The sequence below is a fragment of the Podarcis muralis genome, chromosome 13, assembly GCF_964188315.1.
Source record: "Podarcis muralis chromosome 13, rPodMur119.hap1.1, whole genome shotgun sequence".
Classification (NCBI taxonomy): Eukaryota; Metazoa; Chordata; class Lepidosauria; order Squamata; family Lacertidae; genus Podarcis; species Podarcis muralis.
In genome coordinates, this window is record NC_135667.1 from 34,793,431 (window position 1) to 35,080,419 (window position 286,989).

The 286,989-nt window shown below is 46.9% G+C and overlaps 5 protein-coding genes, 1 long non-coding RNA gene and 1 other non-coding gene across 18 annotated transcripts in view; 2 read left to right on the top strand and 5 right to left on the bottom strand.

Annotated features, from left to right (window-relative positions):
* NXPH3 (neurexophilin 3) overlaps window positions 1-4,994 on the top strand; it is a 23,745-nt gene extending 18,751 nt beyond the window's left edge. Inside the window, exon 2 of the mRNA XM_028703838.2 lies at window positions 3,151-4,994. Coding sequence (XP_028559671.2) covers window positions 3,151-3,894 — 744 coding nt within the window. The 3' untranslated portion in view covers window positions 3,895-4,994. The remainder of the gene's footprint in view (window positions 1-3,150) is intronic.
* Window positions 4,995-56,349: 51,355 nt separating this feature from the next.
* Window positions 56,350-106,603, bottom strand: SPOP (speckle type BTB/POZ protein). 6 transcript variants are annotated; one of them, XM_028701942.2, is made up of 11 exons: window positions 106,476-106,584; window positions 80,155-80,209; window positions 72,168-72,312; window positions 71,503-71,624; window positions 68,321-68,472; window positions 68,053-68,180; window positions 63,987-64,164; window positions 62,430-62,485; window positions 61,219-61,341; window positions 58,966-59,108; window positions 56,350-57,819 (listed from the first exon to the last, which is right to left on the bottom strand). In XM_028701942.2, the coding sequence occupies exons 3-11, from the start codon at window positions 72,243-72,245 to the stop codon at window positions 57,675-57,677; spliced, it is 1,125 nt and encodes a 374-aa protein (XP_028557775.1). In that variant the 5' UTR covers window positions 72,246-72,312; window positions 80,155-80,209; window positions 106,476-106,584; the 3' UTR covers window positions 56,350-57,674. The 6 variants fall into 6 exon arrangements, with proteins under 6 accessions (XP_028557775.1, XP_028557776.1, XP_028557774.1 ...); XM_028701943.2 differs by lacking the exon at window positions 106,476-106,584 and adding an exon at window positions 105,715-105,914; XM_028701941.2 differs by lacking the exon at window positions 80,155-80,209 and having other exon boundaries at window positions 106,476-106,603.
* A 22,699-nt stretch (window positions 106,604-129,302) lies between these two features.
* SLC35B1 (solute carrier family 35 member B1) lies at window positions 129,303-150,447 on the bottom strand. The gene is made up of 9 exons (XM_028702626.2): window positions 150,111-150,447; window positions 147,693-147,796; window positions 146,279-146,409; window positions 144,936-144,966; window positions 142,663-142,823; window positions 138,562-138,688; window positions 133,956-134,062; window positions 132,339-132,492; window positions 129,303-129,712 (listed from the first exon to the last, which is right to left on the bottom strand). The coding sequence occupies exons 1-9, from the start codon at window positions 150,338-150,340 to the stop codon at window positions 129,660-129,662; spliced, it is 1,098 nt and encodes a 365-aa protein (XP_028558459.1). The 5' UTR covers window positions 150,341-150,447; the 3' UTR covers window positions 129,303-129,659.
* TRNAK-UUU (transfer RNA lysine (anticodon UUU)) lies at window positions 132,222-132,295 on the bottom strand. The gene has a single exon. It is a non-coding gene; the product is annotated as a tRNA-Lys (tRNA).
* A 1,399-nt stretch (window positions 150,448-151,846) lies between the features above and the next one.
* FAM117A (family with sequence similarity 117 member A) lies at window positions 151,847-192,310 on the bottom strand. Of its 3 annotated transcripts, none has more exons than XM_028702622.2 (8): window positions 192,076-192,309; window positions 169,470-169,642; window positions 160,530-160,619; window positions 158,662-158,775; window positions 157,270-157,404; window positions 156,025-156,253; window positions 154,245-154,365; window positions 151,847-153,549 (listed from the first exon to the last, which is right to left on the bottom strand). In XM_028702622.2, exons 1-8 carry the CDS (start codon window positions 192,179-192,181, stop codon window positions 153,207-153,209), a joined length of 1,311 nt encoding a protein of 436 aa, XP_028558455.2. In that variant the 5' UTR covers window positions 192,182-192,309; the 3' UTR covers window positions 151,847-153,206. The 3 variants fall into 3 exon arrangements, with proteins under 3 accessions (XP_028558455.2, XP_028558456.2, XP_028558457.2); XM_028702623.2 differs by lacking the exon at window positions 192,076-192,309 and adding an exon at window positions 186,106-186,226; XM_028702624.2 differs by lacking the exon at window positions 160,530-160,619 and having other exon boundaries at window positions 192,076-192,310.
* Window positions 192,311-198,202: 5,892 nt separating this feature from the next.
* KAT7 (lysine acetyltransferase 7) lies at window positions 198,203-223,806 on the top strand. Of its 4 annotated transcripts, none has more exons than XM_028702619.2 (15): window positions 198,207-198,566; window positions 202,008-202,155; window positions 202,945-203,121; window positions 203,981-204,220; window positions 204,338-204,420; window positions 205,616-205,705; window positions 207,158-207,256; window positions 208,661-208,789; window positions 214,384-214,575; window positions 214,768-214,857; window positions 215,894-216,034; window positions 218,661-218,754; window positions 220,290-220,436; window positions 221,169-221,275; window positions 223,218-223,806. In XM_028702619.2, the coding sequence occupies exons 1-15, from the start codon at window positions 198,552-198,554 to the stop codon at window positions 223,317-223,319; spliced, it is 1,854 nt and encodes a 617-aa protein (XP_028558452.1). In that variant the 5' UTR covers window positions 198,207-198,551; the 3' UTR covers window positions 223,320-223,806. The 4 variants fall into 4 exon arrangements, with proteins under 4 accessions (XP_028558454.2, XP_077773488.1, XP_028558452.1 ...); XM_028702620.2 differs by having other exon boundaries at window positions 198,212-198,566; window positions 208,661-208,771; XM_077917362.1 differs by lacking the exon at window positions 202,008-202,155 and having other exon boundaries at window positions 198,206-198,566.
* Window positions 223,807-228,335: 4,529 nt separating this feature from the next.
* LOC144325131 (uncharacterized) lies at window positions 228,336-234,636 on the bottom strand. Of its 2 annotated transcripts, XR_013390437.1 has the most exons (4): window positions 234,317-234,636; window positions 231,549-231,648; window positions 229,547-229,600; window positions 228,336-228,564 (listed from the first exon to the last, which is right to left on the bottom strand). It is a non-coding gene; the product is annotated as an uncharacterized LOC144325131 (long non-coding RNA). The 2 variants fall into 2 exon arrangements; XR_013390436.1 differs by lacking the exon at window positions 229,547-229,600 and having other exon boundaries at window positions 234,317-234,631.
* Between the last annotated feature and the right edge of the window lie 52,353 nt (window positions 234,637-286,989).

Sequence of the window (286,989 nt, forward strand, 5' to 3'; positions counted from 1 at the left end):
TTTCACTCTCAGTTGCTCAACATCTTTCTACATGCGTAAAAAGGCCATTCAAGAAAATTTCCATATACAGCTGGAAAGCAAAAGCCCACTGCAGCTCAATGAGACAAATCCTCTAGATCAGGCATCCCCAACCTGCGGCCCTCCAGATATTTTGACCTACAACTCCCATGATCCCTAGCTAACAGGACCAGTGGCCAGGGATGATGGGAATTGAAGTCCCAAACATCTGAAGGGCTGAAGGTTGGGGGTGCCTGATCTAGATAACCCATTATCTGCATTGACCAAGGAAGTGCCCATGAGAAGAAGCTTAGCTCAGAGGGTTGCCATAGTGCCCACTTGGCCATCTGCTTCCCTCCACATCAGATAGCCAAGGAAAATGCAATGCGCAGCGGTGTCCTTGGGCGGCTCAAAGGTCTCTGTTGCACACATCCACTTCCATTCAGACTGGACAGCAGCAGACCTTTCGACTGGCTGGAGGGCAGAGAGAGAAGGCTGGTTGTGGCTGCGTGTTTGTGGATTGGAAGAGGGAAGGTAGGAATTCTGGAGCACGGAGGGGCAGAAATTGGGTGGGTGGTGCAAGGTGGATGTGAAAGTAACATGGCAGAGAGGGAAAGGGTGAAGCTAGAGTCATGGGAGGAGAGCAGAAAACAGCGTGGATGGGGATTTGGGGGAGCGAAAGGACGTTGGTTGGGGCAATGGGAGGAAGGAGGAGCAGAAAAGAGTGTGTGTTGGATATTTTGGGTGCATGCTTGGACAGATGTGGGGGTACATGTGAAAGCATGAGCATGTGCAAGAGAGTGCACAAGAATTCTGAGGGTCATTCTAGCCAATGGAGAGAGAGAAACCAGGGGAGTGCATTTACTTAGAGCTGATTTGGAGAAATTAATTTTTGCCTTCTGGGTGTTCTGGTGGACAGAAAATTGACACTTCAAATGAGACCGCAGGTCTCTTTGTACTCAGGCAAGCTACTAGTGTTTTGCAACTGTGGGAATGTTGTGGATAGGAGGAGAGGATATATTGATTAAATATTATCCTTCCTCTCTCACGCTAGGGAGCTTGTAGCAGAGCACATTCCCTTGTACATTGCAGGAAGCTAGTGGATGGATTCGTGAGAATCATTTGAGTTAAGCAATCGAGCCTGGCTTGTCATGGTAAATCCCCTTTAGTTCCCTCTTTAAAAAAATAATGACACAACAGTCTTCTTTTAAAAGTAATGAATGTTACTTACATCCAGTTCACAGTATGGTCCTGAAGGCAGTGCTTTAGCTTGTAGTAACAGTTATAGAGAAAAGTGTAGGCTCATCCTCTGTGAGGGATGAGCCCGTGTGCGGCTGGCTGAGAGCCAGCAGACAGAAAAAGGCGTCAAGAGAGTCAAGAGGAAGATGGCTGCGTGACTAGCCCCTATATAGGGTCTGCCAGGATCGCACCCATCTTCCTGGTCACACGCAGGGGGAGGATGCTCCAGACCAGGTGTGATAGGGAGTCCTCCTGGCTGGAGCAACATCCCCCTGCTTGTCCACTCTGGGCAAACAGGAAATGTTGCATTTGACTGCTTCTTCAGTGATGCAACATCCCACAGCAACTAGCCAGGCCGCTGCAGCAGATTGCAGTGATGCCCACAACAGATTTTCAAATAGCCAAAGGTGCCCACGAGCTCATAAAGCAGCGGTTCTCAACCTGTGGGTTGCGACCCCTTTGGGGGGTCGAACGACCCCTTTCACAGGGGTCGCCTAAGACCAGGGACCGGCAAGCTTTTGGGGGGGGGTTCCTCTGCCACCAACAGCCTCTGCCGCTCGCAAGAGCAGGCACAGGAGCCGTGCTTAGCAGAGCGGCGGCAGCACGAGCGGCGGCGGCAAACAGCTTGCTCCGATGAGGGACTGCTGGAAATGTGCTCTGCCAGTTCAGCCCAGCCCCCTTCCTCCTCTCGGCCACGCGCAGCCACCGCTCGCCCATTGGCCAGGGCCTCAAACCTTAGCAGGCGATTGGCCGGCGATTTGCTACACTGGGAGGAGGGGGAGGTTCCGCTGTGGTGAGGGAGGGGGCAGAAATGTCAATGGAGGGGAACGGGGCCCACGGCACGAGAAAAATATACCGTATTTTTCGCTCCATAAGACTCACCAGACCACAAGACGCACCTAGTTTTTGGAGGAGGAAAACAAGAAAAAAAATATTCTGAATCTCAGAAGCCAGAACAGCAAGAGGGATCGCTGCGCAGTGAAAGCAGCAATCCCTCTTGCTGTTCTGGCTTCTGGGATAGCTGCGCAGCCTGCATTCGCTCCATAAGACGCACACACATTTCCCCTTACTTTTTAGGAGGGAAAAAGTGAGTCTTATAGAGCAAAAAATACGGTATATACATATACTACATATTGTTTTTGTGATTAATCACTATGCTTTACCGTATTTTTTGCACCATAACACTCACTTTTTTCCTCCTAGAAAGTAAGGGGAAATGTCTGTGCGTGTTATGGAGGAAATGCCTACGGGTGGCATGCCTACAGATTTTCCTCCTCTCAAAACTATGTGCGTGTTATGGTCGGGTGCGTGTTATAGAGTGAAAAATACGGTGATTATGTTCAATTCGTAACAATGAAAATACATCCTGCGTATCAGATATTTACATTACGATTCATAGCAGTAGCAATATTACCGTTATGAAGCACTGTATTTTTCACCCCATAAGACACACCTGACCATAAGACGCACCTAGTTTTTAGAGGGGGAATGCAAGAAAAAAATATTATTTAAAGGGAGCGCGGCTCTTGGGGGCTTTTCCGGGAGTTGGGGGAAGGGACTGAGGGGCTATCCCAGAAGCTAGAACAGCAAGAGGAAGCGCTGCGCAGCGATCCCTCTCACTGTTCTGGCTTATCCACGCAGCCTGCATTCGCTCCATAAGATGCACACACATTTCCCCTTACTTTTTAGGAGGGGAAAAGTGCATCTTATAGAGTGAAAAATACGGTAGCAACGAAAATAATTTTATGGTTGGGGGTCACCACAACATGAGGAACTACATTAAAGGGTTGCGGCATTAGGAAGGTTGAGAACCACTGCCATAAAGGAAGGCAGGGGAGGGGGTGAGTCAAACAACAACAACCATAAGAAAAGGCAGTGCTTTAGGACATCATGATCTCATCTTGTTCCATGCAGGTGATTTGTGGCCAAGACGAGGCAACGGAGGAAGAGGAGGAGGAAAGTGGGAAGTCGCCCAAAGAGCAACCAAGATCCCGGGTACAAAAGAAAAAAGGCCAGCTCTCCTTGAAACCTTCTGCAGCCCAACCTCACTTCCAGAACACCAGTCTCCTGGAGTTGGCCTCCAACAACGCCCAAGAGTTTTGGGACGTCTTAGAGAGCTTGTCCAAGCACAGCCAGGGTGTGCAGCCCCGCGGCCGGAGGGACTCGGTCGGAAACCCCGGACGGCTCAAGAAAATATTTGGCTGGGGTGATTTCTACTCCAACATTAAGACGGTAAAGCTGAACCTCTTGATCACAGGGAAAGTGGTCGACCACGGGAACGGCACGGTCAACGTCTTCTTCCGGCACAACTCCACCGGGCAGGGAAACATCTCCGTCAGCCTGGTGCCCCCCAACAAAGCTGTGGAGTTTGACCTCGAACAGCAGATCTTCATCGAGGCCAAAGAATCCAAGATCTTCAACTGCCGGGTGGAGTACGAGAAAGTGGACAAAGCCAAGAAGACCACCCTGTGCACTTATGACCCTTCCAAAACCTGCTACCTGAACCACACGCAGAGCCAGGTCTCCTGGGTTTGCTCCAAGCCCTTCAAGGTCATCTGTATCTATATCACCTTCTACAGCATAGACTACAGGCTCGTGCAGAAAGTGTGTCCCGACTACAACTACCACAACAATGTTCCTTATTACCCCTCCGGGTGACCATGTACCCTTCCCATCTCAGAAGCGTCCTGTATCCCAAGTACAACTTTGATTTGGGGTTGGGCGAGGAAGGAAGGGGGTGGGGCTGCAAGCAGAGAGGAGGACCTCTGCAGCACCACACACAGTGGCAAAGCCTCCAGCATCTGCTGAAAGACAGGGGGGTTGGGGGGGGAGTTTGAGAGTCCCCAAGCAAGCATACCATCCTGGAAACACCTTTCCCACCCGCTCACCTGTCCGCCAGCTTTCATGCATTCCGGGCTAGCCCAAAACATGCAAGTGCTCCAAGTGTGAAACCCAAGCTGCGCTCCTGCCCTCGTCCCTACTGTTTAACAAGTGGGACATTTCCTCCCAGTAAGAGATTCTGCTGTGTGAGCCTCAAATGGGGCTTGCGCAGGAGGAAACCGCTCCCTGCTCCCAGAGGAAGGCACGGCCTCTCCGTTCCTCAGCCGGTGGGTGTCGTGGTCTTGTTGCTGAGCAACAATGTGCAGAGCTTAGGGGAGTGGGAGACCAGCCAACCAGAAGAGTCTCTTAGAGGGAATTTGCCTGGAGGCAGAGTCAGCATCCAAAGTCAGGTCCAGTCCTAGGGTTGGGAGAGCAGCAATCCACGTGGTCAGACGGTCCAGGGGGTCAGGAAACCCAAAGATCAAGGGTCAAGATGAGCAACAAGGCAGGGCCAGGAACTACAAGTGTTGTTTCCGGCACCTGACTGCTGCTGGAAGCTCTGCTGAAGAAGGCTGAAGCCAGCTGGTTCTCATCAGCGCCTTCTCCTGTGTCCTGGAAGGCTGGTCAGCTGCAGATGGAGTCACTCTGCCTTCTCCCCCTTCAGGCTGCCGTTCAGCAGGTGAAGCTGGCTCCTGGCCCATGATACTGGGCAGTGGGAGGGGCGCCCAGCTCCAGCAAAGGGGACACTTAGGAGCTCACTTTAAGCTCCTTCAAAGATACATCCACCCTACACCTGAAATCACATATGATGTCAGATGTGGGGTGGATGGGCGTGGTTTCAAGGGGAATGGACTTGCAGGCCAAATTGGGATTCCCGGTGAGCCACAACTGGCCCATGGTCAGAGGTTCATCAACCCTGGAATAAAGGATGGGTCAGATCACTTAGTTTCCTAGTCTGCTGACCATAATGGCTCCCAAAAGACATCACTTCGGGCTTCATGTCCCTCCACCCACTGGATTGGAAACAGGAAAAGTAGATTGAATTACTAGAACATTTCGGGTTCCAAAAGGGCCCTTGCTGAATCATACACCGCCCATTCAGTTCCCTGGTATATAGATGGGAGAGCCTAGCTTCCGCTTCTTTCCCCATTTAATTGTCCCTAAGCCCTCCTCCCCCATGACCTTGTTTTGGCCAAGTCCTAGCCACCTTGACGGGTAAAGTTTTCTAGCAGAGGCCTCTGAATATAATTTATCTGCTTCTATAGAATATCCATCAAGCAACCAAGGGCTTGGGGGCAAGGAGCAGCGCAGGAAACAAATGCGACCCAAATAAATTAGTAGCGCTGTCACTCCATTTAGAAGAAATCTCAGTTCGTTTAGTACGCAGAACTTAAAACAAATGGTCGGCATTTGCATAAAGCCAAGTGGGACGGAGGCACTGAAAGGTGGGGCAGGGATCACAGTGCTCTAACTCAGATCTATCACCCCTGGGGGCCCGGAAACCCCAAATCTAATTTCCGTGGTGATGAGAAGAAAGCAAGGAGGAAGCCAGCTGCTGATTCTGCATCCTCATGCTGCGCTGGCAAGTTGGCAATTTCCACTTAAACGAAGGCATATGCTTCCTCCTTTCTTATGCCTACCAGAGAGTATGCCTTTTCAAGATTTTGCCACCCTCCTCCATTGCTGCTGGGTGGTGTTACACAGACCACAGCAAACACCATCTAAGGTAAAAGGTAAAGGACCCCTGGACGGTTAAGTCCAGTTAAGGGCAACTATGGGGTTGCAGCGCTCATCTTGCTTTCAGGCCGAGGGAGCCGGCGTTTGACCAGAGACAGCTTTCTGGGTCATGTGCCCAGCATGACTAAACCGCTTCTGGCACAACATAACACCGTGACAGAAACTAGAGCGCACAGAGCACTGTTTACCTTCCCGCCACAGTGGTACCTATTTATCTACTTGCACTGGCATGCTTTCAAATTGCTAGGTTGGCAGGAGCAGGGACAGAGCAATGGGAGCTCACCCCGTCATGGGGATTAGAAGAGGCTAGTGGTTTCAACCACAGTGCCACCCACGTCAGGGGGAAAGAGGGACACAGGTGGCGCTGTGGTCTAAACCACTGAGCCTCTTGGGCTTGCCGATCAGAAGGTCAGCGGTTCAAATTTAGTCGAATTTAGGTCAGACTTAACTGTCCAGGGTTCCTTCACCTTTAAACACCATCTAGAAGCAGGGGAAACAAAAACAAAAAATCCTTCCGGTAGCACCTTAGAGGCCAACTACATTTGTTATTGGTATGAGCTTTCGTGTGCATGCACACTTAAGCTCATACCAATAACAAACTTGGTTTGTCTCTAAGGTGCTACTGGAAGGAATTTTTTTATTTTGTTTTGACTATGGCAGACCAACACGGCTACCTACCTGTAACTAAAAGCAGGGGGTCACCTTTGGCTCTCCAGATGTTGAGGGACTACAATTCCCATCGGCCCCAGTCAGCAATAGCCCATGGTCAACAGCTGGAGGTGCCACAGGGACTCCATTCCTGGTTACAGATAGGTAGCTGTGTTGGTCTGCCATAGTCAAAACAAAAAAATTCCTTCCAGTAGCACCTTAAAGACCAACTAAGTTAGTTCTTGGTATGAGCTTTCGTGTGCATGCACACTTCTTCAGATACCAAAAGAAGAAGTGTGCATCTGAAGAAGTGTGCATGCACACGAAAGCTCATACCAAGAACTAACTTAGTTGGTCTTTAAGGTGCTACTGGAAGGAATTTTTTTGTTTTGTCCATTCCTGGTGTAAGGCACGAGGCAGCCGTATTAGAAGAGGCATCCCTCCTTCTCGGAGAAGGAATGAGGAAATGCTTCTCCCCAGTTCTGTCTTCCTCTTCTAACGTGGTGCCTGGTGTCAGGGTTGCCTTGAGGAAAAATTACACGGTGGGGCATTTGCCAGCCCCCCCCCCCCCCCGCCAAGACAAGCAGAAGGCCCCCCACCCTCTCGGTGCTACCATTTCTAGCTGACGCAGAGTATTCAAAAGAGCAGTTGCCTACAAGAACTCAACTCTACCAGGTTAGGAAGGCAAACTGGAGATGCCATGCCAACCCACTGGAGCTCATGTGGTCTGCTGCTGCCCTCATCTTTTAACTACATGTATTTTATTTTAAAACCACTCTGATTCTATTAAAATAATTAATGGACTGGGTGCCACAGTTCTATCAAAGACCTATTATTATTATTATTATTATTATTACTACTACTACTACTACTACTACTACTACTACTATTACTACTACTACTACTCATCCTTCACCCTAAGGTCCCAGGGTGGATTACAGCATTAAAAACAATATCAAAAACAACTTAGAACCATAAAAAGAAGGTGGGTCCTACAAACATACGCCTCTCAAGTGTTAAAAGCCAGGAGAAAGAGTTACGTCTTCAGCGAAGGCAACAGACAACCCTCTATGGGGCGGGAGGGAGCTCCACCGCTTGGGGGTTGCCGTAGAGCAGGGATGTCCAACGGTCGATCACGAGGCATTCCTGATCAATCGCGTGATAGTGATGGATTGACTCTCCCCAAAAAAACGCTCAATAACTTTGGTCAATCCAATGGGTAGATCACTGCCAGTGTTTTTACAGCAGGAGTAGATCACAGTCTCTTGGGAGTTGGGCATCCCTGCCGTAGAGAATGCCTGGGCCACTCCCACTCTGAGTCTCTAAGGGCAGAGGAAACAGCAAGAGGACCTTCTCTGTGATCTCAGCACCCGAGAGTTAGATCAACTTGATTTAATGCCAGCAAAACCCAAACTATTGCCTTTGAGCGCGACCGGGTAGCTCGGGCTCAAAGATTTGGTGAAGTCTCTAGCAGAAGGAAGTGGCAACACACCCCTAAGAATGGGCCCCTCTGCCTGCTCTTAGACTTGGCTCAGAGCATCCCCTAGGAGCACATCCTCTTTCTCATGGACAGATTAGGAGGGACCACAAGGGAAGCAGGCGCTCCACGACCGAACCAGATCGCAGGCAATGGGTGCAGCACAGTGCCTGCCCAGGACGATCACCGAAGTCTCTAAAATTTGTATTCGGAAGGAAGCTAAAAGGAACATGATGTACCGAGGTCCCTCTCCCATTATTTCCAGTAGCAGCTTTCTCTTTTGAATTGTTCAGTCCAGGCCACCATAAGCAAACACCGGTTGGTCAACCACTCATTTAGGCATCTTTGAAACCTAGCTGGGATGCTTTGGGGGATGCCAGCCTCATGTACTTGCCAGTAGCATCAACCACCATGGAGAAAAAGGGAGGTGAGGGGGAAGGACTTGCCCTGATGGCTCGGCCAGGAAGTGGCTCTTTGGTCAATCTAGTGCAGGGTTTCCCAAACCTGGGACCTCCAGCTGTTTTTGGACTACAACTCCCATCATCTCTGGCTAGCAGGGCCAGTGGTCAGGCAAGATGGGAACTGTAGTCCAAAACCAGCTGTTTATGCAGAATGTGACATTTGTAAGAGAGGAGGGGAATACGAAATTTCAAATGTGAATGCCTGCGCCTTTCTAAGCTGGAAGTTCGGCTGGGTCAATTCTTATGTGGATTTCTATTTTGGATAGCACCAACTCACATTCAGTGGGAAGAATCAGGGTTCCACCCAATCCAAAAAGAGAAGTGTTTTGGCTCCTCAGATAATTAAAAATTTGAAACACACATTGGGGAAAATTGCCAAATTCGCTTGAAATTTTATAGCCAGCATTGTGATGCTCTCCTGACATTCACTGATGTTGACAAAGTGTCTCCGCTATTGTGCCCTGGAATCTGAACACAGGGGGGCCAAACAGGGAAGTTGTGTGTGCATTACCAGGTTGTTGGGTGTGGTTCTCTGTCATTCACACATGCTGGGTGAGCGGGGAGTCCACACCCAGCACAGCAGATCCACCCATGGAAGCCTATTCCCAGGTGGGTTTTGCAGTTGCAGGATTGGAACAATGGACTTCGATGCAGAAGAGCAGGGTTTAAATCCTAGCTTCCCTCTCCAAACCCACTGGGTTGCTACAAGCAATTCACCCTCTCCCCTGCAAACATTAAGGACCTACCTCAGAGGATTGTTGTGATGATGGATGAGAGAAGGATTGTAAAGCATTCGGTGCTATAGATATATAGTATATAAATGTCTCATAAGGGTTCCTTCTCTCCCGACTTTCCCAAGTTTCTCTGCTTGTCTCGTTGTCTCACCACCTTTTGCTCTCCCGCTCTCTTGTGCCAGATCTTTCTCCCTCTCTTCTGCCTACACGTTGCTCCACACTTTCCTCTTTCTGATTCAAGGATGGCCACGTCTCTTTGCATCATGTATTTATTTTTAATACTGCCCTTGAAATGGAGAATAAAGTTTCCCTCTGCATTATGGAGGGGCAGAATGATGAGTGGCTTCTGGTTTTGTTGTTAGATTTCAGAAGAATGTCCTTTTTTCTCCACTAATAACTCTTGAAAAGGGAGGGGTATCGATAATAATAATAATTTATTATTTATACCCCACTCATCTGGCTAGGTCCCCCCAGCCACTCTGGGCGGCTCCCAACAGAATATTAAAAACACAGTAACTTCCCTAAAAAGGGCTGCCGTCAGATGTCTTCTAAAAATCAGATACAGTGGTACCTCAGGTTACATACGCTTCAGGTTACATACGCTTCAGGTTACAGACTCCGCTAACCCAGAAATAGTGCTTCAGGTTAAGAACTTTGCTTCAGGATGAGAACAGAAATCGTGCTCCGGCGGTGCAGCAGCAGCAGGAGGCCCCATTAGCTAAAGTGGTGCTTCAGGTTAAGAACAGTTTCATATTTTTTTAAAAAAGATATTTATTAAAATTTTCAAAGTATTACAAAAAGAAAAAAGAGAAAAGAAGAATACAAAATAAAAATAGTTAAAAAAACAATTCCATCTTTCCATCACTTATCTTTCATTTGCTTGTTTCCTGGACCTCCTCACACCTCCCTTTTTTGTATTCCAATTCAATTTATTAGTTCAGCAAATCCTTTCCCTCTTTGTTTATCCTAGTCTTTAATCTTAAAATATTGTAACATTAAATTTTTACCTGTTAATAATCCATTTTTTCATATTCCTTATAGCGTTATAGCTAAAAACCACTTAACTTTTTATCCAACATCATTCTAACATTCATTAATTTTACAATATTTCTGTTGATAGTCTTTAAATTTCTTCCAATCTTCTTCCACCGACTCTTCTCCCTGGTCTCGGATTCTGCCGGTCATTTCTGCCAGTTTCATATAGTCCATCACCTTCATCTGCCATTCTTCCAGGGTGGGTAGATCTTGTGTCTTCCAATACTTTGCAATAAGTATTCTTGCTGCTGTCGTGGCATACATAAAGAAAGTTCTATCCTTCTTTGGCACCAATTGGCCTACGATGCCCAGGAGAAAGGCCTCTGGTTTCTTCAAAAAGGTATATTTAAATACTTTTTTCATTTCATTATATATCATCTCCCAGAAAGCCTTAATCTTTGGGCACGTCCACCAAAGGTGAAAGAATGTACCTTCAGTTTCTTTACATTTCCAACATTTATTACCGGGCAAATGATAGATTTAAGAACAGTTTCAGGTTAAGTACAGACCTCCAGAACGAATTAAGTACTTAACCCGAGGTACCACTGTAGTTGATTATTTCCTTGACATCTGATGGGAGGGCGTTCCACAAGGCGGGCGCCATTACCGAGAATGCCCTCTGCCTGGTTCCCTGTAACTTCACTTCTTGCAGTGAGGGAACCGCCAGAAGGAACTTGGAGCTGGACCTCAGTATCCAGGCTGAACAATGGGGGTGGAGACGCTCCTTCAGGTATACAGGACCAAGGCCGTTTATGGCTTTAAAGGTCAGCACCAACACTTTGAATTGTGCTCGGAAACGTACTCAGTCACTCAAATGCTTCCGTGAACGAACAATCCCAATGGCGACTGGGTGACAGACATGCTCGCAAATCCACAGTTACCACCCCCTGCATTTGAAAGCTCCCCAAAATGATGGTTGGTGGTTACAAATAAATACAGTAAATGGACAAAAGTACCCAAAACATGCATTACCTCATAAAACACCACACATTCCACACTACTTCACACATTAAACGCTCGCTTCTGTGTGAGAGTCAGGAAACACCGTGACAGGAAATGAGGCCGCCATCGGGGGTAGCAACGGAACTGATGATTCACCGTGCTAGAGAAGGAACTAAAAATTTAAAAATTTTTATTTTCTCCTCCCGTTAGATTCACAAAATGTTTAGGGGTATGCGTGCCCCCAGAAAAAAAGCACTGACAATGGCTACCAAATTCTAGCTGGGCTTCACCGCCATTTCCGCATAGCATTGCTCTTGGCCAACTTGGATGGCTTCCGAAGAGGATCAGGCCAATTTGTGGAGGGTGTCGCCATCAATAGCTACTAGCCATGACACACGAGAAGATAAGGTGAGGCTGTTGGATCAGGCCAATGGTCCATCTAGTCCAGCATCCTTTTCTCACAGCAGCCAAGCAGGTGGCTCTCCCCATCGGTACACTGTGCTTCCAGCAACTGGTATTCGGAAGCCATCTTGCCTCCAGTTGAGGAGGCAGAACACAGCAACCATTGTTAGCCCTCTCCCCCACGAATTTGTCCAATCCTCTCTTAAAGCCGTCTAAGTTGGTGGCCGTCAGCACTTCCATTGGGCAAGGTGGGTTTGATTTAAATCAAATCGATTTAAATCATGATTTAAATCACCAGCCAGTAAGAGTTGATTTAAATCACTAGGCATTAAGACTTGATTTAAATCTTTTTTTCTTTTTCTTTTTACAGAAAGACTCGTTCTTGCTGGTATAACCTTCATATTTACAACCAGATGAAGTTTTCATTTTTGGAATAATAAATTTTCAGAGTAGTTTTTTCAGTTATCTCAAAAATTACGGATGTGGTTATATTATTCGAAATACATAGATAATTATGAAATTACTGTGAGGTTTAATAGGTTAACTGTTTATATTTGGACAACTTTTCTGCTGTACTTTATTGGAAGGAGAAAAATAATCATTTCCTTAATAACAATTTAAACAATTTATTTAACTAAAACAATAACATTATAGCATATGTATCCACGTTTGTTAACTGATGTGGTTAAACAATTTTTTAAAACAACAACTTAGACTGAGTTTTAGCACACATGAAAAACTTAAAACAAATCCTTATTTCCCAATGAATAGCCTTTGGACCATAATGTAACTTAAATAGAAATCTATCTTTAGAAAGATATTTCCTCCAAAAGCATTTTATTTTAAAAATCCAATTTAAATTTTAAAAAAATCTGATTTAAATAAAAAAAATAAATCATTGATTTTTATCCACCCTGCCACTGGGACATTAAAATGGTGGCCAAAAGCAGCCCAGCTAGTATGGTTCAGAACGCTGCCGCCACCAGGTAAATCTCTCTGGGTTGGACAAAGGTGGTCCGTAAGTGTATAGTTAGTCCAGGGGGGGCCCTTAAACCTGAAGCAAAGCCTGCATTTGAGAGCCTAAAGAGGAGAGTGTCTGCTGCTGACCAAGGATTTGCATACTGTCAAGGCATTTTGGTTTATAAACATAATATATATGGTTGGGGGGGGGGGCAGGAGGAGACAACTGGCGAGGGAAGGCAATGATTTATAAGATCGTTGTCGCAATCCAATTCCAGAGAGCGGCAGAAGGCTGCACAGATGCTCGGACACCGTGGCTAGCTCTCAATTGTGCAAAAGCAACTACACGGGAAATGTATTCGCTTTCGGATTTGATGTGCATTATGCCATTGCTGAATGCAGTCTGCTGTGTACACACATACACTGCAAGCAAGTTGTGGGGAGCATGGAACAGCAGACCTTTGTGTTACATCAGGGTGCATGAAAAGTCATAGCTGTTGTCAACGTTTCCCTTTTTTTTTAAGGGAAATTCCCTTATTCCGAATAGGATTCCTCGCAAGAAAAGAGAAAAGTTGACAGCTATGTGAAAAGTGCAAAGAGGGGGGGCGGGAAACCAATCGCTCTCTAAAGACAAGAAACTGGCCCATCCAATGAACTTTGCAATGGAGAAGACTTAACACAAAAAGCATTAAAAAATGTAAGGTGAATCCTACTGGATTATTATTATTATTATTAGTGCTCTAAAAAAAAAAAAAAGTGCCAGAACTCACCATGAACACCTCCCTCGTTCTCTTAGAATGGCAATGGAACCCACTTGAGAGGCGAGTTCCAGCTGGGAAAAAGCCCTGGTAATGATGATGATGATATTATCTTATATTTATTTACCGTATTTTTTGCTCTATAAAACTCACTTTTTCCCTCCTAGTTACAGATAGGTAACTGAAGTGTATCTGAAGAAGTGTGCATGCACACGAAAGCTCATACCAAGAACTAACTTAGTTGGTCTTTAAGGTGCTACTGGAAGGAATTTTTTTGTTTTTTCCCTCCTAGAAAGTAAGGGGAAATGTGTGTGCGTCTTATGGAGCGAATGCAGGCTGCGCAGCTATCCCAGAAGCCAGAACAGCAAGAGGGATTGCTGCTTTCACTGCGTAGCGATCCCTCTTGCTGTTCTGGCTTCTGAGATTCAGAATTTTTTTTTCTTGTTTTCCTCCTCCAAAAACTAGGTGCGTCTTGTGGTCCGGTGCGTCTTATAGAGCGAAAAATAATTCTGACAGGAATTCAAGGCAGCTTACAGATAAAAATCAGAACCTTTAGAAACATTGGGGGGCGGGGAACCAATTAAAACTATATAAACATATAAAATCTATTAAAACCGTATCAATTATTACAATAAATACAGCACAGCAGCATTAAAAGCAGCTGGTTCCCTAAAACCTCTTTGGAGAAAGAAAATCTTCACCTTCCGGCGGAAGCACAACAAGGAGGGAAACAGTCTACGTTCTCCATAGAGGGAGTTCCAAAGTCTGGGAGCAGCCACCAAGGTCAGGCTGGGGCAGGCCAGAGGCCCAACTACTTCAGCTAACCCATACCATCCAATTTTTTCCCCAGACCCCAAACTGAGACATGCTCCCGGGCGAGTCAAATGACCTATGCCTCACATTCACCCCGAAAAAGAACACTTTTTTCGGGATAAGAACGAGAGTAAAGGTAAAGGTAAAGGGACCCCAGACCATTAGTTCCAGTCATGACCGACTCTGGGGTTGCGGCGCTCATCTCGCTTTACTGGCTGAGGGAGCCGGCGTACAGCTTCCGGGTCATGTGGCCAGCATGACAAAGCCACTTCTGGCGAACCAGAGCAGCGCACGGAAACGCCATTTACTTTCCTGCCAGAGCAGTGCCTATTTATCTACTTGCACTTTGACGTGCTTTCAAACTGCTAGGTTGGCAGGAGCTGGGACCGAGCAACGGGAGCTCACCCCGTCGTGGGGATTCGAACCGCTGACCTTCTGATCGGCAAGTCCTAGGCTCTGTGGTTTAACCCACAATGCCACCTGCGTCCCTAAGAACGAGAGTACAGCACCCCAAATGGCCACCACATGGGGAGGGGGAGAAAGGTATGTCCTTTTTTTCGGGACACTTGGCAGGTATGCTAACCAGATGTCTATATTGGAAGCCTCAAAGCAGGACCCAAGTGCATCAGCAGTCTCTCAACTTTAGGGTTGCTATGCAACTTTAGGGTTCCCAGACACAGCCAGCAATTGCTGAAACGTCTGGGAAAATCTGGACATATGGCAACCCATGTCGGCGGTGTCGTTTTTTGCGATTTCCCTTTAAAAATAGCTCAAAAACTTCAATTTTGTCTTTTGGAAAAAAGCTCAGCAACTTTTCTGTCTGGAATTTTGAAAAAAGCTCAGTACTTTTCTGTCCGGCTTTTCACTTTTTGACATATGGCAACCCTACTCTACTTACAATTCCCAGAAACGGTTATTCAGAGGCATCTAGCCTCCGACATAGGACTTGGCCTACAGAACTTGTTGCCCAGGGATGTTGCCGCATCTTCTGGCGGTTCACCAAGAAGGGACAGAAATTGCCATCGTAGGCAGAACATGAGTGATTTATTGGTTGGACTTTGAACAGCTGCTCTCATGAGTAATTCTACCATTTTAGCATTTGTTAAGAGTCCCATTTCTCCCACTGTTAGGGAAGGCAATCAACGTGAAAAGCAGAGCAGTTCTGTTTAGAGAATTCAATCCCCCAAGCTGATGTGACCGGACCAGTGCCGGATTGGTACATATAAGCTAAACAAGCTATGGCTTAGAGCCCCACTCTCTTGGGGGCCCCAAAAAAAATTAAAGGAAAAAAACCTGGATATACATTTCCAAAATATAAGATGAAAAACAAATAAAATAAAACCTACATACAGCAACAGTGTTTTGTGTTGTGTAGGCTCCTATGATGTAAGTCAGGCTTCCTCAACTTTGGCCCTCCCATGATCCCTAGCTAGCAGGACCAGTGGTCAAGGATGATGGGAATTGTAGTCTCAAAACATCTGGAGGGTCGAGGCTGAGGAAGCCTGATGTAAGTAATGGGCCCCCAATCATTTTAAGTTGGAGCTTAATAATTATTTCACTGTTAATATACTTCTTCTTAATTGTATTTCACTAATAATATACTTCTTCATTGTATTTCAGTTCAACAATTACTTTGATAAAATACATATTTTGTTATGTGCCAGTGGCTTTAGATACCTATGAGGTCTGTAAATTACCATATAGCGTATATTCAACACAAAAAACAGCAGCAATTTGTTGTTGGCAAAGGACAGCTGGACATATAAAGGGCCCCATTACCTTCAGTAGCTTAGGGCCTCATCAAACCTAAATCCGGCCCCGGACCGGGCATCTGTGAGGAGAATGGCTTGTCACCTTTAATGGTGCCACCAACTTCCGTTTGTACTGAGCAACCCACAAGGGTTGGACACAGGGTAGTAGAGTTCTTTGTTTACACATCTGGAATATAAGGCTCCTACTATAAATGCCCCCAACTCCTAGACATATGGAATCCTAATTGCATTTCACACCTTAATGCACCTTTTTTCTGCACCTTAACACTGCCTTCTCTAAAAGGGGGAGACAGGACACAACAGTCATGCCTGCAGGGGTGCTGAGAGCGAGATACGAAGTACAAAGGCCTTTCCGGGATGAAAAAGAACAGTAAACCTAAATGCAGGAAAACACATTGCAAAGACTGAGAGGTATATTAGGGTCTGGGACTCACAGCTCATTAGAGAGAGAGAGAAAACTGACCTGCTGCCCAAGAGGGGCAAGAAGAAGAGACAAGAGAATCTGGTCTCCAAAATTGAAAATGTCAGGGCTTGATTGCCTCTCTGCTGCTCTGATCACACCATAAGCAGGGGGCGAATTTACTTCCATCTACAGAATATGATGCTTGCCAGTTTTGCTAATAAATAGATTCCCTCGTCTCACTAGGAAAAAGAGGGGGGGAATTTCCTCCTCTAATTTAAATTTAATGAGCCTCAAAAGCTTGAGCCTCCAATAACCTTTGCTCCTGCACATCCAGAAAACCAGCCACTTAGAACAAACACCCAAGTCAAATCTACCATGCTTAACTGTTAACAGCGAAAGGGAATGGGCACATCTGCCCACGCTGCAACCATCTGCCTGGCTGAACTCCGCATAAAGGACAAGGAGAAGGAACAGAAATCAGAAACAGCCAAGAGACCAAAGAGAAAGATGCTTGTGTACAACAGATGACTTATTTTTGCGCGGGCAGAAAAATAAATATAATTACTCCGAATGCAAAAATAAAAAATAAAAATCATTTCTCTTAGACCAGATATTATATCCTATACTCACAGGAAGGGGGCGATCCAGGGGGGCATATTTTGGGATCTGGTGCAGGGCCCAGTTGTCCTTCCTTTAAAGAAAGGGGCTAGCAAAGGCGCTAGTCCTCAAAGCTACTGAGAAGAGACCGAGAACGCGTAGATCACGTCCAATCAAATATCAGAGCCAGTGGGTGGTTCAACAGCAGTTTCCGTTTCAGCAGTTTCATCAAGCCTTGGCATACTGGGGTGTGAACTTTGGGTCGCCTTCATTCAACTGACTTAGGAGAAGAACCATTGAAGTTAATGGCTATTCATGCCAATGGGTCAATTGCAAGCACATGTCCGTGGACCTCAGTCCTCCGTTCAGTTGTGCAGAACTAAAGCAATGCAGAATTAAGTACAGAGAAAGCTGCCTTATACCGAGTCAGGCAATTTGTCCGTCTCTAGTCCAGCAGTTCCCACACTCCGATGGTCCCCTTGAAAATCACTGATGATCTTGGTGAATCCCTTCAGACTTTTTTCCTGCCTCTTGCAGCAGTTGCAAGGCACTGTGCTAAATGCTGCATGATTTTTATTTGCATTTGGATTGCTGCTTCTATTTCCTGCACATTGCATTTCGCTGCCCTACAAGAAATAAAGGGAGCAATAAAACACAATTAAAAAAACCAACATGGATATTTAAATGTGGACCATGGTTTCAGTGGCGTAGCGTGGGTTGTCAGCACCCGGGGCAAGGCAAGTAATTTGCACCCCCTAACCCGTGGATTTGCGCCCCCTAACCCGTGGATTTGCCCTAACCCCAGATGTTGCGCCCGGTGCGGCCGGCCCCCCCTGCACCCCCCACGCTACACCACTGCATGGTTTGGGAAGCCCTGATTTAGTCCGATACAGTCCACACTGAGTGGCAGAGGCTCTCTTGGGCAGGGGCATCAGTTCTATGGAGCCTGCATGGGATGCGGGTGGCGCTGTGGTCTAAACCACTGAGCCTCTTGGGTTTGTCGATCAGAAGGTCGGCGGTTCGAATCCCCACGATGGAGTGAGCTCCCATTGCTCTTTCCCAGCGCCTGCCAAGCTAGCAGTTCAAAAGCATGGCAGTGCAAGTAGATAAATAGATACCATTGTGGCGGGAAGGTAAACAGCGTTTCCGTGCATGCTGGTTTCCGTCACGGTGTTCCATTGTGCCAGAAGCGGTTTAGTCATGCTGGCCACATGACCCGGAAAGCTGTCTGTGGACAAACACCGACTCCCTCGGCCTGAAAGCGAGATGAGCGCCCCAACCCCATAGTCGCCTTTGACGGGACTTAACCTAAGGTTACCAGACGTCCCCGTTTCCCGGGGACAGTCCCCAGATTTACAAATCAGTCCCCATACAAAATCCATTGAAGTTGAAAAGTGTCCACGGATTCATTGAAAAAAATCTGGTAACCTTAACTCTCCAGGGATCCTTTACCTTTTACCTCTACATGGCCAAGGTGCATTTAGCCCCCTCAGTATCTGTTGGGAGGGGGCCGGGGGCCTTCAATATTGAGGGGGTGGAGGAGGCTGAGCGTGGAGCAGAGCAAAATGTAGCTCCAATGTCCAGTTCTTCCTGAGTGTGAGAGAGGAGCCGCTGGTCAATGAAGCCATGTAACACTGGGCTCTGCCTACTCCTGATGATGCGACGTCCCATGCAGAGTGCATGCTGGGAGCATGACATCGCACAAATGTGATACGCATTGATGTCACAGACATGCAATGCATCCTGGACCTCTTCAATCTTGAGTGCAAGTCTGATCCTGGGTTTAGGGCAGAGGGTCTTTCTCATCACCGGTTGACTGATCCGTTCAGGGTGAGATGCTGGGGACTGAATCTAGGACCTTTTGAACACAAAACAGGTGCTCCACCTCTGAGCTGCAGAACAAACAATTTCCCCCGGATCAATCATCCGCCCGTTAACTGATTGAAGTTAATTAAATGCAAATAGATGTGCATGTTACCAAAAACTTAATATAGGTGGATTTATGAGATACTGAAGCGAGAGAGATAACTCAAAAGTTTTAACAAGCAGGGTTGTTTCCACTCACTGCTAGAGAGAAGAAAAACAGCCCCCTTTAATTTTCCCCCTTCCCCACTATCACACCAAAAAGAGACAAGGGCTCTGCAACATCACAGCCTGCAATTGGCAGGCGGTAAGAAGCTTTTCTTTTCTTTTCTTTTCTTTTCTTTTCTTTTCTTTTCTTTTTTTTTTTGTTAACCCATGAGATCTTAATTCACCATCCCCGGTGATTAACTGCCAATAAATAAATCAACTACAGCTCAATTTATTCAGTTGATAAATCAGTAGTAGCCAATTCAAGCTCGCAAGTTCTAATCATCTTAGGGCTCGACCATATTGTTGTTGAGCATGGAGTGTAAGATTCCTGAACCTCCATTAATTCTCCTCTACCCATATGGTGGTCTCCTCCAAATCACTACCTTCAAACACTTTCTCCATCCTGCAATCCAGATTTTCTCATACATCAAAAGCAAGAGGATAATAATAATAATAATAATAATAATAATAATAATAATAATAATATATTATTATTTATACCCCGCCCATGCGGCTGGGTTTCCCCAGCCACACTGAGCGGCTTCCAGCAGAATATTAAAAATACAATAACCTCAAACTTAAAAACCTCCCTATACAGGGCTGCCTTCAGATGTCTTCTAAAAGTCAATTAGTTGTTTATTTTATTGATGGAAGGGCGTTCCAGAGGGTGGGCGCCACTACTGAGAAGGCCCTCTGCCTGATTCCCTGAAACCTCACTTCTCACAATGAGAGAACCGCCAGAAGGCCCTCAGAGCTGGACCTCAGTGTCGGTACAGAACGATGGGGGTGGAGATGCTCCTTCAGGTATACTGGGCTGAGGCCATTTAGGGCTTTTAAGGTCATCACTAACACTTTGAACTGTGCTCAGAAACGTACTGGGAGCCAATGTAGGTCTTTCAGAACCAGTGTTATATAGTTTCAGTGGCCGCTCCCAGTCACCAGTCTAGCTACTGCATTCTGGATTAGTTGTAGTTTCCGGGTCACCTTCAAAGGTAGCCCCATGTAGAGCGCATTGCAGTAGTCCAAGCAGGAAATAATTTGAGCATGCACCACTCTGGCAAGGCAGTCCGCGGGCCGGTAGGGTCTCAGGATATTCCTGGATGGCCTGCAAAAAGCCTCTTCCAATTTATAATCCCTCCCCACTGACACATTACCAAAAGGTTAGGAACATAAGAAGTTACCTTACAGCGAGTCAGACCATTGCTCCCACCCAGGTCAGTGTTGTCTACAACTGGCCGACAATAGCTGTCCAGGATTTAAGGCAAGGTTTTCTCCCAGCCCTATCTAGAGATGCCAGGGGTTGAATCTAGCACCTCCCTGCAAGTGAAGCAGATAGTTTTCCACTGAGCTATGACCCTTCTCCATCTGCCATAGGCTACATCTGATTAACCTGCAAGTCTTGCACAACATATCACCATTGTCTTTGTAATATAGATTTTAGCCTGCAACATCAAAACATCGGCAAAGCAAACATTTTTTTAAACAATTAGAAAACAGCCACCACCAACCCAGACTCAAATTCTTGAACAGCTGCAAAGTGATATTTAGAAGCCAAGATGGATTATAACATTGGTTTTTAACAGCACCTAGAGCAAAGTAGAGTTAGTGATATGCAGGAGAAACTACAGAGATGGGATGATGATAATAATAATAATAATAATAATAATAATAATAATAATAATAATAATAATTATTATTATTATTATTTATCTATTTATTTATCTGGCCGAGCCTCCCCAGCCACTCAGAGTGGCTCCCAACAAAATATTAAAAACATGTTCAATCATTAAAAACGTCCCTAAACAGGGCTGCCTTCAGATGTCTTCTATAAGTCAGATAGTTGTTTATTTCCTTAACATCTGATGGGAAGGCGTTCCACAGGACAGGCGCCACCACCAAGAAGGCCCTCTGTCTGGTACCACCACTGAGGAAGCCAGATCTCTGGTAAATCCCCTTCTACAGGTATGGTTATTATGTGTTCACGTGTCTTCATTTCCACAGCAGAATTCAGATTTACCTGCACCCCATCCAAGAAGTCACTTGCATAGCATTAAGACTGACATCTGATGGAAAATAGGGACGTCTGTTGTTGTTGTTGTTGTTGTTGTTGTTACACCCCATCCATCTGGCTGGGTTGCCATAGCCACTCTGGGAGGCTTCCAACATATATAAAAACATAATAAATATATATTTTTTAACTTCCCTAGACAGGAATGCCTTCAGGTGCCTTCTAAAGGTTGTATAGTTATATCCTTGGTTCAGGGATGACATAACTCCATACCTTATAACATTTCTCCAATGAAAATATGGACGTCCTAAGGAAAAGCGGGACATTCCAGGATCAAATCAGAAACTGGGACGGCTTCTGTAAATCCAGGACCGTCCCTGGAAAATAGGGGCACTTGGAGGGTTTGGGTGCACACTAGAGATATTGGACACTGGAAATGGAAATGTGAGCAGAAATTGCTGCAATTAAAATGTTTGTTGGAGGTCAGGAATAGAAATCATGCCAGCAAATATGAGCAGTCTTTGCTATGTCATTCGTTTGCTTTTTTTTTTTTTAAGTCTGCAAATGTTATGTTAAATGTTATGTAAATTACGCTATTGCCTGCATTGTTTCTGACACTTCCTTGTCATCGAAATGCAGCCAAATTAATCACACAATTAATTTCAGCCATAGCCGATAGTGAGGTGAACAATGTCGGTTTTAGCAGAAGCTGAACTGTAGTGGAATGCAGACAACGCTGATTGTGATGAACAGAGGACAGGATGGAAAGCATTGCTTCTTACCTAGGTGCACACTCACAATCTTGAAAACAATTATCCGGAATGGAGGTAGCAGAAAGCAGGAACCGCCCTTGGTGCAGAAAGCAAAGCCACTCCCGACCTAAAGAAGGGGGGGGGGTTGCGGGCTCACGCCCCCATCTACAATCTCGCGGGGCTGGCGTCAGCCCCGCGGGACTCAGGGATTCCCCTGTCTCATTAATATTCATCGCCCTCAGCGCCAGCCAATCGGCTGGCGCTAGGGGCGGGCTTACCAGGTGCTCTTAAGGTCGGGGCAGCCCTGGCTCGCCCCTTTTCTTTCCTACAAATGAAGTCGGGGGGGAGGAACGCCATCACCTCCCCCAAATCTTGAAGGGTAGTTCGTTAAAGGACTCTGGGGGGGGCGTCGCCTCGTCCGAAACCTACGGAGGCTAGGGCCTAAAGCACGCTCCCGAGCGGTAAACCCTTGGGGAGCGCCTAGGGATGTGCATCTCGGGGGCTCCCCCTGCTGGTGCTTAACCCTTCACGGTTAGACCGGATAGTCTGTTAGGGCCAATGCCTAAAGCCAATACCGCTCTTACCTGTAATCAATAAAGTTGTGGCCATTTTCGCCCATTAACCTAAATTCTGGTGTCCGGTGTCTTTATTTACTCCATCTGTGGGAGGGGGCGGGAATCACCACGCAACAGATGGGCAAACTTTGGATTGGCAGGATCTATTTGTTTTTCATTGACCCCAACCAGAGCCAGGAGCAAAATAGGACGGCAAACATGAGATTGCGGAAAAATATGGCTGAAAGAATTTGCTCAACCCTGGAACTTGCTTTCAGCACCAGAACTCAAGCTCAATCCACTCCTGTTTCACCCCAACATTTCTTAATTTCAGCAGCCTAATTTAGGTGAGGGAAAGAGTGGGTTTTCTGTTTTTGGTTGGTGCTACTGCTACACCATTCAGAGTCGAAAGTCTTTGCTGATCTACTGCCATTTGTCTGGAGGTCTACCAGGACATCCCAACCCACCTTCTGTCCACCCCGGAAGAGGGACAGCTGGAACGTAGAGGAACTTGCACATCTCAGAGGAAGCCAATCTTTGATTATACTGGGGCAAGACAAAGGATAATTCTCCCATCATGCCCTGCTTGTGAGTTATCCAGGGCCATCTGGCTGTCCGCTTTTCAGAGGCAGCTCTGGAATATATGGAGTCTGGATCTAATTAAAAAAAAAAAAAAAACTTGTTTGAGCTACTCCCTGAATAAGAAGCTGTTGCCAAAGCGATATGTCACATTTGCAGAGAAGAAGAAAAATATTATCCGCCTCCACATCTGGAACTTTTTTTCTTCCCGTTTCTGTGGAAAGGCCAAGGAACAGCAGGGCACTGGTGGGTCCGCCTCTGCGTGCCTCAAAATTGACGAGACCCCTCTCACCTCTCAGAGGGTGGAATTGGCTAGCCGCCGTCTCTTACCTTGCGCCAGTTTGCCTGCACCTATTCCGGCTTGTGCAAACTGACCCTGAAAGGTCACTTCCCCCAGAGAAAATGCTAAGAATCCTTATTTGCCTCCAACAGAGAGGATTGTGGGGTTTGGGGTTTTTTTGTTGTTGTTTTTTTGCTTTCTTTCTTTATTACTTTCTCACACTTTTGTAACATGAGATTACAAATTTGTGCAGCATGTAAAACGGGGGAGCGGCCATTTTGAATTCTAGTGAGGGACTCCAGACCGAGAGATGTTACTACTATATCTAACTCATTATTGAGGAACCTCTTTTGGCCTGAGGGCCAAATTCAGATGTAGCTAAAATTCCGAGGGCCACACTCTAATGGTGGGCAAGATCAAAGGTGGAAGTAGGCAACGGCAAAGGCAGACAAATATTCAGGACTTTTTTACCAACTCATCGGTACTCGGTTCCAGTACCTCTCAGGAGGGCATCATTGCCATTATAAGAGAACAAGGTAATCATTCATGCTGAATTCCGGCACCTCTTTTTCTAGAAAAATAGCATTTCTATAAATAATAAATAGTTGTATATTTCCTTGACATCTAATGGGAGGGCGTTCCACAGGGCGGGTGCCACAACCAAGAAGGCCCTCTGCCTTGTTCCCTGTAGTTTCACTTCTCGCAGTGAGGGAACTGCCAGAAGGCCCTTGGAGCTGGACCTCAGTGTCTGGGCTGAACGATGGGGGTGGAGATGCTCCTTCAGGTATACTGGACCGAGGTTGCTTAGGACTTTTAATGTCAGCACCAACACTTTGAATTGTGCTCAGAAATGTACTGGGAGCCAATGTAGGTCTTTCAGGACAGGTGTTATTATTATTTATACCCCACCCATATGGCTGGGTTTCCCCAGCCACACTGAGCGGCTTCCAGCAGAATATTAAAAATACGATAACCTCAAACTTAAAAACCTCCCTATACAGGGCTGCCATCAGATGTCTTCTAAAAGTCAATTAGTTGTTTATTTCTTTGATGGAAGGGCGTTCCACAGGGTGGGTGCCACTACTAAGAAGGCCCTCTGCCTGATTCCCTGCAACCTCACTTCTCACAATGAGAGAATCGCCAGAAGGCCCTCAGAGCTGGATCTCAGTGTCGGTGCAGAACGTTGGGGGTGGAGATGCTCCTTCAGGTATACAGGGCTGAGGCCATTTAGGGCTGTAAAGGTCAGCACCAACACTGAGTTGTGCTTGGAAATGTACTGGGAACCAATGTAGGTCTTTCAGGACAGGTGTTATATGGTCTCAGGGGCCACTCCGTCACCAGTCTAGCTGCCACACTCTGGACTAGTTGCAGTTTCCGGGTCACCTTCAAAGGTAACCACACATAGAGCGCATTGCAGTAGTCCAAGCAGGAGATAACTAGAGCATGCACCACTCTGGCGAGACAGTCCATGGGCAGATAGGGTCTCAGCCTGCATACCAGATGGAGCTGGTAGACAGCTGCCCTGGACACAGAATTAACCTGCGCCTCCATGGAAAGCTGTGAGTCCAAAATGACTCCCAGGCTGTGCACCTGGTCCTTCAAGGGCACAGTTACCCCATTCAGGACCAGGGAGTCCTCCACACCAGCCCGCCCCCTGTCCCCCCAAAACAGTACTTCTGTCTTGTCAGGATTCAACCTCAATCTGTTAGCCACTATCCATCTTCCAACCACCTTCACCGCCTTCACTTCAGCTTCACCGGCGTGTGATTGAATCCCACCCAAAAGCAACAACTGTCTGGAAGCGCCACAGTGAGGGAATTTGTGGAAGGGGGCGGGGAAGGAATTCGGGAGAATGCAAAGCAAGCTTAAAAGCAGGAGAGGGAGAACGAGATAAATCAGCAATTAAAATGTTTTCAGCCCCTGCAGCTGCACTGCCCAAACCTGGTCCAAAAGTCCCATTAGATGCCAAGGGAAAGGGGAGGCTTCAGTCCCACAGGGGTGCTGTGCTCGTAACACAGTGTCCCGAAGATAAACCTGCAAACCTCCTCAGTGGGCAGAGAAGGACGAGCTTTCCCGACTTGATAGATTTCTCTGTGATCACCCATCTGCTCTGCTACCAGCTTCTGCCTCTCCTGGGACCAAGGAGGAGGGAAGGAAGCCTGGATACGGTTGTGTTTTGGGGTTGTTGTTTTTTAAAAAAGAGGCCTGTATATAGAGCTTCCCCTGCCCACCTCCATATGCCCTGAAGCAAAAAAGGAACAAGCTTTATCTGTTTAACATGTATAAATAATTTGTCACGGCCTTATCAAGAGATGCTTTCATATATCTCTGTACTGCGAATTTTCCTATCATCTGTTTATCTATCTATCTATCTATCTATCTATCTATCTATCTATCTATCTATGCAGTGCTTTTTTTCTTTCAAAATGTTTATGTGTATTCTCATTTTGACTCAAGAAAATCACCATTTTATAGTTCAGATCAGGAAAAATAAATACAGTGAATGGACATCGGGGGTAGCAACAGAACTGACAATTGACCGTGCTAGAGAAGAAACCATTTTAAAAAACAAACAAACATGTTAGTTTCTTCTCCCGTTAGATTCACAAAATGTTTAGGGGTATGTGTACCCCTGTGTCCACCCCCCCCCCAGCACTGTATGTATGTATATACAGTGGTACCTCGGGTTAAGAACTTAATTTGTTCCGGAGGTCTGTTCTTAACCTGAGGTAGCACTTTAGCTAATGGGGCCTCCCGCTGCCGCCACACGATTTCTGTTCTCATCCTGAGGTAAAGTTCTTAGTCTGAGGTACTATTTCTGGGTTAGCAGAGTCTGTAACCTGAAGCATCTGTAACCCAAGGTACCACTCTATCATCTATCTATCTATCTATCTATGTATCCATCTATCTAATATCAGAGATTAGGAAACTGCCAAGATGGAAGAAATCAAGAAAGCAAATATTTACAAACTTGGTTGTCCTTGCTGAATTTGTGTTTGAATCAGAGAGAGGAAGACATCCTTTTATTGCCTTAAAAACAAACCAAGAAAGAAATAATAAAGAAAATTGGCAACCAGTTATTAATTACTGGAAAAGACTCAGGCAGCTGTAAATATCGATTGCGGATTTTAATATGCAACATCTGTGTTTTTATGAAGGACGAATCGCTCAGTATTATTAATTTTTTTTATAAAAAGAGTCAAGCCGTGCAACACTCCCCCCCCCCCCCGCTGCATCCTCCAAATCAATGGCAAAGTTTCCACTGATACAACTGTATCTGCACATAGACATCCTGCCACAGGCAAGCTGCCAGGAAGACATTTTTTACCACTGCTCCAGCATCTGCTCTCGTTCCTGCTCATCTTCTAGCTTTGACCTCAACGGCCAGAACGATTTGGGCTCAGCTCGCCCAGACATCTCATTGAAGTTTCTTAGGAAAGTCAGAGAATCGTAACGTTGGAGTGGGTCCCGTTGGACATCCAGCCTGACCCTTCTTCGTAGAAAGAATAGGAAGCTGCGGGTGCCTGATTATCGTCTTCCAAAGCAACTACAGTGGTACCTCAGGTTACAGGTGCTTCAGGTTACAGACTCTGCTAACCCGGAAGTAGTACCTCAAGTTAAGAACTTTACCTCAGGATGAGAACAGAAATCGTGCCGCGGTGGCAGCGGGAGGCCCCATTAGCTAAAGTGGTACCTCAGGTTAAGAACAGTTTCAGGTTAAGAACGGACCTCCAGAACGAATTAAGTTCTTAACCCGAGGTACCACTGTACTCTATTCCGAACTTAAAAATGGGAAGCGTAATGCTCCCGAGGGGGGTGTGGCACGGAGGGTGCCCTCCCAGGTGCAGGATTGGCGCTCGGGTGCCCAGAGCTGCGCATGAGCCCTGCAGCCAGGGGTGGAGTGAGCCGCTCACGGAGGTGGAGCGAGCCACCCCTGGCGGACATTCGGCATGCCACCCGCCCACGACGCCCAAGCTGTCAAAGCGAAGGGGGAAGGGGGGACTGTCTCCCGCAAAGCAGCGCAGCTCCGCCCCCCCCTTACCCCGGGGGCTCGGGGTAGGTTTGGGAGTCGTGGGCGGGCTGTGTACTGAATGTCAGGAGTTCAGCCTACACTCGAGCAGGACCCTGGCAGAGACTAATAATAATAATAATAATAATAATAATAATAATAATTTATACCCCTCCCAGGGTTTCCCCAGCCACTCTGGGCAGCTTCCAACACAATATTAAAATAAAGTAATGCATCAAACTTTAAAAGCTTCCCTAAACAGGGCTGCCTTCAGATGTCATCTAAAGCAGTGTTTCCCAACCTTGTGCCTCCAGATGTTTTTGGCCTACAACTCCCATCATCCCTGACTAGCAAGACCAGTGGCAAGGGATGATGGGAATTGTAGGCCAAAAACAGCTGGAGGCACAAGGTTGGGAAACACTGGTCTAAAGGTCTGGTAGTTGTTGTTCTCTTTGACATCTGGTGAGAGGGCATTCCACAGGGCGGGTGCCACTACCTCTGCCTGGTTCCGTGTAACTTGGCTTCTCTCAGTGAGGGAACCTCCAGAAGGCCCTCGGTGCTGGACGTCAGTGTCTGGGTAGAACGATGGGGGGGAGATGCTCCTTCAGGTATACTGGGCCGAGGCCGTTTAGGGCTTCAAAGGTCAGCACCAACACTTTGAATTGTGCTCGGAAACGTACTGGCATGTTCTCTCCCTCCTGGTCAATCGTTCGGGAGCTTTAGAAGCTTTCTTCAGCCTGAACATCACAGCGACCGATGCCAACAGACACTGGCACACTTAAGGATCCGCAGAGTTTGCACATCTTGCGTGACAGACCTCAGCATTTTGGCTAATCTACCTTTATTTACATATAAACACACGCGGAACACTGCATCATGGCTCCCTCTCTCTCTCTAGCATCAGACAGCAAAGAGAAAAAGAACAAAGGACAATAATCCCACTTCACCGAACTCAAACATCCTGCCTCCGTCACTTCACTCTGTGGAGTCAAAACATACCATGTCATGTGAAAGACAACAATCCTATGACTGAAATCGCGGAGCAGGAATTCTAACACTGAATGTCACCCCCTTCAGTGAGGGCACCCAGGGCGGTCCACCACACACACACACACCTCCCCTTCCTACGCCCCTGCAACTAGGTAAATGAGGCAACACCACAGGTCAAAGACATATTTCAGCTACACAAAAACACTCAGAGGGGGGGCATGGAACAGGGAGAGGGAGGAGTCCCCAAGGCTGAGAAGAGAGGTCACATTTGGCTACCAGCCCTGAGATCCTCCACCTGCCAGACAACACCCCTTCTTCAATTGCAGGACCTAGGAGCAGACACAGTATTCTAGATGTTTTGACTGGTGAAAGATGAAACAGAAATATCTCTTCCCATGACTCCACCCATTCTTTCACATACATATGTACAGTATTTGTGTATGTGACTGCAGCAGCAAGGGTTCTCTGTGCTCAGAAATGGGAGGAGAGACCCCCCTCCTCCAAGGAAGAATGGTTAATGAAAATCTTGGAATATGCAGAGATGGCAAAATTGACAGAACTGATAAAAGATACCAATTTAGAATCTTTTAAAGAAAACTAGAAACCATTTCTAGTCTACATAAAAAATGTTATTTCCCATAAGCAAAGGCCACAGTGTAAGGAAACAGCAGAATATATTAAGAAACATGTTAGAGAGGTTGAAATTCAGTGCTATTTTTCTAGGAAAAGAGGTGCTGGAACTCACCATGAACTCCTCTTCAATGCCACCCACCTAAGAGGTATCAGAACTGTTTTCTGGTGAGTTCTGCTTGGTGGGGGGAAATGAAATTTGAGTTATAAACATTGATGCAGGGTTGAGTGGGAAGTCCCTGGTTTTGTTGAATTGGAATACAATTGTTGAGTAACAAATGTAAGCTTCTATATGGAGAAAATAATAAAATATTACAGTCGTACCTCGGAAGTTGAACAGAATGTGTTCCGGAAGTCCGTTTGACTTCCAAAACGTTCAGGAACCAAGGCATGGCTCCTGCAGCCAATTGGAAGCCGCGTTGGACGTTCAGGTTCCAAAGAACGTTTGCAAACCAGAACACTCACTTCCAGGTTTGCGGCACTCGGGAGCCAAAACGTTTGTCTCGCAAGGCGTCCAACTTCCGAGATACGACTGTATTACCAAAAATAAAAGAAATTGGGGGCGGGGGTTTACATACAAAATTGCATTTAACCTTCTTCTGTTTTAATGGCTATGGCCATCTTTATAAACGAAATTGACTTTTGATTTTTGTTTGTTTATTTTTATTTTGTATGTTCTTTGTGTTTGTTGTTCTTGTTGTCTGTTCTTTTTTATTTTTATTTTTTCTTGTGGAAATTTCAATAAAAAGCATATATATATATATGAAATTGAGCAACCGTTTTCTTGGTGGACTTCTCCTTGCGAAATTGTGTTGAGATATCTATGAAAAGCAATTTATAAATGGAAATACAGTGGTACCTAGGGTTACATACGCTTCTGGTTACACACGCTTCAGGTTACAGACTCCACTAACCCAGAAATAGTACCTCGGGTTAAGAACTTTGCTTCAGGATGAGAACAGAAATCGTGCAGCAGTGGCACAGCAGCAGCAGGAGGTACCATTAAAGTGGTGCTTCAGGTTAAGAACAGTTTCAGGTTAAGAACAGACCTCCAGAACGAATTAAGTACTTAACCTGAGGTACCATTGTAAAGGTAAAGGGACCCCTGACCATTAGGTCCAGCCGTGACCGACTCTGGGGTTGCAGCGCTCATCTCGCTTTATTGGCCAAGGGAGCCGGCGTACAGCTTCCGGGTCATGTGGCCAGCATGACCAAGCTGCTTCTGGCAAACCAGAGCAGCACATGGAAAGGCCGTTTACCTTCCTGCTGGAGCGGTACCTATTTATCTACTTGCACTTTGACGTGCTTTCAAACTGCTTGTTTGGCAGGAGCAGGAACTGAGCAACGGGAGCTCACCCCGTCGCGGGGATTCAAACCACCGACCTTCTGATCTGCAAGTCGTAGGCTCTGTGGTTTAACTCACAGCGCCACCTGCGTCCCTGCTATAAATAAATAAAAATGCTGCAGCTCTTGGTTGTGTCCTCCTAGCAGAAGCTGCTGGTCAGTGCCACCCTGGAGTAAAATATCAAGGATGGGTGGGACTCAGGCCCACCCTACCATGGAGTCAACTTCAAAAGGCAGGGCGGATGACTCTTCGTAAGCAAAGTCTTCCCCCTTCTCCCACCGGTTCCTTTTTTCCGTTAAGTCATTTCAGCAGCTTCCAGGGATGTGTTCTTGGCACGTTCTCATTGGCTGCGTGTTCTTTGCTTATCCCTTCTGCAGTCAAGCCTCCTGCTCCCAGCCTCCATTATGGTAAACACGGTATCTTAATTAAAGGACTCTGCTGGCTTGCTCAGCTCTGACAGATGGAGTCTTAATTTAATTAGTATACTTTAATTACCTATGATAATAAGACCTCCACCTGTGTCCAGTTCTCCTCCCCCCCCCCCCCCGCCGCCTCACCTTCCTGAAAACCGGCTATCAGCAAGAGCACAGCCCTCGCCAGTAATAAGCTGCAAAGCAGTTGTTAATTTTAACAGTGGCCTGTGGTGGGAAGGATACCTGCGAAACACATTCCTGTTGTTATTAACAACGCGCCGCCGTTTGCGGCACATTGCAGTCAGCTACGCAAAAGGAAAGCTTCTGCGCCCCACGGGGTTTACCATTTAAATTCCAACCTGAGGCACCAACAATTGGGAGAGGAAAAGGCAACAAGGAGTGAATCTGAACAGATACGGCATTGATACATTGGCCGTTGTTCAGTGCTAGAGCACCTGCGCTTCCCAGGTTCAAACCCCGACATCTCCAGGTAGGCCTGGCGGAGACCACTGAAAACCCATGGTCAGTTAGTATAGGTAAAGGACCCCCGGACTATGGGGACCCCTGGACTAAGGCGAGGATGGGGTTGCGGGGCTCATCTCACTTTCAGGCTGAGGGAGCCAGGGTTTGTCCACAGACAGCTTTCCGGGTCATGTGGCCAGCATGACTAAACCACTTCTGGCACAACGGAATACTGTGATGGAAACCAGAGCGCACGGAAACGCCGTTTACCTTCCCGCCGCAGCTGTACCTATTTATCTACTTGCACTGGTGTGCTTTCGAACTGCTAAGCTAACAGGAGCTGGGACAGAGCAACAGGAGCTCACCCCGCTGCGGGGATTTGAACCGCCAACCTTCCAATCAGCAAGCCCAAGAGGCTCAGTGGTTTAGACCACAGCACCAACTGCAGCCTTCAGTGAGTATAGACCACATTGAGTTAGATGGACCAATAGGTCTGAGTGCATATAAGACAGCCCCCTGAGGTCCTATGCTTGTGGCACATAAATTTGATTACTAGGAACCTTGTACCCAGCATTGCTTGGCCATTCCAAGAAACCAAAATATCAATGCTGAATAATAATAATAATAATAATAATAATAATAATAATAATAATAGAGTTCTTTCTTGCCCACTCTCAGTACAAAGATTTAGCCCCCACCCCCATTCCATTTTCCTATCTGTACAGGATAGTTGGGTTTATTTTTATAGTTTTGCCTCTTTACCCTGTCATCATCATCATCATCATCATCATCATCATCATCATTATTATTATTATTATTTCACCCATCTGACTGGGTTGCCACAGCCACTCTGGGTGGCTACCAACTAAATATTAAAAACACAACAAAACATCAATCATTGCAAACTTGCCTATAGAGGGTTGCCTTCAGATTTCTTCTAAAAGTCAGATAGTTGTTTATTTCCTTGACATCTGGTGGGAAGGCATTCCACAGGGCAGGTGCCACTACTGAAAAGGCCCTCTGCCTGGTTCCCTGTAACCTCACAGGGAGGGAACTGCTAGAAGGCCCTCAGAGCCGGATTTCAGTATCTGGGCTGAACAATGGGGGTGGAGACACTCCTTCAGGTATACTGGGCCGAGACCATTTAGGGCTTTAAAGCTCAGCACCAACACTTCGAATTGGCTTGGAATATACTGGGAGCCAGTGTAGTTTCTGAGTCACTTTCAAAGGTAGCCCCATGTAGAGTGCATTGCAGTAGTCCAAGTAGTTAAGATCAGTACAGTTTTGACAGGTTCAACCTTGTTTAAAAATGGCGTCCAACTGTGTCCAAACAAAGATACAAACCTGCTCCTTGGTCTCAGCAATTGTCATGGAAATTTTGCTTCCGATAGCTTAAGACACAACAAATTTTCCAAAACATACAGTCAATGATATCCAATGGCTTTTAGAGGTCTGCTAGGAAATGGGAAATACAGCTTCTGGTAAGAATTTTTAAAAAGGACCCCACTACAAGATTATTGTTAGGTTTTGGGAGTTGGACAGATGAATGGAGCCAGGTGATTGCCTGAATAATCCAAGTGGCCTTCTCTTTGTTAAGAAGATTGGGTGAATGGCCACGAAATTTCTGAATGATGTGATGTAGGTCAGTGTTTCCCAACCTTTTTTCTCGAGGCACACCACCATTACAGCCCCGTGACGTCAGCCGCAGCGTCACGCCGGGAGGGATGCACGAAAGTGTAAGTTTCAATTTTTCCCCCTCCCCCTTGCCTTCCTTCTGTGCCAACCGCCAAAAAGCCAAGAAAAAAGCCAAGACTTTAGGGCAGCAGGTCGACACGGAAGAAGCTCCTACCTAAGGACAGGTGCGACGGCCGTGTCCTCTTCTGCCACACTTGGCAGCCCTGCCTCACGGTCGTGACTCCCACCCTGATTTCTCCCCGCAGGTCGAGCGGCACAGGCAGCCCAATGTGTCCAGCCCAGACACAAGCCCCACTTCCCCACTCTAGATCCTGAATGCGACCAAGTGCTCTGGACTCCCGAGCAGGGTGGGAAAGAGGACTTGCATCTGGTAGCCTCCGGGCTCCTCGCCTGCTCGAGGGATGGCATTGCAGGCAAGCTGACGGCCGTCGCCATCGCCGCCCCCTCATGCGAGTGGACCTGCCCGGAGTGGTGGGCCGGGGGAGGCTCGCTCTCTGTGGGGATGTGGCCCGCACGCGCGGCCCCGCTTCCTCCTGCCCAGGGCTGAGCTCCTTACCCGCGATCTCGGTCTCGCGCACGCGGATCCCACTTATTCTGAAGCTCGCGCCACTAGCCGGGGCTCTCACACTGTGCCAGGGCGAGGCGGCGCGGCCCACTGATGTCATCGCGGCTCGCCGCCGCCCTCGACTTCCCTGTTCCCTCCCCTCCCTCGGGTCGCCGTGGTTACCGAGGACTGCAAGCTGCTCGGGCGAGCGTGGGGCATTAAGTGGGAGAAGGAAAATTAAAATTAAAACTCGCCTGAAGGCCGCCTCTCCGGATATCTTTCGAATTTTTTAATTTTTCCCGCGGCACACCAGGCAACGTCTCGCGGAACACTAGTGTGCCGCGGAACACCGGTTGGGAAACACTGATCTAAGTGATGTGATACCTCGAGTTAAGAACTTTGCTTCAGGATGAGAACAGAAATCGTGCAGCAGCGGTGCGGCAGTAGCAGGAGGTCCCATTAGCTAAAGTGGTGCTTCAGGTTAAGAACAGTTTCAGGTTAAGAACAGACCTCCGGAACAAATTAAGTTCTTAACCCGAGGTACCACTGTACTTGTTTGTCTGTTTTGTAACACAAAATATCCTTAATAAAAACTAGTTTAAGAAAAAGATAGACATAGACACACACACACGAGCTGTAGCTACAGGGAAGCCAGCCGGGATTTTTGCCCTGGGTGAAACCTCCAGAGGGGTGCCACTGAGGTCCCCAGCCTGGTGTCTGTGTGTATGTGTGTGTGTGTGTGTGTGTGTGTGTGTGTGTGTGTGTACGTGTGTGTACACAAATATGTGTGTGTGCCAAACTGAGTTGTTGACCTGGGTGAAATGAAGCCTAGTTTCTCCCCTGCACACCCCTCTCATTTCACAAAGATCGCTTAGAACAGGCATAGGCAATCTCGGCCCTCCAGATGTTTGGGGACAACATTTCCCATCATCCCTGACCACTGGTCCTACTAGCTAAGGATGATGGGAGTTGTAGTCCCAAAACATCTGGCGGGCTGAGCTTGCCTATGCTTGGCTTAGAAGGTACCTGCACATCTTGCCCCACAACTTTCTAGGAGGACTAGAGACCTACCGTATTTTTCACTCCATAAGACGCACTTTTTTCTTCCTAAAAAGTAAGGGGAAATGTTTTTGCATTGGGTCACCCCAAATTCACCATCAGATCCCATAGCATGTCCATGGCTACAGCCTGCACCCAAAAAATCACGCACCCACTGTTGCGTGGCACAAAAACAAGGTTACAAAGCATGGATCCACATGGATTCTCAGGATTTTTGCATTGGACTACCCCAAACTCACCGTCAAATCACATGTCTGTGGCCACAAAAACCATACATCCAGTGTTTCGTTCAGAATATTTTTTTCTTGTTTTCCTCCTCTAAAAACTAGGTGCGTCTTGTGGTCAGGTGCATCTTATGGAGTGAAAAATGTGGTACTCTTTTTTTATTATTATTACGAAAGTTCAGAGTCTGGGGCGGCTGCCGAAGGGCAACACCGAAAGCCTCCTGGGGTGCCACGGTGGGTTGTCTCCCTTGGCTTGAGCATTGCAGCACATTGCTGCTTCAAGAGCTTTGAGAGGAAAGGCGAAATACCAATGTTAACAGCAGTGAGGCTCAGAGACTGTTATCTCCCTCCCTGTAGTCTGAAGGGGCACACAACCCATTCTGTGTCACTCTGCGGTTTGGAGCATGGCTCAGCAGGCACAATTATTTCCCTTTCTAGCAATCAGATAACTGGATGAGAGTTGAGGCACCTGCCCCTTAGGAACCCCTGTGAAAGGGGGGGGGGTGTCTCTCTCCATGCAGGGATGGGCGGCGAGAGAGGCGGCTGTGAGGAAGGCAGGGGTAGGATGGCTGAGCCGCTCGCTTTGCTTTTGAGCTCACTATAATTAAAGCTTCGCTCGCCAGCTCCGTCCTGCAGAAACACGGCTTTTTTTAGCTGTACATAAAACCACAGAATCCGACAGGCTAGAGCTTATTAAGAATCATTTCAACTTGTGCTTGTGCGAAGGCGCACCCCCGAAAAGCGTCGACAAAAGGAGACACTCGGTGGCAGCTGCGGCGATCCTCTTGGGGAGGGAGGGGGATGCAGATATATCTGTCGGCAGCAAAGACCACCAAGTTGTTCTTCCAGAAGTCACTCGGCAGCCCAACAGATGGCCGGGGCTTTGTGCCGCCACCGGGGGATTGCGACTGTACGAAATACCAAGCCGCATACAAATGAATGGCTGGCGCTCCAAAAACACACACACACACACACAATGCCTTTCACAGCCATTCGGCAAATAGAACTTTGGCTACTCTCCTGCGCTCTCTGGCTACGAAGCGCTCAGGGAACGGATCAATTCGAGGCTGGCGTGAGGAGCGCATCCAGCGGAGAAGCACCGGCCCATCTGCCGCAAAAAGTCGCCATCCGCCGCCACCCTGCCACCCCATCTCCAAACACCATATGGGATCCAACAATCCAGTGCATGGTCTGTTATTTGCTAAGCTGACAACCTGTATATACATTGCAGGAGGGTGTCAGAGGTACCAATAGGTTCAGGTGAACTTAAGCAAGCGAGCCCAGTTACATCATCATCATCTTCATCTTCATCATTTCTATACTGGCCTTCGTTCAAAGATCACAGGGTGGTTTACAATATAAAAACACAAAAATGCATGCCATAATAAACAAAAACAACCTCCCGCACAACAACAACAACAACAACAATAATAATATTTTTTTATTTATACCCCGCCCATCTGGCTGGGTTTCCCCAGACACTCTGGGCGGCTTCCAACAAAACACTAAAATACAATAACCTATTAAACATTAAAAGCTTCCCTAAACAGGGCTGCCTCCAGATATCTTCTAAAAGTCAGATAGTTGTTTATTTCCTTGACATCTGATGGGAGGGCGTTCCACAGGGCGGGTGCCACTACCGAGAAGGCCCTCTGCCTGGTTCCCTGCGACTTGGCTTCTCGCAGCGAGGGAACTGCCAGAAGGCCCTCGGCGCTGGACCTCAGTGGGTTAAAAGGCCACAAAGACCTCAGAGAAGAGGAATATTTTTGCCCGGCATCTAAAGATATGTAAGCAAGGCACCAGGCTCCACAAGCAAGGGGTCATCACAGGAGGTCTGGAGAGTGGCAACATGAGAACAGGGCCTTTTTTGCAGTGGCTCCCCATTTGCGGAATGCTCTCCCCAGGGAGGTTCACCTGGCGCCATCAATTATATATATTTTAGGCCCCAGGTGAAAATGTTCCTCTTCGACCAGGCCATGGGCTGGTTAATATTCTATAGCCTTTTAAATGTGTCTGTGGGAAGGGGGGTATTGTTTTGCTGTTTTGTTTTTAATTGTTTGCTTCTTTTTATCCTGTATTTTATACTGTGAACCACCCTGAGATTGTATGATGAAGGGCGGTATACAAACCATTCAATCAAATAAATAAATCTACTCAGAAACCTAGGAAGAAAGAGTAAAGAGTAGCTCTGGGGATAGGTGGAGCACATTTCGCTTGCCCGTGAAAAACCACAAACCAAGACTGTCTCACTGCAAACGCATCTCAGATCTGCAATTAGAAAGACAAGTCTTTGAGGCAGTTTAGACCCCTGCATGAGCTATAGCAAAAATTAATTATTATCAGCTGCCCTGGGAGAGACAAAGGGCAGGAAAAAAACACCCTTTGAAACAGCTGAGCTAGCTTTCTTTCTTTCTTTCTTTCTTTCTTTCTTTCTTTCTTTCTTTCTTCCTTCCTTCCTGTCTTCCTTCCTTCCTTCCTTCCTTCCTTCCTTCCTTCCTTCCTTCCTTCCTTCCTTCCTTCCTTCCTTCCTTCCTTCCTTCCTTCCTTCCTTCCTTCCTTTCTTTCTTTCTTCCTTCCTTCCTTCCTTCCTTCCTTCCTTCCTTCCTTCCTTCCTTCCTTCCTTCCTTCCTTCCTTCCTTCCTTCCACTACATCTCTCTATGCCTTACAGATATATATATATACACAAAGATTAATGAAACACTTTGATATCCGCGTTTCCGAATTCTCGATATTCGTGTTTCCAAATTCTCCACATCCATGTTTCCAAATTCTCAGTATCCATGCTTCCAAATTCTCTCTGCCAAGCTGACATCAGCTCTGCTGCCTTTTTGTAAACAGTCAGATTATTCAGAGAATCTGGACTTACCAGAAGCTAAACAGATCAGTTTGCATACATTTGGCAGCCCAGATCGGAAGCAGGCAGTAGCCTCATCTGTGCCCCACACCTCCCCCCAAACAGCCGCAATAGGGGCTCCTGCCATTTCCAACCCTGGCAAACCCGAGAAACTGAAAATCTATTCGTACAAGGACACCTGTGTTTAACATCTCACACCTGACTTGCACAGGAGCGAAGTACATTCAAGTTCAGCTTTCTAATGAACCAGCACAACAGACAAGCTAAAATCAAAAGGACTGATAAGAGATTTGCCGCCTGCTCTACCTGCAGCCAAATTAGTTACCTGGCAAAGCGGAAGCAGCCCATAGCGATTCTACCGGGGGCTGTGCATGGGGCTCGGGTCAGATCCTGTTAATGGGCCAACCAATCTTTGGGGATTGGGGAGAGAGGAGGCACAAAATATAAACTGGGGATAGGCAGGCTTCGCCGTAATCCGCTCTGGAAACAAATCTGAAGTAACTGGGTTAATTTCCCAGAAGTCAGCTGGAGGTCTGGAAGAAATAATTTGAAGCCTGGATTGCGTCCCTCAGCAATACTGGCCAGAAATCCTTATATAGACCCCAGAGCGAAGCAGTGACATGATTAGGGCACACCAGGGCTCTGAGGCCTCAAACCTGCTTGCAAACCGTCCTACTCCTCACAACCTCCCCACCGCAATTTCATATTACTGATTAGAGGAATTCTGTTTTTGAAAACACATTTACATCCTGCCATTCTGATAGAGCTCAAGGCAGCGTAGCTCAAGGTTCCCTTCAGCTTTAATCACCACAATAAACTTCCGAGATGTTAGGCGGAAGGTTGGTGAGCCCGGTTCGCACATTTTTGTCTATTTGTTTGGCCTTCGGTTGCTTTGGGTTGCCCCGAGCAAGGCAAGACGACCAACAAATTTAAAATTTAATGAATAAATAAAATTAATGCCACGCCATAGCATACAAGCAGGCAACCTGTGGCTCTGCATGAAGCCCTCAAACTTCCTATCCAATCAGTTTTTGTTTCTTTTGTTCTTGTTTCTGTCATGCACTTCGTGTTTTTATATGGTATTTTTATGTTGTGAACTGTGCTGAGAGCTATGGATGAAGGGCAGGATACAAATTTAATAAGAGTTCTTCCTTCCTCTTTGTTTCTGCCATATTTTTCCTGGCGTTTAGACGCACCTCCCTCCTCTTTCAATGTTGTGTCAGAACCATCAGGAACATAGGAAGCTGTCTTATAGATTGTCAGATCATTTGATCTGCCCAGCCCACCAGTGCTGTTTTTCTCCATGAACACCTCCCATTTTCTCTTATACAGTGGTGCCTCGCAAGACGAAATTAATTCATTCCGTGAGTTTTTTTTGTCTTGCGTTTTTTTCGTCTTGCGAAGCACGGTTTCGGAAAAGTTTTGGAAAAGCTTCAAAAATCACTAAAGTCTTCAAAAACCTCAAAAAAGGCTACCACACCACGTGCTATGAGTTGCTCCTCGATGTCAAGTCGCAACTGTATTAACGGTGTTAAGAAAAAGGAAACAAACTTGCAAAACGTTTCTGTCTTGCGAAGCAAGCCCATAGGGAAAATCGTCTTGCGAAGCAACTCAAAAAACTAAAAACCCTTTCGTCTTGCGAGTTTTCCGTCTTGCGAGGTACCACTGTAATAGCAATGGTGCTCACCTGAGAGGTGTCGGAACTCAAAAACTGGGTTTCTTCAGTCATAGTCCAACACTTTGACCACTGCACCCAACTAGCTCTCCATATGCCCTTTTTGAGAAGGCTCTGGGAGCCTGATGCCTCTCGGGCACTGGTCTGGAGTCAATCAGACGAGGTTGGGTTTTGGCGGTATCCGTATGGCTCCCAGTTTGAATGCCAATTGCAGTTGTTGTTATGTACTGAGTTGAATAGGATTCAGAATGCAGCAGTCTGATTGGTCCTAGAACAATAGGGTCCAGAATGCAGCAGTCTGATTGGTCCTAGAACAATACAGCAGTATGATTGGTCCACAGGAGCCACCCAATCCAGTTCCAGGTGGAAGTGAATCCGCAACCTGATTGGCCTACAGGAGAATCCCAGAATTAGCCAATCACATGCGGCCCATTGTGTAAATAATGCATATAAAGCAGATATTTTGGGAGAACTTCCATTCCTCACTACTATGAGCTGAATAAAGAGCATGAAATCCACACTCAACTCCGAGTATATTTCAGTTGTACACCGGAAGTCGAACAGAATCCGTTCCAGAAGTCCGTTCAACTTCCAAAATGTTCTGAAACCAAGGCACGGCTTCCGGTTGGCGGTAGGAGCTTCCGGAACCTGCAGAGGATGTTCGGGTTTCAAAGAACCTTTGCAAACTGGAACATTCACTTCCAGCTTTGCGGCATTCGGGAGCCAAAATGTTGGACTTGCAAGGCATTCAGGATCCAAGGTATGACTGAACTCAGTTTGGGGGGCGGCACAGAAAGCATGGTTTGCAGCACAAAACGGCACAAAGCCAGCACACCACTTTAGCACCAGTCTCTGATGGCCAGTGAGGGAGAGTCAACAGCTCATATACCATGGCCTGTAAATCTCTGAGCAGGGCTACTGAAGGGGTGGATTGAGATTTATGCCAAACCGGACATAAAGTTGAGAGACAGTTTGGAGTCCAGAATAATCTGTACATCCTTGATTTGAGGAGAGAGTGCACACACACACAGTAGATCTAAAGCAGTATTATGCTACTTTAATAGTAACGGTTTCCCCAAAGAATCTTAGGAACTATAATTTGTTAAAGGTGCTGAGAGTTGTTAAGAGACTCCCATTCCCCTCACACAGCTACAAGTTTCAAAGAGGTTTAAACAACCTGTTCCTCTTCACTCTGGGAATCATAGCTCTGTGAGAATACGGGATCCCTAAGCAACTCTCAGGACCCTGAACAAACTACAGCTGCCAGGATTCTTTTGGAGAAGCCATGCCTATTAAAGTAGTATATTATTTAAATTTAAGGTGCAGATGAGGCCTTGTTTTAGGGTTCAGTAGGGACTCTACATTTGAAGAATTCCTCTAAGCTTCTTTGGGGTTGGGGTGATGTTGAACGTCCAATAACTGTCATTAAATTTAGCAGTTCTGGTGCAGAATTCACATGGGTGGCGCTGTGGTCTAAACCACTGAGCCTCCTGGGTTTGCCAATCAGAAGGTCGGTGGTTCAAATCCTCGCGACGGGGTGAGCTCCCATTGCTCTGTCCCAGCTCCTGCCAACCTAGCACTTCGAAAGCACACCAGTGCAAGTAGATAAATAGGTAACATTGCGGCGGGAAGGGAAACAGCATTTCCGTGTCCTCTGACTTCCCTCACAGTGTTCCATTGTGCCAGAAGCAGCTTAGTCATGCTGGCCACATGACCCGGAAAGCTGTCTGTAGACAAACACCAGCTCCCTCGGCCTGAAGCAAGATGAGCGGCGCAACCCCATAGTCGCCTTTGACTGGACTTAACCATCCAGGTGTCCTTTACCTTTTACCTTGCCTCTACTCACCTTTTTAGTGGGGAAAGACATAGAATCATAGAATCGCAGAGCTGGAAGGGAATCTGAGGATCATCTAGTCCAGCCCTCTGCAATGCAGGAATATACAGCTATCCCACACGGGGATCGAACCTGCAACCTTGGTATTATCAGCGCCACGCTCTAACCAACTGAGCTGAGCTGTGTAATAATGCAAAGCTGTATCCAAAATGCGTTCCTTTCTTCTTGCTGTTGTATATAAAAAAAGCCAAGGTAATTAGTTTAGCATGAGAGTCTTTGTCAAAAAGACTACAAATGCTCTTCTGAAAGAAAAGGGAAACAAAAGGAGACAACAGATTTCTCCCATATGCAGATTCATATAGGCATATAAGGAGGGTGTCTAAACCGCAGAACAAAAGCTTTAAAGAGAGTTTTCAAAAGCACAGCCGTTCCCTCTGCTTGGTTAGATGTTTTTTCTGGTAAATGGACAAGCTGTTGTCTTTCATAAGGGGAGAAAGAACTGAAGGTCGGAGAAAGTAAAATAAACTCTCACAATAAACAAGAGAAATACCTCAGCAGAATCCGCCAATAATAATTTAAAGCCCAAGGGAGCCGGCAGTGAAAGATCTCTTTAGCCAATAATGGTTGGTTCGCCGTTAGACTGATCGTTGGAAACGCTCCGCAAAGCTTCTGGGGCTTGAAGTTTGCTGTCTGCATTTATTGTTTGCCTGGAGGAGACAATGGATTCACCGGCGAGTTTTTCATTTCACCAGCACACAGAAAACCAAAACCCTCCGAGTGAGGACTTCACTTGTGTTGCTACGATTTTTAAAAAGTAAAATGACTGCATGGGTTCAGAAGTAGAAACGGGTCATCTCTCTTCTCTCTTTCTCTAGCACGTAACATTAGAACTCGGGGTCCCCCAAAGACATGGACTGGCAAAGGATTTCTTCAGGACAAGGTGGAGGAAACAGAAGTACTTTACGCAGTTCGTAATTCAGTTATGAAATTCGCAGTCGCAAGAGGCGGCAATAGGCCCCAGCTCAGGCAGCCTTCGAGGGGGATTAGACCAAGTTGCAGGGGAAAAGTCTATCAAGAGCTATTCCGTACCCTCCAGTATTTCTCCGATGAAAATAATAATACAACTTTTATTATTTATATTACGCCCATCTGACTGGGTTGCCCTAGCTACTCTTGGGCGGCTTCCAACATACAGTGGAACCTCGGGTTGTGGATGTAATCCGTGATGGAGGCACGTCCACAACCCACAGCATTTGCAAGCTGAAGCGCCGTGTCTGCGCAGGCACGATTTGGCGCTTCTGTGCATGGGCGAGTGGCGAAACAGGAAGTAACCCGTTCTGGTACTTCCGGGTTTCCCATGGTCCGCAACCCGAAAACACATAACCTGAAGCAAACGTAACACGAGGTATGACTGTATATAAAAACCACGATAAAACATTAAACTTTTTTTAAAAAAAAAACAAAACACCTCCCCTATTCAGGGCTGCCTTCAGATGTCTTCAAAAGGTTGGATCTCCTTGGCTCGGTGGTTGCGTAACTCTGTACCCTCCAATGAAAATAGGGACGTTCTACCATACCCTCCAGCATTTCTCTGAGGAAAACAGGGACGTCCTAAGGAAAAGCAGGACATTCCAGGATCAAATCGGAAACCAGGATGGCTTCTGTAACTCCGGGGCTGTCCCTGGAAAACAAGGACACTTGGAAGGTCTGCTATTTTTCATGGTGGCTTTATGGAACCTTCCAGTTTCGGAGGCTAAAGGCTTCTTCATACTGGTTGCTGGCGAGGAGCCAATGTGGAGCTGTGCCTAAAGAGTGCGGGACCAGGCCCAGGGACATCCAGGTTCAAATCCCCACTCAGACACTGGGAGACCTTTGGCTACTCAACACACCTCAGCTTAACTTGCACCTGAGGGTTGTTGTGAAGATAGTGAGAGAACTGTAAGCCAGCCACGTACACTGTCTTCAGTGACTTTGGGGGAAGACAAAATACAAACATTACAAACAAGGCTCGTTGCCTTCATGCTCCAGTTGGGCACTTTCTGGTTGGCCACTGGTTGAAACAGGATTGACCTTCCTTCTTATCCAGCAGGGTACATGCTCCCTTGTTTATATTCTCTCTCTCTCTTGAAGGGATTCAGGTGGTGCTGTGGTCTAAACCACAGCACCTACTGGGCTTGCCGATCAGAAGGTTGGTGGTTCAAATCTGTGAGATGGTGAGCTCCCATTGCTCTGTCCCAGTTCCTGCCAACCTAGCAGTTCGAAAGCACGCCAGTACAAGTAGATAAATAGGTACCACTCCGGCGGGAAGGTAAACAGCATTTCCGTGTGCTCTGGTTTCCATTACGGTGTCCTGTTGTGTCAGAATCGGTTTAGTCATGTAGTCATGTTGGCTACATGACCTGGAAAGCTGTCTGTGGACAAACGCTGGCTCCTTCAGCCTGAAAGCGAGATGAGCACCGCAATCCCTTTAGTCCTTTACCTTTACCTACTCTCTCTCTCTCTCTCTCTCTCTCACACACACACACACACAGAGAGAGAGGAGAAGAAGAAGAAGAAGAAGAAGAAGAAGAAGAAGAAGAAGAAGAAGAAGAAGAAGAAGAAGAAGAAGAAGAAGAAGAAGAAATCTAAACCAGGAGTGAGCAATCATTTTCAGCAAGAGGGTCACACTGCCTCTTGGACAGTGGCAGGTGAGGCCAGAGGCAAAAGTGGGTACCACCACACAAAGCTGGATAGCTCAGCTGATTAGAGCGTGGTGCTGATAATGCCAAGGTTGCAGGTTCGATCCCCGTATGGGACAGCTGCGTATTCCTGCATTGCAGGGGGTTGGACTAGGTGATCCTTGAGTTCACTCCCAACTCTACATTTCCATGATATCCATGACGATATTCCTGCACCAGTGCCTGTTCTCAAAACATCCCACTTTCTTAACTCCAGCCATGCAAATGTCATCGGTTTACACCCACCCCTCTGCATCCTCTATTCAGGGAAGGCACAGAGTGCTAAACGGGGAAGTACTTGATGAATAAAAGGCTATTCTAAGCAAAAGGCGCAGAATGACAGGAGAATGGGAGGAGGCAAAAGGGGCTGAAAAGTAGACAAGCCTGAGCAGCGTCTGGGGATATGAAAAGTGGCCTACATGACAGACAGGGGAGCAAAACAGTCAGGAGGAGATAGGAGGAAAGAGCCTTTGTGGAGTAGAAAAAATCCCTTTCAAATCATCGCTTCCTGGGAGATTCCCCCTGCAGCCTGGAACAAAAGACTAGGAAAACAGAAGGGAAAAGGAAGAGGTGGAATGGGAAATGGTGAGACAGGAGATACAGGAAGAGAGTAATATTACACAAAGCACTCCATATCTAACCCTGTAAACCAGAGGAAATGCCCTTCTAGGTTCTTCTGTGGCTATGCTCCAGATCAGGGGTTATCAACCTGGTCCCTACCGCCCACTAGAAGGCGTTTCAAGATTCTAGGTGGGCGGTAGGGGGGGTTCTATGGCACAAGCTGAATCCTCCTTCCATTGAGCACTGGTGGGCGGTAAGGAAATTTTACCATCAAGAAAGATGCATTAGTGGGCGGTAGGTATAAAAAGGTTGACTACCCCAGCGCTAGATGATCTCCCCGCCTCACATTCAAGCTTTCTCCCACAGCAATAAAGGCAATCAGAATAATCTCCCGGAAATCAAATGCTATTTTTTGTGTGGAGTAAAACCACGCATACATGAGAACGCACAACACGGGCACAGGACTTGCATGGCTCTTAACCAATGGAAGGGGAAAGGCAGTCCAATGCACAAACATCCCTAAATGACCTCGGCCCAGTATACCTGAAGGAGCATCTCCACGCCCATCGTTCAGCCTGGATACTGAGGTCCAGCTCCAAGGGCCTTCAGGCGGTTCCCTCCCTGCGAGAAGTGAGGTTGTAGGGAACCAGGCAGAGGGCCTTCTCAGTAGTGGTGCCTGCCCTGTGGAACGCCCTCCCATCAGATGTCAAGGAAATAAACAACTATCTGACTTTTAGGAGTCATCTGAAGGCAGCCCTGTTTAGGGAAGTTTTTAATGTTTGGTGTTTTATCATTTTAATAATAATAATAATAATAATAATAATAATAATAATAATAATGTTCTGTTGGGAGCCACCCAGAGTGGCTTGGGAAACTCAGCCAGATGGGCAGGGTATAAATAATTCTATCTATCATCTATCTATCTATCTATCTATCTATCTATCTATCTATCTATCTATCTATCTATCTATCTATCTATCATCATCCAGACACCCAAGAGCCCTGTGGTACCCGAAAGCCCAAAACACACACTGAAGAATGAGGCCTACGGGCCAGAGCTCACGAGGCAACGCTTCTACTTAGGTGAAGTGGCTTCTAGCATGCAAAAGCTTATGCCACAACACACAATATCCTGGGCTTCAATCTGCATAGGACATTGAGGTTTATGCTGCGACGGTTGAGCATGAGCATCGCTCCCACATCTAGACCACCATCCTGTTCTCACAGAGATACCTGTGGGAGGAGCACACAAGCTGGACCCGAGCACAACAGCCCTCTCCCCTCTTGGTGTTCAGAAGCACACTCCCTCTGGCAGCAGACCTAGAACAGAGCCATTTCATTGCTTCGTCCTCTGTGAGTTTTGTCTGCTACTCTTTTAAAGCCAAGTTGTGTGGACAGGTGCTTCATTCCGTCTGTCCTGCATCTCCCAACAATCAGATGCTAAAGAAGGCCAATGTGAGTTTTAATCTATTCTTGCAGTCTACTGATATTTTAACTTTTTGAGCGTTTTAAATTTTTGCTGTCGATCTTCCTTTCTGATAATTTTGTTTAATCTTTTCTTTAATTGTAAACCGCTTTGAGGGGCTTTTTTCCTTTTTTCTGACAATCAAGTAGCGTATACATTTTGTGAAAGAAATTAAATAATTGGCTGCCCATGAGTCCTTTCCTATTATCAACTTTCTTCATACCATGCGTAGTTTTATTCTTAAAATATTATTAAATCCCCCCCCCCCAAAAAAAATCAACAAAAAATTCCAATACATTTTTTCCTAATTAAAAAAATTATATTGCCAACTTACCATCCCATTTTCCGTGATGTTTCTCTTATCCCCCAATTTACTGGACCCTGTCTTCCCTCTTTTTTTTAACAGTCGTAACACAACAATCTTTAATTATTTCTGCTGCTCGTAGTTCAAAACTTGCTCGCGGATTCTTCATACTGTAGTATTTCCCCCAAAAAAATAATAAAAAAGGTTTCCATTCTTAAAAATAAAACCCAATTCTACAGTACCCATAACACAAGTTCACAATAGAAGTCTAGCTTATTTATATGAAACTCCCCTGCTGTTCAACCAACAGGGCTCCCATACATTTCCTTTTAAATAGAGCAAATACGAAAGGAGCCGTTGCAACCAAACAAAGCCAGCCACTCAAACTGGAACTCAGACTTCACCTGTACTCAGATCTGTTCCCGAACTGTCGATGTTCCGATTTGAACTTTCTCTCCGCTCCATAGTTCCTGAAATTTTATGTTTTTGATTCGCCGTATCTTGCAAATACAAATTGGGGGTGAGGTGGGATGCTGTTTTCAAATTCTTCCATATATGTACCGTATTTTTTGCTCTATAAGACTCACTTTTTCCCTCCTAAAAAGTAAGGGGAAATGTGTGTGCGTCTTATGGAGTGAATGCAGGCTGTGCAGCTATCCCAGAACAGCAAGAGGGATCACTGCTTTCGCTGCGCAGCGATCCCTCTTGCTGTTCTGGCTTCTGGGATTCAGAATATTTTTTTTCTTGTTTTCCTCCTCAAAAAACTAGGTGCGTCTTATGGTCTGGTGCGTCTTATAGAGCAAAAAATTCGGTATATATATTAAAAAAATATATTTATTTATAGTTTTCATCCTCGTCAAAACTGTCTTGTCGGGAGCTACATTTCTGGGCGGAACATAAGAGATTAAATGATGGCACCATATACACAAGAGAAGCTGTTGGCTAGAAAGACGTCTTAGGGGAACATCCTACAACAGAGAATGCCATGTTTAGGTTGCAGAGCACATCAGCAAAAATGGCTTTTCGAAACAAAAAAATAATAATGTTTATCTGGAATATTGTTTAGATAAATATACCCTTCCCTTGCGGAGTTTGGCTCTCCCAGCTGCTCATCTGGCTCAAAACTCTCTGCAGCAGCACAGCACAGACTAGAAAGATGCAGGGAGCGATGTTAGTGGGAGGTTTATGAACAGCATGCAGCAGCTCTGATCCTACCATCGCCAGATGACTCCGGCTGTATCAATTACCGTTTATTAAAAAGGAAAAAAAGGGGGGGAAAGCCAAGAGAAACCCACACACAACACAAAATTGATAGATGAAGCATCAGCTTGCAGAGAAGCGATGCCAACAACAGGTTGCTCCTCTCTGAGGTCTTTAACAAATTCAAAACATTTAAAAAAAACAGCCCTGCAGTGAACCTGCTTGAGTTCTACTAGTCCCCATGTAACAACGGGACAAAGATGTAAACCATGCGCATCTTCCCACCTCTGAAGAGCATGATGCAGATGTACATGTACATGTGGATCTGATCCCAGGCATGGACCTCTCTTGCTGGATCAGAGCTGATGTTTGCAATGGCTTTCTATAACCTTAGACATAATTCGAAGTAGGTAAAGGACCCATGGATGGTTCAGTCAAAGGCGACTATGGGGTTCGGCGCTCATCTTGCTTTCAGGCTGAGGGAGCCGGCGTTTGTCCACAGACAGCTTTCCAGGTCATGTGGCCAGCATGACCAAACCACTTCTGGCACAACGGAACACCCTGATGGAAACCAGAGCGCACAGAAGCATCGTTTACCTTCCCGCTATAAAGCGGTACCTATTTATCTACTTGCACTGGCGTGCTTTCGAAGTGCTAGGTTGGCAGGAGCTGGGACAGAGCAACGGGAGCTCACCCCATCATGGGAATTCGAATTGCCGACCTTCCGATCGGCAAGCCCAAGAGGCTCAGTGGTTTAGACCACAGTGCCACCCTGAGCCTTGGGCTTGCCGATGGTTGGCGGTTCGAATCCCCGCAACAGGGTGAGCTCCCGTTGCTCAGTCCCAGCTCCTGCCAACCTAGCACCCTGAAAACACATCAGTGCAAGTAGATAAATAGGTACCACTGTGATGGGAAGGCGTTTCCGTGCGCTGCTCTGGTGTCAGTGTTCCGCTGCGCCAGAAGCGACTTAGTCATGCTGGCCAAGACCCGGAAAAACTGTCTGCGGAGCGGACAAGTGCCAGTTCCCTCAGCCTGCAAAGCGAGATGAGCACCACAACCCCAGGGTTGTTCACGACTGTACTTCACTGTCAGGGGTCCCTTTACCTTTACCTTTACCTTTACAGTAGCATGGGTACAATTCAGAAGCTGCCTTCTTCCTCATGTTCCATCTCAATCCGTATACGGTGGTACCTCAGGTTAAGAACTTAATTCGTTCTGGAGGTCCGTTCTTAACCTGAAACTGTTCTTAACCTGAGGTACCACTTTAGCTAATGGGGCCTCTCGCTGCCGCCGCAGCGCAATTTCTGTTCTCATCCTGAAGCAAAGTTCTTAACCTGAGGCATTATTTCTGGGTTAGCAGAGTCTGTAACCTGAAGCGTCTGTAACCTGAGGTACCACTGTAGTTTCTCAAGGACATCAGCACTCTCTAAGACGTGAGGGTGTCCAGGGTGACTTTTCCAGTGCCGGTTCACCAACCTTGGACCTATTGTCCACCAGAAGTCTGAAAAAGCCCAAATTTTGGGGCAGAAGCAATGAGAGATGTTTTGTGGACATGGGTGATGAGCAGGGAGTGCTTTCAGTGTCTGGTTTGTTTAGACAGGGGCTAGGCACCTTAAGGCTTCGAGACAGGCCGAAAAACTTGGCAGACATTTAAAAGGGACACAGGTTATGCGCTATGCAGGAGCAATGCCTTGAAATAACGAACACTTGACACCTTTCCTCCGGCTGGGTTCATTTGACAGGCCTCGCTGCATTCTGAAAATCATAGAGCCCAAAGGGACCACGAGGGTCATCTAGTCCAACCCCTTGCAATGCAGGAATCTTTTGCCCGACATGGAGTTCGAACCCATGCCCGTGAGATCAACTGCCTCGTACTTGCAGGGAAACAGGCAGGAAATATATGAGGACATGTGGCTAAGTATTCACAGGTGAGCTTTAACGGGAGCCTGGGTAACTCAGCTGGTTAGAGCGTGGTGCTCATAATACCAAGGTTCGATTCCCATAAGGGACAGCTGCATATTCCTGCATTGCAGGGGGTTGGACTAGATGATCCTTAGGGTCCCTTCCAACTCAACATTTCTATGACTCTATGAGCATCAGCCACATGAACTGGCAAGGCCCTGCGCACCTGGAACAGCCTGTATCTTGTTTTCTCCCTTCGGACTCCACAAAAGTGCATCTTCACCCAGCACTGGATGAAGGGAAGCGCCACACAAAAAGATCCTGGAGCCCTATCAGCCTTTCATGTACCCAGAGTTAACACCTGACCCTTCAAACAACACAAAGACAGCTTTTTAAGCTTCTACCTTCAAGCATCCGAGAGGAAAGAGCTTCTGTAAGAAGCCCGGAGACAGCAAAACATTTGAGGTCATCAGGTGAAAGGGCTGGATGTGGTAAACATAGGTTCAAATCCCAATTATCCTTTCGGCTTCACAGGGTTGTAAACAAAGCCAAGTCTTAAAAGTGTCTTGTGTACAGTGGTACCTCGGGTTAAGAACTTAATTTGTTCTGGAGGTCCGTTTTTAACCTGAAACTGTTCTTAACCTGAGGTACCACTTTAGCTAATGGGGCCTCCCACTGTCACCGTGCCGCCCCCACGCCATTTCTGTTCTCATCCTGAAGCAAAGCTCTTAACCCAAAGTACTATTTCTGGGTTAGCGGAGTCTGTAACCTGAAATGTCTGTAACCTGAGGTACCACTGTATACCAAAAATCAGAATGGTTTCAATTATTTTACTGGCCGTACGAAGGGTATAGTGGCATAGCTGCCCAGATACAAATTTCAGTCAGCTCCACCTGTACAAAAGCTAGGCTCAGACTTGAGTAAGCAGCCCCAAAGTCTGTGGAAATGTGGGGGATATTGGGGACGGAGTGTAGCGAGAAACTGCTTTGGCAAAATGGAGGCTTTTTCTCTTGACCATAGCCGCCTAGTAATTAAACTTATATTGCCTCTTCTATGGTTCATGAACAGCTGTGAATTTAGCAGTTCCCATACACTGAGGGAAAATTTTATTTATACCCCGCCCTCCCCAGCCAGAGCCGGGCTCAGGGCAGCTAACACCAATAAAATAAAATCACAGTAAAAGCATAATACAGTGGTACCTCGGGTTACATACGCTTCAGGTTACATACGCTTCAGGTTACACACCCCACTAACCCAGAAATAGTGCTTCAGGTTAAGAACTTTGCTTCAGGATAAGAACAGAAATCAGGCTCCAGCAGCACGGCAGCAGCAGGAGGCCCCCATTAGCTAAAGTGGTGCTTCAGGTTAAGAACAGTTTCAGGTTAAAAACGGACCTCCAGAACGAATTAAGTACTTAACCCGAGGTACCACTGTAGAGGGAAAAGAGAGGGAGAAAATAAAAACCAATTTAAAATACAGGTTAAAATGCTGCCTCATTTTAAAAATAGCCCATAGATCTAAACCACAAGGGGAGGGAAACATAAGGGTCAGACCGAGTCCAAACCAAAGGCCAGGCGGAACAGCTCTGTCTTGCAGGCCCTGCGGAAAGATGTCAAGTCCCACAGGGCCCTAGTCTCCTGTGACAGAGCGTTCCACCACATCGGGGCCAGTGCTGAAAAGGCCCTGGGCCTAGTTGAGACCAATCTAACCACCTTGAGGCTCGGGACCACCACCGTGTTGTTATTTGTGGACCTTAAGGTCCTCTGCGGGGCATACCAGGAGAGGCGGTCCTGTAGGTACGTTGATCCTAGTCCAACCCTGTGCAACACAGGCATCTTTTGCCCAATGTGGGGCTCGAAGCCACAATCCTGAGATTAAGAGTCTCATGCTCTACCGACTTGAGCCCTCTTTCCCACAAAAGAAACAGCTGCTTAAGTAACGCTCAAATGGTGCTGCAGTGAACTGGATGCGTGCAAAGCCAGAAACCTGCTTGCTGACCAGAAATAACTGGTCTGAGGTAGGTGTGTGAGAGAGAGAGAGTGTGAAAGAGAGAGAAAAGGCCGTCCCACTGGTGCCCATCTCCCTTAATCCTTTGCCTGTGTGATAGGAATTTTATGGTCTTAGATATATGGTAATGTTCATAAGTGTACCAACCAAGCACGTACATAGATCAGCACAGGAAGGCCAACCTGGAACTATTTTGATTCCTAAACTGAGCAAATGTTTTCTCTGCAAGGTCAAAGTAGAAAACCTTTCCATTGTCTCTTTCCTCACAAATCCTGTCTTAAGGACACACTTAAGATATGAATAGGGTGTGAGCCTGTGACCTGGCCCAGGAACTAAGTATTTATCACTACAAAAGAATGGCCAGGCTCCCCAGGCAATCCAATCAAGTAACCTGCCAGACAGGAGATAAACAACAACAGGAGAAAAACAATATTCAAATTTCTGTTTTAGACTGCCTTTTCTGTGATGTAGGTGTGATGTATCTGAGGGGTGGTCTTAGGTTACACCCCTTCTGTGATGTATGTATGATGTTTCTGGGGGTGGTCTTGATCTATAGGGTGGGAATTCCAAAAGTCTTTATAAGGCCTTGCACGCCATTTTTCTGGGTCCCCCTCCTCTCCTGCGGGTGAGGGGAGACCCTGTTGCAACAGATCAATAAAGATCAAGCTTACTAGCTGCTTTTGCTTCTCAATATTCTCTGGTTAGCCTCTGTTATTCTCTCCTACCAATAGGGAACCTATGTAAGGAGTCTATATGGGCTCTTGGATACCCCATAAGAGAAAAGGGCAATTTTTGTTTACAACACCTGTCAACCAGGAGGTGGTGCTTCCCAGAGGTGCAATATCCAGAACCCATTCACGACCTCATGTAGATGCTAGATCACTTCCTGCCACTGAAGGGGAAAGCTCCTGCATGCATGGTTTTCCCGTGTGTGCATCTACACACTGGGTGTGCAGCTTTAAAACTGTGCCCCCATTCCCATTCGTAAGCTCCCCATCTGCGCCGCTGGTTTTTGTTCTCGCTTTCCCGACTTTTTAAAGAAACAAAGCAGGCTATAAATCTAAATGTAATCAATCCACTTGCTTGGGGGAAATCTCCCAAAGGTGCAGAGGACATCCATTCTGGGTCTCTTCTTCCCTCGGAGGGGGGAAAAAAGGCTACACAAGTCCCTGAACAGATTACCTTTTCTGCCTGTGTGTCTCTGGCTCTCCGGGGAAGGCGATTGCCAAAACCAGCCTCGCTTTCCAGTCAAGCACCTCCCTGAAGAAAAGGCAAGGCTGGTGATGTCAAGGCCCGTTTAACTTGTTGCAAGTGTGTCTTGCATCCTGCAGCTGGAAGCCGAGGCGAGAGACTCCCTGAGCAGTTATAGCTGCTCCCGCAAACCCAATGGGGATGAAGTCTTTGTCATGTAGCAGCGAACCTTTCAGTAAACAACACGGCTCCTTCCCTTGGAAAAAATCAGCCAGCTTTCTTGCTCATACCTAGAGACAGAGATGCTACACAATCCGACATGAGAAAACCTTCCTGCTATCGGAAAACACTTGAAATGCTGTTTCAGACTGTATCTAGGTGTCTTGCACTCACACCAGCGATGCATTAAGAAGAGGCAGAAGGGTGAAGCGGGAAGAGAGAACCAGTTTTCAAAAGGACACACCGCCATGTTTTTTTGCCTGACTTCAAAACCACTGCTAAGAAATGACAGTGTTGGGTCAAAGTGAAGTTTCACTCTGCCTCTGGAACCATGGAGCAATGGTTATTCCAGAATCTGGTGAGCGGAGGCCATGAGGTTTCTATTTTTTTGTGACTGACACCTAAAAGCTATTCATAGACCTACATGCCATATATCTGCCTAATACTCTTTTTCCAAGCAGGGGAACAGGCTGCTGGAGTCAGCATAGGGTACGGGTTCGAGTGCCAAGACTATGACTGGCAAGACCCAGGTTCAAAGTCCCGAACATCACCTTGACATCCCTGGAGGAAAGTCAGGCTACAATTCTAATACAGTGGTACCTCGGGTTAAGTACTTAATTCGTTCCGGAGGTCTGTACTTAACCTGAAACTGTTCTTAACCTGAAGCACCACTTTAGCTAATGGGGCCTCCAGCTGCCGCTGCGCCGCCAGAGCACGATTTCTGTTCTCATCCTGAAGCAAAGTTCTTAACCTGAGGCACTATTTCTGGGTTAGCGGAGTCTGTAACCTGAAGCGTATGTAACCTGAGGTACCACTGTAACAACGTGTTCTTGGAGAAAAGCTAGAGTGTGCTGTATTTCCAATGGCAAATGCAGCCTGGATTAAAAAGTTACCCTGGCTGTAGACTACCGGTACCTGGTTGTGAACTGTCAGGGCTGCTTCAGGGCTATCGTCATTGCTTCATCTTAAAAGTCCTTGCATGCAACTCTCTTTTAACTTCTCTTTCAAGGCAGCATAGCACAACATCATGTTGCTAGCATTTTTTTACTGTGCTTTTCAACTGTGCAAAATGTTCCACGTACAAAAAGGCACCAGCAAAGCTCAAGGATGCAGGCCAGGCAGGGGAAAACATTCAAGGAGAGGCAAAGCAGGACTAGGGAGGGGTGTGGCTGAGGAGGGAGTATGGCCTGGCAAGAGTCCTCTGGGGCTGCATTTGGCCCTTTATGCTGTCAACCGGCCTGAGATCTACGGGTGAAGTGTGGTATACAAACAATAATAATAATAATACAGTGGTACCTCGGGTTACATACGCTTCAGGTTACATACGCTTCAGGTTACGGACTCCGCTAGCCCAGAAATAGTACCTCAGGTTAAGAACTTTGCTTCAGGATGAGAACAGAAATCGTGCTCCGGCGGCACGGCGGCAGCGGGGGGCCCCATTAGCTAAAGTGGTGCTTCAGGTTAAGAACAGTTTCAGGTTAAGAACAGACCTCCGGAACAAATTAAGTACTTAACCCGAGGTACCACTGTATTACATTTTTAGCTCAGTAACCCTTACCACCTGAGTCAGTATTATCTGTGTACTGGAGACGGTGAAGGGAAGAGGCTGAGAGGGAACAGAGGCAGCAGCCCAAATCGTTCCCAATTATACTGTCCCACTCAGTTATGATAACCTTACTCCCAATTTACAGTTCTTTGCATCGGCTGCCAGCTGTTCCGCCCACACCCAAAACAAGTTGCGGCTTCTTACATCTAATTGCCTATTCCTCCTTCTCCTCTCCTTTTCTCCTCTAATCTTTTTTAAATGCTCCAGCTTGGTCTCTCCGCTCTTCTGATACTGTTCTACTTGTTAATTTCTACTTCTCTTGCTCATTTCCCTCCCTTTTCCATCTTGCTTCTTTTTATCATTTGGGATTTCCCTCTCTCCTCATCTCATGTCCTGGTGGCATACTCTCCTTTCCCCAAGAACTTTCTCAAAACCGAGCTTTTTCCCTCGTAGAAGCAACCAGTATGTCTGGAAATCAGCAAGAAATCTCGTTTATGTTCATGACACTTTTAAATTTCCTGTTTCAACTTATTCCTTTCCCCCTCTCTCCACTCTGCCTTGTTTTGTTAAAACTGTGAAGCTGTTGCCGTGGACTTGCTTTGAATTTGTACCAAACCTGGCACAATATTATATGTATAATATTACTCGCCGCCGTCTGACAGCAAAATTCCTCAGGGAAACGGCAAGACACCAAATATACATTTCAAAAAGCAAGCCCCTGGCCTCTGCTCCCCATCTATAGAAAGTGAGTAGCAGAAAACTTATTCACAAGGGGCCCGAATACAGAAACTAGGGTGTGAAACACTGCATGTGACCCTGATATTCTGCTCTAGAGTCACAGTGGAGGCCCCTAAAATAGTATAACCCCAGAAAGAGCTTATTGGATTTGACAGCAAGCACGCTGTACAGCCTGAACACTAAGAGAACAGCTTCAGAACTTGCGTAACTCTTACGCTCTCCTCTCAACTCACCTCAACTGAGAACATGGGCACCTATTTACAGGGGAATCTTCCATAGAGAGGGACACAGGTAGTGCTGTGGGTTAAACCACAGAGCCTAGGACTTGCCGATCAGAAGGTTGGAGGTTCGAATCCCTGCAATGGGATGAGCTCCCATTGCTCGGTCCCTGCTCCTGCCAACCTAGCAGTTCGAAAGCACGTCAAAGTGCAAGTAGATAAATAGGTACCACTCCGGCGGGAAGGTAAATGGTGTTTCCGTGCGCTGCTCTGGTTTCGCCAGAAGCGGCTTAGTCATGCTGGCCACATGACCTGGAAGCTGTAAGCCGGCTCCCTCGGCCAATAAAGTGAGATGAGTGCTGCAACCCTAGAGTCAGTCACCACTGGACCTAATGGTCAGGGGTCCCTTTACCTTCCATAAAGAGCAATCTCCACCACGAGTGATTGCTACTAAAATCATTGCCAAAACGTACCCAAACTCCAAGGTTTAGGAAAACACAACCCACCTTCAAAACATGAAACAGCCCCATGAGGAACAAACACTTGTAGTAGCTGTCGAACGTTGACTATCAGTGAGAGAAGAAAAACTAAAAATTGCCGCTGGTGGTGAAAGAATGGAGAAGAGGAGAATGCTCTGCAGGTATCAGGGATTCCCTGCAACATAAAACTTTGGGGTGGGGGTGATCCACCCACCAAGTTCATTCATCATCATCTTTTCCACCCCGCCCAAACTTATGTTCTTCTACTTATTCAAATGGCAAACTGAGACGGATGCGGCTGTTATCCAAATAATTCATATTGAGATATTGGTCATACTGTGCCGCTGTTTCGGGGAACTTCTCCTCAAGCTCGGAGCTGAAGATGGTTGTGAGCACACCTACCACCCTAAAGCTTGCTGCTTTAGGCAAAGTGAGGGGATTGGAAGAGGCTGGACCCCTGATTCTTGGCCCCAGGGGGCGTACTGAAGGGTTGGCTGGGTTGGACCCTGCCAATGGTGCAGGCCCAGGGAGGGGGACGCAAAAATCTCCTGTCTCCACTCTGGCCATCCATGTGCTCCCCAGGTCGCTTTTCCGAGGAAAAAGGAAGGAAAGCAGGAAGGAAGGAGACAGAGGGACCGACTGACGGAGGAGAGGAGGTGGAACAGAGCAGACCCGACCCCGGTGGCCATGGAGGAAGTCATTGGCACAGCGCAAAAGGCAACTAAAAGTAAAGTTTTGAGATTCTTGCCCATGGCTTCAGAGGTGCCAATACATCTCCTTGGCAAGGATGCAAGGGAGCCAAAGTACACCTCTGCTTGGTCCAATCACTTTATGCAAAACCGAAGAGGGACAAGCCAATCAGGAGCATTGACCTCCTGTGCTAAGTCCAGGAGCGTTGGTGGGAAAGGTCGGCTCCCAGATCTAGCTCTTACTGAAATAGGAAACCAAAGATCTTGGTAGCAGCTGCTTCAGTTCCTGGACTGCAAATAACACCAGCGTAAATAAAGCAGACACATAAACCAAATATGAACTTGAGGGGAAAGGTCTTTCTCTTTTTTTATATAAAAAAAAAGTGAAAGAAGGCCATAAAGACAAGACAGAACAACACACAGTACAAAAGAGTAATTATATTTTCAAAAAGAAAAGGAAAGGGGGTGGAAAAAAAGAAAAGCTTTACCAGTTATTTTGGAACTTCTTGCCTGTAAAAGGAAACTGGCTTAGAACGGAGAAGGACCAGAATCTTCTACAAACCAGCGGATTGGGTACAAACACTCGATAAGAATCATTTTTGCAACGCAGGACAAGAAACCTTTGACACAGTGTTCATGAACGATAAAATTTCTTTAAAAAACAAAACGAAACAGAAAAGGATGTGAAGAAATCACAGGAGTTCAGAGGAAGTAAACTAAAACAGGGGAAGAGAGATACCAAAAGAACAAAAATTCCCACAATATCTAAACAGGTAACCATTGTTCTTGGACAGCCAATTCCAAGTCCAGAGCATCACCAACAGTTCCTGAAAGCCGGTCATGGCTGTCTCCATCCTATCCAAGTTGTCCAGGGAGCGTATCCTCACACCAGCCCCCTCATCACTTTTTAAAAGTTGTCAGTTTGTGAGAGGGGCTCGCTTTTCATTTTTGCCGTCCATGTACACAAGTGCTACCGAGAGAGACCGTTGTCGCCTCATGGCTGGAAGGCGGATGGAGGGATTTCACGGCGGCCGGGAGTCTCTCCCTCTCCCAAAAGTCCCGATACAAATCCCATGGATGCTCCCGTGAGTGGGCTTCATCTCATCAAGGCAGAATCATTCCCCACCCCACCCCCGCATCCCCCGTTGTCATTTCCGGAACGAAAGAGAGCGTCCTCCTCGCTCTGATCATGCCCGACTTCTTGTTCTGTGCTGTCAGATGCGGAGGCCATAACGACGTCCCTTTTCCTCTCGCCTTAAATTCCATTTAGCACTGTTGGGATCTGTTGTCTCAGGCCAGCCCCTGGCCAACTCCTTAAGTTCTTGACTTGGCCAAGTCAAAAGGGAAACACACAGACATTGCAGCAACAGGGATATATTAGGTTGAACAGTCCCCTTTAACCCAAAGTCCACCCCTCCCCATTCGCCCCAAAGTTTATTTGCTGCTGATTTTTTGTTTCGTTTTAAAAGTCTGCACGTCTCAAAGCAGTCTCTTCCCCCACCCACCCACCCCCACAACAGAGTTAAAAGCTCCACAGGTTGCATCGTCTACCTGGTGGTCAAGGTTTGGAAAAGCAACTTGCTTCTGTTGCTACTTCCATATTTTTTTCTTTGTTTAAAAAGCCACACATACACACACGGGGTTGTGCGATGGGGTCCGGCCTTAGGATTGCTTCAGCCGCTTGCGTGGGGGTCCCAGAAAAGGGCACTGTGCAGAGGCCAACGAGCGATACGCCTCGGCCACCAAATGGGGGTGAGACACGACCATCGACTTCCATCCTGAAGTCTCCATGACGTCGGAAGCGTGGCTGGAAACAAACAACAAAGGAGCCAAGGTTACCGGGGGTTTTTTTTTGGGGGGGGGGGAATGCAAGCACACAAAAGTTAACAGTGAAAGGCAAAACACACAGAAGGGAAGGGGAAGTTCTCAAGCTATCCATATTTCCATTTTAGGGTTTCAGCAGCTGCTTTTATGTCTTGTATAAATGCCTTATCATCTGCTGTAGAAACTCTGTGGTGCAATGTAAGCAAGATGACACTACCTTGGCCTGAAACATGGGTAGGCAAACTAAGGCCCGGGGCCCGGATCTGGCCCAATCGCCTTCTAAATCCGCCCCATAGATGGTCCGGGAATCAGCATGTTTTTACATGAGTAAAATGTGTCCTTTTATTTAAAATGCATCTCTGGGTTATTTGTGGGGCCTGCCTGGTGTTTTTACATGAGTAGAATGTGTGCTTTTATTTAAAATGCTTATCTGGGTTATTTGTGGGGCATAGGAATTCGTTCATTCCCCCCCCCAAAAAAAATATAGTCCGCCCCCCCCCCCCAAGGTCTGAGAGACAATGGACTGGCCCCCTGCTGAAAAAGTTTGCTGACCCCTAGCCTGAAAGAATCGAGGCTGCTTCAGGGGCTATTCCCCCCACCCCACTTGCACCCCAAGTCAGAGGTGCTCGTTTTGCATTTAGCAACTCACCGTTCAGACGCAATGGGTGTGACATGAAGCAGTTCTAAAAGAAACATTCAATTTATCCAAGAAAGAGAAAGAGAGAGGGTATTTTGCACTGGTTGTCCACTGCAGAACACACCTGTCTTCTCTTCTCTTACAGGATTTGCTTTTGAGGCTCCTTGTTTGTTCATCTTGGGATGCTTAAGAAAGAGAAAATATGAATGGAGCTACCACTGTCCCCCTTGGCAGAAAACAGTGAGGCAGAGTGCCCTTTCGTAAAAGTGCCTTCCACATTCCTCGCAGAAGGAGTATGCAACAGCCACTACTTGATTCTCCAGCGCAAGGGCAAAAAGGGAAGAAATTATGTTTGATAAAAAAGAACCTGCAGATGCACCAGCAAGAGAAACCAAAACAGAGGAAGTGGAATAATCTTTGTTCTCTAGGGTTCTTACTTGTCAATTTCCCCACATTCTGAGGGGAGGGGGAGAAAGGATAAAACCTGCTTACTAGTTGATGAAGTCGACCGCCTGAGTTTTTAGCTGGTCAGCGCTGTGTAGATCAGCCAAGATGAGGATCTCTGCTGCATTTTCTACAGACAGGTTGCTGCACAGAGCATCCTCGCACATCACCTTCAAGCGTTCCAAAGCATACTTAAAAGGAAAAAAGAGTACAGAGAGGTACTGAAATCAGGTTGCCCTGAAAGAGGAAGACCCAAAAGAGGCTGGGCTGTGGTGGCAAAACTCCCTACAGGTGGGTTTTAGCACTGCTATTTTGAATGGCTTTTGTAGATGTGGTGCCCCACTTCCCTTAATCCTATAAAGTCTTTGTGCTAGCAGTCTTCTCCTTGTTGGAGCAAATGTTCCAAGTCTTGCGCAGTGCTTCTGTAACTATAGCATAGCACTGATACATGCAAAGTGTATTGTACTGTATTTTTTTTTTCAATTATTCAGTAGTAATGTTTGGAAGCACAATATTCAAGAGGAAGAGAGATGCATATTCTGGGCAATTGTCAGCATATCTGAAGCCTTCTGGCTGGGGAGAAAAAACAACGAAGAGATATTTTAAGTTCTTTTGCCAAAAACACGCATAACAAGTGCCAAACCTAACTGGAGAAGCAGAATTATGCAAAATTGTAGTAGGTAATCTGCATAACTTAATTCTGCTTGCAGAGCTTGGGAGGGCTGGGCAAAGAGAACACACAAGCCCAAGCAGATGGACGAAAGGTCAATGGAGTCTGGATCTTTAGGTACGGCAACATCCTTTCCCATCCTCCTCAATAAACACTTCTGAAAGACAAAGCCTAACTCTCTAATCGCATCTTCACCCAAGAGCCCAATGGCAGGTCTCCAGGGTTTAGGATATGCACTGTGTTTTGTTTATAGTATAATTACGTATTTTCCCCAAGAGACTGGAGGAAGACAGAACAAGCTGTTCCCAAGCCTCTTGGGCAAATATTAAGAGGCTTCATGTGCTGCCATAAAAGGTTTTGCTTTCTGTTCTTATACAGACACCCTGTAAGGATTAGGGGGTGGGGAAGAGCTATATAAAAAGTCACAATTAAAGACCCCCTAAACCTTACAGTCTGATCAATGGGCTGGACAACTGCTGTTGCTAGGCAGGGCTGAAAATTAACTTGCCACTAAACCATCCCCAGAGGCCAATATGGGCTTCTGCTGGGCAAGTGTGCAAGACTCACTTGGCATCTGCTGCTGCATGGTAGTATATTTTGATTTTGTGAAGGGGGCACAAATTTCTATACCCCCCCAATTAAAACTGCGATATTCCACCCTAAATTCCCCATGCTGCTTTTCTTCCCTGCATACATACGGCAGGGGCTTTTCACTGCTATTCTATTAACGACTTGAACCAAGGGTTGGAAACTCCAATTCTGAGAAGCCCAGCTTCTTCACCTCTGCCCTTTTGCCCCAACCTGCCACACACAGGTAAGGAACAGCACAAAACCTCACAATTCAGTGGCGTGAGATGTGACCTTGAAGCATCAGCATTGGGTCCTTAACTTGCAGGTACCCCCATATTCCTGGAGTTGTGAGAGGCTGGCTCTGAGGCTTTTTCACTGAGGCAGTGAAGCCTCATTTCACAGACATCACATCCCTTTTAATCAACTCAGTGCTGGGTCCAGGGGGTGATAGTGATTTACTTAAAGGGCAGTGTACAAGAGGGGCACACACACAACAGAGCAGGGCACCCCTCTCTCTGTGCAATGAGGGGTGTACCTAAAGATTGCTGTCTCATCCTAGAAGCTTCTACAGCAGACTGTTCATCTTTCAGTGCAAAGATCAGGAAGCAAGAGTTTGTCTCTATTGGCCCTGCTTCTCCTCTCGCAGGTCAACATCTTGAGGATGGGACAGACTACTAGGAGGAGAGGGGTTAGCAATGCCTCATGGCTGGGCCTCTTGACAGCAGTGGGATGTGGCCTGCCTCAAGTATACAGCCACTCACAGCTTACAAAATAGGCTGGGCGGGCCAAGGTAATCTCTTTGAACTGCGCCCAAAGATCCAAGAGTGAATCTGGTAAGACACCAATGGCATGTTCATGCCAGCGGGTCCCCCACAATTTCGTCTCCAGGAGACAAGAACTCCTCTGGTTTAAAAAAACCCACAAAACCAAAGGCCTAGGTATCAAGTATAAACACAATGATGTTGAAGCCACGGTTTCTCTGCTGGCCCCCCTCTCCCTTTTTGCAAGAGGAAAAGAAAAGTCAACGGCTGGCCAGCCAGCCATCCAAGCATCCTGTGTACCTTATCAGCAGCTGCAAGCAAATCGTCAGCCATTTTGTCGAGGTTAGGTGCCTTTCCCGTGTAAATGAAGCACATCATTTCTTTAAAAACTTCAGGTTCCACATCGTTGATTTCAACTCGATTCTGCACCAGGGGGGAAATTAGGGTTACTCTTCTGACACTCAGGCAACAGACCCAACTGTTGGTCTCCTCCCCCAGATCTCTCTCTTTTTTTGGGGGGGGGCAAAGTAGAACTATTTGGAGAGAACACGTAAATATTTGGGGAAGAAGATGCAGAAGGAACAGAAATGTTCTAGTCTCCTTTGCCTCTTCCAACTACAGAAGAGAATGTGGTGAGACTTTTCCTTAACGCTTCGCTTTTCCACTGTCTCAGGCAGCAGCAAGAAGCCAGCGCTTACTGTTACATAAATGCCATCACAACTGTAAAACGCTGGCAGCGCAGGAGTATTAACTCCTCCTACAGTGCTTTCCAAATTTCTTTTCTGGTCTGTCTTGAAGGTTCCTGGTGGCTTACAATATGCCCATCTCTCAAGGCTTAGTTTCACAACAAGGCTGCAAGGTAGGAATGGTGGGGACAGTGTATCTTGGAACGAAGGGCATCAGCTAGTAAGCTTCTCAACTGAACAAGCCTCAGACTTGCAGCCTCTAGCTCTGGCTCCCTGAAATATAAAAAACCGGAAGGCAAATGTCCACCTACAGTGAATTCTTTTCATGCAAAAACTGGAAAGGGTAAATGCCAAAATACATATTAGGGCAATGCCTTTATTAGGTCCAGCAAGATGCCGCAAGATTGATGAAGGTTTCTGGAGAACTCGCAAGCTTGCACATTATATTGTGTGATATTTTGGTTGGCCTAATAAAGGAATTCCCCCGACCTGGTTATTGTTTCCATTGGCAGCGCTTGTTCCCCAGCCATTCCTCCGGTCAAGACCTATCTATCTAAAATACAGTTCACAATGTCAGCTCTCTAGCATTCCTTCCCATAGCAAGAGGCCTTGCCAACCTGGACACATGACAGCAATGTATTTTATTTCTGCTTTGAGCCTCTGTGCTGAGCAAGACCTTTGCAAGTGGAGGTCAAAAGTCTGCAGTATTTTTCAGCTACTTGCTGGGGGAACCAAGAGTTGTTCCAGCTCCTGAATTATCTCTCCCAGTCTGCAGATCAGCAAATGGCTCTTCCTCACGACCAGAAAGCTGCTCTGCCCACTTACCTTTTTACTCTCTTCCATCTCGTGTTCAAACATAGCGCTGAAAACCGGAGAACGTGCTGCGGCCAGAGGGGTGGGGTGGGGAACACAAGAATGAAAGAGAGAGAGAGATTGGGGAGGAGGGAAAAGAACACCACAAAATGCAATTAAAACTATGTGAAGAGATAACCTTCCTCTCCAGAGAGGAACTGACACATGCAATCAGTACCTGCAAATAAAGGTACCAATATAACAGGCCGTAAAAAATAAATAAAACGATCATGAGAGAAATGTTATCAAATGTCTTCCTGAGGGCATATGCACACTAGAGAAAGGAGACCAGCTTAAAACTAGCTTTTCCATCAGCCCAGCCCACCCCCACCCAAGAGCAGCTCTGGAAATTGCAGTTTTGTGAAGGTGCAGACCACTCACAGACATTCTCGCCTCCATTCCCTCCCACTACAGTTCAGAGGGTTTTCCTCCAGGGAGCCGTGGTGGTTAAACCGGCTTGGAGCAGAATATATACGGGGCTGTGTGCACCCTCTGCTTAATAAGAGAGACAAAAAACGTTCTGCTCCCAGGCAGACATCTTTCTGCTCCGAGAAAAGCTAGGTTCTGCAACATGCATGAATTATGCAAGTTGAACAAATTTCACAAGCTTGTCACAATTCATTCCGGTTTTGCTAGCCGCACGAAAGTGAAAAATCTACGCAGGGGCCTAGCTGAGGGGGGAACACTGGAGAGCATACTCCTAAACTACTCGGAAATCGCATTGAGCAATCAGTCTGGGATTCCAGCAGGAATTGCCACACGCTTTCAAGTACAGTCATACCTTGGTTGCCGAACACCTTGGAACTTGTATGTTTTGACTCCCAAACAATCGAAAACCAGAAGTGAGTGTTCCGGTTTTCGAACAATTTTTGGAAGCCGAACATCCAGCGTGGCTTCAATGGCTTCTGATTGGTGGCAGGATGCTGCGCTTTGGTCTTCGAACAGTTCTGGGAGCCGAACGGACTCCCGGAATGCATTCTGTTTGAGAACCAAGGTAAGACTGTATATCTCTGCAGTCATAAGACACAGAAACTTGCCTTTCTAAAGGGAGAAAAGAAAGCTGAATGGTGTATCCTAGGCTCCCACGGAACTGCATTATATACAGCAGGCATGTCCAACAACTTTGGCTTCCCCCAAAAAAGTTCAACAACTTTGGTCAATCTAATCTAATGCGTAGATCACTGCCAGTTTTTTTATAGTGGGAGTAGCTCACAGTGTTCTTGGGAGTTGGACATGCCTGATATAAGTCCTAGAAGACCTCTGGCAAAGCGGTTTTTACAATTTGCACCTTCCCCGCCCTCCCAATAGCATTAAATGGGTTTTTAAAGCTGAGGTTTCGATGTGATACATTCCCACTGCCCCCCATTCCCCGGTCAAATCAATTGTTCCCATCTTATAGGACCCGCTATTTGGAGCCCCTTTCTGGAAAAGAAGGGAAGCAACCTCCAAAACACTCATCAAGGCAGTCGGCTTGTCCCTGATCAGTCCATCCGCCATCCTGCTAAGCCTCGCGCCCATGTCAATACCGACCTGCTAATATGGCTTTGTGAGCCTGGAACTCCTGGCCTGCCACACACAGGCAGCAGTCTGTGAAGCGAGAGTTTTCCCAGAGGCCTCCCAACTCATCAGCCAAGCGGCATTCAGGTACCTTCACCATGTTCATGGAGTTCTGGCCGGAGATATTGACAGAGTCCTGTACTACACTCACCTGCAAGGAAGTACAGGGGGTTAACAAAAGCAGCAGCAGCACAGTGAACTTTTTAAAAAAGTGGGGGGTAGCACAGAGGGTCAGTGGGGTAGGGTGGAGGGAAACAAAACCCCAAAACCCCACAGATGCTCTTGGGTAAGGATGTTTAAGACGGAAACAGCAGTGCAATGAAAATAAACTGTGCTCCCACCCACACACTGGCACGGCTGCCTAAGGATTTCCACAGATTTTGATGGAATCAGAAGTTCATCTAAGTTCTCTCCTTTGGGATAAAAGGCAGGGCCATCCATTTCTGCAGATTGGTCCACGCAATCCAAGGCACTACGTGCCGCAAGCAAGGAGCAGAGATGTCAAAGAAAACAAATCTGCTGAGTTCCACATGGCTCCAGAAGACAAAGCTATCAGGCCACAAGCGACAAAAACCTCTCTAGAGATGAATACCAATGAACACTTACTATATGGCAACTTACAATGGGGTACAGAAAAACGCCAGGGAGCCCAGTCTTCTGTACGCTCTTTCTGAACCTCCTTGTTCCTCCTGATTTCATGTCAGGTATATGGAGGTGTAGTAAAATTATCGTCACCGCTTGGCAGAGTGTCACAGGCCAGCTTCCCAAGCAATTACAGACATACTGCAGCAGATTACCACTGTATGAAGTCATTTCGATTCAGCCAGAGTCACTAGCCAGATTCCTTCCTGACCGCACCTACATCTGTTTTATCAGTCCCTAACCTTGAGCACAACCCAGGCTCCAGGTCTTTCAAGAATGAAGGCTCAAGTTAACTAGTTCAGAGGTTCACAAACTTCCTCACCTGGAGTTATACGCTATTTCGGAGGTGATTAAAAAAATTAAAATTAAAATTAAGAGATATAAGAATATCCCTGGAGCATGGAGGTACCATATAACTATTGTGACTGGTTGCCTCTGATGTGACTTATCCTCCATGAATGAGCATATTGCCCATTTTTAAAAGACTTCCAAGCACATGGCCATTACAGGAAAGATGGGGAAGCTGATGCTGTTGACGGGCTCCCGACTCTCATCAGTTGCAGTTGGCGTGGCCAACAGCCAGAAATAGTAGTAGCTTCCCCATCCCTGCCTTACAGGGCCTTGAGGGCATGCTGAAAATTTTCACAGCCCAAAACTCCAGCACCAATTGGAGGTTTGTTATCATCTCTGTTGGATGACAATACGCACATTTAAAATGTTGTGTGCCCCACTCCGACGCCACATTCCAATGGGAGACAGGCAGCAAAATTTCAAATAAAATCAAAAATACAATTTGCAAGCCTGCTCTGAACTCCCACCTCTGAAACTACTGCTTTTGAAATGTTACTTGCCCTTATAAACAATGCCAAGTGAACTGTTCAAGAATCAGTGATTTCAATGGAAGTTACGCATGCACTTTAAAATCTTGCCCATCACAATTAACAGGACTTAAATGTTGTGAGATGTTGGGTGGATTGTGTCCGGTACTTCTGAAGTCATGGAAGGCATTAAAATGAAAACAAACCCTGTGTTTTTTTTACTGAACAAAAATCGAGATCCTGAGAATGCTGCAATTTGCTCTGAATCCTGCAGTGCAAACATGGAAAACAAAGAATTGGGTGCCTGCCTCTTTGAGACAGCAGCCACTTCAAACTGGAAATGGATGCTGCAAGGATCTCAACGTAAGCTAACTGGCAGCTCCACAGGTACTAGCCAGCAAAACAGGGGCTGTGCAAGAGCAGGTGTACCAGTATCTCATGTGATCGGGCCAAACTTGCAGCCTATGTTGCTGCAGGTTGGCAGACGGAAGACCCAGCAGAACTAAAGCGAATATATTTTTTTAAAAGACAAACAAACCCTCTTTCTCAGCAGTATTCCAAGTTTTAAATAAAAACCCTGGTAACAGTCTCCCAGCTCACCAAATGTTATCAAATCCTTAGAGAGCCTCAGCAGAGGGGAACACACACACACACACAGACTCAAATGCCATTCCTGCCAAATAGAAACACAGCTGTAAGCACCTGTGGCAAGGAACGGGGAGGGGAAATTCGCTGAGCATATGGCACTAAATGGCAGGAAAACCTCCTGGCATCAGCAAAAACTAGCACAAGTTTTCATTTCTATGCATAACTTCTGGCTTGCCAGATCCAAAAGCTTTTTTCTCTGACAAAAGCCTGACACTTTCCAAGAATGAATCCCATGCTGTGCGGGGACAGACAGGCCGCCTTGTCTATTGACGAAGAAGCCCCACACAGAGCGATGCAAAGGCCTGGAAGAAACACGATTTTCTCTATTGTGCCGTACCAGGACCCTTCCCCACTCCCCACCCCCAATTTATCCTACAGAAAAACTGAAAACGTTGGAGATCACTGAAAATACTCCATCAAAAGTTGCTTTCTCTTTTGACACGAGTCAAATGCTTTTTAAGGCACGGCTTTTTACTCACTCAAAATGTGAAACATGAAGATTTTGACGTTAAGGCTACCTAAAGTACGTTAAATAATGGCAAACGTGTACGTATGTGACACTCAAATCCAAGATGCATTTCAACTCTTAGAGGTGCTGCCTTCTTCATCAGAGGACCATTTGGGGCCTTTGTTTTCTTGTACAGTGGTACCTTGGTTGTCAAACTTAATCTGTTCCGGGAGTCCCTTCGAAAACCAAGGCGCGGCTTCTGATTAGCTGCAGGAGCTTCCTGCACTCAGACGGAAGCCGCGTCAGACGTTCGGCTTCCCAGAAACGTTCGCAAACTGGAACACTTACTTTTGCACCGTTCGGGAGCCGATTTGTTCGGGAGCCAGGGGGTTCGGGAACCAAGGTACCATTGTAAATGGCTACTTCCTTTCTTCTGGGAAATTGTGATCTAGTGTGGAGATACTAGAAGCTAATATCCTGGTATCTACTGCCCTTTGGGCATGTACAAAACCAACACTGCAATCCAGGAGCCAAGGTTCACTGAATGGGGTTTACTTTGCTCATTGTTATGAGCCAGCATGTTTTAGATTTCACTTTAAGACTTTCACATTTCACTTGGGGATACGGGTGGCGCTGTGGGTCAATCCGCAGCGCCTAGGGCTTGCCGATCGCATGGTCGGCGGTTCGAATCCCCGCGGCGGGGTGAGCTCCCGTCTGCGGTCCCAGCTCCTGCCCACCTAGCAGTTCGAAAGCACCCCTAAAGTGCAAGTAGATAAATAGGTACCGCTTTCTAGTGGGAAGGTAAACGGCGTTTCCGTGTGCTGCGCTGGTGCCGGCTCGCCAGAGCAGCTTCATCACGCTGGCCACGTGACCCGGAAGTGTCTCCAGACAGCGCTGGCCCCCGGCCTCTTAAGTGAGATGGGCGCACAACCCTAGAGTCGGACACGACTGGCCCGTACGGGCAGGGGTACCTTACTTTTTGAGGCTGCAATCCTATGCATGCTTACCGGGGAGTAAGCTCTACTAAACAAGAGTGGGTCTTCCGAATAAAGATGTACAAAATTGTTTTATAAATTTCATAAAGGTAAAAAAAAAGAAGATAGTATTTCCCCCCCCCCCCCGAATTTATGGAATTATACATTTCTAGTCACACACCTGCTTCCTCATCCTCCCCTCCACAGGTTAATCCACGTAATTCACATGACAGCATGCCACAAGCGAGAAAAGGTGCTTGCAGAGAAATAGCTCCAGACAACTCAAGCAAGCGAGCCAAGTCACACCTTACGGAGGGAGTTACAAAAGGCCCCTCTCCCAAACAAAACACTCAGGGTCACCATTCAACTCCAACTACTGTGCTCAGTTCAGAAGGAATGATGGACAAAGGGACTGGACATGCGATGGGAGCTGAGAAGCGTCTTTGCAGCCCTTCTGCGGTTTTCTTCCAAATGAAAGAAAAGGTTTCGCGTCGTTTTCCCCTCCTTACCTCACAGAAGAGAGTGAGCTTGTCATCTGGGAGGAGTCCGTTGGCCTCATCCAAGAGAAAATCCCTTCTAATAAACTTCTTGAATCCCCAGTCTTTGCCTTGCACAAACCGGTAGGCTCGCTGACTCTCTGGAAATATATAAACAAGTGGGGGCTCTTTTTTGAAAAAGGAAAGCCAAGAGACACACAAGCAGGGCTCTCATTCGCTCTCGCTGCCTGTGTTTAAACGGCAACTGCAGCGCAAGGAACCGGCCACCAACTCTGCGTACCCATTGCTTTCGTTTCTTCTCCTTTTGCGTTCAGGATGGAGAACTTGAATTTGGCTCGGACTTCGCTCTTTGGACAGCTGACCAGTAGCAGGTAGAGCGAAAGGTAATCTTTACTCTCTTCGTCCAAGCCCTTTGGATTGACGCGCAAACACCTGCAGAAGCAGAAAGATAATCTTCATCTTCTCGATATGGTCTTAAACCTGCAGGCAGAAACAAGTTTCCACACACAGATCTGTTTGCACTGGGTGCACGAAAGAAAATGCAATGCAGGGGACATGGGAGGCACAACCTCTGATAAGGTGATGCTTGCGGTTACTCCACAGAGATCCCCAAAGAGGAAAAGGGTTGTTTGGACATTTTTGCCCCCCTTGCGTGGGATTTGTGCTCCCACATCCTTAGCTTTCTTCTGGAGGAGCAAGGAGAACCAGAACTAGATGTTTAATAGGATGGAGATGCACCCAAGTGCTCTTCCTTTGGAATCCTCACTAGGTTGGATTTATCTTGTAAGAGTCCCAGTTTAAACTGGCCAATGCCATGGATTGCAAGTATGGCTTGGCTCACTTGCTTGAGCCATCTGGAGATATTGATCTTGTGGTGTGCCCGTGGCTTAGATGGCATGGTCATGCCTTGCTGCAATCTGTTAGACAACACGTTTTGGCCCCTTGCAGATGATTCTATAAAATTTCCTAGCTGCATTTTCATTTTTAAAAAAATAAATAAATTTTAAAAATATTTTTCACTATTAGTTTCCATAACCACATTTACATTGAAATCAACAATTCCCTCATTCATATTTTACTTTATAATAAGACAACCATTTACGGCTTCCCTTCTTGACCTTTCCTGGTTCCTTTGATTTCCCCATCATTTCTGCATATTCTTATATATCAATTTCGTTCTCTTTTCCTTTTATTATGCCTTTATTTTATGTTATACTGTTGAATTTACCTTAATCCTGCTAAATTTTCCACATATTTACAGTTATTTTCCAAATACTCCACAATTTTTTTCCCATTTCTCTTTATATACTTGGTTCTCTTGTTTTTTATTCTACTACTTAAACCAGCTAGCTCTGCATAGTCAATCATTCTTAGTTGCCAATCCTCCTTGTTAGGGACCTCGCTCACCCTCCATTTCTGCGGCAACAAAATCTGAGCATCTGGGTATTTCTGCCTGTACCATTCCCAAAAGGAATGCCTCTGTTTTTTGGGGGAAAGTTTTTTTAAACATTTTTCTCATCTCATTGTATATCATTTCCCAATACTCTAACTATTTTGCATGTCCACCACATATGGAAGAATGTTCCTTCTACTTCTTTACATTTCTAACATACATTGATTCCGATTTGTACATCTTAGCTAGTCTACTGGAGGTTAAATACCATGTGTGAACCATTTTCAAACAGTTCTGTTTCAACACATAACATGCAGTAAATTTTAAATCTTTCTTCCATAATTTCTGCCAGTGGTCAATTTCTATACTATGCCCTATGTCTGTTGCCCAATGAATCATTGATGGTTTTACTAGCTCGACTTTTGTTTCTTATTCCAATAACATCTTATACATGCTAGATAATAACTTTTGATTATTTTCTAATAAATCCTTCAAATTGCGAGCTTTGGTCTGAAAATCTGTTTTTCTTATCCATTTTGAATCACTCATTTAATTGATAATATTGTAACCAGTCTGTTACCTGGCTACTTATTTCCTCCATAGCCTTGAGTCTAGGTTCCCTTTCTAAAAAATCCAATAAGTCTCTTTATGTCGTCTTGTCTACCCATATTAAATCTCTTCCAAACAATTGCTTCTATTGGTGATAACCACAAAGGTGTCTTCCTTTCCAGCAAGTTCTCATACTTCTCCCAAACTCTATATACCTTCCTTCTAACCACATGGATTGAAAAACATTTATCTATTTTAGCTTTCCCATACCATAGATATGCATGCCAGCCGAATTTAAGATCATGACCTTCCAAATGCAATAGGTGGGTGTTTTTCAATACAATCCATTCCTTTAGCCAACAAAGACACGCTGCCTCATAATATAATTGTAAATCTGGCAGAGTGAAGCCTCCTCTTTCTTTACTATCTATCAAAATTTATGCTTAATTCTTGGTTTCTTCCCCTGCCAGAAAAATCTAGTGATATCTTTTTTGCTGTTCTTTGAAGCAGTTGAACAAATTGTTGAACACTGGGATGGACTGAAATAAAAACGTTTTAAATAATATATGCGTTCATTTTAATGGCTGATATTCTACCCACTAGGGAAAGTTTCATTCTTCCCCATATTTCCAACTCTTTTTTAATCTTCTTCTACAGCTTTACGTAACTATGTTAAATTAAGTTGAGATTCCTCACAGTCAGCCATATCCCCAAGTACTTCACCTTTTTACATATTCTTAATCCACTCACCATTTCCAGTTCTTTTTTTGAATGGTCATCCATGTTTTTACCAATATCTTAGTTTTTTCTGCATTTATTTTAAGGCCCGCCACCTTCCCAAACTTTCTTATATCCTCTAATACCTCAGGAACCCTTTCAAGTGGCTGTTAATACCACATTGTCAGCAAAATACCACATCATCTGCAAAAGCCTTTAGTTTATAGGATCATTGTCCCACCAAAATTCCTTTAACTTCCCCGTTCTTTCTTATACTCTGTAACATTACTTCCAGCATCAATATAAACAAGAGAGGGGACAATGGGCAGCCTTGTCTAGCCCCTTTCATTATTTTACAGTTATCTGAGAGATTATTAGTTACAATTATTTTCGCAGATTGCTCCATATAGTTTGCTAATTCCTGTTAAGAAGGTATTACATCTTTTCCATCTTTTCTAACACCTTGGTGTTAGCTGAATTTTCAATATGGATGAATGGTACTGAGAGTCACAAGTAAACCACAGGGATATTGATATGAAGCATGCTTCTATATCGTTTCTCCTTTCCTCTGAAGTTCAAGGCAGTTCATTGCCTAAGTCATTCTGAAGACAATCCCACGCGTCAAGTCATTATTGTGCCATTTCACAGAAGGCAGGACTGAGGCTAAGCATTAGCAACCTCCCCAAGGCCTCCCAGTGAGTGTGCAGCTAAGCAGGGGTTTTGAACCCAATTCTAAGCACCACAAGCTACCAAATGTCATGTTCCTTGCTGGTCCCCACTGTGCACTGTGTAATGATCCTTACCACTTCAATTTATCATTAGCTCCTGATGAAAATGTTGAACTTTTGATGACCTCTCCCATTTCCTCCCGGCAAAAGCTGAAGTTGTTGATGGTCCACATGTAGGAAAATTTGACCACTTTGATCTTAAGGGGGGGAAAGAACAGCAGAAACACAGTTACAAATAGCAAGATTATGGAAAGACAACATACCTTATTTCCAATGATGATACGTTAGACCAGCCTTTCTCAACCTGTGGGTCTCCAGATGTTGTTGAACTACAACTCCCATCAGCACTAGCTAGTAAGGCCAGAGCTCAGGGATGATGGGAGTTGTAGTCCAACATCTGGGGACACACACGTTGAGAACCGCTGCAGTAGACCATTAGATGGCTTAGACCTTAGCAGGGTATCCAGAACATGGAAAGCAGGGCAGCCATACTTGGGAAACTTGACACTAACATCACACAGTTCACGGGATTTGCTTTTACACATCAGATTCATCACTGTTAAAAGTGGGCAGAACTCGACCGTCAAGTTTTAGAAAGCATCACATGCTGCCCAAAACACTGGCTCGGGACCATGACCATTTGAACAAGGCACCAAAGATGCCAGCCAGTATTGCTTTTCACTAAGATATTCTTTGCCTCTCCGTGGGGCAAACGAAAGGATTGCAAAATGCGGACTTACTTGAGTGTAACACCAGCTCTCAGCAACAGGCCCACTTGACATCTCTGCCGGAGGAGGAGGACTCGGTACCCTTGACATCGCCAGTTTGGAGGTCAGACAGGATTCCACAGGTTAGTTAAAGAAATCTGTGTGTACAAACTTCACCCTGATTAAAGAGGAAGAGGGATATAAAGGTTAGTTAAAACTTCCCAGCAGTTGTTAAGTTACCTCAGAATAGCATGGGTTCTGGCTAGTTTTCCAGTGCTTTGTTTTTAAAAATTTGTCTTATTACTGGAAAAGGTTAGGCACCGCGGATTTCCCCACCTCTGTTACCTTACTATATTGTCTCTACAGCAAGTTTAATTTGTGGAAGGAAGATAATGCTTCGCAATATTTACTACTTACCTTAATGCCCCACTGTGGGTCACTAGGGACTCAGCTGCACTAGTCAAATAAGGGTGTTTTAAATGCATTATAAACATGCAACACCAGATTGTGCAACAAAACATTTCTATGTGATTTTACATTGGGTTTCCCCACCCTCCCTTTTGCTATAACGATTTATTTTATGACTTATTTATAGCGGGGGTTTTCCTGCGCGTGGATCAGGACTCCTCTTTTACATATGAGAAACTGAGGAATAGGGAATTACAAAAGCAGAGATGGGATCTGAATCAAAGCAAACCTTTTAACTAGTTGAACAATGTGGCTGTCAAATCATGCACCACGGATAGGTTTGCAACTTCAAGAGAACAACCGAGCCAAACAAGAATCATGAGCCTATTGAAAAATATGGACCTCGTTTTCGATCCACAGGAATAAACGGGGACGAGCAAGAAACAAGGTAAGAGTCGTGGGACAGTTAACAAGGTCTTGCACCACTCTATGTACAGAGACAACTATAATTGTTTTATCCCACGCTCTACCTGAGCTTTTTCAAACACAAGCTGACATTTAGCAGTGTTTGAACAAAAGGAACCTGGGGCCAAACCACCATCACAATTAATTCAAAGATTTTCAGTAGCAGCCCTGTGAAGTGTTGGCTTGCATCCAAACAATACAGCCCTGGAGACATGAGATGCATTCTTGTTCTTGCACACAAGTTACCCCTAAACCTAAAAGCAAGGTATATCACAAGGCTCCCCTCCAAACTACTGCACCTTTCGTAGCACTTGTACACTGGAACAATATAAACCCACTTCAGACTCTAGCTAGCTAACTCAGGTGCTTCGCTAGCTCCAAACTTTGCATCATTAACATTCAAAATAAAGAGCACTGTTAAGGTACACTGTACATTACTTTAGAGAGATGGCAGGCCTTGCCCCAAGCAGCTTACAATTGGAATTTTACCAGTATGTGAGGCACTAGATTATGGGGACTGAAGCGACTGGCAAGAACAACAAAAGCTGCTGCGTGCTATACAATTATATGAGTCTATGAACCAAGTTGAGAGGTATGTTCAATTAAAAATAAAGTAAAATTAGCGAACTCTTGCAAATGAGAGGCTGGCTGCTCACTATTCAATGTCTTTGGAAAACCATTATTCACGCAGGCCTTTCTTTGCCAGTTGGCTTTTACTGATGTTTTTGACCTCTAGGTTAGATTAGTGAAATGTGTTATATGTGTTATACAGTTACTGTATAACTGTATATATACAGTTCAGAAACTTCAGCTACTGCAGAATCCAGCAGCCAGGTGGCCCACTGGGACAAGATGGCTTGAGCATATTACATCAATCCTGGATTGACTGCACTGGCTGCCAATTAGTTTCTGTGCCCAATTCAAAGCACTGGTCACAGCCTACAAAGCCTTAAATGGCTCAGGACTGCAATACTTTGAGGACTGCCTCTTTCCATATTAACTGACCTGGGCCCTGCAATCATAATATGAAGCCCTTCTACGTGTGCCTCCTCCACGAGAGATCCGGAGGGTGACAACATGAGGCTGGGCCTCTTCTGCAGTGGCTCCCTGTTTGTGGAATGCTCTCCCTGGAGAGGTTTGGCTGGCGCCTTCATTATACTCCTTCAGGCATCAGGCAAAATCGTTCCTCTTCAACCAGGCCTTTGGCTGATTGACATCTGATGCCCTTTTAAATGTGTTGTAGAAAGGGGAGGGAATACTGGCTTGTTTTTTTTCTTATTTTTATTATGTATTTTGTATTTGTTTGCATTGTAATTTTATGTTGTGAACTTGCCTGAGATCTACAGATGAAGGGTGGTATGTATGTGTGTATAAATGTTGTAGGTTATGTTTTTAGGCTGTGCAGCGCCTTGAGATATTGTATATGAAAGTGTCTAAGCATAAAAACTATCTTAAAAAATAAAATATGTGGCTCACTTATGTTGGGAAGATTATAAAGTGGTACCTCGGTTTTCGAACATCTCGCAAGTCGAACGTTTCGATTTTCAAACGCCAAAAACCCTTAAGTAATTGCTTCAGTTTTCAAACGCTTATTGGAAGTCAAACGTGCCACACAGCTTCCGTATTGAGTTTTCCGGAAGTAAATGCTTCAGTTTTCGACTATTTCGGAAGTCGAATGGTCTTCTGGAATGGATTACGTTTGAAAACAGAGGTACCACTGTACCTTAGATTTGCTCCTCAAAGCCTTGCTCACATGCTTTGGTGGAGTAGCTCAGATAAAGAAGAATTGCAGATCCTTTTCTTTGTGCACTGTGGCTTGCTGGTTCCCTCTACAACCAGCACCATCCTTTTCTCAGACTTGCAGAACTATGAGCTACCTGCCCATCCAAAGCAATCTGGGTCCTCTGGGAGCAGCACAAGGCTCTCTCTTCCCATCCCTCGTGGCTCCCTAACACACTTGGCTGCTAACAGCTGGCAAAATGTGTGTATCCACCAGCCCGACAAAATCTAAAATTAAAAAAAGAAAAAAACACACCAAAACAATCAAAACTGCCACAAACAGCAGAGGTGCGAGAGATAAGCTAAAGAAAAAAACAGATGTTCTCATAGAATTTGCAGTGGGGGGAAAAGGGAGAAATGAACAGAACTGCTGTTTTTTGTTCACGTTCCAAAAACAACAAACCTCTCTCATATATATATTTTTAAAATTGGCACATTAGTTCCAAGCTCTGATACAATTTTTTTTCAGATGCTTTCTACCTTCCAGGGTGCCGAAGATATAAACACATTCTTTCTCTATTCTAAGTAGAAAAACTGACACAAACTCCTTAAATAACAGATGTACAACCATCAGCGATCCAAGACAATTGCCTTCCTGTACACTTTGCACTCTCCAGAAGGCTGGTAATGAGATGAATGCTACCTCTACAAAAATCTTCATGTTAAGTAAGGAATAAGCCTGTTTTCCTACTGCAACAACAGTGTTTTGATATAGCACCCTAGTTGGGGTGTATCAGGCCTCATGCACACAACACCTGGACAAATCTGTTCACACCATCCCGCAAAGGGTCAAACCTGCACATCAGAGTGTCATTTTCCCTTTTGCTGGGAGCTACTACTAGCAGGTCTTTAATCCAAGCACTTTTTCCACTGCCATGTACAGTGGTACCTTGGGTTACATACGCTTCAGGTTACAGACTCTGCTAACCCAGAAATATTACCTCGGGTTAAGAAGTTTGCTTCAGGATGAGAACAGAAATCGTGCTCCGGCGGCGCGGCAGCAGCAGGAGGCCCCATTAGCTAAAGTGGTGCTTCAGGTTAAGAACAGATTCAGGTTAAATACGGACCTCCTGAACGAATTAAGTACTTAACCTGAGGTACCGCTGTACTTCTCAATAGCCATGCCAACAAGCCAAAGCACTACTGAAGCCCCGCTTTTATTCACTTATGTCAGCAGCAGTTGCTTTAGCTGCCGTCACATATGCTGCAGTGTTTAGGCAGTGCTGCACAGTGGTCGGAGTGCTGAACAAGGTTTCGGGTGAGCCGAGTTCAAATCCCCTCTCAAGTATAATTCATGAGGCTCACTGGGTGCCCTCAAGCCTCTGCCACTTCCCCTTCCATCTCAAAGCATTGGTGCGAGATGAAAATGGGGGGGGGGGGAGAAGTACAACTCTGAGCAACCTGATGAAAGAATCACAGAATCATAGAGCATTGGAAGGGGGCGACGAGGGTCATCTAGTCCAACCCCCTGCAATGCAGGAAACTTTCACCCATCGTGGGGCACAAACCCACGACCCTAAGATTAAGAATGGGCATAGGCAAATTTGGCCCTCCAGATGTTTTGGGTCTACAACTTCCATCATCCCTGACCACTGGTCCTGTTAAGCTAGGAATGATGGGAGTTGTAGTCCCAAAACATCTGAAGGGCCGAGTTTGCCTATGCCTGATTATAAGAGTCTCATGCTCTACCAACGGAGCTATCCCGGCTGACAGGGTGGGACAAAAATGCAATAACGCCACAGCTGGGCACTCTCTACACACAGAAATCGGGCAACTTGAACTAGGGATGGAAGATTAAAAATTCAGGTAGGTAGCCGTGTTGGTCTGATGCAGTCGAAATTAAAAAAATTAAAAAATTGTCCAGTAGCACCTTAGATACCAACTAAGTTTGTTCTGGGTATAAGCTTTCGTGTGCATGGTATCTGAAGAAGTGTGCATGCACACGAAAGCTTATACCCAGAACAAACTTAGTTGGTCTCTAAGGTGCTACTGGACAATTTTTTAAAAAAATATATATTAAAAACCACTGCTAAGAAATCACTATGGTGGGTCAAAGGGAAGTTTCACTTTACCTCTGGAGCTGGTATGGGAAACTTGTGGCCTCCCAGATGCTGCTGAACTACAACTCCCATCATCCCTCAACACTGGCCTTGCTCACTGGGGTTGATGGGAGTTGTAGTTCAGTAACATGTGGAGCACCAACGGTTCCCCCATATGTCTTAGAAGACGTGGACCAGAATCTGGTGAGCAGAGGCCACAAGGTTTCCATTTTTTAGTGATCGACACCAAAAAAGCTATTCATAGACCTACCTGCCATGTATCTGCCTAATAACTCTTTTTCCAAGCAGGGGAACAGGCTGCTGGTCCCAGCATAGGGTACGGGTTTGAGTGCTTAGCTGCAAATGGACCCCTTCATTTTTTTAAGTAAAGCTGCATGTTTTAAAATTCACGAAATAATACATTTAAACTACACATTTCTAAATATTCTCTCAAATAAACACTTTAAACTTTTTTTAAATACTTAAAAAGAAGAAGTCAAAAACTGTTTCAGAACATATGAGAATTGCAAATGCCAGAGGGTAACTAAGTTCCAATCAACACATTGGTCCAAGAGATGCAGGTCAGGTCATACTGGAACAGGCAAATTTCTAATTTCTCAAGCATCCCTAGTTGGAACGTAATGCCTGGGGCTTGCGCGACAGGCAACCTATGACCTGATTCTCAGGTGAAATGAAACCACTGTTTAAACATTAACCAAAGCTTATGTCTGAACCCAACACAGTACCTTAACTATGGTTTGTTCAGGAAAAGAAACCATTATTTGTTGCTGGCTTACTGAACTTAGCTATGGCTTAGCACATGCAAACCCAGGCTCCTCCTTAACCCATAGCATGTGGTCTCTTTTATCACCCTGCCCAAACAGCACACCAAGTGACAGAGACACCAGGCAAGAGTGGCTGGAAAATAAAGCCTCTCTCCGTGCTCAGATCCTCTTCACTGGCACTTTCCCTGAAGCCAACATTGCTGCTGCAACACACACACCATTGACAACCACACCTGCACTCCCCCCACAACACCTGCTGCTAAAGTTTTTTAAGCCACACGTGTCTCATCCAATTTCCAAGTAACATTCCTGCACAAAGACCTTTGGAGCGTCACGTTTGTGCTGCTAGGGTGGGCGCTTCAAACAGGCCGATGTTCACACCTCTGCAGAGTTGGGCAGCTTAGCAGGGCTGGGGTTTTACCAGACTTTTTAGCAGCTGGAAGAGGTGTGCATTTTAACACGCAAAAACAGAAATTGTATGGGTCAGAGGGTTAAGATACAGAGGGGAGGCGAATTTCTGTTTCCAAACAAATGCACTTTACCCACATAGCTAAAGGTTCCCTGCTACTTTACGCTTTGATAGCAAAGTACAAAAGAGAGTCTGTTGAGTAGGGTTCAAAACCTCAGGTTTGGATCCTGAAATTCAAGCCAGCCAACAGGTGAAACGACTTAAAAGTTTGCATTAGTAAAAGCAGTCTTTCAGCAGCAGAGTGCTTACTAAGCGCAAAGCATAAATTCATTATGACACTTGATTGCTGGTTGGGGAAAGGAAAACAAAAAAGCATGGTTGTACAGGGGAAGAAAGGGGTTTGAAAAACTAAAAGGTGCAAAGGAGTAGGGGCATTTGTTTATTGGGAGAATGGAAGGGGAGAGCAGCTGCTTAATGGCAGCTGCACTGAAGATCGCAGAGATTTCCACACCCTCGCTCTCACAGCCAACTAATAGGAAGGGAAATGGTGACACTGTGAGGCGATGCCGGTCTATGAGAAACAACAGACTTAAGGGATGTAAAGCAGAGAGGCAGCTGAGGGTGGGCAGAGTATGACAAAACAAGCCATAGTTACTTTTGCATTTCACATCACATTATGTTCGTTTATATACCGTATTTTTTGCTCTATAAGACTCACTTTTTGCCTCCTTTTTAAAAAGTAAGGGGAAATGTGTGTGCGTCTTATGGAGCGAATGCAGGCTGCGCAGCTATCCCAGAAGCCAGAACAGCAAGAGGGATTGCTGCTTTCACTGCGCAGTGATCCCTCTTGCTGTTCTGGTTTCTGAGATTCAGAATATTTTTTTTCTTGTTTTCCTCCTCCAAAAACTAAGTGCGTCTTATGGTCTGGTGCGTCTTATAGAGCGAAAGATACGGTAATCCAGAATATGCACGGCTGACAAAGCCCGGTTGGGCGAAACAAGGAATTATCCTGGAATCCTTGTCTTATTTTCTGCATGTGCCATTCTTCCAAGTTTTTCGTCTGATACCTGCATACAAGAAATTCTTAAAAGCATCTTCTCGTGGAACACGACAAGCTTGATATAAGAATTCCACACCGTGGATATTGCCAGTATAAGAACTGAATCGATTGTATTTCCTGATCAGTCTGCTGGACTTTAATTTCTCATACAGTGGTACCTCGGGTTACATACGCTTCAGGTTACAGACTCTGCTAACCCAGAAATAGTACCTCGGGTTAAGAACTTTGCTACAGGATGAAAACAGAAATCGTGCTCCGGCAGCGCGGCAGCAACGGGAGGCCCCATTAGCTAAAGTGGTGCTTCAGGTTAAGAACAGTTTCAGGTTAAGAACGGACCTCTGGAACGAATTAAGTACATAACCAGAGGTACCACTGTAATATGTTTTGTTTATATAAGTTGGTCTATAGAACCATATATTTTGATATATGTTGAATTGCATTTAAAAAGAATTTATATAGTTACATACAGCCTGTTACGTATGTGTTGTTATCAGTACAGTGGTACCTTGGGTTAAGAACTTAATTGTATGTAACCCGAGGTACCACTGTAGTTACTTCTGTAGAGAATGACGTCTGGTGGTGCAATCAACAACTGTTAAATAAGTCGCGGTTTAAGAATGGCCTAGCATGACATGCGCACTGCACCTACGGCTTATGAAAGGGGCACGTGGTGCCGGTGCACACTGCTCAGATTGCGCACACCCAATCTTTCCTGTGTCACGCCGGAAGGAAGGAAACCAGAGGGCTAGCTTAGCAATATGTGCAAACCACAACCTGCGGCTTGTGTCTGTCCAAGCAAACCCCCTTTTGATTGCTTACTTGTGGTAATCCACAGTTTGGCTTCCCATGGCATCATCATCATTATCATTATTATTATTAAACTGAATTTATATACCGCCCTATACCCCGAGGTCTCAGGGTGGTTCACAGAATAAAATCAAAATATAAAACCAAAAAATACACAATCAAAATAAAACCAACAACCCAATAATGGTTCCCCCTCCAAAAAAAACCTTCACATTTTAAAAGGGCATAGAAATCAGGCCACTGTAGTTTTCTAAAAATACCAGCTTACATGTAACGTGGAATCCCAGCTCAGAGAACCGCAGAGACAAAGCGCAGAGACAAAGCTGAAAGAGAAAGAATGCCGAAGGCTCAGATTTCAAATGTGTGGCTTTCTGAAGCCTCTCCCACATTTTCATAAAACTATCTGCCTGCATGTTCAATGGTGAGGGCTACTTAATTTGCCATGTGGTATGTGCCTAGTGTTGCTATGAAGGTAACATCACTAGCCTATAAATCTGACTGGATTAGTGTGAACTGTTCCGAGAATTGCTAAGGTTGAAAAATGGTATATATTTTATACAAATATCCCCCAGAGTGGCTGGGGAAACCCTGTCAGATGGACAGGGTAATAATAATTAATAATAATAATAATAATTCTACAGGTAAATACTTACAGAAGACACACAGGAAATAATCCCTCTTGTGGTCTTTATTTTTTGTTACTGCTAGTAGTTTTTACAGCCCACTTCTGAAGCAGAAAAGCATTCATAAAGCAACTCACAATACAGCTAAGATTATGGATGCATATTTATAACATAAAGCGTAATAAGAACTAAACAATACAGTTGGTAGTGTTAAACTAAGTTTTACTCAAAGAAGACCCACTGAAATTAATATTCACAACTTAGCCATGATCACATTTGGGCTTTAGAGGCAATCCCCAGAATGTAACCCCCATGCAAATTGCAGGCTTACTGAATTTTTGCAAGTAATGGGAAATTCTAAGAGCAGGGAATTCCAATGCTCCAGTCAGGAAGTCTGAAGTGGCAATGTCTTCTGTTTGATTCTGCACATAGTTTAACCAACAATCTGCAGAGTCATTTGTGTTTGTTTGTGTGTGTAAGGGAGGGATGACAAGATCCACCTTTGGATATGGAATGGCACAGATTTTTGAGTATATAAAGGTCTAGGGGCATATTTGGGGCATGTTTTTTTAGTCAGAAGTTGGCCACAGGAAGGGAGGGAAGCAAAGTCCTTCACGCCACCAGGCCAAAGCTGGGAAAAGGAGCTCCTGGCCACAGGAGCTTCCTGCAGCCAATCAGAAGCTGCCCTTTGGTTTCCAAACGTTTTGGAACCTGATTGGACTTCCAGAACGGATTCCGTTCGACTTCCAAGGTGCAACTGTATTCCATATAACCACCCTGAGCTAACCAATTCTCATCTTCTTTCCTAAGTTGCTGCTCCATCTACCAATCCAGCTTCTTGCCCCAAATTACATTCTATACTAAGGACACTAAGAGGAAGGTGGGTTATCCTGCGTGTCTGGGGAAGGAAAACTAAGGAGGAGATTCAGGACGGGTTTCCATTGTATCATATAAAAGGAAGATTTGCTAAAAACCAAGAATTGTCAACTGTGTAGCCCCATTGCAAACCACACAGACACACACACACCATGTTAAAACAGAAAAGGGGGGGGGGGGTAGTGAATCCCAGCACTGTGGAAAGAAAAGTAAGAAGTAACCAACAGAAGGTGTTAAAAAAAAAAATCCATCACAAAACAGACAAATCTGCACATACCATACACATCTGGCTTAAAGCAAGCTGATAAGAGTATTATCAACACAGTTCTGAATCACCAAGAGAAAATTAAATAGATTTTTCAAAAGGCAACAAAGCTTTCAGAAACACAGCAGATATCGAGATTAGCCTGGCACAGAGAGATTACCCGCCACGCTGCTTCACTCTCTGAAAAGAAGATTTCACACACTGCCATGCCAGGGCATCAAATTACTACTTGGAATGAGCCATTAATTTGAATCCTGCTGTGCAGGACTCTCCATAAGCAGAAGCTTCCTAGGTTTTTACACACCCTTAGGACACCACAAGATCCATGGAAGCTTGCTGTGAGATGAGGGAAGGGAAACCTGTGCAGGCTCAGGCATTCCTCCCACTCCCACTAAGTGCCTGGTGGTGGGTGGGGAGGGCGGCAAGAGCAGCAAGAACCCAACAGGGGTTGGAAATGGGCAGCTGAAATCAAGCTTACAGGCTTCTGAAATTTCCCCAACCAAGTCCCAACAATAATAGGGATTGGGACTCCAATTTCAACTCCTAACAACCCGCTAGGCAGGACAAACCAAGAACTAATGTGTGTACTCATTGTAGACACACAAAGCCAATCTGAGATGCTGACATTCGCCTGAGTGAGGCCAAAATGCAAAGCAGGTGGATTCTTCCTGGATTTGATTATATCAAGAAGCGGTGTTGGGGAGCGAATGGAATGCCAGACTAGGATCTGGGAGACAAGGGTTCAAATTCCCACTCGGCTAGGAAGCCCACTTGGCGGCCTTGGGCCAGACACACTCTCTCTCTCAGCCTAACAGGAGAAAACAGGAGTAGGGAGAACCAAGCATGCCAACTGGAGCTCCTTGCTAGAGACACAAATGTAATACATAAAGGAGACATCCTGTAGAACAGGAGTTGGGACTGCTCACAGGGTCCTTGCTACACCCTATACTTGCATAAGATAACAATTGCAGACACAAAGCTACAAAGCAAAGCCTGACGTTGAAACTAGTTCTGGGGCTCAAATTAAGACCTGCTGCCAGCAGGATAATAAAAAATGTCATGCAAATGTCTAGGATTCCTCCGGATTATAGAGGGGGCTATGGCATGGCTTGCTTTGCATGATCTCAGGAAAAGCACTGATTATGTCAGTAGAGAACACCCCCCACTCCCATGCCAGTGTGAATCCCATGGCTCTAGAGCAGTGTTCCCCAACCTTGGGTCTCCAGCTGTTTTTGGACTACAACTCCCATCATCTCTCAATACCAAGACCAGTGGTCAGGGATGATGGGAATTGTAGTCCGAAAACAGCTGGAGACCCAAGGTTGGCGAACACTGCTCTAGAGGACTGTACATTAGAAATGACCCTGGAAGGAATAAGCCCCCCTCATCTGTTCCATTAGCACTTTTGGCAAATTTGGGTGGGTGAGATGCACTAGGAAGCTGGAAGGGAGATGTGGTTTTAGGGACTAGCAACAGGTTGTATGAGAAGGAGAACAATCTGAACAGAGGATGGAGCAGTGGAAGATGGCCCATTAGGACAAATGGAAGTCTGCTCTCAGCCAGTCTGCTTACTTACCATCAGTCTAAGTTTCTTCCACTTTGGTTTCAGTACTGTAGAACTTGGCAAGGAAGAATTTGGCAAGAAAACGAATTAGTTGGATCTGCTGCCATCCGTTCTGGCTCCACTTACTCTTGTATTCTGCCCTACCAGCCCCAACTGGAACCAACGACCACTTAGAGCAGCCTTTCTCAACCTGTGAGTCCCCAGATGTTGTTGACCTACAACTCTCATCACCCCTAGCTAGCAAGGCCAGGGCTCAGGGGTGATGGGAGTTGTAGTTGTAGTCCAACAACATCTGGGGACCCACGGGTTGAGAACCGCTGACTTAGAAAGAGTTACATCTAAAAGACTGTAAGATTTTTGCATTTGATCACAATGTTATTAAAGACTTGCCTGGCTTTTTTGGAGTTTCTTCTTTAATTGAAGCCCATGACATGAGAGAGAGAGCGAGAGAGCGAGAGAGCAAGAGAGCGAGAGCGAGAGAGAGAGAGAGAGAAATTCTCAAGGTGTCTAAGTCAGGTTTCCATTAAGACGTGCAAGCATTTGTTAGGAGGACATTGTGCCTCTCCCATCGGCAGAAGGAAGCATTAGACGGACTCCACTATCCAAGAAAGCTGAACTGGGGAAAAATATGTCCAAGCCCTTGGCATCAACCAGTATCTAGTGGCCAGGGGAATTTCACCATCCTGACCAAACTCCTTTTGCACTATGTGGGTGGACACTTCTGGCAGACGTTTACTTTGCTTCCTTTGCAAATTGAGAGCTGGCCTCCTGCTAATATTTCTGACATGGCCCTCAGTGCTGCACACAGATCACAGCCATGACTTATATCCTAAGCATTTCACAGAAGCTCTCCAATGAATTTCCCCCTGATGGTTCATTTCCCTTCTTCAATTACATGGTCACCTATTTCAGGCTGAAGATCGCTGAAAACAACAACAGATATGTCTGATAGCTAGGTTCCTAAGAATGTTTTGCTGACATCCAGGAATCTGGAATACTGCTTCAGGTGTGTGTGTTTTTTTTAATTATTGCTTAAAAGAATTTTATTTATTAAAAGTGATTCCTAAATTCCCAAACGCAGAGGGAAAGAAAAGTCCTTGCTCACTAGAATGCCTAGAAATTTGAACAAAGAAAAATCCAAAGCTAAAGCTGAATTTCTCCACCCACACCCCAAATAATGCTTATACATCTTTAAGTTTCTAATCAGGGGTCCACAAATGCACTTGTCAGCAGAAAGCATCTCTTTTACTTGGAGAGAAAGTCTGTGATGAGAGCAAACTGAGCGATGAGCAGCAGAAGCTCATCTGGGACCTCACAGTGGTCTTCAGAGACAACTGGAAGTAGCAAAACTTCTAGCTGGTCCAAATGCTTTCAAAGGCCAGCAGAACTGCAGGGAGCAACCTCCATGCCTCCCCTGAGCTAGGGCAGACGGAACTGACAGAAACCACAAATTTTGGCTGGCTAACCAAGAAAGTGTGCAGATTTCCTGTTTCGCTGCAATTTATAAACTACCTTCAATGCAAATCTTAAACAGAGCAAAAAAGAGAACCTATAATACTTAAGGTACAGTAAAAGAAGAAAAAGGTAAGGGGACAGTATTGCCCTGCTGACAAACTCTGATTGTGATCAAACAGAAATGCAGCTAATGACTATTAATAATCCTGGAGGACTTCAACAACGCTCAAATTAGTTGGGTAAATGCAGTTTTGGATCATGAAAGGAGAAACAAAAATGTCCAGGCAAAACAAACAACCGTGCCTTGGAACAAAGTCAAGAAACCGACAGGGAGAAGACGTGTTAAGGTAAAAGGAAGCTGAAAGGCATAATTAAGAGGATCGAATCTCTGCAGAAAGCTTAGAGGTTATTTACAAACAACCTAATCGAGACTTAAACGACATAGAAAAGAAAAGACACAAACAAGGCCAAAAGTTTGCCAGTTAAGTAGACAAATGGATAGAAGGTTGCTTTCTTGTATACATGAAGATTTTTTCATTTTTTTTAAAGCACAAATTCTGGCAAACCAGATAAGAAATGACAATAAGGAAGTTATCATAGGTGCAAAACACTAAAAAACAAAAAACCCTTTAAATTCTTGAAAAGCAGGAAACCAGTCAGAGGCAGCGAAAGTGTTAAATGAGAAAAAGGGAGAAAGGGAGAAATGAAGATGAGGATATTTAGGCTGTGTATATACTGCTGTTTGCATATATTATGCTCCCACTGTTGATTTGGAAGCGGTGTCCGCACGATGTTAACCACAATCCATCCTATATCTATTTCATTGTTTCTTATGAAATACTGAATTTTGATGTTTCCCCACAAATCATCTTGGTTCAGAATTGGAAAAAAGAATCACCTACCTGCCTTTTAAATCAGTGATAGGTACACAGTCCCCTTTTCTCAACTCAGACTGAAGCTGGGTTGGGGGGGTGAATGCATCACAATGCATTATTTTGTAAGAAACTGCAGGTATGAATTGCAAATGATGTTGTGCGCACACCAATTCCCAAATCAGCAGCAGAAGCGTACTGCATGCAGAGTAAACAGGTGTGTGTACAGAGCAATAGGCTATCTTTATTTGACTCATAAAAGTGAGATATGAATGAGCTTTTTGGCCATGCCATTGGTCCCTTTGCTTCTTTCTTCGTGTAAGGAAACCAGAAAGTCTTCCATTATCTATAGTTTCACAGTTCATCCAAACTGGGAAAAGATGCTTAATGGCCAGAATATGAAGCCAACTTAAAACTGTGCCTTCATAGCCTGGCTTGTTCTGAAACAGCTAACAACTGTTTCCCAGATTCAGGTAGGTAGCCCTGTTGGTCTGACACAGTCGAAATAAATAAAAAATTTGTCCAGTAGCACCTTAGAGACCAACTAAGTTTGTTCTGGGTATAAGCTTTCGTGTGCATGCACATACCCAGAACAAACTTAGTTGATCTCTAAGGTCCTACTGGACAATTTTTTTATTTATTTCAACTGTTTCCCAGTTTAGATGAAACGGGAAACTACAGATCACAGAAGGTTTCCTGGTTTGCTTGCTTCCCTGCAATGGAAGGAAGATCAGAAAGGCAGTATGCACCCCCATAATGCTTGTTCATCTCTTGGCTCATTAAGATATTACTGTATTGTCCAAATTAGTCCATTATGTGCACTACGCTGGCAGCTGAATCATAAAAATAGTATCATGAAACTAGAAAATGTACAAAAGAGGCTTTTTAAATCCAGAATACGTGACCCTGGGAGCGCATGAAAGAAGTATATAAAACCATAAAGAAGAGAAATTCCTCTCTTCCAAAAGACCCGAACTCTGGATCCTGCCAATGAAGGTTCACAATAAATGGAAGTCCTACTTCATCCCAAATTAACTTGTGGAATTGAGTGCCACAAAATCCAGTGATGACCACGAGAGAAGGTGGCTTTAAAACAGATTAACGGACAACAGGTGTCTCGACAGCTAAATAGAACTGTGATGTTCAAAGGCGTTATGCAGAGGCTGGAGATGGGGGTAAGTATAGTAATGTCCACCAGTCCCTGCTTGTTAACTTCCTAAGGGCACCTAGCTGCCACACTTAGAAACAGGCATCCTTAGGTTGGATCCAGCAGCGTAATATTTTATATCCTTACAATTAAGCTAGCTGTGAACAGCCATGTATTCCTAGGTTTATTTATAGTGATCTGCTTTGAAACCGGGGGGGGGGGGGGACTCTGGTGCTTCATTTTGCGCTGAATGTTCTGAAAACAACAGAAAGGTGTTCTGCAGAGTCGTAACACTGGTCTGCTACTGTGAGCTGTTCCTCAAAAGCTCAGTCAAACTCTCCTCTTCCACTTCCTACCCATGATCCTTTAATTGGTGGTGTCAGTGATTTTATCTAGAGCTCATATGGGCAGTTTTGTATGCTGGAAGCATGCTTCTCTCTGAATAGTATCCATTGCCATATTTCAGATCCTAGTATTCTGAAGCCTATCTACATTATCAGAGCAATCTGTGAAGTACTGTATTTCCACGAGCAAATTGGGGGGGGGGGGTTAAAAACATAAACGTGATCCTTTGCTTTCATTCTCAAGCACAGAGAGACTGGTCACATTCTGAATGATCAGTCTGATAGTCAGTTTGCTAGGCTTTTTCTTTCCTTTGCAACACAGGATTCATGAAAAGGATATGTGCAGAGTACCTTTTCTTTGGTACGGAGTAGCCACAGAAGATTGGTGGAGTGGGTGGAATTCTGGATTACGGAACATTTTTATTCTATTCATTTTTAAACTGAAAACTAAAAGAGTAAGTGTAACTATGCGGTAAACAAAATCTCAGTTAAAACCAAGACGTAATGAATGAAATCAAAGAGCATGGCTACAATGTTGAGGTGGTGTACATAAAGAAAATCAGAGAGTTAAATTCTAGATGGGTCTCAGAATACAGTGGTACCTTGGTTTTCGAACGTAATTCGTTCCGGAAGACCGTTCGACTTCCAAAACGTTCGAAAACCGAAACCTCAATAGCCGACAGCTAGGATCTTGCACTCAGCGGAAGCCACGTAGCATGTTCAACTTCTGAGTTTGAGAACCGAAGCATTTACTTTTGGGTTTTCGGCATTCAAAAACCGAAACGTATGACTTCCGAGACGTTCGAAAACCAAGGTACCACTGCATCTGTCTTATTTCCCTGCTCCCCAGTAGTCATGGGGCAGTTCTTATTCTGGGCTTCTCATGGCTAGACAGACAGGTTTCAGGAAGATACAATCAGCAGGGCAACCGGATCCACCAAGTTCTCTCTCCAGGTTTTTACTGAGCACTTTATTTTATTTGGTGGGGAAACAAGTTTGACAGTTGTGCACAAAGTGCTGGTGACTCTGCTTTAACTGTGAGCCAACTCTGGATTTCTCCAGAGGCGAGGGCTGTTGTTTTGCATCTCGGAGTCCAGAATACTGACAGAACATGGGACAAGGCAGCTTACACAAGGGGGTGGTAAGGCAGCTTGACTTTCTACTCTTAACTTCTGTGGCTTGGCATGCAACCACATACCTTCCGGGCCTGTCCCCCTGGCTTCTTCTTCTTTTTTAACAAACACCTGGTGTCCAAATTGTTTATCAAATGCCCGCCTTGGAGCCTCTGTGCATTCCAAGCCCTGTCCAAAATTTGCAGCTTGTTCCCAGAGAGTAGATGTCAGCATAGCTAAGAAGAAGGGGAAAGAAAACACCTCAACAGATGAATCCTAACCAGAGGTCAAAGTTTCTCTGGCCAACTTCTAGCAGGGAGAGAAGACAGGAACAGAGGTAAGTTCTCCCTCTCCCTGCGGTTGTTTATTATTTCAATTTAGATCCTGCCTTTCTTCACATAGCACTCAAGGCAGCTCGCAGTAATAAAAATATAAAAACAATTTTTAAAGTCAATAACAATCTCTGTAAAAGTGAATCACCAATAAAACGAAGAAGAGCAGATAAAACCAATTCTCTCTACTCCTGCATGCCTCAGATTCCTTTTTTTTCTTCTCGAGAACTTGCGGCAACGCAACATTTGAATCGCCAAGAGCACTGTTCGCCACGCTGCCGAGGCATATCAGAGATGGGGTGAAGCAATTTCAGCAGCACAGCCCCTTCTCCCCTAAAGTAAAACAGTTTATGCAAGAAGGAGGACGAACGACTATCAGCACCTAAGCACGTCTATTCAGAAATAAATCCTAATGAATTCAATGGGGCTTAACCTCAGCTAAGCGGGGTTGGAACTGCGGCAAAATCAGTAGTTTGTGGCTAACTACAGTACTTTGTTACCAATGTTATAAACTCAAATCTATAATCTAATTACCAAATGGCAACTTAAACCTAGGCTGGGGTCGCCACAATGGAATGAATGTCTAGGCACTGTTTCCTCTGGGTTGTTGTTGTTGTTGTTGTTGTTGTTGTTTCCATTTCTATACTGCTTTATATTTTAAAGAACAAAATTACAAAGAGGTATACCACATATTAAAACATCAAATAAAGCAATCCAGAATAAAACAAATTCAAAAACAAATTCAAGCTTCAGAGAAACTATTTCAAATCCTTCTCTAAGTTTTTGCTTTCCCCAGTTGCCAACCTGGTATCCAGAGATCTCTCACAACTGGACCTGCGCCAGTTGCAAAACGCACCTGGCGCCTGGCTAATTTCGAACACTATCTGTCATCCTTCAACACGGGGGCTGCTCAGAAGCAACGGCATACCTTTCCAAGTCCTGGTTTTAATTCCTCCGACACATTTAGCTCCCACACCTCTTCAAAGCTATTTACAAACTTAAATAAAGCACCAGCAGTGTAATCCACGATCCTAAAACTAGCAGAGCCAGCAGCCCTATTCAGTCATTACTCACAGAAACAGGCAAGACAAGCGGGGCTACACTTTTAGCCCCACATCTGCTGTCCTGTGGTGCCTTCCAACTTCCGACAAGTTCAGAGCAAACCTTTAAGAAATCCTTCCAAAAGTTCAGGGTAAATGTCTGCAGCGGGGCAAGTTACAGTAGACTTATAAAAGCTGGAAGAAGCTGCTCAACAACTGGCAGGGGGCTAAATAAAGGCAAAGCCCTGCAACCCCTTTGTGCCCTTGTCCCATCATGTGAGTACCGACTGAACGGCGCTGCTTAAAACAAACTCTGTACAATTGCAACTCAGACTTTAAAAGCCTGAATCTTCAGAATGAATTTTCTGGGTGCACATTCCACAGCACTGGGACTACAGCAGAGCAGACTCTGCCCCCAATGGCTGCTGCCCCATAAGGACAGGATTCTGTGCATCACCTTGTGGGCCAAGCTACTGAAATCTATATCCAGGTGAGAAGCCTGTTCTATCTTTACCTGGTGTTAGATGCACATTTTGGATTTTTAGCAGACGACCAATGTGAACTCCAAACTTATATGTGTCATCTTTTCCTCTAAGCTTGCTTCCATAGATTTATTATGTATTGACGGAAGTAGTATTTCAGTTCTCCTAAACTTATCGCCAATCAGGTTCTCCAAGAGATCCTAAAAACCAGTCTCTATACTATTTGCCATCTTTTCTACAAATGAATATGGGAAACCGCCTTAAACAAAGTTGGTCCATGTAGCTCAGTATTGTCTACACTAACTGGCAAGGGATGCAGGTGGTGCTGTGGTCTAAACCACTGAGCCTCTTGGGCTTGCCAATCAGAAGGTCAGCGGTTCGAATCCCATGCTGGGGTGAGCTCCCACTGCTCTGTCCCAGCTCCTGCCAATCTAGCAGTTCGAAAGCACGCCAGTGCAAGTAGATAAATAGGTAGCACTGCGGTGGGAAGGTAAACAGCGTTTCCATGCGCTCTGGTTTCCGTCACAGTGTCCTGTTGCGCCAGAAGTGGTTTAGTCATGCTGGCCACATGACGCAGAAAGCTGTCTGTCGACAAAGGCCAGCTCTCTTGGCCTGAAAGCGAGATGAGCGCCACAACCCCATAGTCGCCTTTGTACCGTCCAGGGGTCCTTTACCTGGCAGATGCTCTTCAGCATTTCATGCAGAAAACACTCCCAGCCTTACCTTGAGATTCAATCTGGGACCGTCTACATGCAAAGCAGATGCACTACCATTGAGCTGTGGCCCTTCCTCAAACTATGAAGTCTAAACTACAGTTGGCAATGCCATTTCCACCAATGTGGAGGCTTGCCAGAGTTCAAAACAGACTTATTTCGGCAAGAGCAGGAATGGGAAAACTGTGGCTCTCCAGACAGTGGTGCTAGACTCCAATTCCCACCAGTATGGTCAGTGGTCAGTTCTGATTAGAATTAAAATCCAGCAATATCTGGAAGGCCACAGCTTCCCCACCCCTGGATTAGAGTCTCATTTTCATTTCTGATGTGGGAAAGTCACCATTTTTAATACAGAGGACATTTCTTCTCCTCAATGTGCGCCCATGTAAAATGACTACAGGTATGTCACGTTCTGAACAAGTTTAAGAAACCCACATTTTCTAAGGTATGATAAATCTAACTTAAGTGCCATAAGTTTACCATTGTGGGGATGTAGGAGATGCAATTACCACCTAAACATTAGAGCATGATTTTAATTGGCTACCGTTTCCATTTCAGAGCTGGCTTTTCAGACAAAGCTTTTGAAATGGAGCAGAAACAAATAAACAAGCACTGATATCTAGAGAACACGGTTGGCTGGACCCAAACAACATTAGCAGAGACAAATGGATCTGGGGACCGCCCACACCAAAGATAGTGAAATCACTCCTAATGTGAAACCTTTAATAAAAGAGATAGGTGTTAGGGACTCAGGAAGGGGGAAAAAATATCACACAAAAATGAGAAGTAGCATATTCCATAGATAATGGGAAGGTGCAAAGGCACTAATGTGAAAGACACAATAGAACCAGTATGGCAAAAGCAAGAGGTCTGATGTCTAATTAGGAGAAGGATGCACACTGATGAAATAGCAAAAGGAGTTTGAACGTCAAGCTGTAAAAGAAACCAAAGAAAAAACACTGCTCCATTTATAAGGAGGATTACTTAGCAGGCCGGAAAGGAAAATTGCTGTTAATGCTGTTCTTCAGCGTTGCCAGAGCTATATAATTTGGTATAAAGCTGTTGCTAAAAGAGAATGAGAGACAAACGTAGCAAAATGAGAGGGATGGGGAGAAGAGGTAAAGGTGAAATGGCACCTAGCTGTATCCCTATGGAAGCAGCAACCTATGATGTTCGGCGGCAATGCTTTTGGCTGCTCTTGGTGGCTAAAGGATGCCCACATGTTTCACCCTTCTTGGAGCAGCAGGGAATACAGCTCAACCAAATGTAGTTGCAAAGGGGAAAGAACCAAACCAAAAGGACAGATGGAAGGTAACAGCATGGAGCACATTTGACTCTAAACATGCATGCCTTGCCAACATATTTTCAGACTTCATGGAAAGAACTTGGTGCATCTTTCAAAAGTAAAGTTTCCAGTGTGATCTCCCCAAAGTGGATTGGGAATGTGGTGTGTGCGTGCGTTTGAACTTTCAATGCTTTGACTTCACTACGGACCTGAAATGGATCAGGGCCCCCACACCTACTATTTACATGGAGAGAAATCTCCTGCAGAAACACAGCTGGGGGTATTAGATCAGGGTCCTCCTGTATGATGGATGTGTATATTTAGTTGAATAAACTGAATAGAGTAAAAGATTATGAGTCACTGGGGGGAGTGTGCATGTATGAACTTATTTCTAGTTGCTATTTTGTTAATATTGTTTTATTAGATTTGTAAATGCCTTATTTATCTGTTAATCATGTAATATGACTTAGGCTGTAATTGTGATGTTTAGCTTATTTTTTAATTGCTGGTTTGTTAACAGTGTTTCACAGATTGCAATTGTTTTGATGATTTGTTAATTATATGATTTATGCTGTATTTGTAATGTTCCATTATATTGTTGTTATTTATGGTTTGTAAGCCGTCATTTGAATGGGAAGAAATACAATCAATTGACTTCTGGAATGATAGTCATGTTCAGTGTTAAAAACTCAGATATATAATCTAATTGACAAATGGCACCTTAAACCTAGGTTGTGATTGCCACAATGGAATGTCTCGGAGCCATTTTTTGTTTGCAGTGGAATTATTTATCATCATTTCTATACCACTTTATATTTTATAGAACAAATCTCAAAGCAGTTCACAACACATTGAAACATCAAATAAAAGAATAATTCAAGCTTCAAGAAAAATATTTCAGATCCTTCTCTAAGTGACATTTTGCTTTCCCCTGTTGCCAGTCTGGCATCCAGAGATCTCCACATGGTCCCAACTGGACCTGCGCCAGTCGCAAAATGCACTTGGCTAATTTCTAACACTGGTCCTGTTTGTTGTGTTATCTGCAACAGATGAAGTCAGCGGTTCTCAACCTGTGTGTCCCCAGATGTTGTTGGACTACAACTCCCATCATCCCTGAGCTCTGGCCTTGCTAGCTAGGGGTGATGGGAGTTGTAGTCCAACAACATCTGGAGACCCACAGGTTGAGAAAGGCTGGACTAAGTCTTAGAGCCCCTCATCTTTAAGGTGCCCCAACCCTGTATTTTTGTTTTCAGAATTCATGACCTGGTAACACTGTGATCACTGGGTGGAGAGGCAGATGCCTTGAATCAAAGCAGGAGAGAGACATTCCTCTCTTTAATGCATCAGCAAATAAGTTATTCTTTCCACAGCCTCTTACCAGAAGTGCACCCTTTGGCAAAGTGAAGTTACACAAAAACCTCCAGTAGGGCCATAGAAGTACATCGTTTTAACAGTCCACACCCAATAAGGATCTTTACAGACGCACAGAAAGACTACTTGCAGTATGCATCTTATTTCTTATTACGAAATAAAAATCCGAAGGCTCTATCAGGGCAAGCTGCAGTTCAAGAGAAAAGACAGTAAAACATAAGCAGCAAGTGCTCAAATGCCCTAAGGAACACGCCTATCTGGCAAGAAAGAGATTGCGGGGTCCAAAATTAAACACACAAGACTCAGAGCGAGAAGTTGGCCTGGCTCCAGCAAACGTTAAGAAAAGCTCTTATGTAGGGATCGCCACATTAACTTCAGCGTCACAGAGCTGTCTTGGAAGGTAATAAAGTGATCCACATATGTGAAGCTGCGTGTGCACACACGTTCCTCAGGACCTGGCCAACAAAAAGGGTGTTAATTAGCTCCTCAGTTGCAATATATCAAGTATCTGTAGTTAAAGTTGCTGAGGTTGCAGGCTACAGTTGCAGAATCACGTGGGATTAAGATCTATATAACAGTTGCATGTGCACCATTTAAGTCAGTGGTTTCCAAACCTTCTTCCCATAAACCGCTTGAAAATTGCTGAGGGTCTGGGTGGACCACTTAATAATTTTTCGGCCTTTTGTAGCAATTGTGGTGCACTTGCCAGATGCTATACGATCTTCAATTGTATTTTTACAAGCCACAGACCACCTGAATGAAACTCGTGGACCACAGTGTGGGAAACCCTGATTTAGAAAATCTGAGTTCAGTGATAATCAGTTCCAAAGTTAACAATTTCTTAGGAAACACTCATTTTTTACAGTGTGCCTTTAATTACTGGCCTTCACCAGGTTCTCCAAGTACTTGCTGGGAAAACTGGGTAAGTTGAGAAGGCAACTATATTAATCTTTCAGTGATAAAGAACCTCAACTAAACCTTTACGCTAGCAACTGATTTTTTCGTAGCTAATACAGTGGTACCTCAGGTTAAGTACTTAATTCGTTCCGGAGGTCAAACCTGAAACTGTTCTTAACCTGAAGCACCACTTTAGCTAATGGGGCCACCAGCTGTTGCCGTGCCGCCGGAGCACAATTTCTGTTCTCATCCCGAAGCAAAGTTCTTAACCTGAAGCACTATTTCTGGGTTAGCAGAATCTGTAACCTGAAGCGTATGTAATCTGAAGTGTACCTGAGGTACCACTGTACACAGCCCTCTCAGTTGCCAATATCAGGCAGGTGAATGATCAACATTTGTGACACTGAAATCTTGTAGGGGCCTGTTGGTTGATTGATTGTTAAAACGGCTTCTAAGCATTTAAATGGGGGGGGGGAGTAATGGGGCTTGGGCCCTCCCTTCCCCTCATTCACTTGCCAAAGTGGGTTTCTAGTAGCTCAAATCAGCTAGAAAAGGAGAGCTTCCTGATTAAAGATTAAGTCTAAACTAAATGAGCCATATAGTCCAGAGAGTTCCCTGTATCTTGGGCTAGCTGGCCACTCAACTTAGCAACCAGTGTTAGAAACTGAGATATATAAGCTAGGTGCCAAATGGCTCCTTAAGCCAGGGTTGCAGTCACCAAAACAGAATGCCTAGTTGCCATTTTGGGGTCAGACAGCTTGAAAGTCATATTCTTCAGTACAACTTTTTGGTTTCTGAAATTCGTTCTGATTGTGCAGATAAAATATAACGGACAGAGTTCTACAGGATGTGTTGCTAGTGTGTGAAAACTGTCAAGATCCAAGGATCCCCAGGCATGCGCTTCCAGATGGTGGAGACGTCAGGCACCATTCTGGAGCCCAGGCATCTTCACTTGGTCACAAGTGGCCAATAGTCAGGTGCAAAATGTGCCTGGCAAATTTCAAACACTGTTAGCAAGTATAAAGAACCATGTCAAAGACTGTAATATTAATCATATGTAAAGATAGAAGACAATGGACCAAATGCAGGAGCATTTTGAGAGAATTCACAAAGATGAAAATCTGAGGCATCCTCTTAAGCAACTGTTTTGGTACTTGGTTAATGATGCTCAAGTACAATTCAGATGTGCAGGTGATACCATGTGCCAGATACAGGTACATGCATATATAAATCACAGCTTTCCCCTTTAAAACGTGTGAGCATGGAGAAATTGGGTACCTGCCTCCAATACCGAGATGCAAATATGGCATCTTCCCAAAGTGTCAGCGCCACTTCTCCACTGAAAAATGCTGGCAGGTTGTGATCAGCTTGCAGGGAATAAAAGGGCTCAAGCCTTCCCACACTCATCACTGGAGACAGGGAGATTGCAAAAGTGGTGGGCATGGGAAAGGGTTAAGCACTCCCACTCCTGTCTACAACTACTTCTGTACAAATCACACACTCTCTCTCAATGCTACTCTGAAAAAGAGAAATAGAGGCAGCTGGGGCTTGGAAACACGACCTGCTGACAATGTGTAGTTCCCCCACCCCCATTCTTCTTCTTTTGTATATTTTTATAACTAATTAGCAAAATATTATAACAGCCACATGTTGCTCCAGCTTAAGAAAGCAAACATTCTTCGCAAGCCCTGCAGTTTTGCAGGGTTTTCATCAGCCATCATTAAACCAGGCTAAAAAATAATGCAGCCTAATGGATATTTAATTTATACCCTCAGATGAGAACTCCAAGTGCTCTCCTGCAAGGCTCCAGTATTTCAGCTGTTTCCCAAAATGTCTTGATTCAGGACAACCCGCTGCTCTTCTTCTGAACTAAGCACAGCAACTCTCTAGTGCCTACTTGTGTTCAGACTTTGACACAAGTTCTTTCCCTTAAGCCGTGCTAACTTATTTTGCAGCGTTTAGCCAACTCACTTTTTGCAAGCTACAAATGAGAATTTCTACTTCTTTTCCATCTGCAGAAGAGCTATGGCCTATTACTACCACTGCACATTGATTCAGAGTCGGTGCTTCTGTGGTTACCTTGACAAAAGACCTTACACTCTATTATGTGTTCGACAAGACAGAGGTGGAAGGGAGAAGTTACGGATGGAGAAACTGTGATTGAGAAAGAGGTTTGCTAGAGCAGTCAATGAAGGGAGATGAAGGAGTTGCTTGAAGGAGGCGCAGGAGGAATAGGGAACAGAATGGAAGAAGGAAGAGAGAGGAAAAATCAAAGAGTAACTCAGGGGTCAGCAACCTATGGATCATTGGCCAGAAGTGGCCCACGGGGATTGTTTAAATGGCCCACGAGCCGCCCCCGAACCAAGCCGCTCGCTTGGTGAATCCCCGCGCGCTGTGCTAAACCAGTGCAGCGTGGCGCAGGGACTCGCTTCCTCAGTGCCTGAAATCATGGGCGCGTGTGCTATCTGGCCCACAGAGGGATCTCCGCTGGAGTGAACCAGCCCAGGCGAGGTAAACCTTGCAGACCCCTGGAGTAATTAGTAGACTACATAGAGCAGCCTTTCTCAACCTGTGGGTACCCAGATGTTGTTGAACCACAACTCCCACCGCCCCTAGCTAGCAAGGCCAGAGCTCAGGGATGAAGGGAGTTGTAGTCCAACAACATCTGGGGACCCACAGGTTGAGAACCGCTGACGTAGAGAAAGTGAAAGAGGTGGAGAAATTATACACACACCCCTATATGACACCCTATAACATAAAAAGTACTCTGGGCACTTTACAATAAATAAGTAAAAAATCAACTGGCATTCCAAGTAAATAAATATAAAGGAAAATAAAACAATTAAGTCGGAGGACCTACATAAATACCACACAGAAAGCACAGACGACACATTCCAAATTAAAACAGTGTTTGAAAAAGAGCCTGAGGCTAAGGTATTTAAAGGTCTGGATGAACAAAGAGGTCTTCACCTGGCCCAGAAAAGACCATGACACCAGGCAAGTCTCCCAGGTAAGGTTATTTCACAACCTCTCACTGGTGGTTGCCCGCCACAATTCATTTGGCAGCAAGAACTTCCAGGTTCAGGGAGATACGTGGAAGGATTGAAGCAGCAGATCTGTGAGGAGTAGCCAAAGTACAGGGAGCTGACGGAAAAGGATATTGTGATCACAGCAATTGGAGAAAGATGGATTTAGCAGAGGCATTTCAAACTGACTGGAGTAAAGGAGAGACAGCAGGAGGGGAGGCAAGCAAGGAGGCAATGTTATTTTATGTATTGGTTTTATTTCAAGCGCTGATACCTGTACAGAGCCCTCTCGACTGGGCAAGTTAATCTAAACTAAATAATGTTTGTTCTGGCTGGCTGAACTAACTGGTCCCAGCGGAGGGCCTATATCAACTTTGCCTTCCCATTACAGAAGTATTTGAAGTGAGTGGGAGAAGAGTTATCACAATTAAGGGATAACTAAATGGGCATTTATCTCTTTCTATATTGTAGCAGGAGGAGGCTGGAACTGGAGCGAGCTGACAAGTTGTGAGTTATTTATAGTAGAGCCACAACCAAGAAGTTGGACATCTTGGCTTTCACTCGTTTAGAATGTGGGCTCCCAGAACATGATTCTTGTTTAATAGTATGAAAAGGTGCCCCTTCCCAAAGCCTTTTGATGGGCCAGGCTACAAAGCTAAAACTCTTGCCCAGACCAGAGTGGCTAGGGAAACCCAGCCAGGTAGGCAGGGTATAAATAATAAATTTATTATTAGTAGTAGTAGTAGTATTAAACAAGTTAGCTACTGCTAGATTTTCCCTACACTAGGGCTGGGTGATATCTGCTTTCCAACATCGTAATATCTTGCTAGCTAAACTTCGCAGTATGGCGGTATATTAAGATGTCAGAAAGGAGGCGGGGAGGAAGAAGGCAGTTGCTGGTCAGAGATGTTTGGCATCACCTTGCAACAGCTTCTGCCTCTTCCTGGCAAGGCTAGGTGGGCGCCGCCGCGCCAGGTGGAGTGATCACTCCTACGATAGGCTCGCTGTGGCATGGTCCCGCTTGGTGCAAGGAGGAACAGAGGGAGGAGGTAGCCTGCCAGTGCCTGTGCAGCCAGGGAAAGAAATGAAAGCACTGGCTGGCTGGCAGGCAAGCCACACTTTTTAGGCTGGCGGCTGGGCTGTGGAGGGAGGGAGTGGGTTAGCAGCAGGCGACTATCGGGTGGCCTGATTGAATGTGTGGTGTGGGCTGTGAGCAGGGCTGGGGGGATTCACGATACACTGCCTGATCGGAAATTTCGAAATTGGTCTCACGGTTTTAACTTTAAATTGTGGTTTCAGGCAATGTATTGATACATCGCCCAGGCCTACCCTGCACTAGCGAGAATACTTGCAATGCTCCTTGAGAATTCGCACATCTCCACTTCTCTAGGACTAGGAGCATTTACAAATCTAAATGCAGTGCAGAAGGCAAGTAGAAACTCAAAAAGAATGAATCCTTGGCAAATAGCTTTCTAGCCTTTCTGAAATATGTATGAGTCACAACAGAAATCATTCCCAGTCAGGGTTGGTTTTTTTGTTTTTGTTTTTTTGCCTGTTTACTTATTTTAATGGAATGCAAAATCACCCTGTCTTTCTCTAAAAAGAGATCCTGGACAGGTTTGATAATAATAATAATAATAATAATAATAATAATAATAATAATAATAATAATAATTTATTTATTTATACCCCGCCCTCCACAGCCAAGACCGGGCTCAGGGCAGCTAACAACCAATAATAAAAACAAGTTGATTAAAATACAATTTAAAAGATTAAGACACAATATTAAAACAATTAGGGAGCAATCTCATCATAGGAGGAGAAAGGAAAAAGAAAAAGGGGGAGGGAATCAAACTGATTCTGAGCCAAAGGCCAGGTGGAACAACTCTGTCTTACAGGCCCTGCGGAAAGAGATCAGATCCCGCAGGGCCCTGGTCTCATGAGGCAGAGCGTTCCACCAGGCCGGAGCCAGTGTTGAAAAGGCCCTGCCTCTGGTTGAGGCTAATCTAACTTCCTTAGGGCCCGGGACCTCTAGGGTGTTGCTATATATGGACCACAGATATACAGAAGAGCACTCCCCGCCCCTTTGCCAATACAGCCACTTGTATGACACAGCATGGCTTGAGTGCTTAATCTGTCATGCTACTTATCCCTCAACTGTTCCCAGGCAGTGGATGAGTAGCTATGGGTAAGAGAATGGTAGCCCCCAACAGCAGGTCAATATGTAGGGGTGGGATCTCACCATGTAGGCGGAGCTCACTGCAGGGACACTACAACAGGCCTTAGTAGCCACCATTATTTTTCCTCTGACCAACAATTCCTGCCCATGCATGTTTCATTTGTCCTACCCAGTGTAAGCGCTGTAATATCATGCAACTAGTGGTGAGGGTTGCGATCATAACTCACAGTAGTCAGGGAGAGGGCAGTACTTAGAAGTTAGCATTATGTTAGGCCAGTAGTAATGAGCAGGAGAAAACAAAGTTTAGCGTGTAAAGCTTTTTTTAAAAAAAAAAAAAAAAAGTTAGCAAACTTTTAAGAGCCTCTGGTGTTGTCTCAATTGCAGGCCACAATGTATCTAGCGCTCTACTGCCTAAAGCAATTTAATTAGTCCTTGATCTCACAATAAGAGGCAAGCAACAAAACACTAGATTTTTCTGTAGCACAGACTCCTCAAGAACAGTGGCACAAAATGCAGAACTTTGGAAAGGGGCGGCATGGGATCTTACTACTCTATTAGATCCATCAGACAAGTCACACCACCAAAGCCACGCCCTAAAACGCCAACTGATGCTAGTTACTTAGCAAATCCAAAACATGAACTGCTGCTAGTTACTAAGCAAATCCAGTTACTAAGCAAATACCCATAGGCGGAGGACCTCTGGCCTGCAGGCTTCTCCACTGGGCCCACAACGGGGCCAAACATATTTAACACCTGGCAGGTGTGATACAGGTGTAGACACGGATGGGCCGAAAGGGGGTCTGCAACCACTGATCGGTAGTAGCACCACCACTATCAAAGTTTTGTGCAAAGCCCCATGCAAGACCTGATTTGCAAGACCTGAAAATCAGCTGTTCATCAGTGTATGCAAAATGCAGTGCCTTTACCAACACGCGGTTTGACCTCTAACTGCATTGGCATAAATGGGTCATCTAATGCCATTGTGACATCAAGTGACTGGCATGTGGGCAGCCCTGCCCTCTTGTCAAACGGCCAGTAGAGAGTAGGGGTCATAAGGATCCAGCCCACCAACAGAATGCACTTCCCCATCTTTGATTTATGCCGTATCTACTTACTATGGTTTGCTGCTTGTATATCCAAGGGGAGCCCTAATTACACAGACACAGAAAGAACCAAACTATACACATCTGTTAAGTTAACCATAAGCAGAACTATAGGATTTGATCCAATCCATTTATTGTATTTAGGGGGGTGGGGGTGGATGTATAATCGAGTGAACAAAGCAGTCAGATATAGATTAAAGCTCACCTCAGCTACATTTGGGTGCAATACTAAGCCACAAAATAGCATATGCTTAAGCACACTGGGCGCAAACTGTTGGTGAGGCAAGCAGTTCAGAGTGCTCCAGTTTCACACCTCCTTCAGTCAAGCAAACCACAGAACAGATAGTTCAGCATTGCACCTGAACCAGCAGGTGTTTCTCCCAAATAAACCACAACTGGGAAGCCAAGGGGAAAACTATGGCTTCCCAATCATAGCTGATCTGGAGAGAAACTTCCAAGTGCTGGTTTGGGTGCAATGCTATAAACCAGCTGCTCTGCGGTATGAGAGGAGCAAAGTGGGGGAGCTCAAGCTGCAGGCACCAGCACACAACTTGTGAATAGTATTTTCAACAAACCATCCTATGCGGCCTAGCACTGTGTCTGAACACAGCAACTTTGTGGTCTTGAGTAAAGTCACTTATCTCTCAGCCTCCATTCCTATCTAGAAAAGGCAAGCAGCAAAAATCTCCCCTCCCAGGTCTCTTGGAAGTGCAAAGGCTATGGAGCAGTTTGAATTATTAGAAGCATTCTCAGATTGATAAATGGCAGGAAGCACTAGCAGGAGGGCAGGCGTTATTTTTCACCGCAAATTTGCTTGAATTTCAGTTACAAGAACCATCTTAGCAAAACTGTATTCACATGGCTTAGCACAAGTTCTTGCAAATTAGATGGCAGATCCTTAAAAAAAAATATAGTAGTCTGCCTTTCCATATACAGTGGTACCTTGGGTTACATACGCTTCAGGTTACAGACTCCGCTAACCCAGAAATAGTACATCGGGTTAAGAACTTTGCTTCAGGATGAGAACAAAAATCGTGCTCTGGCGGCATGGCAGCAGCTAGAGGCCCCATTAGCTAAAGTGGTGCTTCAGGTTAAGAACAGTTTCAGGTTAAGAATGGACCTCTGGAACGAATTAAGTACTTAACCCGTGGTGCCACTGTATATAGGTTAGTTATATCTATCACATCAATGGCTTAGATAAACCACTGTTTTAGATTTCACAAATGCTTCCTTGCCCAATCACCTGCCTTTAGCCGCTGGCTGAGTTACTATGGCACATAAAACATTCAAAAATATTTTGTTCTGAAGTTTGGGATGGGCGGGCAAGGATCATCCCATCAATTTTGGCATGCTAGGGTCTAATAGATCAGTGGAAGGGACAATCTGGATTATAAAGTTAAAGGTTAAGGGGCCCCTGACCATGAGGTCCAGTCATGGCCGACTCTGGGGCTGCGGCGCTCATCTCGCTTTACTGGCCGAGGGAGCCGGCGTACAGCTTCCGGGTCATGTGGCCAGCATGACTAAGCCGCTTCTGGCGAACCAGAGCAGCGCACGGAAACGCTGTCTACCTTCCCGCAGGAGCGGTACCTATTTATCTACTTGCATTTTGACATGCTTTCGAACTGCTAGGTTGGCAGGAGCAGGGACCGAACAACGGGAGCTCACCCCGTCGCAGGGATTCTAACCGCCGACCTTCTGATCGGCAAGTCCTAGGCTCTGTGGTTTAACCCACAGCACCACCTGTGTCCCTTAATCTGGATTATACTGTCCCTCAATCAGGACTCAACAACCACCTAAAACGGTGGTGGTTCTCAAAGTATAAGGCAAACCTTCCTTAGAGGAGGTCACGTTCTTCCCCAACGCCTCCTGACTTACATCACTGGCATTCACTGAACAATTCTCCATTAAGGCAGCTTGTTCAACTGCCCAGGGCAATTCTTAGAGATTACACATGTGGACAGGTGTCTAACCTGTCTATGTTGCTGGGCTGTATCATTTCAGACTGAAGATGAGGATTAAATGCCTGAATGCTTCCCCACAGAAAATACTCTACAACACATTCAGAACTATCATATCAGGGAAGAGATTATTAGCTAGTCTTCTCCCTGACACGTTTGCATTGAATGTGAAGGGCCTATTCTTTTAAGTGGGAGAGTATTCAAACATTTGATTCCACATACAGTCTCAAATGGTACAGCACAGAAGCAGATAAAGCATGTGAAACTTCTACAATAGCTCTCTGCATCAGGTGTTAAAAGGAAAGCATTTCAGGGGAGTTTCTGTTCCAAGCAGTGTTAGAAACTCAGATATATAAGCTAATCGCCAAATGGCACCTTAAACCTAGGTTACGGTTGCCACAACAGAATGTCTAAGTCCCATTGCCCCCCCCCCCATGAAATTTACTCTTCTTTTCATTTCTATACCATTTGATATTTTAAAGAAAAAAATCTCAAAGCAGTTTACACACAGCACATTAATACATCAAATAAAACAATCCAGGAAAAAACCAAATTCAAGATTCAAGGTAAAATATTTCAGATCCTTCTCTAAGGGACATTTTGCTTTCCATCTCTCTCTCTCTCTCTCTATATATATATATATATCTCCAGCTGCCCAATAGCAGAAGTACCCTAGGAAGCCAGTGTGATGTAGTGGCTGGACTAGTACCTGGGATAATCCCTACTGAGTCATGAAAATCACTGGGTAACCTTGGGCCAGTCATAACCTCCTAACCTACCTCACAGGGTCATTGTAGGGATTAACTGAGGAGAGGAGTGAACCATGTACCCCCTGGAGAAAAAGGTAGGATATTAATACAATAAATAAGGTCTTCTGCTTAAGAAAGCTGGAGAGGCCAGCCAGATGGAGATGCCAGTCGCCAACCTGGCAACCAGAGATCTCCACGTGGTCACAACTGGACCAGCTCCAGTCACAAAACGTGCCTGGGGAGTTTCTAACACAAATTCCAAGATCCTCTTAACCCCTTGCCCCATCCTTTTCTTACAGTATGTTTGGAGAAGGGTGAGAGTTGCCACCCAGCAAGTCAGACACCTTCAGTTTGGTCTGTTATGTACCTCGGAATGTACAGGCAACTGACACTGATCTGTTTCCTAATATGCCAAAGGGAATTCTACATTCTCTAGGCCAACTGCCTTCCCACTTTGAATAGATTTTTGAATGATGCTTTGGTAGTTGTAAGCCCACCATTTTACAACACAGCTTTTAGCTTGGAACAGCCCTGGCTCATTAGCGGTCCACAGAACAGGCAACCTACTCCTGTACAGCAGCCATTATTCCAGACCTTTTAAGACAGTCCTCCAAATAACTTTACAAAATTACTAGTTCACACTATTTTTCCCCACTAGCTTTGCTGCCCACACATGTCAATGTTAATGATGTTTGGCTGAAAAGAAAATAAGAACCACTTTACAAAAACTTCCCTGCCTGATCACTTGGAAGCAATTCATACCCATCATGGGTGCCTAGTTGAGTGGCTATTTTTTAAAAACCCTGCTTTTAACTTATCACTCCCACCCTCTCTGCATGCCATGCAGTTGGTAACTTACCCATAAATCCCCTCACAGCTTGGTGAGAAATGCTGACAAGAGTGATTTGGCGTGATGCTAGCACATCATCATCTCTTCCATCAACTCCTTGTTCCAATAACACTTTACTCTTAGGTTTCTCTCTACTCTCACCCACTTCCAAACATAACTGACTGAGCTAAGCTTTCTCCAAAGTAGTATGCCAAAATACCATGGTAAGGAACACTGAGAGATTTCACACTCACATCTTAGTTATGGTCCTCTTCCCAGAAGTACCATCAGAGTCTAAGTCTCAAAATATTTAGCAAGTGATGGACGATCTCGGTTTAGCCAAGTGGTCATATGAATGAGTAACGAATGTGCTTTTAACAGGTGTGGGTTTGGGGTTTTTTTCGTGGAGGGTATGTCCAAATGGAGCCTTTTTAATATTAAACGCTGTTATACATTCAGAACTTTTGGGGACTGGGTGGCTTAAAAGTCTAAAATCTCCTGATTATCAGTTTGCTTTGCACACAACCCTTTATTAAGTACACTCAGTTGCTTATTTTGGTTGTGCCTCCAGATGGTTTGAAAACAGTTTGGATGAGTTACATAGGTGCTACAACAACATAAGCAAGGCAGCACTTTTGTAAGTCAAAAAAAGGCACAGCAGCAACAAAGACTGGAGGTGCTGACAACTTCTGTATTTGATGGTTTGTCCAGACGTTACGATGGTCAGTTTCGATACAGAAGAAGAGATTCCTATGCCTTCAGTAGCTACAGAGCAGAAAAACTTTCAGCAGCTGCAGCTTTACCCATTACTACAATACTGTGACAGCTGAAGCTGCAAAAAATTCTCCCTCATATGCAACTACCAAACAACACAGGAGCCACTTTTGATTCTTAATCTAGTTAGTCCATTTATCTGCTCTCTCAGACCTCTGGGCGTAATGGTAAATTAAACTGTGAAATAACTATTATGCCGCTCTTCTTTTTCTTCCTTTCAGAATCGAACTCACTGAACCGCATTCATCATGAAAATCATCACTCTTTGCTGGATCAATGTATAAGGTGGCAAAGTATACGAAAAGGGCCTCTGTTTTGTTTTCTAACTCTCTCCACCTCAAAGGCTCTAAGTTTTCAAAAGTAAACTTACACATTCCACAACTCCAACTGACTTGTGTAGTGGAGGAGATTTTAGAACAAGAGAGGGAACTCAAAAGCCAACTCATGTAAACCTGTCACAGGGAACACCCACCCATTCATTGGCATGATCTCTGATCCTAAACTTTCCGATCCCTACAAACAAAAAACAAAACAAAAACTTGATGCTATCATTACCATTTTAACAGGTGTGGGAAGTAGAAGCCCTTACCCACAGACTAGCTGGCTTTTTTCTCCCCCACCCTCCAGTCTTTTACCAGTGATTTCACACCATGTCTCCCAAATCCAAAACCAAAACTCATTGGACCATACAAGATCCCAGTCAAGGTTTCAAGGATCAAACGCCACCACTCCAGACAATTCCTTTATTAACAGATCTATCTCTCCCAACCACTTTTTCCATCATTCAGTTAGAGGGGGTGGGGGGGGTGTATCAGAAGGATGGAGCTCTTACCTGTTGGCCTCAGTAAGTAACTTCTGCCACTTTGTTCGCTATCAGAATAATGAGGGGTGGTAGGCCAGTGACCCAGGCAGGTGAGGTGAGTGGGGTATTAACGTAGGCAAAAAAAGACAACCCCCTCCCTCACTACTCCACCATCATTCCTGGCCCCCTTCTTCCTTTCCCCTTGTGAAAGCTTAGCAACAGCACTCGCGGCTCACTATTTGGCAGCATGTCTCCTCTTGCAATTCTTTCCCCCTTGCGCAGCTGCGGAGGATCATTATTCCGCAAGGCCCCTGCAGCAACATTATGCGCAAGCGCAACAGGAAAGGGATAAGAGGTGCGGGAGGGGGGAGAGGAGACGGGAGAAGGGAAGCCAGGAAGCTGCAAAATGTGGCTGTTGCCCTTCCACTCCCCTTTGCGCAGGCGCAGTGGGGCGGCGTGCTACAAAACTTTAGGCGCCGCATGCGTGCCCTGGACCTCACCTGCGCCTCCTTCTCCCGCACGACGCCGAGTGCACAGTAAAGCGCCTGCGCAGCTCCCCGGCAACCGTTTGAACCTAAGGCGCATGCGCCTGCAGTTCCAGCGGCACAGAAACTACACGGCGCGCGCATGCGCACCTGTCGCCCGAGGCTTCTTTCTCTCTGCCCCGCCCCTTCTCTGCGTCAGGCCTTTCGAGCTCATTATTTTGGGGCCGGTCGCCCGCGGCCGTTAATATACGTCTCCCTTTATCCCTACGGCACGGCGAGCCACATCCGCCGCCCTTTCCACCTCACCTGACAGCGATATGCGGTAGCTGCGACCGTCCCCTTGTGGTCTCCTCATAGCGCCCTGACCTGACACATCCGGGACTCTCCCGTGACGTCGCCACGACGCTTCATTCACTCAACAGGAGGAGGGGAGGTATTGCGCATGCGCCGCAAGGGACCTTCCCTGGAAAGAAAAATTGGCGGGAAAAACAGCAATTCGTCGAAATGCTGAGTTTAGATTAGCGGGGTGGGGAAGCATAAAGAAGAGGTGCGGCAGACGGTGCACAGTTGTTCCTCAGATGCGTTTAAAACCCCTTGCTTCCTATTCTGAGTGACTACAGGTTTTGTGTACATATGTCAAAAGCACAACTCTTTAAGTGCAGACCCTCCAACATTTCTCTGATAAAAATAGGGTCGTCCTATTTCTTCTATTAATAAAATTTATTTGGTTTTTCATATTAAAATTTTACAGTCACATATCCAACATACAACATAAAAACAAGATGCCAAAGAATCTCCTGGACTTCCTTCCTACCCTTTGGGGGTCCTGTTGTTAGTCATTTCCTCCTGCATCTTTTATAATCAAATCTTTTACATCTCCAATATTTCCAAAATTCACCATTAAGCTACAAGTGTTATTCCAATTTTGCTAACGATTCAAACTGTTTACAATGCTTTTTAAGATAAACTATCAATTTTTACCATTGTTAAAATTCTGGTCTTCATGATTTCTGATTCTTCTGGTCATTTTTGCCATTTCAGCATAGTCCATTAATTTAAGTTGCCATTCTTCTCTGTTAGGGACTTAATATTAATATTATTATTATTACACCCTGCCCATATGACTGGGTTGCCCCAGCCACTCCAGGCAGCTTCCAACATATATAAAAGCATAATAAAACATTAACCATTAAAAAATCCCTATACAGAGCTCCCCTCAGATGACTTCTAAAGGTTGTATAGTTACTTATCTCCTTGGCTAAGAGGGGGGGTTGTATAACTCCACTCCCACCCCCAACGTTTCTCCGATAAAAATAGGTAAAGGTACCCCTGCCCATACGGGCCAGTCGTGTCCGACTCTAGGGTTGTGCGCCCATCTCACTTAAGAGGCCGGGGGCCAGCGCTGTCCGGAGAAACCTCCGGGTCACGTGGCCAGCGTGACGAAGCTGCTCCGGCGAACCAGCACCAGCGCAGCACACGGATATTTTTTCTCCGATAAAAATAGGGACGTCCTAAAGAAAAGTGGGACATTGCGGGATCAAATCAGAAACCGGGACGGCTTCTGTAAATCCGGGACTCTCCCTGGAAAATAGGGACACTTGGAGGGTCTGGTCACATACTTTGTGGACAGCCTCAGTCAGTGCGTCACATTCCCAAAATCGGAGCAGATGAGCCAATGGTAGCTGAAGAAACGGAAAGGGGCAGAAGCCCCCCGCCTTTTCTGACTTCCTTTAACGCTTCCACAAATGACAATATTTTGGGGGTCCCAAGTCACAAAGTGGTTAGATTGGTATCAACTAGGCCCAGGGCCTTTTCAGTACTGGCCCCGACTTGGTGGAACGCTCTGTCACAAGAGACTAGGGCCCTGCGGGACTTGACATCTTTCCGCAGGGCCTGCAAGACAGAGCTGTTCCGCCTGGCCTTTGGTTTGGACTCAGTCTGACCCTTATGTTTCCCTCCCCTTGTGGTTTAGATCTATGGGCTATTTTTAAAATGAGGCTGCATTTTAAATTGCATTTTAATCTGTATTTTAAATTGCCCCCCCCCATAATGTTTTTACTGTAATTTTTACTGGTGTTGGCTGCCCTTGTGGAGTTGGAAGGGACCCTGCGAGTCATCTAATCCAGCGAGCTGCAATGCAGGAATCTCGACTAAAGCATCCATGACAGATGGCCAGGCCATCCAATCTCTGCTTAAAAATCTCCAGTGAAGGAGAGCCCTCTTTGTGTGTGCAGAAGAGCCCCCATACCGAAGTGTGGAACAGTGAGTGGCCTTTTCATACTGTGATTGCAGGGAAAGAAGCTGTGCTCTTTCAATGGGCACGCAGCTCTTGTCAGAAATAAATGTATGGTTGCTGCTGGCAACATGGTGTGTTTATGAATTCCTGCTTTTAATCCTTGAAGCAGACGGTTTAGGAGCAAAAGGAGTCCTTTGATTCTGAATTCTGAGAGTCATGAGCAACCTGTATCAAATTAAACCACAAAGGTACTGCCTACGCAGCATGGGCTTTTGAATGAAACTTTGACGGGGTTAAAGATGCAGACTTTCAAGGTGCCCACAGGCAATATTTAATTCTTCTAAGGTAGGATACTGCAGGTTGTTGGTTTTCTTTTTAACAGCAGGCTTCTTAACTCCACCTTGCGCTTACTATTACAATTGCTTTTCTTCCTAAAATGAAATAGGTGAATCAATCTTATTATTGTTCTCATATTACAGATCAGGAAACTGAGTTTGAGAGACTGGATAAATCTCCCCTGCCTTGTTCTTGAGCCCGTAGTGGAAATTCCACCAATCTTTCTCCAGTTCTCATATGTGGGAGAATATCCACTGAGGAAGGGCAGAGAGCATAAAATGCTTAAGAGAGTTGTGGGTGCGAGTGTGAAGATTACAAATCCTTTTAGAAAAAACGTGAGGATCTTTACTTGTATCATGTATACTCTTCTTTCTCTCTTCTTTGGCAATCACTCATAGCCGAGTAAGATTGTCCTCCCTGAACACAATCTTAACAGTAAGTCCGTAAGTGACTGTGGAGGTCAATTCTGGATCCACACATCCTTCCACAATGGGGACATAGGTTTCCAGGCGGGAGTTGATCACGGTGAGGGTTTGCCAAGCGTCCCTTCCTCTTTGCATGTTTCTCCCTTTCGTCCTGAGTTTGAGCATCTTCAGAGTCTATGACACCTTTGGTAAAGGCTGTTCTTCAATTGGAGTGCTTGCAGGCCAGTGTTTCCCAGTTGTTGGTGTTTATTCCACATTTTAAAAGATTTACCTTGGGAGAGTCTTTAAACCTCTTTTGTTGACCACCAGCATTACGCTTTCCATATTATTATTATTTTCAGTTCATCTTTATTGGTTTCTTTTAACAAACATCCATAAAATCACATTATAACATTTCAAATTTTCCTGTCATTAAACATGTGATCCTAAAACATAATGAAGAAAACAAAGGTATATTCTTAATCATTTGATTCATTTGTATTCCATTTACATCTGACTTCCCTCCCCTTCTTACTTGGTTCCTCTATTTTGCCTAATTGAGTGCCTGTCATAACATATCTGTACACTTAGTAGCCTACTTTTCTACTATACAGTATTTTAATATTTCTCCTTACAAGAGTTATTCTAAACCAGTCAAAATTTATACTTTTCCATAATACTCTTTTCAAATACTGTTTACATATATTCCAATCATTTTTAATTTTTTGTTTCATTTTATCTCTTATCTGCGCTGTCAGCTTATCCATCTCAGCACACTCAGCATATGCTTTCCATTTTTAAGTTCGGGATAGAGTAGTTGCTTTGGAAAAAGATACTCAGGCATCCGAACAACATGACCAGTCCAACGAAGTTGATGTTGAAGTATCATCGCTTTGACACTGGTGATCTTTGCTTCTTCCAGAGCACTGGCATTAGTTTGCCTGTCTTCCCAAGTGATGTGTAAATTTTTTCAGAGACACCGTTGATGGAATCTTTCGAGGAGTTGGCATTTATAAGTAGTCCATGTTTCACAAGCATACAGTAAGGTTGGTAAGTACAATGGCTTTGTAAACAAGCATTTTGGTTTCACTGCAAATGTCCTGGTCCTCAAACACTCTGCACTTCAATCGGGAGAAAAGCTGCACTTGTAGAGGTCAGGTGATGCTGGATTTCAGCATCAGTGTTGGCCCTTGTGGAAGGATAACTGCCCAGGTAGGAGAAGTGATCGACACTTTCCAACGTTACACCATTGGGTTGGATTTGTGGCGCTGCAGAGGGGTATACTACACGTCAGCAATAGAGACATTTTTGGTCACCCTGATCAAGTGAATATAATCCGTGTGTGGAAGCAGATTTCTTCATGCAGATCTGCTATACAAGATGCTCCAGTGTTGCAACTGGAGAGGCAGGGAGTTCATCTAGCAGCTTTGGAATATACCGTACATGGAACCCTTTCCGTCTCCCCCATTCATATCCCCCAAGAGTTTGTCCTGTATCGTGCTAGACACTGTTGATCCATGAATACAGCCACTTTTCTACTGTTCCTTTGAATCTCTGGAGCAGGAATCCTTTTTCCTGGACAGTTGTCAGTCTGTCTTCACAAACAGAAGCCATAGAAACTTTATGCATGCTGACTTCATCACCTGTTTTGGTTCAAATCTGCAAAAACAAAAAACCCAGAAGGTGATAGGTTTAAATAACAGGAAGAGGAAGATTTAAATGACAACAACATTTTTGTTCTGCTCCACCCATCTGACTGGGTTGCCCCAGCCACTCTGGATGGCTTCCAACAAAAATACAGGAAAAACAACAACAGTAGCAGCAGCAACATCAACATTAAAAAGCTTGCCGAAACTTTAGAGGTCTACAAAAAATTATATAGATGCTTAACTCTTTGACATTTGGCGGGACTGGAGGGCATTCCACAGGGTGGGTAGGACTACCGAAAGGGCCTTCTGCTGGTTCCCTGTAGTTTCGGAGCTGGACCTCAGTTTCCGGGCTGAACGATGGATGGAGATACTGTGCATGGGAGTTCAAATTCCAGTTAAGCCACTCTTTCTCAGCCTTGGTCCCCTTCAGTGGTTCTCAACCTGTGGGTCCCCAGATGTTGTTGGACTACAACTCCCATCATCCCTGAGCTCTGGCCTTGCTAGCTAGGGGTGATGGGAGTTGTAGTTCAACAACATCTGGGGACCCCACAGGTTGAGTAAGGCTGCCTCAGATGATGGTTGAGTATGATAAAGTTCAAGTGTCACCCTAGAAAATGCAATCTGCATGGAAATCAAAATGCCCACAAGTGAATCTGAGGCACCTTCTACACAGAAGACAGCCAGATGGTATTTTGCAGTGAATTGGTTCACGTTCTTACCACAGAGACCTTCATATGGATATCATGGTGTAGATGAAAGTCAGCAAAGTCCCAAAACCAGTGAATGAACAAAACTGGGCAAAGGTGCTGTGTAAACTGCATTATCTGAGAGTACTAATAACCCTCAGAGGCTGAAAGGATAGAAGTGAACCATGACATGTTTCCAAAAAATATTAAGAGGCATTCTGGGTCATAAGACAATTGTGGAGGTCAGTCCCACATGCAGACATCTGTACAGTGGTACCTTGGTTCTCAAATGCCCTGGTACTCAAACAACTTGGAACCCAAACACTGCAAACCCGGAAGTAAGTGTTCCAGTTCGCGAACTTTTTTCAGAAGCCGAACGTGTTCCATTTTGAGTGCTATGCTTCCGATTTGAGGGCCACACTTCCGTTTTGAGTGTTACCCTGAGGTCTGTCTGTTTTTGCTATTTATTTTGTGTTTTTGCGGCTCTTTTTCATTTTGTTTTTGTGACTGTGAAACCCAATTCAGCAACTGATTGATTGTGTGACTGCAGTACATTGTTTACTGCTTTCATTTTATGGATCAATGGTCTCGTTAGACAGTAAAATTCATGTTCATTTGCTGTTTTAGGGGTTGTTTTCAAAAGTCAGGAATGGATTAATCCATTTTGCATTACTTTCTATGGGAAAGCGCACCTTGGTTTTGGAACGCTTTGGTTTTGGAACGGACTTCCGGAACGGATTAAGTTTGAGAACCAAGGTACCACTCTATTTGCAACTTAACCTCACGACCCATCACTGCCATATGAGTTTTGACACCAGGGTCCATGGGGGAGCCACAGAAATCGTCCAGTGCACTACCGTGACATTCTTAATGATCATCTGAACACTTCGAGACAGGCTAGGGATATTCCGCCCACTCTTTGAGAAGCCGCAGCAGACCTTATGAGCGTTGACATGGCTTTGGTGGTGGCATTTCGACAGCCTTTTGTATCCCCAAGTTTCTAAACCGATGTCCTTGAAAGCAGTCGCGTGTGCGGATTTTTAACAGCATCTGCTTTTTTTAATAAAAAAAATAAAAATAAAATTCACTTCCTCTTCGGTTTTTAATTATTTTGTTCCTCCGTTTTTGCCTTTCAATTTACTAAAAACCTAGAAATGTAATTAGAGGGAGGTTGGGCTGCGAGAAAGCTGCCAGCATTTCTACATCATGATTAAATATATCAGCCGTTCCTTTAGTGAGAGAAGAAGAAGAAAAAACATATAAAAAGAAAACCCAAACAGGATTCGCGTAATTATCTCCCCGTTATCCAGGAAAGAATCGGTAACACGTACAGATAGACTTATTGAAAATGCAGCACTAATTAAAAACTCATATAAGCTCCTGACGACCGAGACAGTACAAAAACCGGTTATTTAATTATTTCTTCTTATTTGCTAATCTTTGTCTTAGCAAAACAAACAAAAAACTATTCCAAACAAAACCCTGCCACTCTTCACCGGAGGGACTTAATAGGACTTTTATCTATGCAACAGTCAAAGCAGACAATGGGAGCTCAATTTGATTCACCTCTCCTTATGCCACTGGGAAATCTTTGCAACTTATTTTTTCTGAAGGTAATCTAAAAAGGAATGTTTTTATGTGTGTTCAAAGGAAGTGCTGAGCTACATTCAGAGGACTTTCATTTTAAAAAATGTATTACTTCCCCCCCCCCCACTTTCCCCACCCCTAAGTGCTTAATTTCTAAAAAGAGAGTTGCATTGTAAGCCACTCTGCATGCGCCCAGAGGCTCTCACCACGCTTATTGCTTCCCATGCTGCGCAGATGATCATCTGGTGAACCCCATCAATGCTTAGCTCTTGCTTTTTCCTGTTTCCATATGTACCTAGTTATGTCGGAGCCAAACATTATGTTACATGGGAGGTGCATATAATTTTATTTTATTTTAATAAAAAGCAGCTGCAGGAAGTTGGAATCACAAGCAGAAGAACAGATGAGGGAACCTCTCTGGCTGATTTCAGACCATAATTTGTCAACCTGCTGTTGCTTCGACCCTGATCCTACTCTCCCTCAGCTGCTTTTCGGTTAAAACAATAATCTTCTGAGACACTGGCTGCAATCCCAGACCCTCCAAGTGTCCCTGTATTCCAGGGACAGTCCCGGATTTACAAAAGCCATCCCAGTTTCTGATTTGATCCTGGAATGTCCCGCTTTCCCTTAGGATGTCCCTATTTTAATTGGAGAAAAGTTGGTGGGTATGGAGTTATGCAACCCCCAAGTCAAGAAGATAAGTAACTAAAAAACCTTTAGAAGACATCTGAAGGCAGCCCTGTACACAGTTTTTTAATGCTTTATGTTTTTATATATGTTGGAAGCCACCCAGAGTGACTGGGGCAACCCAATCAGATGGGTGGGGTATAAATAATAACACCATTATTATTATTATTATTATTATTATTATTATTATTATTATTGATGTCCCTATTTTCAAAAGAGAAAAGTTGGAGCATATGCAATCTTATACTCATTTACATTGGGTATGAGTTCCAGTGAATTACTTCTGAGTAGACATGCGTAGGTTTCCATTTTATTACGCACATTCATCATGCAACTTCTAGTTAGGTCTGCTGCGGCCAAACTGAGCTTGATGTCAGGAAAAATGTGAATAGATTGTCTGGATTATTATTATTATTTAAAGTAAAAGCTGCCATGGAAAGCTTTCATCCATGTGGAAAATGGCAGCACCAAGCGATGGTTGACAAAAGGTACATGTCATGCATGCAGCAGGGAGGTTAACCAATGTTGCAGCCCTGATCCTTCCCCTCACACAGCTGCTTTCATTTTCTAAACTATCACTGGGAAGCATGTGGCCTTCAGATTTTGCTGGACTGCACCTCCCATCACCCCTGACCATTGGCTTGGCTGGCTGGGGCTGATGGGAGTTGGAGTTCACCAAACATCTGAGAGGCAACAAGTCCCTCATCCCTGTTTCAAACAGGCTGTGGGAGATCCAATAAGAGATTTCCCAATATCATGTCTAATTTGGCCCTCGCTCAGGCAGTAAGCCTATATCTGGACTGTACCACTTCAGGTTTACCACACCAGTGACAATTAAGCCTGGATAGCTCAGTTGGTTAGAGCATGGTGCTGGTAACACCAAGGTTGCAGGTTTGATCCCCATATGGAACAGTTGCTTATTGGTTGGACTAAAATACTAGATGTTCCTTGAGGTCTCTTCCAACTCTGTAATTCTATGATCTAAGCCAGCTCCAGGTCGTTGTCCCCTTTCCCCCTAATCCTGCTTCCTACGCTGATCATTTAAACAGCAACCCGTTGTTCGGTCCCAGCTCCTGCCCACCTAGCAGTTCGAAAGCATGCCAGCGCAAGTAGATAAATAGGTACTGCTCCAGCAGGAAGGTAAAGGGCGTTTCCGTGCGCTGCTCTGGTTCGCCAGAAGCGGCTTAGTCATGCTGGCCACATGACCCAGAAGCTGTACGCCGGCTCCCTCGGCCAATAAAGTGAGATGAGTGCCGCAACCCCAGGGTCTGTCATGACTGGACCTAATGGTCAGGGGTCCCTTTACCTTAGCTAGACAATTTTTTGCCTTTTGAAATTCCAAGATTTGCTATGCTGCTCTTATCACTGCTGAGATAGAACCAATTATTATTATTCGTTACATTTATTATTATTTTGTTTTTATAAAAGTCTCAGAGCTACTTATAGGGGTCTAAAATATAGCAATGCCATACAAGTAGACAGGAAACAATTAAAATGGACGCTGGGTTCTGCTTATCCACATTTGTACCATCAGTTTTTGTCTGTAGGGCTTGAATAACTGGGTGAGATCCCTGAGGAACCAATACCTAATAATCTGTGTGTTCTCTTGCGTTGGTCCTTTTGGCTAGTGAATGCTAGCTGGGAGTGGCACAGGGCATTTAAAAACACACATAAAATATGTTAAATGCAGTAAACTCAAAATGACCCTCAAGTTGTGCCCTTTTTTCCTTTTCCTTCTGCTTGGTCCTGAACCACATCTGGGTCTCAGGTGCTATTCTGAGCCCACCAGAGAAAGGCCAAGGATTGGATTGCAGCAAGCCAGTGGCTTAGCGTTGCCAAGGCATGGATGTTTCACACACACTGACGGGAAAGGGCAGTGAGATTGCTTAGCAAGTGTGTTGTGCGTTTCCATCTGCGGCTAGTCTAGTAGGCAACATCTTCACCATCCCCAGCGCCGCAGAAGCAGAGATTCAAAAGTTTCAAGCTTCCACATCGCTTGCGAGGAGGGGAACTTGGTCTTGTTAAGTCAACCGCCGAGCTCTTTGGTTTGTTGGTTTCTTATCACCTTTAAATACGATCTGGGGATTTTAATTGCATGCCGTCTGTGTGATGCTCTTATATATACACCTGTTTGGGGGGAGGGAGGGGGGAGGAATATCAAAGTTAATTTCTTAGAGAGGAGGTAATTATACTTTAAAATGCTCAGTTGTGAGGCACCGGCTCCCTAGTGCCTTTGAGTCCGTTCTTTGTTTCTTATTAGGAGCATCTCTGTCCTCTCCTCCTCCTACCCGGCGAGGCCTGTCTCTTGTTTTCAGCGGCTGCCTGCCTTGAAGATGCTTTTGATCCTGTATTCATTAAAAACTGATCCTGCTGCTTCCCAACAGCCCTAATGGTGTGTGAAATTATTTCCCCCTTTCTCAAAGACGCCACTAATTCAGCTAGCATCCACCTAGCTGGCGAGCGCTGGAGGGGGGTGGAGGGGGGGAGAAGGCTGGGGGTGGGAATTGTCAAAAGCTTCTCTGGGTTATTTAGATCTGCTTCTACTGCCCGAACCTCCCCACCACACCACCCACCCACTCCTGACGCCCCCAGCCCCCAGCAGAAGAGAAATTAATCTTCGGCTTTATCTCCGCAATCTGCTTTTGCAAAAGGAGAAGTGAGAACTGTCTTGATGAAGGGAAGCGAAGAGCTTTTTATTGCTGCCCTTTCTCCAAGCCCCCTCCCCGCCCCCCGCCACCAATCTGCAGGTAGGCAGAGAAGGATAATTGGCCAAAGGGCACGGCAGAAGAAGAGGGTGATCTATCTCGTATGACAAGTGGCAAGAAGGGACGGCAAACAAACAACGGTAGCAAAGGAAAGGCGAAGCGAAAAGTAGGCCTTAATGGGAGGACAGAGGAAGGAAGCAAAGTGGGCATCGTGCTCGCGGAGACAGCTGTCGGTTTTCTGGCGCCAGGAAGGGAGGAAAATACAAGCAGTGTTGTGGGACCAGCATGTTTACGAAAAGGGCTCGTGCGCAGAAGATGCCCAGGAAGGACCACACAACAGTTGGCAGGGCAGAACTTCACCTGCATTAGTGGCGAGGGATGCAGTCCAAGCTGGCCCTGCATCCTGGGTGGCTCAATGGTACTTTCTCTCTTGCGCATGCAATTATAAAGGAAGTAAAGGATGCCCCTGCGAGAGAGTCTCGAGTCTCCAGAAAGGCTGCCTTATTGAATTGCTGCTTGAGCTGCAAGACGAAAAGAACAAACAAACGAAGTAAGCCCTAAAAGCTATGGCAATGCAGGGAGGGTACGGCATGAATCTACAGCAATAGGGAAAAGAATATTTTTTTTAAAAAAAAGAAATCTAAATATGACTTTCAAGTGCACTCTGTTCATTTCCCTCAGTACTTGGGTTAGAGGAGGACTGTGGCGATGAAGGCTGCAATGTGCCGTGTATGTCACCTTGAGCCGCTCGGAGGAAAAGTGAGATAAATGTGTAGTAATATAGTAATGATAAAAAAATGGGCTGTATGCAGTGCTGGCCATACTTGGCACAAAACTCTAGTCACTTTTGTCAATGGTTCCCCCCCAAAACTGGCATGCATTTGGGCTATCTAGCACAGTACAGTATAGTCTACATTAGGAGAAGCCAATATTATGGACATCCTCCTCCACCATTGCCCTCTGCTGACTGGGGCTCATGGGAGTTGTGGTCCAAAACATCTGGAAGGCACCATGTTGGAAACCTCTGGTCTGCACTGATGAACAGCAGCTCGTCAGGACTTCAGATGAGGAACATTCCCAACCACACCTGGAGATGCCGGGGGGGGGGGGTGTTGAACCTGTGACCTCCTGCCTGTGAAGCTGATGTTCTACCACCGAGCTACAGCTCTCCCCCCTCAAGGAGATGGAAAACTCATCATATGGACACCACCTCTGTGACAGAAGAGTTAGACCACATTTTTGGTGGGAGGGATTAACTTGTTTCCCAAGCAGATTTAGTTTTGTGGTTTTTTTTTCTGGCGAGGGTTATGGAATTTCTTCTGCCAGCAGATGAAACAAAGATTTTCCTTTTCACATTCCCAATCTACTGTGCTGTAAGCTCTGTCAGGCACTTTACTCTCAGATTGTAACTACCAAATTCAGGCTGCGTAAGATTGGTAATGCAACAGGTTTATGTGACAGGGTTCTCTCCAGCTCCTTGCGGGGGGTTCCAAAAAACCACCAGCTGCCTGAAGCTCAATTTTTGGCCCTGAGCTCTCATGGGAGCTATCTGACTCATGCAAGATCAGGAGACCCCCCCCAAAAAAAATGAGTGTTTGTTGGTCTGGTGCTCTGGCATGAGACAGCTGATTTGTGCAAGACCCCCCAAAAAGAGCTTATTTTGGCTCAGTTCTCTGGCGCAAGACAAAAGAGCACCGGACCCAAAAACGGGACATTCCAGCATCCAATCAGAAGCCGGGATGACTTCTGTAATTCTGGGATGTCCCGCTCAGAATAGGGACAGTTGATAGCTATGCCATGCCTTCATCCTGCAGTGGCTAAGAAAGTAGATTCCCTCCCACTCAAGCTTTTAATATTTACATGTGAGGTCATGCCAGCCCCCTCCGGTTTAGTGCTCATTCTTCCTCAGTCCAATTTTATTTATTAAGAAAATGCTGAAAATGGAGTTGCATTGGGGACCAGCCGAGACAAGAAGAGATGAAAGAGAGAAGAGATGGTCTGCCAAGTTCTTCCCCCTACGGATGCCACATCTTGGCTGGCTAAGAGATAAAGCTTCACCTTTCCAAGCTGATCTATCAAGCAACTCCTTCCTAGAGGACCTGCGGAGGCAGAAGCATCATAATCTGCTGTTTGGTTCGGTATCCGTGTGAATAGCCCACTCATATCTCTGCAACGGCCGAGAACTGACAAGGCTCCTCAGAGGGTTTCCTGCTAGAAGTACATTTTTAGAAATGAAACAAAATAAAAAGAAGCAAACACACACACAGCAGGCAAGGGCAGCTTCTGAGCAAAAGCAACTGTTTTAGTTAAGACCAAGGCTAAACTGGCAAGGAATGAGGGCGTAAATACAGAAGAGGGGCGATATTCTGCCTGAGCAGCAACCCGGCCATTGAGAAATGGTCTCAGGTCACTAGGCAATGGGCTTTACTGGGGGAGCATCTACTTTCCGTGAAGGTGGTCCCACATTCGATCCCTGTCGCCTCCAGGTACGCCTCTGCCTGAAACCCAGGAGCTGCCACCAGTGTTTTCTGCAAGGATCGGCTGCACGAGTCACATGTTGGATAGCTCAGTTGGTTAGAGCGTGGTGCTGACAACGCCAAGGTTGCAGGTTCGATCCCCATAAGGGACAGCTGCGTATTCCTGCATTGCAGGGGGTTGGACGAGATGATCCTCAGAGCCCCTCTATGACTCTATGTCTAGGCAGCTGGGCGTAGTTTGGGGGAAAGAGCCTCGCAGGCCAAATGGGGAGGCCTGATGGGCAAAATCTGGCCTGCGGAGTGGAGGATCCCCCCAACCCTGGAGTATACAGTACTGAGGTAGATGGACCAATGGCTTGATTCTGTATAAAGCACCTTCCTGTGTTCCTAACTAACAGCACAGGAAGAGCCCAGCTGGATCAGACCAAAGGCCTGTCTCTGCCAAGATTCTGTTACCACAGTGGCGGATCAGATGTCTCTGGGAAGCCCCAAAGCAACACAGGGCAATAGCCCCCTCCTCACTTGTGTCACCCATTACCCTTGGTCCTAGAGCTATCATGAGCTAGTACCCATCAGAAGATTTATCCAGCACAAACCCCTTTTGAAAGAGCCACAACCACAACAGTGTGGCAGTTAATCCTGTAGTTTTAACTATTTGCAGTTCAAAATATTGAAGAATTGCAAGGGGGTTGGGCTAGATGACCCATTGGGTCCCTTCCATTGTTATGATTCTGCGTACTTCCTTTTGCCTGTCCTCAATCTTCAATGATTCGGGTGAGCTGGGTTTCCACTATGATGAGAGGAAGGGAGGGAAAAACACAACCTTCCCACCCACTTTCTTTATTCTGCACCAAAGAGACTCAGCAGGGAAGTTCTTTCAGCCCCGTGATCATTTTGGCTGCCCTTTGCTACACCTTTCCCTGACGATACAATACAATACGATATCTTTATTGTCATTGTCCCATACAGAACAATGAAATTGAAAAATCTACATAAGACATTCAAAAACCCTTAAAAACTCTGAAACCCCATTTTAAAATACGATATACTCCTATAAGGTAAAGGTAAAGGTACCCCTGCCCGTACGGGACAGTCTTGCCAGACTCTGGGGTTGTGCGCCCATCTCACTCAAGAGGCCGGGGGCTAGCACTGTCCGAAGACACTTCCGGGTCACGTGGCCAGCGTGACATCGCTGCTCTGGCGAGCCAGAGCCGCACACGGAAACGCCGTTTACCTTCCCGCTAGAAAGCGGTCCCTATTTATCTACTTGCACCCGGGGGTGCTTTCGAACTGCTAGGTTGGCAGGCGCTGGGACCGAGCAACGGGAGCGCACCCCGCCACGGGGATTCGAACCGCCGACCTTTCGATACTGCATTTAAAACCAGAATTGCATTTGGGTAGAAACTGTTTCTCAGGCAGCTAGTCCTAGTCTTTATAACCCTGTACCTTCTTCCAGAGGGACGCGGGTGGCGCTGTGGGTAAAACCTCAGTGCCTAGGGCTTCCCGACCGCATGGTCGGCGGTTCGAATCCCCGCGGCGGGGTGAGCTCCCGACTTTCAGTCCCAGCTCCTGCCCACCTAGCAGTTCGAAAGCACCCCTAAGTGCAAGTAGATAAATAGGTACCGCTTTATAGCGGGAAGGTAAACGGCGTTTGCGTGTGCTGCGCTGGTGCCGGCTCGCCAGAGCAGCTTCGTCACGCTGGCCATGTGACCTGGAAGTGTCTCCGGACAGCGCTGGCCCCCGGCCTCTTAAGTGAGATGGGCGCACAACCCTAGAGTCGGACACGACTGGCCCGTACGGGCAGGGGTACCTTTACCTTTACCTTCTTCCAGAAGGCAGAAGCTGAAAGAGATCATTTCCAGGGTGAGCACTATCCTGCGCTATCTCTGCAACTTTCTTATAGCACCTGGAAGCATAGATTTGATCCAAGGTGGGAAGAGTGCACCCAATTATTCTCTCCACAGTCTTTACAACCCTGGACAGCATTGTTTTTTCCCTGGCCGTGCAGCTCCCAAACCACACACACAGACCATAAGTTAATACACACTCCACAGTACAATGGTAAAATGCCGTCGACAGGTTCTTTGAGAGATTGTTTTACTGGAGGATTCTCAGTACAGAGTTCAGTGCTATTTTTCAAGAGAAAGAGGTGCCGGAACTCACCCTGAACCTTGTTCCCTTAGAATGGCAATGGTGCCCACCTGAGAGGTGCCGGAACTGAGTTCTGGCTGAAAAAAAAAGCCCTATGTACACATTCCTTTCTGAGGTGTAGAGACCAGAGCCAAGCACAGTATTCCAGGAACAGTTGCTCCCATCAGTTGGTATCAAGGCATTAAGAGAGCAACCATTCCTCCCCGCTTCAGCGCAACAGCAAGCTTCCTTGCTGCGGCAACCGAGAACAGGTTGTTCCGGATACCATTTACCTTGGAAGCGTGTCAAGTTTGTGGCACCCATTTCCTGGCCGGGAGCTGTTACAATCGCCCTAACTATTTGCAGCAGTCACATGAGTGTAGCGATGAAAATTTTGTGGGTCACAGCTCAAGGCTATTTTGACATCAGCTCGGTTGTAATGATGCCTTCATTCCATAAGTGGCGGTTGATGTTTTTACCGGTTTGTTCGTTCCTCTGTTGTTAGAGAACAAGCAATCTGCTGCAATGTTGTGACTGAATTAAATGTAAGGAAATTGCTGCTGGTGGTGGGGAAGATCAATGAAACTAAGGCTCCATCTGTACTACAATGGTACCTTGGTTCTCAAACGCTTTGGTTCTCAAACTCCGAAAACCCGGAAGTAAGTGTTCCGGTTTTCAAACGTTTTTTGGAAGCCGAACATCCGATGCGGCTGTCGGCGATTGTTTCCAGGGCACATGCCACCAATCAGAGGCTGTGCCTTGGTTTTTGAACATTTTGGAAGTCAAATGGACTTCTGGAACGGATTAAGTTTGGCACTTTTGTTTTTGCTATTTATTTTGTGTTTTTGTTTTTGAGGCTTTTTCAATTAAATTTTTGTGTGTGACTTTGTGGAGCCCAGTTCAGCTACTGATTGATTGATTGAATGATTGATTGTGTGATTGTGGAAATGGATAAAAGCCCCCCATCCAAACAATAACTTTCATCAGTGCAGGTAAGAATAAAAATTAATTTAAATTTTTATCATCTACAATGCTGTCTTATTTATTTTATAGTACAGTACATTGATTATTGCTTTCATTTTATGGATCAATAGTCTCGTTAGATAGTAAAATTCATGTGAAATTGCTGTTTTAGGGGTTGTTTTTAAAAGTCTGGAACAGATTCTTTTGTATTACTTTCTATGGGAAAGTGCGCCTTGGTTTTGCAACGCTTTGGTTTTGGAACAGACTTCCAGAACGGATTAAGCTTTAGAACCAAGGTACCACTGTATATGTTCAAAGCAGCATTATACCACTTTAAAGAGTCATGGCTTTCCCCCTAAAAATCCTGGGAGCTGTAGTTTGTTAACTGTGCTGAGAGTTGTTAGGAAATCCCTATATCAGTTTTTATCGGTGGGCTGTTGGGCTGCTGAATGGAAAAAAATAGTGGTGTAATTGACTTCTGACAAGCACACAGAGCGCAAACAAGACTGAGTATATGGGGAGGGAGGGGGGCTCATTTAATTTCACTGCACACAGGTGGTGTAGTGACAATAAAGGTATTATTATTATTATTATTATTATTATTATTATTATTACCCCTCACAGAGCCACGATTTCCAGCATGGTTTAACGATCAATCACTGTTCTTTCCAGGGAACTCTGGTAATTGCACCTCTGTGCGTGGAATAAAGGTAAAGGTATAGGGACCCCTGACCATTAGGTCCAGTCGTGGCCAACTCTGGGGTTGCGGCGCTCATCTCGCTTTACTGGCCGAGGGAGCTGGCGTACAGCTTCCGGGTCATGTGGCCAGTGAGCATGACTAAGCCGCTTCTGGCGAACCAGAGCAGCGCACGGAAACGCTGTTTACCTTCCTGCCGGAGCAATACCTATTTATCTACTTGCACTTTGACGTGCTTTCGAACTGCTAGGTTGGCAGGAGCAGGGACTGAGCAACGGGAGCTCACCCCATTGCAGGGATTCGAACCGCTGACCTTTTGATCGGCAAGTTCTAGGCTCTGAGGTTTAACCCACAGCACCACCCGCATCCCAGGTGTGTGGAATAGAAATCCCCTAAAAATGCTCAGTACCCTTAATCAACTACATTTCCCAGGATTATTGGGGAGGGGGAGCCATAACTCTTTAAAGTGGTGTGATACTGCTTTAATTTTATAGTACATATGGGGGGCAAATTTAAGTCTGCCTGTCACAATAACATTTAAAACGATTGTCATCAAAGTACATATAATTACTCCGAAAATAGTATTTTAGAAGTTCTCTTTCAGAACAGCAGTTTGCACTTTCAGAATTCCAATTCCAGACTGATTGATTTGTTCAGGCAAATTTGTGCAGTGTTTCATTTCAGTTTAGTTGTGCTGGAAACTTGGCAGTTTGACTGAGCTTGAGGTCAGTGCTAATAGAAAATTCCCAAACTTTGAGAGCTGTGGATCGTCACTTTGAGGAAGGGAGAGCCTGGAAATTCTAATAAGAGGGCTTTGGGGAGATGTGACAAGTGGTCCCACAAGATGTGTGTGTGGGGAGTAAGTTTTGCCTTTGATTTGCTGAGAGCAAGGGTCTGTTTAATCCCAAAGGTGGTGGATTTGATGTACTGTTTCATCTTCCAATAAGAAAATGTGTACCATATTTTTCGCTCTATAACACGCACCTGACCATAACACGCACGTAGTTTTTAGAGGAGGAAAATCCGTAGGCATGCCACCCGTAGGCATTTCCTCCATAACACGCACAGACATTCCCCCTTACTTTCTAGGAGGAAAAAAGTTAGTGTTATGGTGCAAAAAATACGGTATATTGTTATAGATTTGGGAGGGGGACCCCCCCTAAACCCTAGAAATTAATAAATGGTGGGATTTTGATTATTTGGGATACAAAGGGAGAAATACCAGCTGCAGAGGAATTCCTGGGCTAGCCTATGCAAAAAAACGACCTGGCCAAACTAGAGCCATTAAGAAACAATAAAGAGGCATTGGCAATGCAAGAGAACTCTACTTCTTCCTTGTGTGAACAGAGACTGGAGGTTTGGAAGGTTGCCAGAGAAACTGGATGTGAGGTGACAGGAAAAGAGGAGTTTTTATCAAGGTGTTCTGGGAGGAAGAAGGAAGAAGAAATACTGGGATCCATCTTGGGCAGGCTGGCTGAAGGTTGGTTGGAAGAGATGCCTTGAACTTTAGGACTGCACAGCTCCTCCTCTTGAAATGATCCTGCTGTAAGATACAGACTCCCCCCATGCAGACTGAACATGTAAACAGGTGAATAAACTATATTTCTTAAAGCTACAACAGTCTCCTCTGTGTCTCAATTCTCCAAAGGCCCTATGTGAGTGCCTGGAACCCCCTGGGATCTTGCTATTGCTTGGCAGAGAGATGGGGAGGCACTCAACTTTTGTTAACAATATTTTGAAAAGCTACTGAGCCAAGACTCAACCCCGGCCCCTGTTCTGAATGCAACGGCTCAGCCCTGGATTAACAACAAGGAGTCAGCATGGACAAAGGGCTCGTTTCTCACCAGGGATAAGAACAGCCAGACTCCACGCCCATCTCTCTGACTTAGCCATCAAGACAACTCCAAAGCCGCTCTCTGATCAGCTGGGATCTGGCCTTCTCGGCTGACTCTACTTCACAGGGTTGTTCTTAGGCTGGAACAGACTTTCAGAAAGGCTGAGCAGGCGGTCCCATTTAACAAATCAATGTCTCTCGGGGGCTGCGGACTAAAAGGCTCTCAAGCTGAAAGCAAGCACCTTCCAAACAAGCCTCTCACTCTTAATTAAGGAGTAGGACGACTGGAATTGCCCAGTGGGAACAGGGCACCGGTTGAAACAGCCTGCGTCAATAGCCTCTCTCTCTCTCTCTCTTCCATGCCTGGCTTGTTGAAAGCACACATCTACAGATTGGGTCCCTCGCTTCAATGCCTGCTCTAACAGGAAACCATTCCAAAATTTTGCAGAGCTCATTAAAGGAAGGAAGATGAAGACACCATCTTTCCTTGACTGTGAAAAAGATCTTCCCTTTGCCCCAAGTTGTCTGACCTTTAAGAAAACAGGAACAGGCTGACTACAGCAACTCCTTAACTTTTCCTTGTCCTTGTCCTTAAAAACACAACAACAACAACAACAACAACAACAACAACAACAACAACAACAACAACAACAACAGCAACAACCCACCCTTTGGAGCAAGGGGAGCAAAAAGTGTTCCTGGAGCAGCGACTGAGGACATCAGAAGAGATTAACATAGAAGTCAGCTGAAGACTGGCGCGAAATCAGAAAAGACGAGCGGAGGGGGAAGAGCAAGTTTGCAGCAGCCACTGAGGATGGGAGATCAAGGTCCCATCTGGAAGGGCGAGAGGCCAAAGGCACAGAGCAGATGGAAGCTGGTGGCGACAGCTGGTGGAGACACGCTTTCATGTGTAAAGTTTGCTCCACAGAGACTCTGGCACTCTGGTTTTGAAGGCATCCTTCTGCTAACAGTCCCTCCCTGTTACTGTGCGCTCAGGAAACGGCCTGGCCTGGTGCAGCTCTCAGGGCTGGTGCTTAATGACAACAGGGGGCCCTTTTAAAAACATTGCAATGCACGTGTCCATTGGCTAGGGCTCAGCGGCGTTTGGGAGAAGAGATCTTCAGCAGCAGAGATCAACCTTCTGGGAGTTGTGACGCTGTGTGCAGAAAGAGTCGATCCTAAGTCACCTTCCTTCCCCTTTGCTTTCTCTTATGAACGCAGTTGTTGTGTTATTTTTATGCAGAACAGGCTCAAGCACTGGATGAGCATTGCGCGAGGCAGAAATGGCTGCCAGCCCTGGCAGGCTGTAGCTGTGTGCAGCCAAGTCCCTGTATGATCTTGCAGCCAGGGAGAGATACACAAAGAAAATGAAGCTGCAGCTTCGAAAAGGTCCAAACTGGCACGAGTTAAGCGCTCATAATCACGAAGGATCAAAGTGAAAGGCCTTCTTTCGACTTACTTCATTATTTGAGAGTCTATGACTCATCTTGGCGCTGTTCTCTCCAGTTTCCCCTCTGCACTCATGAGGCCTGGAAATATGTCCATTCTGCGATTAGACTGCAAAAAATCACAACCCCGTACAACTTCAACTTCCCCAAAAGCAGCTGCGCGCTCTCTGTGTGTGATGACAGACCAGAACCAGAATTCAGTAAATGGTGTAGAGTTTTGGTGGTCTCATCTTTCATTCAGAAAACCCATCACATATTTTGCTAGAAAGTAGTTATGAATGAGATTGGGACGCGGGTGGCGCTGTGGGTAAAACCTCAGCGCCTAGGACTTGCCGATCATATGGTCAGTGGTTCGAATCCCCGCGGCGGGGTGCGCTCCCGTCATTCAGTCCCAGCGCCTGCCAACCTAGCAGTTCGAAAGCACCCCCGGGTGCAAGTAGATAAATAGGGACCGCTTACCAGCGGGAAGGTAAACGGCGTTCCGTGTGCGGCTCTGGCTCGCCAGATGCAGCTTGTCACGCTGGCCACGTGACCCGGAAGTGTCTGCGGACAGCGCTGGCTCCCGGCCTCTAGAGTGAGATGGGCGCACAACCCTAGAGTCTGGCAAGACTGGCCCGTACGGGCAGGGGTACCTTTACCTTTACCTTTTTAGTTATGAATGAGTGAGGGGACGCGGGTGGCGTTGTGGGTAAAAGCCTCAGCACCTAGGGCTTGCCGATCGAAAGGTCGGCGGTTCGAATCCCCGCGGCGGGGTGCGCTCCCGCTGCTCGGTCCCAGCGCCTGCCAACCTAGCAGTTCGAAAGCACCCCCGGGTGCAAGTAGATAAATAGGGACCGCTTTCTAGCGGGAAGGTAAACGGAGTTTCCGTGTGCGGCTCTGGCTCACCAGAGCAGCGATGTCACGCTGGCCACGTGACCCGGAAGTGTCTCCGGACAGCGCTGGCCCCCGGCCTCTTGAGTGAGATGGGCGCACAACCCCAGAGTCTGGCAAGACTGGCCCGTACGGGCAGGGGTACCTTTACCTTTAGTTATGAATGAAAAAACATACAGGTGCAGAATGAAACATCTCTTTGGCTCCTGCTCTCTATAAAGTCCTCCTCTGCTGGCATTCCAGCCTTCTCTGTCTACTTCCCTTTCTCCAGCCTTCTTCTGCTAAGCACCAAGGTCCCAGCTTCTATAAAACACAAATATGACCGTTTCTGGCAGAGGTGAAAGACTCTGGGCCTTACAGCTTCTGAGTGTAGGCACATTTAACCAGTTCTCTCCACACAGAAATCTACATAGATGGGAGTGAGAAGGGTTCCTGTGTTAACCTTGTCCCCTATGTGGATTTATTTTATAATTTTGCACAGAAGGAAAATTCAGGTCATACATACCTGCATTCTGAAGTAGTACCTCCAGAACACAGGTTTACAACGTTAGCAACAAGCTTGAGAAAAAAGATTAAATTCAGCCTATCTACAAAAATTGGGAAGGGGGAGGAAGAGACAGGATGACAAATGATGCTTTATTTGTATACCTTAATACCTAGTTAGGATTTCTTGATCAGCGACTGCTAACTCCCATTTTTAGAGATTAGGAAGGCAGCAACTTGCTCAGTTTAGTGAGCGCATAGCAAAGGTTGGCTTGCAGCCCCAGCCCCAGCATTCAAATCCAAGTCTTCAAGCTATGGTTGCAGCCCCATGCATGCTTAGCTAGGGAGTAAGCACCAGTAAGGGACGCGGGTGGCGCTGTGGGTAAAAGCCTCAGCGCCTAGGGCTGCCGATCGAAAGGTCGGCGGTTCGAATCCCCGCGGCGGGGTGTGCTCCCGTCGTTCGGTCCCAGCGCCTGCCAACCTAGCAGTTCGAAAGCACCCCCGGGTGCAAGTAGATAAATAGGGACCGCTTACCAGCGGGAAGGTAAACGGCGTTCTGTGTGCTGCGCTGGCTCGCCAGATGCAGCTTGTCACGCTGGCCACGTGACCCGGAAGTGTCTGCGGACAGCGCTGGCCCCCGGCCTCTTGAGTGAGATGGGCACACAACCCCAGAGTCTGTCAAGACTGGCCCGTACGGGCATGGGTACCTTTATCTTTACTAAGCACCAGTAAACACATTGGGACTTATTTCTGAGTCAACATATATAGGACGGCTCTGTCAATTGGCTCCCTGAAGAAAAGGGCTTTTCAGTGAAGTACAGTGGTACCTCGGGTTACAGAGGCTTCAGGTTACAGACTCCGCTAACCCAGAAATAGTACCTCGGGTTAAGAACTTTGCTTCAGGATGAGAACAGAAATTGTGCTCCGGCGGCACGGCAGCAGTGGGAGGCCCCATTAGCTAAAGTGATGCTTCAGGTTAAGAACAGTTTCAGGTTAAGAACAGACCTCTAGAACGAATTAAGTTCTTAACCCGAGGTACCACTGTAATGTTAACCCACTAACACCTACGCTACAACGTGAACACAGTGTGTTTTCAGTTAGCTGCTACAGAACCTGTAAGGGACCTTTGGCCCTCCGGGTGCTGCTAGACTACAACTCCCAACATCCCTGGCTACTGGCCATGTTTTCTGGGGCTGATGGGAGTTGTAGTTCAGTGTCACAGAGCGTGCCGGTCAGTAATCACACAGTTCAAAATTGGAGTTAACGCTTTATTAGAAAAAAACAAACCACGATCGCTACAGACCCAGCTGTGTGTGAAGCCTAATGAGCAGAGCTATTCATTCTTGGTGGTCTTCCTCCATGGAAATCAATTGCTGAGATGTCCCCGCCTGCCCACAGCCATCTAAGTCCCCTCTTCTCCAGGGCTTTGTCCAAGCAACTGGAGGCTGCGCCTGCATGAAGCCAACCTCTTCTCTGCCCTTTTCATGCCTCTTCTGGTTCTGGGAAACCATGGGGGAAGGGGAGATTGTTGCAGCAGGAGAGAGAGACACCAGTGACTCTTCACCGGCCTGATTCATCTCTCCCTCTTGGCCTCCCTCCTCGGCTGCTTCAGCTCCGATTCCTGACTTCGCTCCGCCACAGATGCTCCCTGCTCACCAAACCCTGTTACCTCTTCAAGCTTCCGACACCTCCTTTCCCCCGTCTTCTCCCTCATGGTCATCCCACCACCGCTCCCCAGGCTATGAGCCTTCTTCCTTGGAGGTTTCCCAAGCTAGTTCCTCCCACCATTCCTCTGCATCCAACCAGCCCATGCCAATCAGCAACATCTAGAGGGCCAAAGGTCCCCCACATATGAATTGGAGGAAGTCCGTGTGACTCCCGCCCAAAGCCTCCAAGAATGAAGGACCACAAGGTGACGAAAAAGGCAAGAACACAAATCTCTCTCAATCTCTCCTCCTTTTATTTATTACGAAGGGCTCCTCTCCTTTCGTCAATTGCTTCTCTTTTTTGCCGCCTGCCAACCTCAGCTTCGATTCCCGGCTCAGAGGGGAGGAGGCAGTACACGTGGAAACCTTCACGTTGTTGATTTCAATTAAAACAAAACCTTTGATTTCTCTTTTAAAAAAATATTCCAAGTTTCTTGGAGCCGCACCAAACCAATGCCCTGCCCACACTCCCAATAAAACCCCCTCTTCCCCAATGCACAAGTCCATATCCAATAATAGGTGCCGGGGAGTAAGACAATAAGTTAACAGTTTGTTCAGGTTGAGGTTTCCAAGAGAAGGACCCACTGCTGTCTTAATGTGAGGTTTTCTTGGAGGCTTTCCCGTATCTGGCATCCAGTCCAAGTCCTGCAGAGAAACAAGAGGGGAACGCGGCTTTAAGAGGCTATTCTCACAGCAGATAGGTCGTTCCTGTGGGTGTGCGAGATTTTATTTACAATGAATGGGAGAGAGAAGTGCTTCTGCCTTCGCCCCCACCGGCCAATTACTCCCCAAGAGCCATGCTGGCTCTCAGAAGGCAAAACTGGCACCTTTGACGCTTCCCCTTCTCAGGCTAGGAGGCTGCCTCAAACAGGGAAGCTCCCTGCTTTTGTAGGGATGGTGAAAACGTGACTCGTGTTGTGTGCAGGCTGCTGGTGCTGACCGACCCCGTAACCGATAAGCTCCTTCCTCCTCTCATTTTTCCCTGCACAAGTTACACACATGCACAGTCGTTCCATTTCCATTTGGTTTTTTTTTGTCGTCTCCTCTGCAGTTTTAAAGAAATTGAATGCAAGTCTGTATATCTCTGGGTCCCCACCCCTGTCCAAGCATGCATACACCTTCCCCTTCTTTGTGGGTGGGGCCATTTGCAATCCGTAATATAAATTTAAATATTGTGTGTGTGTATCAGGCACCAGGGGAAAATGCTCCTCTTCAACCAGGCCTTTGGTTGATTAGTATTCTACAGTCTTTTGATTGTGTCTGCGCAAAGGGGTGGGGGTGGGGAATGTTTTGCTGTTTTGTTTTATTCATTTTCGTGCTTTTATGCTGTATTTTATTCTGTGAACTGCCCTGAGATCTTATGATGAAGGGCAGTATAGCAATCAATCAATCAATCAATCAATCAATCAATCAAATAGATAGATAGATAGATAGATAGATAAATAAATAAATAAATAGCACGCAGCCTCCAACTATTTTATGGAATGACATACTCTCTTTCTTTCTCCACGCACAAAAATGCACATTTATGCTTATACATTATGAATATATACACACGTGGTTCACACGACTAGCACAACCAGGAGCTGAGACCTTCTCTCTGGCCACAGTGGTCTACAGGACAGAAGGTCCTACAGTGGTAACTCGGTTTACATACGCTTCGGTTTACAGACGCTTCAGGTTACAGACTCCGCTAACCCAGAAATAGCACCTCAGGTTAAGAACTTTGCTTCAGGATGAGAACAGAAATTGTGCTCCGGTGGCGCAGCGGCAGCAGTGGGTGGCCCCATTAGCTAAAGTGGTGCTTCAGGTTAAGAACAGTTTCAGGTTAAGAACGGACCTCCGGAACGAATTAAGTACTTAACCGGAGGTACCACTGTATTTTCATTATTCATTCTATGATAGCCTCCTTTTCTATACCAATATGTATTCACGTGGCTTGTTATTAGGAACCAAAATCTGGGAAAGGGAACAGTCTAGTGCTCCCTTGGGGAGCGGCCGAGGGCCTGTAGGATGCTGCAAACCTCATTCCCTGTGGTTGGAGGGTGACGTGCGTGGAAAGCAGCCTCTGCAGAGGGGCTATGAAGCATCTCTGCTGCTGTTGCAGACCTGTCCTCTATGCAGAAAGGATAACAGGGTGCTCTGGGGGCATCATGGTTGCGTTTGGATCCAGCGCCCTCTGGCCACGTCCCCTGGACCTGGGGTTACTTTCCCTCCTGTTGCTGGTAAGCGAAGGCAGGTGGGGAATACACAAATTTGCTCCCTCCTGACTTTTTGCCCTGGCTGGTGAGAGTGTAGCAGGGCTTACATTGTGGCGGTTCCTCCGCCCGGCGGCAGACTCTCCCCAGCAATCTTTGATTTTACAGAGTATCCTGGCAATTAAATAAAACAGCTGCGGACAAGACCCAGTTAGATGGTCCTGTCTTAAAAATGCTTTCTGAACAAAGTAAATAATTAAATAAATAATCCCCTCTCCCCCCTGAAAAACTCACCTAAAAACTTTTCTGCTTTCCGGGCGACATAACCAAAAACTAAAACCCGAAAACCTTTCCCCCTGGGGAATCGGCCCAGATGATTTGCTCATCAGACGCCCTCCCCTACCTCTGGTGCCCATGGAAGGTGCAGGTTGGGTGCTGGTTGTGGCGATTTGTACTTAGAAGAATGCAGTTCCTGGAGAAGCTTGACATTACACAGCGCCAGGCAAATATTCCCACCCGCCTCTTAATTTGCCCAGCCCTTCCAGCACATTTTATAATGGGTTTTACTATTGTCTTTACAGCTCTGCATGGATTTTATTGATTTTATGGCTACTGCTCCCGTGTATTTAATGCTTTATATGGAAATTCTTTATTGCCTTTTGTTATTCTAAATTGGATGCCACCCTGGGAATCTGTAAATAGATTTTTTAAAAATTAATAATAAAACCATTCCCCGCCCCCCCCACCTCCCCAATGGATGGGCAGGAGAGAAGGATAGCACCGTCCTGCCTACAGACCCTCACGGGGAGGGACTTGCCAGGCTGCCCCTCCCAAGAGGAAATGCCACTTAAAGCACCAGACTTTGCAGGACCGCTTTGGCAGTTTTGCTAGGAATGGTAGAGTTGGAAGGGACCGCAAGGGTCATCTGTTCCAACCCCCTGCAATACAGGAATCGCTTCTCCAAGGTGGGTCTCGAACCCACGACCCTGAGATTAAAAGTCTCATGCTCTACCGATGGAGCCACTGGAAATTGAGTCAAAACTCGCCCAGAAACAAACGGAGCCGAAACTTACCAAGGAATACTAGGATGGTGCCCACCCACTGCAGGCCGGTGATCGGATTGGCAAACAGGATGACCGAAGCCAAGATGGTGAAGAATTTGCGGGTGGTGGTGACGATGGAGCAGGTCAGGGGCCCAAAGTATACCACAGTCATGAAGATGAAACTCTGCAATGAGACAGGGGCAGATGCGCAGTCAGGCTGGATACGATACGGTATCTTTATTGTCATTGTCCCATACGGAACAATGAAATTGAAAAATCCACATAAGACATTCAAAACCCCCCCTAAAAACTCTGAAACCCCATTTTAAACTACAATATACTATAGAGACTCCTTATGTTGCATTTAGAAACAGAATTGCATTTGCGTAGAAACTGTTTCTCAAGCGGCTAGTCCTGGTCTTTATAACCCTGTACCTTCTTCCAGAAGGCAGAAGCTGAAAGAGATCATTTCCGGGGTGTGCACTATCCTGCGCTATCTCTGCAGCATTCTCATAGCACCTGGAAGCATAGATTTGATCCAAGGTGGGAAGAGTGCACCCATTTGTTCTCTCTGCAGTCTTTACAACCCTGGACAGCATTGTTTTTTCCCTGGCCGTGCAGTTCCCAAACCACACACGGACCATAAGTTAATACACTCTCCACAGTACAATGGTAAAATGCCATCAACATGGGAACAAACAAAGCAACACAGATTTTGCATCCTCCCAGGTGGTTTTGCTGCGGGACGTACCCCTGTGTTGTCGAGTTTGCACGTGACCAGATGCAACAGTGGGTTACATGGCCCTTTCCCCTTGGAGTACTGGGAAGAGGTAGTGCTGCTTTTCACCCACCTAGGCCAAAAAAAGATTTGGGCACAGTTTCCTTTTTCAGAGGCCGTGTCCCTCTTAGGGAACGTGGCAGCAGCCTTGCTGCTGAAGCACAGAGGTCCAAGCAAAGAGGAAAAGCAGGGGCTCGATTCCCGCACGTTGCAAGGAGCCAAATGGGTGGTTTCTGAACCAGGAATGGGAGCAGAAAGGCAAAAGGCATTCTCTTGTTGATTTGCACGTCAGAGCAAAAAGGTTCTAGGTGGAAGGGGCGAAGATAACAGAAAGCCCAGCTGCAGAACATGCAAGAGAATGGCCCCTCCGAGCACACGCAGAACGTCTTTTCCTTGCCAGCAAAGCGTCAAAGTCAGACTGCAGGGACAGGATGAAGAGGCAGAGCCTTAAGAACACCCCACAAAATGGCCTGAGCTGCAGTCTCTGGGAATCATCTGCAGGAGTTAAAAGGCATCTGTAGTGCACAGGACCAATGGGAGAAGATACACAGATCGTCCCCTCCTGCTTCACATGATGAAGGCAAAGACCCTTGCCTACCCATGTACAGGAAGATCTTTTTCACGAGCAGTGGGAAATTCTATCAGAATAACCTAGAGTTTGCTCTATGGTGGTGAAGCGCATCCTGGGAAGGGCCTCTCATTCTGGAAATAGTCTCATGAACAACCTATCCAGAAATTCATGTACTTCAAGCAGCAGACTTTATTCTACCTTTCATCAAATGCCTTGAGAACAGAGCAAGGGTTAATGCACAAATCCTGGGCTGGTTAAAATGAAGAAATGCACAGAATAGCAAACACACGCCACTCACCTGGCCCAGGGCGCTTGTCAGGCCAAAGAGGAGGATGTTGTAGATGATGCTGGGGTAACGCTCGGTGAAACTCAAGAATTCCCAGAGCTCTCCTGTAAACAAGATACCTGCAAAGGGAGGGGGGGTGTTTAGAAAAATAGAATGTGCTCTCCTCTGTCTGCTTTAATCAGCAGATGTTCAAAGTTATCTGGCTCCAACTGCTGTGATGGATCAGGCCGGCAATCTACTGGGCTCAACGGTCTCACTTGACCGGGACTGGCCAGTAGACAATATTCAACCACCGAATTTGGGTGGTTCAAAACCATAAAATACTGGCAGGGGAGAAATCTGAACCTGGAAGAAACTGCTGTCTTTGTGTGTTTTAGGTGTGCATTAGGAATATGCCAGAAAGGTAACTGCAGCTGTGTTCACACGCATCTGTACGTATTGTTTTTCTAAATATTTCCTCCCATCTTTCTTCCGTAATTAAACTTGAGGCAGTGTATGCAGGGTTCACAGATATAAGTCTTCCATCCCGGCACAGACCAGAAACAGATAAGCGATATACAGAAAAATCTAAGTCGCCAATAGCAGCAGTTTATCAGAATCAATCTAAATAATTTGTGTGTGATCATAAAAGGTGAAATAGAGACCATATAAAAGCATTCTGATTCTATTGGTGGTTTGGGTGTTCTCTCACGTTTGTTTAGAATTCAGCTCTCTCCTCCCCCCCCCCCAACTTTAGCCACTAAGTGCCTTTAAACTTTCCGAGGCAAAACACTTATTTATGCTTACAGCCCAATCTTCCCTTCACTCAGGCAGGGGTAAAAACAGGAAGTGGGTCCTGAAAGAGGTTGCAGGATAAGGTTACATCTAACCAGAACAGTTACTTACACTTCATAAAGCCTAACACCCTACAGCTCCTCAATGAAAATGAAAGAAGTGTGCTGTGGAAGAACAGGGGAGCAGGCTCTTCTTGAACAAACATATCCCGTTGTTCCCAAGCTTTTTGGTGCTATGGACATTAGCAGAGGACAAGCCCCCTTCTCCATTTCCAAAAACAAAGGAAGATGACTCAGTATCACCAGTTACCTAACAATGATCCTGTGTGCAGCAGAGGTGCTGCTCCTGTTCATAACACCTGGAAGCACATTATGGTGGAATCTCCTCCTAACTCGCCCTGAGAAAAATGCCCTCCTCTTTTTTATTTGGTATGGCGACCAGACTACAGAATAAATGAGCTTTTTGTCATTTAGGAGGGGAGCATACCGGCTTCCTTGAATACACGGAAACTGGAGCCCTGATTTTTTCCTCCCAGTGGCTGCTGTCATGTCTTCCAAAAGGAACACCCTCCAAAATACACGGGTTTGTGTGTACACTGCTTAAGAGGTTACGCATACAGATAAACAGCATGCAAGTTATGTAAAATATATAAATAAGCTGCAAGGATTGTGATGAAATCAAAGCACTGAATCCTCTCCTGCCCCCTGAAAGACACACTGCAAAGTGATTCCTTTCCGCTTCAGTCCCACCCGGTCCTTCTTCCTGTGCCCAAATGGCTGGAGACTCCCTCACAACTACTTCTAACTATGGCAGCCTTGTCTGCAGGCAATTCAGGCTCCATCCACTTTCAACCAACACTCTGCATCCTTGACCAACTCCTGATCCACAAGGAAACGGGTCCTGCCTAGCCCACAGGTAAGTCTGCAACGCTGCAAGCAGTGTCTGGAAGAGGTAAAAGCCAGTCCCTCCTGCTCCTTGCTCAATGAGCTATTTTTGAATTCGACGTGCCTGGCTAGCTGCTCCACGTTTTCTCATCTGCCATCACATGCAAAAGCCTCCAGCCACCTTCAGCAGAGAGAAAATGAATGGAGCAGAAACCTCCATTTTTCCAGGGAGGCCAAAGGCAGCATGTAAAGCATTCAAATTAGGCCCACCGGGCCTCCCCATTTGGTTCGCAAGGCCATTTTGGCCAATGTCACAGGTGCTTCCCAGCCAAAGAAAAGCTGGGCAGCACAGTTGGTTAGAGCATGCTGCCAATAATGCCAAGGTTGCTGGTTCAATCCTCATAAGGGACAGCTGCATTGCAGGGGGTTGGACTAGATGATCGTCGGGGTCCCTTCCAACACTACAATTCAATGCTTCTACATAGCAGATGGGACGCGGGTGGTGCTGTAGGTTAAACCACAGAGCCTAGGACTTCCCGATCAGAAGGTCGGCGGTTTGAATCCCCGTGACGGGGTGAGCTCCTGTTGCTCGGTCCCTGTTCCTGCCAACCTAGCAGTTCGAAAGCACGTCAAAGTGCAAGTAGATAAATAGGTACTGCTCCGGCGGGAAGGTAAACGGCGTTTCCGTGCGCTGCTCTGGTTCGCCGGAAGCGGCTTAGTCATGCTGGCCACATGACCCGGAAGCTGTACGCCAGCTCCCTCGGCCAATAAAGCGAGATGAGCGCCACAACCCCAGAGTCAGTCACGACTGGACCTAATGGTCAGGGGTCCCTTTACCTTTACATAGCAGATAGTTAAGTCTTTATTGTCAGAGATAACACCGCCACTCTGGATACCTACGCACACCAATCTAGCGTCTAGGCAGCTATTCCCAGGTCCATGCTCTATGGAGCAGTTGCAGCAACACAGGACCAATTCCCCTCCACCGGTTTATGTACTTTCTCCCGATGGACTGCATGCACACAGCCAGAGACCATGCCTGCGTGGAAACTTCCTCTGCTCCTCCCATTTCAACCCCCTCTTGGTTCTGGGAGAGTGTTGCAGAAGAGGGTAAGGAAGCCCTTGCCCCTTCACTTTCCCAACCTGCCTCCTCTTCTGACTCATCCCGTGGCTCCACCCTCCAGCTCTGAAGCTTTCCCTGCCTCTTGCCTCCTGGCTGGTACAGATTCCTATAAGCCACTGCCCCCTCTCCCAAGTCAGACTCCGGCCCCGCTTCCCCCGTGGCACACTCACCAGAACCTGCCAGTCCCTGACAGCCAAGCACACCTACACCGGTAGTCATATGCGTCACATCAAGCGTGGGGCAGGTAAAGGTGTAGCAGAGTCAAAAGGCAGTTTTTGCAAACACTGCCCATCAGCTGGAGACTCCCCCTCCTAAAAACTCAGAGTCAAGGGACAGGAAAGGTCCCAATCGCGGGGTAGCATCACCATCCTCCTGGGACCAGCTTCTAGGCCAGGAGTGGGAAAGTTTGGGCAATCCCTATTAATATTGGACTACAATTCCCATCAGCCTCAGCCAGCATGGCCAATGGTCAGGGATGATGAGGGCTGTAGTCCAGGAGCACCAGGAGGGTGACTGCTTCCCCACTTCTGCTCTAGGCCACCAAGAGATGATGCAGTTAAGGATGTGCGGCTAGAAGGGATTGTCTGGTGTACTGTCAAAGATTGGCATTTGAGAAAAAAGAAATAAAGCAAAAATAAATTGCTGGCTGAACCTCACATTCAGGCTGATCACCCTTCCTCTTCCAGTCAGGAAGACCCTTCCTCACAGGTTGGACTGGCTAACAAACCCTGCAAGGCCGGTGTTTTCTGTATTTGGGGCTTTTTTGCCTGTCACTGTGGACCACGGCTTGACTCACCTGGAGAAGGAAACTGCGCAGTTTAATACTTAATAATTCGTTTGAAGAGGACAGGCCAACCGGCTTCCTTTGCAGCTTCTACGGAATTCATTTTAACACACTGCCTCGTTTTAAAATAATATACAGGGGAACAATCATTCTCCAAATTACTTTGGCTGCAAGGGACTGCTCCTTTTCATTAATTATCAGCTGTTTCTCCTAAGGCAGCCTCAGTGGAGAGGTCTAACAATTGCAGGGGGGGGGGGGGAGAGCCAAACTGCAAAGGTTTAACTCTTGGAAGCCTAGCAGAATGTGGAAACCACCCAGGTTGCTGGAACGAGGGAGACGCCAAACGGCGGAAACAGGTTGTTGCTGCCAAGCTGCAGTGGGACCCCAGGCAAAAGTGAGTTGCGCACAGGAATGGTCTTTTGGGAAGGGGAGTCCTACAGGTGACACCAGCACCACTCCATGGCCATGTAGAGAACTGCACAGCAGTCGCAACCCATGGGAGGCAGCCGTCAACATATTCAGAATTGGAAAGGACCACGAGGGTCATATTGTCCAACGCCCTGCAATGCAGGAATCTTTCGCTCAACCCAGGGCTCGAACCCACAACCCTGAGATTAACAGTCTCATGCTCTACCGACTGAGCTATCCAGTTTACTTAAACTGGCTTGCTGGGCAGTCTAGCTGTCAACCAAGGAAAGGTTCGCCCTAATTCAACAAATAGCAATTTAGGCGTGGAAACAGGTTCCTGCAGGTGAATTTACTGGACCCAGGCATATTGTGTATGAGCAGGAAGCAGGACAGACCATATCCATCAATGGGTTAAGAAAATGCACCCCCCCCCATGCCTTACATCCCACAAGGATTCTGACGTATCCAAGGCTCGTGTACTAACCAGGCTTAGACCTTCACCCCCTTTTGCAGGTACAGCCACATGCACAGCCACAAGCACTTAGCCTTTGGTTGCTTCCATGACGGTGCAGATCAGGGCTACCAGGGTCAAGCCAGGCCGTCCTGCTTCTCCCCCCGCTCCCTGTGCCACAAGAAAGTGCTTACCGGCTCCGAGGAACAAAGTAGACCACAGGTTGACGTTCAGCATCATGTGATTGGAACCAGTCTGGTAATGAGCTCTCATGTGGTCCTGAGACACTCCAGTCAGTCCATCCAAGGTCAAGGATAGCAACTAGGGTGGGTGAGAGAGGGAGAAATCAGACACACATGCACACCTGCTGAGTGCGGCACGCTGGGCTGAACAAAACCTGCTTAGCAAGGGGATTAGCAACACACACATTCCCCCACAAACACAACACTCAAACACGGATGTGCCATATCTGGTTCTGCAGCGCAGAAATGGGTGGTGTTTTCCAAGAACAGTGAACTGCAGCTTTAAGGAGAGGCCAATATCCAGCCTTTAGAGTGGGAAAGCTAACACATCTAGGCAGTTACTAATTAAGATTTAAGAATCTCCAAGTCACACGCACAGCTTCCCAGACACTTATTCCTGCCTCCTTGCCTTCCATACCTGCCTTATCTGCATCTCCCTCTGACCTCCCTAAAAGCCTCAAACAAAAAGTAGATTTGTGTTCACTGAGGACAACAGCTACTCTACAAAGTGGTAAGGTGGTCTCCATTTCCACATAAGTGTATGGATTAAGGCTCAGGGAGGGAAGCCCACCACCAAGTCAGGTTATGAATTTATATCTCCCCGTCCCAATTTTCACTCAATGGGGCTACCCAACTGCCAAACAAAGTCAATGAACAAAGGATGGAGGAGCCATCTTTTTGTACCCATTATTTATTGGGTATACACATGTGAGTATGAGTGTGGCCTATATGGTTGGCCATACCCGCCCTGTGCCATGCAGCTCCTGGAGGGGTGGCAAGGAGCAGTCTGGTCCTCCAGCTGAGAAAAGTTAGCCACCCTGCTAGGTTTCAAGCGGAAGTGATTGAAGGGAAAGTGAAATTACTGAAGGATGCATACAGCATATTATCAGAATGGGAGACGAAAGATGAAGAGGTAAAATCAGTTATGATTAAATGGGCACAAGATGTAGGTCACAACATTATGATGGAAGAATGGGAAAAATTATGGAAAACTGATTTAAAATTTACAGATTGTTCCCTATTGAAGGAGAATTACATGAAGATGATGTATAGATGGTACACAACACCAGAGAAGTTAGGGAACATGTACAAATCTAGTTCAAATATATGTTGGAAGTGTAAGGAAAAGGAAGGGACATTTTATCATATGTGGTGTGATTGTAATGTAATTAAAAAAAATTGGGAAATGATATACAATGAAATGAAGAAAATGTTCCATTTAACATTTGTTAAAAAACCCGAGGCATTTTTGTTGGGGATTGTAGGGAAAGACCTGCCAAAAAAGCTGGAAAACATCTTCATGTATGCGACAACGGCTGTGAGAGATCTGGTAGCACAAGGATGGAAGACTGAAGAAACCCCAACTAAAGAATCATGGCAAGAAAAATTGACGGACTATGCAGAACTGGCAAAACTGACATATAAGCTACGGGACAAGGATAACTGTGACTTTAAGGATGAATGAGAACCCTTTACAAAATATCTGAAGACGCAAGAAAGTGAACTGGACTCCTTGGCAGGTTTTGAATAAACATTCACAAACTTTTTATTGATAATAATCAGCTAAATAGTTTGAGGATCTATACAACTTTGTAACATGCAGAAAACAGCAGTCTCAGAGAAACCAAAGACTGGAACTGAGGGAAGTCGGGGGGTGGGGGCAGGTGGGTTTTGTGTGGGAGGGTGGAGGGAGGGGAAAAATGGGGGCAAAACAAGGATGATATGTTTTTGGATAATATGTTTTGTTTTAATTTTGAATAAAAAAGCTTTTTAAAAAAGAGAAAAGTTAGCTACCCTGCTTTAAAATCTGAACGCACTTTAAGAATGCGCCCCTTCTCCAAGGTTCGATCTTGCATCACAGCAGCCTCCTTCGGTTGTTGCAGCTTCATCACAATGCTATGCACTGGGATAGTGGGAATGTGCCTTGTTTGCCTCGCCCCTGCCAACCCCAGCCCCTGCCACCACCCACATGTTGCTGTAGGCCCAAAGGGGGGGCTCTTCTGCACTGCCCATGCATGCTCCCCATGAGATTTCCCATTGACTGTAGACAGCGATAGGCACAGACCGGAAAGGCTGTGACAGAAGAGGAGGCCCCACCCAAAGAGCACTGGCCACTCCATCCAGGAGTAGCAGCAGAAGGGAGCAGAAAAAGGAAGCAAGAACAGACGAAGAACAAAGGAAAAATCCCTTCCAAGATGGAGTTCCCACCTTTTCTATTTTGCCGTGCCTAGAGCAGCTGGCTAGAACAACCTGCAGTGGAGCCGGCAGGAAGCTGAACCGGAGAGAGGGGTTCTCCCAGCCCCAGTTGTAGCCTCTCACAAGTTTTTTACTTTGTGCCAGTGGAGAGGTAGGCGGAGCCAATCCAAACAGGATTCCACCTTCCTCCAATCGAGGAGAAAGGGCTGTTTAATAGGTGAAATGTGAGCACAATCAGAACCCATAGGAGAGCCAGTGTGGTGTAGTGGTTAAGAGCGGTGGACTCGTAATCTGGTGAACCGGGTTCGCTTCCCCGCTCCTCCACATGCAGCTGCTGGGTGACCTTGGGCTAGTCGCACTTCTCTGAAGTCTCTCAGCCCCACTCACCTCACAGAGTGTTTGTTGTGGGGGAGGAAGGGAAAGGAGAATGTTAGCCGCTTTGAGACTCCTTAAAGGGAGTGAAAGGCGGGATATCAAATCCAAACTCTTCTTCTTCTTCTTCCATAGAAAATGACTCACACAAGAAGTGATCAACTAGAACGTCCCATTCAGCGTTGAGGTATCGAAGGCCTTAACATGCAGAAGCCTCTCAAGAGTCACAGAATGATAGAATTGGAAGGGACCCTAAGGATCGTCTAGTCCAAGCCCCTGCAATGCAGGACTATGCAACTGTCCCATGCAACCTTGGCATTATCAGCACCACACTCTAACCAATGGAGCTATCCAGGCTCCTGGGCAGCGAGGTGGAGCTGAACCAAAAGCTTCAGTCCAACATCTGGAGGGCCACAGGTTCCCTGCCCCGTGGCAGAGAAAACTCCCTGTTGCAGTCAGTCCTCCAAGTGTGCTAATAATTTAACCGTCACCCAGTTCAGCATGGCTTGTATCTAAGCACGTGCCTGGGAGCTCCAGGGCTGAAAAAACGAACCTATGCTGCCAATTCTCGTAGACCAACTCCTGTAGATATCAACAAAGGTAAGTTGGATCAGAGTGTCGGTGATGTTACGCACAAGAGTTAGACAGGGTGCCGGCGTTTGTCACCTGTTTCGCCCATGAAGAGTCTTGGGCTTCTTCAGTAAATTCTCTCTCACGGTTTTGATATATTTATAAACATTCAAGTCCATATGTTACATTTCTTCTTAGATTAAGCTATAATATTTAATTTCTTTCTTCAGGAAATTCTCCCTCAAGATTTTGGTGTATTTACATACATTCAACTTGATATGCTAAGTTCTTTCTTGACTTAAGCATTTATTCATTTACTAAGCCAAAACTCTTGTTTGATCCAACTTACCTTTGTTGATATCTACAGGAGCCTGGCTAAAGGAACCTTTAAAGACTGAATCTTCCTTTTGGACTCAATTTGAATGAGTTTTCTGTTTGTGGCTTCTGTAGTAGATCTTGTACATAGCTCTCTCAATTTTTGGATTATTAATATAAGATTTAGAACGTAGAATGGTTTTTTAGTGTTTTGTGTGCCGCTTATGTGCTGGGAGCTCCAGGGAGCAAGGCACTGCATGCAAGTGAGTGAGTGGACTGGCCACAGAGGGACTGAGAACTCATTACTTCCTCTGTGCGCAGCAGAGATACTGAGTGGGTTGCCAGAGGACAGAAGCCCCCCTTCTTGGGCATCCAGCACAGAAATGAAGCAGGCTGCTGCAAAATGTATGGAGTTCACCATCTCTCCTTTGCTAGTCCCCAATAGACTAATAAAGGAAGTGGCAGGCTAGTAACTTGTGTGGACTTATTCTACAAGGGTGGCTTAATGCTGCCAGGCATGGGGGCCCCTCCTGCTGCGTCCAGCACCAATTGAGCACCCTGCCACTGCTGCCACAGACTTATTAATGCTCCGGGGCTTACCAGCAGGAGTTCTCCATACCCAAAGAGGTGGTCGTCCCCAACGTCTCCTCCCTTTTTTGGTTTGTACATGAACAGGGCCACGCCTGTGACGATCAGCAAGACACACAGGTATTTGGACAAGGGGTACTTCTTCCTTAGCACCGTCACCCCCAGGAGCATGACTAGAAAGAGAGAAAGGAAGGAACCGTGGGCAAGATGTCAAAGAGAACAACAACTACCAGACTTTTAGAAGACATCTGAAGGCAGCCGTGTTTAGGGAAGCTTTTAATGTTTGATGTATTACAGTATTTTAATATTTTTTTGGAAGCCGCCCAGAGTGGCTGGGGAAGCCCAGCCAGATGGGCGGGGTATAAATAATATATTATTATTATTATTATTATTATTATTATTATTATTATTATTATTATTATTATTATCATCACTATTATTATGTGACTCCCAGGGTGGCTCTGTTAGGAAATATAACCAACCGTTGACCTTTGCAGGCTCTGCGACATCAGCTTCCGTGCTGCGGCAATATTGCTTCCCAAAGAGCAGGACACAGGCCAGTCTCAAGAACAGGAACTGTCACACTGAGTCCAAGTGACGCTCCAAACCTGCTGAGTCTCTGCCTGGTCCTGCGAGAATATGGCTTTGGAAACGGCCCCGGTCAAATGAACAAAAGATGCTTGCAGATCTGCATCTGGAGGGATCCCACGGGGCTACAAAATGTGGGTTGGCATTGCCCAGCTTGGCTTTTACAGGCTCCCTTCCCTCCCAGGAATCAATCCGTGGGGAGGACCCAAAATGAATTCTCCAACCCTGTTAGCACAATGGTTCTCAAACTTTCCCCCCTGGGCCACACTTCCAGAACAAATTTTGCTCACGCCACACCAAGCTATTTTTGGTAAGATATACACTGGGAAACAAAAAGGAACTCCTAGCGGTGCCTGATTCATAACATAGAACACAACTAGTTTATAATATGATCCTGGGGCATCCAGAAAGTATAAAACAATGCAGCTGCATAAGAACACGAATCACCTCCAAAATATAATTATAAATTACCCTCTGGCATGAGCCAGCCTATGCTTGGTAATCTCATTTATATCAGGTCTAATTAAATGTTTATTTGATTGTCCTGGAACTTTCCAATCATACTTGCCATCCTTTCCTGCTGCACCATTGCGGTGCACCACTCCATGTGAGAATCACAGCATTTCTAAAAGATTTGCAGATTGCCAGTTCCTACTTAAGGGCTCCTTGGGTGTCTGTAGTAGCAGAACCTCTACTAGTACAGTCAAACCTCGACTCCCGAAAACCCAGAAGTAAATGCTCCAGTTTTCAAACATTTTTCGGAAGCCAAACGTCCGACGCGGCTTCTGCTTGAGTGCAGGAAGCTCCTGCAGCCAGCTGGAAGCTGCGATTCGGTTGTCGGAACGTTTCAGAAGCCGAACGGGCTTCTGGAATGGATTACGTTCGACAACCGAGGTTTGACTGTATGCAATGTTTTTGTAAAGAAAAAAAGGTGAGAGACGTTGCACATTCTTGTAGTTCATGAAAATCTTTTAAAAAATTATTTTTTAAAAAAGAAAAGAACCTGCACTGTACTAGGTGCTGTGTTTCATCTTGAGCCACCTTTCCCTCCAAGCAGCTTAGAACAGCCTGTATTATATGAGGCTTCCAGCCCACCCTTTACTTTCAGAGGTGTATCTGGAGCCTTTAAACCGCCCTCTAACCCCCTTTGCTGCTCAGGTTTGGCTTTTGGTGAGTGGCATTAAGGGTCACTTTTAATTTGACTTGTGGTTATTTAATATTTAGCACACTTTCCGTTTTCATTCAGCTGCATCGTTTGAAAAGTGTTGCTACCTACCCAATCCTTCTGATGGATGGGACAGAATGCATCAGTACCTGAAAGTGAAGCACTGGAGGGGTTGCTTTCGACATGGGAAAAATCTAGGTTCAGATTTCCACTCAGGTCGGATAGTCACTGGCTGTGCTTGGGCAAGCCATTACCTCTCTGCCCACCTCAGGACTGTCTGAGGATAAACATGCCATTCTAGGCTCATTAAAGAGACGGCAGGCAGCAAACTCTCAAGAGCCTCCCCTCCCCTCCCCTCCTTGCCATTCCAGTCCTTAACTCTGACTTTTGGGGTGAAGTCTGAATCTGGGAAGCAAACGTAGCAAAACCAAGCAGCAGGCATGCAGATTTTGTCGATATGCTCAACTCATCTGCATAGTTGCTCTGCAAAGCACAAAACTTGGTTCTGGTTACCGGCACAGGGGCTACTTACCTGGAATAGGTTTACAGGACTTCCCCAGCACCTACATGGGAGAAAAGGGAGAGATTTATTTAGACCTAACGTTCCAGAGCCTCACCTTTAGCAGCATCAGCCAGTGCTTGAGTCAACTCTACCCCAGAGAAAAACTGATGCTTGATGTGCAGAAGATACTCATTGAACAGAAACGAAGAACCTCTGTTCTTTCCTTTTGCAAACTCATCACATCTGGCATCCTCTTTAAGCTTCTAGTCCTTAATTTTAAAAGCTCTGACACTCTGTGCTTTATCTCTACTTAATACTCTCTCCCTCCTTTCCTTCTTCACCAACCCATTCTTCCCTCTCCACTATTACAAAATCACACCCCTCCCTCTTTTACATCGCCTGCCAAATCTTCCTGGTGGTGTTACTGGCCATTCCTGCTTGGCTTCTACATTCCTGAAGCCACGGCTTTCTCGGAATCCCTGCTCCTCCCCCACCTGCAGTGTTTTGTCTCTTGCACACAACTCCAATCTTGCTCATCCCTTTCAGCAATCCCAGAAAGGCCATGGCCCCTACTTTGGAATCATGGACGGTGCAAAAGGCTGTCTGGGTTAAGCAAAATGCCTAGATTTGCAAGCCCAGGGAGGGCTTGCTGAAACAACTGGGCCATCACTCTCGCCTTTATGCCACGTGTCCAGGCACCTCTCTTACAGTCTTCTGTCTCTGTCAGCACATTGCAGGAGACTCAGGGAACAGAGGATATTGTTACTTTGCTCTGGGTTCAGAAAAGCTTTAAGCAGCATAAGCAGCTTGTGCTACTTCCAACTTTACTGGAAGAGGAGCAGACAGTGAAAGACCCCATAAACCTCTGCAAGAAAGTGCACAGGGGCCTGTGTATGTAGCAGAGAGATGAGGGGGATCTGGGTGAATGTTGAAGTGGGGTGTATGCTGGTCTGGCTGCTTTCCTTTTAATATGGGTGTCCCCAAATCCTGGTGCAAGCCTTGTTTGGCAGATTCTTAGCACCAAACTCTTCTAAGGTAGTTACCAAAAAGGCAGTCAAAATGGTTTGCTCTACTGTTGATAACCACCCTTGGAGGGTCACACACTGTTGAGAGCCTCTTATTACTCCTGTCTCATTTAAGGACCGTTATTTCAGAACCATCATGGAAGAGCATCACGTCTGCCACATTTATGCAGCTGGTATCCTGCTTTCAATATATTCTCTTTGTTGTTCCCTGGGCTTAAGGTATCGCACCGGCTGCAGTGAAAAGGTTGCCAAGCTATGCACCAGAAAGCAGGAGACATCCCGTTTCCCAGACCCTCTTCATCTCCTGCTAACCCCCTTGCTCCCCACTAGAAACCTCCCCTTCTTCACCTGAGTTGGGTAGTTGACAAATTGCAGGGCAGAGTTGCTGGAGACCATGGCACCCAGGTAGGAGAGAGAGCAAGCTGCGTATAGCCAGTTCTGTGTCCGATCCACCTTGACGCTGTCAAAAAACTGGATCACTGATTGGGGGAGAAAAAGGTGAAAGAAACAGGCATGTTGGCAACAAAGCAAGAGCAGGCCAACCAACGGCAGAACTGCATGGCCCTGGCTTTCATATGCAGAAGGTGAAATGGTTAAGGTGCTCAGGCCTCCTAACTCTAAAACCTGAACATGGAATAGAGGCAAAGCCATGTCTGGGAGGACCACACAGGCATACTTTGGTGCAAGTCAGCAGCATTCTAACACTTGTTTCAAGAGGGGAGGGAACCAGAACCCTAATAGTCTTTTGTATTGTTTCTTACAGCCAGACAAGACATTACGCATGCAATTTTCTCACAATACTCTTAAAAAAGAGAGAGCAGCATCAGAACCCTGTAAAACTGATTGCACCAGCAGCTGGGATGGTAGGCAACAGAGGGCACATAATCCTTTCCCCCTCAGCCATTTTTTTCCTGATCAAATCACCCTCCCCTAAGCTGTTTTCCCCCATCCAGGAAATCTCTGTGGAGTATCCAGCAGGCCAATATTTTTAAAGGAGGGGAGGGAGGAAGGAAGATAAAGGGGGTTAAGTTCAGTTGCTTGATGGTAAGACTAACTCTCCCTTCCACCTGCAATGGTAGTGGTGCTGAGGAAACGGGTACACTTGAAAGAGCATACAACCTTCTGCCACCTTTTCTGAAGCCATTTTTGAATGGGGAGAAAAGGGAAAAAAGGAACAGAGATGTCTTCCGCATGACTTTTTGCCCCTACCCTATTTTGAGTTTTCAAAACCAAAAGGCATGTGGCGGGAGAGAAAGGAAAGCACACAAGCAACAGGAATTCTCATTCACCCGCTCCTCCCTTCCTCAGAGAAAGCTGATGAGGGTGATGCAGAGGTATCAAAAGGGAACTGAATTTCCTATCTGGATTTAAAACAGCCAAGCAAATCTCTGGCTGCAGGTGTTAATAAGAATCAGGCCAAAGCAACTCCTTCCTGCAAAGGGTGTGCTCCAAACCCCGGTGGGTTTTACAAAAAACTTTCACAAGTAAGGGATAGGCAAAAGGCTCAGAGCAGCCACATCACTAATTTCTAATATAGTGGTGGTTAGCATATTGGGTTAGGACCCAAGAAGCTAGGGTTCAAATCCCCACTCAGTCATAGAACCTCAATGGGAGAAATCAGGCCAGTCACAGTCTTTGAACCTAGCATACCTCAGAGTTCATGTGAAGATAAAATGGATAGGGGGAGAACCACAAAGACAATCTTGAGCTCCTTGGAGGAACGGTGGAATCAAAAGGTTGTAATAAATAAAAAAGTACTTACACAGTTTGGCGAAAATGGCATTGATCACACATTGGATGAAGACCAAAGACAGAGCATATCTGAACTTTTCCTGCTTTGCTCCTTCCCCATATTTGCCTCTTGTACTGCAGGAAAACCAAATTGAGAGGGTAGAGTCAGTTGCAAAGGAAAAGACATCAAATGACTCAACTTATTTGCATGTGTCATTAGCAAAGGGTAGGCATGTGCTAGTTTTACGGTGGATTGAACATCTGAGATAGGCCAAGGTACATTTACTTCTTTTCAGTGAGACAAACGGCATCAGGATCTTTCCCCCTGTGCAGTCATGGGTAACTGAGGGGAACAAAGCACAGGAATGCAATTGCAGGATTGCACTTGTGTCCCCGTCAGGAGAACACGCAAACTGTAGGTCTTTTCAGATTTGTGTGGTTTCTTGCAGGGCCACGAGACAACAGCTGCTTTGGAAACATACTACAAGGAATAGGGAGGGAGGGCAGCCCAACTCTTGAAAGTGCTTTAACTGTGGAGGAGGTAGGGGAGAAACAAGATCAAAGCCAGATAATGAGGCAGGGAGGCATAGGGAGAGGAAACACATACTCGCAAACAGCTCATAACAAGTAAAATTCAGTGGTACCTCGGGTTAAGAACTTAATTCGTTCTGGAGGTCCATTCTTAACCTGAAACTGGTCTTGATCTGAGGTACCACTTTAGCTAATGGGGCTACCCACTGCTGCCGCCGCACGATTTCTGTTCTCATCCTGAAGCAAAGTTCTTAACCTGAGGTACTATTTCTGGGTTAGCAAAGTCTGTAACCTGAAGTGTCTGTAACCCGAGGTACCACTGTGCAGGAGAATCCCTGCTTATGCAGGGGGGTTCTGTTCTAAGTGGGGATTCTCCCGTTCTGCCCCCTTGCAGCACTGAAAATGACACGTGTGTCTGCAGGAACTCTTGTGCTGATCGTGCACAAGTGGGGAGGTGCCTGTATAAAAATCCAACTCATGCAAAACCTCCTCCTCAAACAGCGAGTGTAAGAAATGCAAGAGACGTAAGAAGTAAATCCACCAAACAGAAGGGAAAGCTGCCTTATGCAGAGTCAGACCACTGGCTTAATCTTGCTCAGTACTATCTATACTGAGTGGCAGTGGCTCTCCAGGGTTTCAGACAGGGAATGTTCCCAGCCCTACCTGAAGATGCCAGGGATTAAATCTGGGGCCTTCTGTGGGAAAAGCAGATGCTCTGCTATTGAGCTATAGAGAACACCTTAAACTCACGTGCTTTATTATAACATACAAGTGCAGCTCGCTCGTGTTCCTACAATGGAGCAAATACAGTGGTACCTCGGGTTAAGTACTTAATTCGTTCCGGAGGTCCGTTCTTAACCTGAAACTGTTCTTAACCTGAAGCACCACTTTAGCTAATGGGGCCTCCCGCTGTCGCCGCACTGTGGGAGCACAATTTCTGTTCTCATCCTGAAGCAAAGTTCTTAATCCAAGGTACTATTTCTGGGTTAGCGGAGTCTGTAACCTGAAACGTATGTAACTCAAGGTACCACTGTAGTATGATTTTTTGGTAAGGTCTGTATGTCAAACGTCAGAGTTAAGTTTATGTTCTTGCTCACCGCCTTTCCCACCCACTAGCAACTCCCCCACCTCACCCACTTGCAGGAAGCTAGAGCTGGCCTGGAACTTATTTAGTCATCCCAACTTCAAATTTTCAGCTGCAAAATTCGAATTTCATTTCTTATAGAGATGGTGGTATAAAACAGGCAGAACTTAAAGAGGTTGCCCTCAATTTCAGAGGGCCCCTTTACCCCCACAAGTGAAGCCTCAGGAAATTGCTCCATCAGATGCTTTCCCTTAGCTTTTCACTTAGTCTAAAAAGACCTCACCACGCGAACACCACATGATCCTTGTCAACAACAAATTGTCGCTGTTTTTTATGAATATATTCTATATGGTGATTTATGGACCTAATAGGTACCTAAAGCCATTTGCACATGTTGCCAGGCAACCAGTCCATGCAGAATGTAGGCACCCTATACACAGAAATGGGCAAACCAGTGATATTTTAGGGAGCAGGCTAGCAGGTGGAGCCCATGACTTACATCATAGGAACCTACACAACACAAAACACTGTTGCTGTATGTAGGATTTGATTTGTTTTTATGTTATATTTTGGAAATGTACGCCCAGAGTTTTTTCCCCTTTATTTTTTGGGGGGGCCCCCAAGAGGGGGCCCTAAGCTATAGCTTGTTTAGCTTGTACGTAAATCCGGCACTGCTCCCCGCCCCCTCAAGTCAGTGGAGAGAGTCTGAGGACTACGTTGCGAAGGTAGGAAGAAGACGTGTGCATATGGGAGGCGGAGGCGGCTTTGAGGTCGCCACCAAGCAGCCCCTCAAAGCCAGAGGCGCGTGTCGTGCGCGGCTTCGGGGCAACTTACATTGTCTCCTGCAGGACGCCGTACCAGAAGTAGCAGACGAAGACGCCCAGGCAGCAGAGCGGCAGACGAAACCGCTCAGGGAACAGGGCGCCGCCGCCGCCGCCTCCGGGCCCGCCGCTCACCCCCATGACAGGCCCTGGAACCGTTCCCGGCGCCGGCAGCCTCAGCGCCGGCAGCTCCACGCAAACATCCCTCAGCGGTGCCGCCGGCGGGGGGAAAGAGGGCCTCATAGAGGCGGCTGCGACGGCGGCCCGGAAGGACCCCCGCCGACTCCCGGCCGGGGGCTGCCCGCTGCGGCGCCTGACGAGGAGGAGGACGACGCCGTTTGAACGGGGGCCGGCCGAGCCGCGCGGGGGTTCGCTGGGGGGGGGTCCTTCTCTCCCGCTGCTCCGGAGCGCCCGCGTTGTTTCGTTCGCGCTTGTTACGCGCCTCTTCAGGCGCCGCGGATGGCAGCACCTCGGCGGGGCCTAGAAGGAAGCGGGCGAAAGGTTTAGACGTCGGCAAATGTGGCTCGTCGCGATGGTTCGGGAGGCGGGACCCGCGAGGAAGGGCTTTTGCCTCGTGTCGGAGCCTTATTGCTGGTTCCAGGAGAGGCGGAGCCGCGGGGGGCAGCGGCTAGGCGGCTCGGTAACGTGAGGATTTGGGATACACGTGTCAGGGCGTCCTAAAGGACACGCGTTTGCTGCTGCAGTAAATTACTTACTGCGCTTATTTACCGCCTTCCTTCTCCACCCCCCCCCCCCAAGTAATTATAATTAAGGAGGAATAAACGTAGCAGCGCCTGCACAGGTACCAAGTGCAGAGTCCTGGCGGGATGCCACTTCCAGTCCCCCCTGGTATGAACGTGCCTTCAATTTAATGCACAAAAGACACACAAGCTGCTTTTTCTTACTTGCTAGCCTTCATCTTTACCTAAAATACCCCCGTCCTCGTGGCCTTTTGGTTGAGCTGGGAGCTGACATGCGCCTTGCTAACCTCTGCGTCTGATTTTAATGGCTTAAGAAACCTAGCAAATTAAATCCCTTTTAGGGAAGGTTGCCCTAATTAAATCCTGCCTTTTACAACCCAGAGTGGCCTGTTTTGCTTAATTAAGAAAACTGATATGTCCCTTGATCATTAAAAAAGCCAAATAAAAACTTCAGTAGTCATGGTGACTCCCTTTGAAGCTTATATGCTGTCTCAGTTGAACACCTGGTCTTTATAGATGTTACCTGGCTCCCAAATGTCTCTCCTTCTCTGCTTCTCCAAGTTCAGCATGCTATGCAGCCATTGTTGCCATCTACTACTGTTACTCGTCTCTGAACTCATTAGGATGGCCTTGACATGACATGGGAAGAATGATGTGGCAGTCACAAACCTCCCATCAGCCAAAGTCCACAGCCTCCTGAAAAAATGTTTTGGCTCTTCTGCTCCTCTAAGTTTTAACATGGCATTGCTACCAGTCTCTGAGCTCATTAGGATGGTCTTGACATCATCAGGAAAGGAGATGTATACTTAAAGCCTGTATTAACTGAAATCCACAGCCTCCTAAAGTATATTATTCCCAGTTTAAGCCAAACGCTTTCACTAGAGATTAGTTAATAGGTTCAACTGATGGGTTAACAAGCAAATACCAACCCAAGAACATGCCACCCATCTGTAGATTTCTTATTCTTTTTACAGAGCTGCAAGTGTGTCCAACACTTCATCCAATCCCACCGACCAATCTCTACTCAGACAAGGCACAGTACAGATACTTCAGATACCGAACAATTTTATTTTTTTAATTGGTTTAAACACCAAAATCTGCAAAAGCCTCTCCAAGACAAGGCAGTGATCCTCCAAGGCTAACATTCTTCCTTAAGCTTTTGTGATACATACATTAAAATTTACAAAACTTCAAAAGTAGCTGCAAAAATACTGTTTTCAAATAGAAAATATAGTTTCCATCTCAGGTTCAAGAAAACCTTTTCAATGCAATCCAGAGGCTTAGCAAAAAGAAGAGTTGCTTTCATTTCTAATACTTTGCAATCAAGGCATCACCAGGTTTAAGGCCTTTCACAGTTGTGCTGTGGGGAGGTGGGGATGCGGGTGGCCTAAAATGTAAGTTTAAGTGAACCATGGGATCTTTGGAGTGTTCTGTGCATTAAAAAGTAGGGTTAAAGCTGAGCAGATCCCCCTGACTCATCAGCCAGAATTGTAGTAGTGTCAGACCTAACTGGACTGGCCAAATCATTACAATTAAAAAAAAGGAAGTGGATTTGATATACTAAGAGCTGCATTCCACCAGGGAACTTTAGACATTGTTCTGGCTTCAGCATCAGTTTCCTTTGCCAGAACTGTTGCAAGAAATCAACTCAAGAGGTCCACTGGAAAAGATGTCTGGGGAGTGTATGAGGAGGGGAGGGGGAAAAGAGAGAACATTCCCTTATTCTTACTCCATAAGGGAAGGGAGTAAGACCTCAAAAAAGGCACACAAGTTGAATTTCTGTCAATTCAACTTCTAACTGTTACAGCATGATTGGAAGAGAAAATGCTTCTTTTCAAGCATTTAGCTGTGTTCCAGTAATGCTAGTCTCATAGAGTGCAGGGCAGGATGCAAAATAATCTCTTGATGTCTCATTCCCTGGAAACAGATTGCCCAGCACAACTCTTGCCCAGCAGCCATCTGCTAGAGCAGCGTACACCAGTTCCTCTGGATACATGTAAACCCTTTCATCCTCCCTAGTCTGTGGAAAGCCTGAGACACATCCTTAGGATAATTCAAAACAAAACATACATGAGCTCTTGCCTCACCCAGCAAGCAAACAAGAGGAGAAAAAACCCGGTAGCTTATAGTGTGTATATTCCATCAGAGAGGATGAGGGGCTCTTTGGACATCGCAATAGCAGGACAGTGACATGAACTTGTAGGGAAACCAAGTGCTTTTAAGTACCAGGAGTCAAAAGGGAAAAAACTACTGCGGCTGCAGAAAAGTCCAGTGGCAGTCTGCATTTTTTAAGGCAGTTGCTGGAGGACTTGTGTCCTAGAAGTGCTCTGTTCTCTCCATTCCAAGGCACTCTTCTCCCCAGGCCATGGAGGGACCACAGATTCATTTGGGGTCTGCCCCTCTGAGCTTCAGACAACCAGGGAGCTGTGGAACAGGACGGTGTCTTCAGCCTGGTGCCGCTTCCAAGTCTCCAAGTTCAGCGGAGGAGATTTTGGGTTCTCGGCGAAGTCGTCTCCCCTCGAGTCTTTCCGCAAACTGAGGATTGGGACCGTGTGAGTGGGCTGGCAGGAGGAGAACGTGCCCGGTGGCATGGGGCTGGGAGAGGAAGAGAAGTCTCTGAACAGGAAGTCCACACTGGGAATAAAAGGCTTCACCAGGCTGAATCGGCAAAAGGCAGAGCCAGTTGGGTTGAAGTGAACTTTGTTCTTATCGGGACAGGAGGGCAGGAAAGTCTGATCAGGGCTTGGAGGCCTGGAGAGGGAGAAACCACAAGGAGAAAGAGATGAGGAATGCAAGGATTGATGCCATCAACTGGCTGAGAGTTTCGACTGGTGGTTGTAAAGATCCTTTGCAGTGGGAACAGCAAGGAGGAGTGCGTGAAGGAAGAGAATCTTTGACGTTCCTCGTTTTGCACTTTGGAACATGGGCGGGGAATCTGTGGTCCAACATCATCTGCAGGATCCAACTCCCATCAGCCCCAGCCATCGTGACTGATGGTTAGGAATGCTGAGGGCTGGTTGGTAGGTTGGATCATGATGTTCCCCCAACCCCTGTGGGCCACTCACAAATCAATCACTTGACATCACCATGGCATTAGGAAAAGCATTCCTCCCTGCACCATTTGCTGTTTAACCTTTCAGCCAACAGGCTCTTCTAGAAAGCCCAACTTTGGGCAGAGTTTGCTGTCACGGCCAGTCAGCTGATTGTTCTTGGCAAGTAGGGCTTGCTGTTAGTGCCAATCAGGGGTACACTTTATTTCATTTGTCCCACACATATGAGATCAGGTGCATGGGTGTGTATTTTGGGGGAAGCAGCCTCAGGGGCTAAATTTGGACCACAGGCCAGAAGTTTCCCAGGGCTGATCTTGGAGGAGGTGGACTGCATTGTATAAGGCTGCAGTATCTCGGCCTGCTGTGTCCCTAGAGGCAAGTACCCTTCTCACTTACGCAGCTTCCTCAAAAGCCCGGATTTTCTCACAACCCTCCGGAGGTTCCCGCTTGAACACATAGGTGTGGTTGGGACGAGGAGACAGGGCAAAAGCAAGGACTGGAGAAGTGCTGCCGTTTTCTGGCGGAAGTGGGAAAGAAAAAGAGAAAGGCTTAAATGTGACAGAGACAAATGCAGAACCAGTAATGCTGTAATGCATCTAAATGTGGAAGAATCGTTTGCGTAATGTCCCATCCAGGTCATTGATTCTAAAGCTATTCTTGTTGCGTCTTCTGTACACTCAGCTTCCTGTTTCCAACTTCTCCCTTCACCACACATTCCTGGTTTTCCTTCTTACACATTCAGGGGGCACTCCCAGAAACGCCTCCAATATTTACAAGTCCTCCCTCCATCCTTTCCCCCTTCACTGGGCTCCACAAAGCATCACAGAATACAGTGGGCTTTTCCCTGCCCTTGCTGCCATCAAAAAAGAAAAGGTTACAAAACTAGCAGCCAGGTCCATATGTAAAGGAGAGATCATATGGCGGATGTATGGTGGGATTTCCACCATTTATCTTCATATAAGACTTGAGAAATTTGGTTTGATACACGTTACAGTCAGGAGGATTCTAAATGCCCAAATAATTAGAACGGCAATTATTTAGGGATAAAAGATGTGAAATCCTGAATGAGCAGGGTCGGATTTGGAAAGAAGTTCAAGCCAATTAGACTGTGACCTTGTATAGGCACATCACACTGTTTGCGATCCCTAATATTCGTACTCTTCCCTTCAACTGGTTTGTGGACACTGATGATCCATGGAAAGGGAAGAGCAGGCTGGATCTCTTTATTTTAGGGTTTAATTGCTTTGAGTTAGTGATGTAGGGCAAGTCAGTAAAATGAGGTTCATGCTCCATTGCTTGCTTTGGTTACCCTCCCCCACAATTCCAAGGCGAGTCTATGGGCATTGATGTGCTATCAGTTTTCTGGCAGGATTCAATCACATACCAGTAAATTTAGGTTGTGCAACTGAAGTCAATTAATTTATTATTATTATTATTATTATTATTATTATTATTATTATTATTATTATTATTATTATTTATACCCCACCCATCTGGCTGGGTTTCCCCAGCCACTCTGGGCGGCTCCCAACAGAATATTAAAAACACGATAAAACATCAAACATTAAAAACTTCCCTAAATAGGGCTGCCTTTAGGTGTCTTCTAAAAGTCAGATAGTTGTTTATTTCCTTGACATCCGTCGGGAGGGCGTTCCGCAGGGCAGGTGCCACTACCTCTGCCTGGTTCCCTGTAACCTCACTTCTCGCAGGGAGGGAACTGCCAGAAGGCCCTCCTTGGAGCTGGACCTCAATGTCTGGGCTGAATGATGGGGGTGGAGACGCTCCTTCAGGATTGGGAGGGTCTTGCGCCAAAAACAGCAACAACAAAAACCCACTTCCCCGAGAGATCGGACTTTTTGCAGTAAGCGTCTGGAAAATTGTGGGGAGACTTGCTTCGATGCAACGTCATCTACACAAACCAATCAGAGCGAAGGCTCATTCAATAACCAACGCCGTCTGACCTCCCTGCAAACAAATCAGGATGACTGTTCGATAAATAGTGATTCCTGGGGAGCACCCTATGCTGCCCTCCAGCTTCCAGGCTGTGTTCTCGTACTGTGGAGGGTGGGGGTCAAGAGGGTGGGGGGGGGCAAACAAGGCCTGGAAAAACCTCTTTAAAAATGTGCAACTTTCTAAGGCTCCCAACATGCCTCTTACTAGCCCCCTTCTGGCTTACCTTTTCCCTTAGCTTCCGCTGGTGGCTTATCCAGCACACTGGGGGAAAGTTCCTCTGTTGCTGCTTGGGCAGGCGTGTGTGGGGACCGCCCAAAGGCAGCTGAAGGGGACGGAGAGAGAGAGAGGCTGCTGCAGCTGCTACTGCTGTGCTCCACCCGCAGCAGTAAGGCTTCTCTGGTGCTTCTCGGCAGCGGGGCTGGGGCTCTGTGGCCATCGGGGACATCCAGGATCTAGAAGGAAGACACTTCTTAAATTAATTCTGGTTCACTTAGGGCCTTTTTACCCCAGCTCTTATTTCAGGGCAGCTACTGCAAGAGGGACGCAGGTGGTGCTGCCGGTTAAACCACAGAGCCTAGGACTTGCCGATCAGAAGGTCGGCGGTTCGAATCCCTGCGACGGGGTGAGCTCCCATTCCTCGGTCCCTGCTCCTGCCAACGTAGCAGTTCACAAGCACGTCAAAGTGCAAGTAGATAAATAGGTACCGCTCCAGTGGGAAGGTAAACGGTGTTTCCGTGCATTGCTCTGGTTCGTCAGAAGCGGCTTAGTCATGCTAGCCACATGACCCAGAAGCTGTACGCCGGCTCCCTTGGCCAGTAAAGCGAGATGAGCGCCGCAACTCCAGAGTCGGTCACGACTGGACCTAATGGTCAGGGGTCCCTTTACTTTACCTTTACTGCAAGATCAACGCATTTATTGGGAGGGGGGGGGGAAAACCCAAGACCCTCTCCTGTAGCACTGCAGGCATTTCGCTATAAACAGCTGTAGTTTGCCCTCCAGAGGAGACGTTGCACATCTGCTGTGACCCAAAGGCCAGCTATGGAGCGAGGGAAGGATGCAATGCAGCCCCAGAGTTCAAGACAACCAAATCAAACATGTGCTTAAAGTGTATTATGAACCTTTAGGTGTGGTCTGTTTCTAAGTCACGGGAGACGAGGTTAGTACCGTAGGATTCCTCAAGCATTTGCAGATTTCTTTTAAAAATAAAATCACCATAGAAAGTCAGTGGCCCTCATTGAGAAGAAGGGGCTGGCTGTGGCTAGCTGCTGATGCTGTAGGTTCACCCTATCTGTACTTTAAAACAGCCATAACTGTTTCTAGATGAGTGTTTGGAAATTTCAGTGCAGAGAATTTCAGTGTACAGCTCAGCGTATGTCAGGAGTGGGGGCTTTACATTTAGCTAGTGGTGCAAAAGATGGCAAAAGGTGTGCTCTGCCCAGCAGAGTTTTGGGAACCAGCCGTAACTCACCCTGAGGAGCTCCTCATCTCCTTGCTCTTTTACAAACACCTCTTCCAGTTCTTGATTGAGACCGTCGAGGCTGTTGTGCAAACAGGGGCTGATCGGTGCAGGAGTCAGGGCTGGAAAGGGTGCAGGTGGGGAAACCTGCAACAAGGACAATCCAGCAATGTGGTAAAACAAGCCACTGAACCTTTTTGCAAGGAAAGTATTCTCTACAGCAGTGGCTCTTTAAGGGTGTGGCGAGCATGATGGGAAGATTCAAGGAAAATCAAAGAAACATTTAAACATTTCAGTATAGTACAGTATAAAAAAAATTCTTAATTTGCAGATTATGGATAGGTTTCTTTCCAAAATCAAGCACAGCTAGCTGTTTCTTTTAATTTTCCAATGTATTTCTTATCACTAAAGAAACTGGGTGTGGCACGAGCAAATTTTTATTCTGAAAGTTTGAGAACCACTGCTCTACAGCCAATCATGTCCTTCCCTAATACTGAGCTTCGAATGCTCTCCTCTTTGTTTGCCCAAGGGATATTGAGAGGTCAGGGATTGGGGACCACGCTGACGAAGAATTCTACGAAACAGTAGTCAATATCCGGAATCAGTGTTGGACATCGTATGTGCTGAATACACAAAGCTTCACAGCTTGTCTTTCATTGTACAAAGTCTGGTACCTTGCTTCAGTTAAAGATTTTCAGAGACTTTGAGACTAAAGATTTCATTTTGTACTTGTTATGGTTTGAAGGAATTCTATAAAGATTGTATGTTGCGTATGTACATGGTCATCGTGTTGCCTAGACATTGACTGGGCCATGTGGGCAGGGGCAACAACATCTGGAAGGGCACTGGTCAAGTAGGTGCATACTTAGTGGGCCTGTTCCATCACTCCGGTCTGGTATAATGCAGACACAGAGCACTGGTCCATGCAACCCATCCCTGACCCATCTGGCAATATGCTCTTCAAAGGTCTCTCCTAAGTCCTGCTTCCTAATGCCCTTCTCATCACATGCCTCTCAAACACAGAACCCTCTCCTTTTTTTGGTCCAAAGGATGCCGAGAGACCTGGATGCTGAGAAATGAACCTTGAATGCCTAGTTCAAAGGGCAGCTCAAGCACAATCACTTGAGCTTGGAGCAAGGCTCTTGACCTCCGCGTACACGACAGCCAGCACAGGCCAGTAGGAAGTGTGCGCGCGCCCCAAATTCCTCGCATTGTTTTGGGTGGGGCTGAAGAGAACGGTTTTGCCCTCCCCCGCCCTGCAAACGCAGCAGCAGAACGGAGTACTTAAAACTCTTTCCCAAAAATAGCCTCGAGCTCTTCTCTTGCCAACAGTCCATCGACAGCTGGACCCTGTTTTCCTCTGGCCGGATGGGGGCAAACAAAGGAGAGGGATGCGGTGCATACCTTGGCTGGCGAGAGGACACTATGATCCCCCTGGACGGGGGAGCTCTGGTCTTTCTCATTGTTATTCCGGGCACCGAGTTTCGTTCTCTGGAGCTGCTGCTTCAGTTTGGCAATCTGGGGAATGAGAAGGCAAGCTGCATTTAGAAGAGGCAAAGGACCTCACAATTTCTTCTGCCCACGCGCAACGCATGACAAGCACAGGGGGCAACTTCTGCAAGGCGCCCTTCCAGTGCCGGCTTACAGCCATGGATTCGTAGAGTTGGAAGGGACCCTGCAATGTAGGAAAATAAGCAGTTGTCCCACCATGCAGGGATCAAACCTGTGGCCTTGGCATTATCAGCACCATGCTCTAAGGAACTCAGCCATCTGGGATAACTTGCTGCCCAGTTATCAGATCGTTCTGATAGGACCAGTCTTTCCTCAAGGAGGTGTCACCTTTTTAAGTCACGCAGCTAGGCCTGGGTTTTTTTGCAAACGCAAGCCAGGGAAGCAGCAGCAGCAGCAGCAGCTGCTCTGCTTCCTGTGGGCAATGGAAGCCTCTTGTTCGCTTTGCAGGGGGCTCCCTCTGAAATCTGTGGTGCTGTTTCTGCTGTGAGTTTTTTTAAAACACCCCCACAAACACAAAGTGCATCCTTTCGAAAGGAAGAGGTAACACCTAATAACCACCATACATGAAACATACATGCATACATACATACATATATATATATATGTATATGTATATGTATGTACGTATGTATATATGAGAAACCTGATGCATCCAATGTGTTTTACCATATAGCTTTTGTATGGGAAGAAACAAGCACTTTGAACTGTTTGAGAGAACCTGCAGAAAGCTTTGGGAACACAGCTTATTCTCTCTCACCGGAGAAGAGACACTGCCAGGTTTATTATATTTTGCCCTCAAAGATACTTATGTGAAATCCATTGGGTGCATGAAACCTTGTTTAAAAAATAAATAATAAGCTCCATTTTTATTTTGAGCTAGTTCCAAGGCTTCTGCTAGGCACTGCAAGCAATGCTGAGGTAATGGACCAATAGCCTGAAGTTGCCTGCAGAGTCTTGTCTCTTAGGGCAAATGGGGTGCTGCCCCACCCATCCTGGCCTGTCCTCAGCCAGCCCCTACTCCCTGCCTTCTTTCTTACAATCATTACAGAGAACTCAACAGGGAGGATGGTGATAAAGGCAGAATCAGCTGGCTCCGGCTCCCCCTGCTGTTGGGTTCCCTGCCTTTGCGCCCTACCAATGCGCACCAGCCGCTACTGCTTTTGGTGAGCGTGGTGCCTCCTCCCTGCCACTGCTTCTGGGGATCGCAAGCAGCACTCAGCAACAGCAGCAACTGGTTTATTACTAAAAAAAATTTAAAAAATTCCTTCCAGTAGCACCTTAAAGACCAACTAAGTAAGTGTGTATCTGAAGAAGTGTGCATGCACACGAAAGCTCATACCAAGAACTAACTTAGTTGGTCTTTAAGGTGCTACTGGAAGGAATTTTTTTTTGTTTTGACTATGGCAGACCAACACGGCTACCTATCTGTAACTGGTTTATTACTGTAAACCATGGTTTCCCAAACTTGGGTCTCCAGCTGCTTTTGGACTACAATTCCCATCATCCCTGACTGCTGGACCTGCTAGCTAGGAATGACGGGAGTTGTAGTCCAACAGCAGCTGGAGACCTAAGCTTGGGAAAGCCTGCACAGGGCCTAGTGGGAAGGTTCCTTATTTGACAAAACTACCTGCCGATTTGTATTATCTGTGAAGGACGCTAATTCTGGGATGCTCAACACAGGCCAGTGGCTGAGTTTCCTTTGTGCACTGTGCAGTGGGGGAAGCATCCTTTTCGTTTGGCTTGCTAAGCAGCTCTCTCACCTCTCTGCGGTGATCCACGCTACTCCACGAGGCCGAGCGCTTATGGGCAGCGGCTTTCCCCACCTCGGCTTCGTGCCAGGACACAGGAGTCTGCAAAGAAGGGAGCAAGGCGTTCAGCAGAGCACGGCCAGTCCAAGTGAGTTCCAACACGGCCGTCTACTTTGCAAGAGTCATTCTGACAACACGCCATTGGAGGGAGGAAGCGTCATGCCGAAGGGCTAATTTGTGGGACTTTGGAAAATGGGGGGGGGGGGGAATCACTTTCCTACGGGAACTAAGAGTACAACCACATTGCCATGCTACCTAGGAAACTCTGGCTGCTGCTCTCAGTGCTTTTGGAATCCAGGGCAGAATGCTTGGCCGGCGTTTCCCTACACAACGACGTTGGTATAAAATGTCATGGATTACACAGGCCTGGATGGAAAAAGCCCAACTAAAACTTTCAAGAAAGATTTGCGAATGACTTTCTATGCCTTCACATCTTCCTTGCAGAGTACGATAGCCAAAATTCACATAGAGCTTGCGTTCCACACAAGTTGCTTTCAGGAAAATTATCCCAGAAGTGTTCCGAGGAGGAAAACCTTAACTCAAGAAGAGTGTTCATCCACATTTCAGCCAGTGAAGTCCAAGTGGAGCTCCATACTACTTCTTTTTGAGGGAGAATATGCCTCCCACTAGGGCTGGGTGATATGGGACACGGGTGGCGCTGTGGCTTAAACCACAGAGCCTAGGACTTGCTGATCAGAAGGTCGGCGGTTCGAATCCCCACGACGGGGTGAGCTCCCGTTGCTCGGTCCTTGCTCCTGCCAACCTAGCAGTTCGAAAGCACGTCAAAGTGCAAGTAGATAAATAGGTACCGCTCCAGCGGGAAGGTAAACGGCGTTTCCGTGCGCTGCTCTGGTTCACCAGAAGCGGCTTAGTCATGCTGGCCACATGACCCGGAAGCTGTACGCCGGCTCCCTCGGCCAATAAAGCGAGATGAGCGCTGCAACCCCAGAGTCGGCCACGACTGGACCTAATGGTCAGGGGTCCCTTTACCTTTATCTTAGGGCTGGGTGATATATCATCAAAAACCGGTTTGAAGTCCGTATTGTGATTATCAGTTTCATAATTTTCAACCTGGCAATGTATTGCAAATCTTGATGAGTATGTGCTATGCAATTCACGAAGTGTGAGAATCACCAAGTGTGAAAAACTGAAGCCCGCCAAGGCATCTCTCGATTCCTGCAACCCCTGTTAACTCTGCTGGCTCAGCTCTCCCCTGCCTCATACAGGGGGGCAGCGAATCACAAGAGCAGGTGCAGGCAAAAATCACAACGTGAGAAAAACCACAAAGGCAACCAACACTTCTACATGGCACCATCCTTATTTCAGACATCGTGATAGATCCGTGAGACCTCCGGGTATAGGAAGGTATATAAATTCAATAAATAATAATAATAATATCTGTATATTGTGATGTTTAGCTGGTGATATATCACAATGTCAAAAGCCAGATATCGCCCATCCCTACTTCCCACATAGCCCTGCAATAACATTTCCAGCAAACTTATAGGCTTCCATGCTTGGGTCTTTATTCAGGAACCGTAGTCCATCACGTCACAAAGTCTCAGGGCAATTTAACACTGCATGTACACAAAACAAACTCTGAAGAAAAATAAGCCGAATGCTACAAGCAAAATCCTAATGGACCCCAAGTAAAGGTGACAATGAAATTAGTTACTATAGGCAGAACATTATTCAAACACTAAGGAAAAGCCTTATATTCATTTTATGACACCCAGCAGCTCTCATCCAATCTCTGTGACCTGCCTGGAAATTTATTAATATTATTTATTAAATTTATATACGTTTATCAAAAGATCCCTGGGCGGTGGTACAACATTAAAACCACATCACAGAACATCTGTGATAAAAACATAATAAAAAGCATACTGATATACAGCCTAATAATAAAATAGTAGTCATCATAACAGTCCCACACTTTCACAGGACATACATAGAGTATTTAATAGCCATAGGCCTGGGTAAAGAGGAATGTTTTTGGCTAGCTCCTAAAGACATGTAATGATGGTGCCAGGCGAGCCTCTCTGGGGAGAGCATTCCATAGATGGGGAGCCACCACAGAAAAGGCCCGTTCTCTTGTTGCCACCCTCCGAACCTCTCTCGGATGGGGGGCATAGAGAAGGGCCTCAGGTGACAAGTGAAGGGTCCGGGTCGGTTTGTATGGCAAGAGGCGATCCTTAAGGGTGAGCATTGCACTTGTCTGTTTCCTGCTATTCAAGGGGTTTGCCAAGCAAGCACTGCTGGCCTGTGCATATCAACGGCCCTCGAGGTGGGGCTGCACAGAAGCAAAGGAAGTGGTGGTGGCAGAATTGCCTAAGTTCGGGCAAACGCTTGCAGACAAGTGGCTTGCCAGACCTCCAGCATTCAAGCCCCCCCCCCCCCCCGATTTACAGGACAAGCCACCCTGTCCAACAACCCAGGTGGCTGGGCTGCTGGGACATGTTACGCTTCCATCTTGTGGGGCATGCTCCAAGACCAGCAGCAACTGAGCAATACCAGTGCAGAGAAAGCTATTAAGGACCAGTCACCCTAGAGCTCTGCACTCCAGACCATGGTCTGGGGACAGCTCTGTTTCTCCGGTTGGTCCAGCTGCCAAGGCAGCAGGAGGGGCTTTTCTATCAGCAAGACTGACCTCCCTAGAAAGGCTGTTGTAAAACAGGAAATCTGGCAGCCATTTTTTATGTTCTCTTGTTTAAACAGCCCTGTTGAACAACCCTGCAGCAGCAAAGGGTGCCCTAGGCTGGAAAGTTAGCTCGAACCGCTACAAATCCTGACCGGTACAGGCCTTGCAAGTGGCGGGAGAGGAGTTGCAAAGGGCAGGACCCAGACATTTTGTGGAATTGTAGAATGCCAATGACCCCCCCCCCCCACTTCATGCCAGAAAAAAAAAGTGCCCACAAGTGTTGATGCGGAGCCAAGAGTTGCCGCCCAACCCTTCAGCAAAGCTTTTCGGGAGCAGGAGCAAATAGCAAACGCCACTCAAGGTATTTTTAAAACCTCAAGATAAACCCTTATCTTTCAAGTTATGAAGCGCCGGTCACGAGGGGGAAATTCCACCCATGCCGCCGGTGTGGGAGAGGCTAACACCCCCCCCCCACCAATGCGGCAGCGACGTCTCAAAAAACTATTTGCAGGTGAAACTGCTGCACCCTGGTGCAAGCTTCCTGCCCCGGTTGCAAGAACAGCTGAGCTGCCCTGTCTGGAAACCCTACATCATGCTGCAGCAGAGAGCCCAGAAAGCTTTGTTTTATTTTGCTTCCTTGCTGAAATGCACATCGGCCGGCAGATTTCATGCCTGTCCTGGGCTCAAGGAAAGCTGTAGGCGGCCTCCATTCCTCAAGTGTACACAAGAGCTTTGAGGTGTATATGGGAAAAACATTGCTCTAAAAAGAATATGTTGACATGCATGGATTAAGTATGTAAAGTATAAGCGAGAATAATAATTAGAAGTGGCTGTAAGAGATGTATTGTCCAAAGAATGCAATGACAGTATTTAAATCTAAGCTAAAGGAAGTCGAGTCGTGGTGGAGGGAAGTCATGGGGGTATGTAGGGTTTATGTTACAGGGAACCAGGCAGAGGGCCTTCTTGGTAGTGGCACCCGCCCTGTGGAACGCCTTCCCCAGCAGATGTCAAAGAGAACAACAACTACCAGACTTTTAGAAGACATCTGAAGGCAGCCCTGTTCAGGGAAGCTTTTAATGTTTGATGCATTACTGTATTTTAATATTTTGTGGGAAGCTACGCAGTGGGGTATAAATAATAAATTATTATTATTATTATTATTTTCTTTAGTTTAATTTTGTACAGTGGTACCTCGGGTTAAGTACTTAATTCGTTCCGGAGGTCCGCACTTAACCTGAAACTGTTCTTAACCTGAAGCACCACTTTAGCTAATGGGGCCTCCTGCTGCCGCCGCGCTGCTGGAGCACAATTTCTGTTCTCATCCTGAAGCAAAGTTCTTAACCTGAAGCACTATTTCTGGGTTAGCGGAGTCTGTAACCTGAAGCGTATGTAACCTGAGGTACCAGTGTATTAGTATTAGTTTACTTGATTTTAATTTTCTGTAACATTTATTAAGAAATAAATAAAAATTAAATAAAAATAATAAAGTGTGCACTGGCTAGGGGGTGGAGAGGGAATGTGGGGCAGGAGAGAACACCCCCCTGCAGCTCTTGGTGCTCCTGCCACTGGGGAGGCCTGGCTTTGAGCACCCAGCCCTTGCAGGCCCAGCCTTCTGCCATGAGGCAGGAAGTTTCCAAACACGTTATTCTAGTGGTGGCCAAACAGCTTCCGCCGAGCAGGAGAGAAGGGGAGGAAAGTGCTTTGAGAAGACAACCACAAGGTCTGAAACCACAAGGTCAGATAATCTGCAGGGAAGGGCGTGCCTCTCGAGTCTCATCCCCAAGGCTATAAATATAAATAAATCCTTTGTCTTCACAGCAGAAAGCGAGCCACAGCACCCACAGAAAAGCAGGAGGTCTGGGAGGCTCTGTTGAAACGTTAAACCAGCTCTTGCACACAAGAGAAAAAAACGATTTCAGGCCCTCGCTTCACCTGCGGCCTGAGCTTGCGCAGTCTACCCCAAGATCCCCACACTTTCCTCAAGGGAGAGAGGCGGCAAAGTGGGCGCAGCACCAGAACGGCAGGCTGCACAAAGAACGTGCCGGCCTTGGGCTAGGGAGACTCGGGTTCAAGTCCTTGGCTGGCCCAGTCAACTTTTAAGAAAGGCTCTCAACCGAGCTTATCTAAAAGGGTTGTTTGCAAGGATGAAAACGGGGCAACCCCCAAGTTCCTTGGTCTGGGGCAGGTTCAGTAAGGAAGCCTTTGTGGTTGTCAAGACTGGCTAAACCAACATTACAGTCACTGTGCAGGGGCTACCCTAGAACTGCCTTGCACAGGTGGACTTGCCGAGCTCTGATCCAACCTCTTCTGTAAGGGTCATAGGTCAGGACTAGAGCAGCTACTTTTCAGGCAGAAGGTCCCAGGTTCCATCCTCGTCTTCTCTACCTAAGCTTGGGAAGACCCACATCAGAAAAGCTTTGCAGGCTGCTGCCAGTCAGTGTTGGCAATACTAGACGGACTACAGGTCCAACTCAATGTAAGGAAGCTTCCCGTGTACTTCTTTGGTCACCCGGATCAGCAGATGCCATAGGGCTGTAGGTTCCAACATCGCAGGAGACCTAAGGCCTGGCTCTTGCAGAAGCGGTCCAATTGCGGGAAGACTCCACCACTTCACGTACACATCAGTATTCCTGCAGGCCCTCCCAAGTCCCTGCACTTGGAAGTCTAGCATGTCAGGAAGTAAGGGTTTTCAAGTTCTCCATGAGAAGGAGTTTCATTTTTATAAAAGCCTCTTCAGCAACGTGAGACTTTACACATGGTTTGAAGAGGTATGGCGCAGGCACACATTTACCGCTGCACCGAAAACCAGCCCAAAGTCTGGCCAGGAGGGACAGCACGCTTGGTGATGGCACCGCCATTTTGGAATTCTATCCCCAGGGAAACCTGCCCGGCCACTGCTTTGCAGCTTCAGGCTCCTGATTAACAGGTTTGTTTTTCCAGGATTTAATACCTCGGGGCCAGTTATGTCGTATTTTTATAGCTTCGCTGGGCTGCTTTTCCAGCTCCCGCCATACTGTTAACTTTGCCTAATGGTGGGTTGTTGTTGTTTTTTTTATGGATCTGCCTCCTTTCCAAGCTGTTGCTACTCCGAGTACCTCTCTTAATGGATGAAACGTTGAACCCTGCAGGGAGCCACTCAAGCTAATGTACCTATTTGGTCACTGCTTGTGAGGCTGGTTTTGTAACACGTTCTCTATCTAGGCACTCCAATTAAAAAGGCTAGATTCATCTCCAGCTGAAAGGGGCCAAGGCTGTCCTTTTGTCTCAGAAGGACCATTTGTTGCTCTGCAGAAATATTTATGGGTTGCCAAGGCTTCCTCGATGGCTGGAGGCTCCCCGCTCCACCCGGGAGCACACATGCCTCGCCCTGAGCAAGCCTCTCTTCCATCGCAAGAGCCCTCGATCTCAAAATCAGCGCATGGCACACAGCCCTGAGAAATGTTATATAAGGGTTTTGGCCCAGGGCGGCGAGCCGAGCTCAAAGAGCCTCGGAGCACGGAGCCCCTTTCCAGGAGGACAGCTGCCTCTGCAACAAAAGCCAAGGAAAAGTCAAGCGTTGCCTCTAACCAGCAGAAGCACAACAGGGAAGGCCTTCCCTAGAAAGCCAGACACAAAGAGCAGGGCTTGAGACTTAGGAGAGCACTCTCACCCAGCCTGGGCATGCATGCATCTTGCAGGGAAAGGCATTTAGACTTCTAGTTCACCCGGCTCAATGTTTTCCAGCAGAATTTTTTTTTTTTTTTTTTTTTGCACAATCTAAGTTAAAATTTAAAAGTCCAGCTTAAACCCTTGCACATCTGGTTTTACAAGAGGGTTGCAAAACAGTGACGGGGATATTCCCCTCCCCGGGTGCATAGCCTTGGTTTAGCTTCAGCCAAAGGGAAAGGCGGCTGGGCAATGCTGTTGCTGAACAAAATATGGTCCCCTGTGGGGCAGCACTAAGGGTTCTCAGTACAATGGTACCTCGGGTTACATACTCTTCAGGTTACAGACTCCGCTAACCCAGAAATAGTGCTTCAGGTTAAGAACTTTGCTTCAGGATGAGAACAGAAATCGTGCTCCGGCAGCGCAGCAGCAGCAGGAGGCCCCATTAGCTAAAGTGGTGCTTCAGGTTAAGAACGGTTTCAGGTTAAGAACGGACTTCCAGAACAAATGAAGTTCTTAACCTGAGGTACCACTGTACAGTCGCAGGCTGTTGGAGACAGCCCTCACTCCAAGCCCAGCAAATCCATTTCTGTTCATGGGTTGCTTTCTCCAGGTTGGGGGTATTGCTGTTTGGCCAAAAGACACAAACCACACACACAGAGTTTTATTTTTAAGTACTTTCGTTTCCGACTTCAGGCCCCACTTTAAAGTTCCTTAACGCTTCCTACTATTCCTTACCATGTACAGCCACCAAATGTGAAGACAGAACCATAGGATTGTAGCGTTGGAAGGGGCCCTGAGGATCTAAGTCCAGGCTTTCTCAGTCTTGGCCCTCCAGATGTTTTCAGCCTACAACACCCATGATCCCTAGCTAGCAGGACCAGTGGTCAGGAATGATGGGGACTGTAGTCTCAAAACATCTGGAGGGCCGAGGTTGAGGAAGCCTGACCTAGTCCAACCCCCTGCCAATACAGGAATAGTCAGCTGTCCCATACGGGGATTAATTAGCACAAAGAGGTTAAGTTCAGCTACTGGGTTGAATGCCTGGGAAGGGCACATCTGTCTCTTGCTTGCTTCTCCAACCAAACAGTCCGGTAGCACCCTTTAAGGACTAACAGACATATTAAACGCTTTTGTGGAGTGTAGCAAGGATGGGGAACCTGCGGCACTCCAGATGCAGCTGGACTGCAACGCTCGTTGCCCGTCATCCAGCAACTGATGCCTCCTTAGCAACCGCCTCTCGCTTCCCATCAAGCACTGTCTGCTTGACAACCGTGTGGGCTGCAAGTAAGATGAAAGCAGAGGTTCTTCAGAGCACCTGGATCGCCACAGAAGCCGAATCCCGTGGTTGTGCAACACAACTGCAAAACAGCCCCTCCAGGATGGCCTGGGCAATATATCAATATATGGCCCAGGACCAGGATGAGGAGCAGACTGTGATGTCGAATTCACTCAGCGGTATATTGCTGGTGAACTTCCTCCAGCGAGCGCTACTAGCAGAGGGACTCGGTGGCGGTTTCACCAGTGATATATCATACTGGGCAGAGGGAGGGGAAAAATCTGCATTGGTGAGGCGCCGATACAGCTTGTTCCTCCCTCTGCATCTTTTAAGTGCACAGCTGAGGAGTGAGCTAACCTCAGCCAAGCAGTTAAAGGATCCGCCAGCCCAGTGCTGGCTCTCACACAAACGGGGAGAGCACTAGGGATGGCTTAGTTGCGGCTCGGGAGCCCTCCTGCGCCCCAGCTGAGCCATACAAACAAGCTGCCTTGACCCAGTCTGCTAGGCAAGGGGCGAAGCTGCCCCAGTTCCCACAGTGAGAGCTGCGGCAATTTCAACCGTGCCTCGCAAGCGGAGGCCAATGCAGCTTGTTTCTCAACATCGTGGTATATCGCTCGACCACGATGTTTGGCTGGTGATACACCGCGATGCTGAAAAACTGTTATCGCCCAGCCCTGCTCCAGGCATCTCTTGCCTGTAGCCAAGGGCCACTCCTGGGAGATGGAGGGGGAAAGTTCCCCCAACACTTTGCATGGTGTTTACTGGGGCTGGGCACCAAGATTGCCATACTGCAGACAGAACTGTACGGGACTTGGCAACAAATTGGAAGTTTGCAATAAGGCAGGAGACAGCGCTGGGGTGATTAGGACTGAGAGTTATCTGGTTTTCAATGTTGGTGATATACCAGCAGCTGAACACCATGATGTCCGACTCTGGAATGTATCTCAGCTGCTTCCTCCTTCCCACCTTAGGCTCCTTTTGCCTGCCTGCCTGTGCCTTTGCTGTCTGCAGGCCATTTGAACTAGCACGGTTTATCGATAGCTCAAATTGTCTGAAACCAGTATCATGATCTGAACGTTATAATCGTTTCAGACGATTTCGCAATGCATCACTACTCAGGACAAGGTGAACCTCTGGCCTGATCTGGCAAAGCTTTTCTTACAAAGCATTTAAGTTGAGAGCGCTCATGTAAACACATCACTGCTGATCCCAGCCTGACCTCTGGGAACACCAGCCCAACCAGGCAACATCTCCTGCCACCTTCAGGATCTGCCCCATCATCCCTCCATGATCTCCCACTGTCCGTGCAAAAAGGTAGCTCCAGTACCTGGGTGGATTTGTCACTCATATGCGCTACGGCAGCTCCTTCTGCATCCCGAGGCCACTGGCCCAAGAGGTACGATCCAAGGACGGTGTCTAGGGAGGAGGTGCGCCTCACCCGGGGGGGCCTGTTCCGGCAGGCCTTCTCAACTGGACCGGCCGCAGCACATGGGACACTGGCTGGAGAGGAAGGAAGAGAAACAAGTTAAGAATTCGAAGCATCACTCCTAAATCTCTTCTACCTGCAGCAGGAGCTTATCTGTAGTGTAGGGAAGTGTAGCTCAGTGAGGGGGCAAACTACAATTCCCAGGCAGCCAAATCCTTTAAATGTATGGTGCGTGGGCCGGCCATATTGAAGTGACAGGTCTGAAAAGGCTACAATATGATTTTCCTAACCTTTCTGATGTGTGTGTTTCTGAATAAGCAACAAGAACTAAATCAAAAACCCCCAAAGGGAAGGAACATTTATTAGCAGATTCCCTCCGCACCCTGCCGAATCTCCCAACAATTTTGCAAATGGACGGCGCTGCTGCGTCATGTTTTGGCATTTGCCGTTCATATAATTTCGATACTTTAACTATTCATTGCCAGAGCTGCCTTAGGTTCCCCATTTGGAGGGAACCCTGGACGTAAATTCCACAGAGAATATATTGTTTTGTTTGATCTCGCTTGTTTGATAAACTTAGAGGCTGTGAAAAGTAACGAGGATTAACATTGGAATGATTTATGGGAACTATCGTGGAAATTATGAAAGCAGTAGAGGTATGAGATGATCAGAGCCCCCCGACCTCAGAACATGGGAAGATACCTCCATTTTTTAAAATATAATTTGGCATAATACTTGGACTGTTTGATTATTGAATAATATGTATAATTTGGAATATTTAATATGGTTTGATTGGATTGTTAAAGTGGAAAATTTAATAAATAGTATTTTTTTAAAAAAAGATTCCCCATTTGGATACTCCAGCTTGTTCAAAATTCAGCACCTAGAGTAGTAGTTTAATTAATTATTAAATATTATTAGAATTTATATACGGCCCTATACCCGGGGGGTCTCAGGGCGGTTCACATAATAAAATCAAGATATAAAAACACAAAACACCTAATAAAAATAAAAACAACCACCCAATTACACACACACACCCCCCATTTTAAAAGGGCATAGGATGTAGTAAATCGGATCAACCAAGTGCCTGGTTAAAAAGGAACGTTTTTGCCTGGCACCAAAAGGTGTATAATGAAGGCTCCAGGCAAACTTCCCTGGGGAGAGCATTCCACAGACGGAGTATTTACCAAAGCTTGGATTTTGTTTTTTGGACTACGGAGCTCTGCGATGTTGTGCCGTCTCCGTTGGCTCCCGGTTCCCAAGCACAATCCAAAGTGCTAATTTTGACCTTTAAAGCCCACACTATCCTTAAGGTTGCCTCCTCCCACTTGGATGGCATTTGACGCCCTCCTCTGTGAACCCTTGCCATCCAAGATGTGGCGGGTGGGCACGCGGGATTAAGGCCTTCTCTGCAGGGGTCCCCAGGTTTGGGAACTCTTCCCCAAGGAAAGCTCATTTGGAAGATGGTCAATGCGCCCTACTTTTTATGGAGGGCAGGTTTACAGACTCAAAAGGCTATCTGGTCCAAGCCCAGTTTCAAGACCCCTAAGAAGGGAGAGCAGGAGGGGTCCTGATGTTGCCAAACAACCGTCAGCACCTTGACAGCAGACCGGATAGGCACCCTGGTCAGCTGGCCAAGCTTCCCCACTATAGTGAGTTGTATTAGAGTGAAATGTACTGTATTTCTATACACAGCGCGCGCACACCAGCATGCACAAATTTCATGCAAATCTGAGTCGCTCTTTTTACTCCTCTGATCCTCTCTTGATTTCCTTATAAGATGCTCAGTCAAAACTCTGCTTTTGCTCATCAGCCACTCAATTCTTTTTCCTTTTATTGCTACCGACCTCCTGTTACTTGTTGCGCCGCTTTATTGCTTTCATTGCTTATTTACTGTAACCAATTTAAAATTTGTTCGACTGTATTTCATTATTGCTGGCCTTGGGAATTCCAGGACGCAAAGGCTGCCACGCATGGTTAATGGTTTACTGTGAACGCAACTCTCCTTACCATGTACAGCAGCGACAAGCCGGGATATCTGGCTTTAGCTTTACGATGGACCATTTGTTTAGCTCAAACAAGCCATGAGAATAAACCTTGGCTCTGCGCTGTGGTTTGTTTGGAGCAAAACACCACGATCAGACATAAAGCTAAGCCTAGAAGTGCGGCTTGCAACTCCTGTGAGCATGTTAGGGGAGAAACAAAACAGGACCCCTCTCTGTGTTCACAGCATATTCCTAGCTACGGTTTACTGTGACAGGCGAACCGGGACAAAGTCAGGAAGAGCTCACTTTTCTACCTTGAAGCGCCAACGCAACAGGTCAGATTTCTAGACGCAGGAGCTAGCAACAAGTTTCCAAGCGTTTCTTTAAGTCCTGTACAAGTCAGTTGGAAAGTGTGCACCTGTAAACAAAGCACTACTACTGCCCTTCCCCTTTAAGACAGAGACAGGCAGCAACAACTGTTTCCGAGCACAATTCAAAGTGTTGGTGCTGACCTTTACAACCCTAAACGGCCTCCGTCCAGTATACCTGAAGGAGCGTCTCCACCCCCATCGTTCTGCCCGGACAGTGAGGTCCAGCGCCCAGGGCCTTCTGGTGGTTCCCTCACTGTGAGAAGCCAAGTTACAGGGAACCAGGCAGTGGGCCTTCTCGGTAGTGGCACCTGCCCTGTGAAATGCCCTCCCACCAGATGTCAAAGAGAACCACAACTACCAGACTTTTAGAAGACATCTGAAGGCAGCCCTGTTTAGGGAAGCTTTTAATGTTTAATAAACTATTGTATTTTAATATTCTGTTGGAAGCCGCCCAGAGTGGCTGGGGAAACCCAGCCAGATGGGCGGGGTATAAATTTTTTTTTTATTATTATTACTACATAGCTCAGTTGGTAGAACGTGAAACTCTTAGTCTCAGGGTTATGGGTTCGAATGTCACGTTGGGCAAAAAGATTCCTGTGCTGCAGGGGGTTGGACTAGATCAGTGTTTCCCAACCGGTGTTCCGTGGCACACTGGTGTGCCGTGAGACCTTGCCTGGTGTGCCGTGGGAGGGAGGCGGGAGAGGCGGGGCGGCGGCGGCATCTCCTGCTGGATGCAAATCCAAACATGGCGGGCGCCTCCCTCGCTCCTTTGTAGGCGGACCATCGAGAGAGAAAGAAAAGGAGGCGAAAGAGCGAGAGAAGGCGCCTGCGCGGAAAGAGGAGCGAGCAGTGCGCCTGCGCGCCGCGGCGCCCGAGATCGCTTCTCCCCACCGCCCCTTGCTTCAAAAGAGGTCCGGGGACAGCGGGAAGCGCTTCGCGCTGCCCCCGGACCTCTTTTGAAGCAAGGGTTTGCGGGGAGAAGCGATCTCCCCACAGCCCCTTGCTTCAAAAGAGGTCCGGGGGCAGCGGGAAGCTTTTGAAGCAAGGGGCTGCGGGGAGATCGCTTCTCCCGGTGCTCCGAAGCGGGGCGGTGGGGCGGGAACCTCGCACCCCGCCGCCGGGCATCGGAACGATGCCCCGATGCCGGGCGGTGGGGCGGGAACCTCTCCCCCCGCCGCCCGGCATCGGAACGATGCCCCGATGCCGGGCGGTGGGGCGGGAACCTCGCACCCCGCCGTCGGGCATCGGAACGAGGTCCTGGACCTCTTCTGAAGGCAGGCGGGGGCAAAAGTCTTTGCTCCCCCCGCCTGCCTTCCCGGGACAGCGGAGACTTCTCCGCTGCCCCGGGCGATCTTAAAATGCTGGCAGGCGGGAGCGAAGCGTTCACTGCCAACCCCCAGCATTTTAAAATCTCCTCGGGGCAGCGGAGACTTCGCTCCCGCCCGCCAGCATTTTAAAATCGCCCCGGGACAGCAGGGGCTTTTAAAATGCTGGCGGTCGGCAGCAAAGCCCTCCTGTCCCCGGAGCTTGTGGGGCGGGAGGTGGGAAGAAGGGATTTTCTTCCCACCGCCAGCCTTCAGAACAGCCTTCTGAAGGCTGGCAGTGGGAAGAAAAGCCCTTGTCCCCCCCCCCCCCCAGCCTTCAGAAGAGGTCGGGGGACAGACTGTCCCCGGACCTGGTCTGAAGACGGTTTCCCTAGGAATGCATTAATTGATTTTCAATGCATTCCTATGGGAAACCGTGCATCGCAAGACGAAAAACTCGCAAGACGAAGAGACTTGCGGAACGAATTAATTTCATCTTGCGAGGCACCACTGTACTTTTTATATAGTCAATATAGGCACAGAGTTAAATTTTTTAACATTTTCTAATGGTGGTGTGCCTCGAGATTTTTTTCATGAAACAAGTGTGCCTTTGCCCAAAAAAGGTTGGGAAACACTGGACTAGATGACCCTCATGGGTCCCTTCCAACTCTGAACCTATGCGTGAAAAGGACTGGCTGCACCTCCCCTGGGTTTTTCCAAAGGGAAAGGCGGACTCACACCTCCTTTGCAACAGAGGCAATCTAAGCACCTTCTGAACAAACTGCACCTGTATCCAATTTAGCGTGAGAAGCATGCCCCCCCCCCAATCCACTGGCTTGCTCAGTGGCCTTGGGCTATTCTCTCAGCTGAACCTTCCTCACAGGCTTAGAGATGAAATAGGAGATGAGATGGTGTAACGCCTAGCCCTTGGGACAGACATCTAATTGCATCTTAATACATTCGCTTCCCAATTGCTTCTGTACAGGAATGCACCCCCTCCTCTTATTTTTAGACTGTACGCATGTAGGCTGGGCCTGGTGTAGGCCTCCCCATCCCAGCCCCCCAAATTATTACAAGGACCTGCAACTATTTTCTTAGTAAAATGATGATTACTATTTCCTTGACTGTGCCGGGGCAAGTCTATTTTATGCACTTATTTCTGATGCCAACGGCTGCAGCCATATTTAGGAACAGCTGTGCGCTGTGAACATTCCTGCTTCCCAGCATGCCCAGTCCCTGGTCCCCAGCATTTCTGGAAGTTGATAGGCTAAGCCTCAGTTCGGGGACCCAAGATCTCAGCTTTGTCAAGCCATAGCTTGTTGGCAGGGGAGGAACGAGACCACAGCTCAGTTGTAAAAGCACACACTTTGAAGGCAAAAGGTCTTAATCCCTAGCATCTCCTGGTAGGAATAGGAGATACCCCCTCCTGGAAACTTAGACTGTCATCAGAAGCGGACACCCCTGAGCAATGATCCAACTTTATCTAAAGCCACTAGGTAGACTTAAGATCAGGCACCGTGGCCTGCCTAAGTGTTAATTATAGCAGGTTTTATTACTGAAACCTCAAGAGTCTCTGCTTTTTTTATTTCAGATGCACGGGGCCAGCTCATTGGCAAAGGAAGCACGCTGTACAGTGCTCACAAGTGCTATTAACCACATGGGTCCTGAGCGGCATATATGTGACATTCGCCATTGTCAATGCCTCCATCATCTACCTTGCAAAGCCACCTCAAGAACCTTGACGGATGGATATAAGGCAAGCTGTGCCCTGAACAGCGTTGCATGCAGTTTAATCGTAATGGGGACTCAAGACACGTAGGAAGCTTTGCCTTGTGCAGAGTCAGGCCCCTTAAAAATGTAAGAGACCTGCTGGATTAGGCCATAGGCCAATCTAGTCCAGCATCACAGGGGCCAAGTAGATGCCTATGGAAAACCTGCAAGGAGGACCCGAGTGCAACTGCGCTCTCTCCACCAGTGTTAGAAACTCAGATATATAAGCTAGGGGCCAAATGGCTCCTTAAACCAAGGTTGCAGTTGCCAAAATGGAACGTCTAGTTGCCATTTGGGGGCAAGATGGCTCTAAAGTCTTTATTTTTCAAATGACTGTGATTGATCCGCAGTTAAACATCTGGCTAGTTCAGATGACAACTTGAGCTAGATTACGATCTTTGAGAATTCAAAGAAGAAAAGTCACTTGATCCAGAAACAGTCCACATATATACAGTGGTACCTTGGGTTAAGAACTTAATTTGTTCCGGAGGTCCATTCTTAAGCTGAAACTGTTGTTAACCTGATGTACCACTTTAGCTAATGGGGCCTCCTGCTGCCGCCATGCAATTTCTGTTCTCATCCTGAAGCAAAGTTCTTAACCCGAGGTACTATTTCTGGGTTAGCAGAGTCTGTAACCTGAAGTGTCTGCAACCTGAGGTACCACTGTATTGGCCTATTCAGACCTCTTTTCGTTAATGGCGACTGCTCCTGCTCAGGCTGCACAGAAAAAGCATTTTGGTTGCAGACGTTCATTGGTTCGTTGGTTGCAGATAAATGTAACTGATAGAATCCTACAGGCTGGGGTATTAGTGAGTCACAACAGTCCAGGCAGAAGACAGATTATTTCCACACACCGAGGCCTACCTCTGCACCCTATTCCTAGGCAAGCAAGGTTCATGGTCACAGTTCAAGGACACATTCCAGCCATGCAAAACAAACACTTAAGAAAAATGTGGCCTGTGGGAGCCGTGTGTGGCCTGGGGAAGAGCCCTGGGGGCCACACAGAGGCACGGAGGGCCACATTTAGACCCCAGAAGTTGCCCATCATCCAGGCAGGGTTAGAAACTGAGATATGAAAGCTAAGAGCTAAATGGCACCTTAAACCTAAGTTATGGGCGCAGCAATGGAATGTCTAGGCACACTTTTTTTGAAACAAGAATACAAAGCTGAAAATGAATGAACTGCAGCTGAAATATTATGCTCATTTTTCACATGGCCTAGTGCTTCCCCTGCACACACCCCTAATATTCTTAGGAGGGTCTCTTCTCCAGTCTTCAGAGTAGCTGGAAGAGGGGAGGCAGAAAAGGGCCCTCCTTTCCTTCCATACTCTGCAGTTTTAATCTGAATTCGTAGGCACAGTACTGCGCTCAGAGCTCAGAAACCAAATTCACTGTCGCAAAATGCGCCTAAACCAGGCATAGGCAAACTCTGGCCCTCCAGATGTTTGGAACTAAAATTCCCATCATCCCTTACCACTGGTCCTGCTAGCTAGGGATGATGGGAATTGTAGTCCCAAACATCTGGAGGGCCAGAGTTTGCCTATGCCTGGCCTGAACCATGGGTAGGCAAACTAAGGACCGGGGGCTGAATCCGGCTCAATTGCCTACTAAATCCAGTCCGCGGATGGTCCGGGAATCAGCGTGTTTTTACATGAGGAGAATGTATTCTTTTATTTAAAATGCATCTCTGGGTTATTTGTGGGGCATAGGAATTCATTTTTTTTAAAAAAAATATAGTCCTGCCCCCCACAAGGTCTGAGGGACAGTGGACCGGCCCCCTGCTGAAAAAGTTTGCTGACCCCTGGCCTAGAACAATGGGAGTTTTGAACACTGCATCCAGCGTATGTTATTGCCCTGCTCTGTCCAGCTTCCCCATTTCTTGCGGGTTGCTTTTACATATTTAGCTTTTCGAAGGCTAGATACCCCCTGCTTGCCGGCACAGAGTGCATGCTTCCTTCTCTCACCTAACCAGTTTCTTTCGTAAAGCAAAAAAGGGGGCAGCAGCCACCCCCTTGCATCAAAGTTTTCACCCTCCCCACTTTAGTAGCAGTAGTAGTTGTAGTAGTAGTAGTAGTAGTAGTGGTAGTAGTGGTAGTAGCAGCAGCAGCAGCAGCAGAATACTGGGCTATCGGCAAGTAACTGGTACTAGTCTGATTAGGGAGAAGAAATGAAAAGGCTGTTATCATGAGCTGCAAAGGCCCCAAGAACCGCATTGTAATACTTCAGATTTATGGTATATCTAACCACTACACAACACGTTCTCGTAGCAAACTCTACAGCCCCTCCCACAGCACACGCCTGCGTTATCGATGTACTTTGGGGGTGGGGGGTGTGTGTGGAAGTGCCGAGACAAACCAAGTGGCACAGAGCCACCCGCAAATTTGTGGTTTGAGCCGGAGAGCTCTGAAGTGACGATTTCCTGGCTCCCAGCTCACTTTCAGCCATCACGCTCCCAGCTACTGCGTTTAAAGCAAAAGAGAAATGCCAACCCAAGCCCCAAGGCTGGAGATTGTTTGCTTTTTCATTTACACGTAAATTAATATGCACTCGTAATAACCAAAGCCGGGACCTCCTGGTACGCTGCCAAGGAGAGATCTCTGGCAGCTCAGATTCAGAGCTCCTGACTCACAGCAGTTTAGCAGCTATTTAAGGCGCCCCCCTCCACCGGTTGTTGACTGAGCATCAGGCAGGCTCTATTTGAGGCGCATGCAATGCGCGCTCTGTTTCAGAGCAGTCGCAAGCCAGCTCGGAAGGCTGGTTCAGCAGCCTGAAAGCTCTGCCCTTTAACCCTAGAGGTGTGGCCGCTCAGTGGTGAAAATGCAGTCTGCACAACCTCACGATCCCAGGGTTGGGGTGGTCAGCTGGTAAACGCCCCCCCCCCCTCCGGCCCATATAACTTGCACCTGATAGGCCCTGCCACGCTGAAGGCACCTGTGAAATCAGTGGCTGCACAGACAGACAGAGCAGAGCCAAGAAAGATTGCAGTCCCAACAGCTGGCCTGGGAGCACTTCTCAGCTCCCGTCAAAGCAGCACGGCCTAAAAATACACCAGAGGCAGCAAAACAATGCTCGCTGCAAGACAAAGATGGCATGCGAGAGAAGCAGAGGCAGGGTGGGGTGTCCTGTTTACAGCACAGCTCTATTATCAGCCTAGTCCATTAGGCCGGGTTCAGCCCAGCCACACCTGGCTGCATATTCTAGACTCCCATCGCTAGCTGAGCATCTCCTATCTGGGGAGTGGGGGGGGGGGCGTCCAGAACAGAACAGCTCGGAGATAAATGGAACCGGCACTATCTCGGACCACCAGTCTGGCAGCTGCCTCACATCTTCGGCTCCTCCGTCTGGGACAGCTCCTTTTTAATTCCCTAGTCTTGCTTTACACACTGAACGAAGGTGGAGGCAGGGAATCAGCATTTTGGAGAGAAGGCAAAAAGGGGGGTTCTGCTCCTTCCTCGTGCCCCCCTCCCCAATACTCAGCTGCATTGGCTCTCAGGAAGGCATGCAACAGTCCCTTCCTAGTTCATACGACTGCAACACGCAGAGGGCCAGAAATAAAACATCTGGGTAGAATTCAGTGGGCTGAATACATACGATCAATGCACACAATGGAATATAATACAGTTGCGTACAATACAACCAGAGCCGCAGGAGCTAATGGGAGTCCCACATTCCCCTCTCCGCTCGACTTCTGCACTGTTTTCCCCTAGCGGTACAGCAGGTATCTGAACTGCTGCTGCTACTCATCTCAGCTTGACCCCAGTGCTGGGAAGAACTCCCCATTTTTCCTGGAAGGGCGAGGTAGAAATTTAATAATAAAACTGTGTTTCTCAAACTTGGGTCTCCAGCTGCTGTTGGACTACAACTCCAATCACCCCTGACCGCTGGGGTCCTGCTAGCTAGGGATGATGGGAGTTGTAGTCCAACCAACAACGCTGCAATAAAATATTCTTTGAATTAATGCATGGGCAGCCGAGTTCTCTATTTGAGTGTGGGTGTGCATGTACCACTCTCCTCCAGACATTGGTCTGAGTGCTGGAAGTGTTTCATGCTGCTGCAAAAACCAAATGTCTCATGTGCGGCCTGGTTCCATAAGTTTACCATGTGCTCAGGCATTCTTACATCATACTTATACGTGCAGCTAAGCATACACCGGTATGAATGCACGCTGCATATGAAAAGAAACCTTAAACAGAAGCAACATTTTTGTAGCCTGGAAGACTTTTCTCCTTGCAAGACCCATCAGCCTCAAGCAGCTGGAATGGCTGAGAAATTGCTCAACGCTTCTGCCTAGGCAGGCCTTACAACCTTCGGATGATCTGACAAGCGCTGCCACTTTGGTTTCCATTTACTGCAATACGCAACTGTGGGTTGCCCTTTTCTTACAGCGCGATTGTTTAAACCAAAACCATGATCGCAAAATAAAAGCTGCAAATTACTAAAACAACCATAAGTCATAAAATAGGTTGTAAACACTAGCTACACTAAAATAGGAGTACAGCTACAAGGTACAACCACAATTATTAGTAGCCTTAGGGGAGCTGCCAAGTATAGCACAAGTTGCCAAGTATGACCACGTCATCTTTCTACAGTAGTTCGAAAGCACTGCATGTTTTAACTGTTAGCCACTTTTGAGTTTCTTCTGGCCGAGAGTTATTAGGATAAAAACAACAGAAGAATTATGCAGCTTTTGTTGATAGCACCCAAGAACTTTGGCTGCTGCAATGAATGTTAGAAGGATGCTGGAATGAAGTTATATGGTTTTAGCAGAAATGTTATAAAGAATTAAGTAAAAATAGATTGTTAATGGGCTAAAGTGTAAAATTTAAGGTCAGATTGTGTTAAGATAAATTATAGAACAAAAATTGAGAAAGATGGAAAGGATTTGCTGAAATAAATAATTGAACTAGAATACAAAAAAGGGAGGTGTGAGGAGGTCGATGAAACAAGTAAATGAAAGATAAAGATACGGAAATATTGGATGTGTTTTTAAATGTTTTTGTTTATTTTTATTTTTTTGTAGTTTTGTTGTATTGTTTTTTCTTTTTCTTTTATGATGTATTGTAAGGTATTGTTTTGTTTAACTTTTTATTGTTTCTGTTTTCTTCTGAGAAGCAAAACCTTCTGAGAAGCAAAACCTTTTGACAAGAGTAGCACAAGGAAAAACAGCAACCGAGCAATGACCCAAAGTATTAAGATTCCACGGAAACTTCCCATGTAGAGAAGTTCTTTCAGAACCACCACAAAACGAGCACCACAAATCTTCAACACCCGCAGCAAAGGAAACATTTAGATCCCCATCTGCACTACACATTTATATAAGCAGCACCACACCCCTTTAAAAGACATGGACTCCCCCAAAGAATCATGGGAGCTGTAGCCTTCTAAGGATGTTGTTGGGAGTTGTTAGGCGACCCCCGTTCCCCTTTGAAGAACCATAATTCCCAGAGTTCCCTAAGAAGAGGGACTGATTGTTAACTAACACTCTTGAGAACTGTAGCTCAGAGAGGAAAGGGACGGGGGGAATCCTAACCACCATCAGCAGCCTTAACAAACTACCATTCCCAGGATTCTTTGGGGCAAACCATGGCCGTTTAAAGCGGCGTGCAACTGCTTTCAATGTATATAGCACAGATGGAGCCTATTATTATTGTGAGCAGCCTGGCTGCAACAAGGAAGCCAGACCCAGACTCTGGACACTGTTGAAACCCAGGAAAATTGACAGAGTGGTACCTCGGGTTAAGAACTTAATTTGTTCTGGAGGTCCGTTCTTAACCTGAAACTGTCCTTAACTTGAAGCACCACTTTAGATAATGGGGCCTCCTGCTGCTGCCGCCGCGTGATTTCTGTTCTCATCCTGAAGCAAAGTTCTTAACCCGAGGTAATATTTCTGGGTTAGCGGAGTCCGTAACCTGAAGCGTATGTAACCTGAAGTGCATGTAACCCAAGGTACCACTGTACTGCCAATTCTATGCCAGCCTTTGTGCCCTCCAGGCATTTTGGGCTCCCAACAGTGTGGGCAATAGTCAAGGCTAATAGGAGAACACCAGTTTTTTGGGTGGGGTGGGGGTAGGAAGATACTCTAGATCAGTGTTTCCCCAACTTGTCTCTCCAGCTGTTTTTGGACTACAAGTCCCCTACCTGGCAAGACCAGTGGGTCAGGGATGATTGTAGTTGGAAAACAGCTGGAGACCCAAGTCTGGGTAAGCCTGCTCTGGATTCTCCCCTCCACCCAGACACGTATCCTACTGCTTACAGTTCCACTAGGCCCAGTAGCTAAAACATCCAGCTCATAGTAGAGACACTCTTATTTTCCATTCTTTGCTAGGCAGGAGAAGAGCCAGCAGTTGTTCGCAATATAAAAGCTCTCTTCCATCAGCTCCATCCACCCACACCGACGACGCAAAGTGGAATTTTTGTCCTTCGGCATCCAAACATTTCCACCCGGCCAAGAATACGCCCAGTTTGCTCCATTTGGCAAGCAGCATCCCGACTGACTGACCAACCAACTAACCAGCAACCCCCAGCCCTACACAACCACACACACACACACACACACACACACACACACACACACACAAACTAGCCAACATGCCTGGTGCTTCCAAAAAAAAAAAAAAAAAAGGGAAAAAAAGGCAAAAGTTTCACAGTGGTTTCCCTCTCTGCTCTTGGACTGGTGCACAGCACCTAGGCTGCAAGGAAACTATTTGGCGGAGAGGTTCCAATGAAAACCCCCAGCGTCAGATGGATGAGTCACCTCGGTTTTTTGTAACAGCAAGTTCCTGAAAAGTGAAATATCACCACAATGTGCTGCAAGCCAGAGAGAAATGCTCCCTTTGCCCTGGTTGAGAAGGGGATGACTGCCAACTACCGCTCATGTCTGTTCCGAAGCCTCTGCTTTGCTAGTTTCCATAACCTACTTTCTTATCAGCCGATTAGCAAGCAGGGACCAGTAGATTCTGCTGCTCCGTTTTAACTGCCTAGACAATCTCTGGTGCAGAAGCCTCGAGTCTTCTGGCCCAAACTACTCCCACTGGTTCCATTTTGCTCCCAGAAATCCAGAGTTCCGGCACTGGGTGGGTGGGGAGGAGGCAGAAGCAGCCTTCTCTCTTCCAGACAGCAGCACTGAGTGGCCCAAACTGCGGCAAGCAAGAATGATCACTGGGCACACAGGGGGAAACCCTAGGTGACCACACCATCCCCAGCTGTTCTCCTGGAGCCAAAAGCAGCATGGAGAAAACAGTGGTGCTTCTTCCACCACCCTCCATTGGTTGCCTGGGTCCAACAGTCCTTTGGATTCTCCCCCTCTTAGAACTGGCTCCATCAAACTGCAATTGCACCCGGCTAAATCAGCAAAAGGGATGAGATAGCCAGGACCCACGATGTCAGATCAATGCGGGGACCAGCTGCCATTCACTCTGGGCTGTTAAGAACACAGGAAGAGCCTGCTGCATCTGGTGAATGAGTCATTTAGTCTGGCGTCCCGTTCTCATAGTGGCCAACCAGCAAGCAGGATTCTAGCAAAAGAGCACTCTCCCTTCCTGAGGTTTCCAGCAACAGGTATTCAGAAGCACAGCTGCCTCCAACTGAAGGCACAGGGGGGAAATAACCCATACCCACCACGGCTAACAGGCATGAGTTTGGAAGCCAGCCTCCAGCAAGAAACATGGGTAATGTTATGGAAAAGCTGGTGCCTGGATTTCCTTATGCCCCTCTTGTGGCATGCCTCTGAGCTTGCAGTCCATTATTTCAAAGCCTTGAGTGCTTCAGCAGAGAAAGAGAGAGAGTGAACAGCACAATAAAGGAAGCAATTGGTAAAATTCACCAGCCAGGGCTTACACTTAAGAGTGGAGGTCAAGAGGACCAAGGTTGGCAATGCACTTTGGAATGCCTACTTTCTGAACATGTGCAGAGGTCTTCTTGAGGAAGACCCCATATATCCAGGCAGGGGGAAGTTACTATTGGACAGAGAAGCTCGGGACTTAAGCACCTTTAAGAAAAGAGGGGGAGAATAAACTATGCCAACAGCATCCCCCTTGGGTAAGGTTCTTGGGGGGGGGGCAGAGAAGGATAACTCTCAAGCACACTACCTGCAGGGTGAATCCTCCCCTCTACCAAGACCAGCAAGATCCTGTCTGCTCAGAAGCACAACCTATGTTAGCAGTTTGTATGTCAGCTTCCACAGAACTGTTTCCATTAAGCGGTGACTAATCTCTACTGTTCCGGCACAAATGCCCCATCAGGATCTCAGCTCTGCATTTAAAGGCTGTCAGAATGCCAGATTTAAGCCATCTGTGCAGCGATGATGCCAGGCAAGACTGCTTGGCTCCCCCCACCCCACCACGGTACACGAGAGGGTACTAAAGGCATAGAAACGAGCAACTTGGACCTAAAACGCAGGAAAAGTTGACAGATTTTTTTTCCAGTTTACAGAGCTGAGAGGAATTAGCTGGTGGCTCACAAGGCAGTTTTACTCAACTTAGACCGAAGCAAGCCTCACATTTTCCAGCTTGGTAAGAGAATGAGACCAGGATGGAAATCATGGCCTTCGTTAGCATCCACTCCACAATTAAGTGCTTTCTCGGAATCAAATGCACCAGCAACAGGCAGCTGTCACTGCCACACCCTGCCCGTCTGTTTCATGTTTAGATATCTAATAGGTAAAGAGAGAGAGTAACTTTGCTCTTGAACAAGAGACCAGGAGCAGAACAACATGCTAGACCAGGAGTGGGGAGTCCTTGGTCCTCCAGATGCTGCTCCAACTCCCATCAGCCCCCACCAGCAAGGCCTGGGGTGCTGAGATGCAGTTCAGCAACATCTGGATTCCTCCACTGATGCTACACACATGTGCATCTTATGAGAGCATGCCAGTGGAGATCCCCAGGGGGAAATAACCACCCACTACTTCTCCACTTTAAATTACCCTGCCCTGAAACATAGTTTTCCTTCCATAGTATTAAAAACTCAGATACAATATAAAAGCTAGGGGCCAAATCGCTCCTTAAACAGAGCTTGCAGTTGCCAAAACAGAATGTCTAGTTGCCATTTTTGGGGCACGACAACTCAAGTCTTATTTTTCAAATGACGGACTGGCTGTGATTGATTCTCAGTTAAACATCTCGCTAGTTCAGATGACAATCTTGAGCTAGATTAAGAACCTTGAGAACTTTATCAGGGGACAATTCAGATATATATCAGCCTATTCCTTCTGGGGTTTTTTCCCCTTAATGGTGACACAGACCATTCATAATGTAAGAATATTCTTCACAACTGAGCAGGGCAGTAGGGTGAAGTGAAGACAAGCTGCAACAATGAACTGTAAGGTTATGCACTGCTCCTGCTCAGGCTGCACAGAAAAAGCATTTTGGTTCCTGAAATTCATTCCGATTGTGCAAATAAAATGTAACAAAGAATTCTACAGGATGGGGTATTAGTGTGTGAAAACAGTCCAGATCCAGTTATCTCCAGACCTGCACCTCCAGGTGGTAGAGATGTCAGGCGTCATTCTGGTGCCCAGGGATCTTCACAAGTGGCTGATAGTCAGGTGCAAAATGCCCCTGGCCCCTGGCTAATTTCAAACACAGGCGTCCAAAGGAAGCGAGGGGGACTTAGCAGTAAAGTGGTGTATGCACAGAAAGGTTAAAGGCATCTGTCCTCCAATACTTCATTCCAACTCTTCCTGCTCCTTACGCTTCTGTGAGATGGAGGGAGAACCTCCGCCTGCCTTTTGTTGTGTTTGCAAGAAACATGCAGTTGGGCCCCCCAATCCCAGTATCACAGTGTGCTAAGCCTGCTTATGGAGACAATGAAACTTCTGCACCCGGGAGTGCAGACACACTGCATGCAGGGCAGGGTGGCGCTCTGTTGCATGAGTGCTAGCATTCTCGGCCTGCTCACCTACAGCACTTTGTACCACTGCTGCCTACTTTGCACCCAAGGAGGCCCTAGGCAAGCAGCAATAGGGGATTCTTCTGCCCCCACCCCAGCCCCAAATGCATTTTATAATCAGCCAAAGGAGGCCACGCCCTACGACTGGCCCCTATCCTGCAGCCGCGATGCCAGACGCACGGTGGAGGTGCCAGTGGGTCACACTCTGGACCTATGCTTCTTCTCTTGAAGGGACAAGTCCCAGCAACTGTATGGATTGAGAGACTGCAATGGCAGCCACCAGACCTCATATATAACCATCCAAAACTTGTTGCCTGGCCCTCAGCCACCGACTGAGCTTGCTGCAATGCTAAAAAACCGTTCATAAACATCCTAATTGTGGAGTAAGAGAAAGAGACCACCATGCAATGCTGAAATCAACACTCCTGCTGAAAGTGAATTGGAAGATCGACTGAAGGGGTTGGGGGGGGGGGGAGAAAGTGTCTCAGCATATTAGGGGAGATGGGCATATTAACTGTTTGATGCTGCAGCCAGGCCATAATTGTGCCAAACCCTGGAGTTGCTCCTCTATAATCTGTCCCTAATGTAGCACTCCACTGATTTTATTATGGTTCAGGGCTTTTGGCAGCTGAAGAGATGCGTTTGTCATCTGGCGATGGGCATCTGGTAACTGCAGAGCATTCTGCTCTCAAGTTCTCTGCAGCAACCTCCCTCAAAGCACAGGGACAGGGGAACCGCCTGGCCCAGAGCGGCTGAAGAGAAGGTACCAAGGAGGGAATCTTTCACATAGGAATCAGGCACCATTTTTATCCTTGGTATTTGCAAGCAGCCTTTTGTACTATTTATAGCAGAAAGTGGTGCATATGTCTTAAATAAAACGAGGTGGCATGAGCCGTTGGTGGAAAGAGGCGCGAACAGCTGAATTTCCTAGGTGGTAAAACACACACACACAAAATATGAAAACTTTGGCTGAAAGCCTTTTTTTTTTTTTTATCGAGAGAATAACTTGCCTCCTTCTACTTTTGCTCCAATATATTCCAGTCAGTGTCTTGATGGGTTAGCAGATGGTAACTACCCTCTGTTGCAGTTGTGTTTGCAGGATATGAAGATGGGGTGATCGTTTTAAGAATAGAAAACAAAATGAAAAGGTGACTCAACAGGGCTTACATAATGTTGAGTTGTTTGCCCAGCAATAATAGGACATAACTGACAATGCTTACCTATTGTGTATGGATTTGATTGCCAGATACAGTACAAATGTACATTTGTAATTTCCTTACTTCGCTCTTGCCTCCATGACAAACCTTTTAGCGCCTGTTGAAACATGTGATATGAAAAAAACTCGAGCCGGGTGATGCAGTTCTGTGGCAAGAACTGTTATCAAACCATAGTGGATCTTGTCTTCCTTGGGGGGCAACTTGTTATTCTACGGTTTATTTACGTGCTGCTTTTTTGGTTCAAGGGTTCAACCTATGAATACAGGTTAATTGCAACAATATTAAACAACAAAACCACAAAGCACCTACCAGCCACACAGATAGAGGTACAGAGCATTCCACCTCTCACTTAGAAGCCAAGTTAACTCATATCCCCATCCCAGCTGGTCCAATGTCTCAGTAAGTCCATCTACAACAAATCACACCACGAAGGAGTGACCCAAAGGGACAGTCTCTTACCCTTTGGGGTTGCCCCACTGACAGCAGCCTGCTGTGCTTCCAAATGAGTAGGCTCAAGCTATGGGAGTGGCCGGGTTCTTGCTCTTGATGGGCAGGGCTGGTGGTGTCGTTTCCCAGGTGCAGCAGAGCAAGGCTGGGGAATCTAAGGTTGCTATCCATCTCCAGCCACCAACAGTCCTCCCACTGCTACCTGCCTTCTCTTGGTAGCCGCTTTTCTGTTCATGTGCATCCAGCGTTCAAAATTTACCAGGTGCATTTTGCACCTGCCGAACAGCCACTTGAGGCCAAGTGAAGATGCCCGGGTGCCAGGATGGTGACCGACGTCTCCACCATCTGGAGGCACATGCCAAGGGATTCTTGGATCGTGACCGTTTTCACACTCTAGCAGCACATCCTGTAGAAGAATTCTGCTATATTTTGTCTGCACAATCAGAATTAATTCCAGGAGCCAAAGAGCCATATTGAAAAATATGACTTTCGAGCCGCCTGACCCCAAAAATTGCAACTTCCATTCTGGCGACTGTAACCCTGGTTTAAGGAGCCATTTGGCACCTTAAGCAAACACTGGTTGCAACACTGGTAATAATCCTCCCACGATTCCACTGCCAACCGTCTCCAAATGAAAACAGGACTGAGGTTTCCTCTTCCTCCTTTCCATTCTTGTGCCCCTCAACAACTTTAGGATTGCTAACCACCTAACCGGGGGAATAACCACTACCACCACAACCTTACAAGATTTTAGTGCTTCTGGGCCCGTTGCCAGGGTTGTGCGAGCACCAGGATTGGGGGCTAGCTGCCAGAGTTTGAACAGAAGCCGGAAGCATCGTTTTCACATAGTGTGCAAGGCTGAACTGTGTCACCCAACACGTGTGTAACCAAGGAGGCAGAATGCTGAGCTCAGAGCTAGCGCATCATTTCCGCAGGAGCTGTGGCACGAGGGGCTGCAGGGTGAATGTGCTTTCTCTGTAACCACCCACCGCAGGCTCCCTAAAGCTGAGGAAGGCAGGGTGGCGGCAGAGCAGCTTGGTGGTGGATGTCAAAGAGATTTTTCTCACGCCCACATCCCTTCGCCCCACAGAAAGAAAAAGCACAGGCTGTGCCCACTGTATTCACCACCACAGGGAAGATTTTTTATATTATTAATTCTGCTCTATCCACCACCTCTGCCCAGGTGCCATGAGCACACACATCCTATGCAAAGCAGGCTAAGAGCTCCTTTTTTGGGGGGGGGGGGGGACCCAACCACCTCGTCATGCGAGCCTATTACCTGCCTTGCCATCTCATATTCCTTTCATTCTACCCACTCAGCCTGAAATATAAATTCGCATGCCTCTAAGGCACTGCGTGTACTTTCCCTGGCACGGCAATAACTACTTTCTGCAAAGGGGAGTCATTTGTCAAGGCCCTCTGGTAACAGAGGTAGTATTTTTTAAAAAAAAAGAACACAAAAAACACACCTCGGTCCTAACTAGTACCAGAGTCGGAACTGGATAATGAAAGAGAAAATGGGATCTAAGGGATCAGGTCTCACTGAAAACAGATGGCATTTCCCAGCCTCCTAATTTTGATAAGCAGCCTTGAGGGGATCTAAATCTTACAACGTTGCTAATGCCTTGTGGGATCTGTGTGTGGATCTCTGGAGCAATTCTCCGTTTTCCATTTGTTGCGCTGGTAATAGAAAACAGAAGCAGGCGTGTGTTTAAACTTGGATCTGCCACGATCTTGCAGAAATGTGCATGTGCGTGGGAGGGGGGCAATTTAAAGAGCAAAGCAGGAATGCAATATCTCCACTGCATATCCTTTTCGCTTCTCAAGTAGTAACCTTCCCCCCTGCCCCCCCTCACTTTTGTGGGTTTCTGCAAATCTGGGTGCAAACACTCAAATCTCCTGGCATCAAGCATCATCTGACCCTGAGCTCTCGGTTCCTTATTTAAACACACTCAGCTTGTACTATGTACACAAAACACAAGTGAAATCTACACTTCTGTATTCCCCTTTGAGCTGACACATGCCCTGAACTCCAGCCATTTTGCTGATAGGAATGTTGTTACATGAGGGTCCCCAGGATGCCTTTGTCCACCAGAGGGGGAAATACTTTCTCTCTAGGAGGAGTTTCTCTATGTAATGCAGGGTCTGAAAGGACTTACTAGCAAACAGAGGGTGTTTTTACAGAACACCCCCTTGCTAGGACAGAGAGATCATGGCTGTGATGTGTGTCAGCTGCTCAAAATAAGGCACTAAGGAGTTATTCAGTCTTGTCCCACAGCACACACTGGAATTCAATTCCTTCAGTTCAGATCTCACCATTAGCTCCTTTAGGTGATTCACGAAGTAAGATACGCTCATTTCAAAAGGGGAAATGGAAGAATGCAATCCTTTTTTTTTTTTACTAATCAAACATCTTATTAGGATGGGTTTCAATATTTTCAAAGGAAAACATTGGCATCAATACACTAATAAAATAGATATAAAGGTACACCTATTATGAATTTAATGGAGAGCAGCTAGGCCAGAAACTGGGGCAATTTCTTATGGAGTCTCGCTGTAACATTGCACTCTACTGATTTCACTGTGGTCCTGTCTTTGGCAACTGAAAATAATGCATTTGTCAACTAATGATAGGACAGCTGCCGACCTCAGAGCATCCTGACTTCCTATGTGCTGCCTGGGGGAGTTTAGTAAGTTGTCATAAGCTGCACATGGAGCAAAAACAGACAGGCTTCTATAAGCTAGCAGCCCAGTGTTATTAATTCCCCCCAACATCATAAAAAAAAACCACCAATTAAGTGATAAAGAGTTTAGCAGTTTCTCCAATAAGATGCACACCCACCAAACTGGTCAAAAGGCAGCAACTCTGTTGTGATCAGATCCACCTTCACTGACATTTCCTACTGCTAGAGATAACTGCAAAGTTAAAAAAAAAAAAGCATCCAAAAGCTGGATCAATGGTTTGATGTGACAGCTAATACAGCCTTGCAGAGCCTCAGCTACTAGATCAAACCAGAGCTCCCTGAAAGAACTTCACTCCTTTGCCAGCAAGCTGAGCAAGAGATTCTAAGAGTAAAATGTGCAGAGGTGAAAAGACTTCATTCAAAATGCACTGTTTCCTCAACTTATAAAAAACAACAGCACTATGAAGTGTTCTGGCGTACTCTTTGGGATAGGTCTGGAAAAACACATATATTCCTACAAGAATACAATCTGAACGAACAACTGTTAATGCTTTATTTTCACAGTTCAGTCTCCCTCCTTATGGGAGCTTGCATAAGGTGTTAGGTATATATGAACTACAACAGGTACGTATGATCTGGCACTAGGTACTCACCCTAAGATTAAACAGGCATGGCTTTCTATTCTGTAAAACAGTAAGTCAAGCAAACCACAAGAGCAGTAAAGGAAGATCAGTAAGCCAAGCCAAGCTCCCCACAGAATAAGAGAAGCCCAGCTTCTCAAAGCACAAACACAGAGCGTCTATACGCCCTAGAGAAGAATTTAGAGGAGGGGAACAGCAAGAGACTGAGGCTGCCACAGGCACAGGCACATCCTTATCTCTGTTTCCAACTTCTGATCGATCCATCATGCAAATGCGCCGCCAGCTTTAGCTCCTGCTTTTTGCTGTTATGTACAGGATCACCTGAATAGGCTAACCATTTTTTCTGCAAAGGAAAATTGGCCACGAACTGCCTGGTGCTAAATCAAGATGACCCAGATACAGTTGCCTCCCCACCCCCCAAAAAAGAAAACCCTGCAGAGAAAGGAGGTGGTAGGATATCATAGCAATGAAATCAAAGTGAAGCAGAGAGGGGAAAGAGTGTTATAATGGGGCACCACTACTCCCCATCTCTGTCAATATTCTGTCCTGCCCCCCCCCATTCCCCCAGAATAAGTCCTTCTCCTGTCCTACCTACTTTAAGCTCCCACCATGTTCCTTAGCCAATTATCATAGCCAAGTACACCGAATACATAGCAGAACACCATGCTACTGCTGCCCCCATTACTTCCACATCCCTCCCCAGGTGCTTGCCGCTCCCATTTCACAACACAGAAGCCCTCAGCTGCCACTGCTCTTCACAGATCTCGGCCTAACTTTTCCACACCCACTGTTTGACCTGCCCTATAGCTTCCTCTGTTCCAAGACCATTTGCAAATGTTTTTACAAATCCCCACCTGTTCAAGCAGCCTCCATTTTCACAGCCCAGGAAAGCCACTAAATATTCCCTCCGAGACCTGAACCTGCTTGGTTCCACCTGCAGCACCTCCACCAATTATTAGTCCTTTAAAAAAAATAATGCTACAACTCTTGTTTTTGTTGCAACAGGCTACTATGGCTCCCCCTCTGGAAGCTGACCCTTTTTCTTCTTCTACGCTCCCATCCAACATTTGGCCCATCCCGTTTCTTCACCGTATATACGTATTTTCATACCTTCTCCCACAGAGGCATCCTAACTTGGGCCACAAGCAGAGCTCCAGCCTGCAGTGCAAGCAGCTCCAGGGAACCCCCCCCCCAAAAAAAACAGCACCGCCCATCCTCTTCCTCCACACCCACTTCGTTTTAAACTGCTCTTTTCTGAGCCTTCTTTCAGCTGTGCAACGTTCCCTTTCCCCCCTTCAAAATAATACAACTCTGGCTGCATTCCAAAGCGTGGCCACATCATATGGCAACAATGATACTTGCAGCCTATTAATCTCCAACGTTGTGTTGTTTTAGCCTTCTCCAACACTCGAAGCGTAGGCCTTTTTCAGGGGACCTTTCCACCAGGCTCCCAAAGATCCCTTTCTGGTGTGGACACAGCCAACCCACGCACCAGCAGTACAATATGTAGGCAGGATTTTATGAGGGGTGTATGTGTTGGTTCATCCCAATGTGCATTACTTTACAGTTTCTTGATGGGAGAATCTCTCCTGGAGTTTTTGCTGCCTGTTCCACCCAGCAACTTGGGTCCCTGCAGATTGCCTGAACTCAATCATGCTTAATAATCTTATTGTCAGCTGTAAACTGGGGGGAGGGGGTCCCCTCATTGTTCACACCCTGCCCCCCTTGGACCTAACCTTCGCCCCTTCAACTCCACAGACCAATGGCCCCCCCAGATGAAGGGCAGCATACAAATTTAATAATTGCCCGACTACCTCAGAAACTACCTCAACCCCCCTCGCCTTCTTTGCACCTTATTATTTTAATAGCAACTTGCACCCATTGCTTTCTCAGCCCCCCCATCCCCGAACCCATCACTTGCCCTCATGCACCCTTCTCCAACACGGTTCCCCCACCTTACTTCCCCCTCTCTACAGCACCCCACCCAGCTGCTCAGCCCCCAAACAGCCCTCAGAAACACTTTCTACCCCCCCACCTCGAACTTACCGGTTTTATTCCCCTTCCTCACTGTTTGCTTGCTTGCTTGCCCACCTACGGCCCCTAACCTGCTGCCCCCTGAAGCGGCTACCTACCCTGCCCCCCCCCCACGTAGTTAGGCCTAGCCAGGTCTCGTTTAACGGACGTCCCCGCCCCCCAGTTACCTGCCCGGCCCCCATCTCCGCCTCGACGGTGCTGCAGCTGGAAGGGGACGGTGGCCCTGAGCGGCTGCAGCCCGCCCCGGCAACACGAGGAGGTGCCTGCCGCCATGGACCAACCCCGCCACCTTCCAAGCTCCGCTGGCGAGGTGGCCGCGGCAGCAGCTTCCCGAGCGCCCGGCTGCAGCCCCTCTCTCGCCGCCTCCGCCGCCGCGACTGAGCCGCCCGCGGGACGCCCCTGGCACGGGGTCCCCTTTTCAACGCGCTAGGGGCGGGACCCCGCACGGCGGATGCCGGTCATTGGCCAGGGGAGTTGGGTTGGGCGGGGTCCCCGGTAAAAGACCACGCCCACGGGACCGCCCCCTCTGCCCGCTTGCCGTGCACAGAACGGAGGGCCAATGGGGAGGCTTCGGGCATCTAGCACGCAGCGCGCGACCTCTTCCTCCTCTTCCTGCAGGTTTGCTTAAGACGGTCCCCATAGACTTGTGCTGGTAAGGCTCCTATGCAAGGCTGCTCGGCTTGGGGGTTTCTCGGCTTGGGGGTTTCTCGAGTTGTAGAAAGACGTTGACAGATTTTTCAGTGCACAAGGGGTCAAAGATAGACATTTAAAACAACCGTTGTTGAGACATTTCATTCCGGATCTGCACAGAGCCAGGCAGAGGATGGTGACTGGTGGGCGTCCTGCCCCCCCCCCCCAAAATGCATAAATCCTAGCGACAACCGTGGTTTGGCAACACGGTGGTTATTAGCAGAGGGGGCATGTCTTAATCAGCAGAAATGTTCCGTGCTCAGAGTGCCGCACCCCTTCCATAAAACTTGCTCCGATCTCTTAAGGAATAAAACTCCATTCAGTAGCCATGGCACCCAAGCAACAGTTGGAATCCAGCTGAATTTGGGAGTAGTAAAGTTATCGTTATCTGGTTTCCATCCCCACTGTCAGGTCTTGAACTCATAAGAACATTGAACTTGAGCATTGACTTGTAACACAGAACTAGCAGCCCCATGAGAAGCAGCCTTAACATTCATTTCCGTGTACAAAGAAGGAACGTGGATATTTGTCACACGTCGCTAACCCATATACTATCGTTGGCATGTTCTGTCCCCACCAACAGCCTCTAAATGCAGAGGCCCTGACAACACAGCCCCACCTGTAACCAATGATCTCTCTCTCTCTCTGGGCCTACGAGGCATGTGACAAGATGGCAAACACAGTTTGCGAGGAAGCACAGATGTTGCAGGAACACTGATAGAAACTAGGCCAAAATTAGTGCCAAGTATACGAAGTGAACGGTGGAATAGCAAATAGATGGGAGGCTAGGAGAAGAACTGGCTTGCACTGGTGCAAGGGACAGTGCACTTGGCAGTCAACTTAGATGAGATGGAGTGCAATATTGGACTGTTAAGGAGCAGAGGTTCAGCGCTTCTGAAGTTTAGCAATTAAATATCAAGGTGGGGAACGTTTTCCCCCTCCTCAGTTTACCTGTAAGTCTGAACTCTCCCTGCATTCTTAAGCATAATGAGGCAAAGCCTCCTTTCTGACCATCTTGCTATTACAGGTAAACAAGGAGGAGGAAGTCAAAATTCCTAAACAAGGGGAGGTTTTCCAACTGCATCCCCAAGCAAACAAAGGAACAAATTAAAGGAGCTGTGCTAAAATCTGGGAGTGCAATAAGTCATGTAAAGAAGCTCCCTTCCTTATTTATTTATGCTTTATTATTTTGAAAGGCATTTTTACCTTTACTAGTCTTCTCTGGAGTGTCTGCAAAGTAGCCGATGTGGTGTGCCTATCTCTTAAAGAAGCTAGAGCAGACTCCCTGAAGCCTGAAGGAGATAAGAGGCAGGGATAAAGTAGCAGCAGGTGCTCCTGTTTCTGCAAGACAACTTCCTTGCACAGAACCTCAGGATAGATCTCCGCATCCTAGGCCCCCCCCCCCACCAGTCTGTAAAGACCCAGACGGTATACAAGAAAGACGTGCCAAGTGATTCACTGGATTTAAACCATTCTTACAGGGCCAGAGAAGTCAACACCTAGCGTATTTACTTGCACATAAATTCCTTTGAAATGGATGGGGCTTGTTTCCATACAAGTGTGCTGAACACTAAAGCCTTGAGACTGCTATGCACATGTACTTAGATGTGACTAACCAGCCGGTTTTAAATTGTTTCAATGTCTTACAGGATTTACATTTATTTTATTTTTATAGCTTTATTCTGTTACAAGCCGCCACCCTGGATTCTATTAATGCTTGTCAGTAAACAAAATAAAAACCTACTTCAGTCTCTGGTCCTGACCAAATAAAAACAGAGGGGCAGCCATAATAAATCTGTTACAAGACTACTTTCATTTTGTAGCACCTTAAAAAAACTAACAAATGTCTTAATATTGAAGGAACCCAAAGTCTCTGTTTTTATGTGGAAGTAAGTCCCACTTAGTGCCATTCATTTCCAAGTAAATATTCAAAAGACTAGTGTGCACAATTTATTAATGTCCCAGAAATGCCTTCACCTAAAGTGGGTCCTGCAACAATTGTTTAAAAAAGAAAGAAAAATGGGATAGAGAAAGGGGACAGTGTATGCCTACACTAGAAGTTTACATTAATTCCACAGTTTGAATTACCATGGAGGAAACCACTCCACCCTCAAATCCTGGGAATTGTATTTTCGTGTAGGGGCAAAAATTCAGTGCTACAGACCTCTTCATCTTATAGCTCAGTTCAAGGTTCTAATACTGGAATATGGAACCTTTGACCTTCCAGGTGTTGTTGGACTCCAACTCCCAGGAGACCCAGCCAAGATGGCCAATGTCAGGGATGACTGGAGTTGTAGTCCACCAACATATGGTGGACACCAGGCTCCCAAGTCCTTGTTCTAGTATGTCTGTAGTGCGCATGTGCTTGAAAGGAGCTACAGTGGTACCTCGGGTTAAGTACATATTTCGTTCCGGAGGTCCGTTCTTAACCTGAAACTGTTCTTAACCTGAAGCACCACTTTAGCTAATGGGGACTCCAGCTGCTGCTGCACCGCCGGAGAACGATTTCTGTTCTCATCCTGAAGCAAAGTTCTTAAACCGAGATACTATTTCTGGGTTAGCGGAGTCTGTAACCTGAAGCGTATGTAACCTGAGGTATCACTGTACACATCTTAAAATGTAGGTCCTAGATCTGGACATCAGAGTCACCCACTTGCAAATTATTCTTATGTTAGGTTCTTATGCCTTTGGAACAACCCCCATTGTAATTCAAATAAAAGGAAGATTGATAGCTTCTGCCTATCAGAACACCATTGTAGTTTTGCCTAGGTAAGGAGATAGACCAGGGCAGCACTTGGCTTTTGTATTTTCAGAAATGAGGAATTAGCCATTTTATTTTTCTCTCTCCTAGTAGGCCTTGGTACAACCTGAAGCCTCCATATCATAGCCTCAATTGAAAGTCTGCTACCACCTCTCACATTCCATCTTAAGATTGTTGCAACCTTTATCACTAGCTTCCTCCATTTTTGTCGGCCTGATGAAGGGTTCTGGAGAACTCGAAAGCTTACCACACTATCTTGTGACATTTTGGTTGGCCTAAGAAAGGTATTACCCCAGCAGTGTTTTGGATTCACGTCTTAAGGACCAAAACTGCTGCTTTGCTTTTTGTGGCACCCCGGAGTATATTATAATGATGAAGATGCATTCCTTATCCTGGTTTTATGGTTAGACTGCTGACCTACTCCCTCCCACGTCCTTTCTGCACCATATCCTGTCTCCACCCACTCGCACAGTTCAGGTTTACAGTGCAGCTGAGCCATTCAACCTCACTGCATCAATGATGGTCCAAGTGCAAGAACACTGACGTTCGCATCCCACCCCCCAGCTGGCTGACGCTTTCACACCAAACAAGCTCGGAGCATTTAGCTCCCTTTGGGGGTTGAACCACCATAAATTTAGCATTTGCATTTTTTAACTGCTTATGTCTGCATCTGGCTTTAACAAGTTTCCAGGTTTTAAGAGGCATAAATTCAACTTGCTGATAAGTTGTATGCCTACTTAAGGCAGTGGGGAGCTCACCCGTGGGTATGAGTAAGCTATTTATCAGTAGCACTAAGACAAGATAGGCTACTGATAGCTTGGATTTCAATATCAAAACTCTACTCATAATTACAACACTATTACTAAATTCCAACCTTATTATCTGTTACTGTAATCTAGCTGTATTCAGAAACCTGGATATAGGATACACGGACTAGACCCACAAAGCATCTCAAACGGACTTACTATGCCATTGTCTGAGGAGTGCCACATAGACTTTTTTTTTATTCTGCCTTGATTTTAATCTGTAAACCTCCTGCTGTGGCAATTCTTTTTAAACTGACCTAGTTATTTATGCCCCTCCCATGCACTGTTTTTACTGTTTATGTATCGTGTAGTGGAGGACAGAGGTGCCTGGCGTGCTCTGGTCCATGGGGTCACGAAGAGTCGGACACGACTAAACGACTAAACAACAACAACAACATTGTGTTTTTAAAACTGCAATAAAAATGAGATTTTAAAATCTGGACATCACCTCAGGGGCCCATTTGGGGCTAAAAAGATGGGGGTAGAAATGTTGTGTGCTTGGTTGGTCCCCCCCCCCCTTATTTGAAGTTTTGAGCCAAATGCACCAAAAGGGTATCTCATAGGGTAAATGAGTGACATGAATGGTGGGGACTGGGGTGGCCCCAAGCTTGTTTTATACACAGAGGAGTTCTTTAATTCCTTCTTTACTGAGAAATTGCAAGAGAGATTCCCAGGGAGTCTCTGCTTGAGCAGTAACAAAGCTGTGGGGCATACATTCTATTGGCAAATAAAGGCACAATATCTCAGGGAACAGTAGGGATGGCTCAAGGGCGTATGTTCTGTGGGCATAAGGGTTCTGTGAACTTCACCTGAACCTCTGAAATGAATAAGGCACTAGGAACTGAAAGTAAAGAACCTGGAACAAGCCTCAACTGCAGGGTAGTGGTGAAGACAAAGAACAGAAAGATTATAAAGCCATACAACATACACACTATATTTGAAGCATCTCCTGACCCCCAGCACAAGGAATTCTGGGTACTGTAGTTTGTTAAGATTTGCTGAGAATTCTGAATACTGTGCCTAGAATTCTCTGAAAGAATGTGCTTAAAGATAAGTGTGCTTGCAACTGTAGTCTGATCCTAAACAGCTAGTTAAGAGTGCGGTGCTGGTAATATTGAGATTGCAGTTTTGATCCCTGTATGGGACAGCTTCTTATTCCTGCGTTGCAGGGGGTTGGATTAGAACTAGATGATCCCCAGAGTTCCTTCTAACCCTACAATTTTATGAAGACTCAGAATTAAGCACTGACCTATGCATAGCTACCTGGTGGTGGGAGAACCCACTTTAATGGGGCTACTTCCAACCAAACATGCTTAGGAACAGGCTACAAATCTCAAGTAAGGCTTACAATTCATATTACAGTAAAAGATTTGCATTCAGGCTTCTTAGATGTAAGCCCCACAGACACAACGGTACTTCCTTCTGCATAAGTATGCATACAGGTAGGGGCCTGCCAAACCTGTTCTTTATAAATGATACAAGGCACCATATTTAATAATGATTTGTGTTTTAGTTAATTGACATATGAATAAAGCAGTATCGTTTAGTTTAGATTATGCATGCTGCTATACCATTAGAGGACTTCTCTCTTACTGTAAGGTAAAATGCAAGGTTTTTCAGAAAACTGCACGACCTGACACTCCCTACCCCCCAATGTACTGTATTAACTTCTTTTTTTTAAAAAAAATGCATCGCTCAATTAGTCAGAAGTTTTAAACTGATTAATCGACCTAATCAGTTAACGAGATGGAGCCTTAGATTCAGTAATTCAGCCCTTTGTAACTTCTCCAACATCCCAAGGGTTACTGAAAGAGATAATCGTGCACCTTTTCCTTACACATAGGGGAAGCACCGCCTCCGTTGCCCAAAGTAAAGATGGCTCTTCCACCACGAAGAACGCAGGCTGGGCCCCTAACCAAAGATGGCGGATCCAGCATCGGGGCGAGTGCGAACCGCACTGCACTTGAGGTCGCTCGACCTCGAGTGCAGGAAACCACCAACGGTGCCCACCTCAAACATGGCCGCCCCCGCTATAGCGAGTGGAGGAGCTACCCACAACCAAGATGGCCGCAGCACTTCACCGGCGACTGGTTCTCGGAGGCGCCAATCCCGACTCCAAGATGGCGGAGCGCCGTCGGCGTGAGGTGAGGTTTGTCTGCGTCACGTGACAGGCAGGACGGGGGTGTGTGTATCCCCGTCGTGTGTCCCGGCGGAAGAGTGAAGGGAGTCGGCTGAAAGGTCGCAGCTGGAGGGAAAGGGAAAACAAAGCGGCGCGGCCTAGCGCTGGAGAACCGGAGACACGCCAGTCACCACGGATACAGCCGGAGCCAACGCGGCGGCCGGGGCGCAGCCACCCTCGCTGCCTCCGCCGCCTCCTCCGCCGAGGATGTCGCGTAGGAAGGTGAGAGAGCGCAAACCGAGCCAAACCCCCTTCCCGTCTCCTCTCCTTTAGCTGCATAGACCGTCAGGCTCGAAAACCAGTTAAAAACGTAGGCCTTCAAGCCCCTGCTTCATCTCGCGTCTTGATTGGTCGCCGCTGCCTCCCGCCGCAACTTCTATGGCCATCTTCGCCATCAGTCAAGCGCAGCCCCCACCCTCAACGGTTATTTGTTTCCCTCCACCCTTTCGGTGATTGTTGTGTCCCGCCTCCTTCGGTTGCTCATTGGCTCCGGCGCTGAAATGCCATTGGCTGCTTACCCTATCACTTCCTACTGGCGCGGTTTTCTTTTCCCCTCCTCCCCCGTCGCTCCTGTTCCCAACGACTTCATACTTGGCTAGGTGCCTTGGGAGCGGGTGTTGAAGTAGCTGCTGATTGGCCGGGCATTCTGGCCTGAATTGGCGTCCACGGGGTCCCGCCCCTCTCTTCATTCTCTGTTTCCCATTGGGGGACAGGGTCGCGTAAAGGTCCTCCTCCTCGCTGTTATGATTGGAGGAGAGAGAAAATGGCACAGAGGGTTCAAAACACAGCAAGCAAGATGGACTGGGCCATGGGAATGGGTAGCAGCCATGGCTATAGTTTTCTGCCTACTCGGGTGTAAGTCCCATGGAATTCAATAGGGGTTTCTTATAAGTAAATCTTCTTACAATCGGTCTGCATGTATAAAAGGATTGATCATTCTGGATGCAAATCCAAGTCGTTTTTTGCAACTATCCAGTTTTAAGTACAGATAGAATTAGTTTTATTTCAGGAGAGTAGGAATTTTACACATTTTTTAGAGGACTTTCCATAGTCTCTTGCAACAAAGGAAGGGAGGCTGCAACGTGAATGACAATTCACCAAGAGGTTTAATAATAGGACATGTTTCGTAGTAGCTGTATCTTGAATTGGGCTGCAATCTTGGTTTTGAACCATCGAGTCTTTTAATTTGGGCAAGAACCAAGTTTTGCTACGTTGTACAGATCTAGCTTAAAAGAGCAGATTTCTAGCCCACAACATGTTAAACATGCAGTTGTTTCTCACAAGGAGCCTGGAAGGCTCAAAGTTCCAATCTTCATATTGCTTTTTAAAATGTATTTCTTTTATGAGACACACACATGCATATACACCATGGGGGTTCACCCGATTCCTACCTGCTTAGAATCAGCATTGCTGTAGCATCTGGTCCTTCCAGGTTGTTCAGTGATCTCATTAGTCTGTATATTAAAAAATGTATGTTTCGCTAAAGGTTCACAGCAACAAAATATAACATTTAGCAGACCAGTTTTTTACTTGTGCAGATTGTCTTAAAGCAACGAGTAATAACCTCATTTCATGCAAGTGGAAAGGAGGAACAAATATTGGGGGAAAGGAAGTCATGGGGGGAGAGAGAGAGAGAGAGAAGGGGTAGGATAACCTACTTTAGGCTCTGGTCCTGACCACATTTGTCTCCAGCTGCACCCACCATGCAGCTCCACAATATATTACCCCCAGGTAAATGTGGCCCTCAACAGAAAAAAGGTTGACTGCCCCAGTCATAATCAGAAATGAATTGGGATGGCACCTGCAGCATTCGAAGACCCAGCTTCATATCTGTTTGGAGTGCTATATAAATGAAATCCTCACTCCCTGCAACTCTAGATTATTTTCTCCCCCTTCCTTGGTATCCCTCTTGTGTCACACACATCATTACAAGTGGGGAAATAGAGTCAGAGGGGGGAAAAAATAAGTGGGAGGAATTACAATAGAAATTGGAAAGCATGATGGGGGAATTTGCTCTCATGGTCAAACTTAAGGTCCTGAAAGAATCGTGAGTCAGAGGCGGGCTATTCTTTATGCTTGTTCAGTCCTGCAGTGGAAGCCAAATTGAGATGTTTGCCTTTCCCTGCAGTGTGCTGGCTTGTCTCACATGCTTGAGTCTCTTGTAGAGCCATCTGGTCTTTCAGCCCACCTCTGTGCAACACACCTGGTGTCTGCTCCTGCTCTGACTACTGAATATATTGCACCAGCTGTGTGTGAGGTGGGGTGCGTTCTGCTTGTGTACATGGATGGTGTACAATCTTTCCTTTCCCACTTACCCCCTACAGGTAGCAACAGAACAGATTTCCCTATCACTGCATTTCTGTCACCTGTTATATTTCTGCCTGCCCGAACCAGGCAGCAACTCTTGAATGTGTGGGAAGTGGCTGATGGGTGAACGGTCTTTCATCTGTTGCAATGTCGTGATCCTACAAAAAGAGAATTGTTTTGTGAAAGGTTCAAAATTGATGCCAATAGTAGCAGACTGTGAGTTCAAGAGCCAAACTTGGCTACTCTTTCCTGCAGAGTAGAGAATAGGCTGCCATGCTTGTAGTAAAAGATGCATTGTGCTGGCAAAAAAGGAAAAAAGTTATCGGCTTTAGGCTGGCTATTTAAAAGGAGCGGCAGCTGCTTCTACAAATACAATGTTTGTTTCAGACTTGAGGAAAGCTAGTCTGTGTAGTAGGTTTGGCCCTCCAGATGTTGTTGGAGTATAAATTCCATCCTGCCTAACTGTTGGCTGTGCTGGCCGGGGCTGATGGGCATTGGAGTCCATCTGAAGAGCAACAGGTTTCCCATCCTTGCTCCATAACTTTCAGTCTTAAGTGGATTGCTGTGTGTCCCTGGATGAATTGTTCAGCTATAGCTTTTGTTCCCTGGGTTTTGAGATCTCATCCCTGTTTGGTGGCAGTTGCAAAAACAGACTTTTGCTCAGAGTGTGTTGAATCCTGTGATGTGAAGATTGTGCTATACACAGACTGGGTGGAGTTGCCACTTGTTGTTTGGTCCTGTGTCTTTTTAACAACAGAAATCAAGGAGGTGAACCTTTACCACTACATATCTTTATGCTAGGAAGAAGAATTGCCTGCACACTTGCGGCTTGCTAATGCACTGTTGTGTTGACTGAGTAAGCATGAGACTTGGGCTACAGGCACAATATGCTGAAGACTGTTTTGAAGTTGTGGCCAGCATACAACAGAGCTCATTTCTTCTGATGGGATTGTTCCTGTTGCCTTCTAGACAAAGTTCTGGAGAGTTTGGTTTGACCTATGCTATCCCTCTTGACTGAAATCAGAGATCAGTACCGTCACCGGGTCCCATTGCAATCCCATATACTAAATGAGCACTCACATATAGTTGTATGCACGGTCTGGACAGCAAGAGCGCAGAGAGAAATATACTTGTGGATGTGTGGAGATTCATCAGTGCTTTAGCCTAAGCGTTTTGTTCCAATCCGTTGTAAGAGGTTTCTGTTTTGGCTTGGTATTTCTGCAGGCACAGTGCGCAATACTTACTAGTTTACGATATCCGTTTTTCTAAAACATTTTAGTTAGTGCTGCTCCTCAAGGAGCAGACCCCAGATAAATGATACATGTTGCTTATGTGGCTGAGTCTTTGGCCTTTCAGAGGAACGCAGGCAGCAGTTCTGACGGAACCGAAGACTCCGATTTCTCCACGGACCCAGAGCATACAGACAGTTCAGAAAGTGACGGGACGCCACGCCAGTCTGCGCGTGTGACTCGCTCTTCCGCCAGGCTCAGCCAGAGCTCCCAAGGTAGAGCCTTCGAATGTTTGGTCTTAAGCCTTATTCTAAATGGCATGAGCTGTATAATAAGCTGGTGTCTGCCCTCCCCACCCCACTCCGTACGCAGGCACAGCCAAAATCTTAATTGGAGACATGCTAACTTTAGTCCTACCCACCCCTGAAGCTCTGTAAGCCATTGCACGTTCTGCATTAACCACCTTGTGGACATGCAACAGGTCCGTCTGTAAGAGAATGACCTCTAAATAATAACACCTTTAAAACGAGCTTGAGCATCAAGCTGAGGATATTGATGGGTCAATAATTAGGATTCTGTCTCCCTGGAGGATTTCCAGACTTCTGTTTGGTGTATGCAAAGAAGCAGCAAGGAGAGGCATTGCAAATGTTGGGTATTCCAGTATTATTCTTATATTCCAGAGAAGGGCAGAGAGAGTGGCTCTGAGACCAGAGCTGAGTTGGGATTTGAACCCAGGATCTGCTCCCTCACATCTGTAACTTACACTGACTCTCATATACTCAAAATCTGAACTTGGGCATGGAGTAGTATCAGAAAGAAGCTCATTTATTACCTTGCTGTTCTTTGCTCCTTAACTTGTGCTTTTGAAAATCCTGGCTATATTAAAATTCTTAAATCCTCAGAACGTATGTTGATGATGTTGGGAAGGCAGGCTGCACTGTGTCCTTCCATGCAGGGGGCAGATGTTTTTGCAGTGTGAGTGTTGCAAATGGTTTCTCCTAATGAAACACGTGTGTGTGTGTGTGTTTCCCCACTTCCTTACCTCCCCATCCTCTTAAAACTAGATTCCAGCCCGGTTCGCAACCCACCATCGTTTGGAGCAGAGGAGCCTGTTTATTCCACCCGGAGGGTAACCCGTAGCCAGCAGCAACCCACACCCGTGACTCCCAAGAAATATCCCCTTCGACAGACCCGCTCGTCAGGATCTGAAACGGAGCAAGTGGTTGACTTTTCAGATAGAGGTTTGTAAATGGCTGGGCAGGATGTAGAGTGACTAAAACTGGCACAGTCTGGGATCATGCTGAATTTCTTTCTATCATGTTCTTCATCGGATTTCTTTAGAACTTTTATGACTTCTAGGTTAGGTTGAGGGGCACTAACTTAGCCAAGGCTGCTTTCGAAATACTAGTTGCTGTGTTGATCCCAAAGAGAGGGAAAGCACAGCTGAGATGATGCCCAGTTGTAATCATCTTTTGTCTGCCCCTCTGATTTCTTTCTCCAGCTCAAGATCACCCTGGCAGTTTTGGTCAGGAGAGCAACAATACATTTCCTAGTACAGTACAGTCATACCTTGGGTTACAGCCGCTTCAGGTTGCATTTTTTCAGGTTACGCACCCACCCAAACCCGAAAGTACCAGAACGGGTTACTTCCGGGTTTTGGCAGTCGCGCATGCGCAGAAGCGCCGCTGCGGGTTGCGAACGTGTATCCTGCACGGACCACATTCGCAACCCGAGCGTCCACTGTACAGTGGTACCTCGGGTTAAGTACTTAATTCGTTCCGGATGTCCGTTCTTAACCTGAAACTGCTCTTAACCTGAAGCACCACTTTAGCTAATGGGGCCTCCTGCTGCCGTCACGCCGCCAGAGCACTATTTCTGTTCTCATCCTGAAGCAAAGCTCTTAACCCGAGGTAATATTTCTGGGTTAGCGGAGTCTGTAACCTGAAGCATATGTAACCTGAAGCGTATGTAACCCGAGGTACCACTGTATTGCTTTTTTAGGCCTGGCATTTTGACCTACAAGGGATTCTGGGGAGGACTCCCCCCCCTCCCCAGTTTATTGGGCTCTGCTCACTTTTGTAACGTTGTGACTCTACACAGACACTAAAAACGCCGCTGACCACGATGAGTCGCCACCCCGCACGCCGACTGGGAACGCCCCGTCTTCCGAGTCCGACATCGACATCTCCAGCCCCAACATGTCTCACGATGAGAGTATCGCCAAGGATATGTCCATGAAGGATTCGGGGAGTGACCTGTCCCATCGTCCCAAACGCCGCCGATTCCACGAGAGCTACAACTTCAACATGAAATGCCCGACGCCCGGCTGTAATTCATTAGGTAGGGTGGAACCTTCCATGATCTGAGATTTCATTAGCGGACTCTCCTCTTCCCCAAATCCCCCACGTGCCCTTTCTTGTTACCAGCCCTAAGGCGTGTTCCTTTGGCTCTCCACAGGACACCTGACGGGAAAACACGAGCGGCATTTCTCCATATCCGGATGCCCACTGTATCATAACCTTTCAGCGGACGAATGCAAGGTAATTTATTCTCTTGGAAGATGAGCTTGTGGCAGTGGAAAGAGATCAGTCAGGAGGAATGGCATGGGGAGTGGAGAGAATTACAGCGCAGTTCATCCCACCCACCGTCTCTCCTCTTTTCAGTGCTGCTTTGCAGGAGAGAAGCGGTGCTCAGTGTTTGGACACACAGCATGGCCATGTAATGTGCAGCACAGCCTTTGCCAACTTGCTGACCTTCAGATGTTTTGGATTACCATTTCTCTATCAGCGGTGCTGGCTGGATCTGATGAGAGCTGTAGTCAAAACCATCTGGAGAGCACCAGGTTGTCAAAGACTGGTGCAGTTCCTCTCCTCTGAGCGTTGTGATTTGTGACACAGAAACAAACACGGGGACAAGATTCTCACGGGAAGCACACTATTTGAAGCATACGTAGGAATTTCTGTTCTCAGGCTTGTCCAAAAATCCAGCAAGCCTATAATTTGAGTTTTAAAATGGTTATTTGAAACTTGAATCGAACCCTTCGTTTGTAGGCTTTGGGTGAGCCTGTATGTTGGTATTCAAAAATTCAATTTACAAATTTCCTTTTTTGTTTTTCCAAGAATGTTAACATTTTTTAAAAAAATAGTATGCTGTTGAACACCAGCTGTTTGCAGCAAATGTCTCTCTGTGCATGATATTCAGAGTCTTTTTTGCACGTGACTAAGATTATTTACTAGGGACTCTGGTAGTAACTGCTGAAATGAACTTGAGGTGGTAAAATGGGGCAGGGAGAGGTGATCAGATTTTCTCATATTGAATGCGTGTGTAGGAATTAGTTAAATTATTCTTTATTTTGTAAAATTATACCCTACAACTTCAGCCACCATGGTTCCCGGGGCAGAAGACAATACAAAAATACAACAATGAAATCTAAAAATCCACCTGTAATTTGGGGCACAAATTCCTGATGGAGCTGTGTAGCTTGAAATTGGCCTTGAGCCCTGCCACTTCTCTTTTGAAACATCAAACCTTGTTTGGTCAATTGCGAATTGAGGGCTTATGGCTCCTTGGATGTTCCTTCCCTGCTTGCAAACCTCAGAGATGCCTGGGCTCAGGGCCAACAGTACCTTAACTCCCTCATATTGTGGTTTTGGTTGGACTGTTCTTACATTATCTGAGCAAGAATTTGCATGGCGTGAGAAGGGAAGGTTTGATACGATCTCTCTGGATTTCAAGGTGAGAGCGCAGAGCCGCGATAAACAAGTTGAGGACAGAATGCTGTCTCACCGGCAAGATGATAACAACAGGCATGCTACCAGACATCAGGTACTTCCATCTTATATTTTTACTGTTGCACCTTTATCAAGTATGCACTGGCTTTGACACCCCAACAGGACCATCTTTTTTCTAGTGATCATTGACATCTCAGTTTCAGAAGACATTTAAAAAAACAACAACCCAGAATCAAAAGCAATTTGTGTGGAAATTCTGTCTGAACCTGTGTCTACTTATCTTGCTGACCACATTTTCTGAGTAATCTAAAACTTGGGGGGTGGGGGACAGGGATGATTCATTCTTCAGTTTTACCAAGAAAATAATAAATGTGTTTGTTTCTAAAATAATTGAATATAACTTGCCCCGTCATAACTTGAGAAGAATTCATTCTTTGTGCCTTGTTCGTGGGATGTGGTTCTTTAGATTGAGTTTACTCTGTGTATGTTCATCCTTCAGCAGTAGCAATAGATATGTGTGAAACCCCACCAAGATCTGTGGGCATAGGGCAGTATACAAATTTAATAAATAATAATACAGTGGTACCTCGGGTTACAAACACCTCGGGTTGCAAACACTTCAGGTTACAGACTCCGCTAACCCAGAAGTAGTACCTGGGGTTAAGAACTTTACCTCAGGATGAGAACAGAAATTGTGCTCTGGTGGCACGGCGGCAGCAGGAGGCCCCATTAGCTAAGTGGTGCTTCAGGTTAAGAATTGTTTCAGGTTAAGAACGGACCTCCAGAACGAATTAAGTTCGTAACCCGAGATACCACTGTAATATGTTTTGTATCCTTTCAAATGCCATACACTTCTCTGAAGGCAGTTCTCACAGTCATCTTGTATGTTGCCAAGTGAGGGACATGTAAATAATCCCTGATATTTTTCAAGCACAGTCCCAAGTATACAAGGCTCCTGGTTTGATACCATCTTGCTATACCGGGATAAAACACACATAATACAATGCAGTGTGGCAAGAGTCCTGTTCTCCCATCCAGCAATAGTGCCCAATGATCAGGCTCATGTTGGTTTGCAAGGGATGGTCTGGACTGTTTGACATGGAAGTGCAATAGACGAGCATCTAACTCCTGCAAAAGCATACAGTGGTACCTCGGGTTAAGAACTTAATTCGTTCTGGAGGTCCGTTCTTAACCTGAAACTGTTCTTAACCTGAGGTACCACTTTAGCTAGTGGGAGCAAAGTATATGCTTGTGCCATATTGCATATGTGACATTCGGTGCCAGAAAGGTGTGGCCAGAGTTGGGGAACCTGTGGCCCTCCAGGTTGTTGCTGGACTCCAGCTCCCATCAGCCCCAACAAACACAGCTTGATGGTCAGGAATGATGGGAGTTGTAGTCCAGCAACACCTGGAGGGGGCACCGTGGCTTCCCATCTCTGTTGTAGCAGATGAAGCAATAGTTGGCCTGCTTTGGGGTCAGAGGGCTCAGGATCCCGGGCAGGTTGCCGCCTCCTATGCATGTCCTGTGTTTGTCATCCCCTGTGTAGGCACCAACTGAAAGACAGCTAAGGTACAAAGAGAAAGTAGCGGAGATGAGGAAGAAGAGGAATGCTGGGCTGACTAAGGAGCAGAAGGAAAAGTACATGGTACAGAAGCTTTCTCTCTCTCTCTCTCTCTCTCTCTCTCTCTCTCTGAGGAGTGTGTGTTTGGCAGAATCAGGCCACCCTTAATGTCATGGCGTATTTCACACCCTGCATAGAGGGAATAGTTAATTTCTAACTGCATCTGATCCCAAGATTCTAGGTCATAGTGCTATACAGTAGAACCAAAACAAGAATAGGCAGCCATGAGCTAAACACTCCTCCAGTTATTTCAATTCGGTTTGTGAATTCCAGCCTTGCTGCTTCCCATCCCTTCTTGCACACAGAGCTTCGTGTCCTTTGGCCCTGCGCGAGGTCATAGTTGGGGCGGGGGGCTTGTAGGCCACCCAGACCAGCCCCCTGTGCGATGTAGGAAATTAAGTGCTGGAGCAACCCCATCCGATTCCTGCCCAGCCTCTGCATTGACGGCCTCCAACAAGAGAGAGCCCACTGCCTCTCTAGGTAATTGGTTCCCTTCCTAAACTGCTCTTACCAATAGGATATCTCTCTTAATGTTCAGTCAAAATCTATCCTCTAAATCCACTGGACTTAGTCCTGCCCTTTTGGACAGCAGAGAACAAGCCTCTGCCCTCTTCTGTTGGACAGCCTTTCATGCAGTTGAAGAGTGCTTCTGTAGATTTCCCCTCTATCCCCCCCCCCCCCCGGGTTAAACATAGTTCCTTCAGCCTTCCATCGTAGGAGTTGTGTTCCATACTATATCTGTTGCCTCCCAGTTCATTCGGTCTCCACTGAGTGGGAAAGCTGTAGCCCTCCAGGTGTTGTGGAACTACAGCTCCCATCAGCCTCTGCCAGCTGAGCCAGTGGTCAGGAATGATGGAAGCTGTAGTCCCAACAGCACAGAGGAGGGCTGCCCCTTATCCACAGGCTTCTTAAAATGTGGTATCTAGAACTGGATACAGTACAGTGGTACCTTGGTTCTCAAACGGCTTGGCTCCCAAAGAAATCGGCTCCCAAACGCCGGAAACCGGGAAGAAAGTGTTCCTGTTTGTGAACGTTTTTCGGAAGCCGAACGTCCGATGCGGCTTCCGCTTGAGTGCAGGAAGCTCCTGCAGCCAATCAGAAGCTGTGCCTTGGTTTTCGAACCGTTTTGGGAGTCGAACGGACTCCCGGAACGGATTAAGTTCGACAACCAAGGTACTACTGTAAACACTTCATCTCTGTATTGATTCCTTGCTTCTGCACTCACAACAGCCCACAACTCTTCTTGTCCTTACAAGCAATCCTGCACGAAGCTTTCCAGGCTCCCTCGGCCTTCTGCTTCCCTCAGAGCAGGAGCCAGTATAATTTCGCTGTCGAGCAAGAAAGGGCAGAGGGTGGAGGCTGAGGGAATCCACTTTCCCCAGGACAGGGAAACTATTTCTAAGAGGTTATTTCTGCTGTTTGGTTTAGGAGCACCGGCAAACCTACGGCAACACCAGAGAGCCCCTTCTAGAGAATCTGACCAGTGAGTACGACCTCGAGTTATTCCGACGAGCGCAAGCAAGAGCTTCTGAGGATCTGGTAAGAGGACTGGGCTGGGTAAGATACACGTCCTTCCACCTTCTAGGCTTGAAGTAAAACCATTTGTACTCTCTTTTTGTACTAAGCTGAGTGTGAATCGCTTGTGACTCCGTTTGGACAGAATCAAACTTCTGAGCAAGGGGTGGGGAGAAGTGAGCAGAAAGAAGAGAAAGTATCTTGGCATATCCTCAGAGTCTAGAGATGGGCGTCAGCAGTTGTGTATAAATAAATGGGCTCCTTCCTCAAAAGGGCTCAGAAATTCAACAATATGAATTGCATGGAGGGAGGAAACAGGGTAACGGAGAATCTGAGGCAACTGTTACTGGAGGCATTTGGCAGTAGGCCCTCACCAGTCATGGCAGCTGCAAGGGGAGGGCAGTTGGGCTGGGGGCAGAAAGCTGAATCAGCAGAATGGACAGAGAGAGCCGTGTGGTGTAGAGAATCGTGGTGGTCTCTCTTGGTTCCTGAGCCTGCGGAGGATTGGAGAAGCAATGATGGATCTGTAACTGGGTCCAGGTTGTGGGTTTCTGACTCCTCAGTTCTGAGAACAAGGTATTTGAGGAGCTGTATGTGGATGTTTTGTCTTTTGAGTTACTGTTACTACACATGTGCTCAATATTCCGAGCTTGGCTCAGCCTACTGGTCCCAATCTTTCGCTAGTCCGTTTCAGTTGCTGTTTTTCCTGCAAATCACAGCTCTTGACCCCACTTTTGTTTGTGGGGATGGGGACCGCGAGCAAGTGCCTCTCCCACTGTTACCAGACTTAAGCTTGAAGAAATGAGGAGAGGGTCTCGGTTTCCAAGTGCGGGACACGCCCCACCTCTCTGTTCATTGATGCTTTTAGATTAATGTGAACTGAAGGCTAAGTGTATTGATGGCAGAACAGCAGAAGGAGATAAAGGAGCACCGTGGAACCATTCACGTAGCAGAATGAAAGAGGATTGCCGGCTTCTCATCTGCTGTGCATCTGCTCATATTTTTAGAGTGTATCTATTGCCCTTCAGGAAACACTTCAAGACAACTTACAAATAAAACCGTTTTTTAAAGTATAGAGGTACAGCAGGCCATTTCTTGGAAGCTGGACCTCTTCTGTCTGCTGTGGCCTTGATCAAGGTAAACTACGGTCACTCCCCTATTCTTATCTTCTCAGTGTCCTCTCCCCACCCCAAAATGTGGCACTTTCTTGGATGTTTCTACTGCAAACCATTCACTAGATCAGTTAAGGTTTGCTTTTCTTTTTTATCGTATCTTTCTTTACAGTGGTACCTTGGTTTAAGAACAGCTTAGTTTATGAACAACTTGGATTAAGAACGCTGCAAACCCGGAAGTAGGTGTTTTGGTTTGTGAACTTTGCCTTGGAAGCAGAACATGTGCCGCTTCCTGTTGAGTGTAAATTGGGTCCTCCGCTGCTATGGGAAAGCACGCCTTGGTTTAAGAACGCTTTGGTTTAAGAAAGGACTTCCGGAACGGATTAAGTTTGTAAACCAAGGTACCACTGTATTTGCAATTTAGATCACTCATAAACAGTGATTTTGGTTTTTGGTTTTACAATCTCCCCACCAGCATCAAATATCTATTTAGTTTTTCCCCTTGTTGGGGGGGGGGGCAGGTGAATTCTATGTCTTTGACCAGGGTTTCAAGCTTTTTTTGGACTATGACTCCCACCATCCCTGACTGCTGGACCTGTTAGCTAGGGATGATGGGAGTTGTAGTCTCAAAACAGCTGGACACCCAAGTTTGGGAAACCCTGTCTTGGACAAAGGGCAGGTATTAAAGACACCGCAGTTGCAGTTGGAGGGAGCCTAATGCAATGTAAGAGCTGCGACAAATGTCACATAATGTTTTGCATTGGCCCCTTTTTAGATTTGTGATGAAATAATCAAAGCAAATTTCCCAATGAGACCAGCCTCTCACACCGTTTTCGTTTTTCTAAAAAAAAATAATGCTAACAAAGGGCACATTTTAAAAAATGACAACGAAGAGGCGTGCGGAAAGTGGACCAATCAATTGTGTGGGAAAGCTCTGGCAGCAGAACAAGTTTTTTTAAGCTGCCGATGGCAGCAGAACGTGGATTCGGTCGGACCGGGGCTATGTCAGCTGAATGGCAGTTTCGCTGTAGATGCACTGGTCCTGCCAAAGGACCTCCAGAGAGAAAATGCCTAGAGAGAAAAGACGATGCTTTTGAAACCTCACTGCCTATCTGGAGATGCAGGTTTTAGGTTGCTTGAGGCTTAAGCTACGTCTTAAGCGGAGTTGCGCCATTCTGTTTCTTTCTCAAACTCAAAGCAGGCTGGGGTGGGAGACTGTGCCTGAGAAGACATTCAGGTGGGAATATGCACCCTTCCCCTCCTGGTCCTTTCCCAGCTCAAAACCTCCCTCCCCAAGCTTCTTTTCCACTTGAAGAGGATGGGGTGGCTCCTTCCCACCTCCCCAGAGTGAAAAAGCACCTTGAGTATAGCAATTTTGAGCTGCAAGACGACGAGAGCGCCATGGGTTAAGCAGGCTCTCTTGGCCTGCCCGTTTTCTGCTCAGAGCAGACCGAGCTGCTTAAGGTTTAAATAGAAAAGAAAAAAAGCCTGGAGGAAAGAATTGCAGAACTACATGTGCCATAATCTTTGGAAGCCAAGATATGCAGACGTATATGCCCAGCCCCACTGTTTCTGAGCCAGCATTTCTTGGCCCTGCTGTTGGGGTGTGGAGGGCTGTGTTGATGTGCCCCCGAGGACCGGCGCTGAAAAGTGTGAGAAGATGAAACAGCTTCATAAGTGTTCTCATTTGGAAGAAGTGCCACTTTCTTTCTGCGGTGACAGTTACACTGAGCGCAGGCCTCCACCTCGCTGTCTTTCGCTGCGTAAGGAGGTGCCAGACTTCCGAAAGCAGTTGCCCGAGGTGCAGTCTGCATCTCTTTGGTTTCCCAGCTTGGAGAGTGCCAGAAGCCCTGGGGCAAGAGAATGGATCCTTTTTCATGTTTGATTGAAGCTCATTTGATGCTTTCCTTGTGATATGACCCCTCAGGCCCATGCTTACAGAGCAAATCAAAACTGCAAGAATCAAGCATACAGAGCAAATCAAAACTGCAAGAATCTTGGGGTTCTGCTGAGAGTGGACCACCACTTCCAGAATAATGCTTTGGTACTTCTGTTAAGTCACATGGAAGCACTGAGCCCCCTATTCCACGTGGCCACGGCGGCTTTGAGAACAGCACTTTCTTCAGATTTGTGTTGGGAGTTAATCTGAAAAAGACTGCAAGCTGCAGGGACCTCCAAGCTCTCTGCATTGTTCAGGTCTTGGGGAGGGGAGCTTATTAACTGGCCTTCCAGATTTCCCGTCTCCAACGGCTAACTGCGATCAGAGCTGCACAGCGGGTCAGGTTAACCACCGTGATGCCAGGGAGCCATGATTTACCACCAACTTCCTCCCCACAACCCCAGTCCTCGAGCCTTGGCAGGAACGCAGCGTTAAAAGCTACACATAGGCCAGCTCGCCTCCGCTGCTGTGCCCTCATCTTGTTCACAACAAGAGAGGAAGAAAATACACACAGGCTTCGAAAACGAAAGGCAAGCGGGCAGTGTCTCCAGATTTTTCTCAGGACTTTTGAAAACCAGGCCCAGGATGTAAAGCACCAAGTCAATGTGGTCCAGGGCAGAGGGAAATCACAGAGCCCCAATAGCTGCTTGTTAACCACGCCTTCACCCACTTGTGCCCTCCTGCATCCTCAAGGAATCCTGCCTCCAATGAATGCCATTCAGGGGAAAGCGGGCATGCCCTTTGAAAGCATGTACAGTGGTACCTGGATTTACGAACTTAATCCATTCCGGAAGTCCGTTCTTAAACCAAGGCATGCTTTCCTGTAGAAAGTAATAGAAAATGGATTAATCCGTTCCAGACGATGAAAAACAATCCCTAAAACAGCAATTTCACATGAATTTTACTGTCTAACAAGACCATTGATCCATAAAATGAAAGCCTCTATACTGTACTATAAAATAATAAGACAGTATTGTAGATGATTAAAAAAATTTTTTAAAAAAAATTCTTACGTTCATTGATGATAATCATTGTTTGGATGTGGGGCTTTTATCTATTTCTGCAGTCACACAATCAACCAGTAACTGAACTGGGTTCCACACAGTCACAGAAACAAGTCACAAAAGTGAAGTCACAAGCCGCAGTCACAAGTCAATCCCATAAAACAAAGAATAAGTCACAGTCAATGAAATTCACAAACCGGAACACCTACTTCCGGGTTTGCAGCGCTCTTATTCTGTTCTAAAACCAAGGTACCACTGTACCTGGGACACAGAAGCTACAAATGTGTAAAGACATTGAGTGAACACTGAATAGAGCTCTTTGAATTGTTATTTTGTTAACTTGCCAAAAGACTCCTCTAAGACACAAACACACTGGGAAATTTTATACAAGCAGTGAGAATATTTTAAATCCTTACTGCAGGGATAGGCTGGAGTGTGTCCTGGGACTCTGATGATTCTTGTTGTTTTCCTGGCTGTAGGAGGGTGATGATAATGATTATGATGATTTGGTATTATTTGGTATTTATATGCCGCCCACCAGACTGGGTTACCCTACCACTCGGAGAGGCTTCCAACAAACTAAAACACAACATATCAAACTTTTAAAAGTCTGCATAAAGGGACTGGTGAATGTGAGAAAACCTTCACTACTGCACAAAGGTGTAAATGACATGTTTTGCTCTGTCTGCATTTGCCCCTGGTCTCATCCGCCACTATCATGTGATCCCAGAAGGTTGTTCAGAAGGGAATTGCCATCTGCCATGGATGCTTTAGCTGAGATTCCTGCATTGCAGGGGGGTTGGACTAGATGACCCTTGGGTCCCTTCCAGCATTCTATGAGTGTTGCCCTCAGGCTGAAGACAATTCCCTCCACAGCTGTTCTCAAGGCACCATGGTGAGGAAGAGGAGACAGAGGCTGTGGCTGCTGTCCTCTACTAGACACCTTCACATCGAATTTACACACATTGTAAATTCCTAAATTAGATTGCCGTCCTACTTGTGCTAAACTGTGGTTAAGTCCCATTGAATTCATTGGGACTGAGTAGACATGGCCCCAATCCCTTTGAACTTGAATGCCTTTGAAATCATTGGATCCAGCTAGTCTTGACTTTTAAATTCCATGGATTTGAAAGCACAGTTAACTTGGGGAGGATCCAGACCGTAGTTGGCCAATTCTGTGTTTCACAAGCAGCGGAGTTCAGTTTCCTAACAGTTTCAGTTTTCTGTTTGCAGCAAGTTTGTAGACCTTAAGGCTAAATAAAGAGAGGCTTGAATGTGGGTGGGGCAATTTGCATTTCCAAAGATCGGAGTGGGGCTTTGATGCTTTTTATAGCTCTGCCGCTCCCTGCGATTAGTGAAATAAACTGCAAAATAAGCAACTCCGCATAAATTTCCTTAATCTGTGTATCACTTATACAAAACTCAGTTCTTCCCGATACTGGAGTTTGTTTTGATTGTAGAGGAGTTTTTGGGGTGGGCGGGAATTTTTTCTGTTTTCACATGGGCCTAGCATACATCGTATGAATAAAGAGCATGGTGAACGGTTTCTTTTTTAAAATAATTCCCCTTCTCTCTCAATAGGAAAAGCTGCGACTTCAGGGCCAGATCACGGAAGGGAGCAACATGATCAAGACGATTGCTTTTGGCCGCTATGAGCTGGACACATGGTACCATTCTCCCTACCCAGAGGAGTATGCGCGACTGGGGCGCCTCTACATGTGCGAGTTCTGCCTCAAATACATGAAGAGCCAGACGATACTACGCAGGCACATGGTAAGTGTTGGGCACACCGCCTTTTTATTGGCTGAGCAGAAAATGCGTAGCTGCTTCTGCTGCTATGTTACTGTGCCCCCTAGTAAGTATCTTGTTCTTCCCCTCGCGATTCTCTCTTCCGCCTCTTTGTGCTTCTGATGCCGTTGGCCACACTAGGCAACCGTGCTAACGCTTGTGCAATGCTCTCCGTAGGCGAAATGTGTCTGGAAGCATCCTCCGGGTGACGAAATTTACCGTAAAGGCTCCATTTCGGTGTTTGAAGTCGATGGGAAAAAGAACAAGGTAACATACTTAACTGGAATTGGTTTCAGAGGAGGAGGAGGAGAGAATTTGTGCAACACGTTGTCTTTTGTGGGCCATAGGCAGGCTGCCCAGCTGGCTCTCCTTGAAGTCTGTCGCCCCAACCTGTCCCAGCTCTCTCTGAAAAATGCTAAGGCTCTCATTAGGACCAGTGCCAAGGGTTGGCATTACTGGGCATCTGGCAAGAGGTCATACACTAGCAGGGGCCCATTGGCAAGAGCCCTGGGGCCTGCTGCAGGAGGGTGTCCTATAGAGGATGTTTTGCCCTAAGGCCTTTCAAAACCTGGATATGGTACTGGTCATTATATTGGTCTAACTCCATCGCCTTTGAGGGTATTAGACAGGTAGTCTTGCCTGGCTTACTAGTGTCCACCGAACTCCAGCATTATTTTTATTATTATTTATTTAATGTATATGCTTGTGCATGCTTGAAGCAGACTTTCTCTCAGACCGCTACCACAGTTTCTTCAAATAATTATATGCCACCCATTGACTAGGTTGCCCCAGGCACTCTGGGCGACTCCCAACAGAATATTAAAAACACAGTCAAACATCAAACATTACAAACATCCCTTTACAGGGCAGCCTTCAGATATATTCTAAAGGTCATATAGTTACTCCTTGACATCTGATGGGAGGGTGTTCCACAGGGCAGTCACCACCACCGAGAAGCCCCTCTGCCTGGTTCCTTGTAACTTGGCTTCTCGCAGTGAGGGAACCGGCAGAAGGCCCTCAGAGCTGGACCTCAGTGTCTGGGTTGAACGATGGGGGTGGAGATGCTTCTTCAGGTCTGCAGGTCAGAGGCTGCTTAGGGCTTCAAAGATCAGCACCAACACTTTGAATTGTGCTTGGAAGCATACTGGGACCAGTGCCAGAAAACCAGAGATGGGCCAGTCACAGTTTCAAAGAAGCAGATTTGGCCAAAGAGATTTTTCAGGATTTGGGGGCAGTGAGAGTGGTGCCTAGAATTGGCCACCTCTTCCCGACACATCCTTGACATGCCTTCTGATTCTTCCAGATCTACTGTCAGAACCTCTGCCTTCTGGCAAAGCTCTTTTTGGACCACAAGACCCTGTATTACGATGTGGAGCCCTTCCTCTTCTACGTCATGACGGAAGCTGACAACACCGGCTGTCACCTGATAGGCTATTTCTCCAAGGTCGGTAACAGCCTCTCGAGCTCTGCTCCACAACCAGGGCACTGGCCACGACTTAGGCATTAAATCAGAACGGTGGGCCTGCTCTGGGCACTGAATCTGTAAGAGTTGGTTCGTGAAATATAGTCAACAGCGGAAAGCAAGCTTATAGTCCAAAGACAAATGAAAGCCAGGCTGCTTCCTGGAATCTTATTCAGGCTTTGTTACAAGTGCAAACTTCTGGTGCCAAACAGAGCCAGTTATTCTTGGTATTCATGAGGCTCCTCCACCCCACTTACAGTTGCATGTGCAAACACCTGCTTCCAGTAACAGAAGAGCTGGGTTTCGGAGATATATAAATCAGAAATCAGGACTTTGAATGTGCTCTTTTATTGTGTGACAAGGAGCACCACACCCCGTCTTAGATCCACAGTGGGATCAGTTCCAACTGTAAATCTGCTGAGCTTTCTTGAGAAGACTGTTGGGTGGGTAGTGGTTCTGCTCATTGGTTTGCTGGCTTAGAATTGGATCAACATCAGGTTTGTGGACTGAATCCTCATCTTTTAAACCAGTGGTGGCCAAACTTGGCCCTCCAGCTGTTTTGGGACCACAGTTCCCATCATCCCTGACCACTGGTCCTGTTAGCTAGGGATGATGGGAGTTGTAGTCCAAAAACAGCTGGAGGGCCAAGTTTGGCCACCACTCTTTTAAACAGAGAAGGTGACTTCTAGCCTGCTCCTCAGTAAGGGCTTGTTAGCCCAGGCAGCCAAACTCTCCATCTCAGTCTTAGTCTCTGTTTTGCTGACAGAGGAATATTGCAAGTCCAGGTGTGATGTGAGGATAAATGAAGGCCTGGTGTGGGTTCTGTTTGTTCCTTTACATTTGACCTGAATTCCCAGATACAGTGCTTTGTCATGCTGATCAAAATAGAGCACAGGAACAATTTGAATTTCACTTTTTCTGGCAGTGTGAGAGGCCATTTTCCAAAACGGCCGTTAGAACTATTGATTCTGTTTAACTTTGGTCTCTGACACGTGCAGCATGGCCACTAGGAGTGCTGCATCAAAAAAACTTTAATAATTTGTCATTGGAAGTGCCGCACTTTCAAGTTTTTGCCTCATTCATTTTTACATGATAGGTTGGTAAAATCACCGTTTTGGTACAGTTTCAGTGAAAATATTAAACAAACAAACTCTGTAAGAGAAATGGACTGTTGCCCAACTCTCAATTTGTGCGGGTTTTGAACACAGCACCCTGAGAAATAGAGACGGTGCTTGTCTAAAATTCAAGGGGAGGGAGGTCCAAAGAGTAGATGCCACCACAGTAAAGTCCCAATTCGTGTATCCTATGGAACAGACCTCCTAATAAGATGGTATCTGCAGGATGCCCTCTCCTAAAGTGTGCAGTGATAGATTGGGCATAAGAAGGGGTAAGACAGTCTTTTAGGTATCCTGGTCCCAAGCTGTACAGGGCTTTGCAGAAGCACCTCGAACCTAGCTCAGTAGTCTTGTGTGCATCCTGTTACAGGTATTAAGGATGAAGTTGAATGTTACGATCACTCACTTCCTTTTCCAGTTTGGCATTTCCCCTCACAAATAGTTTGGAATCTACTCTTTGCCCAGGCAGACATTTGGGGAAACGGCCACCACAGCCAAACACAGACCAATTCAAGTTGTCTCTGTATGAGCTAATATCAAAAGAGCTTTCGCTGGCATTTCCAAGACCTGAGGGGAGCTGGTGTTTGAGAAATGCAGGCCCAAAGCCGGGGTAGGGAATCTGTTTCAGCCTGAGGGCCACATTGCCTAGCAGGTGGGACAAGAGGGTGGAGCCAAAGATGTTGCTTTTGTATAGTAGACTGCATCCAGACTATGCAGAAGACCGCTTTCTTCACCCACACCTGTCCATCTAGGCTGGGCATCCCCAAACTCGACGCTCCAGCTGTTTTCAGACTACAATTCCCATCATCCCTAGCTAACAGGACCAGTGGTCAAGGATGATGGAAATTGTAGTCCCCAGATAGCTGGAGGGCCAAGTTTGGGGATGAAGAAGAAGAAGAAGAGTTTGGATTTGATATCCCGCCTTTCACTCCCTTTAAGGAGTCTCAAAGCGGCTAACAATCTCCTTTCCCTTCCTCCCCCACAACAAACACTGTGAGGTGAGTGAGGCTGAGAGACTTCAGAGAAGTGTGACTAGCCCAAGGTCACCCAGCAGCTGCATGTGGAGGAGCGGAGACGCGAACCCGGTTCCCCGGATTACGAGACTACCGCTCTTAACCACTACACCACACTGGCTCTCCAATGTGGATGCCTGATCTAGGCAAACAAGAGACATTGTCACCATTCAAGGATGCATTCCAGCCAAACAAAACCGTTCAGAGAGGGTGCAGAGCAGGACCAGTGAGGAGTGTGGCCTGGGAAGAGTCTTGAAGACCACATAGAGAGGCCTTGAAGGTCACATTTAACTCCTGGGCCCGAGGTTCCCCACCCCTGGTCTCAAGGCTCCTTGGGTGTCCAGGACTAGCTTTGTGATTCTTTGCATTGCAGCTATTCTGTTTTGATCAGCTTGCAAAAGCCATGCATTTGAACTTTTGCCACGATGTGATCAGTTCTTGTCAAACATGACCCTTCGCGGCTATACTGTTTACTTCCAGGAGAAGAACTCATTCCTCAACTACAACGTTTCCTGTATCCTGACGATGCCTCAGTACATGAGGCAGGGTTACGGCAAAATGCTCATCGACTTCAGTAAGTGTGGACGGACAGGTGCTTTTGTTCTTAATCCAATGCTTACATACTGCCACAAATCAGACGGTTTCATAGCCTCAGATGTGACACAGAGCAGTTGAGGGGGTTTTTAACGCAGCATGGTTGTTAGGGTTATAACTTTTTGACTCCCCCCCCCCCCAAAACAATGATTTCCTATATCATATAGGGATGAACTTTTGCTTAGAAACACTAAGCAATTAGGGACTAATTTTTCTCAGTTGTGAAAAAAAGGTCACCCCGAAATGAAAGTTGGAATCACTGTATATGTAATTCCAGTTACAGATGGGTAGCCGTGTTGGTCTGCCATAGTCAAAACAAAAAAAATTCCTTGCAGTAGCACCTTAAAGACCAACTAAGTTAGTTCTTGGTATGAGCTTTCGTGTGCATGCACTGTGTATCTGAAGAAGTGTGCATGCACACGAAAGCTCATACCAAGAACTAACTTAGTTGGTCTTTAAGGTGCTACTGCAAGGAATTTTTTTTGTTTTGTATATGTAATGTTACTACTCATAAGAATTAGCACTTAAAAAAACTTTATGGGACTGTTTAGGACTTTTATAGCTGTCTGGAACTTCCTGAAACTGTATTCGAGAATCACTGGAATCAGGAGCCATCTGTGCTCCAGATACCAAGAAGTAATCAATGCGCAATCAAAGTGATGCGGGAACTTTATGGTGCTTGAGGCAGAAACAAAGACAAACTGCAACCTTGGTTTATTCTAAGCAATAAGAAGTAATGCTCAATGTACAAAACCTTATACAGTGGTACCTCAGTTCTCGTACACCGAGGTGCGGCTCCCCATTGGTTGCAAGAGCTTCTTGCACTCAGCGGAAGCTGCATTAAACGTTCGGGTTCTGAAAAACGTTTGAAAACGGAAGCATTTCCTTCCAGGTTTTCGGCGTTTGGAAACTGAAATGTACAACAATGGAGTCATTTGGAACTGAGGTTCCACTGTACAAGTGTTAGAAAATTTGCAACCTCTATTTTTCTTGTATTATAATATATGCTATGCATATTACATAATGCATTATACAGTTGCATATACAAAAATCAATTTATTGATTTCGGGGGGACCTTTTTTCAAGAGTTTTGGAAATACAATTTCATTCCTTTGTTTTTAGGTAAAAGTTCATCTAACTAATCTTAATAGAGCATGAGGTTGTAAAAAAGTTATAACCCTAGTGGTCATATGACCAGGGTCTCGGGGCTATTAAGAGGTAAATAAACGTGGTAGCTGCTTTCTTAGCAATCACCATCTTTCCATAACAAACCCTTTTGGTCGAGGGCCTGTTAGCTTGGAAGTAAAATTTGGCCACCTCCAAAATAAGGTCGCTTCTACATGCTTTAGCTTTGCAGTAGCACAAGCTTTTGTGATGTTAAAAGAAAATGACTTTTTAAAAAAGACTTTAAAATGAAACTGCCTGACAGGGAGCTACGAGCTTTTGACAGCAGCTAGGGGATGGTTGACCACTTCATTCAGGTTCCAGAGACTCTGCTTTGTTCTCTTTCAACAGGCTATTTACTCTCCAAAGTGGAAGAAAAGGTTGGCTCCCCAGAAAGGCCCCTCTCAGACCTGGGCCTTATTAGCTACCGTAGTTACTGGAAGGAAGTTCTTCTCCGCTATCTGCATAACTTTCAAGGCAAAGAGATCTCCATTAAAGGTGGGTTCTAGATGTTCCTCCCCAGTGCATCAGTAGCAAACAGCACCGTTTGAAAACGACAACAACCCTTCTAGTCCAGGGGTCGGCAATGTGCGGCCCGTGGGCCAGATGTGGCCCACGAAGACCATTTTACTGGCCTGCAAGCTGCTCCCAAAGCAAGCCACCCACTCAGCAAGTCCCCCACGTGCTGCACTAAACCGGCACGGTGCGGGAACTCGCTGAGCGGCGCCAGAAATTGCTTCTGTGCACACGCACATACCAGAAGTTGCTTCTGCGCATGCCCAGACGCCGAAAATCGCTTCTGCGCAGGCACGATTTTTGGTGTCTGGGCATGTGCAGAAGCGATTTCTGGCGCCACGGACATGCGCAGACACAATTTCCAGCATCGCACTGCGCCGATCCAGCCCACAGGTCCAGTCCCCAAAACTGTGAAATGTAATTTCTCCCACTTTTGCTCCTCAAATGCCAAAGGAGCAATGTGGGGTGCTGAACCCCTTTCCCCTGTATACTGAGATTCTGCTAGCCTTGCTCATCTGCTTCCTACCTACCTTTCTCAGCCATCACTCTCGGGGATCTTGTCTGGAGTCGTGGAAGACGTTTGGTCCTGATGCTTCCATGCATTTAAAGCTGGAGTTGGCAGGAGACAGCGAGAGCTCTCTTGGTGGTTTGCCCCATATATCCCCCTCTCCCCCAAGCCCCTCAGTAAAACACACCCTTGCTTCTCTGTTTCAGAAATCAGCCAGGAGACAGCCGTCAACCCTGTTGACATTGTTAGCACTCTGCAAGCGCTTCAGATGCTCAAGTATTGGAAGGGCAAACACCTAGTCTTAAAGAGGCAGGTAAGTTGTGGGGCTAATACCTGCGAGAGAGGTATCTACCTCTCTTGGGTCACTGTGTTTCTCTCGAGAGATTTCTAAGAAAGGCATCACTCTTCCGCCCGAAATTTGCTGTGAACGAAAAGCAGAGAGTCCAGCTTAGCGCAGAAACCTATGGCAGGATTGTTTTGTGCATGTAACCAGTCAGTGGGGAGAAATTGCTTTGTTTACAGTGGTGTCCAAACTTTTCCCCAAGAGGGCCAGATTTGATGAAGTGAAGGGCCATGTGGGCCGACCAAAGGGCCAACTAAAGTTGTTGACTTTTTTTAGGATTGAAGTTGTTGAGGTTTTTTTAGGGTTGAAGTTGTTGAGGTTTTTGTAGGATTTTACCGCAGGAAATAAACTGCCACGGGGGCCAGATTAAACCGACCAGTGGGCCGGATTAGGCCCCCGAAACGGACTTTGGACATGCCTGGTTTAGGGCTAGGGATGGCTACCAGGAAAAGCGGATGTGTGTAGCTTCCCTGTTCCTTGACTCCCACCCACAGAGTCTCTCTTTCCTTCCCTGCCTCTGTATTTCTGCTCATGATGGTTGCTACTGCTCCAGTTCCAGCTGCCGTGGTTCTTGACAACGTCAGACATGCGCCCAGTTGGTCACAACAAAGCTGTTTTTATGGAGCAGAAAAGCCACTGCAGTTGAAAAGAACAAAGTGTGCCGTACAGACAGACCGCAGGAATGAGGTTCCAGTGAGCCAGTGTTTCTGCAGCTTGGGTCCCCAGCTGTCGCTGGACTACAACTCCCATCCTCCCATCATCCCCCAGCTAGCAGGACAAGAGGTCAGGGATGATGGGAGTTGTAGTCCAACAACAGATGGGGACCCAAATTTGAGAAACACTGCATTAAGGGAACCCTCTTGTGGCTCCCGTTGCATGCTCTCTCTGCACTGCGTATCTCATTTACCTTTCAGGAGACGTTTGGGTTGTTTCACCCATCAGTCTCTTGTCTACAGTGTCATTTGAAGTGCTTTAGAGTCAACTCACCTGGTAGCCACAGGTGATAAGGAATTGCATGCTGATGAGTGATGAACCTGCAGAATGGGAGGTGCAACATTACATCCTTTTTCTGCACCAAGCAGGATACTAGAGAAGACACGGGGCCCTTTCACTCCTTTGTCACCCCCCAGGAGGCTACTAATATTTTTGGGGCAAGCTGGCGAGTTTTGTGGGCTTAGGCTGCAAACCTAACCCTGTCTACTTAGGAGTAAGGCTCACTGAATTCCAGTGGGACCTACTGCTGAGTAGACGTAGTTAGGATTGTGCTCACACGTAAGTCTCACTTGTTCAGTGCAAGGCTTACTCCCCAGTAACTGTGGTTAGGGTTGCAGCCTCAAATGTTTAATTGCTACTTAGCTAGCACGCAGAAAACCCTGTCTGCTAAGCAAAATTGCCTCCTTGCTACATTCGTGATGGGGCTCAGCAAACATCGGGTTAAGACGATAACCAGAATGTAGAGAGGTCAACGAAATCAGCCTTCTTCCTTCGTTAAGTCTTCTCTGTCCTCTTCTCCTTCCATCTCTAGTCTCACTAGCATAGCATTAAAACACCCAGATATTTCAGCCTCTTGCAGCCCCCCTTTAAAACATCAAGCCTGAAACTTCCCAGTGACAAGATTTGACCTGCAGAAAACGCAACACACAAGCAGGAAAGATCCAGCAGATTCTCAAAAATGGAGGTCCACGTTTGCACGATGGTTACTCCTCGGCAGTTACACAGAAAGAGAGTTCCCCAGTACGGAAGCCCCGGCTGTTTAAACTGGGTCATTTTGCAGCACAAAACTACTACTGTGCTTGTTTCCTTGAATTTAGGGGCATCCTTATCAATGCTAGAGACAGCTCTATCATCTTGGTAGCAGCTTCCCCCAGACTTTTAACCTGCACCTTCCCTTTTTCTCCCCCTCTCCCTTCAGGATCTTATCGACGAATGGATAGCCAAAGAGGCCAAGCGGTCTAACAGCAATAAAAGCATGGATCCCAGCTGTTTGAAATGGACCCCTCCTAAGGGCACTTAATTTGACCAACCTCTCTGAGAAGTGTGGACACCTCCTCGCCGCCGACCACCACCACCACCATAACCCCCTTTCCTTTTCCAGCATTAGGAACTGCCTTTGGGATCGCAGATTTGTGACTTGCTGTTGGTACCAACCCTCCCCGCCCCTCTTTCACATTCCTTCAGGATGTTTCTCTTCTCCCCGGGACCGTTTTGACCCAGGTCCTTCCTCCGCACGGCAAGGTCGGGAAGATCAGAACGGATACAGTGTTAATGTGGCCCCGGGAAGGGGCAGTAAGATCTTCCAGCGCACCGTTTCAACTTGCCGCTCCGTGAACCACGAGGCCCTAGTCCATAAGATGGTGTCGTAACTCGTAATTTCTTAGTTGTTTCAGCCTCCTGCTTCCATGCAGCCTTGAAGGGCCTGGTTGGCACCTGCTGTGAGGTGGTGAAGGTCCTGCACGATACAGAGGGCTGTACTGTTTCAGATTGCAAGTGTGGGGCACCGCGATGCAAATAATTCCCTTTCAGTGGAAAACCAGCAGTGACAGGGATAAAGATTCTAGCAGGCTCTCTATCTCCTGTCCTAGGTTTCTACTCACGGGGGGGGGGGGGGGGGGGGGCGGTAATAGAAAGGAGAGCATTCGGAATCAATTATCTCCCATCAGTCATATGAAATTTTGGTCCAGTCCATTCTACCCCACATTCCCACCCCCCTCTTATTCTGCTGCACCTTTGGATCCGGCCTAAAGGTGGGTTTGCGGGACCATCCCCCCCTCCTCCCCATCACTCTGCAAGTGGAAATGATCAGACACCCCCTTGGGCTCCTTTGAGACCATCAATTTCTCATACCTGTTTGCAGGTCTGAGCGCTAACTGGATATTGCACACCAAGCGTGTGCAAACAGCAGTTATTTCTTCCTTCCCAGCAGGCCATGAAATCTCTGGGAGGCTCTGACTGAATGTGGGGACGCCCTTTGGCTGCTTCCCCTTCCCTTCCCTCGAAAAGTTTGAACGTTAAGGCCCTGCTGCTATCTCTGTGGGCCACACAGCTGAGTCCCCGGTGGGGGAAAGCGGCCTAACGGAAAGAAAGCACCACTTCCCTCACTCCTGCAGTAGTTGTGCCCTTGCCCAGTGTCGCCTAACATGGAGCTCCTTGCTCTTCCTCGCAGCTGCTTTTGAGTGCTCTGACCACAAACCCTTCTGAAGAGCCAGCTATAACTGTTCCTTTGCAGGAAGAGAAATGGCAGGACCAGCAGCCCTTACCAGCCCCCTTGTCCTGGTGCCTCCTCACTGCTTCTGGCCTTTTTTGTCATTTGAGCTTCCGCCCACTCCGAAAGAAACCTGCACCTGACAGGCCAAGGAGCCACACCGCAGCAGCTGCTCAGAGAGCACTGCCAGCCGGACGCCGCTCCTTTTGCCAGCCCAGCTTTGGCACTACTTTGAATTGCCAGATCCAGGCGGGAGTTAGCTGCAGTCGGCTGGCTTGCCTTCATGCAGTGGTAGTTTAGTTCCCGCCGATACGTTTTGGCTCCTTTTGCAGTCCACACTCCTGCATCTCTTGAACCCTCTGTGCTCATCCGGGGACAACCCTGGACCTTTCCCCACCTCCATGCTGGCCGAGGCAAACAGCCGTTGTTTTTAAAGGATTGCCAGGGGGAAACCAGCTTCCATTTTCCAGAACGTGTGCTTATTTCAACCATAGATTGCAAGAGCCCCTAAGGGCCACCACGGCCAGGCAGCCTACCCCATTCATTTCTTACCTTCTCTACTGGTTTTGTTTGATGGTCTCGTAGAAGCATGAGGTCCCCCAGAAAGGCTGGGTTTCTCCCACACTTCTGGGATACCGTACCTGGTTGCATGTGGGTCCTCGTCCCAAGACAAATTCGCCCTTAGAAAAATTGTGAAAATAGTTCCAAGAGCCTGGAAAGTGTGTGTGCAAGCACACATAGCACCAGTTTGACACAAATAATGGGTGTGCCCCTTTTCAAGGGGAGCCCTCCCATCTTTTAAGTGATCGTCACTCCCCGGCTTGGGAAGGAAACCCTTGCCTGAGTTGTGTGGCACTTGTTCCCAAGGACCGGGAGGGGAAAGGCAGGAAGCTTGTGCGGTAGGTGGACCTGATGGGCTGTCTGTTAAGGGGGAGGGTGCTTGACCGTTTTAAAATGTCTTGTAAAGTCAGAGATGGGGACTGCGGCTCCCATCAACCCCATGCTTAGGGGATGATGGGATGAGCCACAGGTTCCCCATCCCTCCTCTAGGTATTAAGCTCACAAATTCGCCTTAAGTGTTCAGAGACCAAAGGGAAGCCTCCACTGAGCACACTTTGCCCAACCTTGCTATTCACAGAGAGGACAACCCGTTGAAAAGCTGCAGCCAGAGAGGTCTCTTTCCTTACAGAGCCAGAAACCTCTTGACAGGTTCGCTCTTTGAAGGTCTGTGCCCCTCACACGCCATTGGCGTGCTTTCAGAATTGCGAATCGTCGGGTGGCATTTGCCCTGCGCTGCTTCCGGCGACCTTTTGTGCAGGGCGGAGTCGCCTGGTGACACCCCAGCATTTGGGGGGGGGGGGGGCAAAAGCCCACTCGCTTGAATGCTGAGGTGCTTTTGCACAAAGGCCAGGGTCCGAGGGCACATGTCACGAGCCACAGACCAAGCTGGGCTGTGTGTGTGTCACATGCAGCGCAACCAAAGAGGCCACAAAGGAGACTGGGGTGGGTGTGTGTGTGTGTGCAAGTCACATATTTGCCCCCCTGCACCACCTCACTCCGGGCTGCATCTTAGTACTGTTTGTCATCCCTAGAACATAATTTCCTTTCCTTCCTAGAGATTACCTTGGCACAAGCCTTTGGACCTTGGGGGTGCCTGGCCTGGCAGTGTGTTTTCACCTGTCTTTCAGACTGCCGTCATGATCCATTTCCAGCAAGTCTGGTTTTCGATTGTAAGGTTTGGCGAACAAAACCAAACCCTTCCAACTCGAAGCAAAACACCCTGAGGGCATAAATAGCCATCCTTTCGCCACGTCTTTGGCCTCTAGTCTGCTGCGTGTGTGGAACACAACCTCTTTGTTTCTAGCTGAACTTCTCCCCCCTCCCCCCCCCAAAAGAAACGCCTCTCCTTGTCTCCCATCTTGGGACAAAATGGATTCCAGTTGAAAGCCGATCCCTCTAGCACAGATCTTTCCGCAAGCACTCCTGTGGTTGGCTCTCGTGTTTGGTTTTGTCTTTTCATTGCCATCCTAAATCTGCCAAAGTTTAGATTTCTGTGCACATTACTGGCAAGTGTCATCCAGCACCCTCAGCTTCTAGTTTTTAGCAAATGGTGAGGTGGCGCCCTCTCAGGTGGGGAGGGGAGGTTGGCCATTCTTGTACAGAAGTGAATCTCTGTTTCCTGGATATGTTAGAATATGCTACCAGTGTATCTACTTCTCAATAAAGCATGTTCTCTGCTCTAGTATTCCAAGCATGATCATTCCTGGGGGGGAAATGTCTGTGCAGTGTGTCGATCTGAGCTTTGGGCTTTTGGAGACTTCCCTGCCATCGCCCGTTTTGCAACAAACAAAACTGATCCCTATCAACTACGCAGGTGAAGCCATTTGCTTGTATCGGCTTCTGGCACGTGTTTCTTGCCTGTTTTCGCTCACAGTCTTCCAAGTTCCAGGAATACAGTGGTACCTCAGGTTACAGACGCTTCAGGTTACAGACACTTCAGGTTACAGATTCCGCTAACCCAGAAATAATACCTCGGGTTAAGAACTTTACCTCAGGATGAGAACAGAAATTGCGTGGCAGCAGTGGGAGGCCCCATTAGCTAAAGTGGTACCTCAGTTTAAGAACAGTTTCAGGTTAAGAACGGACCTCCGGAACAAATTAAGTTCTTAACCCGAGGTACCACTGTACAAAGGGAGGGAAAGATAAAATCTTACCAGTGGCACAGCACATTTTTGAATGCAGAAAGGTCAGGTTTCGGGCCATGGCATCTCCAGTCAAAAGGATCTCTGGAAGCAAACCTGGAAAAGTCTTCCACCTGATACCTTGGAGCCAAAGCCATTAGTAGAGGAGAGTACTGAACTGAGGTAAATATCAGTTCTCGTATCTGTGGTCTGGCAGTGTAGGGCGATATGGAGAGCTGAGGCCAAGGCCAATTTAAATGCTAAGCCTGGGATACCTATGGTTTTCTCAGTGTACTTCATTGTCTCTGACCATTGGCCATGATGGTTGCATGCTGGAATCTCAGAATTGTAGAGTTAGAAGGGACCATGAGGGTAATCTACTCCAGCCCCCTCTAATGCAGGAATCTTGCCCAACACAGGGCCCGAACCCATGACCCCAGCTCCGAGGGCCTTCTGGCGGTTCCCTCACTGCGAGAAGTGAGGTTACAGGGAACCAGGCAGAGGGCCTTCTTGGTGGTGGTGCCCGCCCTGTGGAATGCTCTCCCACCAGATGTCAAGGAAATAAACTATCTGACTTTTAGAAGACATCTGAAGGCAGCCCTTTTTAAGGAAGTTTTTAATGTTTGATGTTTTATCATGTTTTTAATATTGTGTTGGGGGCTGCCCAGAGTGGCTGGGGAGGCCAAGCCAGATGGGTGGGGAATAAGTAATAATAATAATAATAATAATAATAATAATAATAATAATAATAATAAATTAATTACTACTCTCAACCCCAGTGGTGGCTGGTCTAATGGAGACAATGGAGCACCTACCTCAATCTGTCCCCACCTATCTGCCACCTGACAACTAGTTCTGCGGGACGAAGGCTATTATCTGCCAACTTCTTGGTTTTGAGTCAAGTCCTTGCAAAACTTGGCAAGGAGCAGGCAGCAGACAAAACTTGGAATTAGTTGACTGTACCTGTCACTGGCTCTGGCTTGACCTGCTCGTCACCTGACCAGTCCCAGTGAACGCCAGTCGCCACTGCCAACCCCATTTAAAGCCACAAATTCTACGATGGACTTTTTTAAAAAAAAAACCTGCAGCCTCTCCATCTTGGCATTATTTCACAAGAACGTGGTGCAGAGAAAGCGAAGACAGCCCACAGATTCGCAAACACATTTATGCCACTAGGCTGGTGCTTAACAATGGAAGGAGATATAATGGGAACTGTAAAACACACAAAATGTTTGCCATTCTTGGCTACTTGAGAAACAGGCGACGTAATATCCACGGGGCTGTAGAGCAGAGGAGGAAATGGTACCAAACAGTAGATCTCGCTTAAGATGCCCAAGGTGGAAGTAGCTCTCTGCTTGACCGTTCCTGTGTCGGCTCTGGGAGAAGAGAAGAAATTGGGGATCAGCAAAAAAATTAAAACACAAAATACGTAATTTTTTGTCTTGCCTGAGGCAAAGATGTTGCTCTCAATAAAACTCCATAACAACAATGCTTGACCTATTTAGACAAATTCAATCTAATCACTAGGAGCATAATAACCAGTGGCAGACTTTGTGCTTTCAAATTTTAGCAGGGTGCTGTGCAACACCAAATTTTGGAACCTCCCACCCCCCACCTCTCCTTCCGTTGTAAGTCATTGTTACGGTGCTGGAGAATCAGTCACGCTCTCCTAAATCGGCCTCTGATAATAACACCACTACTAACCCAAAGACAGTGGTACCTCGGGTTAAGTACAGTGGTACCTCAGGTTAAGTATTTAATTCGTTCTGGAGGTCCGTACTTAACCTGAAACTGTTCTTAACCTGAAGCACCACTTTAGCTAATGGGGCCTCCTGCTACTGCCGCGCCGCCGGAGCACGATTTCTGTTCTCATCCTGAAGCAAAGTTCTTAACCTGAAGCACTATTTCTGGGTTAGCGGAGTCTGTAACCTGAAGCGTATGTAACCTGAAGCTTATGTAACCCGAGGTACCACTGTACAAGCTAACAAATTAAATTATTTCTTTGAGCAGATAGACACTTGTGATTATCGAATTCCTTTGTCGCATAGCAGAAATTTCTGTTGCTATTGTGTTTTCATTGCTTATTGCAAACTCCCTGGAAATTATCAACGGAAAGGGCAGAGTATACACACACACACACACACACACACCCCCGTATTTTTCGCTCTATAAGATGCACCAGACCACAAGACACACCTAGTTTTTGGAGGAGGAAAACAAGAAAAAATATATTCTGAATCTCAGAAGCCAGAACAGCAAGAGGGATCGCTGCACAGTGAAAGCAGCAGCAGTGAAAGCAGTGAAAGCAGTGGAAACGCTAAGAAATGTAGGGAAATGAGACCCTCAGTCTCAACCCACCTCAAGAGGAGCACCATCATCCCATCAGCCCTCTAAACATCTCTCCTTGGTGCCCTAGGGTGGCAAAGAGAGGGGCACAGGGTGGCACAGAGATTAGGCACTTTCTGAGCGCTCTCAGATGCATTTGGGGAGGAAGACGGTTCACAAACATAAGCAATGTATTTGGGACACCCCTTTGGGTATGCTTCTGCTGGATATACCATACATTGACTGTTCCCTGTGAAAGCTGGACGTCTCTCCTCAAAATTATGGACACCAGAAAAAGTGGGGAGGGCCACTTTACGTGTCACAAACCTACATACCTATAAAGCAGAGTGGAAGAGCACCTTGGCATGCAGAATGGATCCTAGACAGTGCCAGATTTACGTATAAGCTAAACAAGCTTTAGCTTAGGGCCCCACTCTCTTGGGGGCCCCCAAAAAATTTAAAGGAAAAAAACCTGGATGTACATTTCCAAAATATAAGGTAAAAAACAAATAAAATAAAACCTACATACAACAATAGTGTTTTGTGTTGTGTAGTCTCCTATGATGTAAATAATGGGCCCCGCCTGCTAGCCTGCTCCCTAAAATATCACTGGTTTGCTCATTTCTATATCAATTACTCTGATAAAATACATATTTTGTTATGTGCAAATGGCTTTAGATACCTGTTAGGTCCATAATTTACCATACAGCATATATTCAACACAAAAAACAGTGACAATTTGTTGTTGGCAAAGGACAGCTGGGCATATAAAGGGTCCCATTACCTTCAGTAGCTCAGGGCCTCATCAAACCTAAACCTGCCCCTGGTCCTAGACCAGTGGTTGAGCATCTGACTTTGCATGCAGAAGTTCTCAGAGTTGACCATCTCCAGTTAGGGCTGCATGTCATGGGCTGGTTGGATTAAGGTTACCAGACATCCCCGTATTTACAAATCGGTCCCCATACAAAATCCATTGCAGTTGAAAAGTGTCCCCGGATTCATTGAAAAAAACCTGGTGACCTTAGGTGGGATGCTGAGGAATGGTGGGAGGAACCAGCTAAGGAACCGCCAAGGGAAGAAGGCTTAGAGCCTGAGGACTGGTGGTGGGATGATGATGAGTGGTGGGAGGGAGAAGGAGGGGAAAGACTGGGAAAAGGAGGTGTCAGAAGCAGGAGAGGTAACAGGGCTTAGTGAGCAGAGAGAGTCTGTGGCAGGACTTTCCAGGATCCAATCAGAGACCGGGATGGCTTCTGCAAATCTGGGACTGTCCCTGGAAAACAGGGACCCTTGGGAGCATCCGAAATATTTGGACCTTATTATTTTATGTATGACTGTAACATATAACAGAAAAGCAAGCAAGCAAAGAAACAAACAAACAGCAAACAAATAATAATAATAATAATAATAATAATAATAATAATAATAATACAGTCGTAGCTTGGATCCTGAACACCTTGCGAGATGAACGTTTCAGCTCCTGAACGCTGCAAACCTGGAAGTGAGTGTTCCAGTTTGTGAATGTTCTTTGGAACCTGAACATCCGATGCAGCTTCCTGCAGCCAATCAGAAGCCATGCCTTGGTTTCCAAACCTTTTGGAAGTCGGGCGCACTTCCGGAACAGATTCCGTTCAACTTCTGAAGTACCACTGTAAACAACGCTCCATACCCTCCAACATTTCTCTGGTGAAAACAGGGACGTCCACCTTCCGGGATCAAATCAGAAACCGCGATGGCTTCTGCAAATCTGGGACTGTCCCTGGAAAATAGGGACACTTGGAGAGTATTCTCTCAAGGAGGGTGCAGGGCAGGTCTTGTGAGGGGTATGAATTGGGAAGAAGGGGTGAGGTTGAGGAGAATCCAGAGGGACACATGGCAAGACTTGGAGGGTCAAGGTTCTCCTCTGGGCTTGAGGCATCCCCACCCACTGTTTAAAATGAAAAATTAGACACCCTAACAGAGCACTCCCTGCCACAGACAATGCCCCAAAGCAAGGGGCTTCTGCTAGAAGGCCGACTTGCAAGGACTCCTTACTCACCTCTGGCCCGTTTCCCCATCAAGCCGTAGAACTGCTGGAGTTTTCCTCTCTTCACCAAGTCAGCAAAGTCCTGGAAGGCTCTCTTCTGCAGATGGTCATCCTGGAAAAGGCCAGAGGGTTTTTTGACTGAGGAGTGGCTTGAAAGGCAAGCAAGAACCCACTCTAGGGAAGCACCCCAAGGAATGAGGCCAGGATCACACCTCCTGATTATTTCTTGGAATCCGCACAGTAAACACAGGTTCTCCATGTTTTCTAGAAGCAAGTCGCTAGTCCTCATGGCACGAACGTGCCATCATACCTGATCCAGGGAAGCTGATCTCTATAGGTGGAGCTGCTGCTCGAGGCACAGCAAAGCTGGAAGCGCTGGCATCTAGCCATTCTGGTAACACAGACAAGATATCCAGGGCTGCCACTACTAAGTGGAAGCCTGAATAATTGTTTGCTCACAGCCTCTTCTAGCTCTCTAAGCTAGGGCAAGTACATATCTGAGAAACAGGACCCCATCGGACACAGATGCTAAATTTGTGCCTCCCGTGAGATACGGCTGGACGTCAGCTCCTATTATATCTGACCATTGGCTGTGCTGGCTGGAGCTGGTAAGAGCTGGGAGTCCAGCTGCATTTGAAGAAGAAGAAGAAGAGTTTGGATTTGATATCCCGCCTTTCACTCCCCTTCAGGAGTCTCAAAGCGGCTAACAATCTCCTTTCCCTTCCTCCCCCACAACAAACACTCTGTGAGGTGAGTGGGGCTGAGAGACTTTAAAGAAGTGTGACTGGCCCAAGGTCACCCAGCAGCTGCATGTGGAGGAGCGGAGACGCGAACCCGGTTCCCCAGATCACAAGACTACCGCTCTTAACCACTACACCACACTGGCTCTCATTTGGACGCACACACACACTGCACTCTTGGACCACTTTAGAAGCATAGCTGTTAAGTGTCCCTTATTTGGCGGGACAGTCCCTTATCCCAGCGCCATGTCCTGCTGTTGTCCCTTATTGATGATGTCCCTTAAATAAGCTACTGAAGGTAATGGGGCCCTTTCTATGTCCAGCTGTCCTTTGTCAACAACAAATTGTTGCTTTTTTGTGTTGAATATATGCTATATGGTAATTTATGGACCTAATAGGTATCTAAAGCCATTTGCACATAACAAAATACTTATTTTATCAAAGTAATTGTTGATCCCTTATTTTGGCTGCTGATCCCTTATTTTCAAGGCTGCTGGTCCCTTATTTTCAAATCTGTAAGTTGACAGCTATGTTTAGAAGGCAAGGCGAATCCTGGGAACTCTTGAGGGGTGCTGGGAGTTGTAGCTCTGTGAGGCCTGCACCCTGAACAAACTGCAGTTCCCAGGATGCTGATCCATGGCTGTTAAAGTGGGGCAAGAGTGTTTCTAATGGGTGGTGCAAATGGCGCATAACAGGTTCTCCAGCCCTGAAGCAGGAGGATTTCGTACAAAAGAGCCTGGGGCAGCAAAATGCAATGTTTACCAATGAGGGAATGTATGCAGTACCTCCGTGCCTTGTGTTTTGTGCCAGGCATGGTTAGGCACTGGTTCCGGGTTCAAAGTATGTAACCTTCCGAACAGCACAGCACACCTGATCCACCTGATCAGGCGTTCTTTGTAACTCGAAAGTGTCCCACCTTCTGTATTGATGAAAACGGTTTAAGGCAACCTCTCGGTTGACCTCTTTTGTGTTTCAGGGCTGCCTAGCATGTAAGATTATTTCCTACATGACTGTCAACAGGAGAGCTCCTTGCACACCACAGCCAGAGTGAAACACAGCGACCGATTTCTTTCAAACAGTCATACAATGGTACTTGGGTTAAGAACTTAATTCGTTCTGGAGGTCTGTTCTTAACCTGAAACTGTTCTTAACCTGAAGCACCACTTTAGCGAATGGGGCCTCCCGCTGCTGCCGCGCCACCGGAGCACAATTTCTGTTCTCATCCTGAAGCAAAGTTCCTGACCCAAGGTACTATTTCTGGATTAGCGGAGTCTGTAACCTGAAGCGTCTGTAACCCGAGGTACCACTGTATATCCCAAGTTTCACTCAGAGGACTTTCACTGCAGCTTACAATTAAAAAACAACAACAACAACATGAAACATCACCAGTGGTTTAAAGCACATGCACAAAGGTCTATCTTGTCATAATTGACTGTGCAAAGCATCCTATTTATAATTTACACACTTCTGGCTGCCTGAAAATAATAATTTGAAATTTTGGAAAGCCACCTTGCTGGCTATTAGTGAAGCATAAATATATAATTATTTTACCTTGTATCTCCCCCCCCCCCCCCCCGCGCATATTAGCAGGTGTAGAACTTATTGCACAGAGTGCTGATTTGTCCAGTAAATCGATTAATGTATTAATCTATTTAAATACTTAAAAATCATTATGGGGGGTTGGGGGGAGGGGAGAATGTTAGCACTCCCGATGTTCTGTTTCCCCACATTTGCAGTAAAATACGCCCATCAAAAAATTCACCACTACTTTCACTCCTTCAGTCTCTCAGTCTTTAAAACCACGAACCCCGAGGATGCGATCCGAACCCCACTCGCTTGAGAAAGGGAGCCCCACTGATTTCAATAGGACTTGACCCTGAGCTGGCATTAATGTTTTATCGAAAGAATTTCGATCGTAAAGGAACAAAGCGATACAAGGCAAAAAAGAAAAGAGGGGAAAAAGAGAAAAGTTGACACGGTTAAGCCCGTGCTCTCACAAAATACCTCCCGTGCCCAAATCCAGGAGTAACCCAAAGTTACCTTGGGGGCTAGGTCTCTCAGAGAGGCCTCCTCTTCTTGCAATGCTGGCACAACCACTGCTTCCCCTTCAAAACGAAACATCTGCAAAGATAGGAAGATCAGAGCCAAGAGTAGTTTGAGAGTGCCCATCTTGACTGGGTGAAGATCCCTCCTTCGACACTGTCTTTTGCCAGTAATCAGAAAAGCAAGGGAGTTTTAAAAGAGGGGGAAAGCTGCTGCTTCTCCCACAGTCTCCTCTCTCTCTCTCTCTCTCTCTCTCTCTCTCTCTCTCTCTCTCTCTCTCATTGCAGAAGCTACAAGTGCATCGATTTATGTCTCCTACTCTCTTCTTTGCTCCTCCCAGTCCTGTCAGTGTCCCCTGCTATGAGCCCACCCCCTTTCCCCATCTTCTGGTTAGTTATTTAACCCTGTCCAGAAGACTTCCCCCTTCCCAGACCTCCCAGACCTCCATTAACCCACCCCACATGGACTGAACTCAAGCTCTGGTGTAGATTCCCCTAGCCCCAACCCCCAAAACAAGAACAAGGCAGAGCCCCATTGGATCCAGGGGTAGGTTTGCCATATTTCAAGAAGTGAAAATCCAGACACAAACGTTCTTAAGCCTTTGAAGCTTTTGAGCCATTTTTAAAGAAATTCGCCAAAATCTACACTTCTGACATGGGTTGCCATACGTCAGGACTTTCCAGGACACTTCAGCGATTTCCACCCGGACACTGATTGTGACTGCTGTGGTTTAAACCACTGAGCCTCTTGGGCTTGCCGATTGGGAAGGTGAGCGGTTCAAATCCCCACGATGTGGTGAGCTCCTGCCAACTTAGCAGTTTGAAAGCATACCAGTGCGAGTAGATAAATAAGTATTGCTGCAGCGGGAAGGTAAACTGCGTTTCCGTGCGCTCTGGCTTCCGTCAAGGTGTCCCGTTGCGCCAGAAGTGGAAAGAGGAGCGGGGGGAGGTCAATGCTCTGCTAGAGCAATGTTTGAATTTATTGTATTGTGTATTGAAACTGTGATTATGATAAAAATGAAAAAGCAATAAAATTAGTATATATAAAAAAGGAATACAGTGTCCAATTCTGGGCAGCACAATTTAAGAAGGAGGTTGACACGTAAGAGCTCTTTGAAGCCCTTCTAAGGCGATGGACTCTCCTTCATTGGAGATTTTAAAGCAATGGTTGGATCACTGTTTGTCAGAGATTCTTTAGCTGAGATTCCAGCTTGGACTAGATGAGCCTTCCAACTCTATCGTTCTGTGATTCTAGGATAATGATCCAAGCCGAGCATATGAAGCTGCCTGATAACCGGATCTGAAGTGGTGGCAGCTGGCAGGACTCAGGAAACGGCCAAGTGATTAGCTGCAATTCCTGCCTTGCAGGGGGTTGGTCTAGATGACCCTTGAGACCCCATCGCTGCACTTCTAGGATTTTACAGCAGCTGCCTGCCATTAGACCAGGAGGTGGGCGGCCTGTGGCTCTTGGACTAGTTTCAAGTGGCTGGTGGACTAATTTCTAAAGCACTCTTCATGTTCTCAGTCAGACCTCTGGCAAGTGTGTTCTGTTCCTCTTCCCATGCTTTGCTTGGCATCAAGGAACCGGGGCAGGGAGAGAGAGAGAGAGAAGGGGGCCAGAGAGAAAGAAAAGTGGCAAAAAGAGGGTGAGAAATGGCCTTGGTCCCTTTTAGTTCTGGCCTAACCCACCGCTGGGTTCAATCCCATCCACCACCAGCACATACCCCTAAGAGATTGACAAAAGTTTGCCCAACCCTGCATTAGACAGATGGTCTCCATCAATGACTCCGATGTGACCAGGTTACACAGATCTTGGCCGGAAAGAAGAGTTCTGTGTAAAGCCAAAGCCTGCATGCTGCATTGTGAACATCCTTTTGTTGTTGTTGTTTAGTCGTGTCTGACTCTTCGTGACCCCATGGACCAGAACACACCAGGCACTCCTGTCTTCCACTGCCTCCCGCAGTTTGGTCAAACTCATGCTGGTAGCTTCGAGAACACTGTCCAACCATCTCGTCCTCTGTCGTCCCCTTCTCCTTGTGCCCTCCATCTTTCCCAGCATCAGGGTCTTTTCCAGGGAGTCTTCTCTTCTCATGAGGTGGCCAAAGTATTGGAGTCTCAGCTTCAGGATCTGTCCTTGCAGTGAGCACTCAGGGCTGATTTCCTTCAGAATGGATAGGTTTGATCTTCTTGCAGTCCATGGGACTCTCAAGAGTCTCCTCTAGCACCATAATTCAAAAGCATCAATTCTTCGGCGATCAGCCTTCTTTATGGTCCAGCTCTCACTTCCATACATCACTACTGGGAAAACCATAGCTTTAACTATACGGACCTTTGTTGGCAAGGTGATGTCTCTGCTTTTCAAGATGCTGAACATCCTTAGACTGGTCAATAATTTAACTTGCAGTTGTTGGCATCCATCTGTCTTGAGCATGGGTAGGCAAACTAGGCCCGGGGGCCGGATCTGGCCCAATCGCCTACTAAATCTGGCCCACGGATGGTCCAGGAATCAGAGTGTTTTTACATGAGTAGAATGTGTGCTTTTATTTAAAATGTATCTCTGGGTTTTTTGTGGGGCATAGGAATTCGTTCATTTCCCCCCAAATATAGTCTGGCCCTCCACAAGGTCTGAGGGACAGTGGACCGGCCCCATGCTGAAAAAGTTTGCTGACCCCTGGTCTTGAGAGAAAATGAGCGGTAAAGTCAAACCACAGTGTTAGCAGCATCCCTGGTGCACAAAGCTGGGCAAGTGTGTATGGCAGCCCTGGGCTGCTTAGATGACAAGACCTCCCTCTCGGCCCCGCTGATGTGGTCCAAAGGAAAGCAGAGCAAGACGTTCAGGACCAGTTGGGCTGCAGGAGTTGCCAGAAGGAGGCGTACAAGGAGCCATCCAACTGTCTTAGGGACTCCACTCTGGATTTGTGTAGTGTTTACTCCTGAGCCGTTTCTCCTCCCGAAGATACCCCACAAGACAGAGGAGGTTGAGGACCAGAGCTTTTCCTTTCCTAGATGGGTTCCCTTCCCAGGTGAACGAGCCCCACTTGCTCCCCGCTTCCTTCTGCAGCATGCGCAGAAACTGCCTTCTTGACCATTGGACCCACTATTGAAGAAGAGGAGTTTGGATTTGATATCCCACTTTATCACTACCCAAAGGAGTCTCAAAGTGGCTAACATTCTCCTTTCCCTTCCTCCCCCACAACAAACACTCTGTGAGGTGAGTGGGGCTGAGAGACTTCAGAGAAGTGTGACTAGCCCAAGGTCACCCAGCAGCTGCATGTGGAGAAGCGGGGAAGCGAACCCGGTTCACCAGATTACGAGTCCACCGCTCCTAACCACCACACCACACTGGCGCTATTGGTCTTCTCCGCTCAATCTGCTGGAGCCTGTCCTTGCATGCAGGAGAAATCCCTCTCACTGAGGGTTGGAGACCCATTGGCTACCCTCTCCTGGTTTAGCCAGCCAGCCGAAGCCGTTTCCCACGGTGTGGCTGCTGTCGCATGTTGGCAGCTTTCAGGAGCCACAGGTGAGAGCTGAGTCTGGGATGGGGAGCCAAAGGTGGACAAGCTACTCCAGGAGGAGCACAATATTGTTCTTTCTAGCTGAGTAGGGCAGGTGGCATCTCTCCAGGAAGAAGGAAGGCAGGTGAGGCAAGAATGAGGACTGACGGACATTGGTAGGGCAGGGCCCCGTTTGCCCTCATAAACCTGCCTCCGTGGTCCACACACTGCAGAAAGAGATCTTGGTTTTACTAAGAACTGCATTGTATTTATGCAGAGCTTTCGGGGTTTAATGGAGCCGGTGGGTTTCAGCATCTCTTTTTAGAAATGAAATCACAGCTTCTGGGTCAAAACCATGCATCACTCCTTTGGAATGTGTCTGCTTGGGATGCTGCTATGGAGAGATCCTTGTATGGTGTGGTTTCAGCCCAGAACAGACTGGTTCTCTGCTTCAGAGGACAGGAAGGAAGCCAGGAAGCAGCTCAAATGTGCAGGTAGCGTGAATGTTAGACAGCCCAGTTCCAGAATGCAAGAAGAGCCAGTTGGATCAAGCCAATGGGCTGCCTAGTCATAGAATTATAGAATTGGAAGGGACCCTGAACGCCATATGGTCCAACCCTCTGCAATGCAGGAAATCTCAGCACATGGTACCCCATCCAATTTGAAACCATAGCGGACCCTGCTTAGCTTTGCAAATGTGCCAGCAACTTTATTGCTGAACCATTAGGAGGTACATTGATTTCAATGGGTCGACTTGGAGTAAAACTTAACCTGTTCTGTTTTTGTTTTTTTTCTAGTGAGAAAAGAGAAGGGAGGAAATGAAGACCTGGTATATAAAACATTAATACCCTTTTTTGTTATTAGCAGCATGCCTGGAAATTGCAAAACGTTGGAAACCAGCAGACAAATGGACTTTTGAGTTATGGCTCCATAGACTATTAAATCATTTTGCTCTGGGAGGAAAAACTGACGTTCAGTATAAAAATTGGCCAAAGGCAAAGCAAAATCAATGGACTGTTTTTGTGTTTTTTTTGCCACCTGGAAGCCGTTCATGGACTACAATTGAGATGCAGAAATGGAAGCTGCACGTCTCTGCTGCCTTTTTGAGACTGTGGGACGCTGGTTAAAGCGATGATCATCTGGTTGACTTGTCACTTACCTCCTTGATTCCCCCCCCACTTAGATATGTCCTCGAGTGCACCGTGGATGCTCGTTCTCCTGGGGGAAGGCATTTACCCCGTTTAACACTGTTGCTGTTTTGGTCTTCTGAAACTCAGGCTGAATTCTGTTTTGAGGCCAGTCAGGTATCTGAAGCACACAGTCCCTTCTTGTGTGGGGCAAAGAATAGAGTCCCAGGGTACAGAGATGAACGAGTAAGTATCAAGGAAAGAACTCGGAATAATCTGCGACAGCAAAAGCAACAATTGAGGTTTGCTTGTACATAAAGAGTAAAGGTAAAGGGACCCCTGACCATTAGGTCCAGTCGTGAATGACTCTGGGGTTGCGGCGCTCATCTCGCTTTATTGGCCGAGGGAGCCGGCGGACAGCTTCCGGGTCATGTGGCCAGCATGACTAAGCCGCTTCTGGCGAACCAGAGCAGCGCACGGAAACGCCGTTTGCCTTCCTGACGGAGCGGTACCTATTTATCTACTTGCACTTTGACGTGCTTTCGAACTGCTAGGTTGGCAGGAGCAGGGACCGAGCAACGGGAGCTCACCCCGTCGCAGGGATAATAATAATAATAATAATAATAATAATAATAATAATAATAATAATAATTTATTTACATGCCGCCCATCTGGCTGGGTTTCCCCAGCCACTCTGGGCAGCCCCCAACAGAATATTAAAAACACGATAAAACATCACACCTTAAAAACTTCCCTAATCAAGGCTGCCTTCAGATGTCTTCTAAAAGTCAAATAGTTGTTTATTTCTTCGACATCTAATAGGAGGGCCTTCCACAGGGTGGGTGCCAATACCGAGAAGGCCCTCTGCCTGGTTCCCTGTAATCTCACTTCTTGCAGTGAGGGAACCGCCAGAAGGTCCTCGGAGCTGGACCTCAGTGTGTGGGCTGAGCGATGAGGGTGGAGACGCTCCTTCAGGTATACTGGGCCACAGCAGCCCTTGGTTTGAGGGTTATGTTTATTGAAGGTAATGTTTACTGGGAGGGGGGAGTCTTTGGGGAAATAGAAACAGCTGACCCAAGGGATCGTCATGTTTCTTTTGCTGCCTTTCGTATATCAGTGCATTTTCAAAAGGCATCGCTTGCTCACAGCCCCAGACATGGCATTGCTCAAAATCAGCAGAGCATCGATCTGTTTGCACTGCGGCAGCTAAATTAGGCACATTCAAAGCAGTTGTTAGGATGCACCTGGTTTTTTGTTTGTTTGTTAAAAAAACCATTCTGTCTCAAATAGGAAGCGGACGGTTCAACCGGTTTGCCAATGGCGCCATCTAGTGTTTTCTGGTTTATTGCTTCAAAAACTTTGTTTTGCAGGAGGGGTTCCAATCGCATACAGTGGTACCTCGCGTCAAGTACTTAATCCGTTCTGTAGGTATGTTCTTAACCTGAAACTGTTCTTAACCTGAAGCACCACTTTAGCTAATGGGGCCTCCTGCTGCCGCCGCGCCGCCGGAGCACGATTTCTGTTCTTATCCTGAAGCAAAGTTCTTAACCTGAGGTAATATTTCTGGGTTAGTGGAGTCTGTAACCTGAAGCGTATGTAACCCGAGGTACCACTGTACCAGATATTTAGGTCTGTGCAATTTCTTTTATTTATTTAGTGAAATGCTTATGCTGCTTGATTGCAAGAAAAACCTCAAAAAGCTTTAGAAAATATATATAAAATATATAAAATAAAACTGTAAGGTATGAACAGTTAAATAGGAACGTCCTAAGGAAAAGCAGGGGTGTGGGTGGCGCTGTGGTCTAAAACCACAGAGCCTAGGACTTGCCGATCAGAAGGTCGGCGGTTCGAATCCCCGCGACGGGGTGAGCTCCTGTTGCTCAGTCCCTGCTCCTGCCAACCTAGCAGTTTGAAAGCACATCAAAGTGCAAGTAGATAAATAGGTACTGCTCCAGCGGGAAGGTAAACGGCATTTCCATGCGCTGCTCTGGTTCGCCAGAAGCGGCTTAGTCATGCTGGCCACATGACCCGGAAGCTGTACGCCGGCTCCCTCGGCCAATAAAGCGAGATGAGCGCCGCAACTCCAGAGTCGGCCACGACTGGACCTAACGGTCAGGGCTCCCTTTACCTTTACCTTTAAGGAAAAGCAGGATGGCTTCTGTAAATCCAGGACCGTCCCTGAAACAAAAAGGGCCCTTGGAGGGTCTGTTCTGTTCTTTGCAGTGACTGTATTGTATGATAAAAAATACTTTTTTTAAAGGAACATTTTAAAACAAATATTTGAAAATATTCAGAAGGTGATTAAAACCAACAGTGGCTATAAAAGAAACATAGCACATGTAACTTCTGCATATCTGCATAGGCTTGTCTAAGGAAAAATGTTTTAAGCAGGAGCTGAAAAGGTTACAGTGAAGGTCGCTGCCTGGTGTCAAGAGTCAGGGAGTTCCAAAGTCTAGCTGCTGCCACACTAGAAGATGGATTCCTTACAAGTGTGGAATAAGCATTTTGTGGCACCTGAATCAGTGCCCGTTCCACAGATTAAAGTGGTTGAGTGGGCATATATGGGGGTAAGTGTTTGTTGCTCTGGCACATCAAATCCAGTTACACCCCCCCACCAGCCTATTTGTGATTAGGAAAGTGGGGAGATACACTGAAAAGTGTGGGGTAATGACTGAGGGGTGCAAAGACATATTGCCTCTGTTATGTACTGAAGTTCTCACCCTGGGCCAGCAGGGGGATACTGTAGATAGTTATGCAAATAAGGGATCGAAAGTGGCGTTCAGTGATTGGATAGTTTTAGAAAGTTATTACAGTAACGTTGTACTGGAGCTCTATATAAACAGGCTGGCTGAACCCTTCAGTTCAGTTCTGTCCTGGCCTGTGAATAAACAAGAGCTGTTTGAAGAATCGCTGTGTCGTCTGATATATTCACCCACAACTTAACAGCCTCTGCGCAAACAAATCAGGATGAATGCTCAGTATCTTATATCCTCCCTGCAAACATGTTTTCTCAATAAAGCACAGGCATGGTGCAATTTCTTTGTAAACTGTGTGCAAGCAAATCAAGATGAACGCTCCATAAGCAGGTCATTCGAAGGAGCCCTTAATCTCCACAAAACGGTTATTGCACAGGCACGAATCCCTAAAATCTGAGCTGTCAGTTCTGCTTCTGATCTTGTCCAGGAATTTAGAAGGCTCTGGAAGACGGGCTACAACGCCCTGTTTGCTCCTGGAGTGAGGATCTTCTGCCTGTGTTGTACAAATGCCTCCACTTCTCCCTCTGCGGTAAATAAAGGAAATATTTCAAAGGCACCCGCCGTCTCCGGTGCTCACCCATCCGAAAGGAACTCAGATCAACAGCCTTTGAGCTTCTCACTGCTTGGCAAAGTGTGTGAGTTTGCGCAACGTATTGATTGGTGCTTCGTTATAAATGGCCCGCTTTGCTATTTTAGGGAATTTTAAATGGCCTTGAATTCTCGTCTAGGAAATGCAAGTTTGTGTGTGTGTGTGTGTGTGTGTGTGTGTGTGTGTGTGTGAAAGAGACAGGTGGGCAGCTAGGGAGAGTCAGATCTCATTTTCTCACACACAAGGGATAACAGCAGGGCTTGGGGCAACTGCAAGGTTTACAGAAGTACAAAATATACCGTATTTATTGCTCTATAAGACTCACTTTTCCCCTCCTAAAAAGTAAGGGGAAATGTGTGTACGTCTTATGGAGCGAATGCAGGCTGTGCAGCTATCCCAGAAGCCAGAATTGGCTTGCTGCTTTCACTGCGCAGCGATCCCTCTTGCTGTTCTGGCTTCTGAGATTCAGAATATTTTTTTTCTTGTTTTCCTCCTCCAAAAACTAGGTGCGTCTTGTGGTCTGGTGCGTCTTATAGAGCGAAAAATACGGTATTTTAAAGAAAAACAATCCTAACTCAATGAGGACAGAGTATGCTCCGCAGGCATGACTGAGGCCTCATCTGCACTATACATTTAGAGCAGAATCATACCACTTTAAACAGCCAAAGCTTCCTCCCAAAGAATCCCGTAGTTTGCTAAGGGCTGCAAGGAGGCCCTCACAGAGCTACAATTCCCAGAGTCCGCAGGGAACCATAGCTCTGCGAATGATATAGGGGTCCCCTCTTAACTCTCAACACCACCACCACCAGCAACAACAAAATTAATTTTATTATTTGTACCCTCCCCATCTGATTGGGTTGCCCTAGATTTTTGGGGGAAGCCACAACTGTTTACAGTGGTACGGTATTATTGCTTTAAATGCAGATTGCAGATGAAGCCTGACTGTTGGGGTGCTGGAGGAACAGAGGAATGCCGGTGATGGGAATAAACGGTCTGGAAACCTGAACAGGAGCATTCCTCCTCGCAACAATTTTGTTGCAAGCCCCACTTGCCTGTTTCTGTTTGCAGATAGGAGGACACAACACCTTTGTCCCCTTTGTGCTCTGCCCCCTAGTGGCACCGGCATGTCAATACCCACCTGTCAGAAATGCTTCATGGTTTTCTTTCATTTCTTCTGAACATCAAAGATCCTTTTCTAATGTGTGTATTGTTGTGATGGATGAAGTGAAATAGCTTTGGACAGTGCAAACTAGGGACTCCTGAATCCCAGTTCCACTCCTGTCAAGTACTATGAATCTATCTGTCTATCTATCTATCATCTATCTTTTTATCTATCCATCTATCCATCCATCTATCTGTATTCAAGTGTGTTATGCACATTTTGGAAATACAGTGGTACCTTGGGTTACATACACTTCAGGTTACAGACTCCGCTAAACCAGAAATAGTACCTCGGGTTAAGAACTTTGTTTCAGGATGAGAACAGAAATCGTGCTCCGGTGGTGCGGCGGCAGCAGGAGGCCCCATTAGCTAAAGTGGTGTTTCAGGTTAAGAACAGTTTCAGGTTAAGAATGGACCTCCGGAACAAATTAAGTACATAACCAGAGGTACCACTGTACTTGCCATTCTTTGTCCCTGGACTAACTTTTTTCCCTGGAAGGGAACCCAAGGGAAGGGAACCTAAAAACAAGGACAAATCACCAGGTCTGGATAGCACCCACCTGAGAGTTCTTAAAGAACTCAAATGTGAAATTGCTGGTCTTCTTGGAAAAAATATGTAACTTGTCCCACAAAATCAGCCTTCAGACTTGAGGGCTGCAAAGTGGACCAGGTAACACCAGTTCCTAAATAAGGGGTCCAGAAGGGAAACTACAGGTATATTAGCTTAACACCTGTTCTGGGAAAACTGCTGGAAAGCATTATTAAAGATCATAGAATCGATAGTGTCGGAAGGAACCCTGAGGGCATCTAGGCCAACTCCTTGCAAGGCAGGAATTCTGCCCACGGCTGTCCCTGGTTGGGCTCAAACCACCAATTCGGTAAAGTATGAGACTCTTTGTTGGGCAAAAGATTCCTGCATTGCTGGGGGTTGGGCTAGATGACCCTCACGGTCCCTTCCAACTCTACAATTCTATGGTTCTATAGACAGATCTGGGGACGCGGGTGGCGCTGTGGGTAAAAGCCTCAGCGCCTAGGGCTTGCCGATCGAAAGGTCGGCGGTTCGAATCCCCACGGCGGGGTGCGCTCCCACTGCTCGGTCCCAGCGCCTGCCAACCTAGCAGTTCAAAAGCACCCCCGGGTGCAAGTAGATAAATAGGGACAGCTTACCAGCGGGAAGGTAAACGGCGTTCCGTGTGCTGCGGTGGCTCGCCAGAGCAGCGATGTCACGCTGGCCACGTGACCCGGAAGTGTCTCCGGACAGCGCTGGCCCCTGGCCTCTTAAGTGAGATGGGCGCACAACCCCAGAGTCTGTCAAGACTGGCCCGTACGGGCAGGGGTACCTTTACCTTTATAGACAGATCTGGGGAGTTTGCACAATTGCCCAAATTTTTCTCTCTCCCCCCACCACATCCTGTTATTTTTAGCACCCTGTCCGATGAGGAGTTCTGGAGAACTTGAAAAGCTCAATCACTTATTTGGCGAAGCTGTTGAGCTGATCTTAACAGAGGTTTAGGTTTTACTGCGAATTTGGCGGGCAATGAACCAATATGACCACTTTTTGTATGTAAAGGAAGAAGATAAAGAAGAAGACTGGCACAATAAATTATTGAATTATGCAGGACAAATTATTACAAAAAAGGGAAAATGTTTAATGCATATTTTTTAAAAGCTTTGGGTATAGATTTTTTTACATTAGTATAACTTTTAAAAGTCACTTGTAATAAGATGGAGAAGGCTTTAAAATGGGATCGTTAAGTAGTATTTTTCGCTCTATAAGACGCACCAGACCACAAGACGCACCTAGTTTTTGGAGGAGGAAAACAAGAAAAAAAATAAATCTGAATCTCAGAAGCCAGAACAGCAAGAGGGATCGCTGCGCAGTGAAAGCAGCAATCCCTCTTGCTGTTCTGGCTTCTGGGATAGCTGCATAGCCTGCATTCGCTCCATAAGACGCACACACATTTCCCCTTACTTTTTAGGAGGGAAAAAGTGAGTCTTATAGAGCAAAAAGTACGGTATATAAGGTTTTATGGACGTGTATGAACAAGCATATTACAAAGGAATCAAGAGAGGGGAGTGGAGGGGAATCGACCCAAAAAAACTGTGGTTTTAAAATTTGGTTATGATTTATTTATTTATTTGTTATTTTTGGAAAATCAATAAAATGTTATTTTAAAAAAAGTATGTAAAGACCCTCCCTGTAAAAGCTGTGAACTGGTTCTCTCTCTCTCTCTCTCTCTCTCTCTCTCTGTGTGTGTGTGTGTGTGTGTTTGTATGCGGAATAGAAATCAACAGGGAAACAGTGTTTGCCCTCCGTCCAAATGTAAGGGGCTACTTTGGCCAACAGCTGTGCAAAATCTGGGGTGGCGACAGGGTGCATGAAAAAAAATGCTCCACCCCAAACTGTCCGTCCTTCTGAACTTTTTTTTTATATAAAGTTTTTTATTAACAATTTCAACATAACAATATCTCAAAACATATCATATTCATTATTCCCCCCCTTTCCCCCCATTCCCCATCAAAATGTACAAAACCGGGTCAAACATATGTTGGAAATGTAAAGAAAAGGAAGGGACCTTTTATCATATGTGGTGGGAATGTAGAGAAATTTTTAAAAAATTGGGAAATGATATATAATGAATTGAAGAAAATGTTTAAAATGACATTTGTAAAAAAAAACAACCAGAAGCATTTCTGTTAGGGATTGTAGGACAAGACCTGCCAAGGAAAATAAAGAACTTACCGTATTCATGTATGCTACAACAGCGGCAAGAGTCTTGATAGCACAAGGATGGAAGAATGAGGAAACCCCGACAAAGAAACAGTGGCAAGAGAAATTGATGAGCTATGCAGAACTGGCGAAACTGACATACAAATTGTGAGATAAGGACAACTGTGACTTTAAAGAAGAATGGGAACTTTTTACAAAGTATTTAAAGTATTTAAAAAGACAACAAAATGAACTGGACTCCTTGGCAGGTTTTGAATAAACATCCACAAATTTATTGATTGATAACATGGTAGATAGGTAATATAAGGATTTATATAATTTTATAATATGCAGAGAATAACATGTGCTGAGAAACCAGAGAGAGGAGCTGAGGGAAGTCTTGACGGGGGGCATCCTTCTGAACTTCTGATACAATCGTGCCGATTTCCTTTCTCTGCTTTCCCAAACAATCAGACCGACACAGGCAGATCTCTCTCTTGCGCATCAAGTGAGCATTTCCCCTGGACTCTGCCCCTGCCCAGGGGACATGGCTCTTCATGCCTCTGGGCTGCCGGAAATAGAGATCGCTAATGGATGGAAGGATAGGAAGCCAAACTCTCCCCTTGCCTGAAGAACAGCCCTGTGTGTAATTACCTCGATGTTTGTGTCTCTGAGATCCCATCTCTCCTAATGATCTGTGTGGCCGGAGCCTGGTTTTGTCCATGTCGGGTCTGATCACTTTTCAGGCTTTGCAGCCAAGCAGAAAAGCCTGCATTTGATCGCATTTGATTGATTGCATGGCCCTGGTGCTTTTCCATTCTGACTCCGAACCTCTCTATCTGAGGTTTAACATGTCAGAAAGGACGGCACATCTCATTATTCGAGGTCTTCTTTAGGGTGACCTGGGTCCTACTTTCCAGAAGACTGTCCTCTTAACCTCTTATCCAAAAGGCGGATGCAGAAAGCCATCCAATTAGACTTTCATTTGATTTGACCTGTTTTTAGGAGGTAATTTAATTGTTGTTTGATTTTATAAGGTAAAGGTAAAGGTACCCCTGCCCGTACGGGCCAGTCTTGACAGACTCTAGGGTTGTGCGCCTATCTCACTCAAGAGGCCGGGGGCCAGCGCTGTCTGGAGACACTTCCGGGTCATGTGGCCAGCGTGACATCGCTGCACTTGCGAGCCAGAGCCGCACACGGAAACGCCGTTTACCTTCCCGCCAGTAAGCGGTCCCTATTTATCTACTTGCACCCGGAGGTGCTTTTGAACTGCTAGGTTGGCAGGCGCTGGGACCGAGCAGTGGGAGCGCACCCCGCCGCGGGGATTCGAACCGCCGACCTTTCAATCGGCAAGCCCTAGGCGCTGAGGCTTTTACCCACAGCGCCACCCGCGTCCCTAATTTTATACTAATGTTATATATCTGGTGTTAGCCGCCCTGAGGCCCGACTTCGGCCGGGGAGGGTGAGATATAAATAAAAGTTGTTTGTTTATGTTGTTATTATTATTATTATTATTATTATTATTATTATTATTATTAGCACAATCCTCTATTCTCATAGAATTGGAAGGGACCCCAGGGGTCATCTAGTCCAACCCCCTGCAATGCAGGAACCTCAATACACAGTCCCTCATCCTAGTTGCTCTGGTCTAGGAAGGGAATTCTTACTGAAGCTGAAGTGTAGACAAGACACAGTGATAACAGCAAGAACCTTTATTGAACTACATAACTGGGAAACAGGGGCAAAACAACTGCTTATATACATTTCTGAAAAGCCTGGGCCGCTCCCACTCCCAACGTGATTGGCTGTCTAAACTTCCAAGCTGCGGATCACGACTCAGAGTTCAAAGGCCAATGGCAGAGGTCCAAGTCCTGAAATGTTCTGTGATTGGCCATCATGTATCGAATCAGAGCACAGGAGCTCAGAATCCTTAGTCCAGACTGAAGCTCAGGCAAACATAGACCACTGAATACATAACAGCAGCCAATTCAGGATTCTGGGATTCTGATGGGACGCTTGGTCCATCTAGCTCAGCATGGTCCACTCCAATTGGCAGCAGCTCTCCAGGGTTTCCGGCAATGGAACATTCTCGGCCCTATCTGGAGACACCAGGGATCGAACCTATGACCTTCTGCAGGCAACGCAGATGTCCTGCCACTGTCATGGACTGGTTGGATGAAGAGGAACGGTGGGAGGAACCAGCTGGGAAACCCCCAAGGGAAGGAGGTTCAGAACTTGGAGAATGGTGGTGGGATGATGATGAGTGGTCAGAGGGAGGAGACTGGGTGGAGGAGGTGTTGGAAGATGAAGAGGTGACAGGGCTTAGTGAGCTGGGAGAGTCTGGGGCAGAGAGAAGTCCAGAACCAGAACCAGAAGCTGAAGCCAGTGAGTGGAAAAGGGAGGCCAAGAGGCAGAGATGAGTCAGGCTGGTGAAGAGTCACAGCTGTCTCCCCCTCCTGCTGCGACAAGCTCCCTTCTTCCTCATCCCCCCTGCCTTCCAGAACCAGAAGGGGGCTGAAATGGGCAGAACAGTCTTGACAACGGATTTTTATGGGATAAGACCTACTGGGCATGAGCTGTTGCGCTCATTAGGCCTGACACTCAGCCAAGTCTGTGGAGATCCTGTTTCTGCTAATAAAGAGTTAAGTCCGACTTTGACAGTGTGATTTACTGCCGGCTCGCTCTCTGACAGCCACTGAGCTACGACCCTTCCCTTAATGCAAAGGGAGTTCTTAATGCTGGCCATTCAGGCTGCTGAGATAGACCTTTGCTCTGATCTAGGAAGGAGATTACTGGGACGCAGGTGGCACTGTGGGTAAAAGCCTCAGCGCCTAGGGCTTGCCGATCGAAAGGTCGGCGGTTCGAATCCCCGCGGCGGGGTGCGCTCCCGTTGTTCGGTCCCAGCGCCTGCCAACCTAGCAGTTCGAAAGTACCTTCGGGTGCAAGTAGATAAATAGGGACCGCTTACTAGCGGGAAGGTAAACTGCGTTTCCGTGTGTGGCTCTGGCTCGCCAGAGCAGCGATGTCACGCTGGCCACGTGACCCAGAAGTGTCTCCGGACAGCGCTGGCCCCCGGCCTCTTGAGTGAGATGGGCGCACAACCCTAGAGTCTGTCAAGACTGGCCCGTACGGGCAGGGGTACCTTTACCTTTTTAGGAAGGAGATTATTCCGGGAAAAGGGAAGGGTGGGATCGCCAAGGCACCACTGCTGCTGAGAGATCTGTTGTGATCTCTCTTGAACGCAGGGGAGGTGGTTTGTGTGACTTTCTCCCTCCCCTTTGCTATTTTCCAGTAACGTGGAAAACGAGGAATGGCAAAGTGCTTTGTACCTGAGGAGGGTGAAGCAGCCGATACAGCCGCCATCACCGCTTTGTTTTTGGAAAACACCCCCTATATATAATTAAATCTGCTTTTAGCCTGCTTCCCTATCGACGTGTCACAGGGAGAGGGGAAAACAACAACGCCTTATCAGAGTCGGAGATGACAGCATCTTCCCAGGGGAAGAGGAAGAGGTGGGAGTGGAGAAGAACGAGAGGACAAAAATAGAGGCAAGAAGTAATTAGTCGCAAATAATTCACAGCAAGTCTCCCCCACCCACCCACCCACTGCCACCAGTCTTCCAAGTCACTGAATAGATTCTGAAGGGGGGGGGGGCAGGATCGGAGACAGGACTGGCCCTACCATTAGGCAGAGTGATGCAGCTGCTTCGGGCGGCAAATATGGAGGGGTGAGCACATAGTTTGCAATCTGCCCTAAATTAGAGAGAGCCCTCCGATGCTGTGCAGGATGCTGCCACATCTCCAGGGTTGAAGTAAGAGCCAGCTGGCAGGCTTATTGGGAATGGACACAGGCGGGTGCCGTCTCGTCCTTTGCCTCAGGCAGCAAAATGTATTGGGCTCCAGGATGGGAACAGCCTAAAGAAAGGACACACAATGGCCGTTGAAATGCATTGGTTTCTGGACTAAGAAATAAACAGTGGTACCTCGGGTTACAAACACCTCGGATTACAAACACTTCAGGTTACAGACTCCGCTAACCTGGAAGTAGTACCTCGGGTTAAGAAGTTTACCTCAGGATGAGAACAGAAATCGCGCGGTGGCGGCGCGGCGGCAGGCCCCATTAGCTAAAGTGGTACCTCAGGTTAAGAACGGTTTCAGGTTAAGAATGGACCTCCGTAACAAATTAAGTTCGTAACCAGAGGTACCACTGTATTGGATTTCTAAAGGGTCGTTGGGTTGTATGATTGAAGTCAGGTTGATTGGTTGCTTACCTCAGTGGTTTTCAACCAGTGTGCCAGGGCACCCTGGGGTGCCTTGAATGATAGTCAGGGGTCCCGCGGGCAACACTGACCTCTGTCTCTCTTTCCTTCCCTCCCTCCTCTGATGCCCTCTCGTGCCCCTGCCTCCCAAAGGCTTGTGTGGCTGTTTGTTGCAGAAGCCCTGGCTACAAGCTCTGCAGGCGAATGGTGCCTCTGGGGCTGGCCAAGGGGTGCTGGTTTGCCAGTAAGCAAGCAAACAAGCAAGCGGGTGAGGGAGCCCAGCCAGGCTGTCCACCAGCCCTTGCTGTTGGGAATGGACAGACAAGTCCCAGGCCCCTGTGGGGCAGTGTGAGGAGACACCTCTCTTTGGGGCAGTGGGGGGGGGGCAGCTCAGAGACCAGGGGTGGCAGCAGTGGCTGCCCAGAGCACTTCCAAGGAGAGGGGAGAGGAGGCTGAGGGAATCCTTCCCAGGGGAAGGTGCTCAAAAAAGGGTGAGAGGCTTCCCACTCTGTAGGCAAGGGTGACATAACTGGGCTCCTGAGCCCCACAGGGGTGCTGCAGAAAGAATGTAGTTGGTCAAGGGAGCTGTGGACTAAAAAAGATTGATAACCTCTGGCTTAAAGGTAAAAGTACCCCTGACCATTAGGTCCAGTCGCGGAAGACTCTGGGGTTGTGCGCTCATCTCACTCTATAGGCCGAGGGAGCCGCCGTTTGTCCGCAGATAGCTTCCGGGTCATGTGGCCAGCATGACCAAGCCGCTTCTGGCAAACCAGAGCAGCACACGGAAACACCGTTTACCTTTCTGCCACATAGTACCTATGTATCTACTTGCACTTGACGTGCTTCCTAACTGCTAGACAGTCAGAAGCTGGGATCGAACAACGGGAGCTCACCCCGTCAAGGGGATTCGAACCACTGACCTTCCGATCGGCAAGCCCTAGGCTCAGTGGTTTAGACTACAGCGCCACCTGCTTACATAGTGATTTATAGGGAATTCTCACTGTTGGGAGTAACGCCTTAACACCTTCTACGTGCGCTGCATTAGAAGGATTTTGGGTACCACACGGCAGGACAGAATTCCAAACAAAGATGTTCTCTCCCAAGCCTATATGCCCAGCACGTTCACAGTCCTGTTGCAGAGACGTCCACACTGGCTTGGTCGTGTCCACAGAAATGGAAGATGGGAGCATCTCCAAGGCCGTGCTCCATGGAGAGCTGGCATCAGGCGCCAGGCCTGTTGGCAGACCAACTCTACTCTTCAAAGATGTCTACAAATGTGACAAGAAGGCTGGCAACATCAACCCTGCCCCGTGGGAATCTCTTGTGGACAACCACAGTGCCTGGAGACGGGCAGTTAAGTCATACGCTTATAGCAGTGACCGGAGGAGGGATGACCGCTGGGAGGAGCGCAGAGAGAAGGAACGCCATGGTGCATCTGCAGAAGCACAACCGTACGCCTTCACCTGCCCCAGCTGCAACAAAACATGTCTCTCCTGTATTGGTCTCTGCACCACAGAAGGCGCTGCAACCTTCCAACAGCTTGGCACACTCCTCCATTGCCTCCTGAGACGGACGGATGCCAACAGATCTCTCCCTCCACCAGCACCCCAACTAAGTCCACTTGGTCTGGAAATGGCCCACACAGGCCACACCCCCAGCAAGAGGGTCAACAGAGTACATGTTTCCAATTCATTCGTGGTTCCTTTAATACTTTTTCTTTGCAAGGGAGCAGATCTTGGGAGAGGACAGGGCTCAGTTGGGCTGCATAACTCCAATGGCTAGAATGGATCTGTCCAAGGTCCTGCTAATTTTTGAGTGACCCAGCCTACCAGATTGACAGTGATCAAGTCAACCGCATGCCTTTAAAGCACTCTGACACCACTGATAACAGTCAGGGCTTACCCCAAAGAATCCTGGGAACTGTAGTTTGCTAAGGGAGCTGACCTCACTGACCTATAGCTTCCTGCGCCCTTAGCAAACTACAGTTCCCAGCATGCTTCATGGCTGTTAAAGTGGTATAAAGTGTATTTGGTGGATGCAGCCTGAGAATTAGCCTGACTACCTTGGACTGAATCAGTCCATCGACACACCACCTCACAGCACCCCATGACCTGTCGGCTTCTGCTAGAGGTCAAGACAAATTAGCACCCATGCTCTCTCACCATTCCTTCCAGACTACTGTGTCGTATTGCATGCGGGGCTGCCCTTGAAGACAACTTGGAAATTATAGAATTGTAGCTTTGGCAGGGACCACGAGGGTCATCTAGGCCAATCAACTGCAATGCAGGAATCTTTTTTGCCCAGTGTGGGGCTCGAAACCTCGACCCTGTGATTAAGAGACTCATGTTCTACCAGTGGAGCTATCCAGTAAAAAACAACAACCCCACAGCAGCTGGATTACTAACCAGGACTATTAGCATCTAATGCTGGTCACACTGTTTGGGCACCTGAAGCAGGAAATCCCACTTCCTCCCCCACTTCCTGGTGGCACAAATAATAAAACATGAAATGACGTAACAACACGACCCCCCAAAGCAGCTGCCTGAAGTAGCCACTTCCCTCTGTCCAACGGTAGGGCCGGTTTGTAGGCCAGAATGCTGTGAGATGTGATCCATGAGAGGCAGTCAAGCACAACATTCCTTGTAATGCTAGAGAAGACATGCGAGGGAATGTTTGGCCCAGCCAGTCAAAACTTCCTGTTCCTCCTGGCTGGAGCATCCTTCCTTTTGCATGTGGTAGAAGGTGGGTGTGGCCTTACCTGTCCAGGTAACAAAAGGACAAGTCACACAGCACCCTTCCCTCTTTTTTGCTTCCTTTTTTGTTGGACCAGCTTTTAGCTAGGACTCCTCTGCTAGCTCTAACTAAACGAATAAACAACAACAACTCTGCTACATATAGGAACTTGCTAGCGCAAATTAGGAAGGATATTAATAAGCAATATATCCTCTCCTGCCACCCTGAACATTCCCACAAATGCTTCAGGCCAACACTCAAGAGCAAGTAGTTTGGGGAAGGGCCGCAGCTGAGTGGAAGGGCACCTCTTTTGCATGCAGAAGGTCACAGGTTTAAGCCCCAGGCAGGGCTCTGTCTGGAGAGCTGCTGGCAGTCAGTGTAGACAGTACTGATGTATATGGACCGTGGATCTGACACAGGATAAGGCAGCTTCCTCTGTATCGGCCTTGCTTTCCTGCAGCAGTTTGGCTGCTCCATCTTTCTTTCACGGACCTCGGAGTGAGCAGGCCCAGGAGACCAACGTTTTCTTGTTTGCGCTGTGCCAGCCTTGTGTTTTCTGACCCTGGATTCCCAGGCAGCTGGGAACAAATAGCTCCTAGTTATGCGCTGGAGCGTCTCGGATTGTTTTGGCTGTTCCCATTACACAGAAGGCTGCACACACATTGCGGCAGTCACGGTAGGCAGCGCCTAATGCACAAACTTCGGAGAGCCCAGGGTCCCCGGGGAGAGTGCTGTGTGTGCTCCAAGGTTGCTAGGTGTGATTTAGTCTGCTTCCATTCCTCCTTCAGGCGACCCACGCCTAAGAAGGGAACTGGCTGGTGCACATATAGCATTCTTTGGGGTCTGTCCATCTCCAGCACTCTCGGCTCCAAAGCAATCTGTCTCTGTTAAATGCAGGGATGGAGGGCTGTTTCGTTGTTGGACTCTGGACGCCCACCAGCCCCGGCAAGGATGGCCCATGGTCAGGAACGATGGGAGTTGTAGTCCAACCACATCTAGAGAGTCGCAGGTTCCTCGCCCCTTCTGTCAAGGCTGCAAAGTGAAGAATGAGAAATACAGGGCAGCTCGGATAGCTCAGTCAGTAGAGCCTTAGCTTCTCAATCTCAGGATGGTGGGTTCAAGCCCTACATTGGGGCAAAAGATTCCTGCATTGCGAGGGCGGGTTGGACTAGATGACCCTTGGAGATCCCATATATATATATATTCTAATTTACATTTTAAAATATTCCTTTAAACAACCTTAAATCCACGACTTCCCTTCTTCTCTTTCCGTGGTTCATTTTGCATACCACACATCCCTGCACATTTGACGTGAACTAAACCATTCAGTAATCCATGGTTACATCCATCAAAACGTATTTACACTGTTGAATTTATCTTAATGCTACCAGCGTTTTAAAATAAACACAATTTTCACCCATATATTCAGTGAACATTTTTTCAGTCTTCTTTAAACATGCATTCTTCTTGTTCTCTTATTCTAGATGTTAAATCTGCAACCTGCGCGTATTCCATCAGTTTAAGTTGCCATTCTTCTTCGGTTGGGACCTCGCTTGTTTTCCATGGGGTCCCTTCCAACTCGACAGTTCTGTGATTCTATGATCTTAATCTTTATTGCATTTTCACTTGCAAGGCAGTGTGGCCTGAGTTTGCTGGGTGAGTCCAAGCCCCTGTGCTGATTCTGCCCTGGGGTGAGAGCCAGCTTCCCTTCTCATCCGTAAGCGAAAGAGATTATTCTTTATGAGATTCGTGGTTGGACTAAATTGGGGTTAAAGGTAAAGGTACCCCTGCCCATATGGGCCAGTCTTGACAGACTCTAGGGTTGTGCGCCCATCTCACTCTATAGGCCGGGGGCCAGCGCTGTCCGCAGACACTTCCGGGTCATGTGGCCAGTGTGACAAGCTGCATCTGGCGAGCCAGCTCAGCACACGGAACGCCGTTTACCTTCCCACTAGTAAGCGGTCCCTATTTATCTACTTGCACCCGGGGGTGCTTTCGAACTGCTAGGTTGGCAGGCGCTGAGACCGAGCAGCGGGAGCGCACCCCACCGCGGGGATTCGAACCGCCGACCTTTCGATCGGCAAGTCCTAGGCGCTGAGGCTTTAACCCACAGCGCCACCCGCATCCCAAATTGGGGTTAGCCAAGTTGAATTTCGCAGCCTGACCTTTGATATTGTTTCTTAGAGGTTGTGCCCAGCAGGTGGCAATAGACTTCCATCACTGGATCCCCATTTGTTTAAACGAAGCCCCACCACCTTTAACCATTTACTGTCAAAACCAAAGAACCCGCCACCCTGGCAACTGAATCGCCAACCATTCGTATAGATTCATTCTGCTATGTTGCTCTTCTTCCCAAAAATAAATGCTTGTATTGAAGAACAGTGCTATTATTTTTAAAAGAGAGACTGGATTCTTGTATTAAGGCAGCGACTTTGAAGGCTACAGCTAGAAAGAAGAAGAAATAAAACAACCGTAGGCATGCCTGAAAACCCCCCTCCTCCATTTTTTATTTTATTGATTTCAGGCCTAGCATTCCAAACAGCACCACAAACCTGCGCCTGGTGGCCATTTTAATTTCCCACAATGCCCCAGAAGTATTTGTGCTTTGTGGGGCATTGTGGGAACTTAAAATGGCAGTGATATGGGTCCTGCCCTCTGTTAATTGTTGGAACGTCTAAGGGATTATGTACGTTATTGAAAATGAAGCAGGGGAAAAGAAACCCGACATCAGCTCACATTAACAATCAGAATAATCCATCAACCATCCTAAATTAAGCATATATATTAATATGAGCAGTCCACATATCCAAACAAATATCCAAATGAAACTGATGATTATAGGATCAGTTCAAATAGAGGCACCTCCAACGAAATCAGTGGGGTCTTGGGAGGGGGGGCAAAAATTTTTGGGGGGAGAGATCAGGTCCCCAGAATGTGATTCACACACACACACTGCTGTTAAAGTGACTGAAAGAACCCAGAATGAAGTGAAGAATAAATGTGATCAGGAAGGAGAGATGAATTAGTTCAGACTTACTTAATTCACACTTCCTGAACCACAACAGGTCCTGAATCACATCTGTCAGGGGCTCAGGAGCAGAGGCACAGGGGAGAGAGGAAATGGAGAGCGAAGGGGAAGAATCTGAGGGCAGCGTAGGGGAGTATGAAAGTGGCCCGAGAGATTCCATGAGTCTCTCCAGCAAATCAGAAGATTCCCAGAGGGGGGCGCCGATGGCCAGGGCAAGGGGGGTCCCAGGGGGGACACACCAGAAGCAAGGCGCCAGCGGGGATTCCCAAAGCAGCAGCGGGAGAGCAGGACCAGCTCCTCCACCAGAGCGTAGTGAGGGGGAAGAGTCACATGTATCAGGGCCAGCTTCTCCTCCAGCAGGGAGAGAGGATGAGTCAGGGGTGGCCACGCCTCCATCGCAGAGTGAGGGAACGGAGGGAGAGTCAGGTGCAGCTAGCCGCCCCGAAGGGGGAAGCAGTGACAGGAGCAGTGTAACGGTCAGGAGGAAGGTGGCCGGCTGGGCGCGCGCGCCAAGTTCGAATGTACAGGCGCGCGGCACAGCAGGAAACCCGGATTGGGAACCAGGTCCTAAAGCCCGCCGGAGGGAGGGGGAGGACTCAGGAGACTCAGCGTCAGAAGAGTCTAGGAGAGGCGAGACCCCAGCGGACAGGCGGGTCCAGAGGAGAAGAGAGCAAAGGAAGAGGTGGAGCAAGGCTAGAGTCTTAAACTGGTGTCTGGGGGGAGGAGATTCAGACGGAGCTTCGGCGGTCTAGAGTTTGAGACGTAGAGCTGCGCGCCGCGGCTGTGAAAGCGAAACTGAGCTTCAATAAAGACTGTTTTATATAACAACGAACTGGCGTTGGTCCTTTGTGAGCTGGGACCTAGGGCAGCTCTGACAACATCGATTTTTCAAATTTGACACACCTCTGAATGTTACAATTCAGTCCTGCACCCCAAACTGCAGATATTTGTAAAAATAAAATATAAAAACATACAAAAGCTCATTATATACAAAACATGCATATTAGAGCTGCGCATGAACACATGTACAGATTTCCTAAACAAACCACGCAAGTTGCTGCTAAAGCAGGAGAAACTGAATTTTAAAAATGAGAAACTGACCGAAGCCAAAGGGAATGGATTTTAATCAGGATTCTATTTTGCAAATTATCTCTAAGCAGGATTTTATTTTGCAAATTAAAAAGCGCTGGGGCTCTAGGTTGACTTAGAGACAACTATCCTAAAACCCAAGTGTGTGTGTGTGTTGCGTTTGTGTGTTGGGAGGGGAGATCTGGCTTTTCCAATGACAAGGGTGCACCAACTCTGCACGGAGCCAAAGGCTTGTGTGTCCCTTATCATTTCGCAAAATCTCAGGGCTATCCATCCGAAATGGGTGCTGGGGACTGAGCTTCGGTAAGCCCAGGCTCGATTTGAAACCCTGCTGTTGGAGGGTCTCACCGCAACAGGCGCCCGTCTTGCAGGAACCGTCCTGGAAGGAAGTGTGGTTTTTGCCACTGCCGTGTGTGTCCGTGGGAGCTATTTGGAGATGCGGCCCCACCCTCAAAGGCCATGATGGATGACCAGGCTGGAGGATAAAAGGCTTTCCTCCGAAATCGGCTCTGCTAAAAATAAACCACGGCTGGCTTTCATGTGTCTCGAGACCTAACTGAAACCAGCTGCCGGGGGGCAAATGCGGCCTTTTCTGCTGCTGCTGCTGCTGTGAGTCCAAAAACACTGCAAACGTTGCGTAGGCACATGGAAGTTGCAGAAATCGGATGGTGAATGTGAGATGAGTCTAAGGCTGGATTCGAACACTTGGCAGAAGACTTGGGTGTGAGTCAGCCCCCTCTCTCAGGCAAGGAAGCCATGACCCAAGAATGGCGAAGCTGTGGCTCTATAGATCAGGGGCTGGCAAGGTTTACCGTATTTTTCGCTCTATAAGACGCACCAGACCATAAGATGCACCTAGTTTTTGGAGGAGGAAAACAAGAAAAAAAAAAAATATTCATAGAATCATAGAGTTGGAATAGACCACAAGGGCCATCGAGTCCAACCCCCTGCCAAGCAGGAAACACCATCAGAGCACTCCTGACATATGGTTGTCAAGCCTCTGCTTAAAGACCTCCAAAGAAGGAGACTCCACCACACTCCTTGGCAGCAAATTCCACTGTCGAACAGCTCTTACTGTCAGGAAGTTCTTCCTAATGTTTAGGTGGAATCTTCTTTCTTGTAGTTGGATCCATTGCTCCGTGTCCGCTTCTGTGGAGCAGCAGAAAACAACCTTTCTCCCTCCTCTATATGACATCCTTTTATATATTTGAACATGGCTATCATATCACCCCTTAACCTCCTCTTCTCCAGGCTAAACATGTCCAGCTCCCTTAGCCGTTCCTCATAAGGCATCGTTTCCAGACATTTGACCATTTTGGTTGCCCTCCTCTGGACACGTTCCAGTTTGTCAGTGTCCTTCTTGAACTGTGGTGCCTAGAACTGGACACAGTACACCTGTACTATTCTGAATCCCAGAAGCCTATTCTGAATCACAGTACTATTCTGAATCCCAGAAGCCAGAACAGTGAGAGGGATCGCTCTTCTGGCTTCTGGGATAGCTGCGCAGCCTCTTCAGGGCAGCGGGATGAAGGCTCCCCGTGCCCTGAAGAGGCTTCGTGCAGCTAAGCCAGAAGCTAGAACAGCGAGAAGGAGCGCTCACAGCGATCCCTCTTGCTGTTCTGGCTTCTGGGATAGCTGCACAGCCTGCATTCGCTCCATAAGATGCACACACATTTCCCCTTACTTTTTAGGAGGGAAAAAGTGTGTCTTATAGAGCGAAAAATATGGTACCTAGGCTGGTTCACTCCAGCGGAGATCCCTCTGTGGCCTGGATCGCGTGCGTGTGTGAGAGTGCATGCCCGCGATTTCCTGCATCTGTGCAGACGCAATTTTCAGCGTCTGCACAGATGTGATTTCCGGTGCCACGAAAGCGAGTCCCCACACTGCGCTGCACCAGTTTAGCGCAGTGTGCGGGGACTCGCTGAGTGGGCAGCTCGGTTCAGGGGCGTCTTGTGGGCCGGTTAAATGACCCCCGGGGGCTGCTTGTGGCCCATGGGCCTTAGGTTGCCGACCCCTGCTACAGATGTTGCTGGACGCCCCCATCATACCCTTGTTTGTCAGCTGTGCTAGCTGAGGTTGGAATCCAACAATTCTTAATCTCAAGGTTGTGGGTTTGAGTCCCATGTTGGAAAAAGATTCCTACATTGTAAGGGTTGGACTAGATGGGCCTGAGGGTCCCTTCCAGCTGATTCTATGAGTGAAACACCCACATCCACCCACCCACCCACCCACCTTATATACACACGTATCTTATATATACATATGCACACAAACTACTGAACAATAAAAAAGTACAAAATTACAAGTGCGCAGAGTAAGATAAGATACAAAGAAGAAGAAATAGTACCAATGTAGAAAACAAAACAGTACAACAACAAAAAAAGAGACTAGGAACTTGTTATTGTAGATAACCAGACCTTAATCTAATACGGTATTTATAAAAATCAATTCCAAATACAGTCGTACCTCGGAAGTCAAACACCTTGTGACTCCCGAACACCGCGAATCTGGAAGAGAGTGTTCTGGATTGCGAATGTTCTTTGGAACCTGAATGTCTGATGCGGGTTCCATGGGTTCCGATTGGCTGCAGGAGCTTCCTGCAGCCAATCACAAGCCGTGCCTTGGTTCCCGAACATTTTGGAAGTCAAACGGACTTCCGAAACGGATTCCGTTTGACTTCCAAGGTATGACTGTATTGTTGAAAATTGTCCATGGCAAGTCTGCATTTGTACGCAACTTGTTCGTGTGGTGTGAAACATCTGGGAAGATGCAGGTTTCTCCAGCTGTGCTATAACCACTGAATCTTCTCACCAGTGGAGAGAAAAGTTAATAGGAACATAGGGAGTTGTCTCATACAGAGTCAAACCATTGCTCCATGTAGCTCAGTGTTATCTACACCGTGGGGGGGAAAACCTCGAGTTCGCAGGCCTAGTTTTGGCTACCAGGCCACCCCTATTTGGCCTGCGAGGCTGTTTTCCCCAAGCCAAGTCAACTCCCATCAGCCCCAGTAAGTTCAGCCGATAGCCAGGCATGATGGGAGTTGTAGTTCAGCCATATCTAAAGGGCCAAGGGTTCCCCACACCTGTTTTTAAAATATGTACACCCCACCTTTTCTTACATAGTTCAAGGCGGGTTCCCAAAAGAGCAAAACAAAACAAGCAGCAGTAAAAGCCAGCAGTAAAATAGCTTAAAAGCCACTGCGCTAAGGAGCATAATAAAACAGAGCACAATGCCAGAGCCAAAACCCAGAAGGATTGTGTATAATTATGGGTAGGCAAGCAATAAAAAAACCCAGCAGCCAATGCCCTTTCTAAATAGGGAGGCCTTAATACTGTAGGGTAAAGAGAGCAGGCAAAGCAACTTTCCCTAGGAATTGGGACTGAAAGAGTGGCTGCCAGAACAGCAGAGGCCCTCCTCTCATTTGCGGCACCTTGTTTGTTAATTTCTGTGGAAATTTATTCATGGCTGCATAATAAATGTACAGAAACAAGGAAGTACATTTAAAACGGTTTCAGGATTCTGCATTTATAGACAGTGAAAGGGAAGCAGAGCAATGAATGTGCATGTTATCTTTGGACAGTAGGCTGGTTTCTCTGCAAAACCCCACTCTGTCCTGCATCCAGGCTGGCATGATCAGAATTCAAGGACTATTAGAAGTCCTAAACATCTTCCAAAGCAATAATGCCCACTCACACCACAAAGAACTCATAACCCATCTACTCTCAGCAGCCAGAAACATCATAACCGGACACTGGAGAGACCCGTCAAGAGTAAGCATGGACCAGTGGTACCCAATAGTATGGGAAACAGCCTTACTAGAAAAACTAACCAATAAACTGAAACTGACACGGGGACAAATAGAAGACGCCTTCACCCCGGTACAGCTCCCCTTTATAACATACACAGCCCAACAAGACAACGACAAGAATCCGCCAGCAGCAAACGAATCAATATGGCTAACCTGATTAAAAAACACCACCCACCCCACTCACACATGAAAATTTCACCACAGCCAACCACAACCAACCAACCCCACCCTTGGCCAACCCCAACCTCTCTCACCACCAATGGAGCACAAGCGATTAGCATAGCTGTCAACGTTTCCCTTTTTTAAGGGAAATTCCCTTATTCTGAATAGGATTCCTCACAAGAAAAGGGAAAGGTTGACAGCTATGGAACCCGCGCAAGTGACGCTACATAAAACTCCACACATACATTAAGTAAAATAGAAGCATCGCCAACCGACCCCATCCACCATCAGGGCTGCCTTACCCATAGGTGCTAAGGGGTGCGGGGCACCCGGGTGCCGGGCTCTCAGGGGCGCCAGGCCAAGAGTCTGGGGCCGAGATTTGGAGTCCGGGGATTGGGAAGAGCCGACGGCCGCTGCCGAGTGGAGCAGAGCCTGTCGGAGTGCCGCAGCTCTTCTGCTATGGGCGAGCGAGGCGCTGAGGCAGCCAGCCGGCTCCGCTCTCCTGCGCACCTGGGATTGGCGGGCCATCGAGAGGCATGCCCAGCGCACGCTACTCACACAAGGCACCCGGCTTCACTCAGTCGCCCCTGCTTCCGCCTTGGGCTCGACTGTTGTTGCGCTGGGCTCTGCTTGCCCACCCGCCCCCAGGTACCCGGCTCTGGCCTTGCTCTGCTGTTGCCACCGCCTCAGGCTCCTCTCTTGCTGCAGAGGCGGCCAGCCAGGCCAGCTTTGCTGTGTGCGCCTTGCCGGCCCACCCGTAAAAAAAAGGTCAACAACTCTGGGTAACGGGCACCGGCCGGATCTCTGCACCCTGGCGCCGCATATGCTTAAGACAGGCCTGCCCACCATGGTGCCCTCCACCTCGTTCCCCCTTTTCTTCCTAATGTAACACTAATGTCTCAGCAAATGAAACTGACACGTAGAAAATCTAACTTGAAAAAAGAAGCGTTGCACATACTTTTGTAAACCAATAAATCTTTAATAAAAACTATATTAAAAAAAGAAGAATTCAACGACACATCCCAGCAGGGCAAACGACTCAGGGGTGGGGTACTGGAAGCAAGGGCAGTGATGGGCGTGGCCTGCTTAGAGGGGGTGTGGCCTGGGAAGAGTGCCAGGGGCCGGAGAGAAGTGCCTGAAGGGCCGCATTCAACTCCCAGGCCAGAGGTTACCCACCCTTTTGGGCTTCCCATAGACAACTGGTTGGCCACGGTATGAACAGGCTGCTGGAGTTGGAAAATGATTTATAATGAATTGAAAAAAATGTTTAAAATTACTTTTGCAACCCCCCCCCCCAAAAAAAACCCCAGAGTCCTTTCTGTTGGGGTTAATCCAGGCCAAAATTCTCAGGTGTCAGAAAAGGTTATTTATGTATGCAACAACTGCAGCCCGTGTTCTGTTAGCCCCAAAATGGAAAACGAGTGAGGTCTCAACCAAAGAGGACTTAACATATGGAATAAGAGAACAAGAAGAGGATATGTTTAAGGAAGACTGGGAAATGTTTCTTGAATATTTGGGAAATAACTGTGTTCAGCTGAAAACGCCGGCAGCATTAAGATAAATTCAACAGTGTAAATAAGTTTTGATGGATGTAATAATGGAAAACTGATTGGTATAGTTTTTGTAAAATATGCAGGGATGTAAGATATGTAAAATGAACCATGGAAAGAGAAGAAGGGAAGCCATTGATATGTTAAGTATGTAAAATGTTTATCGGAAATTGTAAAACAGAAATTTAAATAAAAATCATATTTTTTAAACAAAGAGAACAGGCTACTGGAGTGGATGGGCCTTTGCATATCACATTGTGTATAATAGGATAAATTCACATTATTACTATTTTTATTCATACCCCACTTTTTCCGTGACAGGGACTCAAGGTGGTTTACAGATAATGCTGATTAATTTTCATGAGGACTAAAATAAATGAATGAACGAATTACATACGGATATGGAAATATGAGATTTGAGACTGGAAGAAGAAAATGAGAGCTTTCTCACATCCCCGGTGACCTGGCCATGGCTTTTCCCCACCAAGAGACAATATGTACTGTACTTCGGTTTAAACTGCAGTAAAATGTAAAGGCAAAGGGACCCCTGACCATTAGGTCCAGTCGTGGCCGACTCTGGGGTTGCGGCGCTCATCTCGCTTTATCGGCTGAGGGAGCCGGCGTACAGCTTCCGGGTCATGTGGCCAGCATGACTAAGCCGCTTCTGGCGAACCAGAGCAGCGCATGGAAATGCCATTTACCTTCCTGCTGGAGTGGTACCTATTTATCTACTTGCACTTTGACGTGCTTTCGAACTGCTAGGTTGGCAGGAGCTGGGACAGAGCAACGGGAGCTCACCCCGTCGCGGGGATTCGAACCGCCGACCTTCTGATCGGCAAGTCCTATGCTCTGTGGTTTAACCCACAGCGCCACCCGCGTCCCTTAAATTGCAGTAGCCCTCTCTAAATTTGCATCACCATCCATGAATGAGCACCTGCGCACTAGACGCAAACGAGGCAACGGGATAATAGCTCGGTCAGTAGAGCATGAGACGCTTTACCCCAGGGCTGTGAGTTCAAGCCCCACGTTGGGTGAAAGATTCCTGCATTGCAGGGGGCTGGATCCTTGATGCCACTTCCATCTCTACAATTCTATAGTTCTATGGAATCTGTGTCCCCCATGACATTGAATTCAGCTCAGCCTATGAGCAGCTGGACCAGGAAGAGGGCAGGCATATTGGTCGGTCCTCGCTTGCGTAGGCCGTTCGCATCTGGCTCCGACGGTCGGATCCACAACAGGGGAAGGGGAGGAGGAGGAGGACCTGCTTGGAGCCTCTGTCCCCGCATCTCTGCACGCTTTGAACTCCAGTCACCCTCTTCCTCTGTAATTAAAGCTTTATTTTTAGGCACCCCTTCCTTCTTCTATTTTAAGCCCAGCAGCCTCCTCGGCACAAGGCAGGGAAGGGAGCAGCGCTGAGCTGAGCCCGCGGTGGGCAGGGAAGGCAGAGCAAACGAATCTCCGAAATGGGGAGTGGGCGGTACCAGCAACCGCTGGCAGGGAGCCCCAGGCCACAGTTCGGCCGGCAGGACTTTGCTGGGGAGCCACCGCCAAGATGGAGGGGGTGGGAGGAAGTTGCCCAGGGCTCTTTTCATCCAGAGAGTGGGCACTGATGGAGACATATCTTCTGTTATCTTACAACACGACGGAGAGAGAATTATAGGGTTGCCACCTTCTTCCGGGTTTCTTTTTTGCTTACTTGGGCCTAGCTTATTGGCTTTGAAAGAGCAGCCTGACCAATACCAGGCTGGCAGGGACGCTTTTCCCTGGCAGGACGATAAGCCGCAGTCGAAGTTTTGCTTGCAATATTCTGGGGCGCTGGGTTGCTGCTGAAAGCACAGCAGGAAGGCCTGCTAAAAGAAATTAATAGGCGGCAACCCTAGGAAATTGACTGGCACCAAGGGATGCTGTGCTGGCAGGGTACATTCAGGCCTATTGTTGTACCTAGTCTACCTGAGATGCTCAGCGTGTGAAAAGGTTTGAGCTGGTTGCTCCTGCTCAACTGCATGACTCTCACTAACCCCTCTTGAGTTCCTATACCAATAAGCTCAGAAAGTTCACCACTAAGCTAAGTTTTCTACTGCCTGTGCAACTTTTCTGGTTGATGTATGGAAAAACACACGAATCTGACCTTTGGAGTGTTTGTAAGTAAACCACAATTTTAACTGACCAAATGTATGGTCTTTCTCTACGCAAGGAGAAGTGGGGAACCTTGGAAGGGACTTGGACATATTTTAAAGCTTTAACGGCCTATATTTGCATGTTTTACTTTGCCGCATGTTTTTTTTTTTACTTTAAATCTCTGCTGAGGTTCTCTCACTCACTTGCCCCAAATTTGGATCTTGGCATCCAGGAATTCTCCTATCTAGATGTAATTATTCTGCACCAACATTCTCAACCTCAGGGTACTTTCTTTGGTGGCTGGACAGGGAGGGAGATACAACAAGCCTAACGGTCCAAAGATGGTAGAGGACACAGTGAGATCTTATGACTTATGACTGGAGATCTTATGACTAGGTACCTTGCTGTGCTGGGCTTGGGGGTAACCCAGGAGCCGTGGTCCAAGTCTGGTCCAGAATCCATAGGTTCCGCTAGGAGTCAGTTGGACAGGGTCAAGGCAGGACACGAGGCAGGAAACCAGGCAAGGACAGGTACAGGATCTCAGGCAGGGTCTGGCATACAGCAATGTTGCTCCCGCAACCTGGGGCAGGGTCTGACAGTCTTTTATCTTTGTTGGGGTAACGGCCGGTCCTGATCCCCCGGTGACTCACCTCCCTGTTTTGCCTGAAGGTGGGCACTCCTCCTGCGAGTACTCAGGTCTCTCCTTCTCTCAGACCTCAGTCTCTGCAGCTCGGGAGACTTCGGTGGGTTACTAGACACAGGGGCCACCTCAGCCTCCCCTGACCAAAACGGTAGTGGAGCAGCTGTAACTGATGGCCCAGCTGAAGGCAACGAGGTAATCCCCACATCTGGAGCCAGGGCAGGCTCAGGCCCCTGACTTGGCCCAGCTGGTGCTTGTTGCAGGGGAACCTGTGCAGACTGGGACTCTTCGGGATCAGGACCCAGGCTTGGTTCAGATGATGCCTGAGGCAAACCATCCAGTGCAGACTGGTTCCGACACTGAGCCCGAGTCCCAGGCCATCACACTTGCTCAGACCTGCACCACCACTCTCTTGGTAAGGTAATGGCCAACCATTACCTTAGGCCAAGCCTAGAATGCTGAACGTGATTTGAGGCCCATGTTGACTTCCATGATGTGTGAGGAAGGTCATGACGTATGTTGAAGAAGGCAAAGGAAACATTGCTCAGGTAGCTTCAGAGCCACATTTCCTCAGACGCCTCACCTCACACTTTCCTGTTGCCAGGTGCTGGAGACGCCACAACATGTCTGGGCCTGAGAACCCTGAAAGGAGGCAAAGGGGAGACTGCGGTGAGCCGGCTGTGTTGCGTTCTGCCCACCCACTGGCTCCACACAGACACCACTTAGGCCTTTTCTTTGGGGTTTGCTAAATCCCCCTCTCCTCCAAACCACCTCGCAGTGGGAGATAACAGAGGGTTATGTGCTTAGAAGAGGCTGAGGTGGACATTTGAGGATACGTGTGTGTGTGTGTGTGTGTGTGTGTGTGTGTCTCGCAGGGGAAATGTTCTCTAGTAATGCACCCTACATCATTTCTTCCCTCAACAAAAGACAGGCTCGAACCTGCAATTTGTGGGGACGTAGACTCAGAGACTGAGGGTTGAGGGAAGGGGGAAGAGATACTTCCACCCCCTTCCTCCAGTGTCTGTCGCCAGAGCCTCAGGGCTACTTCCCTGGGAGGTCTTCAGATGTGGATGATGTCGGAAGATGAATGCTTATGGAGGAAAGGGAGTCGAGGAACAAACACATTTTCTCCAGGCCAGCTTCACACACTCCCATGGACAGATTTTTAGACATAGACGATGGTTGCCCATCCGCACCACACATTTAAAGCACTCTTATACCACTTCAGCAGTCATGGAGAATCTTGGGAACTGTAGTTTAAGGGTGCTTGGAACTGTAGCTCTGTGAGGGACAAGATGCCAGGATTCTTTGGGGGGTAGGGTATGTCATGTGTTTTAAAGTGCTTTAAATATATGGTGCGGGTGTGAACTTTGTCTCTAACTACCATGTTTCCTTCACAGACGCCACTCTTGCCTCAAAGGAGAGGGTGGGAAAACAAACCTTCTACCAAAGTAGGGTGTCCCTTCCAATTGTGACCCCCAGCTGTTTCCTCAGTAATTGTGGAACATTTACCTGTCGTTTCCCCAAGAAAGAGGGACCTGTCAACTCTGCTGGGGTCATTAGGCAGCCTTCCATAGAATTGTAGAGTCAGAAGGGACCCTCGAGGGTCATCTAGTCCAACCCCCTGCAATGCAGGAATCTCAGCTAATGCTTCCATGACAGATGGCCACCCAACCTCTGCTTAAAAACCTCCAAGGAAGGAGAGTCTGCCACCTCCCGAGGGAGACCGTTCCACTGCCAGACAGCTTTTACCAGGGGTCAGCAAACTTTTTCAGCAGGGGGCCGGTCCACTGTCCCTCAGACCCTGTGGGGGGCCAGACTATATTTTGAAAAAAATAATAATGAACGAATTCCTGTACCCCACAAATAACCCAGAGATGCATTTTAAATAAAAGCACACATTCTACTCATGTAAAAACATGATTCCCGGCCATTTGCGGGCCAGATTTAGAAGGTGATTGGGCCGGATCCAGCCCCCGGGCCTTAGTCTGCCTGCCCATGGCTTTTACTGTCAGAAAGCTCTTCCTGATGGTAGTACTGGCCTCTTAACCCTCTCCTACCCAATGCCCAAACTTACAACAGTCTTATACAGGGTCAAGTTATAAGCCAGTTAGTGCTTAGTATTTTTACTAGAGCAAGCATATGCATACCTGTTTATAAGGTACACTGTCCTGCCCTGTTTGCAAATGGGAATCTGCTTTTGCCACAACTTCTGAAGATGGCTGGCAGCAGGCTAAGTATGTGGATCTGGTAAGCTGAGGCTGTGCGCAACACAGGATATGCTGGCCAGCAGATGGAGAATTTGCGGATTGCACATGTGTGCGCACTGAGATCCCATTCCCTCGCAACTCCCCAAAGTGCTGCAACCTTGCCTTGAGCTGTCCTTAACAACAGGGTCTTCTGACCATCTTTCCACCTAAGGATCCATTGTGTACCATCCATTCATTCTATTTTTCACTTGTTCATTGCAAGAATGGGGAGCCTGGACTACAATTCCCATCATCCCTGGCCTTTGGCCCTGCTGGCAGGAAGTGATGGGAGTTGGAGTCCTTTGGACCATAAAGAAGGCTGATCGCCGAAGAATTGATGCTTTTGAAGTATGGTGCTGGAGGAGACTCTTGAGAGTCCCATGGACTGCAAGAAGATCAAACCTCTCCATTCTGAAGGAAATCAGCCCTGAGTGCTCACTGGAAGGACAGATCCTGAAGCTGAGGCTCCAACACTTTGGCCACCTCATGAGAAGAGAAGACTCCATGGAAAAGACCCTGAGGTTGGGAAAGATAGAGGGCACAAGGAGAAGGGGACGACAGAGGACGAGATGGTTGGATGGTGTTCTCGAAGCTACCAGCATGAGTTTGACCAAACTGCGGGAGGCAATGGAAGACAGGAGTACCTGGCATGCTCTGGTCCATGGGGACACAAAGAGTCAGACACGACTAAATGACTAAACAACAGCAACAACCCCCTGCAAGGTCAACAGATCCCCCATCCCTGTCCCCCATCTATTTGTGCTTTTAAACCTCTCTGTCTTTCTGCATATCTGTTTCTTCTTTCTCCCTTTATGCCTATTTATTTGCTTTCTTTTCCTGTCTATCAACTCATTATTCCTCCTTCGCTTGCGTCCAGCCTTGGGATGCCATCAAACCCGAACGCACCACTGAGCAAAGTGACTTGAAAGGCAGCTGTTTCTCGCACTGGGTTCTTCCCATTGGTGATACCTTTGGGTTTCACTGAGTCATGTTTGTGGTTGAAATTTGCACCCCCCTACTTTAGCAACCAGCCTGACTCACCCATTCGGAAGGCAGCCACGAAGCAAGGCGAGAGGGATATGTATCTCTGGGAGATGACTGATACGCGTCACTCAAAGCAATCTGAGCTGGCTTGGTTTGTCAGCCCGAAACACAATATCTAGATGTGACTTAGGGTGAGTATGTCTCCTGCTTTGCATGGGACACACCTCTGTTTAAAGGCCTCCCCAATCAAAGCCTGGTTTCAAGATCAAGAACCCCTCAGCCTTCCCCACAATCATAAAAATGGATTGCATTGCCATTTAAACTTCTAGGAATTCTTTCAAGATTCGCACCTGTGCACATGCAGTGCTAATTTTGTGCAAAGTGGCGTCCTCATTCCACACACACACATATTTTTTGGCAACGTATAAGTGGCCATCCTAATGTGACTTCTTCCCTTTGGCCTGGTGTCAGCAGCGAGCCAGCAGTAAATCACACTGTGCAAGTTTGGAGTTAACTCTTTATTAGCAAAAACGCAATCTGCACAGGAGCGTCAGGCCTAATGAAAACAGCAACTCTGCTCCAGCAGGTCTTGCCCTCATGAAGCAGTCGCTGAGATGGAAATTCCCTGTTTCCCCAGTGCTGCCAAAGTCTCCTCCTCACCAAGGCTTTTCTCAAGCAATCTGAGACTACGCCTGCATGAAGCTACATAAGTTAAAGGTAAAGGTAAAGGGAGCCCTGACGATTAGGTCCAGTCGTGACCGACTCTGGGGTTGCGGCGCTCATCTCGCTTTATTGGCCGAGGTAGCCAGCATACAGCTTCCGGGTCATGTGGCCAGCATGACTAAGCAAGCCGCTTCTGGCGAACCAGAGCAGCACACGGAAACGCTGTTTACCTTCCCACCGGAGCGGTACCTATTTATCTACTTGCACTTTGATGTGCTTTCGAACTGCTAGGTGGGCAGGAGCAGGGACTGAGCAAAGGGAACTCACCCCGTCGCGGGGATTCGAACCACCGACCTTCTGATCGGCAAGTCCTAGGCTCTGTGGTTTAACCCACAGCGCCACCCGCTTCCCCTACATAAGTTACCCTCCGCCTTTTTCATGCCTCTTCTGGTTCTAGGAGACAAGGGGGGAACAGAGCTTGTTGTAGCAGCAGGAGGAGACACCTTTGCCTCTTCGCCAGCCTGGCTCATCTCTGCCTCTTGGCCTCCCTCACCCCACTCTCCTCCTGATTCTGGACTTCTCTCCGTCACAGACTCTCCCTGCTCACAAAGCCCTGATACCTCTTTAGCTTCTGATACCTCCTGCTCCCAGTTTGACTGCTCATCATTGTCCCACCACAACTCCCTGGACCCTGAGCCGTCTTCCCTTGGTAGTTCCCCAGCTGGTTCCTCCCACCATTTCTCTGCATCCAACCAGTCCATGACACCTGCCATAGCTGATGCCAGGACCTTATTTGGGTGGCTGTGGGCGGGGTAGAGAATGGAAGCAGGGCACAGTTGGTGAAGGGCAACAGTACAGGCCAAGGGAGAGGAAGCTGCAGCTTCTCTCAGATGTTGTTGGACTCCCATCAGCCCCATCCAGCACGGCCAATGGCTGGGGATGACAGAAGTTGTTGTCTAATGGAGAGCCACAGGATAATGCCTGACACAATGCAGATGATGGGTGTTGATGCCAGTATTGCAAGAGGCCTGTTGTTTGGCCTTCCGGCTTGGCACTTCCTCAGTTCCCAAGATGGAAATCAGGAGAGTTTGCAACCTTGGAAATCCTCCACCCTTCTGAGTTTTCCAACAGGACCAGATGAGGTGGCTTTCCAAAGGAGGAGGTGAGACATCAGTGTGCCCAGAGCCAAGCTTGGAAAGACCTAGATGGAAAGGGATGGAGCTCTTCCCGAGACTCCGATTCCAGGAGGAGCTGTGGCTGGAAGTGGATGCCAGACGCCTCCTTGTGGGCAGCTTGCTGGGATGGCTGCCATATTTCTTGATCCAGCACGCCTGCGGTTTCAAGTGGTTTAGACGCTGCTGGGAACGCTAAGAGGAAGTAGCAGGATTAAAGTTGCAGGACACCCCAGAAGGTTTCTAACTTCCCTTTGTGAGGAAGGGGCCAACCCTCCTCTTCCATACAGCAGGGCTGAGGATCTGGTGGCCCTCCAGAAGCTGTTGGACTACAACTCCCATCATCTGTGACCATGACTTCCCATACTCTACTGCGGGAGTGGCCAATGTTATGCTCTTCAGCTGCTGCTGGGCTCCAGCTCCCATCAGCTCCTGATATCAGGGCCGCTGGTCAGGGTTGTTGGGAACTGTAGCCTGGCATAAAGCCCATCCGTAGTGAGATTCTTAGTGGGGAGAAAAATGGATAGCTCAGTTGGTTAGAGCATGGTGCTGATAACGCAAAGGTTGCAGGTTCGATCTCCACATGGGGCAGCTGCATATTTTTGTATTTATTCCCATTCCTGTTTTTAATATTTAATGCTGTATTGCTTTTAACACTTGATTGGAAGCTGTCCAGAGTGGCCGGGGAAACTTAACCAAATGGGTGGGGTATAAATAATATATTATTATTATTATTATTATTATTACTATTATTATTATTATTGCATGGGGTTTGGACTAGATCAGTCCCAACTCTACAATTCTATGAGTCTATGAGTCACCCTTACTGATACCATACAAAAATACACGAAAGGCCCTCCCTCTCTCACATGCACAGTGTCAGACTATGTCCTGGGTTCGAATCCCCACTTGGCCACAAACTCACTGGGTGACCTTGGGGGCCATTCACAGCCTCTCTTACCTCACAGGGTTGTTGTGAAGATTAAATTGGGAAAGAGGAAAATGATGCATGCCACCATGAGCTCTTAGGAGAAAGGGCAGGGGTAGAAATGCAATAATAAACAAATAGTACACATGTGGGGCTTTTTTTCTGGGTGTACTCAGGGGTATGCAGTACCGGCACCTCCCCACCCAAGTTAAAAGTGTGGCACTCACTGTAAAAACTTCATGGTTAGTACAGGAACCTGTTTTCCTAAAGAAAAAGAGATTTCTGAACACATTCTGCAGGGGAATAGTTGCCAGTGACAGGTGCTATGATGGCTAGCTGGCCAGTCTAGGAGTTCAAAGTGAGGAGAAGGAGGAAAGAGGAAGAAGGAGTGGGGTTGTAGCATCAGACACACCTTGCTCCAGGTGGATGCAGAGTTCTTGCCCGCTCCCATCTGGCTCCTAAGATGCTCTCTCTTGCCCAGAGTCACATACCCTTTCACCATCTATCGGGGGATCAGTTGCTCAAGTCTCTGTTATCTTGACCAAAGCCTGCCAACACAAGGCCAGAGCAATGCTAATTTTGTAACCCTGGTTCAGGGGCGGTATTCAACACACTTGTTGTGTCTGTGGATGCAGGTGGCACTGTGGTCTAAACCACTGAGCCTCTTGGGCTTGCTGGTCAGAAGGTTGGCGGTTCGAATCCCCGCGACGGGGTGTGCTCCCGTTGCTCGGTCCCAGCTCCTGCTAACCTAGCAGTTTGAAAGCACACCAGTGCAAGTAGATAAATAGGTATTGCTGCGGTGGGAAGGTAAACAGCATTTCCGTTTGCTCTGGTTTCTGTTACGGTGTCCTGTTGTGTCAGAAGCGGTTTAGTCCTGCTGGCTATATATATATATATATATGCATATATATATATATGCAAAAAGGTTTGCTCTGCAGCACAGAAGCAAAGGTGAGGGACTTTCCCTCCCAGGAGAACAATGGCAGAGTTGTTTATGTATGTGACTTGGAAGCTGGGGGCAAGGACAGATCCTGCTCAGTGCTGGATCCAAAGCTGTGACTAGCTGAGAGGGAGGGGAAGTTTCATTGCACAAATGGAAAGTGCATTGGATACCCCCCCCCCTAAATACATGGTGATATTGGTAGGGACATAGCTATCATTCTGCCCATGCAAACAGTGTCCTGAAGGACAACCTCTTTCCATATGAACCTACCCAGACCCTGAGATCATCTTCTGAGGCCCTCCTTCATGTGCCGCCTCCTCCAGAGATCCTGAGGGTGGCAACACGAGGACAGGGCCTTCTCTGCAGTGGCTCCCCGTCTGTGGAATGCTCTCCCCAGGGAAGTTCGCCTGGCGCCTTCATTACATACCTTTAGATGCCATGCAAATACATTCCTTTTTAACCAGGCCTTTGGTTGACCTGACTGACACCCAACACCCTTTTAAAATGCAGCTTTTTGGGGGGGGGAGGTTATTGAGTTACTGCTTTCGGTTTCACTTTATATGTTGTGGTCTTGTTGTGAAACACCCTGAGACCGCTGAGTATAGGGAGGTGTATAAGTTGAATAAATAATAACAATAACAACAGCAGCAGCAACAACAACAATAATCGCCAAAACGTCTGGGAAAATCTGGACGTACAGCAGCCCTTGTTGGAAGCATCGGTTTTGGCGAATTTAATTAAAAACAGCTCCAAAACGCAAAACTAAAATAAAAAGCTCTACAACCTTGGCACTTCCAAAACCTGTGATTCTGTATCTGTGAGGGTAGAATATAGAAGAGGAAGCTTGCCAAACCTGTTCCTTTGTCAAGGTAATTCCTTTGTCTGCCTAATTAAGTGGCACAGTTTAGCATATGTAGGCAAAAAGGTTGCTCAGTGGCATAAGAAGCAAAGGTGCATGGGTAGGCAAACTAAGGCCTGGGGGGCCGGATCAGGCCCAATCGCCTACTAAATCCAGCCCGCGGAGGGTCCGGGAATCAGCATGTTTTTACATGAGTAGAATGTGTCCTTTTATTTAAAATGCACCTCTGGGTTATTTGTGGAGCCTGCCTGGTGTTTTTACATGAGCAGAATGTGTGCTTTTATTTAAAATGCATCTCTGGGTTATTTGTGGGGCATAGGAATTCGTTCATTCTTTTCCTTCAAAATATAGTCCTGCCCGCCACAAGGTCTGAGGGACAGTGGACCGGCCCCCTGCTGAAAAGGTTTGCTGACCCCTGGTGCAGGCCTTTTCCTCCCAGGAGAACAATAGCAGAGTTGTTATGCGTGTGACTTGAAAGCTGGAGGCAGGGACATGTCCTGCTCTCTGCTGGATCCAAAACTGAACAAGAAAAGGCAAGATCTTTTGGGGTGTTGATGTCCTGAGTTCCCTCCATCCTGTGCTCATATTGTAGATAAGTGTAAGCGGGATCGTATCTCCTAAAGACACCACAGTCTCCATTGACCTTCACCCCAAGCAAGCTGATCCCTGGAGAAGCTCAGACACATTCAGAGTTCATCACCGCTCAAACATTGGGGGTGGTGCGTAGCTAACTTAATAACATGAGTAACAGGTCTTCCCCAGCACATAAACTTCCTTTGCACTCCTCATCTTGTCTCTGGGGCAACAAAATTGGCTGTTTCTGGGGTAAGGAAGTAAAGTGGCTTGGAGATGAGACCAGTACAATTTCTCTTGATGGGTAAATTTAGACGGTGCTCAGCATCTGACACCATCACCTATTTACAATCATGAAAAAGGAAACTTTAACCAAGTGATATATCCTGGGACTTGGGGTTTATTGGGGGGGGGGGGATATCTCCTGCAGCACACCACTTGTAGTTGTTTGGTTATTGTTCAGCATATTTGGTATGAAACATCTCTAGATGTTTGTTCCTTCGTTTCATTCACGGTGGTTTTCAAACGCACAGGTGCCATTCTGGCCCAGATAGGCTCTCATGAAAGCTAAAAGCAGCAGCAGAAGTAGCAGCAGCAGCAGCATCAGCAACAAACATATAACAACAACAACAACAACAACCATATCAAAACACCAACGTCCAAAAACTACCAAAACACCAACATATAAAAAAGAGAGAGGAATCAGAATTAAAAACAGGCACAGCCACTACAGTTTGGGTTGCCAAAAACCCATCTGAAACAAAACGATCTTTGCCATTTCTCCAAAAAAAAAAAAAAAAAAAAAAAGGTGCTAGTAAATTGCCTGGCAAACTGTCCTAGGTAAGCGATTCCAGAGAGAGGGCGCCACAACCAAAAAGGCCCCGTTCTGTGTACTCATTCACCAGCCTTTCTTTCTTTCTTTCTTTCTTTCTTTCTTTCTTTCTTTCTTTTTATCAGTTCTAGTGCTTTATTAAAAGAAGGTGTAGACTTACAGCAAATCAGCCTGCCAGGTCTCCCAGCCTTTTTTTTTTTTTTAATATTTTATTAAGGATTTTCTTGTTTTACAGAAGTGTAATGCCTCATATATATTTTTTCATGTAACATTTTTACAAATCCATTTCATTTGTTGAGGCATTAGGGGGAGAAGAAAAAAGAAAGAGAGAAGAAAAGGGGGGGTGGAGAGAGGGAAGATGGATGGGGGTGGGGGTGGGTGGCGGTGTTTCTATTATGTTTAATGTGTGTAGAGTTTGGTGTCAGCGTTGCTTGTGTTGTTCACTTGTGTTCCTTTGGTGGTGAGAGAGGTTGGGGTTGGCCTAGGGTGTGATTGTTTGCTTGTGATTGGCTGTGGTGATCTTTGTTTTCGTGTGTGAGTGAGGTGGGTGGGTGTTTTGGATCAGGTTAGCCATATTGATTTGTATGCTGTTGGTGGATTATTGTAATTGTCCTGTTGGGCTCTGTGTGTGATAAAGGGGAGCCATACCGGGGTGAAGGTGTCTTCTTCTGTTTGTCCCCGTGCCAGTTTCAGTTTATTAGTTAATTTTTCTAGTAGGGCTGTTTCCCATACTATTTGGTACCATTGGTCCATGCTTACTCCTGACAGGTCTCTCCAGTGTCTGGTTATGGTATTTCTGGCTGCTGAAAGCAGGTGGGTTATGAGTTCTTTGTGGTGTAAATGGGCATTGTTGTCTTGGAAGATGTTTAGTAGGGCCAATTCTGGGGTGATGTCTATTACTTGCTTAGTTATTGTACATATTTCTTGTATGGCTGTTGTCCAGAATAGTTGGATTTTGGGACACTCCCACCACATGTGGAGGTATGTGCCTGTGGAGGTGCACCCTCTCCAGCATTTTGGTGAGGTTCCTGGGTGTATTAGCGCTAGTTTCCTTGGTGTTAGGTACCACCTGTAGGTGAGTTTCAGTGTGAGTTCTTTTCTTTTCGTTGATATGGATTTAAAGGGGGGTTTAGACCACATTCTGGTCCATTGAGTGGGGTTAATCTCATAGCCTATGTCATTCTCCCATTGTTTTTTGATTGCGTCTAGGGGATTTGCGGGATTTTGGAGTAGTATTTTGTATATTGCGGATACCGTCCCTTTACCGTTTCCCTTTGTTGTTAGGAGGAGGTTTTCGAAGGTTGTCAGGGGCCTAGTTGCTGCTGATTTTACTGTTGGGTTGTTTAAGAGGGCATGTAGTTGGTGTTGTGTTAACCAGGGCACCAGCCTTTCTTTCAAAGTCTGGAACACCTGGAGTGAAACTATTTCTTTTGGTTTCTCTTGGTTCATTATTTCCCCATTCTACAGTTAGCTGCATTTCTGCGTCAGTTGGTGGTTTTTAAAATCCACCAGTATCCCCTCCCCCCCTCCAGTATATACATTCTTTGCAAGGTATTTCCCCTAACGAGACACATTTTTGTAAGTCGCTAATATATGTGCTTTTATGTACACTTTCCTCTAACGCATCCATCTTTTCTTGGATGGAGCGTTGCATCCAAGGTAATTCGGAGAAGCGCAAGTTTTAAAGGATAGCTCCGTTTTTGGCTTGCGAATTCCTGGGAGTGCGAACGAGGAGAGGCTGGCATGAAAATGCGAACAGACTTGGGGAGGGGCCTCTTGCCTCCATCTCTAACCATCAAATACCTCTCTTTCTCTGGCGCCCATAGACCTGCACCACGTTGCTGTGGGAGGAGGCGTGGCTGTGCTTTTAGCCCCCGCACCTGTGGTCCCCTGTGGAATGTTTTTCCCGGCAGGTGTAACTCCTGAGTCGATTTGTTCCACCACGATGCTCCTGAATTTCTGTCTCCAGCCTTCCCCCTCCCCAGCTCTTTGATGCCTCTGTGCTCCGAGATAACTTCAAACATCTGCACGAACCAGCACAGCCCAGGCTTTTTAATTACACCCTTCCCAGCTCCCTGGTACTCTCCAGCCCCTTTGATGTTCTCTTACCACCCAGCGCTGTCGCCAGCAGCCACACACATACCATAGAGTTCAGTCTGCCCCGAGGGGCGGATGGTGGGAAGGTGGGAGTGGAGAAAGGAGGCAGAGAAGCAGGATGAACCAAGCTGGTCCTTTAAACAACCTCCGCACAGCCCATAGACCATCTGGGGAATATTCCAGGTACCTATATGTGGCTTAGGCCCTATTGACATCAAAGCCGATCAGCCGCCACATTCCCGTGTGCTGAGTCCCTGAAGCAGGGGTGCTTATTTTTAAATATATGCATATTTGGGTCCAAAGAGTCTTCATTGAGAGCAAGCATCCTAGCTGGTTCATCCTTTCCCTGCAAATGGACCAGAAAACCCAACCAGTGCATTTTCCCAGGAATCCTGTTCGTCTTCTTGTTTAAATGATGGCATGAACGCGACCTGAAACAAGTACAGTCATACCTCGGGTTACAGACGCTTCAGGTTGCGTTTTTTTGGGTTGTGGACCAACAAAACACGGAAGTACCGGAACGGGTTACTTCCGGGTTTTGGCGGCCACGCATGCACAGAAGCGCTAAATTGCGCTTTGCGCATGCGCAGAAGTGCCAAATTGCAACCCGCACATGCGCAGACATGGGTTGCGAATGCTGCAGGTTGCGAACGTGCATCCCGCATGGATCACGTTCGCAACCAGAGCGTCCACTGTACGTTTAAAGCCCACACCACAGCCAGAAGGGGTACACATTACTTATGTATGTCCCATTCTGTTCAAGATAGAAAATAATCTTCATTAAAAAATAAAAAAAAAGTCTTACTCTTGTTTATATGCACAGCTTACAGCCCAGTTTTGTGCATGTGTATTAATGGGGAGCAACACCTACATAAAATCATAGAATTGGAATCATAGAGTTGGAAGGGGACGCAAGGGTCATCTAGTCCAGCCCCCTGCAATGCAGGAATCTTTCGCCCAACATGAGACTCGAACCCACAACCCTGAGATTAAGAGTCTCACCCTCTACCAACTGAGCTAGGACTCTGCTACATTAGCAAAACAAAAAACAAACAAACGGTTTTTAATGCGTTATAACACAGTGACACCAGGTGGTGCTGCAGAGTTCTGTCTTTCGGCAACTTGATTTCCCATTGTGAGGTTTCAACACGTTTTTTCTGGATGCGTCTAGATCCAGCCCTAGTCATTGCAAAGTCCACCGGTAAGACTTGAGCTAAGAGAGTGCACAGAGAGTGTGCCCCTCCCCCCGCACCATGGAACCAGCTGTATGTATAATATATTGCTCTTACAAGCCCCAGGTTGGATCTAGAAACATTTTAAAAAAAATAAAATTCAGGGAACCGTAGGTTGTAAACCTCATACAGTGGTACCTCTAGATACAAACAGGATCCGTTCCAGAGCCCCGTTCGCATCTAGAAGCATAAGTAACTAGCGATGGCACATCTGCGCACACACGCGTCACTTTCACCGCTTCTGCAGATGCGCGTGACATCATTTTAAGCGTCTGCGCAAGCGACGAAACCTGGAAGCAACGTGCTCCGTTACTTCTGAGTTGCCGCGGAGCGCAACTCGAACGCGCTCAACCCGAAGCGCGTTCAACCCGAGGTATGACTGTAGTGGGAAATCATGCTGCCGAAAGATGGAATTCTACAGCGCCACCTAGTGTCACAGTGTTATGAAGTATATAAAACACTTTCCCTTCACAGTGGTACCTCGGGTTAAGTACTTAATTCGTTCTGGGGGTCCGTTCTTAACCTGAAACTGTTCTTAACCTGAGGTACCACTTTAGCTAATGGGGCTTCCCGCTGCCGCCGTGCCGCCAGAGCACGATTTCTGTTCTTATCCTGAAGCAAAGTTCTTAACCTGAGGTACTATTTCTGGGTTAGTGGAGTCTGTAACTGAAGCGTCTGTAACCTGAAGCATCTGTAACCTGAGGTACCACTGTACCAATGTAGCCCATAATCCCAGGCCGGAATGTGTCACAGAACTGCATTGGCGCCTCTTTTTTTCCTGGAGCAAGGTGTTGTATTTTAGCCCCTCAGAGCTCTGTCCAAACAAGTGTTCAGCCCATAAAGTAGTGACATACGAGAAAGCGGCCTTGAGCATGTGCAGAGTGCCTTTCCTCACTACAACTAGCCGGAACACTTCTGCAGCTAAGGCACCTTCCTAAGAGTAGGGCAATCTTGAGCCCTGGCGCCTCTCCTTTTAGAAACAGAAGGTCTGAGACCCCAAGGGCATTGTTCTCTATTAATTGTTCCGCTCGATGCTTTGTCAGGGATTGCCAAATGTCGTGTGCGCATGAGAGAAAGGGGCTTCCCCTTTCTGCCCCGCAGCATCCTGGGTAATGGCACGGAAAGAGATGTGGTCCGCCGGGTGCGAGGAGCTTTGGGGAGGCGAAACTTCTTTTCTTCTGACCTGGGCTGCAAACACACCAAATGTCGAAAGCACACCTAAACATGTAAAGAACATTTAAACAGGAACACCCCCTGCCAACAAACAAACAAACACCGGAAATGAAATTCACCTCTCTCAGTACTACAGTTCCCAGCACCACACACTACAGTTCCCAAGTTTCTTTCAGTGTTTGACTGTGTGTGCTTTACACATGCAGCCTTAGAAGCTTTGTGACTTATTTCTAGCCTTATTTCTTGTCGCCATCCGTTTTTAGGCCGCTCAGTGCCGTAACTGACCCCACAGCAGTTCAACTACCAGCCTGGCCTGGCAGAAACTCCCCAGGCCGGGCGCTTTCCATTGCACAGAGAGGCAGAGCGGGGAAGCAGCACCACCTGGATTCCTGCCTGTCCTCACGTAGGCGCTACAAGCCGCGGGTGCCCTGGTGGTTACCTCGCGGAGGAGCTTTGGGGCGCAAGATGGGGAGCCCTGTCTCGCCTGATCTTTCCAGCTTTGAAGCACATGGCCCCGGGGCCAAACATCGTGGCTCCGAAGAGGGCAGGACCAAACAGCCCTCCTGCTGCCTCTTCCCTTCCTCGCAGGCCTCCTGGGACTCAGATATCCCACATCCTGGCACCGATGCGCTCTCTCAGCGGCGGGTTGCCGAGGGCCTGGCAAAGGCGAGGGGGGCGGGCGGGTGTTACGTGTGTCGGGCAAGGGTGAGCCGGAGGCACCCGGGTTGGCTGCTTGTTTATTTGGTTACTGCTTTGTGGTTTCCACAAGGTGCCTGCAGGTCTGTGTGGAGAAGCGGCTTCAAGATGCGTCTCGCCCTGTTCTCGTCTCCTGCTAGGCCTCAGACGGGCCCGGATGGCGGCCGTCCAACTCTGTGTGAGAGAGAGAGAGAGAGGGAGAGAGAGGAGGGAGGAATGGAAGGAAGAAATGAAGAAGAGAACTAAGGAGAAGGAGAGGGAGGGGAAGGGAAACAAAGCTTGTGAGTCACTTTGGAACGTCAGAAGCTGCTGCTGGGTTCGTCTCCGGCTCAGTGTTGCCCACACTGGCTGGCGGCAGCTCTTCAGGGTTTCAGGCGAGGGACATTTCCAGCCCCACCTGGGTATTTCAGGATTTGAACTCGGGACCTTCTGCATGCATGTGGGAAGGTGTGCAAATCCGCTAAGAAGTGAGCCCCATCATCCCTGACCACTGGTCCTGCGAGTGAAGGCAATACTGAGGTGAAAGCAGTTGCCTCATCAGGTGCATGACAAATATGCTTGGGCCACCTTAATATATTAGGGTTGCCATACGTCAGTAATTTCCCGGACATACTGAGAATACTGCATTTGGAAGCAATGTCTGGGCGGAAATAGCAGCAAATAAAATCCTCTCATATGTCAGTGACTGATAAGACCTGTCAACCAGTTCTTCCAAAGTCTTCCTAAATTATATAGCTCCAAAATACAGGCCAAAAGAGAGCAGGTCTGGGGAGAGCGAGGCATACAATGGGCACCACCAGTGAAAAGGCCCTGCTCTGTGTAGCTCCTGCCCTGTCATTTGACAGGGTGCCCACTTGCCCTCCTTCTTGACATGGAATGCTCTCTATTGCAGTCTCCAGGTCCAGTACAAAGACCATAAGAAGGGAGAGCAGGGACCTTGAAGTTTCCAACAGCTGTTAATTAAGCAAGCAAGCAAGCAAGCAAGCAAGCAAGCAAGCAAGCAAGCACACAGGTCACCTTTGTCACAGTCAGGGTGCCTATGTCCTTGCTGGGCCTGCGCCCAATCTTGTTTTTGTACAATCTTGTTTGTTCTCAGTAACCAAAATTATGTTATCAACATATACAAGCAGAAAAGTTGTTTTCCTTCATTTTCAAGGAATCGTACAAAACAAAGTGGCACTAATAAAGAAAAATTCCAGGATGGCAACAGAAAGCAAACTACAAATGCTTTTGCATTCATCAGAAATATCCAGCAATATCAAGTTACAGTATTGGAAAATTGGTGCTTTTAACAGGAACCCTTCTAGTTGGTTAATTGATTCGGCAACTTCCATGCACATGACGTGTGATGCTAATCCCCCCCCCCAAGAGTTAAATGATAGCTCATCAGAGGCAGCTACAGTTGCCTCTGTGTGTTACAGGTGTGTTACAGGTAGAAATACTGTTTGTAATGAAGTGAGAGCAGGAGTTTTGCTCGAATTAACCAATCAGAAAGTTTTGAGAATTTACATGCTAGATTAAAATAGATTAATTCATTGAGCAGGCGATTGTAAGAAAAACACTGGGGCCTAATTGGAATAGTAGAGTGCCTGGTATCTGGTGGGCAACCTCATTCTTTATTTCCACACCGTGGCTGCAAAGTAAATCACCCGTCAGGAGAGCGATGAGATTCAGGTGAGGGTCAGATGCCTTGCCAATTCCAGCAGGTCTATAACAGGGCAAAGAATTTACTCCTGCAATGAACCAATCAATTGGAAAATTTATTTGTTTGGAATCCATACTATTCAGAATTTCACAGTTTAAAAGCAGCACTCAGAGAAATCTTATGCAGTGGTTAGGAACGGCTACCCTCCTCAGTGGATTCTTCCAGCTTCTTGCAACTACTGCCCCCCTTTCTTTGTCAGTGTTCCCAATGCAGTGACTCGAAGCCTCAGCATCATGCACGGGACCTGCAACGAAACCAGCTCAACAGGCTTGGGCTGGTCTGTACTTGAGCGGGGAGGGAGGGGGAGGAGTGCTAAGGAACACCCAAGCACTCCAGGAAGTGGAACAAGATGACTCAGAAGCTTTGCCTTGGCCTCTGGCTTTGCTGACACGAGGCCAGCACTAGGGTTAGTCTTTAGAGGGCGCTGTTGCCGGCAAAGGGAATGTTGCAAATTGCTCACGTGGTCAGCCGTTGGGACCAGATCTGGGAAGGGTCGTAGGTCAGTGCCGGGGCATCTGCCTTGCACACAGGTCTTTCTTGTCTTGTTGGCGGTACTTTTTACGAAATAGCATTGTTGCTGAACGCCATTTCAGCTTTTAAAGCTTTTGTCAGCTTACTTGAAAATCAAGGTGGGATTGTGCTTGTTTTCCTTATTTTACCATTTGCAGGACGGACAACACAACAGAATAGAGAGTCTTAATAAGGAACAATCACAATAAACTGATCTGCTCGAAAGGCCGTAGGTATGTCAAACTCTACAGCAACAAAATGATCAATAAAAGCCAAACAGAGCAAAATATTCAAATATATACAGCTGTAAGCCAGTTGTAGGATCATCACACTGCAGGGTTCCTGAAGAATATGGGAGATATTTCTGCAAAGTTCCACATTCTTATTTCAATGTATAGGAAAATATACATTCCACCAAGTCAGACCATTGGGGCATCAATGACTTACAGCAGCTTGACAGAGTTTCAGACATATATCTTTTCCCAATCCTACTTAGGAGATGCCATATTGACTTGGCAAACAGAGTGTAGATTTTGAAAGATAATCATTGTTGTGTTGTTGATACAGTGTTATTAAGGATTTGATGTATTGACTCAGAAGTATATGATGTAACTCTTTGTGGCATTTTCTTGGCTGATTCTTCATTTAATAGCATTTTGCACTCAAACGTGAGGCTTCACAACATCAAAATACCAGATGCACGGTTCAGATGCAGGCTCGTAACTACTGGAAGCTGTGGTAGTGGGCCGAAGCCTGTGGAACTCTCTCCCGACTAATATTGGATAGGCACTCTCCTTGATCAACTTGAGATGCATGGCTTTCTTGTTCCAGCAGACATTTTAATGTCGTGTTTGATTTTATGGCAAACCTTTATTGCTGCCTTGTCCCACTTTCTACAGATTGCTTTTATTTACACAGCTTAGAACGTGTCAGGGACCGTGCTGAGAAAGGCTGCATTGCTCCTGCTCCAGATCCTGAAACTTCCCAGGAGCAGGAGGACAGTATAGATTTGGAACAATGGTTTGCAGAGGGGCATAGTTCAGAAGGCAGAAGCTGGGAAATACTGGATGGGGAACAGCTAGGAGAGGAAACACTGGGAGAGAGAGGGTTAACAGATTCACTGTCTCTGGAAAGCATTCCTCCGCTCTTCCCAAGATCAAGAAGAGCTCAGAAAGTGGCAGAACTGAAAGCACACAAAGCACAGAGGGGACAAGCTCAGATTACAAGACGTAGAAGTGACGTGGATTAATAGGGATGGAAGAGGGTGGGATTCTTAATTGGGAGCACCACCATTTCTAGGAGATGGGTTCTTTGTTCTCTCACTGTGATTATTAAAAGTTTTTAACTGGTAAGAAGACTCCTTTTCCTTTGTTCTGCTTATCTACTGCCACGAGGGGGGGGAGGGAGGAGGAAGGTGATTCCCTGAAGCCTGACAGAATGTGAAACAATTAAGTGGTATATTTGTATGGGTGACATTTAGTTATATCTGAGGTCCAGGACTAGCCTAGAACATCTCACTGTGCCTGAAGTGGAAAACCCAACAATGTCCCAAGATTAAGTGGTATGTAAATAAATGTCTCCATAAAGAAGGCTGATCGCCGAAGAATTGATGCTTTTGGTGCTGGAGGAGACTCTTGAGAGTCCCATGGACTGCAAAAAGATCATACGTATCCATTCTTAAGGAAATCAGCCCTGAGTGCTCACTGGAAGGACAGGTCCTGAAGCTGAGGCTCCAATACTTTGGCCACCTCATGAGAAGAGAAGACTCCCTGGAAAAGACCCTGATGCTGGGAAAGATGGAGGGCACAAGGAGAAGGGGACGACAGAGGACGAGATGGTTGGACAGTGTTCTCGAAGCTACCAGCATGAGTTTGACCAAACTGTGGGAGGCAGTGGAAGACAGAAGTGCCTGGCATGCTCTGGTCCATGGGGTCATGAAGAGTTGGACACGACTAAACAACAACAAAATAAATGTCTTAAAGAGCTGGGGCATCCTCAACAGATGCCCATCCAGCCTTTGTCGGATAATCTCTAGCAAGGATGACTCCACTGCTCTTCTAAGTAACAGGTTCCATTGCTGAACTGCTCTTACCATGCTTCTCCAAATGTTCAACCAAATCTACCCTCCCATGACTTAATTCCATTAGATCTAGTCCGGCCCCCAGGGGCACTTGAGAACAAAGCGTTGCTCATTTCTACGTGACAGCCCTTCAGGGATTTGAAGGGCTTGGCCAAAACAGGGCAGCCAGAACTCCTGATGGAGACTACACAACTCCATATTCCACCATTAGATGAGATTCAAGGTCCCCCCAGATGTCCTTTTTTATTGTGAATTCATGCTCCTGATGGTATTGGGGCGATTGTACACAATCTGGATTTCAGTTCTGTGTGCGCCTCCAAAAGTTTCAAGGGTAGACATCCTGCTTCATTTTCTCAATCAATGCATGTCTCGCAACGTCCAGCTGAAATTTTGTAACTTTTCACACCAGAAATGACCTGGGACTCAGCTACTTTAGTCAAGAAACACGTGTTTTGGATGTCTTATAAACATCCAACACCAGATGGCTCCAGAGAGCAAAAAACCTTTCGAAGCGATTTTTCATAACTTTTTTTTCTTTTGTTATAACTATTTGATTTCTGACTTATTATAGCGTTTCCTCCGTATGTGTAGACCCAACTCTGGTTTATATCCCCCTCTTATTTCGTTGTGCTATAGCGCAAGCCTGTCCTTCCAGAAGGCAACAATGCAATAACATTGGGGAAGCATCACATAATGACATGTAAAACAGAACTATGTGTAGATGCTTCACCATGAATGCGCTATTGTTGCATCAGTGACATGTTTCAAAATGTTGTTGTTGTTTAGTCATTTAGTCGTGTCCGACTCTTCGTGACCCCATGGACCAGAGCACGCCAGGCACTCCTGTCTTCCACTGCCTCCCACAGTTTGGTCAAACTCATGCTGGTAGCTTCGAGAACACTGTCCAACCATCTTGTCCTCTGTCGTCCCCTTCTCCTTGTGCCCTCCATCTTTCCCAACATCAGGGTCTTTTCCAGGGAGTCTTCTCTTCTCATGAGGTGGCCAAAGTATTGGAGCCTCAGCTTCAGGATCTGTCCTTCCAGTGAGCACTCAGGGCTGATTTCCTTCAGAATGGCTAGGTTTGATCTTCTTGCAGTCCATGGGACTCTCAAGAGTCTCCTCCAGCACCATAATTCAAAAGCATCAATTCTTCGGCGATCAGTCTTCTTTATGGTCCAGCTCTCACTTCCATACATCACTACTAGGAAAACCATAGATTTAACTATACGGACCTTTGTTGGCAAGGTGATGTACCACAAACAAACAACAACAACTAGTCTGGAGGAGCCCCACAAAACATGAGGAACTAGTTCTAGTTGCCTCTATTTCTTTGAAACAGCTTTATGCAGTTCCTGACATCACAGGTCACTTTTGAATGAACAACGCACGATACTTTACTCCAGTTTCTTCATGAAAATCAAGGTGGTTTTTCTGTCCATATTTCGGAAATTTCCCTTTTAATCCCCATTCTTGATCGCAAGCATTCCCCGCTCATTCTCCTCATTGACCTTTTAAGGTCTTAAGTGCACAAGGTGCCTGGCATTTTAGGGTCAATCTAAAACTCTGCTTGGTCAGATATTCTTAGGAGGAGTTGTCGGACTGGGGGAAGGTTCATGAAGTCACGTCTGACCCTGGCTCTGTTCTACCCGAGGAAAGCAAATGACAGGCTGCCATCACCTTGAAAGCTGCAATTTAGTGCTGCCGCTGTGATATCCTCCAGAAGTTAATAAGCACCCTGCTTGCATGCGAGGAGGCCATGGTGGTTTGGGAATATGTAAACCTGGGGAGACTTGGGCTTTTGAGGGAAAGAGGCGGTGGGGCTGAGCCATTGGTCAGGAAATGCTCCAGCTGTGGGATCCTAGATTACCTTTTGTAAAAAGCCCACCCCCCACCCCAATTCAGTGGATTCATGTAGCTGACATGAATCTGGAATGACTCGAGAGTGCTGAATGATGTGCATCGGAGTCAAGCACAATTTTTGAAATTGTAAAGCTTTTTTTACTAGGAATTTTAGGTGCAGAAATACCAAAGGACCAGAAAAGACTATTTATGTATGCGACGACAGCTGCCCGGAACCTTCTAGCCCAGAGATGGAAGGAAGACAAAGTCCCTACCGGAGAAGATTGGCTGATAAAGATGGTGGACTATGCCAAAATGGCAAAAATGACCTGGAGAATTAGAAACCAAGAAGACAAAAGCTTTTAATATAGAGTGGGAGAAATTTATAAGTCACTTAGGAGAACACTGCAAACAATTAAAAACATTGGCAGGATTGGAATAACACTTGTAATGTAGTAAGAACTAGGGTCTAATGAGGAGTTTAAGAAAAAATGGAGGATAATATGAGATGAGGATAATATGGGACGCGGGTGGCGCTGTGGTCTAACCCACTGAGCCTAGGGCTTGCCGATCAGAAGGTCGCGGTTCGAATCCCCGCGACGGGGTGAGCTCCCGTTGCTCGGTCCCTGCTCCTGCCAAGCTAGCAGTTCGGAAGCATGTCAAAGTGCAAGTAGATAAATAGGTACCGCTCCCGCGGGAAGGTAAATGGCACACCGTCCCCGGCACCACGATCCCGGTGGGGTGCCATCACGGCTGCCCCCCCCGCACTGGGCACCACGCCCCTGGGATACATGCCAGCCACGCCCACACTTGCTCTCTGCCCCCAGTGCTGGAGCATGAAGCTCTGCCACTGCTGAGCACTGCACAGTACACTGTACACTGTTGAATGATTGCCAGACAAACAAATACAGGG

Excerpts from the sequence above, each read along its gene's own strand:
- SPOP (XM_028701941.2), bottom strand. The coding sequence starts at position 72,245 with ATGTCAAGGGTACCGAGTCCTCCTCCTCCGGCAGAGATGTCAAGTGGG. Across the intron at positions 62,486-63,986 it reads TCACAAAGCCATATTAGCAG|CACGTTCTCCGGTTTTCAGC; the intron begins GTCGGTATTGAC and ends CTCTGGCCGCAG. Across the intron at positions 61,342-62,429 it reads AGATGGAAGAGAGTAAAAAG|AATCGAGTTGAAATCAACGA; the intron begins GTAAGTGGGCAG and ends CCCCTGGTGCAG.
- SLC35B1 (XM_028702626.2), bottom strand. The coding sequence starts at position 150,340 with ATGAGGCCCTCTTTCCCCCCGCCGGCGGCACCGCTGAGGGATGTTTGC. Across the intron at positions 147,797-150,110 it reads GGCGTCCTGCAGGAGACAAT|TACAAGAGGCAAATATGGGG; the intron begins GTAAGTTGCCCC and ends GTTTTCCTGCAG. Across the intron at positions 144,967-146,278 it reads TTGTCAACTACCCAACTCAG|GTGCTGGGGAAGTCCTGTAA; the intron begins GTGAAGAAGGGG and ends TCTCCCATGTAG.
- FAM117A (XM_028702622.2), bottom strand. The coding sequence starts at position 192,181 with ATGGCGGCAGGCACCTCCTCGTGTTGCCGGGGCGGGCTGCAGCCGCTC. Across the intron at positions 158,776-160,529 it reads GCGTGGATCACCGCAGAGAG|ATTGCCAAACTGAAGCAGCA; the intron begins GTGAGAGAGCTG and ends CTCATTCCCCAG. Across the intron at positions 156,254-157,269 it reads GAGATGAGGAGCTCCTCAGG|ATCCTGGATGTCCCCGATGG; the intron begins GTGAGTTACGGC and ends TCTTCCTTCTAG.
- KAT7 (XM_028702619.2), top strand. Across the intron at positions 208,790-214,383 it reads TGGTAAGAGGACTGGGCTGG|GAAAAGCTGCGACTTCAGGG; the intron begins GTAAGATACACG and ends CTCTCTCAATAG. Across the intron at positions 214,576-214,767 it reads CGATACTACGCAGGCACATG|GCGAAATGTGTCTGGAAGCA; the intron begins GTAAGTGTTGGG and ends TGCTCTCCGTAG.